The 288,358-nt window shown below is 32.2% G+C and overlaps 8 protein-coding genes and 2 long non-coding RNA genes across 23 annotated transcripts in view; 4 read left to right on the top strand and 6 right to left on the bottom strand.

The window, feature by feature from the left end:
* LOC139522932 (fibrocystin-L-like) overlaps positions 1-73,352 on the top strand; it is a 101,980-nt gene extending 28,628 nt beyond the window's left edge. Inside the window, exons 13-57 of the mRNA XM_071316580.1 lie at positions 1,318-1,388; positions 1,573-1,712; positions 4,601-4,744; positions 5,344-5,499; positions 5,776-5,942; positions 6,865-7,095; positions 12,841-12,968; positions 13,900-14,066; positions 16,906-17,160; positions 17,817-17,971; positions 20,031-20,150; positions 20,871-20,976; positions 21,627-21,890; positions 22,645-22,769; positions 24,126-24,252; positions 25,460-25,643; positions 27,456-27,709; positions 28,765-28,953; positions 29,667-29,843; positions 33,856-35,328; positions 35,803-35,952; positions 36,281-36,458; positions 36,998-37,154; positions 40,254-40,410; positions 41,806-41,885; positions 42,285-42,414; positions 42,788-43,156; positions 46,291-47,765; positions 48,115-48,283; positions 48,876-49,124; positions 51,535-51,804; positions 52,221-52,475; positions 54,291-54,434; positions 55,358-55,597; positions 56,222-56,848; positions 57,365-57,527; positions 58,102-58,343; positions 59,074-59,334; positions 59,670-60,221; positions 66,607-66,908; positions 67,877-68,251; positions 69,267-69,654; positions 70,317-70,504; positions 71,675-71,804; positions 73,034-73,352. Coding sequence (XP_071172681.1) covers positions 1,318-1,388; positions 1,573-1,712; positions 4,601-4,744; positions 5,344-5,499; positions 5,776-5,942; positions 6,865-7,095; positions 12,841-12,968; positions 13,900-14,066; positions 16,906-17,160; positions 17,817-17,971; positions 20,031-20,150; positions 20,871-20,976; positions 21,627-21,890; positions 22,645-22,769; positions 24,126-24,252; positions 25,460-25,643; positions 27,456-27,709; positions 28,765-28,953; positions 29,667-29,843; positions 33,856-35,328; positions 35,803-35,952; positions 36,281-36,458; positions 36,998-37,154; positions 40,254-40,410; positions 41,806-41,885; positions 42,285-42,414; positions 42,788-43,156; positions 46,291-47,765; positions 48,115-48,283; positions 48,876-49,124; positions 51,535-51,804; positions 52,221-52,475; positions 54,291-54,434; positions 55,358-55,597; positions 56,222-56,848; positions 57,365-57,527; positions 58,102-58,343; positions 59,074-59,334; positions 59,670-60,221; positions 66,607-66,908; positions 67,877-68,251; positions 69,267-69,654; positions 70,317-70,504; positions 71,675-71,804; positions 73,034-73,242 — 12,093 coding nt within the window. The 3' untranslated portion in view covers positions 73,243-73,352. The remainder of the gene's footprint in view (positions 1-1,317; positions 1,389-1,572; positions 1,713-4,600; positions 4,745-5,343; positions 5,500-5,775; positions 5,943-6,864; positions 7,096-12,840; positions 12,969-13,899; positions 14,067-16,905; positions 17,161-17,816; positions 17,972-20,030; positions 20,151-20,870; positions 20,977-21,626; positions 21,891-22,644; positions 22,770-24,125; positions 24,253-25,459; positions 25,644-27,455; positions 27,710-28,764; positions 28,954-29,666; positions 29,844-33,855; positions 35,329-35,802; positions 35,953-36,280; positions 36,459-36,997; positions 37,155-40,253; positions 40,411-41,805; positions 41,886-42,284; positions 42,415-42,787; positions 43,157-46,290; positions 47,766-48,114; positions 48,284-48,875; positions 49,125-51,534; positions 51,805-52,220; positions 52,476-54,290; positions 54,435-55,357; positions 55,598-56,221; positions 56,849-57,364; positions 57,528-58,101; positions 58,344-59,073; positions 59,335-59,669; positions 60,222-66,606; positions 66,909-67,876; positions 68,252-69,266; positions 69,655-70,316; positions 70,505-71,674; positions 71,805-73,033) is intronic.
* Positions 73,353-82,093: 8,741 nt separating this feature from the next.
* On the bottom strand, positions 82,094-103,049 carry LOC139522931 (uncharacterized). The gene is made up of 2 exons (XM_071316579.1): positions 102,966-103,049; positions 82,094-85,516 (listed from the first exon to the last, which is right to left on the bottom strand). Exon 2 carries the CDS (start codon positions 85,492-85,494, stop codon positions 82,243-82,245), a length of 3,252 nt encoding a protein of 1,083 aa, XP_071172680.1. The 5' UTR covers positions 85,495-85,516; positions 102,966-103,049; the 3' UTR covers positions 82,094-82,242.
* A 9,114-nt stretch (positions 103,050-112,163) lies between these two features.
* LOC139522926 (dynein axonemal heavy chain 5-like) lies at positions 112,164-213,515 on the bottom strand. Of its 12 annotated transcripts, none has more exons than XM_071316564.1 (65): positions 213,230-213,358; positions 175,355-175,489; positions 174,113-174,203; positions 170,055-170,096; positions 168,756-168,916; positions 166,612-166,819; positions 166,021-166,361; positions 165,575-165,688; positions 165,118-165,225; positions 164,201-164,510; positions 163,846-163,982; positions 163,267-163,495; positions 162,751-162,929; positions 162,149-162,355; positions 161,344-161,661; positions 160,372-160,519; positions 159,777-160,037; positions 158,977-159,386; positions 158,324-158,525; positions 157,580-157,815; positions 156,862-157,080; positions 155,939-156,240; positions 155,295-155,535; positions 154,764-154,963; positions 153,594-153,747; positions 152,866-153,029; positions 152,405-152,612; positions 151,435-151,596; positions 150,727-150,951; positions 150,121-150,293; positions 149,549-149,727; positions 149,002-149,189; positions 148,261-148,455; positions 147,165-147,708; positions 146,568-146,809; positions 145,984-146,124; positions 145,252-145,498; positions 144,796-145,073; positions 144,062-144,277; positions 143,546-143,776; positions 143,226-143,389; positions 140,478-140,600; positions 138,853-138,922; positions 138,140-138,393; positions 137,492-137,645; positions 136,835-136,999; positions 134,622-134,848; positions 132,270-132,837; positions 131,767-131,982; positions 130,973-131,110; positions 130,344-130,471; positions 128,045-128,213; positions 122,605-122,760; positions 121,857-122,195; positions 121,457-121,561; positions 120,785-121,038; positions 120,063-120,253; positions 119,316-119,437; positions 118,384-118,705; positions 117,598-117,824; positions 116,701-116,973; positions 115,452-115,714; positions 114,717-115,086; positions 113,860-114,012; positions 112,164-113,580 (listed from the first exon to the last, which is right to left on the bottom strand). In XM_071316564.1, exons 1-65 carry the CDS (start codon positions 213,350-213,352, stop codon positions 113,194-113,196), a joined length of 14,007 nt encoding a protein of 4,668 aa, XP_071172665.1. In that variant the 5' UTR covers positions 213,353-213,358; the 3' UTR covers positions 112,164-113,193. The 12 variants fall into 12 exon arrangements, with proteins under 12 accessions (XP_071172665.1, XP_071172664.1, XP_071172667.1 ...); XM_071316563.1 differs by lacking the exon at positions 140,478-140,600 and adding an exon at positions 139,903-140,031; XM_071316566.1 differs by lacking the exons at positions 140,478-140,600; positions 213,230-213,358 and adding exons at positions 139,903-140,031; positions 194,574-195,569.
* LOC139522927 (uncharacterized) lies at positions 195,699-213,368 on the top strand. Its single transcript, XR_011664526.1, has 3 exons — positions 195,699-196,016; positions 197,290-197,488; positions 213,245-213,368. It is a non-coding gene; the product is annotated as an uncharacterized lncRNA (long non-coding RNA).
* A 5,455-nt stretch (positions 213,516-218,970) lies between the features above and the next one.
* On the bottom strand, positions 218,971-224,716 carry LOC139522925 (serine-rich adhesin for platelets-like). Of its 2 annotated transcripts, none has more exons than XM_071316561.1 (3): positions 224,660-224,716; positions 222,316-222,474; positions 218,971-220,684 (listed from the first exon to the last, which is right to left on the bottom strand). In XM_071316561.1, the coding sequence occupies exons 2-3, from the start codon at positions 222,435-222,437 to the stop codon at positions 219,067-219,069; spliced, it is 1,740 nt and encodes a 579-aa protein (XP_071172662.1). In that variant the 5' UTR covers positions 222,438-222,474; positions 224,660-224,716; the 3' UTR covers positions 218,971-219,066. The 2 variants fall into 2 exon arrangements, with proteins under 2 accessions (XP_071172662.1, XP_071172663.1); XM_071316562.1 differs by lacking the exon at positions 224,660-224,716 and adding an exon at positions 223,544-223,666 and having other exon boundaries at positions 222,316-222,473.
* Positions 224,717-227,866: 3,150 nt separating this feature from the next.
* Positions 227,867-233,276, bottom strand: LOC139522924 (protein O-linked-mannose beta-1,4-N-acetylglucosaminyltransferase 2-like). 2 transcript variants are annotated; one of them, XM_071316558.1, is made up of 2 exons: positions 233,191-233,276; positions 227,867-230,178 (listed from the first exon to the last, which is right to left on the bottom strand). In XM_071316558.1, exons 1-2 carry the CDS (start codon positions 233,193-233,195, stop codon positions 228,399-228,401), a joined length of 1,785 nt encoding a protein of 594 aa, XP_071172659.1. In that variant the 5' UTR covers positions 233,196-233,276; the 3' UTR covers positions 227,867-228,398. The 2 variants fall into 2 exon arrangements, with proteins under 2 accessions (XP_071172659.1, XP_071172661.1); XM_071316560.1 differs by having other exon boundaries at positions 233,210-233,260.
* Positions 233,277-241,900: 8,624 nt separating this feature from the next.
* LOC139522923 (uncharacterized) lies at positions 241,901-249,231 on the top strand. The gene is made up of 3 exons (XM_071316557.1): positions 241,901-242,500; positions 243,526-243,703; positions 245,425-249,231. Exons 1-3 carry the CDS (start codon positions 242,281-242,283, stop codon positions 247,415-247,417), a joined length of 2,391 nt encoding a protein of 796 aa, XP_071172658.1. The 5' UTR covers positions 241,901-242,280; the 3' UTR covers positions 247,418-249,231.
* Positions 249,232-252,187: 2,956 nt separating this feature from the next.
* Positions 252,188-256,924, top strand: LOC139522922 (uncharacterized). The gene is made up of 2 exons (XM_071316556.1): positions 252,188-252,357; positions 253,680-256,924. Exon 2 carries the CDS (start codon positions 253,731-253,733, stop codon positions 255,774-255,776), a length of 2,046 nt encoding a protein of 681 aa, XP_071172657.1. The 5' UTR covers positions 252,188-252,357; positions 253,680-253,730; the 3' UTR covers positions 255,777-256,924.
* A 2,144-nt stretch (positions 256,925-259,068) lies between these two features.
* Positions 259,069-264,461, bottom strand: LOC139522920 (uncharacterized). The gene is made up of 2 exons (XR_011664525.1): positions 264,396-264,461; positions 259,069-259,518 (listed from the first exon to the last, which is right to left on the bottom strand). It is a non-coding gene; the product is annotated as an uncharacterized lncRNA (long non-coding RNA).
* A 3,354-nt stretch (positions 264,462-267,815) lies between these two features.
* LOC139522694 (uncharacterized) lies at positions 267,816-286,216 on the bottom strand. The gene is made up of 5 exons (XM_071316161.1): positions 286,079-286,216; positions 282,743-282,920; positions 275,800-276,159; positions 271,987-272,159; positions 267,816-268,273 (listed from the first exon to the last, which is right to left on the bottom strand). Exons 1-5 carry the CDS (start codon positions 286,137-286,139, stop codon positions 267,816-267,818), a joined length of 1,230 nt encoding a protein of 409 aa, XP_071172262.1. The 5' UTR covers positions 286,140-286,216.
* Between the last annotated feature and the right edge of the window lie 2,142 nt (positions 286,217-288,358).

The raw sequence follows: 288,358 nt of genomic DNA, 5'->3' as shown, positions 1-288,358 counted from the left end.
TTTCTAGTTTGTGTATGTCATTGATAATGTGTCAATATACATGAACGGGTAAATAAGGGCAAATACAAATTATCTTGCACACTTCTATAGTTCCGAAATTAAACACATCAATTAGGCTAGGCACCAAAATTACACATACCAAAATAAAAGACATGCCTTTTGAGTGAAAATCGTCAAAATATTCTGACGCCAAAATTCCTAATTTACGGTATTATGAATACAAAAGTAAAAGAAACAGATAAAAGATGGCCTCAGTGGAGGATTGATCTTAATAGTTGAACTACTCTTATCACTATTGCCAGTCAACACTGAGGTTGTGAATTCAGCTTGTGTGGGTGTGATTACTCAAATTTGAATTAACTAGGATTGTTATGTTTCCTGTTGAAGGTTTTCTCCAGGTACTCTAGGTGCCTTCACCAATCAAAACTAGACACAACAAAAATAGCCAAGGTGTGCTCAAAAGTGACCAATCAAAACTAGACACAACAAAAATAGATAGGGTGTGCTCAAAAGTGACCAATCAAAACTAGACAACAAAAATAGATAGGGTGTGCTCAAAAGTGAACAATCAAAACTAGACACAACAAAAATAGCCAAGGTGTGCTCAAAAGTGACCAATCAAAACTAGACACAACAAAAATAGCCAAGGTGTGCTCAAAAGTGACCAATCAAAACTAGACAACAAAAATAGCCAAGGTGTGCTCAAAAGTGACCAATCAAAACTAGACACAACAAAAATAGATAGGGTGTGCTCAAAAGTGACCAATCAAAAATAGACAACAAAAATAGATAGGGTGTGCTCAAAAGTGAACAATCAAAACTAGACACAACAAAAATAGCCAAGGTGTGCTCAAAAGTGACCAATCAAAACTAGACACAACAAAAATAGCCAAGGTGTGCTCAAAAGTGACCAATCAAAACTAGACAACAAAAATAGCCAAGGTGTGCTCAAAAGTGACCAATCAAAACTAGACAACAAAAATAGCCAAGGTGTGCTCAAAAGTGACCAATCAAAACTAGACACATCAAAAATAGCCAAGGTGTGCTCAAAAGTGACCAATCAAAACTAGACACAACAAAAATAGCCAAGGTGTGCTCAAAAGTGACCAATCAAAACCAGACAACAAAAATAGCCAAGGTGTGCCCAAAAGTGACCAATCAAAACTAGACAACACAAATAGCCAAGGTGAGCTCAAAAGTGAAGTTTAAACACCAACAATCAATCGTCTGCAGATTGTAATAAATTAATCATCAAGGAAGCATGAGGATGATGTTATGATTCTTCTTTCTTTTATAAATGTTGTCCTTTCATTTTAGGTTGAGTTAGCATCTTCATCATCCTATGGATTTTCTATGTCTGATGTTATAGAACTTGAGAAAGATAAACAGTAAGTGGAAAAAACATGATTTGAAATTAATGTGCCTTTTTCATTGTGTAAACTATTGAAATTTCTGAATTTAGTGATATTGAATTTAAATTCTTGAGTTATTGTGACTTTTCATTAGAAATTTACTAAAATTAAATTTAAGATGCATCTTAGAAATAGGATAAAAGGCTTTCTTTTGTTTCAGTTATTATATAGAAGTTTTACAATCAGGATCCACATCAAGCACAATCAAAGTCAAAGCTCTTCATCTGGACACGAAATTTAATGATAGGATGACTGGAAATGCTGACCAGGAGAAACAAAGAATCAGTGTCACATCTTCAGGTATTTAGAATAAATAAACCATACAAAAATAATTGAACCTTTGTAGTTTCTTTGTCTTCAGTGCTTGCAGTTAGGTATTTTCAATAAGTTTGAATTTGGATATGGGAGACCACTTTTTAGCTCACCTGGCCCGAAGGGCCAAGTGAGCTTTTCTCATCACTTGGCGTCCGGCGTCCGTCGTCCGGCGTCGTCCGTCGTCCGTCGTCCGTCGTCGTTAACTTTTACAAAAATCTTCTCCTCTGAAACTACTGGGCCAAATTTAACCAAACTTGGCCACAATCATCATTGGGGTATCTAGTTTAAAAAATGTGTTCGGTTACCCGGCCAACCAACCAAGATGGCAGCCATGGCTAAAAATAGAACATAGGGGTAAAATGCAGTTTTTGGCTTATAACTCAAAAACCAAAGCCTTTAGAGCAAATCTGACGGGGTTAAATTGTTTATTAAGTCAAGATCTATCTGCCCTGAAATTTTCAGACGAATCGGACAACCGGTTGTTGGGTTGCTGCCCCTGAATTGGCAATTTTAAGGAAATTTTGCCGTTATATGGTTATTATCTTGAATATTATTATAGATAGAGATAAACTGTAAACAGCAATAATGTTCAGCAAAGTAAAATCTACAAATAAGTCAACATGACCGAAATGGTCAGTTGACCCATATAGGAGTTATTGCCCTTTATAGTCAATTTTTAACCATTTTTCGTAAATCTTAGTAATCTTTTACAAAAATCTTCTCCTCTGAAACTACTAGGCCAAATTTATCCAAACTTGGCCACAATTAACTTTGGGGTATCTAGTTTATAAAATGTGTCCGGTGACCCGGCCAACCAACCAAGATGGCCGCCACGGCTAAAAATAGAACATAGGGGTAAAATGCAGTTTTTGGCTTATAACTTAAAAACCAAAGCATTTAGAGCAAATCTGACAATTGGTAAAATTGTTTATCAGGTCCAGATCTATTTACCCTGAAATTTTCAGATGAATCTGACAACCTGTTGTTGGGTTGCTGCCCCTGAATTGGTAATTTTAAGGAAATTTTACTGTTTTTGGTTATTATCTTGAAAATTATTATAGATAAAAATAAATTGTAAACAGCAATAATGTTCAGCAAAGTAAGATTTACAAATAAGTCAACATGACCGAAATGGTCAGTTGACCAATATAGGAGTTATTGCCCTTTATAGTCAATTTTTAACCATTTTTCGTAAATCTTAGTAATCTTTTACAAAAATCTTCTCCTCTGAAACTACTGGGCCAAATTAATCTAAACTTATCCACAATCATCTTTTGGTTATCTAGTTTAAAAAATGTGTCTGATGACCCGGCCATCCAACCAAGATGGCCGCCATGGCTAAAAATAGAACATAGGGGTAAAATGCAGTTTTTGGCTTATAACTCAAAAACCAAAGCCTTTAGAGCAAATCTGACACGGGGGTCAAATTGTTTATCAGGTCAAGATCTATCTGCCCTGAAATTTTCAGATAAATCGGACAACCCGTTGTTGGGTTGCTGCCCCTGAATTGGTAATTTTAAGGAAATTTTACTGTTTTTGGTTATTATCTTGAAAATTATTATAGATAGAAATAAACTGTAAACAGCAATAATGTTCAGCAAAGTAAGATTTACAAATAAGTCAACATGACCGAAATGGTCAGTTGACCCATATAGGAGTTATTGCCCTTTATAGTCAATTTTTAACCATTTTTCGTAAATCTTAGTAATCTTTTACAAAAATCTTCTCCTCTGAAACTGATGGGCCAAATTAATCCAAACTTATCCACAATCATCTTTGGGGTATCTAGTTTAAAAAATGTGTCCGATGACCTGGCCATCCAACCAAGATGGCCGCCATGGCTAAAAATAGAACATAGGGGTAAAATGCAGTTTTTGGCTTATAACTCAAAAACCAAAGCGTTTAGAGCAAATCTGACAGGGGTTAAATTGTTTATCAGGTCAAGATCTATCTGCCCCGAAATTTTCAAATGAATCGGACAACCCGTTGTTGGGTTGCTGCCCCTGAATTGGTAATTTTAAGGAAATTTTGCTGTTTTTGGTTATTGTCTTGAATATTATTATAGATAGAGATAAACTGTAAACAGCAATAATGTTCAGCAAAGTAAGATTTACAAATAAGTCAACATGACCGAAATGGTCAATTGACCCCCTAAGGAGTTATTGTCCTTTATAGTCAATTTTCAACAATTTTTATAAAATTGTAAATTTTTACTAAAATTTTCCACTGAAACTACTGGGCCAAGTTCATTATAGATAAAGATAATTGTAAGCTGCAAGGATGTTCAGTAAAGTAAGATGTACAAACACATCACCATCACCAAAATACAATTTTGTCATGAATCCATCTGCTTCCTTTGTTTAATAGTCACATAGACCAAGGTGAGCGACACAGGCTCTTTAGAGCCTCTAGTTCTGTTTTACCACTTGAGTTTCTTTAAAAATTTAACCTGAACCCATCATTAGCTCTTTTTTATCAAATATCCTTATCTTTAGAAAAAAATCAATAATTCTTACAGATATAACATGAAAAAAAGAAATCCAAGAGGTCAGCAATATATTTTTCATATTTACTTGTAAAAAATTCTATCAAACCTAATAGTACACATTGGTGTGATCATACAATCAGTAGATATTGCCCTTCAGTGGAATTTAAATAAACTTGTCATTCAGGTCATAAGGAGTATGTAGTTTAAAGAGTAAACACTTAGACATTGCATAGAAGTTTTTGCAGAGGTATACTAATTTATAGAGGTTTCAAAACCTACTGATAGACATGAACATCTCTAGAAACTATATATATAACTTGAAAGAGATATCATTTTAAGTTCAAATGATCATTACAAGACATTTGTGATTTTTTTTTTTTTAAAGTTGAAAGAGAGATCCAATCAGTTGAGGTCCAGGTGACTAGTACTGGAGCAGAGGTTTATGAACAACAACAAGTGACCATTGTAGAGGATGCAGGAGTTCTCAGTGATGCTAAGTTTCAGCTCGGTTTCTATGGTGTTTTCACAGGTACAGTTATAATTTTAGTATATTTTGATGTAACACTTCTTCTAATTTGCTGAAAGTGTTTTGTCTATCAACTCATTGACATAATTTTGTCATGTGATTGTGACATCACCAATGTATGTTGTCTGTAAGAATAGAATTTTAAAATTTAATTAAAGAATATTTTGGTTATATATTTTTTCTATCTTTTTGAAATAACTTCAAAAATGTGGTGCACACATTTAAATAACACAATAATTCATTATTAGTCATTATGACTGTGTCCAAAACTGATCATCAATTACCCAAAAAACATACTTCTTATTCTAGAATTACTTTGGTTATGTTTTGCATTTGGGATAATTTCTCATGAAAAAATGCTTTTAACCAAGTCAGGAAGATGACGGTTTTGAAAACGGAATTTGGAAAGTCTCTAATCAAAATTAAAAGCTCAAACACATCAAAGGAATGGATAACAACTGTCATATTCCTGACTTGGTACAGGCATTTTCTTATGTAGAATATGGTGGATTAAACCTGGTTGGTTTATGTTCACAGTATAGGTTACAAACAAATAGTTAGTGATATATGATAAAAGCTTACATTTGATGATTTATTTTTAGAACCTTTTAATGTGATCACAGAAGGGGAGATAATGGCCTATGCTCTGAGTAGTCTCCCTTTCTTGGATAGCAAAGAATCAGTGACAATTACAACCTCACAACTAATGGATGGACCACCAGGCATTGTCATAGATATAACCATGGTGTCAGAAAGAGGTAAATTAAAATTCATACTTTCATTGTTATGCATGCTTAGATAAATGGATATATTGCCAAAAATGTCAATTTCTTCAAAATTATTCAGAAATTTAACAAAATGAGGCAAAACAGAAACCAAAGGTAAAATCAAATTCATAAGCCAAAGAATAAGAACAAAAATACACTACACAGAAAACTTTATCATATCGAAAGAGTAATAAAGAATTCACAGTAAAAATTTCTTTAAGATGTATTTTAATGAAATATCTACTGACTTGATTTTATTCTGAACAGGAGACTTCCCTGACATTGATGTAAAGGTCATCAATGGCACAGCTGGGGAAACACTTTCTACTTCAGTAACAGAATTAGTTAAAGGTGTACCTAGTGGGAAATACTATGTACTATATTTAGCTTCTAAACCATCTCCTATGCTCCCTGTAGAGGCAAACGCTGGTCAGGTAGGTATCAACTAAAACACATTTAAAACAAGCAACCTAATTTTTATTTTACAAGTAACTAGAAGATGGATGCGAAATCACGATACAATTTGTTAACAACAAGTTTTTTAATTTCCTGGTTATTACATTACCTGAGCATGTGATCAAGCATATAAGACAGGGATTGGTGTCTGAATTTGGATATTTTCTCAAATATTGGAGTTTTCTGTGGAAAAATATTGTTTAAAAAATGAATTAAGGCAGTATAAAACACTACATTTATATGTTATATCACTAATATTTCTGACCTTGAATTGTTTCTGAGGAGGTGCGGCTCATAGAAATCAGTCTCTTTCTTTAATAGTTTAGATACTTTGGTATTAACTATATTAAGATAAGGAGATATGTTATAAATGCCAATGAAACAACTATATATTGACTGAAAGAGATGTGAACAACTGTACTGTAGGTCTCAATATGGCCTTCAACAGTGAGCAAAACACATTCTGTTTAGAAAGCATTGAAATGCTCTGGTAAGAGAAAATTTTAAACATTTCCAAGGAACCTGATTATTCTACAAAAATGAATCAAAATCAGATATTGCAGACAATAACCATGACAACCACTAGCTTGAAGGCTCCTGACTTGTGACAGACACCTAAAGAATGAATCTGGGTTTAGCATACTTGTGAGCACAAAACCTTCACCTAACTTGGGACAGTACTAGTGTAAATTCACTTCATAAAAACAAATTGTAAAACTGAAGCCCGAAGGACTTGACTCATTAGATAAGTACTTCAACCAAAATCATCTAACAAAAATACTAAAAAACAAGCACTTATCTGAAAATACTACAGAAATACTCTAACTAAGAGATAGTAATGCTCTTGACAAAATGCTTCTATATTTGTGATTATTTAATATTGGATATTATATGTTATAGGTCAAAACTGCATTGGACCTGATGTTTGGAACTCGCTGTCCAAGTTTCTTAAAAGATCCCCCTGCTGACAAAATATTCTTTGACCATGAAGCAAAATCGCAATCTGGTGTTTATATAACGATGGAAATTGAACCTTTTTGTGGACAATATGTTGGTAAAAATCCCTCATCATTATATGCAGTAACAGACAGCAGTTCTAAAGGTCTTCGTTTGACCTCTAAAGTCAATGTTGTAAGTTGTAACTAAGAGGAGATAATCCATGGTGTCAGTGTAAGAAGACATTTTCCCTCAATTTGATCACAGATATTTGATTTGGGATCCAAAAGTCAAAAGTAAAACTCACAACATTTGTAGAGAGTCTGAATTGGCTTGAATTCAGATTTCCTAACAAGATGTCAAATTCAAGAAGCTGCATGTCTATAAAACCCAGTCAGTCAAGTTTGGGTCATACTTTTATTTTTAAAATACATAAATTTTAGGTAGACTAATTTTCTTCACCACCAAAAAATATATTTGCACAAGGAACCTGTGTCTTTTTTAACTTCAAAAGATGAAAACTCTGACTGTGGACCCCTGGTGCCTCTATTATTATAATGTTGAAATGTTTAGTTGGCTGCTTATATGTAAATATTTGTACTAATACCATGACGGCTGCTGATATGTAAATATTTGTACTATTGACATTTTAGCTTCACTTGCTATTCCTTTGATTTGATATATTAATGGTTGTTATATTGCATGAAAAATGAAATTTTATAACCCATGTTTTGCTTTCATATAAAAATAAGAAGATGTGGTATGATTGCCAATGAATCAACTTCCTGTTTTATTGATAGTTTTTCACATTTGTTAGTTGATACATCAAATACCGGTACCTTTAACTAAACTAGGCACTTTTGGGGAAAAAGCTAATATAATAAAAAATAAAAAATTGAAAGTCCCAGAAAAATATATTTATATAAACAACAACTGTTTATGTGTGAAGACAAAACAATGCCTATTTTTATCTTCACTTTTTAATATTAAAAGTGCACTTAAAAAAGAAAGAATGCACAAACCACCTATGATTAGAATCAAAATAATAAACAACTTTGAAATTTTAATGAATGGTACTAAAAGTAACCCAACAGTTTTAAACAACTTTACCACCAGGCTGTCACGTGTTACACCTTTAGAATTTATCAACAAAGAAAGTAGTTACGAGTCAGTCAAGCGTACTTTAAATAAAATAAATAACAAATTTAAAATCAATCAATATGATAAAAGACATCCATATATGTACGCTAAATGTTAAAGGACTCAGAGATAAAGAGAAAAGAACAAGATTTTATCAATGGATAAAAAATCAAAAAAGTCTTATAACTTTTATACAAGAAAGTCACTTTGATGAAAATCTTGAAAAAAGATTATATACTGAAACTAGTAACGTTATCTATTTTAGTCATGGTACAACCCAAAGTAGAGGGGTAGCCATTATAATTGATAATAAGTTAGAATGTAAAGTAATTAATGAAAACAAAGACAAAGACGGTAGAATACTAATGTTAAATATAGAAATAGAAAACATAATTTATTCGCTCATTAACATATATGCACCAAACATAGAAACGGAAAGAAACAAGTTCTTTAAAAATCTCTCTGATTTCATAAGTAATTATGCAATTGGAACAGTAATACTAGGCGGCGACATGAACGATGCATTGTCAAACTTAGATAGAAAACTTACTAATGGAAAACGAAAAAATATAAAACCTGTAAACAGTTTAAAATCTTTAATTAAAACACACAATCTAATCGATATATGGAGATATTTAAATCCGAAAAAAGTACAGTTTACCTGGAAAAGACAAAACTTCAGTCAAGCAAGTCGAATTGATTACTTTTTAATTAATAAAGATTTTGTGCTCAATACAAAATCAAGCGATATAAGACCCGCATTAATAAAAAGCACAGACCACCAAGGCGTATCTCTTAAATTACAAAGCGTAACGGCCGAAAGTAAAGGTCCAGGATACTGGAAATTAAATAATTCTATTTTAGAAGAAAATGAATATTGTAAAGAAATAGAAACAATAATTGCAAAATATAAAACTATCATGCAAGACACAACTACGGATGTGCATCTTCTGTGGGACGCGATTAAACTTGATATTAAACTATTTACAATAAATTATTGCAAAAGTAGAGCTTACAATAAAAATGACGAAATAAAGCAAATGGAAAAAAAATTAACACTCTTAACTGAAAAATACCAAAAAAATGAAAATAATGATATTTTGCAAAAAATAAATCAAATTGAAAATCAGCTAGAAACACATTATGAATATAAAGCTAAGGGCGCCCAATTAAGGTCTAAACAAGATTGGGTAGAAAAAGGCGAAAAAAATACAGCTTACTTTTTAGGCCTAGAAAAAATAAACAAACAAAAAAAACAATAATAAAACTAAAAGATGACCAAGGAAATATTGTTACAGATCAAAGTGAAATACTTCAAATTGAAAAGAAATTTTACGAAAAACTATATTCAAAAGAAAACGAAAACATAGCCCAATCATGGGAATATATTAACAGTACTGAAGTAAAAAATAAATTATCAAAAAATGAAAGTCAGACGTGCGATGGATATGTTACAATAGATGAACTAACACTAGCAGTAAACAATTTAAAACCCAATAAAAGCCCAGGTAAAGATGGTATCTCAACAAATTTCTATAAAAAGTTTTGGCAATCATTAGGGCCAATCCTTGTTAACATCTTTAATACAAGCTACGACAGGCAAAAGCTACCATTTTCTCAAAGACAAAGTATTCTTAATCTTATATACAAAAAGAATGATCCACTAGATCTTTCAAATTATAGGCCAATCTCCTTATTAAACTCGGACTATAAAATACTATCTTACACATTAGCTCAAAGAATAAAAAATGTACTAAATTTAATAATAAATGCAGACCAAACAGGATATATAAAAAAACGATATATTGGCTTTAATCTCAGACAAACACAAGACATCATAGATTACGCCGACAAATTTAATGTTGAAGGTGCAATTTTGTTTCTAGACTTTTCAAAAGCATTTGATACCTTAAAATGGACCTTTATGTACCAAACTCTCGAACATTTCGGCTTTAATAGTTCATTTATTAACTGGATCAAGATGTTATATTCTGATATAAATAGCTCAGTGTTCAATAATGGATGGATTTCTGCACCAATTAGTCTAAAAAGGGGGGTGCGTCAAGGATGCCCCTGCTCTTCCATGATCTTCGTGATCGCAGTTGAAATTATGGCATGTAAATTAAGGAATGATTATAACATTAAAGGTTTTGAAATCAAACTTGACCATTCAAAACATAATTTGAAAATTTCCCAGTTAGCAGATGATACCACTCTTTTTCTTTAAAAAAATGAAATTACAGCAGCATTAAACGTTATTGAAATATTTGGCACATTTTCTGGTCTTAAATTAAATAAAAACAAAACGGAAGGCATTTGGATAGGAAAACTAAAAAATTGTAAAGATAAGGTAGACAATATAAAATTCACAGATAAACCCGTTAAAGTGTTGGGATTGTATTTCGGCACAAATAAAGCAGAATGCGCAAAACTAAATTGGGAAAATAAGTTTGAAAAAGCAAAAAAACTCATGAAATCTTGGGAAAAAAGACATCTTACGATCATCGGTAAAATTCTTATTATCAAATCACTTATCATCCCACAATTTACATACTTAGCAAGTATGACAGTCATAAAAAAAATGTATAGCGACAACCTAGAAAAAGAAATTTTTAATTTCATCTGGAACGGTAAACAAGATAAATTAAAAAGGTCAACTCTCATAGCAGATTACAGTACGGGAGGACTTAATATGATAGATATCGACAGCTACTTCAACACACTTAAAATTAAATGGGTATCAAGACTAATGGAGTCAAAACATGAAAATTGGTCAATTATTCCGAGATTCTTTTTTGATAAATACGGGAAAAACTTCCTTATCTTCAAAATGAATTTAGAACTTAAAAATTTAAAACCACTTAAAATAACAACTGAACTACCCGAATTTTATCTGGATATTGTAAAATGTTGGATACGGAAAGGTGGAGGTCAAACTAAATCACCCACTAACTTTAGAGAAATACGCAAAGAAATTATATGGGGTAATAAAAACATAAAAATAAAAAATAAACCATTATTGATGCTCAATTGGATCGGAAGCAATATAATCTATATAAATGAAATAATTGACGAAAACGGTAAAATCAAAGAAAAGACAATACTGCGTAAGTTAGAAATAAAACACAACTGGATAGCCGAACTATCAATATTAAAAAAAGCTATTCCAAAATGTTGGATAGATATCCTGAAAACAAATAAATCTGTTAAAACCCGCGTTAATATTAACGAAAAAATAATCAGAATGAATGAAACAGAAATAAATTTAGCAGATCTAGATAACAAAACCGTATATCAATATTTTTTTAAAAACAAAATAACTCCAAACATTGGATTAATAAAATGGCAAAAATTATTAGGCGTAAAACCATTACAAATTAAACACTCCTTATCATTTACAAACAAAGAAATATACACAAACAAACTTAAAGTATATAAATGGAAACTATTTAGCTATATATTGCCGAACACAGAAAATCTTTTTAAATGGAAAATATATAATACGTCAGAGTGTACTTTATGCAAATGCACAGACAATTATCAACATTTTTTTATCGACTGTAAATTTTTAAAAGATTTGTGGAATAAAATAACAGAAAAAATGAATATCATAAACTTCTGTAAGAAAATAAACTTAATAGATATAGTCTTTGGATATAAAATAGGAGACCGACATTATAATGACATAAATCTTATTATAACGCTGATAGGTTTCTCAATTTACAAATCATTTTACACGTCGGAGCAAAGAACAAAATCCGCCGACATATACAATATCTTTAAAAAAGAATTTGAATTATATTTTGAAGTTAACAGATGTGTAAAAAAAAAGTAAAAGTAATTTAATTCGCAAATTTCAAAAAAATCTTTAAACTGTTAGATTATAAAATATAAAAATCGACACCTCAGCGGCCGTAAAGAAAAACCCTTAAATTACACCTATTCTAAAACTTAAATCAAAACACAATAAGGTACAGATTATGTACAAAGATAATAAATTCATATTTCTATAATAATAAACATAAAATATCTCACCTTTTGATAATAATCCAAAAGCGAAAAGATTAACACGTGAAGTATATTATCCCTCAATCACGTCAAGTTACGATTATCTGATCACATTGAGACATCTGCACGATTTTTCTAAACGAGCAATATGTGTCAGGTAGATTGATTCAATAAGGAGGATGTTAAAGTAAGGGTCAAATACGGTACAAAATTACGTAATTGTAAATGTGAATGATTTGCAATTATATATGCTTATATTGTATTTTTTTTTTCTATTTGTAATTGACTAACAATCAGTCAGATTATATTATAATTAAAAATGTATGTTTCAAACACAAATTAAACTAACAAATACTAACAAAATTTATTATATACTGCTAACGGTTAATGAATCAACTTCCACCAATGTTCAAATGAAGTGGTTGTAAGTAATTACAGGCCACTGTACAACCTTCAACAATGAGAATACTTTATATTGTATAGTTGGCGATGAAGCATTGATAAATAGTAGTATTCACTTGAGAAAACTAATGGCTTAACTTATGACAAAACTATTCACAAAAAATCAAATATGACAGATATGAACCAATGATTATCTATGTCATATATATTTAGCAAATGTTTTTGTGGACAAATTTTTCAGAAACAAATCAAATTTATTAACATTGAATAGTTTATGAAAGACAAATCAATATTGACATGTTAAATAGATGTTATAATAAAAAAAAAAAATAAGAGTATTTTATACAAATCTGTCAATAAACTATTTTTTGTATTTTATATTTTTTGTAGCTATGCTTTGCATATCTGGGAAACCAGCTGAAGAATGGAATAGGAATTACGTACTCCTATGAAGATTTTAATGGGACACTACACAATGCTACAAACAGTATACCTCTGACATTTGAAAGAAAATCAGGGTAAGTAACTGGATTGTTTATCCTAATTTTGTACCAAATAATTTTAAGAGTGTATACTTGCACATCTTTTGCAGCGGTAATTTGTATAAAAACCTCAGGAACAAATTACTATAAATAGACTTATATGAAGGAAGTTTTCCTATCCATTCAAACTTTATTTAAACTAATGTTCCTGATAACTATGTGTGTAGTTGATATACTTGAATTTCGGAATAAGAATATGTTTAATGTCAATGTAAAATTGATAATGGAATGGGGAGTATGTCAAAGAGGCAACAACTCTACCAATAAACAGATAACAGCCAAAAGGTCACTAATGGGTCTTCAACTCAGTGAGAAAATCCTGCACCAAGAGGTGGGCATTAGCTGGCCCCTAAATAAGCATGTGTACTTGTTCAGTGAAAACAGACGTCATACTAAACTCCAAAACATATAAAGGAACTAAAATTAAAAAAAATATACAAGACTAACAAAGGCTCCTCACTTGGGACAAGCACAAAAATGCGGTGGGCTTAAACATGTTTTGTTTTGTACTTGCTTTATATACCAAAAACCTTTCACTCAAGCAAAGGGTTAAAAAAATTCACCAGTTAACCAGTATGAAGTCGTAATGAAGACATGAATAAAACTGCAACATTTTTTGTCAGCTAGTACTATGAAACTGTAATGTCTTATCAATGTTTACAGGTATTAAATACATGTATCTATGATTTTACTACAAAAATTATAGAAAGCACTAGTTTAGAAGCTCTACATTTTAATATTATACATCTTTTTTAAGATTTTTATCAATGTGAGATCTCTTTCTTCAGTGGTTTCAAAAACTGATACATGTATCAATAAAAAAAACTGAAAGAGATTATAATTTTAATTCTTTCATATTGATAATGTGTTCTGTTTTTGTTTTACTTTATTGTTGTTTTATTTTTAGATGGCATTATGTTTGTGTAGAAATATTCAGTGCAGTCAAAGGATTTCAACCACAAGGGTCTTCTTTTTACATCCAAAGAATATATGTTACCAAGAATGATTATACCTGGAACTTTTACATTGATGACATCTTTATAGGCCTAGAACAACCCACAGAGAATGTGGAAGGTGCTTTTATTTTTAATTTTGTCAATATATGATAGGAAAACCTGATGATATTGTACATTTTTAAGGTTTTTTTTCTATCTCTAATAACGTCTATCATTTGATGTCAATGTTTCAAATTAATTGATAAGGTCGTGTAGTCAATTGTTTATTTTGATCGACAATTCATAAAGACTGAACTGATACACAGTTGAATTTCGTTGTGTTTAGTAGAATGAACCAAACAAAAATATTTGACTTATCAAAGTTTCAACTCATCTGAGGTCGAGTGTGTCGTCACAAATGTGTCATATCATTTTAATTGTTTTACAAATAGGTATGTTTACACAGCTTTAATCCCTTTTGAAAATGATTAGGTTGTATGAAAAGTACATCCAGTTTGAATTCTTATCAATAAGTCTGCATCTTTAGAATTTTTTGTCGAGCCTTCGACTTTAGTCGAAAAAGCGAGACTAAGCGATCCTACATTCCGTCGTCGTCGGCGTCGTCGGCGGCGTCAACAAATATTCACTCTGTGGTTAAAGTTTTTGAAATTTTAATAACTTTCTTAAACTATACTGGATTTCTACCAAACTTTGACAGAAGCTTGTTTATGATCATAAGGTAGTATCCAAAAGTAAATTTTGTAAAAATAAAATTCCATTTTTTCCGTATTTTACTATAAATGGACTTAGTTTTTTCTGCGAGGAAACAAAACATTCACTCTGTAGTTAAAGTTTTTAGAATTTTAATAACTTTCTCAAACTATCCTGGGTTTGTACTAAACTTGCACAGAAGCTTGTTTATGATCATAAGATAATATCCAGAAGTAAATTTTGAAAAAATAAAATTCCATTTTTTCCATATTTTACTTATAAATGGACTTAGTTTTTTCTGCGGAGAAACATTACATTCACTCTGTGGTTAAAGTTTTTAGAACTTTCTTAAACTATCCTGGGTTTGTACCAAATTTGGACAGAAGCTTGTTTATGATCATAAGATAGTATCCAGAAGTAAATTTTGTAAATAAATAAATCCATTTTTTCCATATTTTACTTTTAAATGGACTTAGTTTTTCTCCAGGGAACCATTACATTCACTCTGTGGTTAAAGTTTTAAAAATTTTAATAACTTTCTTAAACTATCCTGGGTTTGTACCAAACTTGGACAGAAGCTTATTTATGATCATAATATTGTATCCAGAAGTAAAATTTGTAAAAAGATTACTCAGTTTTTTCTGTAATTTACTTTTAAATGGACTTAGATTTTCTTGCAATCATAAAATAGTACATGTAACAAGAGGAATATTTTTATTGATTTTTTCCCTCATTGTTGTTGAGTCTGCAATTTACAGCAAAAATAGGCGAGACACTGGGTTCCGCGGAACCCTTACAAATTTTTTTACCTATCAGACATTGGGGTCAATTAACATTAATTTTACACCGACAGGACTATAAAAGATTACTAGACTTTACCAAGTATTTGAATCAACCAAGTCTGACTCATCAGAGATAAATATGCATTGAACAAACATGAATTTTATCAGGACTGAGAAATTACTTTGACTCATCTGAGTTTTCAACACAGCTGAGTTCCACGCAACAAAGTTGACTGAATAGAGAGATTTCTTTCTCTTTTATTTTAGTTTCATTTACAGTGAAACCTGGGTAAACCGAACCCTGATAAAACCGAATTTCAGTTTAAACCAAACAATTTTCAAAGTCCCACACAATTTCCCTATCAATTTGCGTTAATTTAACCTGAAAGAAACGAACCCTGTCAACACCGAATTCCAAACGCTTTTTGAAGGCTCGTTAGTAAATTTGTATTTAAAAACTACCTGTCAAAATCGGTCGATAGCAATCAAAACAAAAAAGTATTTTTAATTACTTGCATGATTTAATTAAACAGACACAGGATGACCCCGAGGGTATTTGAGGTTAAATCAACTAATGAGTTGTTATTTCAAACTAGCATGTTTGTGTCCATGCATTCAGTGATCAAATGATTTTTTTTTGTGAAGAAACGTTAAACTGCCCCGATCGCTGAAAAGGGCAAGAAAGGAACTTTCCCTGAGATCAATCAAATGCACGTTACCCAACAATCTCCGACGCAAATAATTAGGGCCACAAAATCGTAACTGCCATTCTGTAGTTAAACTGTTTAAATAAATAATAGTTTTAAAGCCATTTAGTGGATTAAGAAGTCATGCAACACAACAAGGTCAATGGCTTTCGAATCATGTTTACGGGATGTCGGATTCCCTTTAGAAGCCCTATATATAATTCAGATGCTCCTGTAGATTTCCGTTAGCTATTTAGCAACGATAAAGTCCGAGAATAAACTGGACCCCTGCTGCTGTTTCACTCTGATCTTGTGGCTAAGTATCAATCAGCGGGGGCCAGTTTAGTCTGAGAATTCGTGTGTACAGATAATTGAAAATGACGACCTAAATTCAACTTCGGAATTGTCATTTGACAGAGACTTGGAATCTGAATTGGTCAGTAAATTAAGCAAAATCGCTCCAATTCGGACATCATTGAACGATTTATAGTTTCACAACGACAGGTGTGGTTGACGGAATGGCGTTTGATTTATATAAAAAAAATGTAGCAATACGTATACGTCCATCTCCATCTACTTATATTTTCACATCAAAATCAGCACAAAAATAAATTGTGGTCTGTTGTGTCACTTATTATCCCTTGTCAGTAAGTGCCTCTACAATCCGAACACCTGTGAAAACCGAACAACACGGAAAGTCCCGTGGGTGTTCGGTTTGGACAGGTTTTACTGTATTATTTATATCGAAGTATTATTAAAGACATGACAATTTCTAAAATATTAATATTTTTTGTTGTAGTTGTTAATAGTTACAGAATGCTACCTGTGAGTTTAGGCAGTACACGTATTGATAGAGTAGATGTGAGATCTACAGGTCAAGGTCTGTTGGAGGTCACATTTGTACCATATCTATGTGGCCATAAAATACCCCTACTTACTGTAGAACCTGGACAGGTTGGATCAGGTGTACAAATAGATATCAAAAGACTACAGGCAGCTTCTCCTCCTATTAGTGGAACATTCAGTATTACATTTAAAAATAAAACCAAATCAGGTGAGATTACATGCAGTGTATACCACTCTAACAGAAAAATGTTTACATTTTATGTGGTTAATTATAGATAAAACAAAATTTGGTAATATCTTGAATGAAATTGACAACACTGCTGAGCTTGTGATGAACAAGTAGGCCTAAAATTAATATGTCTCTGTTTACTGTTACCCAACCAACCCTATATACCGAACTATCTATCCTATTTTTTTTATGATGTAATCTTATACATATATTTTTTTTTTGCGTAAGATATGTTAATAGAATAAAACAGATTATATAATGATCATCACAAGTTATCATTCTTGTTATGCAGGTATTGTAAGGTATTGTGCTGGAATTTAACCACCTAAAATTTATTTCTAAATAATTAGTATAAGCCGATTTAATTTGATACAGTGGCATGTGAATTACTTGAATTATTTTGATTTTTTTTGGTAACAAATATCAAAAGGACTGTACAGTTCATCTTATTTTCGTTTACAAAATGTTTTTAAATCCTACTAAGCCTGTCCATCTAGTTCAAATTGGGATTCCTTATCATATACACATATTCTTGTCCATAATTGCATGTAATATTTGCCACTGGATTAATCGATTCATCAATCTTGAAAAATATTCTTGACAGCACTTGGTAAAATTTTGTTTTGATATTTTAGGTATTCGACATGATACAAGCTCTGCTGCTTTGACTGATATTTTGGAATCAATAGATGGTATTGGAGCTATTTCTGTATATAGATATGGTTCCTGTTCAAACTTTGACTACCATATAACATTCACAACATTAGCTGGTGACCAGCCTCAAATACAGGTACTGCTTTTTTATACGAACGCAAAAATTAAAAAAATTTTGGTTGTATATTGTTATCACGCATCATGGCGGCATCATCACCGTCGTCCGAAGATGGATTATTTCCGGATGATAACTTTTGAATAAGTGAAAAGAAATCAATAAAATTTTAACACAATGTTAATAACTACAAAAGGAAGCTTGGGATTGATTTTGGGGTTATGGTCTAAAAGGTTTAGGAATAAGGGGCCCAAAACAGCAGTTATCTAGTTTCAGGACAATAAGTTGTGTATTAGTATTTTAATTGTTCTGAAATAGTACCACAATGTTTAATACCATATGTAGAAGGTTGGGATTTATTTTAAGGGGTTATTGGACAAACAGTCTAGGAATAAAGGGCCAAAAAGGGGCCAAAAACAAGTATTTTTCTAATTTCTGGACAATAACTTGTGTGTAACTGTATGGATCTCTCTGACATTGTACCACAAGGTTCCATATAACACAGGGATGGCTGGGATTCAGTTTAGGGTTGATTTTACCAAATGTGTAGGAATAAGGGGACAAAAAGAAGCATTTTTCTAGTTTACAGACAATTACTTGTGTTTAAGTGTATGGATCTCTATGAATTTTTACCAGAAGGTTCAGTACCACTGAAGGAAGATTGGGATTCATTTTGGGGGTTATGGTCCCAATAGTTTAGGAATAAGGGGGGCCAAAAAGGGGGCCCATTATAATCATTTTTGTAGTTTCAAACTTGTGTTTAAGTATATGAATCTCTCTGAAATTAAACCACAAGTTTCCATACCATGAAGGGATGATTAGTATTGACTTGTGGAGGTTATGGCTCAAATGTTTCGGAATTAGGTGCAAAAAAGGGAAAAAACTAGGTATTTCTGGTCAATGGACAATTAAGACAATTTAAAAGCAATGTAATGGAGGTAATTCTAAAACATTTAACATACAATGTTGGGTATGTTTGGATTTGCTTCCCTTACACTACTAGTATATTATGTATAAAGTTTTGTCAGGTTTTGGACTTATTGCAAAAAAAAAAGGGGTGGGGTGTGGTAGTTTTCAATAATTTATTTTCTCAAATTTCTCAAATTCCAAATTTTTGAAAAGTTAAAAGAAGAAATCTTTATTTGTACTATATTGCATAATAGATTTGTAAGATCTAGACATTTGTTTTGTGTCAAAAGCTCATATTATGTCAAAATTTGATTTCAATCCAAATTTAGAGGGGTATCAAGCTTGAATGTTGTGTCCATACTTTCCCCAAATATTCAGGTTTTGACTTCTGCAGTTGTATAAAGCTGCCCCCTGCGGAGCACCTGGTTTTACAATAAGTGTATATTGATACTATTCAAAGCGACATAAATGTTGTGGTGAAATAGTTGATTTAAGCAGCACTGAAAATAATTGTTTGAAGTCTAAGATTTCAGAAAACATGAATTCTTTTCTGTGTTTTTTTTACACCTTCCATGAGTAAAACATGTCCAGAATATGTACTGAATCAACATGATGCCAGTAGGATCTATAAATGATGCGGGCCTCAGTGAATGGTCTAAATAGTCCAACTACTGTATCACTAGGATGTCTACACTGTGGTTGTTCAATTCATTTCAATTCAATTCTAAGTTTTATTTAGAGTTGATATTCAATAAACTTCATAAAACACAAGCTCGGGTGAGTTTTTCAAATCAACTTAGTAATGAGTTTTTCGAGTCCTGCATTTGTGCTCAACTCTAATCTTAATTGACTAGGATTGTCAGTTTTCCAAACACAGGTCTGTGGTTCTCTCCAAGCACTCCAGCTACCTCTACAAATAAAAACTGATTGTCAGGAAATAGCACAACTGTGTGGAAAGTGCTGTAAACACAAATCAATCAAACAAAAGGATGCTAATTAAGAAGTTAAGTCAGTGAACTATAAATGGAATGCAGCAATATTATAAGGGGTGGTCTTGTGACAAAATTCATATTACAAATACAGTTATAGAAGGAATTGAAAAATCCATTACAGGTATCTATATTCTTTTGACTCAATATTTGTATAATATTTCTTTGTCCACATTTATCAGGTTAACTCGTCTTTGGCGGGGAGGAAAGTGGTAGCTCAAGTATCCACACTAACTAATGGTGGATTATGGTATAATCCTATTCCAGGAGATATGTTATATACAGATCATAGTAAACCTCAGGTTTGTCAAAATAAATATGCATGGGTTAGAAACATGCTATGTCAAAAGAACATTTCACAACTTGTACAATATAAACTACATTTTGTCAAAGTCATTTCTGTGTATACCACAATACTATATTGTGTTCTGTGTGTACCACAATACTATATATTCACAATTTGTGTTCTGTGTATACCACACTACTATATTGTGTTCTGTGTATACCACACTGCTATATTGTGTTGAGTTTGAATGCAATATATGACCATGTGTACCACACTACTTATGTAGAGTCTAAATAGTGAGAAGGAACAGAACCAGGATTAGTTCATAAAATTGCAAATTTACTTTGATATCTCCAGTAAAAAATTATAACAAAATGACTTTCTAAGATATCTCATAGGATGACTTTAGAATCTTAAGATTTGTAAGGCGTTAAATTAGTTTATCATGATATTTGAATACTTTATATTTTTTAAACTGTATATACACACTAGATATATTTATATTGAGGATTCAGAAAAAAATTGTTTTCTTAGATTCTAGATTTTGTATTGTTTTATCAAAAAACATGTCATCATTATTTTTTTTCTTATTTAACACTTAAATTCCTGGTTTATTTATAAGAGATCTTTGAAAATAAGTATCAAATAAATCCACATTATGTGTATAAGATTAAAACAACTACAGCAATAACCAGGAAATGAAATGTCCCAGCATAATGTCAATGCTATTTTATAGGTACTAGCATATGTAAATGATGTACCCACATTGTGTACAGGTGACTGTAGTTATGAATGGTTGACTGAAAGTACACCAACAGTTACTGCAATAAATCCTGTTACAGGTATGTATATATACTGTACACCAACTTATTTTGTGGATAATTTATTTTACACTTCCTTTTACTTTCTAGCTGACTTCCCGGCTATTTATTTTTACCAATTTATCAACGTCTAAATATAAGGAAAGATTCTAGATTTACATATTTCATGACTACTTAAATTTCTATTATTTTTGTTGTAATAGTACCACATTGATATAGTTAGTATGAAAATACATTGAGATAATTTTCAAGAGATAACCTGATGCACTTCCTCAATAATTCTTTGTCAAAGGACACAGTGTTGCAATGCATTTTGAAATTCACTGTCAGGTTCTCAACAAAAAGGGAGAGAGAAAAGACATATGAGATCTCACAAAACATGTTTATCCTGCCCAACTCAGGAGCCCTGGCCTTTGTTAGTACAGTATTTTTTAAAAATTTAATTCAATTTATGTTTTTAGAGTCTAGTACAATGTCCATTTTCCCTGAACTAGTACACATTTTGTTTAGGGTCAAGCTGAAGTCTGCCTCCTGATGTGAAATTTCTTTGGTCATGTTAAATGTCTTCATCTGTAAATAAAGAAATAATTTTTGAAAATTGAAATACTTCTACAATGATTCTTGATAGTTTATAGATTACTAATATATAAATTAATTTCAAATTATGTTAGGTGCTAGTGGGACAGCAGTACAAATCACTGGTACTAAACTTGGATCAGTCAATAGTACAGTGACTATAGGGGGAGTGCCATGTGTGATTACAGCCGCTACAACCACATCAATCACTTGTAATGTCGGAGAGGGATCTTATGGAACCTATGAAGTTGAGGTTATTGATGGTGTAAAAGGGAAGGCTCAACATGATGGTGGAACTTTAACTTTCACCTATTCAATGGCAATAACTGTAATCAGTCCAACCTCTGGAACTATTGGTGGTAAGAATTAAATTAAACAAGGGAATCATAGATGAGTGGGGTTTTTTGCTATAAAACCATGCTTTGAAGTAGTGATAATATTTTTTAAAAGAAGTAAAAGTCTGCTAATGTGTTATGACTGTTTAAGGCACAGGTATAACATACTTTTCTAAATTCCCCTGTTAATTAAGAAATTACTAAGAAATTAAGGTTCCAACTCACTCAGGCAAAATCGACATTATATGAATTTATTTATGTCATTTTGGTCATATATCTCCTAGCATTCCTTCCAATTCATACAATCAAGGCTTTCAAATATTTTGGGTTGAGCTTTTTTTATGAAGATGAATGCAGAAAAGCACTTTTGATTCTTGAAATTTATAAATTGTTAAAGTGTTATTTTTATTTCAATTACACATTTTCTGTTGGTGTACAACAACATTGTTGTGATGTCATCTGCTATTAAAACAAATGGATGTCATAAATGAAGGAAAATGCATTGTAAGTTATCTCATGTCCACATTCCTTGTAGAATATTTATCGTAAATGATTCAAAGAACAAAAACATTTATCTGAGTTATTGCCCTTGGAAAGATCAGATATGTGGGTCTGCAGAAGTAATTGGAAATCTGTTCTCTTATATAACTTTTCTAATGTGGGTTTGTTTAGTGAAATCAAAAGATTCCTAACAATTTCGTTCACCAAAATATAAAAACATCGATGTAACTGCAGTTTTTATAGAACTTTGTTCTGACACATGACATGAATTTTTCAGGAGGAATCACTTTAACACTAAGTGGCTATGGATTTAGTCCCAGTGCTACAGTCACAATAGGGAGCAAGGCCTGTGAAGTAACCAGTACAGGTCCAGTAGAAATTGATTGTATAATACCAGAACATGTGAGTAACTTGCCTCCTTCCTTGATGAATACAAAATACGGAATCTGGCTTAAATGGCCCATAAACAATGTATACTAGTTGAGTGAAATGGAAGCCACACTAAACTATAATTTATACAAATGAACCAAAAAAACAGACAAAAAAAACACAGAATGAATTATGTATGGTTAACTAAGGGCTAGAGTTTCTTATCTTGGGACAGATGTAAAAATGTTTTGTTAGTTCTTAACCCTCCCCCTATACTTCTAGCATTGTTAATAATTGCTTATTTATTCTTACTTACAGTTGTTTTTTGTCGAGCCTGCAACTTTTGTTGCAGAAAGCTCGACATAGGGATAGTGATCCGGCGGCAGCTACGGTGGCGGCGGCGGTGTTAGCTCACTTCTTAAAAGCTATAAATGTTAGAAAGGGGAATACCTGGATGCTTCATATTTTGTATATAGATGCCTCATGTTACGAAGTTTCCGTCAGTCACATGTCCATTGTCCTTGTCCTCATTTTCATGGTTCAGTGACTACTTGAAAAAAAAGTTCAGATTTTTTATAATGTTGAATTCTCTCTTACTATAAGTAATAGGATAACTATATTTGGTATGTGCGTACCTTGCAAGGTCCTCATGCCCATCAGACAGTTTTCACTTGACCTCGACCTCATTTCATGGATCAGTGAACAAGGTTAAGTTTTGGTGGTCAAGTCCATATCTCAGATACTATAAGCAATAGGTCTAGTATATTCCGTGTATGGAAGGACTGTAAGGTGTACATGTCCAACTGGTAGGTGTCATCTGATCTTGACCCTCATTTTCGTGGTTCAGTGGTTATAGTTAAGTTTTTGTGTTTTGGTCTGTTTTTCTCATACTTTATGCAATAGGTTTACTATATTTGTTGTATTGAATGATCGTAAGGTGTACATGTCTAGCGGGCAGATGTCATCTGACCTTGACCTCATTTTCATGGTTCAGTGGTCAAAGTTAAGTTTTTGAGTTTTGGTCTTTTTATCTAATACTATATGTCATAGGTCAACTATAATTGGAGTATGGAAATATTTTATGATCTATATGTCAGTCGTGCAGATTTTATTTGACCTTGATCTGGTTTTCACGGTTCATTGCTCAGTGTTAAGTTTTTGTGTTTTGGTCTATTTTTCTTAAACTATAAGCAATAATATAATGACCTTGACCTCATTTTCATGGTTCATTGATCAATGTTTAGTTTTCTTGGTTAATGTTAAGTTTATGTGACAGTCGTAATAAAGCTTTATTTCAGGAGTATCAACATAATATCAATGTTTAGTAAAGAAGGCATTTCAGTGTGTGCACTCTTGTTGTAATAACCAAACATCATATTTATTTTTCAGCCATCAGGAAATGTAGATGTAAAGGTGACAGTTGATGGCCATGAAGTAACATGTCCTAATAAGTTTGCCTACCTACCAGAAGCACCAACTATTGGAGTTATATCACCAACAATTTTTGAGGTTTTAGGTTAGTCACTTTTGTACATTAGCAGGCTTGCTTGGTATTCTTGTTGATAAAGTTAGTATTAAAAACAAAAATGGATGTAATGCCATTATTCTATATTTAAACAATTTATGCAAATGTAGTCATTTCAAACGTATTTAAGAACTGTGTCTTAGAACTGTGTCTTAAATACACCATAAAGGTGTAATACCACCAAATCATGGTACGTCACACCCGGTTGTATACGAAAATAGGTCTAAAAGAAATATTCCCTTGAATTTGACAGTTGTAGGTAATTAATCCTGCATTTTATTGCAGTAAAAGATTTCTGTGTCATAAACATATGTCTTGGGTATTTCAAAGCACCTCTATTTTTTTATTTGGGATTTCTATAGAATATTTTGTAATCTTGAGGTTACATGGTGACTAAACCTTGTACACAGATAGAATATGGAGAGAAATTTGATTGGTTAACTTCCAGTGATGGTTATTTTCTTATATGCAATGAAATGTTGTGTGATTTTTTTTATAGTACTGGACAGGATAAAACTTTACTCATGCCAAGTATTTCTTTATTTGAAACAAAGATAAATTTTACAGATTTTTTTGAAAAGTGCAAATTTAACAAAGACTAATAGGGGAAAATCAATGGTGGTATTACACCTAATATGGGAAGCTGTACATTAACCTTTGACCTTGTGAGTAATCTCGTGTGTTAAAACTTTTTGTTATTTAAGTGAAATATTACAAGAAATGAAATATTCTGAGTGGATTGAGTCTCCAAAACACATTTTATTAGAATTTTTACTTGAAATAGGACTATTCCATGAATATTAAGTTTTTTTGGGGGGAGGGGCTTTTTATCCTTATTTCTTATATTCTGCTATGATAGAACATTTTCCTAGGAAATACTTAAATAGATATATATTTATAAGGTAATGAAATTATTTTTACTGCTGTAACGACAAATTATTCACTAAACGAGAAGCCTTTTATGTCCCTCTCTGGAACGCAGCGTAAATTTAATTTTGATGTAAGGACTTATTGAAACCTCAAGAGAAATTGTTTTTTTACATCAATTTTTGTAGTGCACAATTATAATTTCCTGCCTAAAGACTTGTAAAAAAGTATTTCCTATTAAAAAATACATTGTACTACATAATAACATGACATAGCGAGAATGCATATAAAGCTGCTTTGCCACTTATAAATATTTTTATTTTTTATTTAGGTGGTGGTATTCTTACCATTTCTGTTGCAAACTTTGCTTCCAATGGGACATTGAAAATAGGATCAACAGATGTTGCCATAGCAACTGTAAATGGCACACATATCACTGCTGTGATGCCGTCACTTCCTCCTGGGACATATGAAGTTTTGGTGTTTAATGAAAGTAATGGAGCAGGAGTTTACAGGTAACATTTGTACTCACAACCTAACTCAGGCATTTTCTATTGTATTGCAATGTTACATGCTATTAAAACAAATTATTAAAATTGAGAATGGAAATTGGAAATATCTCAAAGAGACAAGAACAATTTACTTATTTCATAAGGCAAAAATATTGTTTTATTAAAAGTATATATCTATAATACTAAAATAACGAGGTCCAATTTGTCAGCCGTCATCACGTAAAAAAGACAAATCAAAGAATTCAACTAATATAGTACAAAGGTGTAGATTAAAAATTACACCACTCCAGGCCCTTTTGCTTTCCGCGTAATTAATATTGCCAATAATTAAGAAGTTCCGGGTCGAATCCGATACCGATACCAATAGTATAATCACCTGTTACCTATTACCTTATCTGTATGTTCCGCATCTAACAGGCGCACCACCAAACGGTGTATTCAGGATTAATATGCTATATACACGGGTCATAATCACAGGGTTCACACTACTAAATTGTCAAATTGTTATACAATTATGGCCCGTTGAAGAGGTGAATATCCAAAATTGTCAACACGAGAAGGTTATTTCATTGAGGGCGCAGCCCGAAGTGAAATAACTTTTGAGGGTTGACAATTTTGGATATTCATCGATTCTAAGGGGCCACAATTGTTTTATTATACCGAACTAACAGTGGAAGTGCATTTCGAACAGACTGACGTTTGAAAATACATTTGTGTTCGATTTTCTCGAATATACAACAAAAGTAGAATCTTTTTGTAAAATATTGATGGCCCTGAAAAGGACCGTTTATAAGAGACATCATCGGCTGCTGCCACTCTCAGCTCTATCTATGTCCAATGCCGTATTTCCTCGTCTCTCGATGGGCTTCCAGTGTAATGTGAACGCTGCCATTTTGTTTATTTACGTTTGTGACGTCACTTTTATGAGAGTTAACTCAAGTACAAATAAACAAATTCAAAAGGTTATTCACCGGTGAATAATAGGGTTATTCACCGCTGGTGTAAATTCTTTAGGGTTATTCGTCCTTCCTTCAATTGAATGAAAATTAACTGAATTATTCCATGTCACATGATTACGTTTCACCCAATAGAATTGTTTGAAATATACGTAAGGTATAATAATACCTATTGTAGTATTTTAATCAGTAAGACTTTCTAAGATAACAATACGAATACTAAAAATATGGACTAAAAATAAGGCGTATAGGTACAGTTTTCAATTTGTTAGCGGGCATGACGTAAAACAGCGAATCAAAGAATTCAACTTTATTTATAACTAATATAGGACAATGCTGTTGATTGAAAATACTCCATTCCAGGACCTTTTGTTTTTCAAATAATTAATATTACCAATAATTGATAAGTTCCAGTTCGACGGGTTCAAACAAAAAGATTTGAAAGCAGAGAAAACTGTGTATCTTATAATCGGCATGATTTTATAAGATGACAATACTAATACTAAAATAAGGCTTGCGCATAGTTATATACTTCAATTCAGTCACGGACCCGCGATATCACGGGTTTGTTCTAGTATTTTATATAATTGTGCATGTCAAATGAGCTTTCTTAGAATTTATTGAAAAAAACTTTTTTATGCTGAAGTTTAATTTGACGCAAATCATTTGGATAAACTACTCTAAAAATGGAGCAAAAATATACTACACATATATTGCAAAAAGCTATTTCACAGTACATCAATTATATTAAAAAATTATCTTTTTTGCAAGACCAAATAAATAATGCACTTATTTGCATAACCTTGTCAAGGAGATAATTTATTTTGTTCTCTATGATTTATCTAGCAATTTCTTTCAGTGATGGTTCTCGTCCCACTATACAGTACCAGCTGTCTATAACCAATGTGTTCCCTCAGCATGGGTCAATGTATGGTGGAACAAGACTGACACTGACTGGACAAGGGTTTAGTGCTGTAACTCCTAAGGACAAAATATCTGTGTCCATTGGAAATCATAACTGTGGTGTAGAGTCTGTTAGTAATACAAAGATTGTATGTCTGATTGATGAAACAGCTGCTGTTGTAAAGATTGATAACCAAGGAGTACATCCACGTACGTAAACATTCTATATATCATAAAGTCAAGGCTAACTTTATTGTAGACCTGTAGTCTGAAAAGATATACTGGTAGTTTGGTATATTATATATCCCTTTGGTAGTCATGTTGTGGCATGTTAACCTCCATTGTGGGATGGTTGTGGATTCTTTCCATGCTGTGTCAAATCAAAGTCTTGAAAATTGGTTTTTGTTGATTCTCTGCTAAGTTTAAAAGTTAAGCCAAAGACTGGCAGTGATATTGTTGGCTTTTTTCAAAACTACCTCTACCCTTTTTTATTGGGAAAATATGCGTAATTTTCATCAAATTGGGAAATTTAGATTAAACCATGAATTTGACCTAAAATTCAATTTACATAACCCCCTTTCAAGAGTCAACCCCTACTTTGAAATAAGACTCCTTTTTGTCAGTGATGATACATAAATAGACCCTCAAATCTGCACATATAGTCATTTTAGGCATGAAAAATGTATAAACTAGTGTTTTACAGGTTGTATTCATGCAAAATTACTCCTGAGACTGCACTGTTTGGGAAAAAAGTTGTCTTTTTGGGAATAACTTTAAGCTATTTTTTTTCTTCAAATTGGGATTCTTCTCCAGGGGTAAAAGCCTTTATTCTCCATTAATTTCAGGCAAACAATATCACTGACTGGTCAACATCGTGTCAAATTAATGTGTCTGGGAAGGGGGTAGTATCTTCCTGCATATTGATACCTTGTGAACTAGTATTACAAAAGTTAGACTCATTATGTAGTTCAAAGCAGGATTCATATTAACATCTTATTGTCCTAATGCGCAAGTAATATACGTCACTGCACATTAACCATTAGTTTACCCCTCCACCCATCTGAAACCTGTTTGGTTACCATTCTTTAATTTTAAATAAATAAAGCTTTAAGCAATCACTTTATTTTTAGTTAAATTGCTTTTGCCTATTGCCAAAAATGTAAAAACTGAAGGAGCCAGATTACAATTTGTTAAGTACATTTTGATTTGTATTAGCATAAGTTTTTATACTTTTTCAATTTTTTTTTATGTTTATAAAACTTTAGATTGGGGTATTGGATACCAATGGAATCCTCTTACAGCTTATGGAGAGGCTGGTGACATTTTTGAATGGACATGGACCAGCCAACCCTGGATTCTTACGTTCACCCATCGTATAGAGCAGACTAAGAGTGAATCATCTACAGATAGAGCTACAGATGGATTTATTAGCAGTACAAAGGGAACATTCAATGGTTAGTTGGGAATTTATTAATCTTATAATCTTATAATTTTTTTACATGATTTTATCTTGTTAAAAGCCTCAAAATCTGATCATATTTCTTGTTGACATGGGGATTAGACAGATATAATAACAATTATTTTGATTTCTTACAATTTTTCAAAAATGAAAGGTTGTTGAAAGTCCATTTATTATGATATAAGGCATGCAGTGTACATGGTTTGTACGGCTAACTCCTCTGAAAAATTTCAGACTAGAACTACATTGTATTATACATGTAATATGATGATGTAGGATGATAGTATGGATACTAAAGTTAAGGTTTGTCCTGTTAGTTCTTCTGACTGTTTTGAAGCCAGAATATTTTATTATGTAGGGTTAGTACCGTCCATATATGAAAGGTGTACATTTTGTCAAAATTTAGATTTTCTACAAATGAGGGGCTGTTAAACCTTGTCTTTTTTGGGGGTTGTTTAAGAGATGCAGGGTATCTGGAAACAGAGGTGGATTTAGGGGAGCCAAGGTGCCTGCCTCCTCCTTTTGGGGGAAAATTTGGTTGATTATATATAGGGAATTGTTGTAGCATAACTACAATGGGCCCCAACTTGTGACAATTTCTGGGTCTGCCACTGGGAAATTTATACTTAAAGCTGTAGAATTGCAAATTAAATATCTCTATAGTATATTTACATAATGAATGAGTTGTAAATATGATTTATTTGTTAGGAATGTACCGATACCAAGTGACGACACCAGGAGAGTACCAGTATTGGAGTGGATACACAGATTACTATGAGATAGTATACTACAGAGGAACACTGATGGTTAAAGATAAACAACCGTTTGTTGGGAACGTATCAGTGAAAATAGGAGGACATGAGGCTGATTATAATACCAACTCAGGTGAGTACATACCACTCCTTATAATAGAAACATAGGGAGAACTTGAGGATCACTTTACTACTCACTCACTTGTGTAGCCTATGTTAAACTAAAAGAAAGTTGTCGTTCAGTATCTTATGGTGCTTAACTTTAATGTCTCTGACTGGGGCAATTGATTCTTTCTTCTTTGACAGTCAATTATAAATGAACTTGCACAGATAAATTGCACTTCTAGACAGTCAAACATCTTCGACATAGTTAAATCTCATATTTTTGACACTTAGTCATTTGTGGTTTCATTATATACATACTGTTGAATCTATAAAATAAAACTTATTAAAGACCTATACTTTATTTAACAATAACAGGTACATCTGACCCAGTTGATGACCTATACTTTATTTAACATTCTAACATGACGTCCTTCAAACGCTTTGAGTACACACCCGTGGTAAAATATGAATATATTGCCAGTGCTGTTCCGATTGTACTCCCACGTCATATGCTTTTTTATGAATGAGATACCCGACGTCATAGAACAATGACGTTAGAATGTAAGCATTTTACGGGAAAATACACGCTTGTGAATCCGAAAATCATCACAAGGAAACATACACAAATGATGCTAAAATGTGGCAAAAGCCCTTTATTGTACATCATATAAGACATATAAATAAATTATCATTCAAATTCATCCAAAACTGTCTGAATACATTATTTTAAATAGTTTAAGCATGTCACTAATGCAGTTTGCTCCGTTCTTTTACGCTAGTTTATTAGTGCGTTTATTTATGGGAACGGCAAATATTTGCCTACACCTAGAGCGCTTCGATCCAAAAGAATTGCCGTATGTGTCCTATCAGAATCGAAATAATTCATGGGGGCTTGAATATATCTAGATTTTACCACGGGTTGTCCCTTTATGCCGATATTTTACCCCTCGCTATCGCTCAGGGGTAAAATATTTGTCATAAAGGGCCAACTGTGGTAAAATCACGATATATTCAAGCCCCCATGAATTATTTCTTAAATAACAGGTACATCTGACCCAGTTGATGATCTATACTTTATTTAACAATAACAGGTACATCTGCCCCAGTTGATGATCTATACTTTATTTAACAATAACAGGTACATCTGACCCAGTTGATGACCTATACTTTATTTAACAATAACAGGTACATCTGACCCAGTTGATGATCTATACTTTATTTAACAATAACAGGTACATCTGACCCAGTTGATGACCTATACTTTATTTAACAATAACAGGTACATCTGACCCAGTTGATGACCTATACTTTATTTAACAATAACAGGTACACCAGACCCAGTTGATGATCTATACTTTATTTAACAATAACAGGTACATCTGACCCAGTTGATGACCTATACTTTATTTAACAATAACAGGTACATCTGACCCAGTTGATGACCTATACTTTATTTAACAATAACAGGTACATCTGACCCAGTTGATGATCTATACTTTATTTAACAATAACAGGTACACCAGACCCAGTTGATGATCTATACTTTATTTAACAATAACAGGTACATCTGACCCAGTTGATGATCTATACTTTATTTAACAGGTACATCTGACCCAGTTGATGATCTATACTTTATTTAACAATAACAGGTACATCTGACCCAGTTGATGATCTATACTTTATTTAACAATAACAGGTACATCTGACCCAGTTGATGATCTATACTTTATTTAACAATAACAGGTACATCTGACCCAGTTGATGATCTATACTTTATTTAACAATAACAGGTACATCTGACCCAGTTGATGATCTATACTTTATTTAACAATAACAGGTACACCAGACCCAGTTGATGATCTATACTTTATTTAACAATAACAGGTACATCTGACCCAGTTGATGATCTATACTTTATTTAACAATAACAGGTACACCAGACCCAGTTGATGATCTATACTTTATTTAACAATAACAGGTACATCTGACCCAGTTGATGACCTATACTTTATTTAACAATAACAGGTACATCTGACCCAGTTGATGATCTATACTTTATTTAACAATAACAGGTACATCTGACCCAGTTGATGACCTATACTTTATTTAACAATAACAGGTACACCAGACCCAGTTGATGATCTATACTTTATTTAACAATAACAGGTACATCTGACCCAGTTGATGACCTATACTTTATTTAACAGGTACATCTGACCCAGTTGATGACCTATACTTTATTTAACAATAACAGGTACATCTGACCCAGTTGATGACTATACTTTATTTAACAATAACAGGTACATCTGACCCAGTTGATGACCTATACTTTATTTAACAATAACAGGTACATCTGACCCAGTTGATGACCTATACTTTATTTAACAATAACAGGTACATCTGACCCAGTTGATGACTATACTTTATTTAACAATAACAGGTACATCTGACCCAGTTGATGACCTATACTTTATTTAACAATAACAGGTACATCTGACCCAGTTGATGACCTATACTTTATTTAACAATAACAGGTACATCTGACCCAGTTGATGACCTATACTTTATTTAACAATAACAGGTACATCTGACCCAGTTGATGACCTATACTTTATTTAACAATAACAGGTACATCTGACCCAGTTGATGACCTATACTTTATTTAACAGGTACATCTGACCCAGTTGATGATCTATACTTTATTTAACAGGTACACCAGACCCAGTTGATGATCTATACTTTATTTAACAATAACAGGTACATCTGACCCAGTTGATGACTATACTTTATTTAACAATAACAGGTACATCTGACCCAGTTGATGATCTATACTTTATTTAACAATAACAGGTACACCAGACCCAGTTGATGATCTATACTTTATTTAACAATAACAGGTACATCTGACCCAGTTGATGACCTATACTTTATTTAACAGGTACATCTGACCCAGTTGATGATCTATACTTTATTTAACAATAACAGGTACATCTGACCCAGTTGATGATCTATACTTTATTTAACAATAACAGGTACATCTGACCCAGTTGATGATCTATACTTTATTTAACATTAACAGGTACATCTGACCCAGTTGATGATCTATACTTTATTTAACAATAACAGGTACACCAGACCCAGTTGATGATCTATACTTTATTTATTAATAACAGGTACATCTGACCCAGTTGATGACCTATACTTTATTTAACAGGTACATCTGACCCAGTTGATGATCTATACTTTATTTAACAATAACAGGTACATCTGACCCAGTTGATGACTATACTTTATTTAACAATAACAGGTACATCTGACCCAGTTGATGACCTATACTTTATTTAACAATAACAGGTACATCTGACCCAGTTGATGACCTATACTTTATTTAACAATAACAGGTACATCTGACCCAGTTGATGACCTATACTTTATTTAACAATAACAGGTACACCAGACCCAGTTGATGATCTATACTTTATTTAACAATAACAGGTACATCTGACCCAGTTGATGACCTATACTTTATTTAACAGGTACATCTGACCCAGTTGATGACCTATACTTTATTTAACAATAACAGGTACATCTGACCCAGTTGATGACTATACTTTATTTAACAATAACAGGTACATCTGACCCAGTTGATGACCTATACTTTATTTAACAATAACAGGTACATCTGACCCAGTTGATGACCTATACTTTATTTAACAATAACAGGTACACCAGACCCAGTTGATGACCTATACTTTATTTAACAATAACAGGTACATCTGACCCAGTTGATGACCTATACTTTATTTAACAGGTACATCTGACCCAGTTGATGATCTATAATTTATTTAACAATAACAGGTACATCTGACCCAGTTGATGATCTATACTTTATTTAACAATAACAGGTACATCTGACCCAGTTGATGATCTATACTTTATTTAACAATAACAGGTACACCAGACCCAGTTGATGATCTATACTTTATTTAACAATAACAGGTACATCTGACCCAGTTGATGACCTATACTTTATTTAACAGGTACATCTGACCCAGTTGATACTAGTAATTGTCCAGGACTAAGCAGTTTAACATGCCAAGACCTGCCAGATTTATCCTCTAGTTCTGTTTTCCAATTTTCTTTTGACATGTGTCACAGTCCCACTATTACCTCTCTTGGGAGAGACAATGCTACAGCTGTAGATACCGTTACTATATTTGGATCAGGGTTTTCCACAACTAAATGCAATAATGAGGTGACATTTGGGGATGCAAATTGTATCGTTAAAAAAGCCACAGAATCTTCTATTGAATGTATGATTGATTCCAGTAATTCACCAATGATTGCTGTTAGACAAGATGTTGCAGTTCGTGTAAGTAACCTTGGATTTGCACTGTTAGCAGTTGAAGGTCAGACTGCTCGGACATTAGTTGTGTTGCCAGTGGTAACAAGCATTTCTCCAGAAATGGTTTCGACAAATGGTGGTGCAGTAGTTATCATCATAGGTGCAGGTTTTCAGGGAAATACTTCTGACATTACTGTGATAATTAATGGATATGACTGCCCAGTCCAGTATGTTTCTTACACCGAAATAAACTGTATAGCCCCTCCATCTGGATTTGGAAAAAAGTCTTTAGTTGTTAAGATAGGTGTAAATGATATGACCATCCCTGCTGTATGCGACGTTGAATGTCAGCTAGTCTATGAATCAGCAATATCGCCAGAAATATCAGGTATTACTCCAACCTCTCTTAATGGAGATGTGACCACCTTAACAATTACTGGCTCAGGTTTTTCCACTGTCGTTAGTAACGCTGTTGTATATGTTGGAGATGTTCCATGTTTTGTGGAAGCTGTTAAAGACTCACAGATAACCTGTACTATAACATATGCTCCTGTGGGGGACCTAGCAGTGGATGTTGTTATCAATAACAGAGGCAGGGCAACTAAAAGCAAGACTTTCTTTGTGACCAGTCAAGCCGTAATAAGTAACATTTCACCAACCGAGGGAAGCATTTATGGGGGTACAGAAATTGTAGTCACAGGAAATGGCTTCATTAATGAAAAGACAGTGGTCAGTATTGATGGGTTTCCATGTGATATCAAAGAAACAAACTTATCCAGAATAGTTTGTGTAACAAGTAGTGGTAGCGAGGGTAATGCAAGTGTTGCTGTTGTGTCTAACTCTATGGCATATGTTGAATGGATATTTGAATATTCATCCGCAGTAACGCCAATTATTTCTGATCTTTCGCCAGTAAAAGGTACAAAAGGAACCAGTCTAGTTATAACTGGTTCTAAGTTTGGTTCAGTGGATGGTGAAAATAGGGTAACAATTGGGAGTGCTCCTTGTGAGATAACGTTTTACAACATGACCATGATCGAATGTACTATTAGTGAAGGATATATTGGAACAGCAACAGTTTTGGTCATTGTTGAAGGCTTGGGAGTGTCGAATAGTGATGTGCAGTTTGAATTTGAATTCGCTGTAACTGGTATCCAGAAAAATAGTGGTATGCTATAATTACTTAATTTAACATTAATTTTAAAAAAAATATAAATTTATTTTTGTTGAATAAAAACTAATATTTCATTACATAAAAATAATTGACAACTATAAAACAAAATCTTGCTCACTCAAATTTATTAAAAATGAGAAATATATACACAAATGATACAAATAGCAACACAATGTAAATTTAGATGAATAGACTTGAAAAGAAAGATTTACCTTTAAAATAGTGTTGAAGATTATCTTAGAGGAGATGTTGTCATGAACTTTTCAGGAGAGAAATAAATGTTTTTTTCAAATTTTTTTTATGATTTTTTTATTATTGTAAAATGCATCTGGATAGGTTTCAAAATATAAAGCCTCTCAATTTTAATTTTGATAGCATTATTGTATGCCACATTTCATGAAATCACACTAACTTAACTCCATTGCATGTGCATGCAAAATTTCGTACTTTCTACTTCTTACATTTAAGGAAGTGTTTCTGGAGGACAGACCATTACTGTAATAGGATCAGGCTTTGACAATACAACAAATGTCACCATTTGTGGACAGTCATGTACAGCAGACGACAAAGCCAACCAATCAGCTTCACAGTTCATTTGTGTCACACCTCCAGCTGAAGGTTAGACATTTTTTATTTAGAATCTTTGAAGACGAAAAGACCAGGAGATAATACAAAAGTATAGTCATGACTTTGCATGACTCTCGTCCACTTTTCTCTTTATCAGTTAAGAAACAGTTAATTTCAGTGTTTTTTCTGTAACTTAATATAATAAACCATGTTACAGATAGAATACTCTTTTCTTTGTTTATTGAAATAAACTCTTCTTTCAAATGAAAAAAACAATAAAACTTTTATTTTGAAAAAAATATGCAAAATTTGAAAGGATTTATTTGGCTGGTTTGAGGGAAAAGCATGGTTGCTAAATATTAGTAAATAATTTTCATAGATGTAGTAACTGTCACAAAGTCATGTGACGTTATAACAACAGTGGATGGTGTGAAGAAAACCATGAGTGGTGGCTATACTTACAGCCAAGCCTTGACTCCAGATATAACCAGTGTATCACCTGCTAGAGGAGGTACTGGGGGTGGAGTGCTCCTAACAGTAGGAGGAACAGGATTTGGGTACGTTCCTTCATTTAACAAGTTAATGTATAAACAGAAGTAAGTCTCAATTTCAAAATGGCCAAAAAAAGAGCATTTAAAGCTGTCTAGGTGCAACTTTGCCAAAGGGAGAGACAATTTCTGATTTGCAAATAAATTTTTTGAGGACTTTTCATTATTGTTTTGTTTTTAGTTTTGATTTAATGCCACCTCATTATGACCATCAATGGAATCCAGAGTGGCTGTTATACTTCTAAATATTTTCCCAGTTACTAACAAAATGAATATATAAAAAAGTCATATTTCTCACTTTCCTTTCAAATGTAATTTTGCTATGGTTTTCAAAATGGGAAAAAAAGAAAATTCACTTTATAAGGGTGCTGAATGACATACCAGGCAGAAACTAAGTAAGTAAAGGTGCTGAACACCTAAGGCATCAATTAAACATCAGTATGCCAAATATTTCAACTGGCAAGAAATTGAAAATATAATATTGTGAGCACCCTTTTCAAAGTAATTGCTGCTGTAATTATAATCATATTTCATATTTGATATTTCAGCACCGATATATCAGTGGTTGTTGTAAAAATAGCTGGAACACACTGTAATGTCACATCTGTAACAGATACAGAAATTGTATGTATAACCGGACAACATAGTCCATCTCAAAAGACAAACGTCTGGGTGGAGATTAATGGGAATGGCATGGCAACACAGGTTTGTACATTTTGTCTGAGAGAATTTTTACAGTACAACTCAATTTTGTTAAACTAGAATTTTTTTATTGGATAAAACATATACTGTGTAGAGGGTTATTTTTCGCGGGTGTAAAATTTCACGATTTTCATTGAATAAGATATACAAAATATTTTGTTGGATTCAAAACTTTTCTCAAAATTGGCCGATTTTATTGTCGAGCCTGCAACTTTTGTTGCAGAAAGCTCGACATTGGGATAGTGATCCGGCTGCGGCAACGGCGGCGGCTACGGCGGCGGCTACGGCGGCGGCGTTAGCTAACTTTTTAAAAGGTTTATATTTTAGAAGGTGAAAGACCTGGATGCTTCATACTTTGTATATAGATGCCTCATGTTACGAAGTTTCCGTCAGTCACATGTCCAATGTCCTTGACCTCATTTTCATGGTTCAGTGACCACTTGAAAAAAAAGTTTAGAATTTTTGTAATGTTGAATTCTCTCTTATTATAAGTAATAGGGTAACTATATTTGGTATGTGCGTACCTTGCAAGGTCCTCATGCCCGTCAGACAGTTTTCACTTGACCTCGACCTCATTTCATGGATCAGTGAACAAGGTTAAGTTTTGGTGGTCAAGTCCATATCTCAGATACTATAAGCAATAAGGCTAGTATATTTGGTGTATGGAAGGACTGGAAGGTGTACATGTCCAACTGGCAGGTGTCATCTGACCTTGACCTCATTTTCATGGTTCAGTGGTTATAGTTAAGTTTTTGTGTTTTGGTCGGTTTTTCTCATACTTTATGCAATAGGTCTACTATATTTGTTGTATGGAATGATTGTAAGGTGTACATGTCTAGCGGGCAGATGTCATCTGAACTTGACCTCATTTTCATGGTTCAGTGGTCAAAGTTAAGTTTTTAAGTTTTGGTCTTTTTATCTAATATTATATGCCAAAGGTCAACTATATTTGGTGTATGGAAATATATTATGATCTATATGTCAGTCCCCCAGGTTTATTTGACCATGACCTCAATTGCACAGTTCATTGCACAGTGTTAAGTTTTTGTGTTTTGGTCTATTTTTCTTACTAAAACTATAAGTAATAGGTCAACTATATTTGTTGTATGGAAGCTTTGTTAGCTGTACATGTCTGCCTGGCATGGTTCATCTGACCTTGACCTTATTTTCATGGTTCATTGGTCTTTGTTTAGCTATCTTTGTTAATGTTAAGTTTATGTGACAGTTGTAATAAAACTTTATACTTAGGACTATCAACATTTTTCAATGATTAGTAAAGAAGGCGAGACATTTCAGTGTGTGCACTCTTGTTTTAGAGACTTTGTTCTATCCGCGAAAATTTACACCCCACAAAAATAACCCTCTATTCAGTACCATGTGACTCTGTCATTTACATTTTATATACCAGCAGGGACTAAACTTAACAGTCGCCTAGTCGCCCAATGCGACCAGATTTTGGGCTGGGCGAATATATTTTTCATCCTGATCGCACAGCTGGCGACAAATAATATTTTGCATTGAATCCCATGTCTAACCTAACCCATATACCTATATTCCCCCAGGATGGAAACGAAAAACGTATAAAAACTGTTCCCAAACGGAAACCCAATTGTCTAATCAAGGCGGGAACATAGAACAGAGGATTTCCTGTAACGATTTGACCTCTCTAAACACGTTTTCTTATAGATCTTTTTTTTTAAAGCTTCTAAGATTAATTGATTATTTGTAAGGGCTTGTTCTTCAATGAAAAAGAAACGCAATACACATCTTTATATCTAGTATCATAACCAATCTTCAATGAAAATTAATTAAATAATATTTTTGATCAACACCTATAAGTGGGTCTCATAGAGGTCTAAGCGTGATGCGGGATTGCCGATTTTTTGTGAGCGTGAAACGTGAAAGTCAAATTATTGTGTCGTGAAAACGGGAAATGAGGTCTAGCGGGACCCGGGAAATGACAAATAAATGAGAATTGCTTACGTACATAGTGTAAGCGGGAAACGGGAATGTGACAAAACAGTAAGCGGGATCCGGGATCGGCACCCCCCAATGAGACCCCCCTATAAGAGGATGACTTGGATTTAAAATAACATTTAATTATTTATGGAAACAGCCCTAGCTGTAGTCAACAGGAAGTTCTAATTGAAGACCAAAAGGGAGACAATTTTGGTGGGAAATCTTCTAAAATCAATACAGTCAAATCTTATGATATATTTCTGATGGCAATAATTCAAATATTATGAAGTTATCATAATCTTTCCAGACTTGAAAAATTCACATAGGATTACATAAAAAGGCTTTATTAGTACATGTATATGAAAAGTAAATTTAAATTTTATTGTTTTAGTATAGATATTAGTTGGGCCCCTAAAATTTCAAGTGGGCCCCTGAAAAAAATATTTTAGGGGCCCAGCTGACCCCTGGAGGTAAAAAGAGTTAGTTTAGTCCCTGATACTATATGAAAACCACTGGACAAACCTGCAATGTTGATACATGATGATAATGATTGATGGCTGTTTAATGTCAAATGGATGATAATGATTGATGGCTGTTTAATGTCAAATGGCAAATTAAATACATTATTCAATACAAGAAGAGATTAATGTCAAATGAATATGAACTCTGTTTTGTACTAGATCGAAAGGCTGTCAGACTGATTTTTGTCTTGCCAGTGACAAAAGTCACAAAAGTTGAGACATAGGTGTAATGATTTTCTAAGGAGGTGGTCCTTGGTGGCGTCAACAGTTATCAAATTTTCTGCTTTAGTCAGTTTGAAAGGAACGACTTGTGATAAATCAATGATATTTTCTATAAAGTTGAATTACTTTCAGTACATATCAGTGTTACAACTATTTCAAGGGCATTCCCACTAGGTCATGCTTTATTGACTTTCAATATCAATAAATATGCTGCTATTTTAAATTTTAAGTTTTCTGCTTCTTGCGATAGCTCAATGATATTTTCTATAAGATTGCATTACTATCACTTTGAATAATCCATAATGTATTTCATAAACCAATAATCTAAAAATTCATTTCTATATATATTTCTATATTTATATGATAACTTAATAGTCAGATAGATTGACTTGTATTTCAGACAAACGCTGAGTTTTACTACATAGATGTCTGGTCTTCTCCGTATACATGGGGAGGTCTTGATCCTCCAGAAGATGGTACCCTTGTTGTTATACCAGCTGGAAACATCATACTTCTTGATATAAGCACAGCTCGTTTGAAGATGATACTCATTAAAGGTTTGTCTTTAATGCAGTTTGTTGCATAGTTTATGTAAGTTTCTGTCATATTTGACATTTCACCCCATATTGAATGGTCTTTAAGGTGGCACCTTCACTAAAATTAATTTGGCTCATTTGAATTTCATAAAATTGTGATAAAATGTTAATATGACAAAATATAATAATTTCAAAACTTGAACCACACACTTTATCGGAAATTTTTAGTTGGACAAGTAGCAGTTGGAATAACACCTGTAAGTATGTATGTACTGGTAGATTCCTTCATTATTCCGAGCACCCCTCAAGAACTGTGACGGTATAGTGGAATCGGTGTACACTCAATTTCGAGATTAATGGAGATGTGTCACTAACACATTTACAACAATATTTACAAGGACAATCTCCACCACAACACAAAAGGGGTGCTAGGACACTGGGAAGTCTGTTATTATGGTGGAGGAAGCCAAAGTACTTGAAGAGAAGCACATGGACACTCGGCGGGAACAGACAAACAGAAGATATATCAGGAGATTGATCTTCAGGGAGCAATTTTGACCATCCAAGGCCCCCAAATTACATTTTCTCCTCGTTAAAAAACTCTGGTCTTGATACCGGAGCTATGTGTGAGAGGGTGAAAATCACCCTTCTGATGAACTGATATTTTTAGCGCCCTGAATGAGAATCGAATCTTGGGACCATCAGCACTGTAGCCATCAGTCTTAACCACAAGAAACGAACTCACACCAATTTTGATCATTGAGAAGCTTAATATTTCCTGAACAATAGAAAATAATTAAAACATTCGGCTGATTTTTACGGAGTTATCTCCCTGTAATGTTACATACTCCCTTAAATGAAAAGGTCCATTTCCAAACAAAAAACAAAAGATTGGGTTATTTAGAATTGTTTAAAATGTTGTATCAAGGTTTTAAAACCATCACCTTTTTTGAAATTATAAATCCAGTTGATATTGATTCAGTTTTCCAAAACCTTCACAATGGCTTTTTAAATATGAGCACTTTAAAATAATGTGTTTATAGCTTTACATGTATTTTATTAACAGAATGATTCTTCACTTTTGTGTCTTTGATAAACCATGGTGTATAAATTGCATCTTCAAATAAAACAATCTGTTTAGCTGAATTAGTGTGTAAACTTGGCATATTTTTGTATATAAAGTCTGAAGGACTTAAATTTTAAGTTTGTGAGTCAGAAGCCAAGTTTATACATCAATAACTTCTACAAAAAATGTGTTTATTCCAATGATTGCAAATTGAACCAACATAAACTAGATTATTAAATCAAAATGTCCAAGAATCACTAAAACATGTAAAATTGAATATTTAGTTCATAAATTGGGACTCATAATGCACAATGTGTTGTGTACTGACAATACTATCTATGTATTTGTAGGTGGTGAACTTGTCTTTGATGAGAAGGACATAGAATTGTTTGCAGATAACATTTTAATTGTTGAAGGAGGAAGATTGCAGGTAGATTTCAGTTACTAACAATATATTTTTGGTAACAAGTGAATAATATTAAAATGTCAATATTAGCGTGTGTTCAAGTACTTATTAAAGACCTCCTTTTTATGCCCCACCTAGGGGCATTATGTATTTCAGTCTGCATCCGTTTTTTCTGTTTTACCATCCATCTGTCTTACTTCATTTAGTTTTTGGTCAAGGTAGTATTTGATGAAGTTGTAGTCCAATCAATTTGAAACTTAGTACACCTGTTCCCTGTGGTATGCTCTTTCTAATTAGTACACCTGTTCCCTGTGGTATGCTCTTTCTAATTTTAATGTCAAATTAGAGTCATTAACTTATTCCAATTTTCTGTGTGATGTGGAAAGCTAAATATATTGATTCCTTTTTATTTCTATTTACAAGATTGGAACAGAGAGTGAGCCATTCCAACACAAAGCTTATATCACAGGAACAGCCCACCTACGAACCAAGGAATTACCTATTTATGGTACAAATTCACTGGGTATCAGAGAAGGTGTATTGGATCTACATGGTAAATTTACTTTGTCTTATAAAGCATAATTAATATCCTATTGATAAGTTTTATAGTTTTGTCTTTATTATTTAATGGTATCTAGCAAAGAAAGTTTGGACAGGCGTATAACAAGGGAAAATTTAAATTAAGGATTACCTAAAACTTTGACAACATATACTTTGACCTGTTGATAAAAATACAAATATTTCATGAAATGATTTAAATGTTCAGCTGATCTCTTTAAAAAAGTTAAATCCTTAGGTGTTCTTTACTCCCTTAATAGAGTCTGACTGTTAACAAGTAAAACAAATATTGACAATTAAAACAAAAACAAAACAAAACAGGGATGAGTTGCTATTTGTCTCCCTAATGATAATTTTCCCCCTTTTAGGAAAACCTGTCGCAGTTGTATGGACTCGCTTAGCATCAACAGCTGAAGCAGGTTCAGATTCTATTACATTAGAAAGGGAAGTGACATGGCAGACAGGGGACGAAATCATCATAGCAACAACAGGTGGTCCTAGTTCTCAACGTCAGAGTGAAAAGCACATGATAAAGGCAGTTACAGCTGACAGTAAAACATTAACTTTAGTGAAAAATTTAGAATACAAACATTTAGGAGAAAGTGAAACGATTGGAAGCCATACTTTTGAATACAGAGCAGAGGTTGGATTATTGACTCGTAATATTGTTTTACGTGGTGAGAGGGATCGTCAGTGGACAGAAATTATTCCAGCATGTCCTAGAGGTTTCAGTACAGGTAATACACTATCAATTTTTCAAGTTTATTTTAGCTGTGTTTTTAGTTCCCGGGTTTTACCACAAATTATAACACAATGTTGACTGCTTTATCCCTAATTTTGATATTTTACCTATTATGTCTGCTTGTTTTGCTACATATTATGGTCAATATGATGGATAATTATTCAAAGGTCATTCAAGCAAGAGGCTTAGTTAGCTATAACACCAGGTTTATTCCACTATTTCTACATAAGAAAATATCTGTACCAAGTTAAGGATATGAAGTTGTTATCCATTGGTTTGATGTGATTAAATGCCTGTACCAAGTTAAGGATATGAAGTTGTTATCCATTGGTTTGATGTGATTGAATGTCTGTACCAAGTTAAGGATATGAAGTTGTTATCCATTGGTTTGATGTGATTGAATGCCTGTACCAAGTTAAGGATATGAAGTTGTTATCCATTGGTTTGATGTGATTAAATGTCTGTACCAAGTTAAGGATATGAAGTTGTTATCCATTGGTTTGATGTGATTAAATGTCTGTACCAAGTTAAGGATATGAAGTTGTTATCCATTGGTTTGATGTGATTGAATGCCTGTACCAAGTTAAGGATATGAAGTTGTTATCCATTGGTTTGATGTGATTAAATGCCTGTACCAAGTTAAGGATATGAAGTTGTTATCCATTGGTTTGATGTGATTAAATGTCTGTACCAAGTTAAGGATATGAAGTTGTTATCCATTGGTTTGATGTGATTGAATGTCTGTACCAAGTTAAGGATATGAAGTTGTTATCCATTGGTTTGATGTGATTGAATGCCTGTACCAAGTTAAGGATATGAAGTTGTTATCCATTGGTTTGATGTGATTAAATGTCTGTACCAAGTTAAGGATATGAAGTTGTTATCCATTGGTTTGATGTGATTAAATGTCTGTACCAAGTTAAGGATATGAAGTTGTTATCCATTGGTTTGATGTGATTGAGCCTGTACCAAGTTAAGGATATGAAGTTGTTATCCATTGGTTTGATGTGATTAAATGCCTGTACCAAGTTAAGGATATGAAGTTGTTATCCATTGGTTTGATGTGATTGAATGCCTGTACCAAGTTAAGGATATGAAGTTGTTATCCATTGGTTTGATGTGATTAAATGTCTGTACCAAGTTAAGGATATGAAGTTGTTATCCATTGGTTTGATGTGATTAAATGTCTGTACCAAGTTAAGGATATGAAGTTGTTATCCATTGGTTTGATGTGATTGAATGCCTGTACCAAGTTAAGGATATGAAGTTGTTATCCATTGGTTTGATGTGATTAAATGCCTGTACCAAGTTAAGGATATGAAGTTGTTATCCATTGGTTTGATGTGATTGAATGTCTGTACCAAGTTAAGGATATGAAGTTGTTATCCATTAGTTTGATGTGATTGAGCCTGTACCAAGTTAAGGATATGAAGTTGTTATCCATTGGTTTGATGTGATTGAATGTCTGTACCAAGTTAAGGATATGAAGTTGTTATCCATTGGTTTGATGTGATTGAATGCCTGTACCAAGTTAAGGATATGAAGTTGTTATCCATTGGTTTGATGTGATTAAATGCCTGTACCAAGTTAAGGATATGAAGTTGTTATCCATTGGTTTGATGTGATTGAATGTCTGTACCAAGTTAAGGATATGAAGTTGTTATCCATTGGTTTGATGTGATAAAGTTAAGGATATGAAGTTGTTATCCATTGGTTTGATGTGATTGAATGCCTGTACCAAGTTAAGGATATGAAGTTGTTATCCATTGGTTTGATGTGATTGAGCTTTTGATTTTGTCAGTTACAACTGACTTCTGTTTTAAATTTTCCTGGGAGTTCGGAATTTATTTTATTTTACTTTTTACCCTTTTACAATCTCATTACCATACAGATTATGTGTTCATGCCTTGCTTCTGATAATAGTCCATTCTACTTTCAGTTGAGCAACCTTTCTGGATCCTTAGATTTTGTTGTAATGATACAAAATTTATCTGAACAGAAAGTAGGATGGAGTGTTATCAGATATTATCATGAGTTTAGCATGGACACAGTATCTTTATTATACCCCCGCTTTAAAAAAGGGGGGGTATACTGTTTTACCTCTGTCTGTCCATCAGTCCGTCCGTCCGTCAGTCAGTCCGTCCCATGAAACTTTCGTCACATTTTTCTCAGGAACTACACATCCACCCTTTCTGTAATTTGGTATCAACATTTATATATGTTAGCCATACCGTGTGATGCGTTTTCAGATTCATCACTTGACAACTTCCTGTTTACCGAACACTTGTATGATTTTACACATGATAGCCAAGTTGAAAATTTTCGTCACATTTTTCTCAGGAACTACACATCCACCCTTTCTGTAATTTGGTATCAACATTTATATATGTTAGCCATACCGTGTGATGCGTTTTCAGATTCATCACTTGACAACTTCCTGTTTACCGAAAACACTTGTATGATTTTACACATGATAGCGAAGTTGAAAATTTTCGTCACATTTTTCTCAGCAACTACAATACAAGGATTTCTGAAATTTGGTTTCAGGATTTATATAAGTCAGCTATACTGTGTGATGCGTTTTCAGATTCATCACTTGACAACTTCCTGTTTACCGAACACTTGCATATTTTTACACTATTAATATTATCCACTTGCGGCGAGGGTATCATCAGTGAGCAGTAGCTCGCAGTTTCACTTGTTTTAATCTATTTTATTTATTTTCTCTAACCTGGACAAAGGTGTAACAGTACAACATGTCTTATTAAGAACGAACTATAAAAAGCAGTTGAAAAGGGCTTAATTCTTTAGATTGGTATAAAGCGCATAAAAACACAATTGATACAAAGTATATGAGAGTACTTGTATATACTGAAAGCTAGTTAAAAGCCAATAACAATTTATAAAAAATTAAGTGGCTAAGACTTAGTCCTATCAATCAATACACATACAACTTCCAATGGATTTGGTGTAAAGATGTCACAGTCCAAGAAAAACATGACTTTTCACAATGTCAAATATAGTTATCAATAGGTTGTAAGATAGTGGATTTTCATACTTGTAGTTTAAAACTTTTTTTATTCTTCTGCAGTTTTGCATTAAATTTGCAATACTTTTTTACTCTCTTAGGAGAATTTGCCACTCAGACATGTTTTCAAGGACGTTTCGGGGAAGAAATTGGAAGTGACGAATTTGGTCTGCAAGTTATGTTTCATCCACCAGAACCAAACAAAAACCTAACTATAGGGAGAGTTTCATATGTAGAGTTTACTCATGTTGGGCAAGCCTTCCGACTAGGAAGATATCCATTCCATCTGCATTTGGCAGGCGACATGTCTTCAACATACATAAAAGGATGTTCTATTCATGAATCATTTAACCGTGGAGTCAATATTCATGGAAGTCACAACACCCTTGTAGAAAACAATGTCATCTACAATACAAAGGGTGGAACTGTATTTTTAGAAGATGGAATAGAAACTGGCAACAGACTACTATATAACTTAGTGATATTTGTTAGGGAGAGTTCTAGCTTGGTAAATGATGATATAACTCCAGCCTCATTTTGGATAACTCACCCCAATAACTTTGTTGAACATAATGTAGCAGTAGGTGGAACTCACTTTGGATTTTGGTATCGTATGCATACACACCCTGATGGTCCCTCTAGTACTAGTTCAGTTTGTCCACAAAAAGAGAAATTAGGAAGCTTTTCCCACAATTCTGCTCACTCCTTTGGATGGTATGGCTTTTGGATATTTACAACGTATACACCTCGTTCAGGTGGCAGTTGTTGGTCGGGAACACCACTACCAACTGTATTTGATAATTTCTATGCTTGGAGAAATAGAAAAGGTGCTGAATCAGTTAAGGCAGGGGCACTACAGTTTCATAACTTTACACTGGTTAGCAATAGTGAGGCTGGTTATGAAGAAATTACACATCTTGAAGGAGAATGGTATTCTCAAAATGGGGCCTTATTTAAAAATGGAGTGATTGTTGGAACATCATCGATTCTTGGTGGATGTACAGCCAGCGGTATTTCATTACCAGACAATTTCGGATTTATGGTGGACGGGACAGAATTTATAAACTTTAATGGTGGCTGTACGGCTTTATCAGTAAAACATCCAACTGATCATAATGCACCTGGAGGTTTTCATTACCAAACTCAAAACCTTAAATTTACAAATGTTGGCCCTACAAATGGAGCTTCAATAGCTGAATTTGAGGCTTCTTTCACGGACATTGATGGGACAGCCAGAACAGACATTCCAGGATCTATTATAGCACCAACTACAGATATGCATCCTCCAAACTGTACAGATTTTGATTTTTTTTCGGCTGGTGTACCAATGAGCCTATGCACTGTTAATGTTTTAAGATTATCTTTTAATAACCTTCAACGTGGCGGAGAATACAGGGGACCAATTAGGTTTGAAAATCAGTATGGAAATAGAACAATTGACTGGGTAAGGATGTATGTGACTCACCCATTAGGCTATATGATAATGATCTCTACACGTGAGGAGTATACCATGCATTTCGACAACACCAAACTAAATACCAATGTTAGCTTTAGTGGGACCTTAACATTGTTCAACGTAAGTTTATTTGTACATGAAAAAATAGTAAAGGTTTCAATTTATGATTCAAAACAGATTTATTTTCTGCACATTTAGATTGGGCTTTGATTAACTCCCCTGTTAACAGCAAACAAATTATACTGACCTTTTTTTTATTTTTGTATAATTTTTATTTACATCATTTAATTTGAATAGATTAGTCATAAAATATATTTAATATGAGTATAACTATATTTCTATAGTGTCTAAACAGTTTCTTATACTTAACTGCAAAAGTACTTATTTTTAGGCTGATGATTGGTTGATATTTACCATTGAGCTTGGTGGGACCCCTGACTAATCGAGTGTTTTTCTTGATTATTTTTAGGCTGATGATTGGTTGATATTTACCATTGAGCTTGGTGGGACCCCTGACTGTGTGTATGTATTTGATAGAGTATGTAGAAAGAACGGCACAGAGACGCCACTTGACCCAGATGAACATTTAAACGGTGACTGGTACTATGACAAATCTACTGGAGCCGTCAGCTTCCTAGGTACAGTATTATTGGTCAATACAACTGGAAATTGACCGTAAAACCTGCAAAAAAACTAAATAGTATATTGATTATTTCTTACAATTTTGGTAGCCTTGCAATACATAATAAAGGAAATGGTCAAGTGTATTAAAAATCATAGATTCATTTATTTCAAGAATAAATTTGAATCAAAATAATCAGGGGTGTGCTTTAGAAGTATTCTCTGATTATCAAGTAGACAGACTAATAAGATAAACTATTTTGTCCACTTTACTTAAATATAATATTGATTATATGGTAGGAAATGGATCACTGTCATTATATAAAGATATGCTTATAAATATTGTTAGCCTTCAATATATAACATTGTAAATGATCAAGAGTTTTAAAAATCATAGATTCATTTATTTCACGAACAAACTGTAGGATTTAAAGAATATGTTCTTAAAATTCCATCAGAAATGATAATTGGTTAATTTTGACACTATAAGTATATTAGGTTTATTTCAATTAATGAGAGATCATTTTTTTCTGTTTTGATTTTAAGATTTTAGAAATAAAAGTGGCAGTAATTTAAATATTAAGTGTAATTTTTTTATTTTCCTTTTAGTTTCCAGGAAAGGAAGAGGAGCATCAGCTGGATATTATTATAATTTGAACTTCCAATGTTTCAAATGTTATTTCAAGGATTGTATTGTGCCACCCAAACCAGAAACAGTGGCACCAGTCGATACAACACTTGGGGGTGTGGACGATGCCATGACATGGTGGGGACTCGGTCTTAAAAGATGGTCTGATCCAACAATTTGGCCTAATAACACCATTCCACAGGAGGGTGAAGATGTGGCCATTGAATGTGGTACGTTAATGTTTGTAAAAACAGACATTCATGTAAAAAAGAGGGGCAATAGAGACCAGAGGGAAATTCAGACTCAAAGATCAAAAATAAACTGACAACGCAATGGCTAAAAAGAAAGATACAAACAGACAAATAATAGTACACAGGACACAATATAGAAAACTAAAGACTAAGCAACACAAACCTCACCAAAATCTTGGGATGATCTCAGGTGCTGCAGTAAAATTTAAGAATTTAACTCATTCGCCCCCAAGACATTTTTGGAAAATCAGGCATTTTCGAAAATTTGAAAATATGCAAATTATATGCAAATGAGCAAACTCCTGATGCTGTAACTGATGCTCATCTATTAAACTACTTATTGGGATTGGGGGGCGGATGGCATGGGTGGGGGGTGGGGTGGTAGGTGGAATATTTTCTCGTGGGTTTGACCCCACCCCCAGTGAAAAATGTTAATTTTCCGTCTATTTTCCGATTTTAAAACGACCTTGAGAGGTGAACACTGACAAGACTGTGTTTTTTTGTCATTCAAGTATTACCCTATAGTTACAGTAGTCCATTCATGCTAGCTGGGAGTATATTGGACTTCAGTGTCTTGCTGGGGAATTATTATTGTCAAGTCAGGTCTGCCTAAATGTCCGTTTTTATGGATTTTTGACAAAACGGTGACCTAGATTTTACAGACTCGATTCCTATTGGCCATATCATACCTCGTTGTGTTCCTATACCACCTATGCATGCATATATGATAATAGTTTTTACCAACAGTCACTTCCAGTTACGTAGTGGCCATCAAAAGATGCCCACCCCCACCTGATTTTGGCTACTTTTCATGTTTTTCCGATTTTGAACTCTTAAACGGCTTTCAAAGTGCCAAATTTTCATGAACAGACATCTGAGAAGAGTTGATGGACCATGAACTGCTTGGTTGAAGTCCCTGCTATCATGACAGTTCAGTTGGGGCAGTTAAAAAAAGTATGGAGGGTCATACGGGCCATCAAATAATGGTTGTCGCCATCACGCCTACAGGCGGGATTGGGGGTTAAAGGGTTAAAGGAGTTTCTGAGAAATATTCTACTTTAATATGTGTATTTGGTTTTGAAATGTTATCAATTAACAAAATTATACCAATAGATATTCAATTTGTGTTATTTCATAAAACTTTGCTGTAAATATTGTTCTTGTGTTGTAACGATACACAACTGTCCCGGGTCAGGGAAGTTATTGTCACCAATTGTTTTATAAACACCGCCACATTCTGTATTTGCCTGTCCCAAGTCAAGTTCCTGTAATTCAGTGATTGTCATTGTTACTGTATATCATGTTATATCCCTTTTATTATTATGCCCCACCTACGATAGTAGAGGGGCATTACGTTTTCTGGTCTGTGCGTCCGTTCGTTCGTCCGTCTGTGCGTCTCTTTGCTTCATGTTAAAGTTTTTGGTCAAGGTTGTTTTTGATGAAGTTGAAGTCCAATCAACTTCAAACTTAGGACACATGTTCCCCATGATATGATCTTTCTAATTTTAATGCCAAATTATAGTTTTGACCCCAATTTCATAGTCCACTGAACATAGAAAATGATAGTGCGAAATTCAGGTTAAAGTTTTTGGTCAAGGTAGTTTTTGATGAAGTTAAAGTTACATCAACTTGAAACTTAGTACACATGTTCCCTATGATATGATATTTCTAATTTTTATTCCAAATTAAAGTTTTTACCCAATTTCACGGTCCACTGAACATAGAAAATGATAGTGGGAGTGGGGCATCCGTGTACTATGGACACATTCTTGTTTTGTATATGAATCAGGCTGTCATTTTACTTGTTTGAATTGTTCTACATTTGTCATTTTTGGGCCTTTTACAACTGACTATACAGTATGGGTTTTACTCATTGTTGAAAGCTGTACAGTGACCTAAAGTTATTAATTTCTGAGTCATTTGGTCTCTTGTGTAGAGTTGTCTCATTGGCAATCATACCACATCTTCTTATTTTTATGCCCCACCTACGATAGTAGAGGGGCATTATGTTTTCTGGTCTGTGCGTCCGTCCGTCTGTTCGTTCATCCGTCCGTCTGTCCGTTCGTCCGTCCGTCTGTCCCGCTTCAGGTTAAAGTTTTTGGTCAAGGTAGTTTTTGATGAAGTTTAAGTCCAATCGACTTCAAACTTAGTACACATGTCCCCTATGATATGATCTTTCTAATTTTAATGCCAAATTAGAGTTTTTACCCCAATTTCACGGTCCACTGAACATGGAAAATGATAGTGCGAGTGGGGCATTCGTGTACTGAGGACACATTCTTGTTATATCATATTTAAGAAAATGACTGTATTTAGAAAATAGCTGATTTAATAATGAATTAGTTTGTTTAAATGTTAAAATATTTACAATAGATGATATATTCTTAAGGTACATGGGTGCTAGCGGATATTGAGATACCACCATTGGGAGAATTGTTTATCTGTGGAGTGCTGGAATTCGACAATGCGAATTATACTGAAGGTTATAAGAATTTCACTGTAAACGTGACACGTATCATTATATATGGTGGAAGACTTATTGTGGGTTGGGAAAAGAGTCCTTTCATGGGCAATTTTCTTATAACACTGAGAGGAAATGCATCAGATGAAACATATGAGCTTCCCAGTGGTGGAGATAATATCGGGTCAAAAGTCATTGGTATGTATTTAATAGTTAGTGAAGTATGTTTTTAAAGTTTCCATAAAATGATTATTTATCTCTCCATTCAAATAAAAAGTCTGTGAAAATAGAATACATTTCTACATAAAATTAGCTAATTTAAAAAAAATCTAGAACAATTGTTTGAATATTAAAATCTGCTTTTGTTAATAATTTATTGAAAAAGAATAAAACACTTAAAATTTAAAGACCTATTAACAGTAATTGATGTTTGTTCAACCCAGTCATGGATGAATGTAACTTCCTTAAAAGGTAAGGATGTGTGCCTTAATAAATATAGTAAATAAATGATTTCATTTTAGATAAAAGATAATTTGTTGGTCTGAATGGTGAATTTCTAACTATAAGCAGAAAAAAGTACTACCTTCTTATTGAATTTTAATTTGTACGTATAGGTGTCTATGGTGGATTAGATTTACATGGAAAGCCGATAGATGTGCCATGGACAACCCTCAACATAACAGCTTACCCTGATGACAGCACTATCAAGCTAAATACAGTTGTGGATTGGGAAGTTGGACAAGAAATAGTTGTAACACCAACAGGGTATAGTGCCTGGGAGACTGAAACCTTCCAAATAACAAATGTTGAAGAGTCAGATGGAATGACAGTATTGACCTTGAATGATACCATACAGTATAGACATTTAGGTTTGTAGGTGTCTTCCTGTCAAGGTTATAACAGATTTGACCTTGAATGATACCATACAGTATAGACATTTAGGTTTGTATGTGTCTTCCTGTCAAGGTTATCACAGATTTGACCTTGAATGATACCATACAGTATAGACATTTAGGTTTGTAGGTGTTTTCCTGTCAGGTTACAAGATACATCTATTGTAATTTTATAAAAGTAATCAAATATCATATGAATTTAAATATTTCCTATTACACTATAAACACCTTTTATTTAATTCATACTTTTTATGCCCCACAGTGGGGCATTATTTTTTTTCCGTCTGTTTGTCCATTTGTTCGTTTGTTCGTATGTTCATCTGTCCGACGGTCCTGCTTCAGGTTAAAGTTTTTGGTGAGGGTAGTTTTTAATGCAATCAACTTGAAACTTGTTCACATGTTCCCTATGAAATGATCTTTCTGATTTTAATGTCAAATTACAGTTTTTATCCCAATTTTCTGGTCCATTGGACATAGCAAATAATAGTGGAAGTGTGTCATTTGTGTACTATGAACACATTCTTGTTTCAAGGGAGATAATTGCTATACCTTCTTTTTAGCTCACCTGGCCCGAAGGGCCAAGTGAGCTTTTCCCATCACTTTGCGTCCGGGGTCTGTCGTCTGTCATTAACTTTTACAAAAATCTTCTCCTCTGAAACTACTGGGCCAAATTAAACAAAACTTGGCCACAATCATCATTGGGGTATCTAGGTTAAAAGATGTGTCCGGTGACCCGGCCAACTAACCAAGATGGCCACCATGGCTAAAAGTAGAACATAAGGGTAAAATGCAGTTTTTGGCTTATAACTCAAAAACCAAAGCATTTAGAGCAAATCTGACATTGGTAAAATTGTTTATCAGGTCAAGATCTATCTGCCCTGAAATTTTCAGATGAATCGGACAAACCGTTGTTCGGTTGCTGCCCCTGAATTGGTAATTTTAAGGAAATTTTGCTGTTTTTGGTTATTATCTTGAATATTATTATAGATAGAGATAAACTGTAAACAGAAATAATGTTCATCAAAGTAAGATTGGCAAAAAAGTCAACGTGACCCAAATGGGCAGTTGACCCCTTTAGGAGTTATTGCCTTTTATAGTCAATTTTTAACCATTTTTCACAAATCTTAGTTATCTTTTACAAAAATCTTCTCCTCTGAAACTACTGGGCCAAATTAATCTAAACTTGGCCACAATCATCTTTGGGGTATCTAGTTTAAAAAATGTGTCCGGAGACCCGGCCATCAAATCAAGATGGCTGCCACGGCTAAAAATAGAACATAAGGTTAAAATGCAGTTTTTGGCTTATAACTCAAAAACCAAAGCATTTAGAAGTTATTGTCCTTTATAGTCAATTTTTAACAATTTTCATAAAATTTGTAAATTTTTATTAACATTTTCCACTGAAACTACTGGGCCAAGTTCATTATAGATAGAGATAATTGTAAGCAGCAAGACTGTTTTGTAAAGTAAGATGAACAAACACATCACAATCACCAAAACACAATTTTGTCATGAATCCATCTGCTTCCTTTGTTTAATATTCATATAGACCAAGGTGAGCGACACAGGCTCTTTAGAGCCTCTAGTTTAATTATTCATACTGATGTTTTAAATATATTTAACTCAGATAAGCTGTCGTATAGAAAATTATCTCAAAATGTAGTGACAAAGATTGATTGTCTTAAAAAAACATACAGTTGACATAAAATAACATCTTCATAAACCAAAAAATTTGATAGAATAATAACAATGAGGATCATGTGTTTTAAAAGTATTGATGATATTTTACAGCCTACAATGAAAATGGTGTGGATATTACAGCTGAGGTTGGCTTGTTAACACGGAATGTTAAAGTACAGTCTGAAGATTATCCTGATTTATATGAAGAGAAATATGGTGGACGATTAATTGTAGGACAATCAGAGTTTAGCAAAGGTATAAAACTCAAATGTTCATTTCAAATTTGCACAATACAGTTTCATATCTTAACTTGATAAGGGACTACATATAAGAAATATGTTAACACATCTCCTGCCTTAAAAGGAGCTCTTTTTCTGTTTATTTTTCTGTTTTGTGGATTCATTTATCTTTACAGATATCAATAATCAAGGATAGAGGAATGATTATATTTTTGGGTATATTTGGTTTTGTGGCTATGCCAAAGTCAGCATACCTATAGAAAATGTGTTCCTCGTTGAACATTTAAACTATCCCAGTTATTGTCTTTATTATTCACAGAAATCACTATTTCTTGGATACTGCTAGTAGATGGCAAAAATGTCAATAAGACAATAATAAAGAAGTGGAGGCTATAAAGCATTCACTTTGTCTGTCTGCCAAACCTTTCATTCATAGGTTCAGCCTTTCACTTATTCAACCAATATTTCAATCACACTTTTATTGTGTACTACTGAACACAATGGTATGATATTTAGTCAATAGCTTGACAATGTATGATGCACTAAGGAATAAAAAGAGAGTATTTGCCAAGGATGTTGAGAGACCTGGATCTTTGAGTTCATCTTGTCTTTGTTAATGTTAATCCTGAGAGGCATATTCTATTTCCATTTTAAGAATACCATCTTGTAAAGTCATAATGAAATAAATGAATATCCTCCATCAGTAGTGCTTTAAAAGTTTGTAATTTAGATCTTATTTACATTACTTAAGTTGTATTCATATAGTAAAATTATATAATGCAGGGAAGACTAGGATTAAAGATAAAAGACAATCATTTATGAAAATTGATTTTATTTGCAATTTTTTAAAAATTATCATTATACATGTAATACTAACATTTGTATGTCATCAGTATTAAAAGGTGTTGTATAATATATATAAAATCTTGTGATTTTTAGGTTATGCACGAATCTCAAATACAGAGTTTTACCATATGGGACAAGATGGAAAAAATTACAGAAAAGCGTATGATCCTAGATTTGCTGTATCTTTTGTTGATTCAGGACCGGTCAATTATATAAGACCATCCTATATACGAAACTGTGCATTCCATAATGGATTTTCACCAGCTATAGGAATATTTAATGCCTTGTATTTGCCAATTGAGGACAATGTTATACATGGAAGTCACTTTTATGGTAAGGAAGGATCTTCTTCATGAATGTCACTTTTCAATATTTTATATAATTACCGGTACTATTTTATGTAGTAAATTATGATAATGAACTTAATCTATTGTAACAATCAGGATACAGTAATATCTGTTTAAGGAGACCACTCAAGGGAGAGCAAAATGTGGTCTCATAAGACAGGTGCTCTTTTTAAAAAACCTATTTGATATGCAATTAAGAAGGGCCTGAAGTTAATGGTCTTGCAAAACAGGATTTTGTTCTATACAGTTGGTTTCTTAAGCAGGTTTGACAGTATATTGAAATTATATAGAAAAGAATTAAATATTGAAACAAATAATCTTTCATTCAAAGTTTTATGTCCAGAGAGAAATTATGAATTTTTGTTTTGTCTGTGGAGTCTGTATTGTGTAATGAATAGTTTTGAATTAGATATAATTTCTCTAATGTTGACTCTCTTTCAACCAATTATAGGCAATTATAGAAATACTAGTCGGAATATATAGGGACTAAAACACTCAGCTCAATATCAGGGTTTGTCTTGTATTTTGAAACACACATTGTTATACTCTTAGTAAATGTTGACCTAAAAGTTCTTATATTTTTTCATTATTGTTTACTTGTTTATTTCAGCCATAATAACTGACTCTTATGGAACAATTATAAGAAGAAATGTTGTAACACTGACACAAAACATTGAAGCTGATCTATTAGGCGCCATTTCAGCAGCAGGTGCTACAGATTTAGTTTTAGAAAATAACCGGGTCTCTGGATCAGAAAGGGCTGCATATGACATTTCACAACCTTGTAATGCGTCATCTTCAGAATGGTACTCTGGTAATATAGGACGCTCCTCTTTGTACGGACTAATAACAACTCAGGCTCAATATTGTAATAGAATCTGTGGCTTTATTCTGGTAAAGTGTGGATATTATGGTGTGTATTACGGTGGGGGTGTATCAGCAGTATTTGAGAATCTTGTTTTAGCAGACAATCCAATCAGCATATCTATAACAATTACTGGACCCTCTGCAACATCACATCAGTATGCAGATAAAACCGCCATTGTAAATAACTCTGTCATTGTAGGGACCTCACCAGTGTTTGATTGTACTATTGATAGAGTTAATAAATCAGAGAAAGGTATTGAACCTCTTCTGAAAAAAGGTCCCTTTGGACAAAGAATAGGAATTCCGTTTGCCACTTTCAGCTCTGGATCTAAGTCGCCTATGGCAATTCAAGGATTACTTACCATACAGAGTAAGTATATTGTTATAATTTATTTCAATTTAGATCACCACATTAAAGCCTATATGTGCTAAGATAGGAGCAATTAATCAGACTTTAAATTTAGAAATTGAGATACTTTTTTAAAAATGACATACTGTGGATTCATTATTATTCGATGGATATCATTTTCATGTTTTTCGTTGGAACAGATAAACCACCAAAATTAAATGTTAAATGAATAACAAGTTTTCTATTGACTTGTAAGCAGATTTCAACTAAACCACAAAATTAAATATCCAAGAACATGTTAGTTTTCCTTAATCCACGAAAATTGGTACCCACGAAAAATAAATGATTCTGCAGTATGTATATATATTTATACAAGTGTGTAAATAAGTCAAGAGAAAAAGTTTTGTGGAATCAGCATTCAAATTGTTATTTAAAAATATGTATAAACAAATGGTCCATAGAAAACAATTGATAATTACAAAGTTGTTACAAATTAACTGATAATAATGAAAGTACAAATGTGATATATTATTGTAGATGTTGAATTTAGAAACTTCACAACAGCTTGTTCCAGTAGAGATAATGCAATTACAACCAATCCTTCAAATGATGATGGAGCACATCCTGTTGAGACGTCAAACATCAAATTCCAGAATGTGGAACAGAAACACAAAATATATTTCCACAGGCCTAACCTAGGGTAGGTCAAATTCAGAATACAAAATCAAAGTTCTAAGTATAGACACAAAATATATTTTATAACAAATTTCTGTTATTCTGTCTTAAACTAGAGTAAATGCAAATTTATTGAACAATGAGCTCATCAAATAACTTCAAAGTCCTAATGGCTATAGTAGGTTAAAGTCAGAATACAATTCAGAGTGCTAAGCATAGACATAAAATATATGTTTCTGTTATTGTTTGACCTTTGTCTGGAACTGATTTATCTGTATTACAGAATACAGACTCTATACAATAGTAATTTCAAATCATCCAAGAATAGTTCCTCTTTTTTTTTTCTATGCTACTTCTATGTACAATGGTTAGGAGAAATTCGACAATTCAAAATTTGTGGATGTTTGGACTGGATTGGAGCAAAACTAGCTCTCCACTCACCTACATCTCCATAATAACATCTATGACCAGAACACAACTTGGAAATAAAGTTATTTGTGTATTTCAAAGTTTTTCAGCATTATTAATGTTATAATAATTTGTTTATAAAGTTATTGCCTTTTGGAAAAGAAAAAATATTTTTATAACATAATTTTCAGATTGATTAACCCAGCTGACTGTGTAGACATGGACTGTGATGGTTTGAAGAAAGGTTTTCTGAAAGATTTAGATGGGACATTCTTAGGAACACCAGGGACACCAGGAACAATCTTGCCAGAGTCTGAGTGGCAGTGGGGAGGTGATCCACAAAGAGGACTTGGTGATTACAGAGTTCCTAAAACAATGCTGACCATGCTAAATGGAACTAGAATTCCCATGAGTACTCTAGCTCCTATGAAAGGTAACGTTAGATCTATAATAGATATAAGATATCTTTAAAACCATTTTCAGTGTTTTCCTTTTTTCTATTGATGACAAAGCAGTTCTCATCATGATGCTTTTCTAAAGATTAATGCAATTTGGTTTGTAACAACAATTTTGATTGGATGATATCTGCCATCAATTACATGATTGATGAGGTTCAGAGTCATTGGTCACAGTTTTGCACAATTGCTGTCAATGTTTACAGGATATTTGAAATGATTAATTTGGATCATTTTAAGAGTATTGCATTGGAATAGGGATAAAAGCAATGCATTTGAAGATTTCCCATTGTCAATTTTGGATTTGACGTTGGCAATTCTTCATATACAGGATTTTTACTCCTGAATTGTACTTTATTAGTTCTATAAATGGATTGTGACAATTCATTCAATAGCTTTTGGGACTGATGTGTATTTATTGTTTATTATTTTCATATATTAAAATGTATAATTAACTTATGACGCAAATATTTACAGGAAAAAACTTTATTGGCCAGAATTACTTTGACGAGGACTATTCTGTGTAGATTCTCTTTTAGTTTATTGTGTGTCTGATTGGGGTCAAAATGATACAAATTTCTCCCTAAGTTATTTAATGTCCTCAAATAGAAAACATACAAATCATGGGATCAAATAGTTTAAAATAATGTCTATGCATAACTATACCAATAAGAATTACCAATAAAGTGTGAAGATGTGCAATTTCAGGTATAATTCGTGAAGACGACTGTGTATTTGAAAGTGACTGGAATGCCTATGTGTGTCGCGAGTTCGATTATGAAATGATGGTTATAGAAAGCATGGATAGCGACTCCACTAGCAGACGACTCTCCCCTGTGGCCTTGTTAGGACATAATAGTGATGGTGATGGGGTCATTGACCTGATGAATGGACCTCAGGATCACGGATGGTGTTCAGGATATGCCTGTAAATCACGATTGTCAACATTTCAAGCCATTGTTGCCACAGGTTAGAACTTTAACACTACTTTAATTGAGCAAAACTTCATATTTTATCCATCCTATTATCCAATGTTGAAGTCTTTATAAATATGAATTTTCCTCTCTGAACCCAAAGAGTAATCAAAACTTGGCTGAAATAATTATTTTGGGCTTTTATTTATAGTTTCTTAATATTTATTAAGTTGCCGAGCATTCAAAATGTCTACAATGGTATGAATAGAGCATAAATGTAAAACAGGCAAGATTTTAAATTTTATATGCCTGTCAAAAAGTTGGACAAATTTTGCACAGTGTTTTGTTATGACAATTATGTTTGTATTTATTTTGTTTCTATTTTTGCAGGCAAAAATTATGAATTGTATTTTACCAGTACATCTCCACAATCTTCTCGCTACTTCCTGTTGAATGCAGATGACTCACAAGCTGTCCGTATTGCAGTGTGGTACTCCCAACCATATCGAATGGATGTGTATTACCAAGAGAAACTTGTATTGCCTGTCAATGGTAGATTTGGAATAGACAATGCTTACATATTAAGTCCTCCACCAGTTGGCGAGCCATTTGCATACCATCCAAATGCTACAAAGGATCCAGCCGCAACAAACTGGTTTGATCGTGATTCTGGACTTCTTTATTTTGTTTTGAGAGGGTCAGACCCAATAAATATTGTGACCACTAAACAGATCATTGTCAGTTTTATGTACCCAGCAATGACAGCAAATGATTTCTATGGTGAACGAATTGTTGAACTACTTGCTGCATTTTTCGATCTTCCTCCCTCAAAAGTTCGAGTAGTTAATATTGTGAGTGCACAACAAAATAAACGTAGACGTAGAAAAAGATCAACAGAAAGAGATCAGATTGTGGTTGAGATTGGTGATGTTCCTAATAACGGTAAGTAGTTACAAATAAATACATGCTCTTAATATACTTCCGAAATTTACCCCAAAAGACTTACTTTAACTTAATCTAACATAAACAGCAGCAGTTGTCCTTTTCCAGATTTAGACATTTCAATTTTTAACGGGAAAATACATACTTAAATTTACGACAAAAGAGACGATTTTTCATTTACTATGGTTAATTTTCCTTTTTTAGACGGCGATGTGCCTTTGGCTCCATCATATGGTGTTTATATATCCCAACTCGTTCGGTTTGCCCGTGTGTGTTCTGAGGTGATAGATTTTAAAGAACGTAATCAATGCGCATCACTGGGAATTTATTGTGTCAGGGATTTCGATACTGTAAATTATTTAAAACTTTTTCTTTCATAGATACAAAGATTTGATTAGTAAATTTGGCTGTACCTGTAGAAAACTTATTTAAAATGGTATTTCACATCCTAAATTTTACGATAATATTGTACTTAAAGCGAGGAAATGTGTGATCCCTGTAAACTCATCAAACCTTTAAACTTATAAGTAAGGGTTATCGTACCAATATTGTAATTAGATCTCTCAATGTAGTTTACATTGGCACTAATATCGATTTTGTCATTAGCAAATTAAAACATAACTAAATTGTTTCTTCTTTTGAGGCGGGATGTATATAGACACACACACGTTAATTTTTATCTCTAAAGAAGTCGCTCCTCACTACACATACATTTATTTTTGGCATTGCACAAGTCATGTCTTTTCTGACTGTTCATGACGTTAAAATACTAAATCCCTGGGATGTGTTTTAGTTGATTTTAGTCTCTGATGCATGATTTTTTGTTATTAATTGTTTTTGGCTTTTAACTAGCTGTCAGTAACTGCTAGTACTCTCAAATCGTATTTTCTTGTTAATTCAACCTGTTGATACTTTATCCTATCAAAGAGGAGGCATCTGTATAAAGCATCATATCTGCTGCTTTAGTTAAAGTCTTTTCATAAAAGAAATTGATACCATTCCAATTTTTCAAAAAAGATAACCACATGTATAAATCAGCTTTGCACTCTTTGTTTAAATGAACATGATAAAAACTCTCTTTGACAGATGACATTAACTTGTACAAATAACTAACAAAAGAGCGTCCTGGGAGAATAACTCTAGTTGCAAAATTTAAATGTCCAAGCAACTGTTCAAGTTCTTTCCTAGTACAGGACTTTTTACTCAAAATTAAAGTTATAAAATCTGTAATTCTATTTACTTTGTCTTGAGGCAATCTAGCTTGCATATTTACAGTGTCTAATACAATGCCTAAATATTCTAACACACAAGAAGGACCAACAGTCTTTTTCTTTGATAAAGGAATACTTAATTTGTTAAAAATCAAAGAAAGTAAAGCCATTGTTCTTTCTCCACAATCAGTAGGCCTATCAACTGTCAAAAAATCATCTAAAAGATGAAAAATTACATTAATGTTATAATTATGTTTGGCTATCCAACATATACTTCTTGACAACATATCGAATAACTTAGGACTAGATCGACAACCGAAAGGAAGTCTTACATAATGATAATAAAAATTATGCCATTTAAAACAAAATAAATGCCATTGGGAAGGTAAAATACCCAATTGTTTAAACGCATCGCAGACATCTACCTTACAACAAATGCTACTAACACCATAATCTTGAATTGCATTGATTGCATCATCAACTTTAATGTAACTAAGTGAACATAAATCTTTGTCTATCAAATCATTCACACTATCATGATCACAGCTGTTGTGAGGCGAGGAAAGATCCAATATAAGTCTTTTCTTAAAAGAATATTTATGTACTGCTATTCCGATTGGACTAACCCTATAAACAGAAAAAGGGGGGTGTAAAAAAGGTCCCTGAATGAAGCCTTTAACCAATTCATCTTGAATTAGAGCAGTTACTGAATCTGGATCTTTCCTTGCTGACAAAGCATTTTTACATTCATAAGCAGAAATATTAATGTCAGAAACTAACATATCAAACCATTTCTAACACTGTAACACAGTAAGCTAACAAAGTTTCTGTCGGGGTGGTTTCTTAGCTCAAATTCTAACTGGTCACAATTTATAGGTGAAGAGGCTGTAAAGTCGGAAGGTAGTCATTTTTTAGGTTGAGATTTACTGCTTGCTTTAACTGAGTTTTGATCATAGTGTTGATAACCTTCTTTGTAGTTTTGACAAGTAGCTTTGCCATGTGTTTTACTTTTACACGTTTTACAAGCATGAACATATTTACAATAAGGTTTAGTGCAACCTTTAAATCCATTGAAATTGTTGCAGACGGGTAAACCATCTACAAAAATAACATCACGGCCAAGAGAATCAGGTGTATTTCTAGATGAATTAGAATTTCTTTGTGGCTGAAAATTTTGCTGCTGTACGCTACACATAACGGTGGAGTGAGTTGTTGAGTGACACTTTCTACATGTGTTAATCTTAGAACCTGCACATACCATATTGCGTAAATCTGAGTCCCCTTTTGACCAATCTATTTTTATGTTGTGCTGAATTAGCATGACGGCACATTTAGCTGAAAACATTTTGTGATATTCATAAAAACAGTCTGGCCAGATGTTTGCTGTTTCAATGATGTGTGCCAAGTATAAGTCTAACTCCTCGTTTCTGTTAGGGAAAGCTGTACCCATAATACGTTTGTAACGCCCAAAGGCAATTACAAATTCGTCCATTGATAAATTTCTCTGGAGTCTTACATCGGATTCCTTTTTCATAGTAGAGTGTTCATAGTTTGGAATCAATAATATATTAAGATTGACATCTTTACCTGTAATGATATCGTTCCTTAGTTCGGGGGAAACCATGTCAACAGCTGAAAACGATGAAGCTGGGAATCTGAATTTTCCTGGAGTTGATGAATTAGTAGAATAAACGGGAATAGTGGAATTAAAAGACGGCGGAATGCCTAGGGAAGTTGAACCATGTCCTAGAGCTGTTGATAGATTGAAACTTGGCTGTATCTGCTCTCCTTGTTTATTCATTTGTTGCATAGATTGCTGGCATAGTTGAATTGTATTCATTAGGAGGTTTTGCATGTTTACATTTTGATTGTTATTGTTTATGGTTGCGTGCGCAGATGCCGCAGTGGGCGGAAGCTGAGGAATTGCGTGCGCATATGATGTAGACGGCGTAGCAATCTCCTGTTGAACGGTTAGAATAGGAGTTGAGTGAACATCGCGATCTGAATTATTTATGTCTATAGGATCACGTATAGTAGCATCACTTACGTTTAAAGAATAGTTTCCATCAGAAACTGTATTCCGTTCAGCTAAATTATCGGAATTGTCAATCGTAGCGGAACTATTTTTTGTTTGATTGTCCAAATAAAGTCTTCTTAAACTACTGTTAGATAAATTTCCGGTAATCTTGATCCCTATTTTACTGAGGGCAGCCTTAAGTTGAGATGAAGTCCAATTAGAAGGATTTTGGTCATCTAATGTTTCTGTTTGAACACGACTTGCCGATTTCCTCCTTGTAGCCATTTTGATTCCACAAGGAACGTTGATATTTAATAAGGAAAGACAGTTACCATGAATTCGTTTTAAAGTCTTAGATCACACAGAATTATGTATTAATATCCATTAATCAGTATATATACTCCAAACAAAATTTAAAATATGAAAATCCAATCAAAATGTAATGAAAATATCTGATGACAAAAGGGGCACTGCTATTGATCCAAGAGCAGCAATATAGATGACGTATATCCCAAAATAATTTGAAAATGAGGCTAACATGATAAAGAGGTAACAAAAGGGGAAATCCTATCTATGAATAAAACTGAGTTAATCCTTTATATAAACATCAATTATCCAAATAATTGTTAATTACCTATAGATTTTATTAAAACCTTTTTTTTTCAAAAGTGATTATTTTCGAAGGGTTAAATATTTTGCGGTTGTGTCTTGCCATGGCTTTGTTTGGACTTGTTTGTTTGCTTTTTGGCCTTGAGTGTTTGTCCCTAATATTTTATTAAATGTGCATTTGCATTAAGGTATTGCAGATCAAATTTATTCGTTCATAGTGTGTTAATTTACGTTTCTTTATTGAGTTAAGCCTTCCAATTGATATTTTATCGTGTGGTTTTCTATGTTGTGATGTTATGCTAATGTTTCAGAAAAAGGGAGAAGGTTTGGTACCATTTAAACATTTAATCCCGCTGCATATGTTTGCACCTGTCCTAAGTCAGGAATCTGATGTACAGCAGTTGTTGTTTGTTTATGTAATTTATATGTGTTTTTCATTTCTCGTTTTTATACCCCCGCTTTAAAAAAGGGGGGGTATACTGTTTTACCTCTGTCTGTCAGTCCGTCCGTCAGTCCGTCCGTCCGTCCGTCCGTCCGTCAGTCAGTCCGTCCCATGAAACTTTCGTCACATTTTTCTCAGGAACTACACATCCACCCTTTCTGTAATTTGGTATCAACATTTATATATGTCAGCCATACCGTGTGATGCGTTTTCAGATTCATCACTTGACAACTTCCTGTTTACCGAACACTTGTCTGATTTTACACATGATAGCCAAGTTGAAAATTTTCGTCACATTTTTCTCAGGAACTACAATACAAGGATTTCTGAAATTTGGTTTCAGGATTCATATAAGTCAGCTATACCGTGTGATGCGTTTTTTTCTCAGGAACTACAATACAAGGATTTCTGAAATTTGGTTTCAGGATTCATATAAGTCAGCTATACCGTGTGATGCGTTTTCAGATTCATCACTCGACAACTTCCTGTTTACCGAACACTTGTATGATTTTACACATGATAGCCAAGTTGAAAATTTTCGTCACATTTTTCTCAGGAACTACAATACAAGGATTTCTGAAATTTGGTTTCAGGATTTTTATAAGTCAGCTATACCGTGTGATGCGTTTTCAGATTCATCACTCGACAACTTCCTGTTGACCGAACACTTGTATGATTTTACACATGATAGCCAAGTTGAAAATTTTCGTCACATTTTTCTCAGGAACTACAATACAAGGATTTCTGAAATTTGGTTTCAGGATTTTTATAAGTCAGCTATACCGTGTGATGCGTTTTCAGATTCATCACTCGACAACTTCCTGTTTACCGAACACTTGTATGATTTTACACATGATAGCCAAGTTGAAAATTTTCGTCACATTTTTCTCAGGAACTACAATACAAGGATTTCTGAAATTTGGTTTCAGGATTTTTATAAGTCAGCTATACCGTGTGATGCGTTTTCAGATTCATCACTCGACAACTTCCTGTTTATCGAACACTTGTATGATTTTACACATGATAGCCAAGTTGAAAATTTTCGTCACATTTTTCTCAGGAACTACAATACAAGGATTTCTGAAATTTGGTTTCAGGATTTATATAAGTCACCTCTACCGTGTGATGCGTTTTCTGATTCATCACTCGACAACTTCCTGTTGACCGAACACTTGTATGATTTTACACATGATAGCCAAGTTGAAAATTTTCGTCACATTTTTCTCAGGAACTACAATACAAGGATTTCTGAAATTTGGTTTCAGGATTTTTATAAGTCAGCTATACCGTGTGATGCGTTTTCAGATTCATCACTCGACAACTTCCTGTTTACCGAACACTTGTATGATTTTACACATGATAGCCAAGTTGAAAATTTTCGTCACATTTTTCTCAGGAACTACAATACAAGGATTTCTGAAATTTGGTTTCAGGATTTTTATAAGTCAGCTATACCGTGTGATGCGTTTTCAGATTCATCACTCAACAACTTCCTGTTTACCGAACACTTGCATATTTTTACACTATTAATATTATCCACTTGGGGCGGGGGTATCATCAGTGAGCAGTAGCTCGCAGTTTCACTTGTTTATGTAGATTAGACTGTTTGTTTTCCCATTTAAATGGTTTTACACTAGTAATTTTGGGGCCCTTTATAGCTTTTTTTTTGGTGTGAGCCAAGGCTCAGTGTTGAAGGCCGTACATTGACCTATTATGGTCTACTTTTATAAATTGTTATTTGGATGGAAAGTTGTCTCATTGCACTCACACCACATCTTCCTATATCTATGTAAATATTTAATAAATACATTTCCCTGGGGGTTCATAGGAGGCCTGTTGCTAGACAAAAATTACCCTCAAATTTTCCATTGGCTGTACATTTGTTGGTATGTTCACACCATGAGTATGTATAAAATAGCTGAAATAACAGAAAGTTAAGCAAAAAACAATCAATCAATCCTAATTTTGAAAGCTCTTACCCATTGGATGTCAAATAGTCTATTTAGCCATTAGTTTCAATGTGATATTGCTTGTTCTATTTCAGTTATCAATAAAGCCAGAGGGAAGTAACTTTTAAAGCAATAAGTATTTTCTATGTTTTTGTAGATTTTAACACCACAGCTGATGATGCCATTACAGATGATCAGTTACAACAAATGTATGCTAAGATAGTTACTGAAGGAGAGGTGGGAAATATTAGTCAAGTCGTTAATGCCACAGTATTGGGTCTTGGTGTGGCAGAACCTACCCTTGATCCCTCTGACCCAAAGTGGGCAAGAGTGACCACTGAGGATAAATACAGAATTCTTATACAAGTTGATCATCTAGACTTTGAAATCACCACTCTTCCACAATATGAAGGGACAGTATTCCCGAGGCAACCAAAGATATGTGCATATGACATAGTGGTATGTATTATAATTAGACAATATGAAGGAGCATTAGCTAAGAGATATAAAAAAAAATAATAGATTTTTTGTTTGTTTAATCATTAATGAAAGTGAAAAAGTGAAATAATAATTCACTTTTAGCTGAAAATTTGGTTCAAATTTGTCAAAATAAGCAAGTGAATAATTTGACCTTTTTGAATATGTATTCATGTGACCTTCAATTTAACATCTTAGCTGGAGATGGGTTATGTATGTTTTCAGCTATAAAAAGGATGAGAATGTCAACATACAAAGTAAAGCAAGGATGAACCATTTGGTTGACAAATTTGATCCACACAAAAAATCATTCTTTTATTGGTAAAAACTATGATAAACATACTTTTAACCTACAATATGAAATCAAACAGACCTAAAAAAAAAAATCAAATTGAACTTGATCTATATAGATATAGGAAGATGTGGTATGAGTGCCAATGAGACAACTCTTGATCCAAGTAACAATTTATTAAAGTAAACCATTATAGGTAAAGGTACAGCCTTCAACACAGAGCCTTGGCTCACACCCAACATCAAGCTATAAAGGGCCCCAAAAATTACTAGTGTAAAACCATTCAAATGGGAACTATATTTACATTAGGTTATATGAAAGTTGGCAGTCTTATTTTGCAATTCATCTTGACGGTTAATTAGATGACATCTATACAAAAATACATATGATATGATGATACATACTGATCAGTCCATCATACATTGGTTAATTGAAGATTGTAGCAGAAAAAAAATAACAAAATCTTGAAAATGCTTTTTTTGGTAAAATTATGTATCATACCACATCTTCTTATTCTTATATTTAGCAAAAAAGAGAAAAAGCACTTTTTAAAGTTTGTGTACAGATATTCCAGAAGATGTTGTCATAATGATGATGTTTATAGCTTTAGGTTCAAATGGATTAGGCTTTCGTTGATCTTTTAATGTGGTTTTTTTAGGGAGTTAAGATAACTGACCTTGGAACAGATTTGTATCCATGGAATATAACAGCAACCTTACGACAAGGCAGTGGTAATCCTGATGGTGTATTGACAGGGAACACCACCGTACCCTTTATTAATGGGGAGGCCAACTTTAGTAATCTTGAGATAAGCCATCCTGGTATAGGCTATATCATAGACTTTAACATGACAGAACCTGTAGAAGCTGAAAACTTAACCTTGGCCTCTATGCCACTGGATGTACAGAAGATACCTGTTACAGCAGTTATTGTGTCTGCCACTGAGGATGTCTACACTACAGAAAGTATGACGATTCAGATGGAGCTAAGAGAAGAACTGACGGGGAATAAACTCGACAATATTGGATGGAGGGTAATCTTTGTTTAAATATCGTACCTTAAAGAATGTTCATGGATAATTGATTTCTTGGTTTTTTTTAAGTCTGTGAACAAGCCTGTATTGAATATGTCATTAGTTGAACACTTTATTTCGTGGTTCACTTGTACCCATGAAATCCACGAAAATTGGTATCCATACAAAAAATAATGAATCCACAGTATCATAGTTTTATCATTCAATTATGTTTTATTAAAAAAAAGCCCCTTAAGGTATAGCAGGGATTTTTGTAAATTCTTTTGACTAGGAATATCAGTTTTCCTACCGTGGTCATAGGTTCTCTTCTGGACCTTAGACTTCCTCCATCAATAAAAACTGACATGATATACCCAATAGTACTGAAAATGGGGTTAAACACAATCAATTAATTAATCATAAAGATCCTTCTTTTTAAAAAGGGTACATACCTACCAACTGTCACTATTTGCGGGGGATTTCCCCAATGAAAGCTCTCAAATGGAAATTTTGAAAGAGCTATTTTGTCCACATTTTTAAACAAAACAGTTCATTTTACAATGGCTATAGGCTTTAAAAAGTATGAAGAAGCCAAAAAACAACATTAAAATGCATTAAAAGGCCCCCTTGAAGGTTTTAAAGGACTGTAGGAACTATCTTGCACATAAAACCCCCATGGGCATTTTGAAAAGTTGGCAGGTATAAGGGTAAGTACAATAAGAAAAACTGAGGCATCATTGTAAGATCATGATAAAAGTATGTATGTGAATTTAAGTCATGCATGGATCAAGGAAAGCAAAGGGGCATCAATTTAACATTAGAAGTGAGATCATTTGTAAAAGGTCAGTGCATTAACCAATTAACCATAAGTATAGTTCCATATTAGTCCTTCCTATTATCTTCATTAAATTGAAACTTTTAAAAAAAATTGCAGAATTTATCTTTTGTTTCAAATAAAGTGATCATTTGCATGGGTTTAATACTACAATGAAAATTTCAAATAATTTGTGCTTTAAACGATTATATATTTTTGTAGTCTCATGAATGGAATGTTGAAGCAGAAATGGGAAGCCCAGAATATTATAACGGCTCTTTACATGGAAGTAACCAGAAATTCTGGGGTTCTAGCAGTCAGGCAACATTCACTGATTTGGCATTTACATCCTTTGGAATGGCGATAATTAATTTCCGTGTGACTACCAATCCTCCCGAATACAATTTTACTATTCCACATTATGTCAACGTCAAGCAATTACAGCATAAGGATATGATCCACAACGAGACCAACGAAATAGTTCTGAAGATAAACGGGGATTATAACACAGTGGTTGGAACAGATGATCGTTACGCAAAAGCAATGTTTGGAAATTGGTTTGCTGTTTTGTATGGAGATTTACAGATCAATTCAGTTACTTTACAACCAGGTATATTTATAGAAATCTTACATTGTGACTATAGGTATACAATACTCATTTTAACAACCCATGTAATAATGATAAAATTAATTTCAACAGATAAAACTTAGACCAGCAACAATATCATTATGTTCAGTTACTGTATATGTATGTGACCTATTTTATAGTTACAATAAAAAAACACTTTTAATAAAAAAAAAAAAAAAAACAATAAACCATATCAAATCAAATTTTAATCAAGTTTTTATTAGAGAAATGGGATAACAGAGAAATATTATAACCCTGAAAAATGTTCACTAAAACCCCCTTGTCAGATATGCATTTAACATTTAGGCTGCATTAATGGTAAAAAAAATGATGTAATGACACATCTAGTTGTTATAATCAGTTTTTCCTAAACTACTTAACATTTCAGGATGTCTTCAGAACTGCTTAATGGCAATTATACCTTCTCTAATATGAATTGTTTTATATTGAAATGTAATAAACTCTTAGTAAAAAAAGTTCCTCGAGTAAAATGTTGAATAAGGGGGCATAAATGCATGAGCTGTTTTATCATTTAAGGGTTAAACAATTTTATATTGTGATAAATTTGAAAGCATTTTGGTAAGTTCCTGTGTTTGTTTATTCTCGATTATCAATAATTGTCACTATATTTGTGTAAATCACAGGTAGTATACTGGTAACCCTAAATGTATCAGGAAGTCACGATAGTATTAACAGTACCTTGTATTCAACCTGTTCTATGCTGACAGATGGACAGACAATAAACTATAATGGACAGGCCCTGGAATTGTCCAAATACATGTATTATAATGGAAGTGTATTTTATGGAGAGGCATGTGAAGTAACCCCAGATGTAAGTTTACATTGAGGAATTTCTCTCCACTAATAACTTTGTTCAGTTAATGAAAAATATCAATTTTGCAGTTATAATTTTAAAATGTGCTCTGTTTTTAGCTCACCTGGTTCCGGCATCGGCGTCGGCCGTCGTTAGCTTTTACAAAAATCTTTTCCTCTGAAACTACTGGGCCAAATTAAACCAAACTTGGCCACAATCATCATTAGGGTATCTAGTTTTAAAAATGTGTGGTGTGACCTGGCCGCCATGGCTAAAAATAGAACATAGGGGGTAAAATGTAGATTTTGGCTTATAACTCTGAAACCAAAGCATTGAGAGGAAATCTGACATGGGGTAAAATTGTTTATCAGGTCAAGATCTATCTGCCCTGAAATTTTCACACAAATCGGACAACTGGTTGTTGGGTTGCTGCCCCTGAATTGGCAATTTTAAGGAAATTATACCGTTTTTTGGCTAGTATCTTGAATATTATTATAGATAGAGATAAACTGTAAACTGCAATAATGTTCAGCAAAGTAAGATTCACAAACAAGTCAATATGACCAAAAAGGTCAGTTGATCCCTTAAGGAGTTATTGCCCTTTATAGTCAATTTTTGTAAATTTGGTAAATTTTTGTAAATTTGGTAAATTTTTGTAAATTTTAACAAAATATTTTCCTCTGTAACTAATGGGCCAAGTTCATTATAAATTGAAATAATTGTAAGAAGCAAGAATGTTCAGTAAAGTAAGATCTACAAACACATCATTATCACCAAAACACAATTTTGTCATGAATCCATCTGTGTCCTTTGTTTAATATGCACATAGACCAAGGTGAGCGACACAGGCTCTTAAAAGCCTCTAGTTTTATTTTACATATTTATATACATCATTTATCTTTGGTGGTATGCACTTGATGGATTTAAATATGTCTATTTGAAATGATGGACTATAAGTTTATTTACCTCACCAAAAGACAGTAATTATATATCATACCACATTAAAGAATGCTCTCAATCACCAAGTTTCAGCAAGCTCAACATAAACCTGCTGGTAAGAAATATTGTCATTGTATACTGTAATTGTTTAAATGTATATATATTAGACGAGTTGTATATATTTACGAGTGTAAAAGATTGTGTAACAATACCGATAAATAGATGGAAAACAAAATATATATGTTACAGGATGAGGGTTCTGAAGAAGTTCCAATGGCTCTTATAGTTGGTTCAGTTGTTGGAGGTGTACTGTTGATTGTAATTATAATGGTTGTGTGGAGAATGAAGTCACTATCCAAAAACAAAGTACAGGTCGCAGGTAAATAGTTTCTTTTAAAGTTATTTTTAAAATAAATAAATTAAAGAAATAAATAAAAAATTCAGAAAAGTAAGATATTATTAATGATAGGTTGCTACATATTGTTTGTAACCCTGCACACTTGGAGACATCCGTTTCAATTCAGAGCATTGAAGAGCAAAATATTCACTATTATATGATTATATACACCAGACGAGAAATGAAATTGATATCTAAAACTCAATAAATGGTATACCAAATCTTCAAGTGTCATAATAAATTGGTACCGGTATATGACTCTTAGGCTAGAATATTCACAAAGAAACGCATTAGGAGGACATGGAAATACTAGGCGTTTGCCTGTCTGTCCCATCTTGTTTGCACTTTCATGGGTACCATTTTTGCTAGTTTTTTTTTAAAACTTATTCTATAGGTTAATATTAGCAATATCTTGTTTGAATGGTTTTACACTAGTTATTTTTTGGGGCACTGTATAGCTTGCTGTTCAGTGTGAACCAAGGCTCCATGTTAACGATCATACTTTGACCTATAATGGTTTACTTTTACAAATTGTGACTTTGATGGAGGGTTGTCTCATTAGCACTCATACCACATCTTCTTATATATATGATCTCCAGGTCACAGTGGCTTTCAAAATAACTTCTTTTATCAATAACATGGTTTATCATGTTTCTTTGTGAAAATGTGTATTCATGTTTTTTGTTAAACTGTACTTTAATCATTCTAATCATTTACTGTGCTTTATTTTGTAATTCATTTAAGAACTGAATGTTTCTTTTTGTAACTTCATTGGGATGTATAAGTGTTGACCAAAGTACATTTTGTATGTAGCGCGGAGCATTCTATAAATGTTTGCACGGTCAACGCTTTTACAACCCTATGAAGTTACAAAAAGAAGCATTCAATACTCATAATTACATTTTTTATCTAGGATCATGAAAACAAGATATTTATTGCCCATATTTATCAAGTTTATATTTAATTTACCTGTGCACTTTATTGTGGGAACTTGTGTCATCATGAATGATAAATTTTATTGTGTAATGAAGTTGAATAACACGAGATTGCAGAGTAGCCAATCAGAATCATGTATTATAATGAAACATACATTTAATGTAATTATTTGATTGTAAAGCTCAAATATTGGGCACCATGATTGGCACATCTTATCTAATGTTATAATCAATGTAATTCTGAAGGTATTATAATAATTCTTCCCTTAACTGTAGGTGGATTACTTGGTTGTGGGTGTGGAACAGGATCACACGAAAAAGACACAGATGAAATCTTATACAGAGAAAAGTCTTTTATGAGTGTCCCTTCATCAACGCCTACGAAAGGGTTAGCTTCCAGAGACCAGTCTTTTCTCAGTAATGCACCCAGTGCCCATGATTTCAAAGCACCAAGATTATCGCAAGCATGGAAGAGCAATTTTTAATCGACCAGAGAGCTAACACTTTGTTTTTATTGTATAAACAACTTATACTTAACACATTATTATTGACTTTTTATTTTCAGTGTGAAAATATTACTTATATACAAGCTGTTTTAAAAATAAAATAAATTTTTATTGAAAAATGTTTTTTAATACCTGACACATAATTTATTTTACTGTGGTAGAAATCTGACTATTGCTTTAAAATTCTATGTTTTTTCTTTTTTTGTTTCGTTCCTACAATAGTATTATAAGGTTTCTAAAAGGAGTAGGTCCGGTAAGACCCCTTTTTGGCCCCAAAATATAACAGTTTTACAAAATTGTTAAAATGTAAACTTTTAGTTAATTATTGGACAGTTGAATGCTTCTGCTACATAAATATGGGCTTTTTTGACAATCCAATGCACATATATCGGGTTGTAGCACCATTAAGTCATGCTAAATTACTGAAATCTTCAAAATTCTATCATTTTAGTTAAATTTTAGACGGTTTTCGTGTAAAACGAAAGTGGCCGCATTCGTGTTCATCCTTAATATTGAAATGTAAGTTGTATTTTATGATAATACATAACATATATAAAGGTTGTGGATGAACACGGATGCGGCCACTTTCATTTTTGACAAAAACCATCAGAAAAGTGACGTTTTTTGGCATATTTGAGAGATTTTTCAAATTTGAGCTTATATCGGGTCGTTTTTAATGACTAAATTAGTTAAAATCTTTCACAAAAACTAATTGAATCAAGTGAAATAGACTCTTAAGTGTTTAAAAAGTGGTCAACATCTTTCGTCAGATGAAACTGAAATTTGAGGCCAAAATGAGTCCTTACCGGACCTACTCCTTTGAACTAATTTCAAATTATATATTTTTCATCAATGAACATTGAAATGTATATATCCTTAAATTAAAAAGTCTTTTTATTTATTTCAAGTCAATACCTGTTAATTGCAATTAATCTTTTTATGACTTAAAATTTTCTTCTTTTTAATTAATTACTAACAGTGTAATAAAAAAAAATCTATTGTTTTTGTTATTTTAGTTTTTGTGCATTTATCATTTTAACATTATGCATTTCAGATTTTGATGTTTGAAAAACCTAATATAAACAAATTCTTATCATATTTAATAAGACCCTAGACTTAAAAAAATCGACTTACTAATTTGTAAGAAATCAATTATACTTAGCAGTTTCCGTTTCATTTTAATCCGTCCAGTTTAAAGATATGTTGTGATGTTCTATTTGTTATATCTGACCAATGTATTTATTTTACATTTTATGTATGAAATTTATAATAAACTTACTAATGTTTAATCTGCTTTTCTTTTTTTATTTTATTTAAGTCTTCCTCAAACAAACATGGTTAATTTATAAAATCATTTTTATGGCCCCGCAACGAAGTTGTTGGTGCCATATAGTTTTACCCTTGTTCAAAATTCTGAAATTTCAAAATTCTATAATTCCATAATTTCGAAATTCCGTCATTCCATCATTCCGCAACAAACCATTATACAGAGTTTTTTTCTGAAGGGTTCAGGTATTGGGCCGATTTTTGGTATGTGAGTTAACCATGATGTGGACTTTGATAAATTTTTGAAAATCACAGTTATACAGACTTTTTTTCTGAACTTTTTCAGATATTGGGCTATTTTTTGGTATGTGAGTTAACCATGATCAGTTACAGGTCAAGTTTAAGTTTTGTTCTGCTCTGTTAATTTTTGTCGAAATTACAGGCTATGGACTTCGATAAATTGTTAAAAATTATAGTTATACAGACTCTTTTTCTAAACGCTTTCAGATATTGGGCTGATTTTTGGTATGTGAGTTACTCGGGGTGAGTTACAGATCAAGTTTAAGTTTCGTTTTGCTCCGCTAATTTTGCAGGTTTACAACTTTGAAAATTGTTGAAAATTACAGTTATACAGACTTTTTTTCTATACACCTCCAGATTTTGAGCTGATGTTTGATATGTGAGACTACCATCATGTTTGTGTCCACATGTGTTATTGAAATTGCAGATTTTTGAGACATTTTTGGGCCATTCGTGTCGCTTTGACACATGTAGTTTTCTAATTTTTGGATATATAAATATAAGAAGATGTGGTATGAGTGCCAATGAGACAACTCTTCATCCTAGTCACACTATGTTAAATTAAACCATTCTAGGTCAATTTAGTACAGTCTTCAACACAATTTGATTTAAATTTATTTTTGGTGTTTTTATTACCACTTTCATGCACCGTATTTCGACTATTTCGTGCTGGACAGCTTTTTGGTGGAGGAAACTGGAGTGCCCCAAGAAAACCACTGACCTGCAATCCAAAAAAACTGACAACACTAGTTAATTAAGATTGGAGTTTAGAGAACCCGCACGAGTGGGGTTCAAACTCAAAACCTCAGTGTTGACTGGCTGTAAATTACAATAGTTACTACTTAGACCACTCGGCCATCAAGGCCCCGTCTTCAAAAGGAAACATTTGCTTACACTGAATAGCAATCTTTAAAGGACCCCAAAACAAATTACTACTGTAAGACCAATGGTTTTCCTTTTTGAATGGTTTTGCAGTTGTCAATTTTTTGGATCTTTTATAGCTTGCTGTTCGATGTGAGCCAAGGTTTCCTTATGAAGATTGGGGCCTCAGTGGCCGAGTGGTCTTAGTAGTTACTGCTGTTTTCACTGGCTAGTCAAATAAAGGAGAAACAGGAAACATATATGAACCACATCAACAAACGACAATCACTGAACTTAGGACAGGTACAAACAAATGCAGTGGGTTTAAACAATTAGTTTGATTATATTCACATTTAACAGGTAAGTGTTCTTGCATCAAATTCACAAATCAGCATGACCTTAGAGGTGTGGTAAAATTGCTAATGAGACAATTAAACACTATAGAATGAGAAATGATGGTACCCTCTTAATCAAGTCAATATCTAATTTAAGATTTGTCTAATTGTCTCAAAAACAACATGGTTGACAATAGAACTAAAGGGTAAAATGTTTAGTTTTATGAAAACCACTGTAAATAAGAGAAAATATGTTGACCTTGATCTCACTAGAAATAAGATTGCAAAAATCCTATACTGATGGCCACACATTAAACAACTATATTCATGCTTAAAGTCAAATAAACCTTCAACTTGAAGTTGAACCACTCCAACTCTTTTCGTAACTTAGAACTGGACGGTATTTTCAAACAAATAAAAAGCAAGACTGGTGCTCTATTGTGCCTTTTATCTCCAGAAACATTTGTCAGTTCTTTTTCATCAAGTACTGGTAATTGAGATTGATTTGTGTACACGCTCTCTCCTGTGGCAAACTATTTAGAGATGATTAATGAAGTGTAAACAGGAGAGCATGACCTTACAGCTGACTACGCTTCTTCTAATGAAGGGAAGTAATCCCATCACATAAGATTAAGTAAGAATTGTCCATTGTAAAACATTTGCATTGATAAATGCACATACAAATTTTTTTTCTGTAGGTTTTACAGTATAAATATCACATATACTTAATATTTTAAATGATCCATGTTAATTAGGTCAAGGTTAGATGAACCCTGCTAGACAACATATACAGCTTTCATTGATCAATGAATCATTAAAATTACGTCAAGGTCAGATATACCCTGCCGGACAACATGTACACCAAGTAATCATTCCAAACACCAAATATAGTTTGAACTTTGCTTTACAATATCAAGTAACAATGAACATTTAATATTGGATAAAACCATGAAAATGAGATCAAGCCAAGGTCTGATGAATCCTACCAAACATGTAGCAGACTATGTGGTATGGGCTTTGCTCATTGTTGAAGGCCGTAGTGACCTATAGTTGTTAATTTCTGTGTTATTTTGGTCTCTTGTGGACAGTTGTCTCATTGGCAATCATACCACATGTTCTTTTTTATATGTACACCTTTACAATCATTCCATAAACAGTCAGGGGACTTACTTAAATGAGTGATTTTTAAATCACTTATTTAAGTAGCAAATTAGAAATGTTGTCATAAATTGTGATTTTGTAGTTATACTAAAATTTTAAACACATAGGTTAAGATAATATCTTTTCATTAGTAAAATTGAAAAAAATGAACTTTTTGCTTCTTTTAAGTAGAAAGGTTTATGCCTTTGGTGCAATAATTTAGCTGCAAATTCTATTTTAGTGGATAAAATGCTATAATAATGGCCTAACTTAATGAACTGATACTTTCTTAACAGATTTTTCCCAGCAGTGGGAGTATTTTTCCTGTAAAGTTCAAGGTTTCATCTTTCAGATTATGTAATAAAATTCTACTGTTCGCGTTAAAAATGTCACTGTTCGGGGGTGTTGAAATTAGTGGGGGTTATAAGAATAATGATACTTAAAAAAGTGATTTTTTTTAAGGAAATTGAGGTATGATACTTAAACAAGTGATTTTTATGTCATTATCCTAGATTCAGTACAAGGTCATCACCTGACATGACCTGGTCATCCTAGACAACACAGATGTTGGTTTTGATAAGTTTAGAAACATATTTAGTCCCTGGATCCTTAGTATTCTATATTTAAAACTACAATAAAATTAAATCACTTAGTCTAGTGATAAATTTGTCCTACTTAAATAGGTGATTATTAAAGAAAGACAACTTTAACTTACAACATGTTACTTGAATCAGTGATTTAATAATCACTCATTTAAGTAAGTCCCCCGACTGATAAATCAAATATAGTCTTATAGTTTATAGTATCTGAGAAATAGACCAAACTACAAAAACTTAACATTGACAAATGAACTATGAAACCTACCAAACATGTACACCCTTACAATTATTTCATACATGAAATTTAGTTGATCTGTTACTTATAGTGCCTGAAAAATGAACCCGACCACAAAAAATATCCCTAATAACAGATCCATGAAATGAGTTCACTTCATAGTCAGGTGAACCTAGTCAAACGGAAATATAGTCCTTGCAAAGATCCTATATACCAAATAAATAACATGGTTGCATCAGTTCCTGAATCATGAAAATGAGGTCAAGGGCAATGGTCATATGACAGACTTAACCTGATAACATAAGGCATCTGCATTCAAGGTATGAAGCATGCACAGCACTTGTCTGTAACTTCTGAAATCTACTGCAACTGTTATAGCCAACTTCAAAATGTCAAATTCTAAGATGTCAGGCTTGAAATTACAAATTATTTTTTTGCTAACCATTTAATATAACATTTAATTATTAACAAATTAAGATTTTCAAAGTTTTAAATTCATGATATTTCATACAGATAGAAAATATTGTAGAATTTCTTTCGTCTATTTCAAGAAATTCTATACAACTGAGAAAAAAAAATCAATTTAACAATAACATAAATGATTATTATAAATATTTTATTCACATGTAGATTGTTGCAGGTGAGGTAGTTAATTCAACACAATATTCATAGCAGTTTGTTTTATTTTCTCTCCAATAATATCAATATTTTTCATTGATGAATTATCTCCCCTTTTTTATACACAAAAAAATGTGTTTGTCTCAAATACCAGGTATTCAGGATTTGGTTGGAAAAAAATAAGCTATTCACTACTTCAACTTGAATATAAAAATTAGATTTTAATAATAAGATTGGGTAAAAAGTTTGCTAACCCTGTACCCCTAATTACTGTACCTGATATATTCTTTTTTAAAACGCCACAGGATCAACTTTTTATTTAAATTTGGTTTACCTCTGCAGGAGGTTTGTAAAATTTCTTTAATAGAAATTTCAAATTTCTTACTTTTCAAAATAAAATTATGAAAAATGTCAACTCTTACTTTTCTATAGGAAATATATTTTTTAAAGCAGAAAACTGTAGAGCTACATGTAGGTGTAAAAATGCCATTTAATGCAAGACAGCTTTTTTTAAATCAATAAATATTCATTAAATTTTAAGGCAGGAATATCAACCAACATAAAGGGAAAAGTCTTTAAACTTTGTAACAAAACAACCAACATATTTAACAAATTTAACTCTAACAAAACTGTACAATTAGTTTGCAGCTGATTAATACATAAGCACTAGTTTTAAAACATGGTCACTTTATATATTTTGTCTTTTAATTCATGACCTTTGTTTGAATTTTTAAAATGTAGACCTAATGTGTCATCCCAGTGGCGGATCCAGGGGGGGGGGGGGGTTCCGGGGGTGCGCACCCCCCCCTTTATTTTTGCTGATCAATGCATTTGTATCGGGACATATGTTTTGCACCCCCCCCCCCCCCCTTTGCCCTGGGTGCCCTGGGTTAGCACCCCCCCTTTCGAAAATTCCTGCATCCGCCCCTGCATCCTTTCTTTATTGTGATTATTTATACTTAAGTTTCATGAAGCCTGATCAAGGCTGTGAAGCAGAGTAGTCTAATATGTTGTTAGAGATATGGTTGTGTTTCAACCTTGAAATCATAATAGAGGTCATCTGTTCATGTGATTTTGTATTCCGAGTCTGATGAAAAATGAATATGATCATCAGGTCCTGTTCAGGTGCTTACTAACTCAAAACAAGACGCTCCCAAGAGCCTGGATCGCTCACCTGTTATATTTTTTGCTTAAATCTTTCATCAATGATTTATTTTTGCTTTTCAATATATATTAATGAGTGGCTTAAAAATGCCATTTAAAGGTTCATTGTATGACTCTTGTATCTGTCATATTTTCTTCAAAGCATTAAATGCATTTTACCCATATGTTCCATTTTAGCCATAGAGTCTATGTTTCTTGACATAAAATAAAATAAAATAAAAAAATTATACTAGATTCATTAGAGAATATTTTTAAAGTTAAAAAACATAAACAACTTTTGAAAAATTGTCCTTAAAGGGCAATAACTCTGTAAGGGGTCAATTTTGGTCATCTAAAAACTTTTTTGAAGATCTTACTTTGCTGAACATTTTTGTTGTTTATAGCTTATTTAATCTTCAATAATATTCAAGATAATAACAAACAAGAATGTGTCGCAAGTACATGGATGCCCAATCCGCACTATCATTTTCCATGTTCAATGGACAGTGAAAATGGGGGAAATCTCTTATTTGGCAATAAAATTTGAAAGATCATATCATAGGGAACATGTTTACTAATTTTCAAGTTGATTAGACTTCAACTTCATCAAAAACTACCTTGACCAAAAAATTTAATCTGAAGCAGGACTAGGGACGGAAGGACGCACAGACCAGAAAACATAATGCCCATAAATGGAGCATAAAAACTGAAAAATTTCCTTAAAATAACCAATTTAGTGGCACCAACCCAACAATGGGTTGTTAGGTTTGTCTGAAAATTTCAGGGCTGATAGATTGACAAATTGAACTTTTTTACACCATATCAGATTTGCTCTAAATCAATGCTTTAATTTCTGAGATATAAGCCAAAAACTGTATTTGACCTCTATGTGTTATTTTTTAGCCATGGCGGCCATGTTTGTTTATGGATGAAAAATTCTAATACATTTCATAAACTAGATTCCTAAAGGAACATTTAGTTAAACTTAAGAAGTATTAGGCCCAGTAGTTTCAGTGGAGAAGATTTTTTAAATAGTTTTTGAAACAGACAACAGATAACAGACAATGACAGACACCAAGTGATGGCATAAGCTCATATGCCCTGGTGAGCTAAAAATGAGTTCAAATAAGTCATTATCAACATGATCAATATTAACAATAAATAGATAATTGTTTGATTATTCATTACCATTTCAATAATTGATATAAATATACAATTTAATTGTTCAAATTATAACATAATTTTGACTTCATAGCAAAAATGTAGTCATTTTATTATTGACACTTTAAAACTTGTATCATAAAAATTGTTATCAACATATTCAATGAAAATATTTGAACATTTAAAAAAAAAAAATTTGATTTGACACTTTTTATCCTGTATATGTCTTTTTTCTATTAATGCACAACAAAAGATGAAGATTTTCAAAAGTTACTCCCCTTTATGCATTTCATTATATGACATCATCATGTTTGTATAGAATTTTCACAAAATTTACTATAGTCATGATAGTTGTTAAAATGTATCGGTCTTTTAAGAATACTGTGCTTTATGGCAAGCCGTTTTACTATTTATTCTAACTTCAAGATACCCTAATAATATTTATAAGATATCTCAAATAGTTTATAAGATATCTTATATAAGATATCTTATAAACTATATGAGATATCTTATATAGTATATAAGATACCTTATATAAAAAAAATATTTATAAGATATCTTATACACTTTATAAGATATCTTATATACTTTATAAGATATCTTATAAACTTCAGAAGATATCTTATAAACTTTAGAACATATCTTATAAAGTATATTAGATATCTTAAAAAGAAAATTATATGAGATATCTTATAAATTAAATAAGATATCTTATAAACTTTATAAGATAAGTTTATAAGATATCTCATACAATTTATAAGATATCTCATATAATATATAAGATATCTTATATAATAAAGTTTTTATAAGATATATTATAACTTTAGGAGATATCTAATAAATAATTTTTATATAAGAAGTCTTATAAAACATACAAGATATCTCATATAATATATAAGATATCTTATAAAGAAAATTATATGAGATATCTTATACACTATATAAGATATCTTATAAAGTATATATAAGATATCTTATAAAGTATATAAGATATCTCATATAGTTTATAAGATATCTCATATAATTTATAAGATTTCTTATAAAGTTTATAAGATATCTTGTAAAAACTGGATTATATAAGATATCTTATATATTATCTGAGATATCTTATATATTATATGAGATATCTTATATATTATATGAGATATCTTATATATTATATGAGATATCTTATATATTATATGAAATATCTTGAAGTTAGAGTAAATAGTAAAACGGCTTGCCATAATGCTTGCTACAATAAGCAAAACATTGAATCATCAAATATGTATGGAGATAAATTTTAGCTGCCATGTGTCAAAAAAGCATTGACCTGTAGTAGTTATATAACCCAGTAATTTCTTGATGGAGTTGGACGTTTAAGCTCCTGTAGAAATTTCGATTTGGATTTAGACTTGCCTTTTTTCCTGTGTAAGTCTAAAAATGGGAACAAGTCTGATGGCAGACGTCCTTTATATGGTATACAATTGTCCAAAATGACAGCAGAAGCAAGGCACTGTAGAGATCGGTTTCCAACAGGACACATTTGGGTAGAGGATGATTCAGAATAGAAGATTGGTGTTTTATCTCTAGCATCCAAACAATCTGGATGAGCCCCTGACTTTATAAGAGAGTTGATAATTGCATACCGATCATCTAATCTACTACTCTTTAATTTACTTGTTTCAACAGAAATAACACGGTAACACATATGAAGTGGTGTCATTCCAAAATCGTCAACAGAGTTTGGGTCAGATCCCAGAGATAACAAAATCTCCACTAATTCCTCTGATCCTATGACTACATCCTCCAAATCTTCACCTATCTTTCCTTCTCTGCTATTTTCAGGTATAACTGGTGAAGCATAATGAAGCAGACCTTGTCCATAGCAGTTTCTAAGGTCATCCTTAATTACTCTCTTCATGAAGCCCAAAAATCTACATTTCTCTTCCTCTGACTTCTCATATCTACTTAAAACTTTGATTGCCAACAACAGTGGAGCCATATCACTGAAATATCTTTGTTTCTTTGGTGTAGCTAGGCAGTTCAAAAAGAAACATTTAAAAACTGCCATCATCAAGTCATACGATAGCATATCGTATTCTTCATCAACTAATATTGTAAAAAACAAATTTGTTAAATCTTTAATAAATTTCTTCAGTGTATCTGTTTTTAATATGTCCCTCATCATAAAGCGTTCCTCTTGTGAAATATGTTTAATAAAGTATGGAAAGCTGTAGACCACTAAAGTTACCCACTCCTGAATAAAGTCTTCACTTTCATATTCATTAGCTAGTGCTTGTATTGACTTCAATGTCTCAAAACTACCATAACCCATTAGTCTCTCGTGAATTAAGCCAGACTTCAACAGTAAAGCTATGCGTGTGTCACGTTCTTCTTCAGATGTTGTAGATACTTCATCATCATCATCCTCATCGTCTTCATCTGTTTCCCATTCTTCATCTTCCTCGTCTTCCTCATCATCATCAGTGACCTCATCTTCAACATTAGTACCAGATTTATCATCCTTTGTATCAGATGCTTTCCTGTCCGTAACAGATATTTTGTCTTGTGACTCAAATTGTTTGTCTCCTGCAGCAGATTCTTTGTCTCCTGTTTTGACTGTTTTTCCATCTGACTTACTTTCTGCTTCTAATTTTGCAGTTTCCTTTTGATGACAGAGGTTATTTAGATGAAATTTGAAGGAAGTTTCCGGTGGACTGACAGATAATTTCGGCACTGACCCACACTTGACCCATTTTTCATGGCTGGCAGTAACCTGTATAGCAACACCCAAAGCAGTTTCTGACATATCAGCATATACTAAGTCCATGTGTACATGAGGCATACCTTCCATTGGGTTGAGTAAGTTAACAGCAACACGATTCATGTCTTTACAAATAACATCTTTCTCCCAGTGTGAGATAACTGGATATTTTCCTCCATTTCCATTTTGATTGAATTTTTCTTCCTTCATTAGGTCAGCAACCTCCCAACAATTCATGGCATCCTTAAAATATTCCCTTGCAGCAAAGTATGCCCCAGATGCTTCTAAAGCATCAAATTTGGCTTGGAATGGAATTTGTGATTTATTTAAACAAGCTGAGATGAGTCTCTTACCAGCACAAGCTAAATAGACCACTGGATGTATGTACTGATACTCCACCGTTGTATCCTCACTCAAAATAACTTCATTTGTTGTTGAATCAATAGTGCAATATTTTAATATGGTATCAACATTGGTTTCTATAGTTTCTTGTTGTTTATCTGATTTAGGTATTGTATAATTTTTAAGTACATTTGCACTATTGATATCAGTTCCATTTCCTTTCTTAAAATATTTCTTCATATAGTTTGATACAGGACACTTTGTAAGAACCTCCTTATGTAACATCTCGTAACCTAACAAAGAAATACCCTGAGCATTCCTTATATTTGCCAAATTCGGAACTCTTCTTAACAGCAATGGTAGAACAGCCTTGTAAAGATCTTCTGGTGCACCTAAATTAATGACATCTCTATTCTCTAATGTTGTCATAGTTGTAAATATGTCAAAAAGTTGAACATCCGAACATTTCTCTACTGCTCCTTTATCTATCAACATCTTAACAATTTTAAGTTTTGGTAAAAATGGCACTGGAATTTGTTCACATTCTTTGTTCTTTTCTTCAGGTTTTTCATCTCTTCTGTCTTCTTCTTTTTCCTCATCTTGGTCATCCTTATGTTTTTCCTTATCCATGTCATCTCTAGGTTGTTTATCTTCAAGTTTTCCTTTAGGTTTTACTTCATTTACATTTTCATCATATTTAATTTCATTTGAATTTTCATCCACCTTAATTTCATGTTCATCTCCTCCATGTTTGTTTTCATCTTTGTCTTTTTCCTTTTCCTCTTCATCTTCACTTGAGTCCTCATCGTCATCATCATAACCATCAACTCCATAACCAAATGTTTGAAATGGTGGTTGTGTAAAGATTTTCATAGAAAACATCAATAAATTAAAGTTTGCTCCTATGTTCTTTCCAGCATCAGCATTGTGTTCCAGTAAATACCTGACAATATCTTCATTCTGATTGGCTACTGCCCAAAGCAATGGCCTCCCATTACTCTCATAGCCTTCCACATCTGCTTCACAATATTCCACTAAAAACCTAACTACTTCTAGATTTCCCATCTTACAAGCTAATGACAAAGGTACATGATCGTGATGATAATCATCTTTAACTTTCATCAGCTCTTTTCGTTGTTCTTTAGTGCAGATTCCCAATAATGCTGATAAGTATCCTTCTGCATCGTTAGACCTACTCTTCATTTTTCTTGTAGCTAAAATTGAATCAAGAATGATGTGTTTAATGGCTTCAAATGTTACTGAATCAACTCCATCACCGTAATTACAAGTTTCATCTTCAGAATCTGTGTCACTTGCCTCTTGTTGGTCAAATTCTCTACCTTCTCCACAAATATCGGTCCGTTCATATTTAGTCAACTCATCCAAACTTGAACTACATTTTCTGTTAATTATTTCCGTCTGGAACTGCTTTTCCATAAGACTCTTTTCCCTTACTTTTTGGTCTATATTATCTCCACAGTCCATTTCTCTACGTCTTCAAACAACTCTGAAAATAAACAAGTAAAAAAATTATGCAGAAAGTAGCTATACAATAACTATCAAATGATGAACTATATTAGTATGGAGCTAGCAACTTATAATGACTTTAATTGCAATGTATTTCACACAGAACTGCATCATCTGAAATTGGACATAAACAATATGGAAGAAATGATTGAAGAATTTGATCCTTTGTTTCCATAACAGCTTTAAAACAAGAGTGCACACGCTGAAATGTCTCGCCTTCTATACTAATCATTGATATTATGTTGATAGTCCTAAGTATAAAGCTAAGCTTTATATTACAACTGTCACATAAACTTAACATTAACCAAGATAACTAAACAAAGACCAATGAACCTTGAAAAAGAGGTCCAGGTCAGATGAACCATGCCAGGCAGACAGGTACAGCTAACAATGCTTCTATACAACATATATAGTTGACACATTACTTATAGTTTAAGAAAAATAGACCAAAACACAAAAACTTAACACTGTGCAATGAACCGTGAAAATGAGGTCACGGTTAAATAAAACCTGCTCGACTGACATAAAGATCATAAAATATTTCCATACACCAAATATAGTTGACCTATGGCATATAGCATTAGATAAAAAGACCAAAACTCAAAAACTTAACTTTGACCACTGAACCATAAAAATGAGGTCAAGGTCACATGACATCTGCCCGCTAGACATGTACACTTAACAATCATTCCATACAACAAATATAGTAGACCTATTGCATATGGTATGAGAAAAACAGACCAAAACACAAAAATTTAACTATAACCACTGAACCATGAAAATGAGGTCAAGGTCAGATAACACCTGCCAGTTGGACATGTACACCTTACAGTCCTTCCATACGCCGAATATACTAGCCCTATTGCTTATAGTATCTGGGATATGGACTTGACCACCAAAACTTAACCTTGTTCACTGATCCATGAAATGAGGTCGAGGTCAAGTGAAAACTGTCTGACAGACACGAGGACCTTGCAAGGTACGCACATATCAAATATAGTTATCCTATTGCTTATAATAAAAGAGAATTCAACATTACAAAAAAATTGAACTTTTTTTTCAAGTGGTCACTGAACCATGAAAATGAGGTCAAGGACATTGGACATGTGACTGACTGAAACTTCGTAACATGAAGCATCTATATACAAAGTATGAAGCATCCAGGTCTTCCACCTTTTAAAATATAAAGCTTTTAAGAAGTGAGCAAATGCCGCCGCCATAGCCGCCCACGTAGCCGCCGCCACCGGATCACTATCCCTATGTCGAGCTTTCTGCAACAAAAGTTGCAGGCTCGACAATTATCTAACATCATTCAAGCAACAGACTGACCAGTATTTTAAGGCTACTTTATGGTTTGCCAGTTGAATGAATGGTTATGTGTACACACTTATGAAGAAAAAGATAGGCCAAAGATACAAGAGAGACAGTTCAACTCATGAGTCGAAAATAAACTGACAACACCATGGCTAAAAAAGAAAAAGACCAACAGACAAAATAATAGCACACAAGACGTAACATAGAAACTAATGACTAGAAGAAAAAGTATAGAATAAGATAAAAGTTATTATATTTTCTGTTCTGACTTTTAAGCCACACTTCTAATTACCTCAAATGAAGCTGCCATATGAGACCAAATAAAAAATTATGTGTGTTTACTGAACATTATTACATGCTGCAGAGCTCCAGATAAGAATTCTCAAATTGGGGTTTTTACCCACCATTTTCTTATAAAATTGGGTGATAAAGTTTTTTAATTGCATTATCAATTTCAATTCACCCCTCAAGTTAATACCAAATTTAGTTTTTCACCACCAATTTACTTAATGTATTGGTTTTTTTTTATCAACACAATATTGAATATTTATCTATAGGCAATATCAACCCCAGATTTTTTTCCATCTGATACTATATATATGTTTCTTTCTTTGTTCAGCTGTTTTATTTGGTTTAGGGTTAGGGTTATTTGCTAGCTATTTTATTTGGTTTATTCACTGAGGAGCAATTGTAGGTTTAATTTGTGTCCCGTTTCAAACCTTCTGCCAGTTTTGTATTTTCTCACAAAAACGGATATGTGTATTCACAGGCACTAGTCTTATACCTTTATATAATAAATTCTGAGACCAGTGCCTGTGTGTGTATTCATTGAATAACCATAAAATGAAAAAAAAATAGTATATAAACTCTAATTATACTTGAATATTTTTGTTTTATTCAATTTACATAAATCTGGGTTTAGTTGTCTTTTATTAGAACTTTTGGTTTTTGATGCTTTAGCATGTCATACTTGATTTGGCCTTTCACTTTTTCCAACTGATTTGATTTTTGATGAAACCCTGTGTTTATTAGCAATGTTCTCGTTAAGGTACCCACACATGCCCGTGCGTTCGATGGACGCTTCCTAAAAACACCGGCTGAGTCTTGTTATCATCATTACTTTCCCTCAGCTTTTCAAAACTAGAGGCTCTAAAGAGCCTGTGTCGCTCACCTTGGTTTATGTGAATATTAAACAATGGACAAAGATGGATTCATGACAAAATTGTGTTTTGGTGATGGTGATGTGTTTGTAGATCTTACTTCACTAAACATTCTTGCTGCTTACAATTATCTCTATCTATAACAGTACTTTCTGTGGAAAATGTTATTGAAAATCTTAAATTGTTAAAAATTGACTATGAAGGGCAATAACTCCTTAGGGGGTCAATTGACTATTTTGGTCATACTGACTTATTTTTAGTTCTTACTTTGCTGTACATTATTGCTGTTTACAATTTATCTCTATCTATAATAATATTCAAGATAATAACAAAAAAACAGCAAAATTTCCTCAAAATAACCAATTCAGGGGCAGCAACCTAACAACCGATTATCAAATTCATCTGAAAATTCATGGGCAGATAGATCGTGACCTGATCAACAATTTTACTTCCTGTCAGATTTGCTCTTAATGCTTTGGTTTTTGAGTTATAAGCCAAAAACTGCATTTTACCCCATGTTCTATTTTTAGCCATGGTGGCCATCTTGGTTTGTTGGCCGAGTCACTGGACACATTTTGTTAACTAGATACCCCAATGATGATTATGGCTAAGTTTGGTTAAATTTGGCCCTGTAGTTTCAGAGGAGAAGATTTTTCTAAAAGATTACTAAGATTTATGAAAAATGGTTAAAAATTGACTATAAAGGGCAATTACTCCTAAAGTGGTCAACTGACCATTTTGGTCATGTTGACTTATTTGTAGATCTTACTTTGCTGAACATTATTGCTGTTTACAGTTTATCTCTATCTATAATAATATTCAAGATAATAACCAAAAACAGCAAAATTTTCTTAAAATTACCATTTCAGGGGCAGCAACCCAACAACGGGTTGTCCGATTCATCTTAAAATTTCAGGGTAGATAGATCTTGACCTGATGAACAATTTTACCCCATAGCAGATTTGCTCTAAATGCTTTGGTTTTTGAGTTATAAGCCAAAAACTGCATTTTACCCCTATGTTCTATTTTTAGCCATGGCGGCCATCTTGGTTGGTTGGCCGGGTCACCGGACACATTTTTTAAACTAGATACCCCAATGATGATTGTGGCCAAGTTTGGTTTAATTTGGCCCAGTAGTTTCAGAGGAGAAGATTTTTCTAAAAGATAACTAAGATTTACGAAAAATGGTTAAAAATTGACTATAAAGGGCAATAACTCCTAAAGGGGTCAACTGACCATTTGGGTCAGGTTGACTTATTTGTAAATCTTACTTTGCTGAACATTATTGCTGTTTACAGTTTATCTCTATCTATAATAATATTCAAGATAATAACTAAAAACAGTAAAATTTCCTTAAAATTACCAATTCAGGGGCAGCAACCCAACAACGGGTTGTCCGATTCATCTGAAAATTTCAGGGCAGATAGATCTTGACCTGATGAACAATTTTACCCCATGTCAGATTTGCTCTAAATGCTTTGGTTTTTGAGTTATAAGCCAAAAACTGCATTTTACCCCTATGTTCTATTTTTAGCCATGGCGGCCATCTTGGTTGGTTGACCGGGTCACCAGACACATTTTTTAAACTAGATACCCCAATGATGATTGTGGCCAAGTTTGGTTAAATTTGGCCCAGTAGTTTCAGAGGAGAAGATTTTTGTAAAAGTTAACGACGCCGGACGACGACGGACGACGGACGCCGGACGCCAAGTGCTGAGAAAAGCTCACTTGGCCCTTTGGGCCAGGTGAGCTAAAAAGCAGAAAACATGCTTCTATTCAATATTTTTACCGGACATTCACCATGTTCACTTTTGTTTTAATTCAATGTATGTTATGATAAATCCAGAGCAATGCGAAAAAAATATGACTGCATGACACACGCTAATTGGATAAACGCCGAGAAGATCGAAATGTTTTCAAAAACAAGTGTACATATTGAGCAATGGAAAACTCCAACAGGGACTCATTTCAGCTGCTTGATCCAGGGATCTATTTTTAGAACGAAAGGAAATTTCCAATTATAAATATTATAAAAAAAGATTTACGTGACCACTGTAAACGGAAGGGTAAATAACACAAACAGTAGCCAATAAAAGGGTGGAGAACTCATGGTTTTGGCATATAATTGGGTTTTTCTTTGAATTAGTTGGGTTATTGAACCCTACAATGGGCAATTGCATTGGGTTTTTTATTATTTGTATTGCGTGATCACGCAAAAACGCAGTTTATCTGGAGCTCTGAATGCTGAAAAAAAGCTAAGTAGCAAGGTAGGGAATTTTTTTTTTAAATATAAAACACTGCATAAACATCAAAACATTGCCTGTATTTTTCAGCCTAAAATTAATAAAGTCCTGAACTATGGGAACATATGTTCATTTAAACATACTTAGCAAATACATACTGGGTAAATTGTAAATTAACTTGAAATTGTTATGTTGTGGTCAAATAGGTCCGTGTAACACTTATCAATTCAAAGTTTTAAAAAGTTTTGAAATTTTAGATTTTTGGAATTTTGATCAAAGTTTTAAAATATCAAAATTTCAAATTGTGTTAAAGGTTTGAAATTTTGAAATTTTAACCAAATTATTAAAATATCAAAATTCTAAATATCGTTTATAAATTTGATAGTTGAGAAATTTGACCAAACTTTTAAAATACTAAACCTAACGCGCAATTTTGATTATTTCACTTTTTGAAAGTTTGATTTTTTAAATGTTTGCTTAAAATATCAAAATAGAAAAGGGGCAATAAGAGGGATACCTGTAAAAAGCGAAACGAAATAAAAGCGGAACGAAACGAAACAATATGAATTAAAAACATACTGATACTTAAAAGTTTATGTATGAAATAAAACGGACAGTTGAAAGCGGTGAAAAATTGGATGACAAAATTAATATTTCTTAAAAGAAGATAATTCATTTCAAAACCAGACCACCGTGTAGAACGCCACTTGCGGGGTGTCGGCTATGTTTGACGTGGGGTGGCAATTTTGAAGCGACGAAAAAGTAACAAGGTAAGTTCAAGCATCAAAATTAGTCAGAGTAGACCTTCAAAGTAGATATGATATGATAGATGTGTAACAGAAAACGGATAGTTCTAGCTGGGCGATTACGAACGAAATATCTGTCTTGAATCATTTTTCTTGTAAACCTGTTCCATTGTATATTTGTGTACAAGTCGTTGTTTTCTCATTGACAATTGTAGTATCATCGTCTTCAGGATTACTTGAAGTTGTGTTGTCATTCGCTGAAAAAGATGCCGGTGAGTGTTTCATTGGAGAGAGTGTTCTAATTCTTTTAGGAGTAATGGATTTTTGCGGCGTGCACGAGTGCTTTTTAGATGAACCTGGTGATGAACTAGGATGCATTTTGGCTGGTGGAGGCTTCGGGCTATCTTATATTGAGGACTATTTTGTGATGTTTTGGTTTATTGAGCCATAGACTTTACTTTTTTTTTACCATGATAGTGACTGAAAAGGAAAAGAAATCGTTTACCAGCTTGAAAACTAAATATTTTAAGCCATTTTTTTACTATGAATGAAATCAAAAGCACATGTTTTATAAGACCAAAAACAGGCAAAATGAAAAACCCTTATTTTGTCATGGTAAAGTAGATGTGAATGAAATCAAAAGCATATTTTTTAAGACCAAAAACAGGCAAAATGAAAAATCCTTGTTTTGTCATGGTAAAGTAGATGTGTTTGAAATAAAATGTATCATATGAAGACTAATTTACAAGCAAATATGTATTTTTTCATGACAAGCCTCTACCCTTTGCGACGCAAAATCTGACACCCCGAGCGACACTTTATATTTTGATGAATAATAGTTTTAAAACCAATTAATTTTAACTAAGAAACTGGTATTTGGTATAAGTAAATGAGATGAATACAATTCTATATAAATGATACGGGGGATGGCTGTGTAAAGTAGTTTTTTATACCGAAATTTGCATATAAAGCCTCAAAATCTGCAACACGGAAAACTAGGGCGAGGTGTTTGAGAAAACTGAGCACTGAAAACGACTGCTTCTGCTTTCAGGAAATAGATTATGTAGCGGTTCCTTCCGTGCAATACATTATATGGTACTGAGAGTTCTAGAAATAAGAAATGTTGATGCTTGAACTTACCTTGTTACTTTTTCGTCGCTTCAAAATTGCCACCCCATGTCAAACATAGCCGACACCCCGCATGTGGCGTTCTACACGGTGCAGACGTACGGCTCTGATATTGACCATTTTACCGGCTGGTTTTTCAAGCACCCATATTTTAGGAGAAACAGGAGTAACAGTAAAAACTGAACAACTTGCAGTAGGTCAAATAGTATGGTTATGTTGAGCATGTATATACATTTTCTACTAAACTTTAAGCCATAAAAAGGCCCAATACGCGATGTATTATCTCTTTTGATTTCATTTTTTTTTCTGTTTTGCTTTACGACTTCTTACTTTCTGCAATCAAGTTGGCTAAAGAATATATCATTTCATGTACAGAATGAAAGATCATCTTAAACGTTTTTATCTGTTCTTTGTAAGTTGTTTGCCCTAAATATTCAGCTTTAGGCGTTCCGTAAGGAGGTCGATCAAGAAAAGCGCTTCATGATACTGAATGCATGGTTTAAGGTTGTGCTAGACCACAGTGTGGGAGGTTTTTAATATAATCTTTTTTACGCTGAAATTAAGACGGTAATAGGATCCAATATCAGCAAATTGGAGCCAAGATACTGTTACAAGGTATCTACAAAAACTCATCATAGATGGATACCGGAATATAAATTTTGCCGGTTTTTGCGCCAGACGCGCGTTTCGTTTACAAAAGACTTATCATTGACACTCGAACCAAATTAAGTTAAAAAGGCAAATAAAGTCAAATAAAATTGAAAAGGCCAAATAAAGTAAACTTTTACATCCAACATATAGCTCTGGTTTTGTAAAAGTTGAAACCTTTCATATCATATATAAACGTATACCATAAACATTATTTTCACGAGCATTCATATTTATGTAATAATTACCGCTGTACTACATTAAGCACCCAACTTGCATTCATGTTTATGTAATAGTTGCCGCTGTACTACATTAAGCACCCATCTATCCAGTTGTAGGTGTCGGCATTTTGAAAGTTGAAAATTGTGTTCAAAAGTTTTTATCAGCGATAAATGGTAATCTTCTGGGGAACCAATATTTAGATAGTACCTGTTTTTTACTTGATACTACCACTAGGGGCTTCGATAATGGTACATTAAAATATTCTGATCCCTAATTTGATGATATAATATTCTGTGCCAGAAGAGGACAAAAGAAAAATTATTCATGACTTTTAGTGTTAAATTTTGAACCAGACAAGTTGATTGATGGCGATGAAAAACTTAATAAAAATATTAGCGCTTCGACAAAACAACCTCACCCCACTTTAAAAGTAAAATGATTGCTACCTTAAAGACAACGTTTGGACTGGTTATCATACACGTAGCTCCATTATAGGTTCTAAATCAACCACTGTTTTATTATAGTAAACAAAAGGAATAGATGTTTTTGTATTAAAGGATATTACTGTCCCGTATTTGCATTTTGTTATTTGGGTATTTTGAAGTTATCGTACGACAATCGAAGTGAAGTTAAAACATATTTAAATCCATCTATAAGGTCTACTTTGTCCTAGGAAGTTGAATCTTACGTTTCTTGGTAATTTGTATGTAAACAATCTATTTTAAATTATCGATTTTTTGTTGTTGCCAGTGACAAATATTTCATGAATGTTCCGGAACAAAATAGCAATAAATGCAACAGGGAGAGAGTGTGCATAATGAGGAGATATATAACCTTTGAATTAGTGTAATTGAGATCTGGATCGGGCGTATGACAGTAACTGCTAGCCTTATGTATAGTAGTCCTTTGTTATTTTATTATCATTGTCATGCATGTTAATTAGTTTCTTAGTTTGTTTCCTATTCTGACATAGGACTTGTATTTCCTATTGAAGTGCGTTTTACTGTTCGGATTACTGTGTGTTTTTCATTCTTTATTGGCTAGAGGTATAGGGGAGGGTTGTTATCTCACGAAACATGTTAAACCCCGCCGCATTTGTGCGCCTGTCCCAATCCAGGAGCCTCTGTCCTTCTAAGTCTTGTATGATTTTGGTTTTAGTTCATTGTTATGTTTCGGAGTTTAGTATTACGTCTATAATGGCTGAACCAGTACACTTTTTTGTCTAGGGGCCAGCTGAAATACGCCTAGCACAACTTTTATTGCGACGCTATATTTAAGTATTCCTTCCGTATCATTTCTTGGAACTGAAATACATCATAAAAGGCAATATATTATCATCATGCAATCGATAAACAAGAAAGGAAAACGTTTTAAGTTGTATGCCAGCCTACCGAAGCGCTTTTTCTGGATCTACCTTCATCAGGAACGTCAAAAAGGCGAATACTAATTTATGGTTTACTGCGAGTTGGTAATTTTTCACTGATACTTCTAAATGTTGGGCACTGGGAACACAAAATAGCTTTGAATTATTTATCTCAAACGCTAACCTTATATAAGAGATTTAAATTAACGTAGTTGATTCCGGTTTAAATAGGTTTAATTATTTTTTTTTTTTTTTTATGGATGCACAACCTTAAAATTTTAGGATACTGTTATCCCATGTGATGTCTAACATGTTTCATAAAAAAAACCCGACTTCTTCTTTTCATTATTTATTTTGTAATTAAAAATGATTTGATATATTTCGTGCTATTTATTTATAACTAAGAATAGTTCTTATCAGAGCCGTGTTTACATCAGTGATTACAGGTACCCCTCTTGTCGCCCCTTTATACTTTTGATATTTTAAGCAAACATTTAAAAAATTAAACTTTCAAAAAGTGAAATAATCAAAATAGCACATTAGGTTTAGTATTTTAAAAGTTTGATCAAGTTTCTAAAATATCAAATTTATAAACGATATTTAGAATTTTGATATTTTGATAATTTGGTTAAAATTTCAAAATTTCAAAACTTTAACACAATTTGGAATTTTGATATTTTAAAACTTTGATCAAAATTCCAAAAATCTAAAATTTCAAAACTTTTTAAAACTTTGAATTGATAAGTGTTACACGGACCCAAATAAACTCATCGTAGATTCCAGGACTAAATTTTATATATACTCCAGACATGCGTTTCGTCTACAATAGACTCATCAGTGACCCTTGAATCCAAAAAAGTTTAAAAAACCCAAATAAGTACAAAGTTGAAGAGCATTGAGATCATAAATTCCTAAAAGTGTTTCCAAATGCAGCTAAGCTAATCTATGCCTCAGGCCTGAGGTAGAAAAGCCTTAGTATTTCAAAAAATTCAAAATTTTGTAAACAGTTAATTTATAAATATAACAATATCAATGATAATTCATGTCAGCACAATAAAGTGCTGACTACTGGGCTTGTGATACCCTCAAGGAAATAAATCTCCACCACCAGTTCTTGTGGTGAAAACTAAAGTTTCCAAAAAATCATGAGACCTTCTAGAGAACTTAGTTTGTTTAAAATTGGTATGAACCAATACTGTTACATGTAATGCAGTATAAGTTTAAATGTAAAATATTTTGGTGTTTTCATATTTTTTTGTATTTATCACATTTTATCACGTAGGTGCCTCTAATAGCAGACTCAATGTTATGGGTTTAACTTTTTCATTGTTTTAATCAGTATCAGATCCAGAACTTTTTATATTAAGGGGGTGTCAAGTGACTGCCATAAGAGGGGGCCTGTTTCAGTCTAGTCCAAATAATTATGACATTTTGAAAGGCTATTATATTTTTTTCTTTTACGCAGTCGCAGGAAGACGTCATAGTAAAAAGTAAAAATAGCCATGACATTATATTAAAGTCATAATTATTTGGACTAGTTTCAGTCATGCTTCATTTATTCCATATATGGGCTATTTCAAAAAAAATGATGCCAAAGTGTGACAAACATGGTAAAAAATTAAGTCATTGCTAATCTTTTTTCTATCATTTTTCTTTAATCCAGAGACATTCAAGTTTACAAAACTACCAAGGGTTAATGCAAAATAATAAAAACAAAAATTTTAACAACATTTTACTCATAAGAATTCATCCACTTTTCAAAGGAAACAACATAATAATAATATCAACTGACAAACATAAATAAGAATATAAATATCAATGTAATTTTTTTGTTTGTTGCAATAAAGGTACTAAATGATTTTCCTGCAATTTTTTTTTAATTATAAACAGTTTTTTTTTTTAAATATTTAAATTTCACCAATTTTTAGTGTATTCTTTAATATCTTATTTCAAAAGTTTTTATATCTCTTTGCAAAAGCTTTAATTTAATATAAAAAGTATAAGGAAGCAAACATATATGATCTAATTACATCCTCTGAAAATTTCACAACAATTGCTTCAGTCAATTCTAAGTTTTCTTCATTTAAAAAATACAAACATGTGTTTTTTATCCTTTTGTTACACTCCTGACATATTTTTTCAGTAACTGTAAGACTGTTTTTTAATGGAATGTTTAGAAAATCAGTAATGATATCTATTTTAAATTTACAATCTCACAAATAAATAAATTTATTAGATATTTGATTACATAAATACATATTTTTTTAATTTCTGAGCAAAGAGCAAACTTTTAATATGTTTAATGAGAATTACACTTTAATTTTTAAGAATCTTTGGTGAATAGTGTGCAGAAAAATCACTTTTACAAGACAGATCAGCTTTCTCATAACATTGTAAAGATGTTACAATTATTTTAATAAAGAATCATGTTGAATTTTGTTATAGATAAGCAACATCAGAAACTTGTCAGGAGTGTAAAAAATGTTACACTCCTGACCATAATTTATTGCTTCCATATTTTAACCTGAAACTGACCTGAAATCATGTAGAGTCTTTATATTTCACATATTATTTTAGTGCAAATTAAGAACAGGTTAAAAAAAATTATATACTTCTTACATATTTACAAATTTTGCTAATTGTCTATTTAAAAAAAAAGATGGCTTTCCTTTAAACCTTGTTCAGTCTCTTGTTTGATACTATATATATGCTGTTTTTATGTCAGATAATGTATTATGATAAGTTTGTTCGTTCTACCAAAGTTGGTAGCAGTATGTGCTCTGTATATTAAAAATTGTCCAAAAATGTACCCAAAAATGTCAGGAGTGTAACGCTTTAAAATGTTTAGGTGTAACATTCATGTTATTTTTTATAGAAACAATGTTGTTATTATTGGTTTTCCTTTCTGGAATTTGAGTGTGAACACCATCTGTTGCATATTTTCAGTAACAAACATGCCATTATTATGGCCTTTATTGCTTGTTTATGCTCAATACTTGTATGTCAGGACTGTAACACATTTAAACAAGCTAGTTCAATTGCAATTTTAGTTCAAAAATTTCAAAAGTAATGATGTAGACTTGTATTCTGTGTTAAGCTGAGGTGTAGTAATGTCATTTTATAATAATTGTCAGCTTGTTTTTCTTCCAATAACTTACCTTTGCTAATAAGATTGAAATAAGGCATTTTTTTGTGTTACACTCCTGACATTGAAGTATTGAGCATACAAAAGCAATGAAGGCCGTAATGATGGCATGTTTGTTACTGATAAACTGTAACAGGTAATGTTCACTGAAATTCAAGAAAAAACAACAACTATAACAACATTGCTCTTAAAAAAATACATCTTAACCCAGTTGTTACACTCCTGACAGACCTGGGTAGTCCTCTTATTGTAACCATAATATTCCAGTAGTAGAACTTCAGGGTCAACTGGATGCACCTGTGCCAAGCTATGATACTTACCTAAAAGAATAAACCGTGCAAGATGTACAGAAACATGTTATTTCACCTACAAAGACATTTTCTGGCAGCATATTGACTTTTACTAACATTTTTTTTTTAACACAAACTTATTTGACTTACCTTATGAGGCTCATAAAAATGTAAATATATGGAAGAATTAAACAAGAAATCATAGTCAAGATATAATAGTTGGATGAAAGATATTGTTTGGTATTGTATCTGCTCTTATTTATTCTATATCATCAATGAATGCACATGCTTTCTTCTAAATGTCACACTAAAAGCGTTACACTCCTGACATTTTGAGGTACAATTTTAGACAATATTTTTTAAACAGAGCACATACTGCTATTATCTTTGGTAGTTAGGACCAACTAATCATAATACATTATCTGACCTAAAAACATTACAGATATAGTATCATACAAGAGACTGACAAAGGTTTAAAGGAAAGGCATCATTTTTTTTTTAAATAGCCCATATAATTCTTCCCACAAAAGACCATGATTCTCATTTTTCTTATATTCATATTGCCCTGTTGTTATAAACATATTTACACTTTTGGTATTTAGCTGAATTTTGTCTCCAAATGACCTTAGATCGCCTCCGAATAACCTTTTGATGTCAAGCAAAAATCACTTTTTTATTGTGACATCAAATTTTTTGAATTGTTATGTCATAGTTTAAGGGAACCTGTGTGATTCTACGTGATGGCGGAAAATTTGCATACAAGTGTAAATGGGTCTATTTTACAAGCCAGAGTTGGTTGGTATGACTAGAGAGGTCAAAGCCACACTCACTTTTGAGATTTTTTAATTTTTTTTTATATTTTACAAATATTGTATCGTCTCTTATTGTGTTTTCCACCTTCTTACGTTTTCGACCTAATTCTTCTTTCACTTCCCGTATGCAGCTCATGCCCGCATGATGTCATATTCGGCTGCTATACTTAGTAACAATAGCAAATGATACGACTTTACGTGTGGTGAAGGTTTTCCAAATAAAGTTATAATAATTAAGTATTTATGATTTTATAAAAATATAGTATATACCAATACACATAATTAACAGCGCCTGGTGATGTTTGATAGCCTGACCGGTTTCGGTCCATAAAGGACCTTCATCAGAGGCAGAATGGTGGATTAATGTTTGCACCCTATTTATATAGATATGGTAACCGGCGGTTGAGTTAACCAGCGGTTGAGTTAACCGGCGGTTGGGTTAACCGGCGGTTGAGTTAACCGGCGGTTGAGTTGACCGGCGGTTGAGTTAACCGGCGGTTGAGTTAACCGGCGGTTGAGTTAGGCGGCGGTTCAGTTAACCGGCGGTTCAGTTTACCGGCGGTTGAGTTAACCGGTGAAAAATCCCAGTGGGATTTTCCATGGTTACAATTATCTATATTTAGCTAATGTTCATGTTACAGTAAACTTTTTGACATGTTACGGTAAACATTTTTACACTATATGGTGGATCATAAGCCAAAGATCAAGACTAAATGATTACTATGTACCTCTTAAATTATTAAAACACCCTTTATCCAATGCTAAAGCCCAAATATGGTTATATCATCAGGTCACATGTTTACCGTATAGTGTAAAAATGTTTACCGTAACATGTCAAAAAGTTTACTGTAACATGAACATTAGCTAAATATAGATAATTGTAACCATGGAAAATCCCACTGGGATTTTTCACCGGTTAACTCAACCGCCGGTAAACTCAACTGCCGGTTAACTGAACCGCCGCCTAACTCAACCGCCGGTTAACTAAACCGCCGGTCAACTCAACCGCCGGTTAACGCAACCGCCGGTTGACTCAACCGCCGGTTAACTCAACCGCCGGTTAACCCAACCGCCGGTTAACTCAACCGCTGGTTAACTCAACCGCCGGTTACCATATCTATATAAATAGGGTGCAAACATTAATCCACCATTCTGCCTCTGATGAAGGTCCTTTATGGACCGAAACCGGTCAGGCTATCAAACATCACCAGGCGCTGTTAATTATGTGTATTGGTATATACTATATTTTTATGCTTTTACATTTTTCTCACTGATACACATAGTTAATATGGCTTCTACTAACGAAAGCTCCATGGAGCTAATGTGTTTAGAGACTACTTATGTCAGTACACCTTTCCTATATATTGCCTATTTATGATTTTATATTTGATATCACATTTTCGTACTTTTCCACTAATACCACTTTTACCTTCCTTCCCAAAGAAACCATCTAAAATTATCAATTTCTTTAAAAATATGGCTAAGGTCTTTTTGCATGCAAAGTTAACTTCAAGGTCATTAAGTCACATGACTGTCATATGGTAAGTTGTAATACTTACAGGTAATTTGCATACGAAAATATGCATGCTCCTTACAGCTTTTTACCGAAAAATAAAATATCAGTTTATTTTTATTCACAGAAAAAACAGTCTGTCAGTGTAAATTACTGACAATACTCACCAACCTCACTTCACAATGCATTAACTAAAGTATTCAACAAAAACATGAATATATGCAAGATCATACAAGGCTTCCCATGTGCCTCATTTTGAAATGTGTACAAATTGTCCAAAAAAGATATCAAAATTATATTACAAAAACACAAGACGCTTGTTTTTGTCAACAAAGAGGCCATCGATCCAATGAATTATAATAAAAAATAATTTAAAGATCGAAATATATTTCAGAGAAAGTGATTTTATGCACAAGTATACTATTACTAGTGCCTCTCAAAATATTAGGCATGCCTATGTTCACAGTGGCAGCTCCAGAAATTTTAATTAGTGGGGGCCCACAGACTGCATAAGAGGAGCCACCCCAGTCACACTTCAGTGATCAGAGACGGATTTAGGGGGAAGCCCCTTTTTGAGAAAAAATTTGGTTGCATTTGTGAAAAATTTACTTATGAAAAATATGTTGATAGTGTTAATAATTATAAATATCTTGGTTTGCACTTTAGTGCATCAGGGTCATTTTCATATGCTCAAAATGAACTGTATAAAAAGTCCTTGAAGGCTTATTATAAATTGTACAAGAATTTATTATTACTTAATCCAAGCAAAGTACCAGCTTATATGTATTTGATCATACCATAAAACCAATACTCCTACATGTATATGGGTCTGAAATATGGTGAACTTTTAATCCATTATCAGCAAGATTCAGAAATGGAACTTTACCCTTTGAAAAAATCTATTCCAGTTTAAAATGTGAGCGACTACATATAAAATTTTGTAAACTTGTTTTAGGTGTTCATAAAAAATCCATGAATTTTGGAATTTTATCCTAGCTAGGACGATTCCCACTATACTATGATATGGTTAAATCCATGTTAAATTACTGGTATCGCTTGGAAAATCTTGATTCCCAATATTCTCTTCTTAAAGATGCTTATGTATAAATGTAACATCAAAGAATCTTTCTCATTCAAAAAAAACATATTGGTATGGCTCTATGAAGTCAATTCTTGAAATGATCCCAGACATCAATCATCTATCTTCACCATTACCAAAAATTAATAGCTTCAAAGCTAATATGAAAAAAAATTTAAAATCATATTTTATAGACTTGTGGAACACTGAATTGGTAAAGCATTCAGATGGTAAACTTAGAACTTATGTTACATTCAAATCAGTCTTTGGAAGAGAAAAATATCTTTCCATTATTGGGAATTTTTAACAGAGACGAAGCTTAACAAAGCTCAGAATTTCATCACACCACTTAAGAATTGAGTCTGGAAGGTATCAGGGTACTCTCCTAAATGATAGAACTTGTACTCGTTGTAACTCCGGAGATGTGGAGGATGAATATCATTTTTTATTCCAATGTGTTAAATTTAATGATGACCGCAATCATCTATTTCAAGAGATAACTAAAAGTTGCCCCAATTTTTTAACTCTTAACACAAGAGATAAACTGATATGGCTTATGAACACAGAAGATAAGTCTATTCTTACTGCTTCATGTAAATTTATTTCGAAAAATTGTTAATTATGTGGCTTTCTTGTCTGCTTCAGACACGAGGAGGACTGTGTAAACACCACAGCTCCTTGAGTACCGCCCCTTGGTGTCTGTTGCAGTAGGGAAACCTACACTATTCTCAATACCTATTTACGTGAATATACATTCCATTTGTGTTTGTTTTTCTGCATCAGATACGAGGAGGATTGTTAGAGCTTTTAAGATCACAATCCTAGAGCATCGTCCCTTGGTGTCTGTTGCAGCTAAACAATCATTTATTTTAAATTTTTACATTTTCAGCAAAATATTATAAAATCAAGTAAATAAATAAATGGGGTTTGCCACATCTCTGGAGTAGCAACTCTCAAATACTTTTTTATTTAACAAATAATACCTGTATGACTATTTCAATAGTTTATTTTACATTGTTAATATGTAAAATACTGTATGTTGTATCAATTATATATGTTATGTGTATATGCCCCCCTCCTGGGGACCTAATTTGGAAAATAAAATTTATCTTATCTTATCTTATAGGGAATCACTGAAGCATGTCACAGACTGGAGCAGGCGCCCCCCCCCCCCCCCCCCCCTAAGGCAGTCAATGGGCCCAGTGGCGGATCCAGAACTTTTCCTAAGGGGGGCCCGCTCCAATCATGCTTCAATGATTCCCTATATAATCAACTAAATTTTTCACACAAAAGGGGGGGCAGGCCCCCCAGGTCCCCCTATGGGGCCCCACTTAGGAAAATTTCTGGAGCCACCAGTGGTGATTTCCTATATATAAGCAAACAATTTTTTTCCCAAAAAGGGTGGGCCCGGGCCCCACTAAATCCGCCTCTGGTTCAAACATATAAAAGAGAAATTCGGAAAAATATGTTAGGTCGAAACTCGAGGGTCGAAAATACAATTTGACAATATAAATACACGAGGATAAGTAGAAAAATTATCTGAAGGAACAAGGTCTAATAACACATGATATATTTCTGTTTTATTTAGTTTTTTTTTATTTTTTACTATTGTTCTTTGTTATTTGTTTCGATAAATGCATGAGCCGCTAAAAAATGACACCACCCCCTTTTTTAACATGCCACTGGTAGAGCACTGACCTAATCTATTAATTAAAGTTTTCACTGTTCTAATTTACAAAGGTATTTGGTCACTTGATTTTTTTTTACCTTGTTTACATTCTATCGGATACTAAAATTAACATCAACAAAGTTCAGCACCTTGCATTGCCGGCAGATCGAAATATGGCGCCAATCAATTTGTAAATTCAATAAAACAAGTTTTGGTAGTCCCGTGCTTATAACCTTTTGACCGTCTTTGTTATGAATTCATATAATCTGAGACATATTTGTCTATGGTATGATAATATCAAAATCATTTGTTTTTCATCATTTTATATATCATTTTAAACCTTACGTTGATTGTGCAGCTGTTGTGCAGACTGATTGCGGCTTACTACATCCTGTGGCAACTTATTTCATTCACATTTCACACGATACACAGTGATATTGTTGGCTTTTTTCATAACTACTTCTACCCTTTTTTATTAGGAAAATATGCGTCATTTTCATCAAATTAGGAAATTTAAAATAAACCATAAATTTGACTGAAACTTCAATTTACAGACCCATTTTCAAGAGTCAAACCCTGCTTTAAAATAAGACCCATTTTGTCAGTGATAATACTTAAATAGAGCCTCAAATGTGCACGTATAGTCATTTTAGGCGAGAAAATTGTTTAAATGAGTGTTTTTCAGTTTGAATTCATGCCCAATTACTTCTGAGACTGCACTGTTTGGAAAAAAAAAGTTGTCTTCTGGGGAATAATTTTAAGCCATTTTTTTTCAAATTGGGATTTTTCTCCAGGGGAAAAAGCCTTTATTCTCCACTAATTTAAGGCAAACAATATCACTGATACAGTATTTTAAAAGTCTTTATATTTGCATTTCCTAACAATGCTTATTCAAAAGTCTTTTGACCGGTTACAATTATGTAGTTTGGCAACATTTTAACCAGATGAATTCAAATACGTTTATCTCTGTTTGATCTCATCCGTATTTTCTGTTTTGTTTGTTTAACTTTTTGTAGTTAAGTTAATTATGTGTCACAGGTAATTTTTTCTTTTCTTTGTTAGTGCGTTTATAACAACAATGTGATGTTAAAATGATCGTCCAGTGAGACAAATATTTCCACTAGATATCCAGATAGATGGTGGTGTAACAGAGGCGGATTTAGGGGGCAGGGGGGCCCACTCCCCACCCCCCACCCCCTTTTTGGAAAAAAATTGGTTGCTTATATAGGGAATCACTGAAGCGTGACTGGAGCGGGCCCCCTCTTAGGCAGTCAATGGGTCCCAATTAGGAAAATTTCTGGATCTGCCAGTGTGTAAACAACACTATATCAGTCACCGTCGTATGGCCTTCAATAATGAGCAAAACCCATATCACATTGTAGCTATACAAGGCAACGATTTGACTAAAATATTGTGAAATTAAACCAATAACGAAACCATGCAAAGTAAGACCTATTGTAAAATAAATGAAAAGATAAACTATGTAAGACAGCAACGTGACAACCATAAAATCGAAAACTCTAATTTAGTCCAGATATCCTACAAAAAGTCAGTATAAAAAGGTATAGCTAGAATAACCAGGAACATATATATTAACTATTATTAGATATACTGTTCCCAGGCAGGAGTAACTTAAGTAAAAAAAACTTTCACCAAAAATTAGTTTTTGAAGTGTATTTTATAGCTCCCTTACAGAACTGAAACGTTTGCTGCATTCCCTTATAAAATTTAAAATGTTGCTGCAGCATTGCCGCAGCGTTGCGGCTTTAAAGCTGCAACCTTATCAGGTTGCCAGAGGATTGTTGCCGGAGTAGTGCCGGATGCTGCTGCTAGCGGCATTGTTCTGGCATCATTGCGACTCTAATTCCTTTCAAAATTAATGAGCACCACAATATAGCCAGAAAATTTGATGACGTCATTTCCAGCGTTTTTAGCTATTCCCTGTACTAGTGTGTTAGAAATTCACCATGTTGCTTGTGATTATATATTGTATTGAAGAATTTGGTGTTCTAGCTGGTTTTTTTTTTTGAAGATTTGAAGACTTGTAAGTAAACTCGTATCAAGTTATTGCATGTATAGAAAAGATCAATCTTGCATTGTGTATTTCAATAACATGGCCTCATCTGAGTTCACTATATACATGTATCGGTGAAGTTTGTGTTGGTTTTTTTTTTGCAGCTGTTTAATTGCTAATTGTAGTTTGGTAAATGACAAAATTTTATTAGCTTAACTTACGGCACATTAAAAATTTTCATTATTTTTTATGCAGATACCACTGACATTTATTTTATGTGCCTGCGTGTGCATACAAATTTATAATGCATGAATGCATGTCATATATATGCATTGACAACTTGTTTTTGCCGGCCCAATACATTTTATACGAAGCACGGCCTATTCGCATGTTTTGTCACTAAAATAATGCAAGAAAATAGCAGAATTAGCGCCGCAACAGCGCCACAATCATAATGCCAGAAAACTAATTTGCATACGAAATACGCTATAGCCGCATTAGTGCCGCAACATGATGCCAGAATATTGCCGCAACGGTGCCAGAATATAGCCGCAATAATGGTGCCAGAAAAATAATTTGCATACGAAATATGCTATCGCTGCATCGAAGCCGCAACAGTTTGCAGCAACAAAGCCGCAGCATAGCCATACTGCTGCCGCAACTATGTGCCAGAGGGCTTATATTTCCATAAGGGAATTGTTACAGGTTTGCTATAAACAAACTAGAGGCTCTAAAGAGCCTGTGTCGCTCACCTTGGTATATGTGAATATTAAACAAAGGAAGCAGATGGATTCATGACAAAATTGTGTTTAGGTGATGGTGATGTGTTTGTACATCTTACTTTACTGAACATTCTTGCTCCTTACAATTATCTCTATCTATAATGATCTTGGCCCAGTAGTTTCAGTGGAAAACGTTAGTAAAAATTTACAAATTTTATGAAAATTGTTAAAAATTGACTATAAAGGACAATAACTCCTTAGGGGGTCAACTGACCATTTTTGTCATGTTTGACTTATCTTTAGGTCTTACTTTGCTGTACATTATTGCTGTTTACAGTTTATCTCTATCTATAATAATATTCAAGATAATAACAAAAATGTCAAAATTTTCTTAAAATTACCAATTATGGGGCAGCAACCCAACATCCGGTTGTCGGATCCATCTGAAAATTTCAGGGCAGATAGATCTTGACATGATAAACAATTTCACTCCGTCAGATTTGCTCTAAATGCTTTAATTTTTGAGTTATAAGCCAAAAACTGCATTTTACCCCTATGTCCTATATTTAGCCATGGCAGCCATCTTGGTTGGATGGCCGGGTCACCGGACACATTTTTTAAACTACATACCCCAAAGATGATTGTGGCCAAGTTTGGATTAATTTAGCCCAGTAGTTTCAGAGGAGAAGATTTTTGTAAAAGATTACTAAGATTTACGAAAAATGGTTAAAAATTGACTATAAAGGGCAATAACTCCTTAAGGGGTCAACTGACCATTTCGGTCATGTTGACTTATTTGTAAATCTTACTTTGCTGAACATTATTGCTGTTTACAGTTTATCTCTATCTATCATAATATTCAAGATAATAACCAAAAACAGCAAAATTTCCATAAAATTACCAATTCAGGGGCAGCAACCCATCAACGGGTTGTCTGCTTCATCTGAAAATTTCTGGGCAGATAGATCTTGACCTGATAAACAATTTTACCCCTGTCAGATTTGCTCTTTATGCTTTGATTTTTGAGTTATAAGCCAAAAACTGCATTTTACCCCTATGTCCTATATTTAGCCGTGGCAGCCATCTTGGTTGGATGGACGGGTCACCGGACACATTTTTTAAACTACATACCCCAAAGATGATTGTGGCCAAGTTTGGATTAATTTAGCCCAGTAGTTTCAGAGGAGAAGATTTTTGTAAAAGATTACTACGATTTAAGAAAAATGGTTAAAAATTGACTATAAAGGGCAATAACTCCTTAAGGGGTCAACTGACCATTTCGGTCATGTTGACTTATTTGTAAATCTTACTTTGCTGAACATTATTGCTGTTTACAGTTTATCTCTATCTATAATAATATTCAAGATAATAACCAAAAACAGCAAAATTTCCATAAAATTACCAATTCAGGGGCAGCAACCCATCAACGGGTTGTCCGATTCATCTGAAAATTTCTGGGCAGATAGATCTTGACCTGATAAACAATTTTACACATGTCAGATTTGCTCTAAATGCTTTGGTTTTTGAGTTATAAGCCAAAAACTGCATTTTACCCCTATGTTCTATTTTTAGCCATGGCGGCCATCTTGGTTGGTTGGCGGGGTCACCGGACACATTTTTTAAACTAGATACCCCAATGATGATTGTGGCCAAGTTTGATTAAATTTGGCTTAGTAGTTTCAGAGGAGAAGATTTTTGTAAAAGTTAACGACGATGGACGACGGACACCGGACGCAAAGTGATGGGAAAAGCTCACTTGGCCCTTCGGGCCAGGTGAGCTAAAAAGCTTACAGGAACCCTTTGAATAATCTTTGCAGATTTTTGCAGCCAGATTTTTGCTGCAAGCTTGCGGCAAATTTGCAGAAAAAATATGTTTGCAGTAAGACTAGAATATCAGGGATGTTCGCAGCTAGATTAGATTATAGAAATCTCAGTTTACAATTCTATGTGTTTGCCAAACTTCCATTGCAAGACTTACAAAAACAAGACTGAGCACGGCTATTTGTAACTTCATGGAAGGTAAATGTTTAAAAATTAAAAATGTTGATGGTGTTTGAGTCATGTTATATATGTGTTAAGTTTGGAAATTAAAAGTTTAGTTTTCAAAGACATTATTTGTAAGTACGAATTCTTTATAGAAGTGAAATTCCTCCCCTCACAAATTCTACCTGCATGAAGGTTTGAAAAACGTTTTGATAAACTATTATTAACCTTACCTTACTATACATGCACATTTGCACGAAAAATGGTTTGCAGCATGAATGCAGGTCTCTAGCACATTTGCAGCAGCCATATGCCGCTAATACAGACTCTGTGCTAGATGCAAATCTACATCAATTTCGCTGATAAAATAAGTGTATCTGATACAACATCTTTAACTATTGCCTCACAATTTAGACCATGGTCCAGCCAATCGATGAAAACTATTTCACTATCATACAAATGACGAAATTCCAAAGCTTAAGATGAAGAACACCATCGTTTGGATAAGTGTTACCGGCATCAAATAGCTCTTTGAATGGGCCAATCACCATTAATTGAAATATAATAGATTCCAGGAAACTTTTGAAATGATATTTCATGTATTTAAATAATAGTTATAATACCTATGATTTGCTTTCTATGTTGCATGTGCTTTGTTGGTATTGATATCTTCTTCTACTGTTTTGCTTGTATGTGTTTTATTTGATAATGTTGCTCTGTTTTCTATATTGTATGTGTTTTGTTTGTATTGACAACGTCTGCTTTGTATTGCTTGTATGTGTTTCAAATGAATATGCTGCTTTGTTTTCTCTATTGCAAGTGTTTTGTCTATTATATTGATATCTTCTGATTTTTATGGTTTGTATGGGTTTTATATAAAATTGAGAATGGAAATGGGGAAACTGTCAAAGAGACAACAACCCGCCCAAATAAAAAACAACAGCAGAGGGTCACCAACAGGTCTTCAATGTAGCGAGAAATTCCCGCACCCGGAGGCGTCCTTCAGCTGGTCCCTAAACAAATATATACTAGTCCAGTGATAATGAACGCCATACTAATTTCCAAATTGTACACAAGAAACTAAAATTAAAATAATACAAGACTAACAAAGGCCAGAGGCTCCTGACTTGGGACAGGCGCAAAAATGCGGCGGGGTTAAACATGTTTGTGAGATCTCAACCCTCCCCCTATACCTCTAACCAATGTAGTAAAGTAAACGCATAACAATACGCACATTAAAATTCAGTTCAAGAGAAATCCGAGTCTGATGTCAGAAGATGTAACCAAAGAAAATAAACAAAATGACAATAATACATAAATAACAACAGACTACTAGCAGTTAACTGACATGCCAGCTCCAGACTTCAACTAAACTGACTGAAAGATTATGATTTCATCATATGAACATCAGGCACAATCCTTTCCGTTAGGGGTTTAGTATCATACCATCATAACATATATGAGAAGAACATAACCCGTGTCATGCCAACAACTGTTTTTAGAATTATATTGATTTGCTTTCTATATTGCATGTGTTTTGTCTATATTGATATCTTCTGATTTTTATGGCTTGTATGTGTTTTTAAAAAAAATGCATATGCTGCTTTGTTTTCTCTATTGCATGTCCTTTGTCTGTATTGATTTAAATCTTATTTTATGGTTTGTACTGCAAGTTCATTAATTTTTTCTTGGGTATCAGTTTTTCGTGGATTGAGGAAAACTTGCGATTTTGTGGATATTTTATTTTGTGGTTTTGAAAATCTCTTCATACCAAACCTATAGAATATCTCTTCATACCAAACCTATAGAAAATCTCTTCCTACCAAACCTATAGAAAATCTCTCCATACCAAACCTATAGAAAATCTCTTCATACCAAACCCATAGAAAATCTCTTCATACCAAACCTATAGAACATCTCTTCCTACCAAACCTATAGAACATCTCTTCATACCAAACCTATAGAACATCTCTTCACACCAAACCTATAGAAAATCTCTTCATACCAAACCTATAGAGAATCTCTTCATACCAAACCTATAGAAAATCTCTCCATACCAAACCTATAGAAAATCTCTTCATACCAAACCTATAGAAAATCTCTCCATACCAAACCTATAGAAAATCTCTTCATACCAAACCTATAGAAAATCTCTTCCTACCAAACCTATAGAAAATCTCTTCATACCAAACCTATAGAAAACCTCTTCCTACCAAACCTATAGAAAATCTCTTCCTACCAAACCCATAGAAAATCTCTTCCTACCAAACCTATAGAAAATCTCTTCCTACCAAACCTATAGAAAATCTCTTCATACCAAACCTATAGAAAATCTCTTCATACCAAACCTATATAAAATCTCTTCATACCAAACCTATAGAAAATCTCTTCATACCAAACCTAGAAAATCTCTTCATACCAAACCTATAGAAAATCTCTCCATACCAAACCTATAGAAAATATCTTCATACCAAACCTATAGAGAATCTCTTCATACCAAACCTATAGAAAATCTCTTCAGACCAAACCTATAGAAAATCTCTTCCTACCAAACCTATAGAAAATCTCTTCAGACCAAACCTATAGAAAATCTCTTCAGACCAAACCTATAGAAAATCTCTTCATTCCAAACCTATAGAGAATCTCTTCATACCAAACCTATAGAAAATCTCTTCAGACCAAACCTATAGAAAATCTTTTCCTACCAAACCTATAGAAAATCTCTCCATACCAAACCTATAGAAAATCTCTTCCTACCAAACCTATAGAAAATCTCTTCATACCAAACCTATAGAGAATCTCTTCATACCAAACCTATAGAAAATCTCTTCAGACCAAACCTATAGAAAATCTCTTCCTACCAAACCTATAGAAAATCTCTCCATACCAAACCTATAGAAAATCTCTTCATACCAAACCTATAGAGAATCTCTTCATACCAAACCTATAGAAAATCTCTTCATACCAAACCTATAGAAAATCTCTTCAGACCAAACCTATAGAAAATCTCTTCATACCAAACCTTAGAAAATCTCTTCCTACCAAACCTATACAGAATCTCTTCATACCAAACCTATAGAAAATCTCTTCCTACCAAACCTATAGAAAATCTCTTCATACCAAACCTATAGAAAATTTGTTATTTGTTGAACATGTGAATACTTGGTTCAGCTGTACCCACAATAATTGGTATCCAACAAATAATACTGAATCCACAGTATGTGTTTCATATGAATATGCTATCTGACATTCTACTCCACTGATTGCCAAGAGATTTTGTCTCAAAAGGTAAGATCTAATAAATATACCCAGGACCAAAGTCAATATAAAAAAAGAAGATGTGGTATGATTGCCAATGAGACAACTATCCACAAAAGACCAAAATGACACAGACATTAACAACTATAGGTCACTGTACAGCCTTCAACAATGAGCAAAGCCCATACTGCATAGTCAGCTATAACAGGCCCCAATAAGACAATGTAAAACAATTCAAGCCTATTTTGGTTTCAGATTCCAATAAGGGACAAAATCCAAAGATCAGTTACTATCATTTTGAAAAACTGTATTTGATACTTGTCGTCAAATGTTCTCCAAAAGATACTTTAAAAATAAAATGCAATAAGTGTAGATTTCAGGTTCATGGGGCTCAATAGGAATAATAAAACCATATTTTAGCCTTACTTTAAGTTGTACCATGTGATCACTGATCTTGATAGATTCACATAGATTGTTTGTATTTATGACTATGTAAAGGTAACTGGGCTATAATTGATGAAAAAGTCTCCAAAGAACCATTTCAACCTGTGGGACATAGAATCTTACTTATGGTATTTAAAAAAAAACATCAGTCTAATTGTGTCATCAAGACTTGGCTAATATTTCCATTTTCTGTAAAGCCTTTTCCTTGATGCTTATAAGTGTGATTAATAATGTAAAGTCTTTTTGAGAATTAACAGGGACAATTAAGCCCCAAAATGTACCTCATCCTTTAATATAGCCTAAATAACATGAAAACCCTGACTGACATAAGCCTTTAAAAGATATAAAGACTGAAGAGGTTCATTGCTAGGACCAGATATTTTACATGTTTGTTTTATGTTTGTGTCCAATTATTTGTATTTTGTTTTAGTTGGGTCTTCCTGGCCAAGTCGTCTGTGTAAGTAGTTCATCTACTATAGCGCAAGCCTTTTAACACAGAGGTTGTGAGTTCAAACCCAGCACTCGTGTTCAACTCCAATCTTAATTTACATAAATATATTGCTGTCAGTTTTCTTACTGATGGAGGGTGGTTATCTCTGGGCTTCCTCCATCAATACAGAGTGACTGCTATTATAAAGTAAATAGTGCTGATGGAGGGTGGTTATCTCTGGGCTTCCTCCGTCAATACAGAGTGACTGCTATTATAAATCAAATAGTGCTGAAATTGGCCTTAAACACCATCAATCAATCACTTTTTTGTTTTTGCCTTATGTGATCAAATGAATGGTTTGGACAGGTTGGTTGTAATCAAATGAATGGTTTGGACAGGTTGGTTGTAATCATCTGTATGGACTACAAATAAAGTAACTATACAATAAATTTAATATTTTATTCTCTAACAACTTGTTACTATGAACAACTAAAGATAAATAGAATAACAGCATAATGTAAAAGGAAGAAAATGTTTACCACAAGCAAAAATCACCTGGGTATTTATAAATGAAGAAATAATGAATAAAGTTTTCATATCACAACCCTATCATTTCAAGGAGAACTACATATTCAAAAAGAAAATCTTTATATATTTTTTTTGTGTATAAATCTTTCAACTGGACAATGGTGTTTCAAATAATATTTTAAAAAAAAATCAAAAAGTAAAATTTCTTTCATCAATATATTTAAATGGTATATGAAGAGTATCGTAATAATTTATCACATTTGTAGAAAAAAAAATATATAAAGTATTTCTCAAAAAATAGAGAAATAAATTCTGAGTAAACATAAATGTAAAAATACCTTCTTCGATCATGTAATCAGAATATTGAACAAATACTTCAAACAGACAGATTAAGGACAAATCTCTCGTAAGAAAGATACATGTATATAAATAGAAATTTTCAATATATAAAGGACGGATATCTAAAAATAGCATCTATCACAGTCAATACTAATATAAGCAAGGCAAAAATATTTGATTTAATATGTATTTCCACACCTGGTGATTACTTCCCTTTGAAAAGTGTTCTAACTCTATCAGCCACTTGACATTTTGTCACCTTCAACCCTAAAATTCAACTATAAAGTTAATCATAACACAATAAGGATACTTTTCAATCTGATCATTTTTAAGTAATTTAAAAAATCAGAATAGATATTGATGTATTTTTGAATTTCGACATAATATGATATTATTATCACAAACAATTTCATTCAGTGAAGTTGTACACAAGCAGCACATATCAATATACTCTTCTTTAAATTGGAAATATCTTATCATTTCAAAATAATCTTTCAAACAATCAATCAATTTAAAAACCAATATGAAATACATTATGATAGCAATCTACAGAGAGTATAGAAATATAAATATATGATAAAAAAATGTCTATTTTGTAGTTCCATAGTCTACTTAATGTCACAGAGTAAAGCAACCCCACGTAGAACCCAGTGATCAGGGTTTTGTGTGGTCTTTAAAACTACGGTTGCAATGTAAGTCAGATCAGTACGTCTTGGCTTCTTGTAGATCGGACATTGGTACATTCTACTGTCTCCTCCACCGGTACTGTTAATGGCATAAATATGAATGACCGGCATCGACTCAAAGAGAATCTTTGGTTTGGGTTCAATTAATTTACATCCTCTTCGATCCCATCCTGCTCCCTCTAGATACAATCCATACACAAATACACCTTCATTTGGTGGTGTATTGATATCGTCTTTCATGTTGCGTGTGACATCATTGTGGATGATAACAGTATCCAAAGCCCATCCTTTATGTGCACGAGTCACTTCCTGTAAAAAGTAATAATAAATAGGAATCACTGACTGATCTTACTTACTGGATAATAAATGAGTTTTCATCACTTTTTTGCATCAATAAAGTAACAGCCAAATTGTAACAATGCAATGGTGGCCTTCGGTTGTTGTCTGCTCTTTGGTTGGGTTGTTGTCTCTTTGACATATTCCCTATTTCCATTCTCAATTTTATTTCCAAAATTTGTTATTAAACTTTTACTAATGAAGTTGGTAGATTATTTACAAGATTAAAAGAAACGAAAAAGATGAACTAACCTGTCTCATAGCTGTGAGGAAACCTTGTGCATTGAAGAAACCAGTCATCCAGAAACAGTTGGGACGACCGTCAAAACACCAGGAATGGAACTGTGTGTTACGGTCTATCATTTCTGTAAACCAAAATCCTAGAGTACTAGAATCCCAAGATATCTAAAAATAGAAAGTAATAGATTGTATTACAAATATTTCAATACATAAAAGTAAACAATCAGTCTCATAAAACATGTTCAACATTTTTAAAATGTAGGATAGTTGGAAATATTGCAATATTCAATCACAATTTCAATAAATGTAAAACCTTTCAAAAAAAGTGATACCCCAATTTCCATGGTAGTTTTTTCATACTTTTTTATTTTTTTATTGCAGGTTTAAGGTATCCAGTTTTTACAAATGATATAATTGTCTCACCTTTGCCCAGGCTTTTGGTATCCTACTTTTACAAATGATATAATTGTCTCACCTTTGCCCAGGCTTTTGGTATCCTATTTTTACAAGTAAATTAATTTTCTCACCTTTGCCCAGGCTTTTGGTATCCTATTTTCATATAATTTTCTCACCTTTGCCCAGGCTTTTGGTATCCTATTTTAATATAATTTTCTCACCTTTGCCCAGGCTTTTGGTATCCTATTTTAATATAATTTTCTCACCTTTGCCCAGGCTTTTGGTATCCTATTTTTACAAGTAAATTAATTTTCTCACCTTTGCCCAGGCTTTTGGTATCCTATTTTTACAAATGATATAATTTTATCACCTTGCCCAGGCTTTTGGTATCCTATTTTTACAAATATATTAATTGTCTCACCTTTGCCCAGGCTTTGGGTATCCTATTTTCAATAATGATATAATTTTCTCACCTTTGCCCAGGCTTTTGGTATCCTAGCATCATACATAGAATCTAAAGCATCTCTCAGATTCTCACTCATGATAATGGTTCCATCAATGGCTAGTTTCAAATCGTGAAGTGTGTTACGGACAAGAGAGATGACTTTCTGCATTCTGTCTATTTCTTGACGAAGGAAGATATTCATTGGCTGTAAGATTCCCATCTTGACAAGACGTGCCTTGACTTCATGTGGAATATAATCATTGGGAAGTTTCTCTAACATGTCATCACAAAGTCTGTTGACGATAGCCTCACGTGTCTCACCACCACCAGAACTACTGTCTTTAGGTTGGATCTCTAAGATGGTGTCCAAGATACCTTTAGCTGTTTTACTCTGGTATCTGTCAAACAAAAAAACCAACATCATTTATTTTTTAAATTTTTAGTAAATGAAATGTAAGCAGCAGAATGAGCAGTATATAGCTAAGGTCAGTTAACTTTAATGAAATACATACATTGTACCTATAACACAGTCTCTAACATCAACATTAATAAAAATTCTTCTGTTTATATATTATTATGTTTTCATAATAAAATTTTATTTTACTAGAGAATAGAAAAAATAATAATTTAAATGAAAAAATTAGTTCTTTTACTGACTCAGTTATCAAAGAAGACTCCATTGTGTTTTGACTATTTTCCACCTAAAACAAAATGTCAAGTATAAATTGATCTAAAATGTGATTTCATGTATGTATAAACTTACGTAATATCAGCATTAGGATGAAGACCAAAGACCTCTGGTGTATCTGATGGGGCTAGCGCGTTAATGTATTCATGCCATTCAGCTATCTTATTACATTTAGGTATGTTATATCCCTTGTAGAAGACAAAAGCTGGACTAAACATGTTCTCTCCAAACCAAACTTTACAGAACGTGTTCAGAAGTCGTTTGTCAAAGTCATCAGTTACACGACCACCATATTGGATTTCACCAAACATGTATCGTACACAACTCCAGATTACTCCCTAAATAATAATTTAAAAAAAATAGTATATTATTATCATACAACATATTTATCAACTATTTAAACCTGTTTTTGTTTGCTTATTAATCCCTATACTATGTAACTATCAAAAGGACTACAATTAAAAGAGTCTTTAAGCCTACAAACTGAGAATAGGGAAATGTTAAAATTTTGTTCTTGGGGGCTTGCGGGTCTAAATCATTTTTTTTCCTAATATAGGATTTCTCTATATTTTTTCATAAATGGACTTTATCATATACTTAATAGAAAAATGAAATAAAAAAAATGGGGTCACCGTTCATTTAAGCTCACAAGCTGCCTCCGAAAGAAGCATACAGTTTTGTTAATATCCTTTTTTTCTGTTGAACTAACAGGAGAAATAAAGGTAATATCGAAATAAAAAAAGAACTAAATTACAGAAATCGCTAAAATTTTACAATTATTTAGTTTATGTAAAGCTTATTTGAAAACAATGATAAAAAAATACAAGTCACCGATGAGTTAAAGAAGATATTTCAATTCTAATGCCAAAAATGGCATTTTTGCAACAAAGGGAGATAATTTGGAGCTTTATAAATGATGAAACCATTTTAAAAGTCATCTGGGGCCAAACAAAATCGATTTTTTGGTTGATTTTTGTACCATATCAAAAATTTATAACTAATAGTGTAATAAATAAAATTTGTAATGGAAAAACAAATGTTTAATTTTTTGCCGAAATTTTTGTACCAGCGAGCGAGCCTCCTTAATGAAACATGGCTGAAACCTGTCAAAACTATATTCTTCTGGGAATTACCATACTCTCCGGTTTACTCAGCTGTGTCCTAAGATTTGATTCACATAGAAAACTGACAAAGCAGTTTCAAATTAAAGTTTACATTTAGACAAGCACCCCTTGTACCAACTACATATTTGGGGTTAAAAAAGTGTGGACTATACACAACCAAATAAAGTATCTGTGTTTTTAACATAAAATACTATACTGACCTTTTTGATATCCATATCATCCAAATGATTCTGTACAAACTGTACGCTAGCATTGAAATCTGATGCATTGAACTCATAGGGGATGTTCCAACCAAGAGGTCCAAACTTCCTACGTTCCTGGACTATGGTATGCATGAAGGAGACTCCATACAACATTGGTTTCCATTGTGGCATGTTAGAAATATCAAGGAAATCCTGAGTAACAGCTGCATAGGTTCGTTTTAATCCAGCTTTCACACCTTGTGGAGGTTCATTGGTGAATTTGATTGATATCTGAAATACAAACATGCCAGTTTAAAATCAGCAGATTTAACCCCAAGATATTTTCCTTCTTCAACTGTTCAAATGGTTTCATAGATACCTTCAATCAATGTGTGCCTTCAATTTCAGAAATTAAATTTTAAGTAGAGAATGAGTATCCTTCCATAATTTTTTCAAACTTCTATTTCTTTTAAGACATTCATGAATAAAACAAAAACTTTCTTATCATAAATCAATTGAACACTGGTAGAAACAAACTTGCACAACTAAAAAAATGTGAGATAAAGGAAATAAACTTTTAACAAACATGAAATTTATGACAAAAAAGGAAGATAACATTTATTTTTGTGAATTTTTCAACTTTTGCTTTGAGCCTAAAATTTATATTTCAATTTCTGGGCCAATTTACATTTTAACTTCTTATGCATATAAAGTATGAAAATGTTCATAGGAAGTGTATCAAAATTCTAATAAAGAAATTGAAGTTGTATGCCTTTGAATATAAAAGATTATAATCCATTTGGTTACAAACTAATATTCAATTATATTTATTTAAATTCTTAGATTTGAATATATTTTGGTTTTAAAAACATTTTTCATATAGAATAATCTGTTAGCCTTTTTGTTTATTATTACCTGTAAGAAATTGATTGGGAACTTAGGATGGACTTCTGTTGTCACCCAAAGACGGAAATCTTCATGCATATGTTCTGTTTCTACAATCTGGTCGAAGATTTCGTAGATATAGTCTAATGACAAATGACAATTCTGCAGCAATAACCAGCCTCCATTTGCTATCATCTGTTGCATCAGACGACGTGCATGTACCTCTTGACCTTGACCCATAGATATGTAATGGTAGTCTGCAAAGAATATTTGAGATAAAAACATAAATATTTATTGCCTTCCTTTCAGATTTCACACATTACAAGCAAAATTAAAAATATTATATTTACTCAAAAGTCACAAAAAAGAACTGCAAATTAAACCCTTTAATGATTAAGTTCAATTAATGTCTCCCACTTTTAGTTATATTTGTATTTTTCATCATAGAATTCACTTTGGAAAAATAAAATAATTTTTTTTTAGTATTTAAACTTCTGTGGTATGACAAATAGCGAATATCAATACTTCAATTCAACTTGGTAATTTCACTTTAAAAAAATTTAATGTGTGCAAGAAAACAATTGTTTCAATGACACAAACAGTACTTTGTTGTATAAAAATAACTAAAAAATCAGCAACCTCTGCCAAAATATACCAATTTTTGTTTTTATATTGCTGCCAGGTCTGTCTCATTGTGTTACGCCATATCTCCTTTTATCAACATAAACTGTCCAAGTCACAAAATTATAAAATAAACCCTATTTAAATAGCAATGTCTTAGTACACTTATTGATCCAAGAAATAAAACCAACTGACCTAGTTTATGTTTCTTTGCCAATGCCTCAATATTATTGGTAGGGTCTGATCCCATAGATAACAAACAGACCAACGCAGTTCTAGGTGAACTCTCATACCACATCTTCTCCAAATCTAAAATGACGCCCTCAGCATACTTATCACCAAGAGTATCAGCAATATACTTTCTGGCCTGGGCCATGACACGATCGGGGCACCAACTCCGTACTAACAACAGACGTCTGAAAACATCCAGTGAGTTGTTGTAGCCATCGGGAATGATCTCATCCTCTGGAGCCTCTTTATCAAACCACTGTTTCCATTGTTTCTCATTTCTTGTTACCTTTAACAAAAATATAAAACTATTAGCTTGATCAACAAGATAAACTGTGCAATATCATACAATTTTTCTTTCAACTTTGATAAGATTGAGTAGTTAATTTCATTCTCATACATTTTATCTATCATTGTTTAATATATCTAACTTTTTTTATACTTGGAATTAAACAAAACACTTGAATCTGTGGATGTATTCCAACCTACTGAAATAATATTTACAATTTACCTCTACAGAAAATTTAAAACTGAGAAAACAAAACTTCATGACACACCCCACTTTAAATTTAAGGTAAAACAGAAAGTAGATGAATCAAAATTACAGTAGAGCATGTCACATCAGAGAATAGAAGTTGAAGACCAATTGGTGGCCTTGTTTATGCTCTTTGTTTGGGGTTTAGTCCCTTTGATACATTACCCATTTCCATGCTCTATTCTATATGTTAATTTTATTCCCTTATTATTAATATTCGGGGAAATTTAGTGCTTTGCCTTTGTTAGATATTTGTCAATTGTAGCATGCTGACTATTGTTGCTTTTGCGTTTTTTTGTAGTAGGATTGCTGTCTCAGTGCCAAATACCAACATCTCCTTTAATTCATATAAAACAAAGCCTACCTGTTCAGTAATACCAGAAAACTGATGTAAATTGCTGAGCTCTACCAAGTTTAACCAGGTCAAGTCTACAATCCATTTATGTGGTTTGGGCTGTACTACATTCAAATCCAAGGAGGCACCACCTAAAATCATAAACACACATAATTAGACCACTTAGTCATTCATTGATTCATAAACACACATAATTAGACCACTTAGTCATTCATTGATTCATTAACTAATACTGTCAATTCAGAAATTATTGCGATGTTTTTATTATTGTGAAAAATGCGACAAGGTTATAATCACAATAATTTAAACTCGCATTTTGAAATTTTTAATATGAATTAAACAGGATTTTTCTGAATATTGCAAAAATTAAAATCATATTTTAGTCTAAATGAAAAAATTGCAATAATTTCTGAATTTACAGTATATGATTATTAACTGAGAATGTTTCACAGAAATTGAATATTTCACATTTCACACAAAGGCTGTGAAAAATCAAGTGGTTTCTTGAATGTGCTTGCACAACATTTTATCTCCAGTGAACATAGTTGTCTCATTTACAGTCATACTACATCTCCTCATTTTTATTACAATATTGCAAATTATAAAAATAATCCAAAAAAATAAATATGAATTAAGTCATTAATATAATTAGTGTAACATCAAGTTTTTCATTTTGAATTGTCTAAATGTATATACAAATATGAAAAGAAAACTTTAATTGGTTTAGTTATTTTAAAATATAAAATTTTAATTTACCCTTGATCAAGGTCATAAACTCATCATGTTTGATCTTTCCCAAAGCAAGGTCAATCTTCAAGGCCAACAACAAGGTGAAGGTCATCTTGTCACACTCATACAATCCTCTAACAGAATACTTGAACACTTCAAATGTCATAAACTCAATAATATTTGTTATTCTCTTCTGTGTGATTGGTGATTTCTGGGACCTGTACAAAAAAAAATTACAATTAAAATGAAGTCTATTTTTTGTCTAAAAGTTATATTTTCTTGAATATTGAAAGTCTGAAATTTCTAGTATTCCTCCTGAAAGAGACCAAAGTAAAATGAAATGATGTGAAAAGTAGTCATGCAAGTACATTTTTCACATACATTTGATTAGTAAATATCAAAATTGATTATTGTCAAAATAAGTCAACAGGAAAAAGTCACCAGAGTTTATACAACTGTATACTATTCCCTTAAACAACACTTCACACTTTGTAATATATACCCCTTCATTTTCGGGGCCTTTTATAGCTGACTATGCGGTTTGGGTTTTGCTCATTGTTGAAGGCAGTACTGTGACCTATAGTTGTTAATTCCTGTCATTTTGGTCTCTTGTGAACAGTTGTCTCATTGGCAATCATACCACATCTTCTTTTTTCATATTTACCATGGATTCCTTAGAACTTTTTACCCCAACATGGACAAGTCAAAAAGATGTAAGGACTTTACTATGAGTTAATTAGTACTCTTACCTGGACATGGACAAATCAAAGAGATGTAAGAACTGTTTGAGAGCTGTCTGGTACATGCAGTTTACAAGACTCATCTCCACAATCAAGAAGTATAGGATACTACCACGTGATGCACATGGTCTGAACTCTTCTCTAGCCGTTGTGATTTTTATTTCAGTCTCAGCAGCTGTTTGAAGTTTCTGGCTGACATCTTGTGCTGTTATTTTTGTATCTCTCAACACATTAATCAAATCTTCATCGTCAACCAATGAACCCTAAAATCAAATGAAAATTAAATTTCACAGATGGCCTTAATAAATTGCAGAAATGCAGATTTCAAACATAAAAATTTCATTCTTTTTTTTTTTTACTTCAATTCTTATTACTGGCAGTTGGCTCTATATTATTTCTTATACAAAGCAAATCTTTCTTGATAACCAAGATGTGAAAACAGAAATTTTACCATTTTATCAAGATGGCATGTAACAAAATAAAGACATCAAATTTTTCATTTTTTCCCCCCTGATATTGATTTTTTTTATTTTTCAAGTTTGCAGTCCATTTAGGATTCACAAAATAGGAAGATGTCCTTTTTGTGTTTTAAATAGTGAAATTCACAAAAACTCTCCAAGAATTATATCTAGCTTTCTGACTTGAAAACATTGATTATATATAAGGACTTTGACCACTGACCTGTACACTGGTCAATCTGTACAATAGATTATCTTCTAACTCTTTCATCTTTCTCTTGTTGGCTGTGACATCCTCCAATAACTTAACTCTCTCAGACTCCAGTTCCTGTCAACAAGTCAAAGTCAGTTATAATATCAATAGAAAATACAACTTTGAGTCCATTTCCACAAGTAAAATTTGTTCCCTTTTTTACTCAACTATATTTAGTTTTGCTGACAACAATGAAAAGTACTTAACCTGACGTGATAAATAATTAGACAGAAGCATCACATAACAATTCATCCTCACTATAAGAAAATTTGCCAAGATTTTTAAATGCTTGAAAAAAATAATATTTTTCAAAATACAAGTCATTCTAAATGTAAACAATCATGATAAATAACATCTGGTCTAAACTTACAGCTTTTTCTGCCAAGATGACACGTCCAAGTAACTGATCTTCCAATCCTTTCATTGTGACAGTGAAATCAATAATAGATGTCCTAGCGGAGATTTCTGGTGTATAGGCTGGATTTCCAAGTTTCGTTGTGACGTACAGTGTAAAACCTTTCATGATATCACATTCTTTGTCCCCGACCTTAACCTTCAATGTTGACCCTACTTTAATAAAGTTCTTTTCTAAGACATTATCAAGAGCGGGATCTAATTCTTCTCCAACATCTTCAATAATGAGAGGTCTACCTAGAGACATACTATCTTCTAAATGATTCCTGAAGTATTTGTGGTTAAGGGAGGTAATCTGAAAAAGAATTTACATATTTTGTATTAATCAAAGAGATATTGTAATCCAGTAAATAACATACATATAATGGAAATAAAAACAACTCTTCTTTTTTTCATTACAATGAAATGTAATTTCTATAAAAGATATTTCCTGGTAAAATGTGAGTTCAGCTACTTCTCATTATTTCAAGTTAAATCTTGTTCAGACATTCAATCATAAAATTCACATTAAAAATGTGCTTTTTGATACAGTGACCTAAAGTGTTAATTTTTGTGTCATTTGGTCACTTGTGGAGAGTTAGCAATCATACCACAGCATCTTATTAAGAATACTTGAATTATATGTTGTGAAAACCATTTACGATGCAACGTTTTATGTTTTTTTTTATATAATATTTGTTTAAATAAATGGGTATGACACTTACCTGTAATTCTTTCTTTGCTTCTCTGTTTTTGATCCAGTTTTTACCCTGTCCCTGAGGATCTATCAATAATGGGTATCTTGCTGCTTTTACAACAATGATACCATTCTGTGTTGACAAATCGTCATTAGGTAATCCTTCCAAATTCCACTCTGCTATCTACATTTGTATATAAGAGAAAAATAAATATAAAGAATAAATTGTTTACTGTGTACATGAAATCATAAAAGTATGTAAATCCACTTGATTTGTTTATAGTATTCCTTTTTCACATTTTTGATATGTAAGATAAAGGATAAAGCTACGATAGTAGACCTAATCTGGACTGAAATTACAAAAATACTGTAAATTCAGAAATTATTGAATGTTTTTATTATTGCGAAAAATAAGACAGGTTTAAAATCGCAATAATTGAAACTCACATTTTGGATATTTTTTTTTATAAATTAAACAGGATTTTTTCTCAATATTGCAAAGATTAAAATTGCAATTTAGTATAAAATGACAAAATCACAATAATAAATGCATGCAATAATTTCTGAATTTACAATAGTCAAATTCTTCAACTCTTTTAAAATTATTTAAGTTTTATTAATAAATGAACAGGTTGATTATGGACTTATTGTTACAAAAATGTTAGATGTCAGTCAAAGTGTAGTCATAAACATGCTGAAACAAGTTAAACTATGAGCTACTGCGCACTGATGATACCCCAGCCCTCCCAGGTAGTTATTGAGTGATGAAAAAGGCATCACAAGGTATAGCTGACTTATATAAACCTGGAAACCATATTTCAGAAATCCTTATGTAGTTCCTGAGAAAGATGAGTTGAAAAATATTTGTGTGACAGTCGGCTAGACAGAGGTAAAACAGTATAACCCCACTTTTCAAAAACAGGAGTAAAATTAACAACCTTAGCCAAAACAATATTACCAACATTAACATCTTATATATACTAACCGTTGTTGGGTCTGTCAACATATCTATCACGTTAAGATTAGGTGTATGTGGTATTTTCTCTTATCTATACTAACCGTAGTTGGGTCTGTCAACATATCTATCACGTTAAGATTAGGTGTATGTGGTATTTTCTCTTATCTATACTAACCGTAGTTGGGTCTGTCAACATATCTATCACGTTAAGATTAGGTGTATGTGGTATTTTCTCTTATCTATACTAACCGTAGTTGGGTCTGTCAACATATCTATCACGTTAAGATTAGGTGTATGTGGTATTTTCTCTTATCTATACTAACCGTAGTTGGGTCTGTCAACATATCTATCACGTTAAGATTAGGTGTATGTGGTATTTTCTCTTATCTATACTAACCGTTGTTGGGTCTGTCAACATATCTATCACGTTAAGATTAGGTGTATGTGGTATTTTCTCTTATCTATACTAACCGTAGTTGGGTCTGTCAACATATCTATCACATTAAGATTAGGTGTATGTGGTATTTTCTCTTATCTATACTAACCGTAGTTGGGTCTGTCAACATATCTATCACGTTAAGATTAGGTGTATGTGGTATTTTCTCTTATCTATACTAACCGTTGTTGGGTCTGTCAACATATCTATCACGTTAAGATTAGGTGTATGTGGTATTTTCTCTTATCTATACTAACCGTTGTTGGGTCTGTCAACATATCTATCACGTTAAGATTAGGTGTATGTGGTATTTTCTCTTATCTATACTAACCGTTGTTGGGTCTGTCAACATATCTATCACATTAAGATTAGGTGTATGTGGTATTTTCTCTTATCTATACTAACCGTTGTTGGGTCTGTCAACATATCTATCACGTTAAGATTAGGTGTATGTGGTATTTTCTCTTATCTATACTAACCGTTGTTGGGTCTGTCAACATATCTATCACGTTAAGATTAGGTGTATGTGGTATTTTCTCTTATCTATACTAACCGTAGTTGGGTCTGTCAACATATCTATCACGTTAAGATTAGGTGTATGTGGTATTTTCTCTTATCTATACTAACCGTTATTTTCTCTTATCTATACTAACCGTTGTTGGGTCTGTCAACATATCTATCACGTTAAGATTAGGTGTATGTGGTATTTTCTCTTATCTATACTAACCGTTGTTGGGTCTGTCAACATATCTATCACGTTAAGATTAGGTGTATGTGGTATTTTCTCTTATCTATACTAACCGTTGTTGGGTCTGTCAACATATCTATCACGTTAAGATTAGGTGTATGTGGTATTTTCTCTTATCTATACTAACCGTTGTTGGGTCTGTCAACATATCTATCACGTTAAGATTAGGTGTATGTGGTATTTTCTCTTATCTATACTAACCGTTGTTGGGTCTGTCAACATATCTATCACGTTAAGATTAGGTGTATGTGGTATTTTCTCTTATCTATACTAACCGTTGTTGGGTCTGTCAACATATCTATCACGTTAAGATTAGGTGTATGTGGTATTTTCTCTTATCTATACTAACCGTAGTTGGGTCTGTCAACATATCTATCACGTTAAGATTAGGTGTATGTGGTATTTTCTCTTATCTATACTAACCGTAGTTGGGTCTGTCAACATATCTATCACGTTAAGATTAGGTGTATGTGGTATTTTCTCTTATCTATACTAACCGTAGTTGGGTCTGTCAACATATCTATCACGTTAAGATTAGGTGTATGTGGTATTTTCTCTTATCTATACTAACCGTTGTTGGGTCTGTCAACATATCTATCACGTTAAGATTAGGTGTATGTGGTATTTTCTCTTATCTATACTAACCGTTGTTGGGTCTGTCAACATATCTATCACGTTAAGATTAGGTGTATGTGGTATTTTCTCTTATCTATACTAACCGTAGTTGGGTCTGTCAACATATCTATCACATTAAGATTAGGTGTATGTGGTATTTTCTCTTATCTATACTAACCGTTGTTGGGTCTGTCAACATATCTATCACGTTAAGATTAGGTGTATGTGGTATTTTCTCTTATCTATACTAACCGTTGTTGGGTCTGTCAACATATCTATCACGTTAAGATTAGGTGTATGTGGTATTTTCTCTTATCTATACTAACCGTTGTTGGGTCTGTCAACATATCTATCACGTTAAGATTAGGTGTATGTGGTATTTTCTCTTATCTATACTAACCGTTGTTGGGTCTGTCAACATATCTATCACGTTAAGATTAGGTGTATGTGGTATTTTCTCTTATCTATACTAACCGTAGTTGGGTCTGTCAACATATCTATCACGTTAAGATTAGGTGTATGTGGTATTTTCTCTTATCTATACTAACCGTTGTTGGGTCTGTCAACATATCTATCACGTTAAGATTAGGTGTATGTGGTATTTTCTCTTATCTATACTAACCGTAGTTGGGTCTGTCAACATATCTATCACATTAAGATTAGGTGTATGTGGTATTTTCTCTTATCTATACTAACCGTAGTTGGGTCTGTCAACATATCTATCACATTAAGATTAGGTGTATGTGGTATTTTCTCTTATCTATACTAACCGTAGTTGGGTCTGTCAACATATCTATCACATTAAGATTAGGTGTATGTGGTATTTTCTCTTATCTATACTAACCGTAGTTGGGTCTGTCAACATATCTATCACATTAAGATTAGGTGTATGTGGTATTTTCTCTTATCTATACTAACCGTTGTTGGGTCTGTCAACATATCTATCACATTAAGATTAGGTGTATGTGGTATTTTCTCTTATCTATACTAACCGTTGTTGGGTCTGTCAACATATCTATCACGTTAAGATTAGGTGTATGTGGTATTTTCTCTTATCTATACTAACCGTTGTTGGGTCTGTCAACATATCTATCACGTTAAGATTAGGTGTATGTGGTATTTTCTCTTATCTATACTAACCGTAGTTGGGTCTGTCAACATATCTATCACGTTAAGATTAGGTGTATGTGGTATTTTCTCTTATCTATACTAACCGTTGTTGGGTCTGTCAACATATCTATCACGTTAAGATTAGGTGTATGTGGTATTTTCTCTTATCTATACTAACCGTAGTTGGGTCTGTCAACATATCTATCACGTTAAGATTAGGTGTATGTGGTATTTTCTCTTATCTATACTAACCGTAGTTGGGTCTGTCAACATATCTATCACGTTAAGATTAGGTGTATGTGGTATTTTCTCTTATCTATACTAACCGTAGTTGGGTCTGTCAACATATCTATCACGTTAAGATTAGGTGTATGTGGTATTTTCTCTTATCTATACTAACCGTAGTTGGGTCTGTCAACATATCTATCACGTTAAGATTAGGTGTATGTGGTATTTTCTCTTATCTATACTAACCGTAGTTGGGTCTGTCAACATATCTATCACATTAAGATTAGGTGTATGTGGTATTTTCTCTTATCTATACTAACCGTTGTTGGGTCTGTCAACATATCTATCACGTTAAGATTAGGTGTATGTGGTATTTTCTCTTATCTATACTAACCGTAGTTGGGTCTGTCAACATATCTATCACGTTAAGATTAGGTGTATGTGGTATTTTCTCTTATCTATACTAACCGTAGTTGGGTCTGTCAACATATCTATCACGTTAAGATTAGGTGTATGTGGTATTTTCTCTTATCTATACTAACCGTAGTTGGGTCTGTCAACATATCTATCACGTTAAGATTAGGTGTATGTGGTATTTTCTCTTATCTATACTAACCGTAGTTGGGTCTGTCAACATATCTATCACATTAAGATTAGGTGTATGTGGTATTTTCTCTTATCTATACTAACCGTAGTTGGGTCTGTCAACATATCTATCACGTTAAGATTAGGTGTATGTGGTATTTTCTGTTATCAACATTAACATCTTATCTATACTAACCGTAGTTGGGTCTGTCAACATATCTATCACGTTAAGATTAGGTGTATGTGGTATTTTCTCTTATCTATACTAACCGTTGTTGGGTCTGTCAACATATCTATCACGTTAAGATTAGGTGTATGTGGTATTTTCTCTTATCTATACTAACCGTTGTTGGGTCTGTCAACATATCTATCACGTTAAGATTAGGTGTATGTGGTATTTTCTCTTATCTATACTAACCGTTGTTGGGTCTGTCAACATATCTATCACGTTAAGATTAGGTGTATGTGGTATTTTCTCTTATCTATACTAACCGTAGTTGGGTCTGTCAACATATCTATCACGTTAAGATTAGGTGTATGTGGTATTTTCTCTTATCTATACTAACCGTAGTTGGGTCTGTCAACATATCTATCACGTTAAGATTAGGTGTATGTGGTATTTTCTCTTATCTATACTAACCGTTGTTGGGTCTGTCAACATATCTATCACGTTAAGATTAGGTGTATGTGGTATTTTCTCTTATCTATACTAACCGTTGTTGGGTCTGTCAACATATCTATCACGTTAAGATTAGGTGTATGTGGTATTTTCTCTTATCTATACTAACCGTAGTTGGGTCTGTCAACATATCTATCACGTTAAGATTAGGTGTATGTGGTATTTTCCTAGTCTTCAGTTCCTTGAACCAGTTTTTATTCAGTACACTTCTGAAGTCCTGATTAAAAGGTCCAGAATAAGAGAGGAAAGCGGTACTGATCAGAATGTCACCAACCAATCTAAAAATAAAATAAAACCACTTTTTTAAATAACAGTTTATTAAGATGGTCTGATAAGTGCTTGTCTATTTATACCACATCAGTAAAGAAAACACAAATTTATAACAAGAAAATATGTGAAAATTCTTAGAATTTAGTTTTAAATTGATATACATACACAGAAAAAAAATATACATTAAAAATACCTATTATATTCATTTTATTAAAGAAAGACAACCTAATAAAACTTGCAGTTATGCCTTAAAAAAAGTCTGGTTAAAAAATGAATCATATCAAATACATTTTGTTGTAAGAAATTGTAAAAAGAAAAAAAAAAACTATCTAGTGCTGTAGTGATTTGTAATTTTTTTTTTTCAATAGTCCATTTCAAATATTCTTAGATATAGTATTAAAATTTGGTGATTTAATGTGAATGATTGTAATCTAAATCATGTGTGTGATTGAATTTCAAAATAAAAAATAAAATATCTGATAAAAAATTATTCTGAAGACTTCCAGTGACAGTAAACAACATATTTAAATAGAAAATCATAATTTATTAATAGATTTACATTCTGTTTTTGTACATTACATACTCCAATGTCTTATAAGCTAGAATTCTGCTCATTCTAAACTCTATTCATAAGTGCCTGTTCAAAAGTCAGGAATTTTGTAAGTGTTTTTCTTTAGGTGTTTGAGATTTTTGTCAAAAAATTATAAGCCGGGTCCTTTTAATAAATGAGTTGTTTTAGAAGTTGAAATGTTTACCAACTTATGTGTGAAGAGTAACAGTTTTCAGATCTTTGGGAAACTGTAGGTTGACCTTGAGATAACTATGTTTTTTTTGCTAACTGTCTCATAAATATTGAACCTATATTCCTTAATATTTCTGATGTCTAATTAATAAAACATTTTTTTCCCTTACATTTCCTCAAGTCAATTTAATAACTTCACATTCTTACATGCTTCTTACATGACAAAAACAATTTCGAATATGTTTAAATATATATCATATGATGAGCTATTTTTCTAGTTTCTTCAAGGAGAATGCTGTACAAATGTGTCATAATAATAAAAAAAAATGGTCAAGCTACAATACAGGTACATTATTTTCTGAGTCACATGTAAAAGTTCCTTCGAGTCAAATCTAAATGAAGGGCTAACATTTGTGGTAATTGTCTGTCATGGAATTAAATGCAGTTATTTTACACTGAGTATTTCAACCTCTGGTTTATTAAATATCCTTTGATTTCTCTAAATAACTAAAAAAAAAATGACAAAGTGCCATACAAAACTATTTGTTTAAAAATTGCTGACACACTTAGTAGTGTTTTTGTTTGTTTGTGTAACCTGTTAAATCTAAATAGAAAAAAATATAAAAAATATTTTAAATTTCAACAACATTTATATTATTCAAATATAAAAAATATCTTTTTTGTTTCAATGCTTCCAACTTACCTTGACCCAGCATTAGATAATCTTATCAGATTCAAAGCAATATATACGAAAATTATTATAGAAATAAACGTTAAATATTTAAAAAAAAAATTAAATATATAAATAAAGAAAAGGATAAGTTATTTTAATCTGTGACTTCCTTTCCCGATTGTTCTATTGGAGAAAGTTGTGTCCTAAAGCTATTCAATTTTTCAGTAACTAAAGATTTACAAATAATGTTACTTTCCAATATAGATATGCTGAAGGTTTTTATTAGATACTTAATTTGCTTAAAAAAAAAAAAAAAAAAGAAACCGGTTTCATTCAAAAGAAAAATCATAATGCATAAATGTTATTTCGCTGATATTTCAATTGAACAACCAATATATGAGCGCATGGTCCAGTTTGTAAGGATACTTCATCCATATCAGAGCTCATAAAGTACTTATATCATTTATGAATAAAATTCTCAGTCAATTTTAGTTTTTGTAATTAAAAAATTAAGTAAAGTTGAGATTTTTTTTTTAAATTTACTAAATGGATTTTTCCCAATACTCATTTTATTTTAAGAGCTTTACTTGGCACAAAGTTCTGACAGATTATCAATGATTTTATTTTACTGACATAAATTTGATGTAGATGTATCACTATGTCAATGACTTTTTCCATTCAACATAAATATATATTAATAAATCCTCTACTTGATTGACCTACCTGCCAATTTGAGCTCTGAATTCTTTACTTTGTTCTGTCCATCTTTCTCTCTCACCACCCAGACCACTGATAAGAGTAGAAGCAGCATTCATCTTTCTCCTACACGTCTCTGCATCATCTATCAACCTCTGTCATTAAAAACAAAATCAAATTAATTTCACGTTTTTAGTGTAAAAACATTAGTCACGATCAAGCACTTAAAAGATAAAATTGTAATCTAATACCCCCTTCAACATGACGGACAAATATTATTTTGCATCTCGGCTCATTACCTTTATGTAATGTTCCATTGCTTTCAATACCAAAGTTGCTCATTTGAGCATATGGTCAGTCTTGTGTGGTAATATAGAATTTTTGATATGTTATTTATGCAGTTTAGTTCTAAATCAGTTTTATCTGACTTTAAAAGAAAAGAAGACAAATCAGCTTACATAAGTTACATCTATCCTTATGTAACTTCTGAAGTATAATGTATAGTCTATGTCAACTCTTAGTTATAATTTATTTTGTAATGCTCATTGTTGAAGGCTGATGTGTTCTGTTGTCTGTTAGACAAAGCTAAGATAATGATCCTTTAAGTTTTAATGTACTGAACATACATTGGTCTATCAGTTGAAAAGGGGCAGTACCTGTTTTTCTGCCATAGCTTGGTCATACAAAGCCCTGACTTTAGCCAATTCAGCCTCTTTCTCATCTAATTGAGCCTGTGCCGTCTGTAAATCTCCCATGGCAATGTTCAGTCTGGCTTCTTGTACAGCTAAGTTAGCCTGTCAATTAAAGTTTAAATTTCTCTTAATATTTTTTCAAGTTAGATTGAATAGATAAGCCCCCTACATAATAACACTGTTGTACAATCTGTTTATAACTAGTGTGGACTCATTATTATTCATTGGATACCAATTTTCATTTTCATGGATTTCGTGGGTACAGGTTAACCACGAAATTAAATGTTCAACAAATGACAAATTTTCTATAGGTTTGTATGCAAACCTCGCCAAAACCACGAAATTAAATATCATCGAACATACAAGTTTTCCTTTATCAACGAAATTTGGTACCCACGAAAATAAAATGAATCCACAGTAGTTTAAGAAAACATACTGCCCCCGGGACTGCCCCTAGGTGGGGAATAAAAATTAAAAAGTTAGTAGAAGAACAAATTATCAAATGGATATTTAATGTATATAATTGTTTTCCAACAATCTGTTCATCTACATATTGTCTTCTATTTTTACTTTTTAACATTTCTATGTTTAAATTCAATATCATTTGTAGATAGATATTTTTATTTTTCTCCATAAGTGGAAAAGAAACACAATTATTGTAATTTGAGTAGGGTAGTATAAATAACGATGGAAGCCCTTTGTTTGCTGGCTATAAGTTGATAATAATGTAAATTAACATCTTTATTCTGCATACTGACCTTCAATGGCAAGACTTCTTTGTTGATGGAAAAGAAAGCCACCATAGCTTTGGTCCATGAGCAGAGACCAGCCACATTACCACAGACTTTCTTTGCATTGTCAAAGTTGTAGTCCTCCATGGATAAGTATGGGTCTAAGAGTTCTACTGTCTCGTCATTAATGGAGTCTTTAGGGAAGGCAATCAAAATTGACAGGAAATTTGTACCAGCCAAAATCTAAATATATAAAATCACAATACATAAAATTCACATAAAGACTTATGAATGGTCTCCCCTTCCACGTATGATGTGCCTTTTGCAATTTATATGATTATGTCTATATGTTAAAAAGCAGATAAGTAAAAAAAATATCTAATATCTCTTTTATTTACAATCTTCCTTTAGTAAATATGGTATGGGTGCTTTCATAGAAAGTTAATAAGAGAAATGCAACAAAACTTAATTAACATGTAGTTATAGAACTTATTACAGTAATTTTTTTTAAGTTTTTCCTTTATACACACCTTAAGTGATTCACCCCATGATGGTTTTACACATGGTCTTTCTGGGTCTGCCTCTACAGTATTCAGCCTCTTTTGGAATAACAGTAACACAGCATCCATAATTCTCATAATTAAATGTGGAGGTTTGCCAAGTTTCCTCACAGTGGCAATATCAGCTGGTTTGATGGTATTCAGGGCAGCCTCTGCCTCCTCTAGAGCAGGACGAGCCAGTTCTAATTTGGCATAGGCAATAGCTTTGTCCTTTTCAATGACATCTACAATGGCCTGTGCCTTATCTTTGACCTTTTGAACTTGTTCTTTGACCTTTTCAGCTGCCTGAGCTTTTGTGGTCACTTCCTTTAGTACTTGATCAGCCTTTTCTGATGCAACAGCCAGTTCTTTTTCTTTTTCAGCAAGTTCCTCTGCTAGAACAGACACTTGTTGAGAAGCTTCAATCAGTTTTTCTAACCCAGTGTTCATTCTTTGAGCTAGATCTCCAATTTCTTTTTTCTTATCAGCATAGATAGTTTTGTAACCATTGATGAAAGACAAGTATGATTTGGGTGTCACATGGGTTGAACGTCGGTACCTAGTAAAGTAAAGCATGAATACATATAAACACTATGTCATCATATAAAGTATATCTTATTGTGGATTTATTTATTTTTGTGGAATGAGGAAAACTTTCTGGTATATGTGGATGCTGTGGTTTTGTCAGACTGCATGACAATCCTAAAGAAAAATGGTGCTTCATTTAAATTGTTTGTGGTTTACCTATTCCTTAAAAGTAATTGAAAACTGATACCCCACCAATTATAATAAATCAAAACTGATACCCCACCAATTATAATAAAACTGATACCCCACCAATTTTAATAAATCAAAACTGATACCCCACCAATTATAATAAATCAAAACTATGAAGAAATTATATTTCTCATGCTGATTTTAAAGCCTACCACAGGGTATGCATTTTATTTAATTGGGCGATATCTTTTTGCGCCAAAAAGCAACTCATTTGCGCCACAACTTAATTGCGCCAATACTTCTTTTGCGCCACCTAATTCTCAAAACTATAGGTATCATTTGCGCCAATGAAATAATCATCCTAATAAAATTATCCCGCTTTCTGGCTCGTTACACAATACAAAGTCATCATCTTTGTTTGTAACAACACCAATATTATCCAATATTCTGTGAAATTCTGCTTGACTTTTAGATTGAGCCGGATGTAGTTTTATTCTCTCCATATTCATTGACTGACGCACATATTTTAAATCTTTCTTTTCTAAATTTTCTTCTTCAATTTTGAAGAGCTCTGATTTTTTTTTATTTTTGAAGGTCGCTCTGGCAACATATCGGTCGCTTTTCTTTTGCACGCAGTTCTCAAAATTTGACGTTCTTATTTCTTGACTTTTGTTTCATGACATACATGTATAATCTAATTCTCCATTCAAAATAATTGTACACGATACATCTGTGAATAACCTAGCACAACACGACTTAACTGTTACATCTCCACCTTATTTCTCCAGTTTTCTGTACAAATGCCTGGAATTTTGTGTTCTTCAACAATGATGACCGGTTTTTCCTCTATCAGACTCTATTTTCTTGAATGGTATATCAGACACTCTTGACTCGTGAAAAAAAATTCTATTACTAAACAAGTTATTTTTTGGTGAGTTTTCTTAAATTTGATGAGACTGTGTTCAATTAAATCTTAAGTGGAAATTTTAATGATAGTACATGTATGATATAGGTAAAACATGTACAGGTATGATATAAGTAAAAAATATTCACAGGTAAATGTGGCGCAATTTCATTTCATTTATTGGCGCAATTAATACCATCAAAATAAAAGAGAGTGGCGCAATTAATACCTTTTCAAAACTGCAATTGGCGCAAATTGATTCTGCCCATTTAATTGATGGCATTAAACCGAGACTCCTGGAATTTGTTCATGCAATTTTGGTTAAAAGTTGAGGACTTGAAAGTCAGGGTAATTTCTTCAGCCATTAAAACATACTGGGTTCACATTTATATCCTTTGTGCTCCTGGTTATAATGGTGGTCAGATTGAAGATGACAAGAGAATTCCTCTCCTGGTTATAATGGTGGTCAGATTGAAGATGCCAAGAGAATTCCTCAACATGACAATGCTGTCTTTAACGATATATTCATAAGGAAAAGCTATCTTTGCTACTGTTTTCTTCTTCTTTGTATTCTGTTTTCTTGTTTATGCAGATATGTTTACTTTCATCACAAAAATAGTGTAAAAACTATCATGCTTCAATACTGAGTATATGATAATTGATATGGACCAATACATAGTAGTCATGAACACTAAATAGTTCAGTGAAACCTGTAAAATTACCTTTGGAAATAATCAATACAACTTTCTGCCACTCCATCGTGTATGATACCCATGGTATGGATAACCTGTTTCTTGATCTCTGCTGTACACTCAATATCAAACTTAGATAGGAAATGATCAGCTACAGCTATCAAAGCATCTCTAGGCCACCTTTGGAACCAGTCCATAGTACAACCAGATATCAGTCCAGGGAACTTCAAAGATCGGGCTCGAAATTTCTCTCCAACCTGTGTAAAAAAATAATGGAAAGTAAATAGAAATTCGTAAATTAGGGCTTAAAATTTACAGTCTCAAAACTTTAGCTCTTTACAGCTCATTATTGTAATGTGAACAATCATTACAGAAAACTTGTGAAAGAATAAAGTTTTCATGGTGTCACCACTTGAAAAGCAGTTGAATCAAAATAGTAATAAGTTATTTGTGAAGATTCTCATATTTTGATCATTAGTATCTTCCTTTAAAACAAATCATAAATATCACATAACACCCATGCTTTCTCAATATATATCTACATGTATTCTATGGCATGCTTATTTTGTTTACATGTATATAAACTGATATATACACATGTAAGTACACTGATCATTAATGTGCCTTACATATACATGTATCTATTCTAAACATATATGGTGTGTTCATTTGTTTTGTAATTAAAATCTTGTTTCTACAACTCTCAACCAATGTGTGAAAGCCTTGGTGATCTACCCTAAAAAGTTAGAATGGTGCTCAAATATATTTAAAACAAATCTTAATGTATTTTATCAGTCCACATATGGCTGGTTTTAGTCTGTAATTTATCAATACTTTTATTTGCTTCACTAACATTTTATATTCTTCTGATTATGAAATTGTTAGCAATAAAAAAATAAAGCAACGAACAGACATCTTCGTCCGACAGACCCCAAAATATATATTTACACTTGTCTTGAGTTTTCAGGATAATTAGTAGCTTCAAAATATAATGCATTATACATAACACATATTCTTTTAACTTGTTCTGCGGTATGAACAAAAATAAACATGTTTATTGTGTAATTCAATTTACTTTAGCTAATCATAATGATACAAGAATGATAAAATCCTGCAAAATCAACTATCTACATTATAGTGCTTTATTAAATCTGTATCATAAATGCACTTTAATGACTGCCCTTGACATGCTTGCATTCAATAATAATATAGATTATGACCTAACTACCAGACTTACAGCATCAGTAGCAATCTGCTCAATAAACAGTTACCAATGACAACCAAAACTAAATGGTCTATTATGAAATACTATGCAAATCTGTAGGAGCTTTTTCTTTTTGTGTGGACATGAAGTAAAATCAATAAATTTTCAGTCACACTTGAAATTTTCATAAAATGTTGGAGAAACTCAGCTCTTTGTTACTAAAGTCATATATCATAAAAATCAAGATTTGAAAGATCCTATGAAGTAAAAGTGAAATGTTCTATGTTGAAAATAAACCAAAACAGTCTAACGACAAAAAAAATTGTATATTAATACAACAGCTTTTTTTAAATACTAATCAGAAACTGTAAGAAGAAGTAAAATTTTATATACCGGTAATTATAAGTAAAGTTCTTGTATTTACTTTCAATGACATCAGAATATATTCACTAATCAATTAGGAATCTGTGATTTTAAAACCAAATCAGATACATTTATCACACTGAATTTAAGGACAATATATATTAAACACATCTAAAAAACACATCTATGAAAAAAAAAGTTACTTTAAACTTCTTTTATACTGCAACTGCGGCTATTTGCGGAGTAAAATTGCATTCCACTATATTCATTCATTTCATGATAAACATATACTGAGCATAAAAAGCTTTGTTTGTGACGTTGAAAATCCATATCCACGATTTTCTTTAAAAGAGGTCAATAAAGTATACAGATTGACAGAAATTTTACATCAGCCACTTCAATGTCACAAAATTCATGGCTTTTAATTAAAATATTTCATTTGGAACTGTTGTAAGAGTTGCAGTATAAAGAGAATAACTATTAATTATTTAAAAAAATGAATTATATTTTTACTTTGCTCAAAAAAGGATAGAAATGCTCTAAGTTTTGCATTCTTCCTGTTTCTAAACCTTGTACAAATAAATTGTATTTCTTTAGATAATTTATAGTTATTCCAGAAATAAAACACATCTAGAAAAAAGTGACAGGCAATAAATATGTTTGTGTGTGAACTTACAGGTGAGAAACATAGTACAACATGGAGGTTGTTACGGACTCGTGACATATAGTACTCATACAAGTTCTCATTGGACGGTGGTCGTCGGGGAAACTCTTTCTTCATCACTGGGATCAATTCACCAAGAATTTCATCCATTTCATCTCTAGCAAACAAGTTAGCAACCTACAATTTAAAAATTTACATAAAATATCAATTCTAATTTCAAATGTGTAACATTTCAGAGTGTATAAAAAATATATCTGTTTCTATAAACAAAACTATTTAAAAGAAGACTTCTTTGGTGTCACTGTGTTATGCCATCTCTCTGATATATACTCCAAATGTTTGTCTATTAATTGTTTTAATGACTATTAATTACAATTGAAGGATGAATGCTGGTTTTAATGACTATCAATTACAATTGAAGGATGAATGCTGGTTTTTGTCTATTAATTGTTTTAATGACTATCAATTACAATTGAAGGATGAATGCTGGTTTTTGTACAGTGATAATTAACTTACTCTGTTCTGTAAAAGTAAAATTACGTTTAGCTCATTAAAAGAAGATTTCTGTAAATTTTCAATTAGTTGTGTTATTTTCCGACATCCAAACTTCATAAGATCATTTCAAAGTGACATTAAACAATAACCAATCAATCTATTCCATTAACTTACCACACCAGAGGACAGCACGTTGTTGAGATATTCCAGGAACCCTTCCTCTTTAATTTCCTGATCAGTAAACAGGAAAGTGATACCTTTTCCCTGTTGTCCTGATGTCCTGTACAGGAACTTCAAGTCATCAAGGAAGTTAGAGACGTTGTATGATCTGAAATTACAAAGAAAGATAAGAATAATCCATGTACAATGAAAACTGTAGATTCAGAAATTGTTGCAAGGTTTGAAGGTTGATAACCCGTTCTATAGGCCTATGTATTTTTATGAAATTTTCAAAATGATACAATTCAAAAACAGTGAAAGTACAGAATAAAAGTGATGTGCCATTTTGTAAATATAAAAGGGAAACGTTGGTCAAAGCATTACTGTAAAATGTTTCATTGCATTTAATAGAAAGTGTGGATTTCATGGCAAATAAAGCAAATATATTTGTAAATAACCCACTGACTATAAAACAGAGAATTAGTTATATTTTAAACATAGATTATTCTATTGTTAGACTATAGTGAGCTGGCTACTCTATCATTTGGCTCTGGTGGAGAGTTGTCTCATTGGCAATTTTACCACATCTTCTTATTTCCATTTATGTATATAAAGTCTGTGAAATAATAAGCTTCCTTTTTCTATATATTTAATTATACAAACCTTGAAAGTGTGACCTGGAACGTCTTGTATCCTGCGATGAATGATGCCAACCGTGTTAAGGACTGTTTACCAGATCCACCAACACCGACCAGTAAGGCATTACCACGAGGTGTTCTGATAATACGAGAAATCTTGACCAAATGTATCATTGCATCCTTAAAGAAGACAAGGTCCATACCAGATCCTCTGATGCCTTCATTGTACTGCTGTAGGAAACCATGTAACCGCTCTTCTAGAACTTCAAAGGACTCAATCTGAAGATAGAAAATTATTATGAAAGTTTAATTACCAATCGACAAATAAAAAGTATCTAATGGCAAAAAACACAATTAACAGTGCATGGTGATAATTCATAGCCTGACTGTAAAATTTACTCTAGTACTGTTGTGGTGTTAAAATATTTTATTTTTTTTTCATGAATTTACTGACAAAATGGTTGTTTATATAAAAAAAATCTAAAATCCTACTGTTATTTCTTATACTGTGGATTCATTATTTTTTGTTTGATGGGCACATTTTCATGGAATTCCTGGTTCACTAAAATCAAATCGTCATTGATGTACAAGTTTTATATTAGCTTCTGCAGAAGCATGAACTTAAATATCAATGTAAATATTATTTTCCTTATTTCACAAAATTGGGACCCACGAAAAAATAATAAATGAATCTAAAATATGTTTTTTTAATTTATTGTAAACCAGTTGACTACTTACTGGTTCATAGACCTTTGGCATTTCAAAATCACAATCATCTGGTTCATCACCTGTTGGTTCTGGTGCGTCCCTGTGTTTTAATACATATACAATTACATATTTCATCAAAGATCTTTTCTTTTTTATAAATTATTTTTTGAATGTAAACAAATATCTATATAAGCTCATTTGATGATAATATAAATTAATTAATATTTTAAGTATTATTTCACAGAATACCATATTATCATTAAAATAAAAATAAAAAATTATGATATTATATTATTTTTATGAAGAAAAAAATCAATATGACTTTAAAATCTAAAATTACCATTTCTTAAAAAAATATTTTGTTGAAGTTTGTATGATAGAGATAATAAAAAAAAATTATTCATATTCAAGAATCAAACCGAAGGGAATGAAAAATAAATGATGGCAAATAAAATATAAATGTTAATGTAAGTTTGTGACTGGGAAAAGACAACATAGGAATTGTGATTATCAAACGAATTAAAAGAAACTAGATATTTTGTTTTACAATAGTGTGACAACACAGAGAAATGGTGAAATTATTTTGTAAATTATACATAATATCATATTTTATAAATAATGAATACAAATCACACATCTATCATAAAGATACTTTAAAATAAGCATAAATTGACACTTGGTAGGCTTTTTACTACAACTAAAATTAAACACATCTAGAAAATGATATCAAAATAAAAAATAAATTGGTAAATTATAATTTAACTTATAAATCTATGCTCTTATATTTTCATTTTTTTTTCAAGATAAAAAAAGGACTGCACAGACTGCATGTTTTCTTACTAAAAGCTACCAACGCATAAGAAATGCAATTTTTTAATTGCTCTGTTAAATAAGCATCTAGTCCTTTAAAGATTACCTGAACTACAAGAACTCCAAACAAATTAGACTTGAAGTTCTGAGTTAGCCATACTTTAACATCAGTCAAATATTGAGTAAGGAATAAGACATTTTTTCATGTCTAATTGATTTATTTTTGGAATTATTTATCAATTTTTAAAATAGTACATATCCTTATTGTACCTCATAAAATCTCCTAAATACATAGTTGGTTTACAATACTCATAGTAGTCAGATTCTTCACCGAATTCTTCACTGGTGACTCTCAGTATGGTCTTTTCAAACCACACCATATCATCTTTGGAAGTAAACCTGTTCGTTTCAAAGTCAATTTACAAATAAATCAAAGAAAAAAGATAATGCAGTAAAAAATGTTAAAAATGATCAAGGCTCATAGTGAAAAAAGCTTTTTGTTAAAGAAAGACTTATTTGCAAAAGATTTTTTTTTTTAACAAATCATATATAAATAATTATTTTGTCTGATATCTTTTAAATTATGACCTTCAAATGTCTTCCCCTTTTTCATGAATATGAACCTTGAAATATTAAAAGGCATAATAAATTCTAGCCAGGTCTTTGAATCTGACCTACCTCCTATTATACATAATTTATGCTTCAAGTGAAACCAAATCTTACTATAAGAAAATATTTTTTTTGTTACAAAGACCTGACTAAAAAGGACAAAAAAAAGCATAAGGTGTGCAAACAAAAATAGGAAGGGTACATTCAAGGTCGTCGCTGTAGCAACGTTCACAAACCTCAGGAAATCAACATAATAATGAGTGGGTTCTGTCCAGTGTGCATGTTCCTCGGATAATTCCTCGTTAATTACTCGGGATATTGTTTTTGTAAACCAGTTGTAATCCTCCACAATAGTGAACCTAGCAGAAGACATGCATGGTTAAATATATGATTACACATTGCTAAACACTACAAAACAAATAGCTAATTATCTCCCCTTGTAATGAATAATTTATATAACTTTGTTCGTAAATAAAAAAAATTATATCTTACTTTGCTTTTCAATCTTTATAATTGATTTAATGGAATGAAGTCAACAATTTTGATGGTTTTAGAGCAGCCACATTTGTGGATTTGTCATTAATGACCCATCCCGGAGTCATGACATCCTAAAACAAAATCATTCATTGAACAGTTGTGAATCCACAATGCCAGTCAAAAGTTTTATTGGCCTTGACTCTAATCTGACAATGAATGATAAAGAATTTAACATCATCAAAAATTAGAAGAAAAAAAAATTCAAACTTTTTATTGTCTGGTCAACATTACAAGAGGAAATCATAGATGCCAAAAACTATATAAGCATGGTTATATTAATTGCTAAATCTATAGTCTATCCTTTTCATAAGCTGAAAACAAATTTCACTATTAATTCACATCACAAGTTTTATACATCATCTACACAGTGTCACTGAGAGATTTTTAACTCACAACAGAACAAAATGTATTAGTTTTGAGGAGTATCAATAAATAGATTAAAAAAAAGGAGGTATAGTAAGTTTTTTAGAATGTTTAAAAGTCTATTAGGTCAATGTTTCAAATGGTGTTACTTTCTCAAAAAAATACAAATTTATGAAATTTGATTTTTGTCCCTAAAATCAAACTTTGCAGAAAAATATGCTTGGTTAGAATGAATTCATTTATCAACAGGTTGATTTAAAAACAACTGTTTGCTATTGAAAACGTATTTTTCACTAAGAAAATAAATACTTTGCCAAAACCATCATTAATTCTGTGTCGTTTTGCACTAGAATCCCCTCAATTGCCATGGAGTAAGAACTCATTGAAAGTCACAGAACATTGATTTTTTTCTTGAAAATTGTGAGATATAAAAACAAAATGAAAATCTTGAATTAAAAATAAACCAAGATAATGTTGGAAAATTGTTGGCGTTATATGGACTAAAAATCTTTCCATGTTTCATGTTTCTAGATTAATATTCCCTTCATTAAAATGTCATATTTTTTAGAATGAAAGTGGTCCTTAATATTTTTTACTATTATATAATGAGCAAATAACAACTAGGCTGTTTCTTGCTTTCTCCAAATCTTTTCAGTTTTAATCAAAAGATTGGCGAGGCATACAACAAAACAACACATAAAATGATCATTCATAAAATAAAACTTTCTGCCAAAATTTTACAAAAGAAAATTTGTTCTGCCAGTTTTAAATAATAATATACTTGAAATCAAATGGATATTGAAAAGTTTCTATTAAAATTATCAATGAAGAAAAACCCCATTTAGAATTTCTTGAAGATTAAGAGTATTCTAGCTAATATAAAGCTATTTCCTATAAATGATCACATTATCTTTTAAAATGCACCAAATTCCAATTATACACGAGTATATAAGTCTAACCATAAACCACATGCAAGAAGTTCATTCTGATTAAGTTAAACATGCAGTTCAGTTGTGCAACCAATCACCTTGAGTCAATATATGTAATTGAGTAAACCTAAAGCTTGGGAATAAATGCAGAACACTTTATGAAATTTATATGAAAATTTTTGTACAATAAGTAAAGCCTTATAAAAATGTTATTTTTTATGTTTTTTATTAATATTTAATATAGTTAACACCAAATATAAAAAATAAATAAATATAAGATCACTGTTTTTTTACTAAAAACTGTTAATAATGTGAAAGTCGATACAAAATCCATAAGAAAATAATGGTATGGACTTATATGAAAAATCACAAGCTTTAGATTACTTTTTTCTTCTATAAATCTGCTTGATAGCATCTACTGGATGTTTGGGAAGAAAGGATCGAAGTAATTTTAAAACATATCAGTACTTTTGTTTATGTAACATTATAGATATACCAAAGAAGTGAACAGAAGAGGATTTACTATTCCTTGTAGAAGCAGATTTATAGAATGTTGAATAAAGACACCAAAGAACCCAGAATTTGCTTATACTCTGGAAAACAACTAGTTTGACTTCAAAGGGTTGAACTCCGTCAGAAAATCAAATTTATATTATAAGAGAGTATACACACATGGATATATATTTGTATATTCCTCTTTAGTTGTTACTGGTATTCAAATTTTCACATTTGTTCTGGATTATTATTAAAACACTGTATTTAAGAATGTATGTGCATGTTTGAATTATTTTGTTCAATGTTCAATTAGTAATATTCAATTGCTTGCTATTTTTTCAATTTTTAAATGTTTCTTAACATCTCCATCATTTTATATAAGTTATACCAGGACAAGCTTTTACTGTTATGATCTCGAATCATTTATAAGTGTTGAAGAATTATTCTACCATCCTTCTTACACTCATACACTGTCACAACATACACAAATTAAAAAATTCTAGATTTGTTGACTTGTTGACATATACCCCCACATCTCCTTTTATTCAGTTTTGTATAGTACACTAATCTAAAATGTATGAACTGTAAAAAGAAGGAAAATATTTTCCAACATAACGTTACAGTTATTGTGATTTTGACCACATCTTTTTTGTATGTTACCTGTCTGCTATAACACGACAGCATTCATGTTTCCATAACCACATCATATTCTTTTCATCGTTCACAACATCTGAAGTGGTGTTTATCATTCCTTGCCAAATACGGGACAAATCACGCAAGTTGAAAATGTAATGGAACTTGGCTGGAGTTGGCAACATCTTGATCTAAAATTAAACAAGGCAACAATTTTACTTTAAAAGTTGATGGGTAATGTATCAATCCTTTCAATACTTTCAATTTTTTGTCCTGTTATACTTATAAAATAAGAAAGAATATACTTTAGCAAGAACAAACTAAAATTGTTAAAAAAGAAATAGTACCTTTGTGAGCTGCCAAAGTCTTCTAGTGATAGGTACCAGTTTTGCAGCTAAATCACGGACTATTTCTTTAAATCCTCTCTCCTGACAGAAATGTCCACAGCCAATGACTGTGAAGATCTTATCCATGGAGGTATTAGAAGGCAGGGTACAATTAAAGATCACAAATTGTCTCTTTAGACGCTGGGGAATGTCATTTCGTCCTCCTCCTGGCTGAATCATGGCGGCTAAGAACTGAAATACAATTTGTAAATAGGTAATGCAATTCAAATTTACACTTCTCAGGAAACTTGGAAGAATAAATAAAGACAAAGATTCTTGTTTCCACTTCTTAATACATATACTATTTTAAAACCTATTTTACCTTTATAAACACAATAAATATGCAATTTTGGTTATCATTGATTTTTTCAAGGTATGATAACTTTTTGTTTCATTTGATCTTATTTTTTCATGCAACTAAATCATAAATTTCAATTTCATTAATTAACAAGAAACAGGTAATAATATATCTCATACCTGTACATCAGCAATGTTTGTAAAGTCTCCAGGTTTGTCCAGATTGTAGAAACCATTCATTTCCATCAACTGTCTTACAACCTCGTTACCAACTTGATCTCCCCATTCGTTGATTACTGGCATGTTAATATCGTCAATAAACACTGTCATCTTCTTTCCAGCTGGAGGTCCATAGGTTGTACCCACTCTTTTCTCTACATAACTTTCAATGGTTCTCTAAAAAAGGATTGCAGAAGAATATTTAAAACATTTTATAAAATCGTACATCTATATACATACAGATTTCTTTCATCATAATTCTCTGATGATGCATAGAATCTAGAATAAAACTGGACTTATGAGAGACATGTATGCGGTAGTAGCAGAGGAGAAATTTAGAGATTTCCCCAATTAGAATTCTTGGTAATATTTGACTCACCTGGAACATGTATGGGGTAGTAGCAGAAGAGAAATTGAGAGCTTTCTCTATATGGTATTCTGGGTAATATTTGACTCACCTGGAACATGTATGGGGTAGTAGCAGAAGAGAAATTGTGAGCTTTCTCTATATGGTATTCTGGGTAATATTTGACTCACCTGGAACATGTATGGGGTAGTAGCAGAAGAGAAAATGAGAGCTTTCTCTATATGGTATTCTGGGTAATATTTGACTCACCTGGAACATGTATGGGGTAGTAGCAGAAGAGAAATTGAGAGCTTTCTCTATATGGTATTCTGGGTAATATTTGACTCACCTGGAACATGTATGGGGTAGTAGCAGAAGAGAAATTGAGAGCTTTCTCCATATGGTATTCTGGATTGTATTTGGCCATGTATCCATTAATCATGACAGTCTTGGCTGTTCCCTGTTCACCAATCAGTAACACAGCCTTTCCTTGTTTAGCAATCAGATCCACAAGGTACTCAGTCCTCACATTGTCCACCATGGGAACCAGAATAGAACTGTATTCCGGTGTGGAGTCTGAGGGGTAGATATACTCCTTTACATGTTTGTTCCAGTGACTCCAAGTACCTGCAAGTAAAAATTCACAAAAGGTAAAATCAGTTCAATTTGAACCTGCACATTTAAGACTTGCAGATGCAAACGCACAAATTTTCAGAATGTAGCTGAAATTTTTATTTACAAAGTGCTCTATTTGACCATTTGTTAAAAAATTAAATGAATTTGTCAGAATACATTTGACACCTACCATCACTATCTACCATGAAGTCAAACATGGTATCATCAGAATCAGGGGAAATAACTGGCAAGTCTAACGTGAAATCGTCATGATTACGTAGAAACTCCTCCATCTTATTTCTGTCATCCCATTCAAGGAAGGATCCAATACACCACATACATGTAAACACATACAAACGCTCGGCATGCTTAGCGTTCAATGCTCCTGCATCCCTGTCGTCTTTACTTGGAATCAGTCCTTGTAACAGCTTTGTGGCCTAAAATCATATGAATGAATGGATGAGGTAATGTGAAGTAATTTGTTTATCTCCTTAGTAAAAATGTTCATTAAGAGAGCAGAGGCCCTTGAACTAGAACCTACTGTTTCACAAAAAATATTAAAATTTATCAAAAGAAGCTACTTGAACATTGTGTTCAAGACCCATTGGTGGCCTCGGCCGTTTTCTGCTCTTTGGTGGGGTGGTTGTCTCTTAGACACATTCCCTCTTATTATTCTCAAATTTATTTTATACCAAAATTGAGTTGTTGTCTCTTCGACATATTACCCCTTTTTATTCTCAATTTTATTTTATACCACAATTAGTCTATTATTAAAAAACCTTACTACAATTATACTTAATCTTAGTTTATAGCATGCTTATAGTACATCTTAATTGATTCAATTTTTCAATTTCATTCATTGAAAACTTTAGCAGATGACAACTATTTGCTGCCATTTTGATATTACATTAACTACACCTACCTGTACGATGATGAAAGCCTCTAAAACATCCATTTTGAAAATAAAGGTTGTGGTAGCAAAGTTCAACAGATGATTAAATGATCTGTCAAACAGGTCCATGATGATGCTTTGTTCATTTATTGGTCTTAGGTTCAACCATCCCTGTAAACAAATTTTTGATTTGGTCAGATGACAGAATTCGGTGCATATCATTATATCTTTAAAATTAAATCTTCAAAAAATGGTACATTTCTATATCACAATAAATTGGTTCAGGACAATCAAAATAAATGGACAGTAAAACAGAATTAATTCCTGGATTTCCATTTCTATCATAATCCCAATATAATTCAAAGGCCTTCAATTTTATTTTTTTTTGTTATTGAGAAAAAACATGGTTTATATTCAATTTAGAAATCATCTCAACTTAATCACAAAAATTTTAATAGTAAACTGGCAACCTGTTAAGGGATTGAATGGTAAAACCTAAAGATTATTTTCTAAACCAGTCAGTTTGGCTCTGATATTTGATTCCCATCCCATGATATGGTGTTTTAACTCCCAATTCATTTGAATATCTATTCAGTTTAATGATTGTGATATACCTGAAGGATTGGTCTCCAGTCCAGTCCTGAGTTACTCATGTACACCATACCGTTCCTGGACACAGTAGCTGGGGAAGCATTGTCTATGTTGTGAGGCTCAAAGATAATCTTACAGTTAGGGGCCATAGGAATTCTGTCACCATTAGCCAAGGTCAGAGTCTTGTTGTCATCCAATACAGAGTTCAAGTTCTCAATCCAGATAGCATCAACGGGACCGTCTAATACAAGCCAAATATGTTCTCCTGAAAGAATCATGATCATACTGTATAAAACGAACACACATTGCCTAATATTAGTTAAATATCATCTAATCTTCATGCTTAACAATTTCCTAATTATTTTCTATAACTTCCATTTTCACATATATAAGTCTGAAGTCATTTTGTTTCCACTGATACCTGTAGCATACTTGACATTAAAAGCAGAATTTTTAACTAATTTTACATAGTTTTTGAAGTTCTACTTACTATTCCTTTAAATCCTAACGAAAAACATAGATTGTGATGCAAAGTATCTATTCACCATGAATATTTTAAAATTTCAATATCACTGCAAATGAAATATAAAAACTATCACTTATAAGATCTGTTTACTAACCTTTCTTAGCTTTGTTAGTTCTCCTCCATAATGTAGAGAAGATACCGTCAGTCCAATCATTAGTGGCCACATCTAGACGTCCAAACATCTGAGGTGCTGTGATGGCTTTAGGATTCATTCTCATTTCCCTGTGAGGAGCCCCACAGTCAGTCATGGCCTTCATTAAAGTGTGGATACAGCATGTTTTACCAGCTCCACTAGGCCCAAGGGCCATCATACCGTGTCTTACACGCTGGGTCTCAAACAACTGAATCAATTTGAGAGTCCATGAGGGATGGTTCACTAATTTAGCTTCCTCAATCTGTTTGTTTATGGCAGCTTCTAGTTCTGGGTAACCTCCCTTGTCTAGTGAGATTCCAGGGAATAAATCATTGATCAGAGACAAAAAGAGAGGTTCGTCCTGATCGATAAGTTTGGATAAGTTCATGTCACGTAATACTCTCATTACACAGGTAGATTCTGTTTCTTCTTTGTTGGCTCGTTTAACAGTACCAAGAGTTCTCAATACAGACAAGATGTTTCTCAAACCAAAATCATAATGCACCTGTAAAAGGACACAAAAAAATATGTTTATTATTCATTGTGAAAAAGAAGAATGATTTGAGCATCTTTTGTTCATCTGCATGAAATGCACACATAAGAATTTTATAAATAATATTAAGGAAAAGTAAATTCTAATTTTGTGATTTTCATCACAAAAAATGCAGAAGAATAAAAATCTCAATAATTACAACTCGCATTTAAATCATTGCTAGTTATTTTCATAAATACTGTAAAGAATACCCATAAATAATCTATTGTTTGTTGAAGATTTCAATATGTAAATCTATGCACTCAGAAACATGTGTAACCCTGCCACATTCTCAATGTGCCTGTACAAAGTCAGGCACCTGTAGTTAAGTGGTTGTCATTGGTTCATGTCTATTATATTTTATTTTTTTTTGTAAATTGTTTTGTTAAAATAAGGCTGTTAGTTTTCTAATTCAATTGTTTCATATTCTTCATTTAATAACACTTGAATATTATTTGAAAATTTTGCAGGTAGAAAAAGTTTATGCAGTTGAAACCTGAAGGGAGACAATAATAGTAAACATACCTGTTTTGTCAGTTGTTCTTCGCAGAGTTTATACAGAGTGTAAAATTTTCTGGCCAAGACAATGTTTTCAATGAAACCAACACTAGCCAGCTTGACACGGATAATAATCTGTCTGTCTGGCACCATCATAGCAACAGTACGGAAATTCAACTTCAGATTCTCTGGCAATTCCTGTCGTCCAGCATAACCAGGGTTCTATAGAAAACAAATAAAACTTTGTATAAGCATTTATATTGTATTGAAGGTTAATAATTTGTTACATAGGACAAATAAAACTAAAGAACAACCTTATACAACATGCCATCCTTAGAAACTAACTTTTTTATAGTGTTTTGGACTATGACATTGTATAGACATGTTCCTTATTTTTAAGACTTGATATCTTTAAAATAATAAGTAGTAGTGATTTAAACCAAATATTTCCTTTAATTTAAAAGAAGAGTTCTTATTCAACACAATTGCCTACATATATACTTTATAAATTTAGGATTGTTGACAACTAAAAAAACTTTAGGTCAGAAAAGTTTTGAACACTTTTTTTAAATGAAGGTCTTTTAACTCCTAACTCTTTTCTATGTGTAAAAAGTATTTGAGGCCTTTGATATGAGATTGGAAATTTGCAATTTTTATAGAAGATTAGACTGATCACAACAAACCTTTCTTTTAAAGTAAGGAAAGTTGGAAAAATAAGAAATTCAGTCAATCTTAAATCCTATAATCCTCGATAAACTTGACACTTACCATGGTTAAGAATATACCAAACTCTGGGTTCATGAGAACCAAGTCTCCATCAGTGAAGATAAACTGCTTCTTTCTCTCTTTCTTACAATTCAATACAATGGCGATCTGTTGGGCAGCCACAGACAATACAGGGAGTTCAATACGATTAAACTCATCAAAACAACCCCAGGATCCAGACTGGGCCAAACCTGACAAATACACAAATAGAAATCAGTAAAACCTTATGATAAAACATTAATTAAACTATAGCATATCCTTTAACTCTTTTACTCCAGTAAAAAGTTCAAGATGGTTTACTTTTAACAAACATAATAACTGAAAACATTTTTTTTTCAAACATCTAATTTGAGACTCAAGAACACAAAGTGAGAATATTCTTCCCATCTCCTAAAAATAATAAAAAAAAATTTTTAAATTATTTCCAACATATATCTTTGAAACTTTGGAAAGAAACACAGATTATTCTGGTGTGACCTTTCTGAACTGATTAAGTTTAAAGTAAAGTTACTTCCTTTCTTTGAAAAGCAGTTTACAATATAAATTTTACCTTTGTAAATACGTCCTAATCCTCTGAAGTCCATCTGATCTGAACAGTTGAAGACGACAACATATTTTCCTAGACAACGTCCCATGTCTTTAACAGTCTCAGTCTTTCCTGTACCAGCAGGTCCAGCGGGAGCACCTCCCATAGACATACCCAAGGCCTGGGCTAAGGTGATGTAACATCTGAAATAACAATCAAATGCATCTGTAGACAAATCTAAAAATAGTGCCAATAGCAGGTACTTCTCTAATAGATATATAGTCAAGGTCTGAGACCAGGTAATGTGCAATATGAAAGCAAGCAATATGTATGGCTAATAAAAAAATTGAAAACAGTTCTAGTCTGTTGAAATCAATGCTCCAGTTCCAATAAACTTTTTTTGCAATGGTTCTAAAACTAAAATTATGTATCCCACAAAACTAAATTATGTATATTCTATCTCCTTCTATTCAAATCCAAATTATTACCCTTTTTTAAAAAGTATTTAATGCAATATATTCAATTTACTTCTGGAGAAAAAAAAATTGAAAGTTCAAAACTTAAAACTAATGTGAAGTGTATATACTATATTATACCTGTCGGTTAGTGGTGTGATGACCAATCTTTCTGTACAGCCAAGGAATTCATTCTGATAGATAAAATCAACATCAGTAATGGAGATTTGAGTTTTGTCCTGATCCTCTACGAAATAGAATCTGGACTGCTTCTGCCATTCAAAATCTGTTGGTGTCTTCACATGAGCTTTGCACTGTAAATCAAAATAATAATGTTAGTGGTTGTCTTTTGTCAAAACTTAGTGTTATTTTGTTAGATTGAGAAATTGTGTTGACGACTGATCACTTATTTTTTTTAATTACTTTCCTTGTTCTGGGGCCATACATATTGTATTGAAACTTGTCAATTAATGAAGACTGTATCCCTGTTCTATATATGGGGTTTCCCTCGACAAACATACAACAAAAGACAACCACAACTACTGTATGTCTACCACAAGGTGTTTCTTGGGTGTTTTACTTTATTTGTACATGTTTCTGGGTTTTAGGAGTAATCTGTTGCTGGTTGATGTGGTCTATTGTACTGGTTTTTTTTTATTCAAAGTAATCCTTTTTATGTATCCGACACTTTCTTTTTTTTTTTTTTAATTCAGATGACTTTTCAAATATTTGACTATGACAACCTACCAAATCATCAAATATATCTTTCTGATGAATGTGGATGGTAATAGAAGTTTCAAACTTTATTCTCTCAAACGGTGTCAGTTCTTTGGTCGTCTGGTCAATAAGGGTGTTCAACAACTCCAGGAAGGCTTGATTTGTCTGTTGCATCACCTTACGATCATGTCGGGCATTGGTCAACGCCTCGGTGGCATCTCTGGTCCAGATAAACTGCAGACCCAGTATACCAACCTACACAATAAATACACATCAATGTTAATGTGACACTTCAAGACAAATCAAATTAATTTATATTTATTAATCTAAAAAATGTACATTATTTTATGCCTAGCAGATGTAATTTCCTTGGTGCAAATATTTAATTTTAATATTACAGATGTATTATATATTAAATGTCAATATCTACTTTTACATTAGAACATGTAATATGAACTTTTGACTGTAATTTTTCAGTTGAGCTGAATTGATTAAATCATCTTCCAAGGCTGAAATTCTAATATTTAACAAAACATGAAGATGACATCCAAATCTATTGCAATAATTATATTTAATATCAGTTAATTTTGAGGGGTTTAGTTGGCAATCATAATGATATCAATATTGGTTTTAATTTCTGGTTTTGCAAAATATTTTTCACGAAGTATCCCTATGCAGCACAATCAAATATACAGCACGATTGACTGGTACCCAGTAGAAGGAAATAAATGAACAAACCTGTGCAGGGAACATGTTTAAAAACTCCAGCAGCTGGAAGTTTGTATCTTGTGTTGCCATGGCAGCAGTTCTAATGACCCCATGGAGGGATTTATGGGCCATTGTCATCAAGGCCATCAGCCAAACCTCTACGTTACCCTCGGCTTTCACAGATTTCTCCAGCTGAAACACAAATATTTATCTATTACTGTGGATTCATTGTTATTCGTTGGATATCAGGTCCAGGTAAACCACCAAATTAAATGTTCAACAAATGACAAATTTTCTATAGGCTTGTATGCAGACCTCGGCAAAACCCAGAAATTAAATATCCACGAAAATTGGTACCCACAAAAAAATAAATGAAACCACAGTATATGGAAAACTCAAGTCTCAGAAATACAAATGTTATTTTACTATATAGGAAAGTTAAGAATCCATTCAGGATAGAGACCATTGCTTTTTCTAAGCAGCCTGTTAAAGTACACAAATTTATAAAGTAATAGATACAGATTTTCATAAAATCCAGACATTGTTTTCCATCAAAACTGAGACCTTCTAATTATATTTCTTATTTTGTACTTTTCATAATTTTGGACAAATTTTGGTTTGCTTATTGTGCCATTGCTATTAATCTGGAAATCCAGGAAATTTTGAGACTAAAATGCAAAATTAAAATAAATTTTGTAACCATACACAAATATAAGTATTTCAATAATATGCATAATTTTGGGTACAGTGAACTAATGTATTTGTTATCTTTATTTTCTGGGATCAGTTCTTAATCTCCTTTGTAACATACCAACTGAATGTTAGTAGATATCATAGCAAGTAAAAAAGTACTGCAATGGATCTACACCATAGGAAAAAGGGAGAATAAATTATTATTTCTACTTACATCAATAGTTTCTCCCTCTGATGAGTGGATGGAGAGAATCATATCATTTTCTACACCTCAGAAAAGGGAGAAATAATTTTAAATTATACTTACATCAATAGTTTCTCCCTCTGATGAGTGGATGGAGAGAATCATATCATAATGTTTCTCGTGGAACTTGACTGTCTTGATGTTATCAAAGACTGACAACAAATGGGCCTGGATTGTGTGTGGATCGCTGGCCTGACCCAGAATCTCTAACAAAGCCGGGTCTGACACAAAGAAGAATCGAGGGAACAACAATCTCTTCTTTTCTAGGTATCTGAAATGGAATATTGATACATTAAAAACAATGTCTTTTGTAAGGATTTTAGTTTTAATTTCAGTTTTCATAAGACATCTTTATAATGAGGCCCTTTTTTCTCTTTTGTAATTAAGTATCATTCCTTGATTTTATACACAGCAAAAAGATGCTTTTTTTTGTAACTGCATGAAAACAAGAATCATTTATGATTAAAGCTTTCATAGAATGTTTCAATAACTTCCACTTTAAATGGATCCGAATTTAAATTTACCCAGTGAGAGATTTCTGACAAAGTTCAAGCTGCTCCAGTAAATGGGGAAGTAATTGCATAAGTGTCTCATCTCCAACACAGCACTGTACAACATTAGGTGTCTCATGGGCTCTCGTCATTATCTTAATCCATGACTTATCTATGTTGCTGAATCTTTTGGCTTCCTGAAATCATAGTTAAACAGTTAGTCACATATTTTTTCCTAAGTTACGGTATAGTGATATTATTGACTTGAGTTATCATTCAGATATGATCATAATTGTACATTATAACACTGTTAACAAAATTTAAAATTTTTGAAAGACTAAGGCTTTTCTTCCTCAGGAATAGATTACCATCGCTATATTTGAAAAACTTTAAGAAATTTTCGGTCCTCAATGATCTTCCTACTTTGTACTTTATTTGGCCTTTTAAACATTTTTTGATTCGACCATCACTGATGAGTCTTTTGTAAACTTAACGGGCTTCTGGCATAAATATAAAATTTGAATCCTGGTATCTGTGATGAGTTTATAGTATTGATTTTGTCTAGATATATAAGCCTTTTTTAATGATGATTTGTGAGCTTTTTCTTACTTGACAAACAAAGTCCTGATAGAGAAATCGTTCTGATTAAATGAAATATGAAAAGTTTATCCTAACCATCCCTACTGAAATCTAATAGCCTGAATATATATATATTGTTCATTTAAACATGTTGGGGAATACATTTGTCCTAATTTACTGACCTTTGGTAACTGTTTGGCGATATCTCCACCAACAAAGACAGCCTCTAGATAAACCCATAGATTCTGTACGGTCATCCAGTTCTCAATGATTTCTGAGGAGTTCGTCAGGTTCTGTACCCACGTCTGGATCTGCTTCTTAAATGGTACGTTATATCTACAAATGTCATACAAAAAACAGGTTATATTCAGATTTTGAAGGAAAAGTTAACTGTTGACTTTGATAACAGCTATGTATGAATGGAGTTAAAATTTTGTGATTTTATAATGCTTTGAAAGATATAATTTATATGTTATTCTTCTAAATCAAAATTTAAAAAAAGCAATGATAAAAGCAATATGATTGCAATCTCTGCATATGACTGGTTATTTTTTTCAAAAACATTCAAGAACCTAGGGCTCTTTTCACAACAATCAACTGAAATGTTATTGACTAACAAGTATTTTTTCTCAAAATATATTTTGTGAATTTGTTGAAGGAATTATGTGATGTGTAATATAGTTTAGTGTTGAAAAAAAAAATCTTTAGAAAATAATTAAACAAATGTAGTGTGAATAGTTTTGTGTGCTTTATCTTAACCAAATGGGTTTGATCAATTTATAATTAAAGAACTTACACTCATTTTTTTAAAACAAGTCAAAACTCATAAGATAGACATATATAGATGGTGAATGATAAATAAAATGGTCAAATATAGTAATTGGATATTTAGAAATTCATTCAAAAGAAAATGAAGTGGTCCTTGTAGGATTACAACAACATGCTTAATACCTCAAGATAACATCAGACCTTTTCATTAACTTAACAGTACAACTAATAAACAAAATAACAATGTGTAAATTTCTTATGCATAGAAAACGCATATTTTAAATGTATTAAAATTCAGTATTTTAACTTTCTAGTGAGACAAATAGTTGTCACTGTTTTTTCACCTTTTAAATAAATCTTTTTCTTTCCAGGTATTTATTTCAAAGTTGGACTAAGTTACTTCCCAACTTTCTTTTTAGAATTCCAAATTGATGATGGAAGTGTTTTACGACCTTGACTGGCTTTTTAGCCCTTGCACAGTCAGTATCAAAATTTTTAATTGATGTTCAAGGTTATATAGCAATTATGCAGTTAGAATTATAAAAAAAGAGATTTTTAACAATTTTACTATATGATATTTGTACCTGTTACTCATTAGGGAGCTGAGAACCATAAGAGAATCTTCCATGTTGGTGAGAATTTCCTGTGTGGTGTCCCCACGGAGAAGTAGCTCTCCACGATTCTTAAAGTTACCAAATCTGAATTCCTGGTTGTTCCAATCAGCTATCACTTGTTTAAGTTTGGCTTCAATATCTTTTTCTTTGACAGCTGAGATACAGATGTCCTATTAATAAATAATTGTTTTTTAAAACGTTATCATTTATGTCAAACTAAATGAAGTAACTGTTCACACTACACTGAATTATGTGCAGTTAATTTACATTATTCATCTTTTATGAAATTTAAACATGTTACATCCTTCTTCCTTGGTCTCTGGTGGATACTGGATTCATTGGCAATAATATCACATCTCCTTAAATCAATATAGTGAACAATTCTTGTATATAAAACATTTAAAAAATTATGTCTCTTAGTATTTCCTTTGCTACAAATAAGTCTAAATAAGAAACATTAATTTTCATTTACCCCTCCCCATCAATTTTGAATATAAATACCTCAATATCTTCCTTAAACTGTAACAGAGGAGCTTCTAGAATATTTCTCAACTGGAATGTCTCACTTTCTACATCAAAGACATGACCTGTGACCTCTGCCATTCTGGCCCAATGACGAGGCTTCATAGCCTTGTTTGTCATCAGTTCTAACAAAGGAACCATGTTGTTGAAATCATCAATGGTGTTCTTTAGATCATCAAAAGCTGGCCAGTCTTTTAGGGCTTTAGGGAGCTTCCTACACCTATAAATCATAATACATTCATCATTTTAACAGTCAGGAATTAGTTCATATCAGATCTATTATTCTTTGGCTACCAAATAAAAAATATTTTGTTCGACAGTTAAACCTATGCTAAAACTTTGCTTTATCATTTTCACTTTTAAATTTTAAATTAAAAACTGATTTCCATCTTTTAGGAATTACAAACGCGAGAGAGTACATTTCTTTAAAATTTATAAAGTTTAGCTCATGTTATTCTTAAATGTGTGACATGTGAGAAATTGAAATTATACGGAAAATGTGCAAATAAGAAAATGAAACTATCGATTAAAATTAAATCTTACAAATATTTAAAAAAAAAAAATAAAAAAAATATCAGATACAGAAACAAGTTTTACAACTAAAGGCTGTATTTATAACGTACTTGTTTTGGAATTCTAGCAGTTCGTTGTTGATTTTATCGATGTTAACGTCTACCCAAAGGATATCATAATATCCATGTACAGTCTCCAACACATTGTTGTACAAGCCATATAACTTTTGCAGTAGATTTAATTCCTTTTTAATATTGAGTAATTTAGGATACTCTGTAACCTGCAGACCAAACAGTTCTTCACCACCAGTGTAGGTGATGTATTTCTTATACAAAATGTCAAAATTGTTCTGGAAAATGACAAGTCTGTCCGAGGCCTCTCTTGGTGCTACACCAGGTACCATAGGTCCAGCCTACAATATATATTTACATGTAAACAAATGTGTACATGATGAACAAAATTATTCTTAAAAAAAAAGTTTTTAATAATCCTTCACCAAAACATTGTGATTTATTAAAAACATCTAAAAAGATAGAAATTTTGACAATGACAATTCATAAATTTTTAAACTCTAGTTTATAGGTACACATGTCAAACCTTTGACAATTATTTTTCTTTGAGCCAAACCATATATTATTTTTCTTTGAGCCAAACCATATATTATTTTTCTTTGAGCCAAACCATATATTATTTTTCTTAATATGGAGGTCTGTTGATTCATTTCTATTCATTGATTGCCAATTTTCTTTGATTATATTGGTGTAGGTTAACCACCTAGTTAAGACATTCAATGAAGTACACATTTTCTTCACACTTGTATGCAGACATTGCCAAATCAAGAAATCAAATAATGGACACAATTTTAGGATTAGGATTTCAGGAAATGCTACTAATAATAACGTTATCAAAATTTGAAATGTTAGTTCTTATCTCATCAGAAAAGCCATTCTGTCCTATTTTCAATAATGAAATTATCCCAAAATTGTGTCAATTAACAGTTAATTCAAACCTATATTTAAACATGTTGACTTACTGTATCATAACCGCCACAGAAGTCATCACAATCACCAATGAATGTTTTAACATTCTCAATGAGTTCTGTTTTGAACAATGGTTGTACTTCTAAGAGTGTTGTCTGCACCTCAGCAGCCTGGGCCTGTAATTTCTCCCAGGAATATCTCAGTGTGTCACATCTCTCCATCTCTTCTTTGTTTACAGGTAATTCATGTTTGTTTAACATAGCATAGGATTCCTACAAAGATATTTACCAATAAGATCATACTTCAAAATAATTAAACAAAATACCCTCATTTCCATTGCATTGTAATCATTATACTCTGATAGAACATGTTTGTGACATATTATATAAAACACTAACAATGTTAAATCAACTCATCCTAGATACTGCTGATATCTTTTTTTTTAAACTTACTTAAAAAAAAACTGCTGAAAACTTCAGGCAAGAAAGCATTTACAATATTTGTACAGACAGACAGAAATCTAGTAGAACAGCAGGATATCAACATTTACATATCATTTGCTACCCATTACCCCTGGAAAACAGTTTTATCAAAAAAAATTCCTGAAAAATAAAAAAAAGTAAAAACTGACATTCTAAATCTCAAATGAAATGGACAATTAAATAGTATATCAGTTCATACCTCAATTAAATAGTATATATCAGTTCATACTTCAATTAAATAGTATATATCAGTTCATACCTCAATTACATAGTATATATCAGTTCATACCTCAATTGGAGTAATTCCCATATCAATTCTGATCTCACTCTCTCTGATATCCTTCAGTGAACCCATGGCATATCTGATGTCATCCAGATCTTTTAGAGGTCGTGACAACCTCTTGTTCAGGTCTTCTATAAATTCAAACATCTCCTCCATCTCAGAACTGTATTTCTGATTACAAGCCTTGCCAAAGTGAACTCTCCATTGTTTAGTTTCAATAGTCAAACCAAGTTTTAATCTCTCTGTAAAAATAATCCCATTTTTTTTAAAGGTAATTGTATAAAATTCACATCTGTTACCTCTGTTATATTTTTTATATATATTCTTAGGGTCAAAACAGTCATCAAAACCAGTATTTCTAAGTTTTCAATATCTGAACATGAGTTATTGCTCTTTTACTTAGGTAAAATTAATGTATTGCAAGAAAATAATATATCAGCAAAGTTTCAGGGATTATTTCAACAAAACTGAAACAAATTGAATGCTAATAGTATAAATATACACAAGACTTATATTTTTATTATTATTTCCCTGAGAAAGGTACATCCCTAAATAGCTTGAGAAAATTGGTCAACAATATCCTTTAAAGAAGGTGGTATACATCGAAATTATTGAAAAACTGTTTCACAATATAACTGTTTGAACAAGACCTTTTGTAAGGATTTTTTTTTTGTATGCCATTCATAAGTTTTCAGTTTAACTTCAATGTTAAATTTTCCCCAAAAAAATCATTAAATGTCAATGATTTACCTGTATACATTCCAATAGGTCCAACATCATAGTACTCAGGAAGTGCATTAATCTGGATTTCCATTTCTTCATAATGTTTGATCTTAGCTTCATATTCAGACAACTTGGGATTCTCTTTATTAAAGTTCTCCAAGTCTTCATCTCTGTCGACCATCCACACATGATGGAATTCTGAGAAATGATCCAAAGCTGTTGTCACCTCCTGTAACGAAAAAGATTTAAGTTCAGGACAAGTCTACAAATGCAATCTTTTTTAATGTTCCAACATTTGAACAATTGAAAAAAAAACACTTACAGAATGTAGTTCTGCTTTAAGATTCATTTACCATGAAACAATATTTTTTTTCATCTTTATAAATTCTTTTTGTGGCTAAATCAATTACAAAATACATACAGGGTAGTCAGTAAATCTACATCATCTGGTTTATGGTGGATAGTTGTGTCACTGACAATCATATCACATCTTTTAATTTGATAATGTATGCAAAAGTAGTTAAAACAATGAAATTAGTACTCTAAAAATACTGTTTTTTTTCTTCAATTTAAAATATTAATGAAATCATATTGGAAGATGCATGATTCCTTCATTCACTGAGGACAATAGATTATAAAGGACCTTTTGCCAATTACTTGCTTCTCAAACAGCATTTTACCTTCTTAGTGGAGTTGATGGCCGTTGACAACTGAGACTGGAGTTTGGACACTTCTTTGTTCTCTGAAACAGCCTTGTAATAATTCTTGGGCTGTTTGTGGATAGTGTAAGTCTGGACTGCTGTCTCATCGTCCTTCTTACCATGGTCCACTTCATCGACAGGATTCACACTGGCCATACTTGGTCTACGCTCCATGTTGGACATCATTGTGTCCTGTGGCTGAAGACCTTTGTGCCACTTACTGATTCCTTTGCTAACACTGACCACAAGTTGAGCAGCTTTGTTCACGGCTTGTTGGACCTCGTCCAGTGCAGGTGACATAACTACATTAGGGATAGCTAATACAGCATATGCCTTAAAGAATGGCTTGGTTTCTTTTTTGTCTTTCTTGTCTCCATAACTCCCAGAATCTGTAATATCAGATGTTCAGTTTAAAAAAAAAATTAAATGGTGGGGGAGATGTAATTTGTCTGAAAAAACTAATAAAAACTTCATATGAAAGTCCAGAAAATAAATCAGGTTAACACTGCACAAAATTTATTATGTATTATAACGGTATTCACCTTTGAGTATTTCTTTTGTAAATCAAGCCATAAATCATGATATGTAACCATATGATATTCTTTCCTTAAAAATATTATGAGAAAAATCCAGAGCACAAAAATGCAAATGAAATCATTCTTCTACAAACTGTGAAAATTAAAATCTGACATAAAAGTACATTGATAGATTGATAGTTCAGGAATAAGCAAACCTTACACAAGGAGAAGACAATTGGACTGGAAGAATAAAACAATTACCCATATAATGTAACATAGAACTGGAAGAGATCCTCTTCTTCAGAGACTCCAGTGTGTTCCTTGTAACTTTCATGAGAGCGTCTTGATTTCGATGTTCAAAGTGAGCCAGTAAATCTCCTGCAGCCTCCTCTAAATTCTCTCTCATTTCTCTCTTCTTCTTGGCTATGGCATTAGCCTTGGATGAGACAGGGCGTGACTTCCTGCTGTTGGAACGACCCATGGCTGAACCGGTTGGGCTGCCATCTCGGCTTCTATCATGTTCTGAAATGTTAGTAACATTGATACAATGAAAAAATACATTCATTTAATGCTCAATCTCAATTGTTTTGTTAAGGAAAATGTTTGCTTTTTAAATTATTGTTTCAAAATAGAAAGACAAAAAATTTCAGAAATTTTCAGTGTTTTTTCTACATTTTAGTTCGGACCATTTTTATGTTTGAAAATTTCCTGACATCCTTTATTGTTATTTAATGAATATTGTTTTTGTTCTTTAAAAATTTGAAATATGAGAATAAACAATGAACAGAAAAAACACACACAAATTGATAGTACAAATAATGTAAACTGACAACAAATAACAGTTATCTCCCCTTACCTATTCCTTCGTCTTCATCTTCTCTTTCTTTTTCTTCCTCCTCCTCCTCTATTTCCATAGTACATAACATATTAATTAACTCATTTGAAGCTTCTTCAACCACCATTGACTTGGTCTGTAGGGCCTGAGCTCCTTTAGCACACAACATCTGTTTTAAGTACAACAAATCATTAGAAAATTCAGTCTAGTTTACTGTCAAAATAGTAAGGAAATTATCATAAATCAAAGAAATGGGTGATTAATTATAGTGATTTCAGGAAAAATCTGCATACAGGTATGTATATCAGAATGAAAGTTCTAATTATTGCAATACTCTCCCAAGTCACATTGTTAGCATTTAATTAATTACAAGAGCCCACACGCTGAAATGTCTGGCCTTCTTTACTAATCATTGATATTATGTTGATAGTCCGAAATATAAAGCTTTATAATTACAACTGTCACATATACTTTAACCAAGTAAACTAAACATTGATCAATGAACCATGAAAATGTTTTATTTGACCTTGACTTCATTTTCAGAGTTCATTAATCAGTCTTAAGTTTTTGTATTTTGGTCTGTTTTTCTTAAACTTTAAGCAATAGGTCAACTATATCTTTTGCATGGAAGAATTGTTAGCTGTAATGCCTGTCTGGCATGGTTCATCTGACCTTAACCTCATTTTCATGGTTCAATGATTAGTATAGAAGGCGAGACATTTCAGCATGTGCACTCTTGTATGTATAAATCTATTAAGTTTTATTTACATATGAATAAATCTATTAAGCTTTATTGATATATGTATAAATCTATTAAGTTTTATTTATATATGTATAAAACTATTAAGTTTATTGATATATGTATAAATCTATCAAGTTTTATTTATATATGTATAAAACTATTTCGCTCATTGAAGACATCTTTTTCAAATTATTATTCCTTTTCTAGACTTTTAAGAGTCATATTGCTTTTAGATGATCCATTCAATTTACCTGTGTATTTTCTAAGAACTTTTCCACAGTCCATGGCTCATCTTCTGGTAACTGACACAATGTAGTTCCTGCCATTTCTTTCAGAACAGACTCGATACGGAACTCATTCACATCATGTGCTCTGTCCATCAGAAGTTCTAGATCAGCTAACGTTTTATAGACCCTGTCCATGTACTCCTGGATGTTAAGAGAAGTCCAGCTTAGTTTAATTAGACCAGGCTCTAAAGCAGTGTCCACTTTACTGATGTGTGGACCCATTAAAGCTTCAAAAGCTGTTGGTATTTTACCCTTCACTCTCTGTGTTTCTTGAAGCATCATCTAAAACATAACAGAAATTCTTTATTAGACAGTGTCTATATAATATTAGTATTTATATGTTTCATTTTCAAACATCTGAAATCATGTTCATGAAAATTGAGCCCCCACTCCCCCCTCCCCCCAACCCCTTTCACATTGTTTTTTTTTTAAACAGCCCAAATGAAAAACTGATCCTATAAATATATGAATAAAGACCTGCATCTAAATATATTATTCTGTACAAAATCAGTTAAGTAGAAACTGTCCCTAGAAGCAAACATGTTTCTGGTTTTTTTTAGTCTTGTATATTTTTTAATTCTAGTTCATTTATATGTTTTTCAGTGTAGTACGATGTCCATTTTCACCTAACTAGTACCCATTTTTTGTTTAGGGCCCAGCTGAGCTGAGCTCCAGGTGTGGGATTTTCTTGCTGAGTTGAAGACCCATAGTCGGGTTGTTGTTTCTTTGAAATATTCCCTATTTCCATTCTTAATTTTATTCTATTTACCTGGAGAGCATTGTAGTGGTCTTTGTATTCTGTCTGTTTAGCTCTCATGGTCCTGGCAAGTTGTGGAATTTCTAAACCTAACCTCGCCATACATTCTGTCTCTCTGATCATAGTCAAAATCTGAGGGTCAAAGTTCACATAGAGTTCATTTGATTCTGGATGTCTGACCAACACTGATGACTGAAGTCCTGAACGAGCTGCTTCAATCTACAACAGTAAGAATAACTTAATAGCAAATTGTTTTTAGACAAACTTTCAAGACATTTTGAAAGGCAAAACTTTTTCTTATTTTCTAGCAGAACTAAATTCATATTCAAAAGTCTCATATGAACAAATTGCTCTGATATCTTATCAACAGTGTCTGTTTTTTGTTTAAACACAGGATTCATTTATTTTTGTTGGTACAATTTTTGTAGATTCTGGATACTTCATTTTGAAAATCTATCAAACTGCATACAAGCCTATAGAAAATGTGCTAACTGTTGATTCTAAAATTTTTGGTTCAGCTATACTCACAAAATTCACTCTAAAAATAGAACTCAATAATTAACTAAAAGAAGACACTTAACAATCTGACATGTGACTCTTAATTCTATACTAACCTGTCTTAGCCAACCTCTATGATAGAGGACTTCAAACTCTAACAGACACTTGGCCAATTTGTTGTAGTTTTTGATAATCTTCTTGGCATCATTTCCCTCCAAGAGTCTGGGTTGCTGTTGGAATATCTCCATTGGCTCTTGAATACGACGGAACAACTGGCGGGCCCAGGATATTTTACCTAAACAAGAGATTTATTCAAATTTTGATTTAAAAAGTACATTCCTTTATAATTAACAAAACTGTGAAATATTTTTTAACAGTTGATTAGTCTATATTTTGCAAAAATGCACCTAAAACAGCGCAATTCTTGTTTATTAAAATATGTAAAATATTACAACTAAAAACTTTTAAAACATAAATCTAGAATTAGAAATCAATTTCTTGTGGCCTTATAATTTCCATTGTCATTACTTACATTTTAAAATATGAAGGGAAACTAAATGTTCATCAACTTCCTTAACATTGCCAAAAAAGTTGAATATTTCTGATTACAAATACCAGAATAAATAACCGACCTGCAATTGGTGGTAGATCTCTAGCGACCGGAGGATCATTCTTATTTTTCTGGTAGATTTTAGACACCATCTCAATATCCCTTCCGTAATGACTCAGAATGCGATGGAATTTCTCATTAATTCCAAGATTTGGTAAATCTAACTTCTCAAACTTCCTCAGTAAGACTATTGCCCTAGGAGTGCTACTAATCCTCTCAAATTTAGTATCCATAAAAGACTGTAGGTTGGCCTAAAATATCAAATTTTCAATAGAGTATTTGATTTTACAAGTGAAAGAGACAAGTGTTGTTGAAAAAGGGCTTGATGTAAAAAAAAAAAAAGCATTGAATGACAAATTAATACACATTCCCACAAAATTCCTAGGAAAGTTTTATCATTAACTTACTAAAAATGGTGTACAATCATATCTCCAATTTTATTGCTATAAGATGAAAGTTTGTTGGTAAGGTTAAATCCTAACAAATTGGAATATAGTTGTTATATCTAAAAGACATTTTGTAAAGAAGTACATTTAAAACATGTTATGCACTTGCTTTAAATGTTAATGAATTTAAACATTTGTCTGTAAATGATACATACATGTAGCTCAGCAACCATTCTTTTGAACTCATCGAAATCTGTATCAAATTCCTGTTTTCTTTGATCCAGAAAATCATAGGTTTTCTTTCTCATTGCAGTAGTGATCACACTAAATCTGTTCGCCATTTTGTCAATCTCTGTAATAAAAAATATACAGGTACACCTAGTTCTAGTTCAAAATCAAAACCAATATATAATGTTCATTAGAACTGCTACTGTAAAATTGATCTAAAAAAAAATATCTTCCAAATTTAAACAAAAATAACTTGTAGATCAGAAAAACATTTTTTTGTGTTTGTTTCTTTTGCATATTTAATTTTTTTTCAGTTAAGTGTTGGGGTATAAAAATACAAACCTTCAATCTTCGATTCAGACAAATGAGAGTACAGAGAAATAGTCTCAAACATTTCAATGATCTTTTTCAATCTTCTTGTAAACGTATCAAACTTTCCAAAGATGTACATCTCTGAAAATTCAAATGGACGTTCATTTGGCATCTTCTCCAACTTTTCCTTAGTTTTATGAAAGCATCGTTGATATTCTTCGTTAAGTTTGATGCAATCGTTCAGTTTCCTGACGACATCCTCTTGTTTCTGTGTCCACACAGTCTCGTATCCACCGCAGGAGATGTACGACTTACATGCTGTTATCATTTGATTGGTGATCTGAAGTAGAAATATCAAAATAAGAAAATCTATTATCTGTTATGATTGAAAATGAGACAATTTTCCTTCAGAGTCTCATTGACTTCCTTCAACAATCAAGAAAACCCATTTCTTGTAGTCAGATTTAAACAGCTCTTCCATCACAATAACTGTGAGAGCTCAACCCTCCTCTAACCTAGCAAAACAAAATAAGCACAAAATGCTTAGAAGACTTCAAGTCTGGCTTTTTATGTATGAAATTAAATTGAGTAGAGTCTTTCCTTCATTTCAATTTTGTGTACTGTTGTCTTTTTTTTTAAATCATGATCATTCAAACCTTTTGCTTATTAGTGAGAGATTTATCTAGCTATAAAACCAGGTTTAATTCACCATTTTCTACATAAGAAAATGCCTGTACTAAGTCAGGAATATGACAGTTTTTATCCATTCCTTTGATGTGTTTGAGCTTTTAATTTTACCATTTGATTAGGGACTTTCCATTTTGATCTTTTTTTTCGATTTGGTATTTTTGTGTTTTTACTTTTTCTTTCTTAAGTTTTGTAGAATTATGGTCACTCCACATAGGTTTAAAATGCATGTAAGTTCAATGGCATACTGCAAAACTTACCTTGACAAATAGTGATGTCATACGCTCAGATGTATTGTAGTATCTGGATATAGAGTGTATCATTCTGATGGCGTTGATCAAACCTGGGATAGCGTCTAACATGCCAACCTAAAATAGGAAAATATTTATGTAAAGGGCCTAGTTATAAAAGAACCAAGTTATCAAAATAAAAATAAAAAGAAGCATTATACAATCAATTTTCTTCTGGTTTATAATTTACAGGAATTTAGACATTAAAACCTTTATACATTCTATGAAACCAAAAGACATGACAGGAGAAGGACAAAGTTTGGATTTTTTCTTTCTTTTCATGTTGATTGCTAAATACAAACTAGGTCTTAAAAAGTCTAGAAGAAGAGCATTGCAACAGCAGCATATATTGTTCACTCTCTTGGAATACTCTAAAAAAAATTCAAAAGTTTAACTAAGAAATTACATGAGGTGTAAATAAACTTACTGGATCACTGTTGTAAAGTGGGTCACAGAATTTCTCCAACGTGTACAGAAACTTCACGTTGTCACGAGCTTCATTGGCCAAGTCAGTCACTCGTCTGTCTAATTCTTGCCATCTCTGCAATATATTAAAACAATGAAATTACTTTTTTTATAGGATTTAAACAAAAATGTCTCAAATTTTATTGCTTTTTTTGCATATACAATATAAGATATTGTCATCAAATATTCAGAAAAAATAATGTTAGACATTAAACATCAAAAGATTAATAGTATTTGATAATTCAGGAATGGTTGGTCATAAATATTTTTCTCTAGTGTGTTTTGCTATTGTTTGAATGGCTGTCAACACATATAAATTTTTTTCTTTTGTTTTTTACTTCTTTATATTAGATGAAATGGCTTTTAAACTGACATCCTTTACATATTAAAGAAGTTTTATAAACTTACAGCTACAAGTTTTGATTTAGCAGCATGGAGAACCCCAAGGACAGCTTTCACATCAGAACCCTTTATCTGGTCCAATAAATAATTAAACTTGGACATCCTTTTCTTCCAGTGGTCCAATTCAGCCCTAGGTCCAATATCATCAGCCTCCTTTCTCATCTGTTCACTCTCGGCTAGGACTTGTTCCAGTTGTTTTAGCCATACTCCCATGCATTGCTCTATACCCTCTAGAGCCTCAGAACTGTTAGCTACGGCCTGGTAATCAGCAGGTGTGTTGATTTTTGACAATTCATATGTCTCACATGGTTTCAATGTCACTTTCTCTTCAAGACTTTCTTGTGCACCTATTAAATAATAATATCAATACTTTAGACATCATTTAACGATACTAAAGGTTGAAAATAGGATAAGTTATGCAGTTGATATTATCAAATTTTTAGATCACACTTTGGATTAGCACTCAATTAACAACTTTTTCTTTAACCTTAAGATCTGATACAGCAAATAAGATGAACAATTTTTCCTTTTTCATAGTGATGTTGACTTTTTGTGCTGATGTATTTTTAAGAAATCCTAAGGTATGAACACACTTACCCACAAGAACAGATACAAAGGAGTCCAATGTGTTGAGGAAGTCTGTCCTGATCTGTATGCCCGAGGGACTGTCCAGTTTACCCCACCCTCCATCCAGACTCTTCAGAGCTGGGATAAAGATACTGGAGAGAAGACTTTCTACAGCGTGTAGAAGACCGCTACCATTTTTTCCTTGACTGCTGGTATCCAACTTGGTGAAATTGATCTCCTGTAAATAATAATTCAATATATGGATCAGTCTGAATATGCTTAACATAATGTTCTACTGCTGATATAAAATATTATCAAAGAGATTCATATGTTTAGGACTATTGGTTGGATCACAATTTTTTTTTTTTTTAGCAATTTCTGCTTGATGTTAAAGTAAATAAAAAATATGATCAGGCTATTCACATTATTGTGAAAAATCTGTTTTTCTTTTATACTAATTTCATTGCATATCCTTGCATAGCTTAATTTTTGTTTTTCTTTATATTGATTATAGGGTTTTCAATCATTCTTCTACATGAGAGCTTGCTGTTTGGTGTGAGCCAAGGCTTAATGTTGAAGACCTTGACCTTTAATGGTTTACTTTTATAAATTGTGACTTGAATGGAGAGTTGTCTCATTGGCACTCATACCACATCTTCCTATATCTTCTAAGGTTTATAAATTTTTCAAAGGAGTAGGTCCGGTAAGGGCCGATTTTGGCCTCAAAATTCAGGTTCATCTGACGAAAGATTTTGGACACTTTTTAAACTCTTAAGTGTCTATTTCAATTGATTTGATTAGTTTTTGTGAAAGTTTTTAACTGATTTAGTCATTAAAAACGCTCCGATTCAAGCTTAAATATGAAAAATCGAGCAAATATGCCAAAAAACGTCACTTTTCAGATGGTTTTTGTGAAAAATGAAAGTGGCCGCATCCGTGTTCATCCTCAACCTTATAAATATATGTTATGTATTATCATTAAATACAACTTGCATTTCAATATTATGAATGAACACAAATGCGGCCACTTTCATTTCAGACGGAAACCGTATAAAATTAACTAAAATGCTAAAATTGTGAAGATTTCAGTAATTTAGCTTGACTTATTGATGCTAGTACCCAATAAATATACATTGTATTGCCAAAAACAGCCTATATTTATGAAGCAGAAGCATTCTGCTTTCCAATAAATAGCTAAAAGATAACAATTTCGTAATTTTGTGAAACTGCTATATTTTCGGCCAAAAAGGGGTCTTACTGAACCTACTCCTTTTACACCATTTAAAAAGTTTACATAGTACTTGTAGAAATTGGCAAGATAACTTAAAAGTCAAAGATTTAAATCCTTTGAACACCATCTTTATATTTTCACAAAATTTATTAGACTTTGTAAAGGTTCTTTCCTTTTTTTTCCACATTTCTTGTATATTTGTCAAGTTAAGGGCATACGATACAGTTACAGGGGAGGTAATGACGTTGCTAACGTAAAATGTTATTTTCGCGACGTCAAACTGTGACATATCGGGAAAAGATGCATTTTTCGACTGATTTTTATCATTCAAACTGATTTAATTTGAAAACGAGTTCATGGACCCCTATTTTTCAAAACAGCAATTTGTTTAATTTTGACGGGAGATTATGTGACCCAAATTTTATAAAACTGTAAATAGAGGATTTTTTTTAATTTTGATAAACATGCAGTAAAAAATGACGTATTTTCCTCAATTCATGAATATTTGATAAATATGAGTTATTTCTGAATAAAAAATGCATAATTTTTTAGGATACTTATAAAATACAGAAATTACCGATTATTTAACAAAAAACAATTTGTGTTTATCTTTTATAACAAAAAAGTTATGTCTTTCTTTAGAAAAAGAAATTACGGCCACAAATCTGAATTTTGAGCAAATATACAAAATTTCGACCTCATTTTACTCAAAAAGTAGCACATGAAGGTATATTTTTTATTACATATTTGATTTAATCAGGTATAAAATGGCCTGTATGCAAATTTTCACGAACTTGTAAATACAGGATCAAAACTGTATCGTATGCCCTTAAGAGGGTTCCGTCAGATGATAGAATTTCTGTTGACAAAATAAACTTGAACATTTCTATTGAACATATTTGACATAATGCTATAAAATTCTGCAATGATCACATGACTTTACCTTAGAGATATTTTGTTCTGTTATTTGTGCTCCTGGTTCGACCTTGGTAAACACAAGAGCAATTCCACGGAGAGGTGTATCTCGTCCATTTGTAACAAACACTTTAGGTTTGGTAGATCTTGTAAACTTTGGCTGTGGTGGACCCACACGGATCTGTTCCACTGAAATAGTCAAAAGTAAAGTAAAAGGATCTACTTAGTAATAATTCTATAGAAAATAAAACTGTATATAATGCACATCTTAAGGTCACAGTATGTCCTTCTTTGAAGAACAACTATGGTAAATTCAGAAGTTATTGTGTGTACTTACAGTTGTGATTTTATAAAGAATAGACAGAATGTGAGATTTATTAAAAGCAATTTCAGTAAAATCAACATACTGATATATGAATGTGTACCAGATATCAGAATGACTGTTATAATAGTTGTGATATTCACATTAATATACCTCACAGTAATTTCAGAATTTACAGTACTTTCTACATACTTGAAATTCCCTTAACAATAAAGATGACCACAAATGTGATGAACACCAAAAATGAAAATATTAAAAGACTGCTACAACTACTGATGAAACCTGGGAAACATCAATCAGTCAAGCTCTAGTTAGTCTTAATTCAGTAGCTCTTATACTGAGGTCCTTATTATATTTTTTGACATTCCACAGCTCAGTAGGTCTAGGCATGCAAATGTTTGGGCTACTCTATTATTGGCATAACCAACACCCACCCTCAGGCAAAGTTTACCTCAAATGGTTAAATTTATTGGCTAATTATCTTTTAGATTTTTTAGTATCCAAGGTAAAATTACAACTTTTGTATTTTTGTCTCTGAGCTTCCTGTTGAAGTTTTCTCCAGAAAAGTGCTTCAAACAGCTCATTTTAAAGTGCACTATTTATATCTATGATGATATATATGTTTGGTTAAGATTTTATATAATACACACAAATGAATCATGATAAAAAATGAATGTTACTTATAATGCTTCAATATTCTGTTCTATATATATGTCATATATGTGCAAGTAAAAAAAAATCAATTCATTTAAAAATATGAAGTGTCAATTTTATTTTTAATAATTACAAAAAAACTATTTTCTCGAGTATCAACAAATCATATGCACTTTTATCTTGTTACATTACCAAAACAACTTATTTACAGCTCCTTTAAAGTTAATAAAAAAACTATTGATTGTTAAAATGACTGAGGGATCACACTTGGGGTGTGAAATTTGAAGTGTGAAAACCAAACATCATTACACACAATGTGAATATTAAATAAATAACTTCACCATAGCTTACATGAGAACTTATGCTGTCCTGTGTCAAAATGTGCTGTGTTGGCTGAAAAAAGTTTGACAAAACTCGTTATAAGTTTTGTAAAAAATAGTTATCCTGACCAAGATTTGTGTATGAAGACCTTGTATTGAGCAGGTTAGAGTTTTTACAGAGATTTTGATAATGTAAAGGCAGGGAAAAGTCTAAAATTTTATGAGTCACACCTAGATCATAAGGCCAGATAAAAAAGGATGTGTGTTTCCTATTACTGTACCCTCTCTATTTTTAAGCTCAAAAACAGCCTACCCTAAAGCTTTTTTAGTAATTTTTCATCTAGCACTGTTAAAGTCAGAATGTCCGTATCATAGACTTAATGTAAAAATAAAGAAGATAATAAAAAAAAAATCCCCACTTAACTACCCTTTTTTTTCAAAGATGAAATAGGAAACACACATATTATTTTTTTGGCCTAATTGTCATTCCTCATCTCATCTCATCTCAAAAAAAATAAAAATTCTTAATTTTGAAAATAATATTTTTTCATTTTTTAGTGTATCATGAAAATATGAAGATTTGACTGTAATCTTAGATACCAAACAGTGAAATTTGAAGACCAAAGAACAAGTTTATATTTTTAACGAGAATGAAATCCTTGTGAAATCTTATTGCTAAGCCAAACTTATGTCTATAAATGAAATCACATTACTTAAAGCCTAACTAATGTATACAAATTACATAATGATTGCAAGGCTTTATATTCATACTGTTACTAATCTGATCTATAAGAAATGATCACGCATAATACAAGTGTAACAAATTACAAATGATTTTTTGTTTAATAACCTTCTTTAATGTATTGTTACATAAACATGTTCAGTAACTTGTATCAAATGCCTTCGATACCAATATCTCTTTGCACCAAAAATGAAATGATAAACTTTTGGACACACTTCAGTTGAACATGATATCAATTGTATAATTCAATAATACTGTTATATTTAATTTTATGTCTGATCTTTTTAACACTTTCAAACAGGTAACCTGGGGAGAGAAATTTGAACGAAACAAGAATTTACACGTCTCATTGATACTAAACTCAACTGAAGAATTTATTGTTTAGGCCATATTTGCTTACATAAATAATTTAAATCGTTGAAAGTCAGGTAAAAGAACTAAGGTATTATGAAAAATCAAATAAAATTTACCCGCACTGCATGGATGTTAATATAAAATAAACAAAAGTGAGCTTATTTACATAAATTTTATCTTCAATCTATACCGGTACATGAAGTTTAATTCGTGTCATCTATTAGAATCACAAAAGGGTCAGTGTACCAAAGATGTTAGGACTTTTTACTTATACACAGATTTAATATTGATAAAACTATATATATTTGTTTTAAAAATGAGAAAGAAAATATGAAATGTGAAAATTGATCTTAGAGAATTTTAAGAGAATGTTTTAGAGAATGTTAATAATAATCATCGTTAATAATTGAGAAAATTAATATTTTTATTTCAAGATTTTTGAGAAAATAAGATTTTTATTCCTAATTTTTCAATGAAGTCATCACAGGATTTTGTATAAGTGTCAATATTTTGCACTATATTGAGTAACTTATCACCAATCAGACAGGGTTTCTTCCTCATAAAATTGGCTGCCATGATGTAGCCTAATGTGTAGAAAGTTGTGCTAATCACAAACAAACAATTAACCAAACTTGTCAATAGATACAAGAAGATGTGGTATGAGTGCCAATGAGACAACTCTCCAAGTCACAACTTGTATATGTTTGTTTTTTATTATTTGTAAAAATTAAACTTATATCTTTGAATTAGGAATACTATATTCAATCAGGATTTTGGATGAGTTGCCATAGAAAAAGAAGAAGTGATCCCTTATTCTCAGTAAGTCATAAACTACGATTTCCTCCTCCTAATGACAATACCTGTTTTAACGACAGATGACTTTATTGATTGTGTTTAATTACGATTCCCTACTGTCAATATTTATGTGAAATCAATTATTAGAACTTTTATTTTGTGATGTCAATTTTGTCTATTGTCATAGGTACTTAACTTTATTGTTTAATTCAACCTTAAAACGCATGAAAACTGGGGAATACAAATAATAAAACAACATTATATGTACAACAAAGACTTGACAGTTCGCTATCAGAAATGTATATTTAAAACACTTTTCACTATTTCTCTTCAGATTATATTCATTGAAGATGTCATTTCTTCATGACATTAGTTATTTGACCTAAAGATAATAATTTTGCAGAAAATAGCCCTCTTTCTTTTAATTGACATTTTCATGGTGTCAAAATGAAGATTTTGAAAATTTTGAAAAGAATTGTTTGACAGCAACATTGTTAAATAAGTAAAACAAGAAGTGATAAGAAATATTGAAAATCCATTGATTGAAATAACAAAATCTGATTTCATAAGGAGACTAATATTTTCTGTCAAAAGTGAAATGACCAAAGTTTTAGACCTAAATATACATTATTGTCCCATCTAGACTTAGGATTCAAATCAGAACAAACAAAGAATAAAATGACAGTTTGATAGATGTTATAATCGGAATATTAATATTTTTTATCTAATAATGAAAATGTTTATAAAATATTCTAGTCATAAGTAAATTTAAACTAGCACCATAATGACTTTATTCATACATCAATATATATCTACTGCTGATAAAAATTCACAACATCAAAGAATCATTCTTATAACTTCAATAAAATTCCTCATTCTCATTTAATCATACATCTAAAAGAACACATTATAAAATTCTTTAAATGCCACAATATTTGAAACAAAAACTGAACTTTTGAAGTTGTATTTTTGTTATAAAACCAATCATGACTAGGCAGTTTAAGGACAATGACTAATGTCAGAATAGCAAAAACATTTCCTATGTATTTTATTCAAAAGTCATATATACTGATCATCAAAAATTAAACACAACTGTATTCTGAATTCTGACTTTAAATGTTTGAGGCATTACATGCTTCATACAAAAAAAAATCCAAAGTGAAAAAAGAAAGTAGAGACCTGAAAGTAACAGTATGGTTTTTGAGAATTTTAAACTAAGAAATATTCTTAACTTCTTGACACCATTGTAATTGTCAAAACAGGTTAGGATAATCTGATTATTTTTCACAATGAAGAAATTAAAATCAAAGTAACAGTTATACACCCACAGGGTGTGTGTAGTATTTCTTTGTGTTACCAGTATACTTTTGTTTACATGTAAACAAACATGTAACCATGTGTAATATTTGAATACATGGTGTTCATTGAAGTAGACTAGAGATTAATTTCTTCACTGATCTTTTTATTCAAATACTATTTAAATTTCCTATTACACAAATTAAATGTCTCTTTATGACTTTTAGTTCAAACTATTCTAAGCATATTCAAACATTAATACTCTTACTGTGTGATTGTGCAATCACAGATATCTTTTTGGATTTTTGGAATTGTCGTTTTGAGATCATTCCAAGCCCAGTAAAGATGTGAATGTTAGATAAAGAGTAAGTTATCCCTCAAAAAGTCATCTTTATATCAACACATGATCTAACAAGATAGACAACTGAATACATTTCTTGCTTTGTTTTACTCATTTGGAATTTTGGTATTTTTTTACTTTAGGAGTCCCAACCTTATATAGCTATACTAAATTGACCCATACATAAAACCTTAACTTTTCCTATAAATAATTCTAACACTACGAGGTTACTAAGCTTCAAACCTCAAATCTAGACCTATCTTTGAAAAACCCTAAGAGCCTAACCATAAATGAACAATAAATCTAAAGTAGTATAGGGATTGTTTTGCTCATACATTATGTCCCATGATATTTCTCAGCCCATTTCATTCCAGAAGTAAACTAAACTTCTACACCCCTAAACAGATAATAGAGTTTTCAAGAACTTTGGCTGAAGAGATTGGGAATATATAATTGGGGATTCCACATTCTTGGAACAAAAGAAATGTAACAAACTTATGGGATAGCCAATGGGAACCAACAGTCACCCTTTCACTTTCATTATACATGATCATATACATACATGGTTCTTTAGGTTCTTCTGGTTCTTGGTAATAAAACAACAGCTGTCCTAAATCTCTGTTTCCATTCAGAAACTGGTCCATCATATCAATCTGAAATTATTAAGGTGTTATATTTATTAATCCTCATCAACACCAAAATGACAACCAATGTTCTAACAAATGCAACCCTTTCCCACATCCCAAGTACATTACAAATTATCCTTTCAATTTTCAATCAATTATCTGTATACAATTTTCATCCTGTGATATTTAGAACGTTAAAGATTCATCCAGTTGCAACAATTCATGGTAATTTTCCTCACAATTTGAGTAATGGTACAAAGAGTGCCGCTTATGGTACAAACAATACTGAAGTGATTTTTCTCGTCCTAGAGATATTACCACTATTTTTATTTAGCAAAAAATAATCATTCATGATTAATAAGTTAAAAACATTAATTCAGTTTCACAATTGATGTTCTTTTTATGATACAAACAATTGCAACAATGACTTTTGTCTCATTTCGAAGGAAAAGGACTTCTTACACAAATGATGTTATTATCAAAATGACAGATAGTGAAAAAAAATTAGCATTTTCATGGATATTTAATTTTGTGGTTTTGTTAATCTCTGCATACAAAGCCTTTAGATACTTCGTAATTCGTTCAACATTTGAATTTGTGGTTAGCCTGTACCCCCAAATCAAGTGAAGACCACTGTATCAGCCATGGAGTTCCAGGTCAGTAAAGAGTAATGATAGTCCACTGTATCAGCCATGGAGTTCCAGGTCAGTAATGATAGTCCACAGTTGATATAAGATTTCATATACAAGCTATTAGTTTTGTTGTCATAAAAGAAATGCCTATTGAAACAGCCAAAAAGTTAAGACCAATAGAATAGATAGATCATCAGATGTAAGTGTTGGTCATGTATTTGACAAAGCATGTGAAAAGATATTCCTCTTAATGAAACAAAACAGAATATGAAATCAGCTGTTTTCAAAACCAGCAAGTAATGTAATTTCTCTTGGAATAATTCTATTACATAAATAAAACAAAGCAGATTTAAGACAAAGTTGTAGTCAGAATATAAATTTTTTGTGTTAAAGACTGAAGAAAATTTCATAGTTTCCCTCTTCCAACTACATTTTAGGGGTAAAATAGTGTGAACTATAGACACCTTAAGACGGTGATTTGTTAAGTTAATTGTCTATTCTTCATGTTTTCCTTATAGACTACTGGTAATAAGAACTACTGCATACCTGAACTCCTTCCAAGATGGCATCCTCCACCTCTGTGACCTCCAACCCAAGGCCATCAGCCACAGTGGTAAGGATGTAGTAATGACGTTCATCTAGGCGAGCTCTCTTAGATTCTCTCTCTTCTTTCAACTTTTGCTGCAATAAAAAACACAAAATTGTACATCCAGGGACAAAATTTAAAGTTTAATATTCAATGACTTGCAATAGGGAGTACAACAACTGTCCCCCTGTTTGGCATGGCTGTGTCACCAATTGATAGCACTATCAATCCAGCAATTGTTCCAAGATTATAATGGTTGACTGAAACAACAGGGTCATTAAGAACCGAATGCTCTCTGATATATTTTGGATACCAGGTACCACTATCATGAAAACCTCATACATAAAATAATTTGTTTTGATTTTTTAAACCAGAAGGTGGCCATTGAATTTAGAACCATTTCTTCAACCAAAGTACAAACTGTCATGTTTAGATTAAAAATAATGAGAATTTCTTTTGGACAAAAACTTCAACATGGTCAGGTGAAATACCATTTCAAAACATTGTCAATATCACAACTTTGTTACTTGCCAAGCATTTGCTTTGTACAACCTATTTCTGATTATGCAAAACATTGATTTTCTATATGAAAACTGCAAAGGTTTTCTAATTTTTCAATATGGTGTTGTAAAACAAATATTTGGTTTTAATTTGATAATAATATAGATTTACATTTATGATATAACAAAAAACACTCAATATCTACAGGAACAAAGGAAAATAGCTTCAATTCTAATGAGAAAACTCTCAAATCAATTTCTTAGGAAAAAGACAGCATATAATCTCCATATTTTAAGTGTTTGATCAGTGAACATTATCCCAAGAAATGAATTTCATCAACACCAAAGACTTATCTCCATGGTAAACCAATTGTTCATAGCATGTATGTAAAATCTACTTCTAAACCCTGACAATCACAAGGTTTCAACTTTAATTTAGAATTATATCAATATACCTAACCTTGTCAATAACTTCAGGTTTCAATTATAATTAAAATTCATATCAATAAAGTTTTAAATCTATATCGGTAACAATTAAATTCACAATAGTATTAGTATAACTGCTCACAATTTGTTTAATATATATCTAGGTCAATTTATAATACTTATATTCGAAATACTGAAAGTTTTTTAAAATGTATATCTTGGAAAAATGTTAAAACAATTGAAAACAAACAAGAAGAGAATTAGCAATGGGACACTCAGACTGACTGAGAATTACCAAAACATACATAAATTAGGCTGTTAGTCTTCTCGTTTGAATTGTTTTACATTGGCCTTTTATAGCTGACTATGTGGTATAGGCTTTGCTCATTGTTGAAGGCCATACAGTGACCTATAGTTGTTAATTTCTGTGTCATTTGGTCTTTTGTGGAGAGTTGTCTCATTGGCAATCATACCACATCTTCTTTTTATAATAACAATAGGCTTTAGATATTCAGCTGTAATGTATTCAAAGCAAAGGCTAGAAATACATACCAATCCCCCCTTTTTTTTTTTTTACACTTTTACAGAAAAAAAATTGAAAAGTCAAACTCTTCTGACAAAAATGTCGGTTCTGAGACAAGACATTTTTTTCAATGTATAAAACACATTATCTATACTTACTAGTTGTGATTCCCTATTAGCTTTTCCTGCCATAGATGCCATTTTAAAATCAGAATAAAAGTCCTAAACAGGTTTATAGGCTCACAAAAATGCACTATATTATGTCATTATAAAAAGTGCTCAATAATAAAACTCATCCAATAGAGGATAAAAGTTATTTTATTATCCCAAACAATGAATATTGTCAACAATATTTTTTTTAATCCTTTTTTAAACGAAGCATTAAACAAACTAGCACTCCACCGCTGATATAAAATGCAAATAATTTGTTCCAAGTCTACACAAAGCCCTTGTACACATATTCATTGAACAGAAAGTTTTGCGTCAATTGAGTATACAAATAACTTTCCCGGTATCTATGTGTATTGTTTGTATATCCAATACAAAATGATGGAAGGACTTTAGATAAGGGTCTCGGTTATATCAATTTCATAAAAACCTTTCATTATTTTAAATCTAACTTGTTCTAACAGATCAATAATTAAAAGAATTTGTTGTTTTAAGTATTTCCTTTTTACTTATGTAAGTACAATTGGCACTCATTGATCTATCCACGCTTGGTCAATCAGCGATTTAAAAAACTGATTAAAACATACCATAATAAAATTAAATTATACAGTGAAAGATATGGGTGGCTTTTCTAACAAGCTGATTAATTTGATCTATTTTTAAATTTACTTTTATAATTTTATCCAATATAATTCACTACAATCAAGTTTTATTTCAATTTATTTTTTCTATTTACTTTTAATTTGAGAGTAATCACAAAATCACAATTTATTTTTTTCATACTTTGCCAAAATCATGTAGTATTTTGTGAAAAATATAATTAAAAAGATATGTGGCAACCGAGCAGCTTAATTGCTTTAAAGCTACAGGTTGTGAAAAGTTAAAACAAATATAGTATGAATTTTCCAGAGAAAAAGTAACATAAGGTTCATAGTCGGAACTAGGGATTAGGGTGGCCCTGGGATGCATTGGCCCCCCTTTTTTTGGAAAAATTTGGTTGATTATATTAAGAATCACTGAAGCATGACTGGAGCCGGCCAGTCAATGCCCCCCTCCCCCTTTATGAAAATTTCTTGATCCGCCATTGATGTGAATAGTAATTCATGAAACAAAATCTTTAAAAGTTCCTAAAAAGTTAAGGGATCAGTGCTTGTTTGCAATCAAATTTTTCATTCTTTCAGTTTAGTATTTCTGTTAAGGCTTTCAATGAACCCTATTCAACACATGTTGCAGATAGCTAATAAAATTAAGCATGAGACAGAAACGTGTAAAGTAATATATGTAATGTTGAACTTTTCAATCATATCTTAATTATAATATGTTTACATGCCTCACGAAGCAAGAACTTTTCTTAACTACCAATTAAACCACTGATAGCATATATATGTAACAATCTTATTTCAGAAAATTATCTAAAAATTGTAAAAGGGGAAGTAACTCAATTTTCTCTAATTCACACATTTACCATTAACATTGCAAATAGATGCAACCCAAGAATAAACAGAACTATGTCATAGGTGGATTTAGGGGGGGGCCAGGGGGCCTGGGCCCCCCCTTTTTGGGAAAAAATTTGGTTGCTTATATAGCAAATCATTGAAGCGTGACTGAAGTGGGCCCCCTCTTAGATCAGTCAGTGGGCCCCCACTTATGAAAATTTCTGGATCCGCCACTGACATATAATTCTTTAAAATCAATACCTCTATTTACATGTTAATCATGTGATTCTTAATAAGATTATAATAATCTATGTTGTAACATATAATTATTAATAATTATTTAAATCCTTTTACTTGGCCTTATTTTTATAGGGTATATATGCACCTGCAATCTTAAGCCTGTAACACTAATCTAGTTTTGCATTAAAATGAAACCAAACAGACCTGGTCACATTGGCACCTCTAAACTACAATTAGCTATTTATAACATGTAGTCCACTCAGGGATTTAAGCATTTAATTTTATTTGATTTGTATAAATCTTGGATTGATTGATTGGTGAGTAAAACCACTTTCAGCACTTTTGTGTTATTTTGTTGCGGTCAGTTTTTATTGTTTGAGGAAGCCAGAGTGCATGGAGAGAACCACTAACCTTTGGCAGGAAAAATTACAATCCTAGTCCATTAATACTACGTGTGGGATTCGATCTAACAACCTCCGTGTTAACAGGCTAGTAATTCAGTTGTTTGACTACTCAGACTACTGAGGCCCTAATAACTCTTGAAAATAAATAATTTAAAAAAAAGGATCTGCGACTGCTTAAGAAGTATGTTTAGTACTTACAAGTCTTTCCAAGGTCTTGTGATAGTGCCGTACATGTTTGTAACTCTGCAAGAATGTCACCTTATTGGTTGACATCTTATCCAAATGGAATTATTGTTGCACTTTCTTAAATCCACATTATGATCAAAACTTTTTCTATCAACTATTACGAAACTGTTAATGAACTTTTCTTTTTTTTTTAAATTGCCTCAGTAAAATGCTTAATATTGAGAGCACAAATATAATATCTAGTAATGATATTTAAAAATATTTATCAATTGCAAAGTTTCTGGTACATCTGACTACAGCAAACAAAAGTATTAACACTACCAGGATCCCAATGCAACTCAAATATAGACGACAATAATTAAACTAGGAATAACTTTATGACAATAATTCAAGTTTGCAAATAAAATCTACAAAATTATACCATGATTAAATAGTTTCCATAGCAATTAATATGCAATATCTCAAAATTATAGTGTAATTATTATTTATAGTCATCAGGGAGGTCGTTTTGATAGTTGTAATTTCATCTTTGGAGACAGTAATCATTTCTGCTATTGTTTATCAAAGATAATCAAATGATACTTTAACATGCAATCAGGTCACAGCTTAATCTTTGTCAGGCAAAACTTCAAAGTACAATGCCTATAATTATACACAGTTATCATATTATAGTGAGAAGTTCACACTCTGATTGGATTTATTTATCAAGAACTATACAGAACTGTGTCAATAAATACAATTATTAATTGATTATTGCTTGCTTAACGTCCAGTGGCAATTATTTCATGAATACTAATGACTATCGGTTGTCCCACTATTTGTATCCCTCTGCTCAGCTCCTATAAAAATGCATATCACAGCTTGGTGACGTCAATGACGTTGACCAACCCTTAAACTTTGACCCAGACATATCACCAACCTCATCATGTATGAACCAACCAATATTGATAAGTTTGACCCAGTTTGCTGATGACAAAGAATTCGAAGACGACACTTGTTTCTACAATACAAAATATGAAATACAACCAAATAGTTGTCTTCATATTTATATTCAATTTGTAAAATATCAGCTGCTCGACACAATATTAAGCTTGTTGTGCTCACTCGACAAAAAGCTTCATTTTGTTACACACTGATTATGTTTTAAAATATCAATAAGCAGACACCTTTTCCATCATTAGGCCAACCAAAATGAAGGGCATGAAATTTGGACTGCCACTGGAAATGAGGCTATGTTAGATAGGGGTAGAAAATCTAACCTTGCAACAGCCAATCTTTATCCCCTCAAAGATTTTTGGAAGAGGTCTTGTAATAAACCACTTTCTATATACTAGGCATCAGACTTAAAATCCTCATTCTGACTGAAGAGACACAAGACACAACCGTATGAACCCCCCCCCCCCCCCCCCCTCTTTAAGCAAGACTTTTACTGTCAAAATCAGAACATCTTTAAAAGTTCATATGATATAGAACATGTGTATTAATTTTCAAGATGATGTGACCACATTTTTTGGGGGTATAAAACAATCTTGACCAAGACTTGATACTGATATTGGATAAAAGCATGGACAAACAGACAGACTGGATAACTATCCTCTTAGTGACCGGCTTTAATATGCAAAGCATACACAAAATACAAATTAGTGACCGGCTTTAATATGCAAAGCATACACAAAATACAAATTAGTGACCGGCTTTAATATGCAAAGCATACACAAAATACAAATTAGTGACCGGCTTTAATATGCAAAGCATACACAAAATACAAATTACCATAACGTCAATAAATAAATTCCTGTATCAAAGCAACACTTAACATTAATATAATACAATAAGAAGGTTGCCATGTAGCCAAATGTTACTGGAAATATTTGGTGCAGTTACAAGGGGACATAACCCAATAAAAACAGAAGTAAGTTCAGTTTACAAAAATTGATAATTTCAACAAAATATAATTTCAAGTGAATCAATAATAAAAAAAACCTTGTCTATCTTTAGTAACAAACCATTCGTAACAAAGTGAAAATTGATTCTGCAGAAAAAATTCTTTCTTCATTGTAATCTGACCTATGTTACGGTTGTAAATTTTTCATGACTGATGCTGACAATTAAATTAATCCATAAACCTTGAATACAATTGAAGCTGGAAAGTTAGTAGCATAAAACAGATAGAAAATAATTGGCTCACTGTATTTTTAATTGTTCAAAAGCAATCATAGACATGAAGGTGTATGTGTATTTACTCTGGGTGTAAGAATATAAATGGTCTAAATTCTTTATTAGATGATAAAGTAATCCAAACTTGCTTTCAGTAACTTGGATCATCTGAACTTTCCAAAAGGGTATGAACAAAACTGGGAAATAGAAATAGAATTTTAGGCCAACCTAGGGCATAATGACATACTGATTTTTTTAAATATGGGTGTTAAATGTCGTTAGGATTTTTTTTCTATCTAAATCAAAATAAAATTATTTTTGTATTGAAATCATGTGCTATGATACATGAAACCTTTTTACTAAACTATTGAAAAAAAAATTCGTTTAAAAGAAAAGTTTTACAAAACTTGCACGTCTACACATGAAAATGATATAAGGTTATAACTATAAATGGCCATATTTTAATATAAATCTATCATACTTTCCTTACACCTGAAAACTTTTGTGCAAATATCAAATTTAACTCTCATTTTTTATATCAAATGTCAATTTAACACTACAATGTACATTTTAATTCTGAAAAGACAACTAATTATTTATCCATTTTTAACAAAAGGATGCTAGTCTCCTTACAATACAGAGACACAGGTTGCCAATACCAGATTATTTCAGGGTGGTCACAGTGATAAAAAAAAAAAGAAAACAAAGGTTGCTTCTGAAATCTTACAAACTTAACTTCCATATAAAGGAACAAATTAAATACATATTGACTTTAATTTATGACATGTAATTTGAAACAAACTATCAATATATACATTCTTGCAATTTTTTTCAAACAACTTAGGGTACAACTTCCACAAGAAAAATATAGACATCTGTTATAGGCTGATTGTTTTGAATATTATGTTAGATTTTGTGGTTAAATAGGACCCTCTTTGCATGTATTCACATGTTTTTGGTGAAATTTTAGAAAGAACAAATCAGAAGCTAGTTTCAAAACTGCCAAATTAGGAATCATTTTTAACATTATGATATTGAAAAACAAGAATGTGTCCAAAAGTACATGGATGCCCCACTCGCACTATCCTTTTCCATATTCCATGGACTGTGAAATTGGGTAATAATCTAATTTGGCATTAAAATTAGAAAGATTATACTATAGAGAACATATGTACTAAGTTTCAAGTTGATTGGACTTCAATTTCATCAAAAACTACCTTGACCAAAAACTTTAACCTGAAACTCCCACTTTCATTTTCTATGTTTAGTGGACTGTGAAATTAGGGTCAAAAGTCTAATTTGGCTTTAAAATTAGAAAGATCATACCATAAGCAACAAGTGTACTAAGTTTCAAGTTGATTGGACTTTAGCTTCATCAAAAACTACATTGACCAAAAACTTTAACCTGAACGGACACACAGACGAACAGACGAACGAACGAACAGACAATCGGAGCCACAGACCAGAAAACATAATGCCCCTCTACTATCGTAGTTGGGGCATAAACATGCTTGTTTGATGGTATTAGTAATCTGCCCAGTAGTGTATCTAGGATCACTACATACAATTGACATACATTTTAATTTATGCTGTCAATAATATTGTAATATTTTGCCAAAAATTATAGTTTATCAGCACAGCAAATCTTGACTTTCCTTCTTAAAAAACTTTGGCCCTTTTGAATATACTGCTTCAGATGAACTTTCAGATTTTAAATGTTTGGCGCTGAGTTTTCATCTTGTAATATAAAATGCTCAACTAATGGACCAATCACTGTGGGTTAACTTTGATTCGAGAAGGGTTCAAAATGTTTAATATAAAATAAAACTTTACTATACACTGAAAATCATAAATATTCATGAATGTATTGCATATCTATATGAAAAAAATAAACCAAATGGTATAGGTGTTCTTAACAATCTAATACTATCAAAATATGTATCAACATATTTTACCAAAAAACTAAATTTAAAAATTGTCCATCATGACCTTTGAGTTGAACATTTTTTTATTCCAGATGTGATACTTGATAAAGGCAACAGTAGTATATGCTGTTCAAAACTCATAAATCAATAGAGAAAAAACAAATCTGGGTTACAAACTAAAACAGGGGGAAGCGCATTAAATATAAGAGAATTACAACACAACAGAAGCACAACATTAAAATGTAAACTAAACTTGTTTTTAAAAAGTTTTTATTTTTCCCCCCTTTAATCCCCCTCCCCTGCTCAAAACTTGACCCTCTGAATTTCAATGAATTGTAATACTAAGAATATCAATTGTCTTGGAAAATGGACCATTTGGTAAAAACTGTACAATTTTTTCCATTTTCTTGCCAATAAGTAAGGCATCTGTTTTGATTGACAGTTCTGAAGTTTTATTTGTTATCTAAACAACAACTAACTCTTCAAAGAATTTAAAAATCATTTAAGTCTCTAGTACAATAAGTGAGTACTTACAATCATTCCAACAACATGCTGTGTTCGTATCCTAGCTCGAACACGACCAACCGCTCTCTTTAGAAAACGATTCATTATTGAAAAGTTTCCTGATAAAATGATCTTTTAAAAAATATCATACAACTGATATTTCAAATTTATCCAATTTCATAATTCCGTCATATAAATTTCTCGTATATCAATAAATGATGCTAAATTAAAGCGAATGACAAAACATTCATCATGTTAAGGATTTTAAGTTGAAATTGATATTACTATCATTGTCATCCCAACAAACATCAAGACATCAACGTGGAACAATGAATTATTGAATACAAATGACAAAACGGGTGAAATCTGACTAAATAACTCCATCTTTATGGTTACGCTTGATAAAACCATAAACATTTAATGGTAAAGTGTGATATGATAAAGCCATTATATTTTACATAACACTGGGAACAAAAGTTATAGGTACGTTAATTAGTGGCAAAGCAGGAAATAGTCAGATATAAATGGAACTGGATTCTGTGGGGACCAGGAAAAGCAATAGGAAATGACAGTTATTAACAATACATTAAACTGTCCTGCATCTTTCTCCTTGATCTATAATAAGATCACAAATGATCTTACCTCTGCAAAACTTTTAGTAAATCTGGCACTTAGGAACTAGTCAAAATAATGCAAATTTTATCAATATAAAAGACAAAAAATCTTATTTAACAAAAGCAGGCATCAACATAATATCATATTTTTTTTATTATATACAGATAAAATAATTTACCTGTATAATTTGAGGAAATATACCCATGTTGTTTTTGATCCAAAATATCTTTAATTTTTTTTTTTAGCATTGAGACCTTTGCCTTCAATTATTGATAGGCTAAAATTAAACAAAAAGCCTTAGGAAAAGCATGGTCTCAGGATCTAATGTATACTTATATAATATTACAATTTCATACATGTTTCTAACTTTTAACTGTTACATGTATTATCATTGTCCTTTGGTATTTGGTAGATTTTGAAGATATTTGTAGTAACATTTCCTTTCTGTTTGCAAATTCCGTTAACATGGTAACTTACCTGTATTCTAAAAATTGTAGACTTAAATATGGGATTTCCTCTGGTGAAAATAAGTCTGCGAAATTTTGGTGCACTTCTCTTCATTTTAATACTTTTTACTCTTTTTTTTTCAAAAGTTATGGAATGAAATGCAAATATTAATTAAGACAATCTATCATGACACAAATGTAATTGGTCACATTTATATGTTCCCAGTCTTTTGACAATACTCTCACAAGTTCCCAATCAACTATCCATCACTTGAAATCAGCTCTGTATCACAATCCAAAATTGAATGGTGAAGTTAGCAATTTTTCTAATTCTATAACATTATGCAAAATTCGATATGGCCTCAACTTAATATTTTTGCTCCCATTTCTCCTAATTTTTAGCTTAATCCACTTGACAACAAAAGTGCAAAGGTGTCATCAATTTCACCTGAGTGGCATCGTAAATGATATTTTCCACTTCAATATGAAGATTCCATCAGTAAGAATGTCTCATTTACATTAAGACGTTAACTTAATTCTTAATCAAACAACTTGTCGGGAGTCCTCTTGAACCACAATTTACTGACTTGATCCTCGGTTTGTGTACAGACCCATCATCCTTTATTTAATTAGGATTATTTATGAATATTGATGGTCCATTTATGGTCGAAATTATGGTACTCGTTCTGGACAATTTCCCCATCAAAAGACAAACTGTACTTATAATCTGTGCTAATACCGTTACCCATAAATGTATAATGAATCTGACATTCTCAGAACTCTAGACATCGTTTCCTGGGAGTTTTTAGTAAAGTTATATGACATCTTTGAGACACAATATTGCACTAACGCCTTGTTTTATATTGGATTTATATGGTTATTACAACTCTAGACTATGAACTACATTAAATCTTTATTTCATAATATCCTAAACCACTATTAAACATGGTGTCTGTATAAAGATGAAAGTCACAAAAGATTAAACATATGAGTAGAAATAAAATGAATCCTTAGAGATGTATATATATTCAGAAAATGATGATAAAAACTGTTATAAGAAATACAATATTTCTGTAATTTCAAATTGATAGCACCTTTTTTTTTCCGCAAGATTATATTTTTTCAGTAATATACATGTATAAGATTGCTCATCACCCTGATATTTGTCTGACCTTTTGACATTTGAAACATAGGTATATATCTACAGTAACATTTTGCTTGTTGACTACTTGCATTCATTTATTTTTGTTTTTTGTTTTTTCTAAATTTTGAGATGTACCAGTTTTTGTGGGATTTGAAAAGAATAAACGTATAACAATTATACAACTATAACAGTATAAAGACATGAAGTTTTGTACCTAAGCTATAAGGAAAACAACCATCTTAAAACTTATACAATACTAGGTCTTACATTAACTCCTTTACCCTAAGTATAAAAGTAAAATAAAGGGCCAAATAATCTTTTTTCAGGAATTTCAGGAATATTAGGAGAGTTCTAGGTTTCTAGAGTTATGACCCTTTATATGAACTTAGAAAATTGCTATTTTTTTGTTTCTGCATTCTTACTTTTGAAAGTTTGCAAGTTTGCCTCATGCAAATTTTATGAGACTATATACAAAATGCTTATAGAACCAACATTTTGTGTGCTCAGAGACACATTCTTCTTTTATTTATGATAAAAATCAAAGGAAAAGACAATCTGTTATAAATACTGCTATGCATGAAGCAGGATGTTTATAATTGTGAACAAAATCGGTATTCAGGTACAAATAGACCTATAGGTTACAGTTTATAGATATACAGGAGTTCACAAAAACTATATTTAAACAACTAGGTTTTGATGATCTGCAAGATTAATAAGCTTTAAATCCCAAAATAGTTCAATTAATAAGATAATTTATGTTCACAACTGCCAAATCAAATGAAAAATGCATGAGGTTCCATAATCTATGCCAAAATTTCATTGAGTAATATTCTATTAGAGATGACAGACGTACTATGATTTAAACAGCTGATTTTGGAAGTTGTTAATAGACGCCAAAACACTTCAGATCTTTCTTTGAATATTTGTATTTAGAATTTTATTTAAAACATATATTTGTCTCATATTTATAAACATCATCACAACCATATTCTCAGATATTATCTGTAAGTTTTCTCTATTCTGATTTGACCGAATTTGGTTTTTTTTCAACATTAAAAAGTGTGTTGCCATATAAAGAAGAAAATGTATAGCCACCACCAGTAATTATTTCTATCAGTAAACAAGGATAATTTATACATAAATATTGTGTCAATTTACGTTTATGGCGGAGGGCTGATAAAGACAATACTACATCTAGTGTGTGTGTCCAATGCTGATTTCCTTTTACCATTAATATCCAAAGTCTGATTTATGTGAATTGATGGCAATCCAAAATTTTCCATTTAACAGACTGAATCAATTTATTGTTGATTTTGTTCTATCAATTAACTGTAGATTCAGAAAAGTAAGTTTGCATGTTATATTGAAATCGTTGAATAATGGACAGAAAAATGAAGTTCCATTTCAGGAAATTTAAAGTTTAATTATTACAATTTCAGGAAAGGTCATATCAAATTATGTTTCAAATGTGAAAAACAGGTTTTTTTTTATGCAAAACATGGTAGTGGTAGTTTCCCTTTCAATTTTTCCAATATAAGGATAAATGCAATCTGAATTTTTAATGCTATAATTTTGTGAAAAAATGTTCTTTCAATGTTTGAATTCTTATTGACTCGAGTGGTGAAAAAAAATTGTGTTTCCTTTATGTGTAGGACATATATCTTCTCCTGTCTTACAATTTTATATACTTTTGAATCTTCATCATATATTGACAAAAAAAAAACTCTTCTACTTTCAGTTCATCAATCATGTGCTCATAATTTATAATCCTTTAGCAGGGAGAATATTCTTCTTCTTATTTTTCTTTCTAATTTATAAGTTTCCAATCTTTCATATTCTAATTCAGGATTGTTCCATTTATTTATTCTTAAACTTTTAGACCATTTTCTATATTCTTTATTTATTTTAACTCTGCTGTACTTTTTCTTTAAATTTTAGCACCCAATAATTCTCTTTTCCTTGTTTTTTTTACATATTTTTCTCTATTCTTTATATTTTTGTCCCTTTACTCTGCAGTTTTTACTCATTATTCTTTTTACTGTAAACCCTACCCAGACCCCAATGATAGAGACATGTCTATTCTTGATGACTGTATATACCTTAAGATATCTTTTATGTTTTTGTTGTTGTTGGGTTGCTAAATCAATGATATTTTAATACCTCATAACTCATTTCATTAATGTGACACAAAATCTATAATTCAGCACGATTTCAATCAATCTTTTTAATCCTATTCAACTATTTAAAACAATCACTATTTCTATATTTATAATATTCCCAAACTAATATAGATACTTTTTCAAATATTTCAATTTCATTGGTTTTTTTTTACTATATATACAACTGTACCAGAACAAATTAATATTTTAGTAGTTTCAAATAACACATTAAAGGGACTACGGTAACAATTTTCTGAATCAGCCAACCTCAACAAAAATTCAAATAAAAACATTTAATTTTATTCCCTTTAAAAATCAACAGGAGAAATTATGATGTTATCTTTGTCATAAATATAAACAAATATAAACACTGGTCACTTAGCAACATGTCAACAGAAACAGTTATAATACACATGACAGTCATCTGTGGTAAGGGAGATAACCCAAAAATGTTACTATTACTGTGATACAAAATATGCATACTTTTTTAGAAGTTAGAAATTGTGCTTTCTTATAGGTATTAAACCCCTTTTTAAAGGAATGTATTGGTGTATAAACTCAATCAATTCACTTACAAACAAATAAAAGTCAGAAGGGCTTTTATGATATGTTTGTGAGTGACTTGGTCCAGTTTATACACCAATGAATTCCTTTAAAAAGGTGTTTAATCCTTATAATTCTTAAAAATTGGAGAAAGATAATAAATTTTTCCACACTCGTTACCTCTCACACATGAAATGTATATTTGTGTCACTGAATAGGCCTAGCGCATGAATATATTTGTTTGTTAATGCAAAAAATATGTACTCAATGAAATTTAATATCTGAAAAAAAACCTCTGAAACAAACTCTTATTATCATTCAAACAAACGTTTTTGTGTATTATTTTATATAACTCTTAACATGCAGTGAAACTAAATTTGGACCGTCGGTATTATTGAATTATAACTTGTTCTATTTAAACAAATGGCGAATGACTGATTAGTCATAATGGTTGCTTGGCATCCAGCTGCAAATATTTCATAAATATATAAAGTATGCCCAAAAAATAGAAAGAAAGAAAATAAGAAAGACACCATATTTCAATGATAGTTAAATTAACAATTGAACCTATACCACATAGATACTTCAGAATACAAAACTTTAAATATTCCTGTCATGTTATTTCTAGGAAATTCTTCACCACAACACCTCTATAACTAAAATAAAACTCAGTAGATCTGCCATCTGTTTTACTTAAACCACAAGGGTTTGATTTGATTTTCTATGTTTTAACGCCACTTATAAGCACAGCTTTTGGGCTATTTTGTGGCATACGGTTTTTATTGTTGGAGTAAGCTGGAGTTCCTGGAGAATACCACAACCTGTCATAGGAAAACTGACAACCAGATTCAATTAAGGTTGGAGTCCAGTGCATCCGCATAAGTAGGGTTTGAACTCACAACCTCAGTGCAGACTGGCTAGTGATTACAGTGGTAACTACTAGACCAAGCGGCCACCAAGGCCTTTATAACCACTAAGGATGTCTTATTATCCCATGACTGTTTTGGCATGATACAAACATATAGCTAGTTGATTTGTATATGGCCAAATATTTATTGGTTATTGGATATTGGGACAAATGGATGGGAGGTTGAATCAGGAGATGCACGACTCTTTTGACTGCTGAATTGAAGGAAGGACATTTGTGTCATTTTTCCTTATGCAAGTTATAATGATTGTCTCCCTTTTTTCACTTAATTGTAACTCATAGAAGGCTATGCACACATTTGAAAACAATTTAAATAGATTTTAATGATGAACAAAACATAAATTATGTGTTTCTATGACCCAAATACCTCCTTGCATGAAATATAAGAATAATAACCCTTAAAAAAGTTTTCAATTTCTGTTTTTTTCAGGAAGCAAATGAAATGGACAAACATGTTGGAACAAATTATTCAGTGGACATGTACTTATGTTACAGTGTTTCATGGCTATGAATTTATTACTTTGACTCCTCACATTTCTCAATACTTTCTCATATCAAAATAAGATTTATCATCTAATAAATAAAATAAAGTTCATGTTAGACAAGTTCGAAATTTAAATCAAAAACTCTTTATGACTTTGAATAAAATTTAAATCAACATCGACTTACTTGAGATTTATGTGAATGATACGATGATTCCCAAGTATCCATTTTTTACTTTTTTTCTTTTTTTACAACTGAGATCTCGAAAACAACAGTGAAATTGAAATATTTAAAACTCATTCACAAAGAAATGAATCAAGCATGTTTCTTTAAGTGAAAAATTTCATTTCATATGATTGAAAGAGAAATATAAGAACACATTATTTAATTTTCACTCCAATTTTTTAATTTAAAAACATTGTGTACAATAGATGTTTTATAAGAAAACAACCAAGTCATTGTATTTTAGTATCAATATTATAAAAGATTGTATGCTGGATTGGCAAGGGGAGATTATATCCAACACATTATTTTTTTAACAATGAACAATGTGCACAACCTCACAGAGGATTATGTGTACCCAATAGGTAGAGGAGTGTTACATAATAAGGGATGCTGAAGTTTATCTAAACTTCCATAAAACACAAATCTACATGTAATGGAGGTGAAGGTTGATTGCTTGATTGTTGGTATACTATTTTAATTTCCCCTTTTGTTTTAATTTTACTGATTGAGTGCTGCAAATATATTGGTCTGGAACACTGTTTGCTAAAAATTTAGACATTAAACTCCACTCACCTCCCATAATAAGACAAAGTTCAACAATTGGATATTAAATATATATATATATGTATCCTTTCTCCATGTTAGGTATATGCACAACTGTTGTACAATATAAATAAAGGTTCTACACAAAAACTGTAAGGATTTACAGGATTAATTAGATGATTATCAGGTGTTCCACACCACTTTCAGCACTCCTGTTGCTAGATCTTTAGAAGCCACTTTTTATTGGCTGAGGAACCTAGAGTACCAGAATAAAACCACTTACCTTCAGCATGTCACTTAAGAAAGAAGCAGAACCCACATGCATTGAGTAGTGTTCAGAATCCCAATCCCGATCCCATTGCTGACAGACTATTGTTAGAATAGAGAATGGAAAAGAGGAATGTGTCAAAGAGACAACAACTCAACTAAAAAGCAAAAACAAAACAAGGGCGCCCATGGGTCTTCAACACAACAACAAAATCTTGTAGCTGGCCCCTGAACAATAATATATACCATTTCATGTTTCTATCTTGTGTGACCTGAGAAAAGTTTATACTAGTGATGACTACAGAGACCACTCATCCACCAAGAACCTACCTAATCAAGAAATTTCTCCCAACATTTATAAAGTTTAGCAATTTTAAGTTTTTGTAAAATTAAAAAAAAAAAATATTCCCCAAAATAATTCAAAATAGATATATAATCCCTACAAACACATGATAAAACAAAAGATAGTTCTTTAATTGCTGTTCGTATCATAAAGTAACAGTTAGGCCTTCATTTATTACAGCGATCAAAAGTTTCAAATCACATCAAGTCCAATAGGGACCCATGGTGCACTAGTTTTGAAAAAATCAACATTGCTTCATTTGTGCATTGAAGAAAATAGGAATTGCAGTTAACATAGACCAAATATGGTACAAGAATCAAATAGATGTAGGAAATGTGGTATGAAATCCAAAGAGGCAACTCTCAATCCAAATAACAATTAATAAAAGTAAACCATTATAGGAGTCGCTGATTACATAGACCAAATATGGTACAGGAATTGTAATTTTACAGAATTTATGTGTAGCAGGAACTATGGTACATTTATTTCACACACCACATCAGGTGCAGAAATGATAATATAGCAAAGACTACATGAGGTGCAAGAACAAACATGTGAGTACTGGCTTCTCTGTTTTTAGCATGGTTTTCATACTTAGACTCAATATTAACAAATCATAATACTTGATTTGTGTATTGAGCAAAAATTTCAAACCCTATGTACCACATGTGGAGCTGAAATATAGCATGACACAGACCACATGTGGAACAGAAAATGTAGCAATAGAGAGAACACATGTGGCACAGGAAATGTAGCAATACAGAGAATACATGTGGTATGGAAATTAACAATACACAGAACATATGTTGCACATGAAATGTAGCAATACAGAGATCACATGTGGCACAGGAAATGTAGCATTACACATGTCAGATATATGTCATAGGAAATATAGCAATACAGAGAACACATGTGGCACAGGGAGCATATCATTACAGAGAACACACGTGCCACAGGAAATGTAGCAATAAAGAACACATGTGGTACAGGAAATGAAGCAATACAGAGAACACATGTGGCACAGGAAATGTAGCAATACAGAGAATACATGTGGTATAGGAAATGTAGCAATACAGAGAACATATATCGCACAGGAAATGTAGCAATACAGAGATCACATGTGGCACAGGGAGCATATCATTACAGAGAACACACATGCCACAGGAAATGTAGCAATTGAGAACACATGTGGTACAGTAAATGTAGCAATACAGAGAACACATGTGGTATAAAAAATGTAGCAATAGAGAACACATGTGGTACAGGAAATGTAGCAACACAGACAACACATGTGCCATAGGAAATGTAGCAATACAATGAAAAAAATATGATATGTAGCAATACAGAGAAAGCATGTGGCATAGAAAATGTAGCATTACACAGGCCACATATGCCACAGGAAATATTGAAATAGAGACATCATGTGGTACAGAAAATGTAGCAATACAGAGAACACATGTAGCACAGGAAATGTAGCAATAGAGAACACATGTGGAACAGGAAATGTAGCATTACAGACCACATGTGCTATAAAAATGTAGCATTACACATAAAATTGTTAAACGAAATGGTGAAAATGCCAAAGAGACAACAACCCGACCAAGGAGAAGGCAACAGCTGAAGGCCACCAATGGGTCTACCACATGTGGCATAGCAAAAATGTTGCATTACACAGATCATATGGGGAACAAGAAATAAATCATTACACATACTACATAAGGTACATGAATTGTACCATTACACACTATACATTTGCCACAGGAAATAAAGCACTACACAAACCACAGGTGTCACAGGAAGTGCAGCATTACACTGACCACATGTGGTACAAGAAATGTAGCATTACACAAAGAACATGAGGTACTGGAAATTTAGCATTACACAGACCACATGTAGTAGAGGTCAGAAATGTAGCATTACACAAAGTACATGAGATACAGGAAATGTAGCATTACACACAGTTTAATTACACACAGTTCATTTGCCACAGGAAATATGAACTATACAGACCACAAGTGACACAGGAAATGCAACATTACACAGACCACATGTGGTACAGGAAATGTGGCATAAGACATCGTACATTTGCCACAGGAAATAAAGCACTACCCAGGCCATATGTGGCACAAGAAATGTAGCATTACACAAACCACATGTGGCACAGGAAAATTGTTGCATTACAAATATCATGTGTGGAACTGGAAATAAAGCACTACACAGACTACATGTGGTACAGGAAATGAAAGCATTACACAGACCACATGTGCCACAGGAAATAGAGCACTACACAGACCACATGTGGCACAAGAATGTCACATTACACAAACCACATGTGGCACGGGAAGAGTGTTGCATTACACAGACCACATGAGGCACAGGAATTGTAGCTTTACACAGATCACAAGTGGCAAAGGAAATGTAGCATTAAACAAACTTCATTTAATGCAAAAAATTTAGTCTTTTCCCAACTAAATGTGGTACAGAAATGTAGCATTAAACAGACCTAATGGGGCTCCAGAAATGTAGCATTACAGACCACATAGGGCTCCAGAAATGTAGCATTACACAGACCACATGGGACTCCAGAAATGTAGCATTACACAGACCACATGGGGCTCCAGAAATGTAACATTACACAGACCACATGGGGCTCCAGAAATGTTGTGTTACAGACCACACGTGGCTCCAGAAATGTTGTGTTGCAGACCACATGGGACTCCAGAAATGTAGCATTACACAGACCACATAGGGCTCCAGAAATGTAACATTACACAGACCACATGGGGCTCCAGAAATATTGTGTTACAGACTACATGACTGGCTCAAGAAATGTTGTGTTAAAGACCACATGTGGCTCCAGAAATGTTGTATTACACAGACTCAGTATGTCAAAAGTGAATTTAAAGATCTTGCTTCTCTGAATAAGATTTTGTATAAAAAAAAAATTATAATGTTTTAATATTCAGGTAAAAAGGCATCATGCTAAAGACAACACTTCCTTATATAAAATTTTACCTTGAAGTTCTTGTCAACAATCAAAATACTCTGTCGTCTACCAGTAACACTCACTTTCCTCTTCGACTTATCCTCCATTTCAATATCAATCTTTCTAAATCGTTTCAAATTTCAACATTTAAATGTAAGCAAATTGTTAGAAATTATCATACATTTATGATTGATTATTCAAAATCATAACTCCAAATCACTGGAATGTAAATTGGAAGTTAATGTTCGATACAATTTATCGGATTTTTGTTCCGATTAATCCTCTGAAATACACTTAAATTTTGGAGATCATTTATCTCTTCTGATTCCTAACAAACTGGGTATGTCCTTTTAGACAAAATCGGAGTATATATCATAGGTAAAAATCAATTGCTGATGACAATGTCAAAGGTCAGCTATTATCCATCAAAAACTGTCAAAATGTAACATTTAAATTGGTGTAGATAAAATGCAGACACAATGTTATTTAATTTTCTGCCTCCATCCACAACAATAATTAACTGTTTTATCTTTCTAAATTTCGTGTTAACAGATTCATCAAACTGTCATCTTTAAGTCGTTAATTTAATGATTTTATAATCTGTCCGTTTAAACTAAGTTTAAACTGTATCCAATAGATGCAGGATAAACAAGATTTTTTAACATCAACATTATCTTTTCTTCATTGTGTACATGTACGATTTTAATCCTGTATTGCTATAGTAACAACAAATGAAGCGCCAATACATGAATTCAATTGAATCCAAATCAAATGAGTTTTTCGTCTTTCACACTAGTTGGTCTTCTAAAGAAGAAAGTCCAATAACAGTTCGATAGTCATAAATAGCCGTAATTTTTAAAAGTATTATTGCTTCTTTTCACCTTTTTACGACATGTTTTTATCCAATAATTTGTCACTGTGAATTCAATTAGTGTTAAAAATTGAAAACCATTGCGTAAATTCCTTTATAACACGACATTTCCACCTATACTTAACATGAATGATTTTTAAATTATATGTTTTGCAATGTCTGAGACAATTTTAAACCGTATTTATGAGAATAAACAAATGTTGGATAAAAATTTATATTGTCTAATATATTGGATGTCTTATGGAGCGAAATAATCTTTACAAATAAAGCAACTGGCCTGTGAAAGAGGATCACTAAATTTAAAGAACTAAGCAGGTCCTAATCATGTAATAGTAATAACTGAAATATTCTGGACAACTGGTCCTTGATCAATTACAGCTATCAGTCGAGGATCTACAATTACTCAAACATTTAACCTTGACTCTTGGTCTAGCAAATTATATACAGGAAACTCTAGGATTTAAATGTTAATTGTATTAATTATTTTAATTGATTGTGTTGATGCATATAATTAAATTAATAACCAGCCGTCTGTAGGAATTATTATTTGATGTTGTTACCAATCAATGATGGAAATTATGGACATTCTTGAAATGATTAGGTAAGTTAAAGACACTTTATATAAAATTTAATTTAAATGAAAATAGTGGAAATTTTGTCTTTGTTAAGAGAGCAATTTCACTTCAGATATTTGTTAAATCTGGTTCAATCTATAAGATTTAGACTTCTCTAGTTAAAAAAATCTTAAGCACATCTACAGAGAAAACAGAGCTTTCAACAGCTTAAATTTATCCAAAAAAAACTTATAATTTAATGTCTTCTTAATACCAAAGTTAACCCATTGACACAGAGATATATATATCATTAGTGTATGTTGGAAAGATTGCCATTGATACAATTTAAAAATATGAAGACATGGTATGATAGCCAATGAGACATCTCTCCACAAGATACCAAATGACAAAAAAGTTAGAAACTATAGGTAACCTTAAGATTACAGTTTCAACAATGATTATGCATATTGGATAGTAATTAAGATATAAAAGGCTCCCAAATGAAAAATTGGTAAAACAATTCAAATGAGAAAACTGCATAGCTTGGTTACAAATAAAGTAGGGCAATAAGGCCCTTATTTGGCCCAAATATTAAAAATTTGAAAATTGAAAAGTTATAATACAAATTCTTAAATTTGTCCAAACTAGACTGAGGTAAAAGGTATTCAGGAAATTAAAACACATTTCACATTAATCCAGTAACCATGACAACAAACCATGACAAAATTTGCATGTTTTGTAAAGTTTCTTGATTTTCCTGGTTTATTATTAGTTATAAGAATGATGTAGATGTAGATTGGATAAGTATGTGTGCACCCAAGAAACAACTTTATATTTGGGGAGATTATTTCTATAGTTATAATAAAGATTCTCTTAAATTATTTTTTTATTTCTTAGCTGCGAACAATGTTTTCACAATGGAAATGACGAGTAAAACTGCATAAATTCTGTATTTGTCATCGTTTTTGTGAAAATGGTCCATACTACGACATAACTGTGATGACAGAAGATAAAAATCTTTGTTTTTCATTTATATTTCTTTCAGACCCTATGCATCTCTAAACATTATGTGCAAATTTGAAATAGTTGTCAAACATTTTATTTTCTTGGGCTTAATTCAGGCCTTAATGCCTTTAGACTAACACATTATTATGCACCATGCATAGTTGAACATGTTTTGGGAATACCTAAACCCTAGTGACAAGATATTCTATTGAAAGGGTTAAAATTAAGCTACGAATGTCCAAAAGTTACCTTTATTTATACTGATAAATGTGTGGAAAGTGTAGTAGGTAAATTTTGTCAATGTTTTTTTTCTAGCTTTTTGGATGCTGTGGCTAATGTTGAAAGGAATAACACTATGATAATGTGCTATAGTTGTATATATAAATGGGTATTAGCTGAAATTATGACCAAGGATTTACTCAATAATAGATGATGAAACTATGACCAAGTATTTTCTCAATAATAGATGACAACTGACTGTTGAAAACAGCTAACCAAAAGAAAGCAAAATCAGGTAAATTATTGTTTTTATTATTACAGTTATACAATGGTCTAGTGCATAAATCCTGCAGCATTTACATTTATGCATGCCATTGGCGGATCGAGGGGGGGGGGGGGGGGTTTCTGGGTTTTTTTCTGGGGGTTGGAACCCCCTTTTTTTTGGTCGATCAATGCATTTGAATGGGAACATATAGTTGGAACCCCCCCTTTGTCCTGGGTTGGGAACCCCACCTTTTTTAAATGGCTGAATCCGCCACTGCATGCAATGTCAATAAAGGTTATATAATTATGCTAGATTACATTAAAGCACATATCTGTGTAGGTCCAAACAATATAAATGAAAGTAAAAGTTATCCATTTCTAACCAGAAACCAATTAAGGGGCATAACTCTTGAACAGTAAATGTCAAAACCATCAAAATCAACTTTGACCTTTTGATTCATGGTAGAATAAAACTGTATTAAAATCTATACTGTATTATCAATTTGAATTGGAAATTAAAGTAACAGTGTTACTGAGGGAATAACTTTTGGAAAGTTAATGTCAAACCCTTTATAATTGCAATTAACCTGTATTTTATGTTCCATATGTTAAATATTTGGTCAAGTTGTGCAATGTACCTTAATCTTACATTATAATCTGTAAACCGAGTGTGTCATGGATGGGCAGTACAGTACGTTGGACAGGCATGTGTGGGTTACTATATCCACCCTTCTTAGAAGCAGGGAGTAACAAATAAATAGGGACGTCTGACAGACTTATGTCTTGAGAACATCTAACTAATATACTTTTTGATTTTTAATTTCAAGGAGACAAAATAACCAAAGAATGTTCTCCCAATGCATATCTATATTGTTCTAATGTATCCCCAATGTCTATCTCTAACTCAAAATTGATTATTGTAATAAAAGTTATATCAATACTAGAATTTTAATCTAGACGATAAAAATATAGGTGTTGAAGTTTGTAAATTTTCTTTTTTTAATGTCTAAAAAAACATTGAATACAGTGTATAATTGGACAAGAACATGAAACCAAGCAAAGAAATAATCCAAGTTAGCAAGTTTGTACTTAATATAATGATTGGGGCTGTGTTGGCAATAAAGCATATGTGTATGTTACAAGTGAAATGGAATTAATGTCTGACTTTTTATGGTATACATGTACTTCATTTTAATTTATCTATTATTTGTTTTCTGCCTCTTGAGGAACAACAAACAAGCATAAAAAACTTCAAAAATTTTCTATCTAAAAAAGGTTATTAGTAGTCATACTGCATACAGCAATAAGTAACTCTTGACTGCTATAAATCCTTGTCCATGTCATACAGCAGTGAGTAACTCTTGACTGCTATAAATCCTTGTCCATGTCATACAGCAGTGAGTAACTCTTGACTGCTATAAATCCTTGTCCATGTCAAAAAGCAATAACGTTTGAAATTACTTGAAGTTTACATCACCAGAAGTAAGTCAGGTAGTAACCAGTCTTGTTTTTATCACTAATCTTTTTCAAATGTGATACAATTTTCTTTTGTGTTGTCCCAGCAGTAACTTGTAAAGGTGATAAATAACTGATTGATACGTTAATCCCTACAAGGATGGGTGTACACTGTTGTTTAGGACAACCTCTGTTGCTAGGGAGAGACAAACATTGAAAACTAATCATGTATGTTGTAGATAGAAATTACAATGAAATGTCATTAACTTGACAAGTAAGGTATTTGAATGAGGAATAAATTGTTCTGCTATTTCCATCATGCCATTAATTGCTGTCTATTGTTATATAAATTATTTCATGAGAAATAGAGCTTTATGTTTTAAATATCATTGAATTATTTATGGACTCATGTTTGTGTCAGTCTAACATTTGCAGATTCCCTATGATGTGGTGTGATTGCCAATGACACAACTCTTAGTCTGACTTAAAAATCAGTCCAAAGAACTATAAAAATGTTAGAAACATTATATTAAAAGAACAAAGATATTCTTTTTTATATATAACAGTGTCAAATGTAACTACATTGTCTTGTGAGACTATCATTATCAGATTTTTATCTATTTTTGTACTGGTTTGTGTCAGAATAACATTGTCATACATGTATTTTGTTATCTTTCAGTTGGTGTGTGTCAGATTTAGTTATCTTTGAGCTGATTTGTGTCAGATTTAGTTATCTTTGAGGTTTGTGTCAGTTTTAGTTATCTTTCAGCTGATTTGTGTCAAATTCAATTATCTTTTCACTGATTTGTGTCATATTCATGTATCCTTCAGACGATTTGTGTTATATTTAGTTATCCTTCAGATGGTTTGTCATATTTAGTTATCTTTGAGCTGGTATGTGTCAGATTTAGTTATATTTGAGCTGGGTATTGTCAGATTTATTTATCTATGAGCTGGTTTGTGTCAGATTTAGTTATCTTTGAGCTGGTTTGTGTCAAATTCAATTATCGTTTCACTGATTTGTGTCATACTTAGTTATTAACGAGCTGATTTGTGTCAGATAAAAAATGTCATACATGTATCTTGTTTTCTTTAGGGTGGTATGTGTCAGATTTAGTTGTCTTTGGTCTGGTTAGTGTCAGGTTCATTTGTCTTTAAGCAGCTCTAGTTATCGTTCAGCTGAATTGTGTCAGATTAGTTATCTCTGAGCTGGTCAGTGTCAAATTAGAGAATCCTTTGAGTTGGTTTGTCTGCGGCAAACAATGTCATATTTGGTTATCAATTAGCTAGTTTGTCTCAAGTTAAACTATAGTTCAGCTGGTTTGTGTCAGGTCAGGCTATCTTTTGGCTGGTTTGTCAGGTTTATTTACTTAGCTGGTTTGTGTCAGGTTTAATTGCTCAGCTGGTTTGTGTCAGGTTTAATTGCTCAGCTGGTTTGTATCAGGTTTAATTGTTCAGCTGGTTTGTGTCAGGTTTAATTGCTCAGCTGGTTTGTGTCAGGTTTAATTGCTCAGCTGGTTTGTATCATGTTTAATTGCTCAGCTGGTTTGTGTCAAGTTAAACTATAGTTCAGCTGGTTTGTGTCAGGTAAGGCTATCCTTTGGCTGGTTTGTGTCAGGTTTAATTGCTCAGCTGGTTTGTGTCAGGTTTAATTGCTCAGCTAGTTTGTGTCAGGTTCAAATAGCTCAGCTGGTTTGTGTCAGGTTTAATTGCTCAGCTGGTTTGTGTCAGGTTTAATTGCTCAGCTAGTTTGTGTCAGGTTCAAATAGCTCAGCTGGTTTGTGTCAGGTTTAATTGCTCAGCTGGTTTGTATCAGGTTTAATTGCTCAGCTGGTTTGTGTCAGGTTTAATTGCTCAGCTGGTTTGTGTCAGGTTTAATTGCTCAGCTGGTTTGTGTCAGGTTTAAATAGCTCAGCTGGTTTGTGTCAGGTTCAAATAGCTCAGCTGGTTTGTGTCAGGTTTAATTGCTCAGCTGGTTTGTGTCAGGTTTAATCGCTCAGCTGGTTTGTGTCAGGTAAGGCTATCTTTTGGCTGGTTTGTGTCAGGTTTAATTGCTCAGCTGGTTTGTGTCAGGTTTAATTGCTAAGCTAGTTTGTGTCAGGTTTAATTGCTCAGCTAGTTTGCATCTGGTTTAATTGTTCAGTTGGTTTGTGTCAGGTTTAATAGCTCAGCTGGTTTGTGTCAGGTTTAATCGCTCAGCTGATTTGTGTGAGGTTTACTTGCTCAGCTAGTTTTTGTCAGGGTAAGATATCTCTCAACTGATTGTTTACATTAAGCTGCCCTAACAGTGAGTTTGTTTCAGATTTAGCTATGATTAATTTGGTATATGATCTCAATATATGTCAGAGTTAGTTATTTTAAAGCAGATTTTTGTCAGGATGAGATATCTTTGGGCTGGTTTAAATGAATATATATATTGTTGCCTTGTTTGTTTGAGACTAATAGATAAAGCAGTGTAATTGCTTGTTTGTGTCAAGAAGACTTAGCTATTGTCAGGCTGATTTGTGTGAAGACTTACTACTATTTTTTAATTTTGTTTTGACAGGTTTAAGTCAAAATCAATGTTAAAAAACTTCTGTGATTTTTTTATTGTCAAATTCAAGTATACAATACTCATTACAATTGAGACAGAAATTGTCTTTGGATAAGAGCAACCCCATATTTGATTATATCATAAATAACATTCAATGACTTAATGTGGACCAAAGTACTGTAAATATCTCTTATAGAAAATATGAACTTTGTAAAATGTGGGAAAAGTTTGTTGAGTAAAGGTTTTTAATATGCTATGGATTCCTTGCATATAACAATAATTTCATGAGCCCTGTATACGTATATTTCTATAATCACTCCACAACTTATAATATAAATGCACAAAAAAACAAAACAGGTCAGAGTCTTTAAATCACTGTCTTGAATGAAAGGTTGGATATATTCTGCAAAATTTACCAACTGACAGAATCAAATCAGAAATGGACTGGATATATATTTTTATATTCATGAAAGGCATTTTCAAATATTAAAGACAATATATAAGAGGTTCAGTACAGCAATTTTTTGAAGTTTGCTTATAAATTATTTCTAAAACATTAACTCCATTAACAGTTTATTATAAAATTATACTGCACAGTAAAATTTCACCTTAAACATTGTTGAAGTTGTTTAAATAATGTTCAATAGTTTAGAATTTGTGTAGTCCTAACACACAAAAAAGTTGCTGTTCTCTTTTAAATCAGGACTACCAGAACTACTTGTATCATTGTCATATAAGGACTTTGAAAGTCACTAGACAGGTTTTCCAGTTTTTCAGAAGAAATTAAAAAAAAAAATAGTCAGAATAGGGATACAACTTTAAAAAAAAAAATCCTGATGTTTATCACATCTGTTATTCCCTTTTTTTCGAAACTAATTTCAAGCATTCCCCTCTGCCCAATATACTTTCAATACACAGCAAACCTTTTTTCCTCCCTTGAAACTCTTATGCTTGAAAAAGATATTTTCAATTTGGATTATACAGTCAATGGGAGTTAACTCCATTTGATTTTTGTATCCAACTCTTTATAGATATAGGAAGAAGTGGTATGAGTGCCAATGAGACAACTCTCCATCCAATTTACAATTATATAAGTAAACCATTATAGGTCAAGTTACAGTCTTCTAACACAGCATCGAAAATAACCAACCCTTACACTTTACAGCAAATACCAAATATACATGCCCCACGCCAGGAACCATTTAAAAACTTTTTTAATAAAAAGTGCATATTAATTTACACTTTATATGTTATGTTTTTAGCCCAAAAAAGGTCCCAAATTTTTTTTTGCATCGCTCCGCTCGGCGAAAGTTAAAACCTACTCCCCCCCTTTCAAGATTCCTGGATCCCGCCCTGTTTACTGCTTTTATACAGACATTGTCCCACTGATGCATTATGGTTAATTTATATTTTCCACACAATGTTACAAAATCAAAGTTTAAAGACACACACAAATAATTAGACATTCAGATTTATTTCATTATTTACATTTTTTCCTTTTTATTAAAACTGCTGTTAAGGAAATGTCATGCATTATGACAACACTTCCTAATGTAGAATAATGATGCGTTTAGCAAGGATTTCTCAAAAATAGTAACATTAAGGGTTTTTAGGAACTAGAAGAGCTTAAAACAGATACATTTTGAACAAATATGTGGCCTTTTGAGATATGTTCTGGAAAAGTTGGCACTTAAGGCCAATTATTTTGCCAAAAGTGAACATTTTTCTTTAATGACACAATGCACAAACCTGAGACTTGGTAACTTTTTTTTTAACATAGTCAATGCTATCACAACAATATTTCATTCATTATACTGTAAAAATTTTACCAAATCTGTATCAAAATAATCTAAAATTATTCATCATTTGAACTGTACCATAAAACCAAAGAAAAATTGTTATATTCTTACAGAGGACAATGGTCAAAGGAGAAGATATGATTGAAATATCAAAAAGTATATTAAAAATCTACCTAATAACAGTGAAAAGCTCATTAATTCTGGCAGACAATATAATAACTGATAATTATAACAGCTTGTATCCGTGATTTATGTACATTGTATATGGTCTTTTAGAAGTGTCAGAAAATGGAAACAAGTCTTAAATCCATAAGTAAGTTATAAAGTTTAGTGCTTTAAATGTGATAAATTATAAATCTATAATTCTACTTGATTATGACACTATTACATAACAATAAAATATTTATCTTAAATCATTTCAGGCTAGTAAAGGACAAATTTTAAACCATAACATATGACTAGTCATAAATCCATATATACAATTGCACAATTTTAAAAATGTTAACTGTCATATTATACACACTTCAATTCAGTTACAATCAAATTAGTGGCTTAGACACAGGAGCCAGTGTCTTACATGGCACATCTGCCTCAATATTAACAATGGTCATTTTTGGTGCCTGAAGCGTCTGAGTTCTTCTTGATTTATCCAAGTTTTACTCAGTATCTACAGAAACTATATATATTAATTCTTTGAATTGCTCTTTTTTGTCTATAGAGGTTTTGATCTGCCCAGAAGTATATTAATCTCTTATGTATTCACACCTTTATCAGAGACCGAGAGATGTAGTCTCAGCTTTACATATTATTTGGAACTTGATCTGTGTTTTGTTGTAATTAGCATTGCGTATAATTAATAGTTATCCCACAAGGACGCAGTGTGTCAGTGTAAGATCACCCCGATGGCCGGAGGCCAGAGGGTGATCTAACACTGACACACCAAGTCCGAATGGGATAACTATTTTACATCCCAGCTGTTTTAGATTAGACGGAAAACCATTTACAATTCATAAAATCTAGTTAAAAATGCCACACAACCATTATAATATACTTTATGTATTACTATATGATGTATACCCTTAATGACCCTCAAACACGATGAGTAGATATCAAATAATGTAAACTCGCCCCACTTGCCAATTGGCCCACACTATATCGCCACTTTATAAAAAAATCGCCCCATTCTTGTTTACCGACTCGCCCCACTTTTGAAAAAGGTAAAATCAAATTGAACAATCAGTCTGAAAACTCACTTATTCATGTTATTAACGAAAAAGGTTTAAACCCCACTGAATAAAGGTTTGACAACTCGCCCCACTTATAAAAAGATCTTAATTGCTTTCTTTAAGTATGTCAAATTACTATTAATTCGTATCTAGTCGTCCTGGTGTAGTGGTATGTATCGTGGCTTGATATGCGAAAGGTCTTGAGTTCGTATCCTAGCATATACACTGGATTTTTTCTACGTGAATTTTGATAGTCTTTTCCGTATAATTAATTATAAGTTTTATAGTGGATTTGACATTCCCGCCAAAATGTTACAGAACAAAGGAAAGCATGCATAACAAAGAAACTCAAACTGGGGTGATCTGGTAGGTATGATCCGGCTCAGATCACCCCTGTTAGAACAAAGGAGCTGGGATGTAAGTTTTATAACATTTGATTGAGGCATACTAAAAGTTAGAAAACGGGGAAAAAAAATAAAGAATTTTTTATGTTTGTAAAGGGGCATAACTTAATGAACGGTAAAAGTGATGCCACCCAATTTCAAACTTGATCTGTGTTTTGTGGGAAAAGCCATTGTGTATAAGTTAAATAGCATTTGCCCATGATTTTGTTGAGGCAAAGTTAGACAACAGAAACCAATTTTGGGGACGTATGCAATGAAACACTGATGGGGAAAGACAGATAGAATAGACAAGGGTAACCTACTGCCCCCCCCCCCCCCCCCCTTTGCCTAAATTGAGTTTTTTTACACTTGATGATTACTTTCTACCTTAACAACACAGTGCTCCAATCATCATTTCCAACAGCATAAAATCTATAAATTATTGTTATTATATCATGACATGCTCAGTTTTTTTACATGCTATAATTTATCATATTTAAGTATTACTTGCAATACAACACCAGACATACCATTAGTTGTCAAACATCATGCTTCTATTCTATGTAATTTCATCATTTTTCAAATCACTCTATTACCTTTCAGTTATCTGTATCAGGGTTTGAAATAAACGTTCTCAACAGCTTGCAATTAACAGTTAGGTTATAAATATAAATTTTGACATATATATATATAAAGACAAAGTACATTCAATGTACAACTTATTTTAAAGCTTTTAGAACTTCTGTGACCAAGTTGACGAGAAATATAATTTCAAACTCTGTGCACAACATATGTTATAATTAATTATTCATTACAATCAACATATCATTATCTTTATATCATTATTACACCAAACACTTACATATTAAAAGTAATAGTTAAGGTTATATACATTATTAATTACGAGCATTATGACTTATTACTATTGACCAAAGCATGTTCATCCAAACAACATATGATACCTGTACATCCTTTTGTTGAAGCATTGCTGTCTTAGCTAATGCTCTCATCTTTCTTATACTGGTATATTCAGCTGAATCCTAGGTTATCAATTAAAAAAATTTATCAAGTTATTTAACCTAAGAATCCTACCTGAAGAAAAAAAATAGATGTGAAAATATTTTTTGAAAGCCATACAGATTCAAGGGAGATAATGATAGGGATGCTAAAAGTTTAATGGGCCACTGTTTCAGTTTTGTTAAATAAGTCACAAGTATAGAATTTAAACAATCAAATAATGTTTGTCATTTTCAATTGTCTCAGGGTCCTAGCAGCATGTCAGACAAAACTGGTATAAAAAAGTCAAACTTGTGGTAGACAGAAAAATGTTTTACTTTGTATTTTATATACAAAGGGGAATAACTCATTTTTATAAGCCGAATAGTCTTATCTCAATGTGAATAAATGATTTGTACAATATTTTTTTATCTATAACATGATGCAATTGAATCATTTGAAAAATATATAGTTTGATCTATTTTATTTTGAAATTACTATTTAAATACATAATGGAGCATTTTTCTTAATATTTTTTTCTGTAACTTAAATGAAATTATAGACTTTATATAAACATACAATGTATAATTATAGTTTTGCAATATGGTTTATTTACTACAAAAATGAAATTATAGAGATGAATTTAAACTGTAGTAATTGCATTTCATTTTAATGCTGTAAGAAAATAACTTGGTACTACAAAGTTAAATGTAAAGGGAAACCCACAATAAGTCTGACTGAAATCTGTAACAGTTATGGAGATATGACATCAAATAAATGAATTGCAATACTTTTGTTATAATGGTTTTTAAACATTGACTGTTCATATAATACAGTTTATTTTTCTTCTTTGATTTTTAAATGTTTCATTTATACTGCTATCAATTTGAAAAAATATTAAAAATGCTTAAATAAACATATTAAGTGAGAGAAAAACAAAATTCAGGCTTTAACAGGTGATCATTTAGGTCAAAATAAAAGCTAATGAAATTATTCCAATGTAAAACATTAACTTTTTTTCTGTGAATATATGTTATGTGATGATGTAATATAAAAAATCATGTTTTGATTCATCTTGTAATCATTTTTTGGAAAGCGTTTATTGAAATAATAGCTAGTCCATGTATTACTGATAAAAAATTGAATGAAGAAATATTTGTTCAGTTTAAATTTTCTTGTAAATGTATGTGCTTATTTTCTCCCACTTATTAAAATAACTAAACAAGGAAAAGATTTGATTACTCCCAAGATTAATTTAATCTCTTACACCCCTTCCCCCTTTTTTTTGTTTGCCTTTTTTAAAATGTTTGAAATAGATTAGGTCTATTTCACTAAATTTGACTTAATGTGTGGTTCATTAATGATTATTGTACCATTCATTGTATTAAAATCTAAAATATTTGGACAAGCTATACTTTAATTCCAATGAATGAGTGGACATAGAGAAGAGGATTCCTATTTGTTCCTCGTGCTACTGAGCTGTAGCGTATAAAATCTTAAGAGCAATATATATAGTTATAATAAAACTATCAACACAAGGAGATTGTTTTGGTTACCAAATAACAGTCAAATACTAAAATTACAAAATACAAATTGTTCAATAAATTTTGAACTAAAATCCTTTTAAAAACTAGACCAGCCTACGTTTGTTGACAAAACAACTGTTTAATGGTATAGATATTCCTGAGTGGTTAACTCGTCTTTTATTACAACAAAAGCCAACACGTAAACCCTGAAAATTAATTCTGCCCCTTATCGTGAGAATATATAAATTCTGAATAATATCTGTTTAAAGTAAACAAACAAATATTTGACCCTTTTCTTTTACAAGAATATTCTAGTTGCTTAAACAAAGTTCTTTCTGCATAAAAGTTTTGTATGTATAAATAATCCATTTACATATATACCTTGATATAGAATTTAAAACCTCTACATTAACCTGTGTATTGTAGGTAATGAGATCAACTTTACTGCCAACTTTATTATCTTAATGACATTTATAAATTTCCGTTATTTTACCTTAAAACATGTTCTAACATTTGAGAAAATCTTTAAAACTTCGCAGTAATCAGATACACTTAGAAAAAGATTGGTTACTAACAGAAAAGATTGATTTTGAAATTCAAAAACATATATTTCACTAAAAATATATAGTTTTTAAACTTATGTACATTTTGAACTGTGTTGTGTAATGAATAAAAACACTCAAAGTAAACGGAAAATTTATGCAAAACTGTTTGCTTACCAAGAACTTTCAAATCTTAGAAAATAAAATTTACAGTATATCCTTTTTCAAATCTACAATATTTCAAGTGTTCCCTTCTGAGAAATCCTGTCTGTCTGTAATAAAAGTTTCCAGTGAAAGAGGACCAATAAGTGAAGGAATCAATGTGCTCTGATCTCCCACACTTTATCTTGTTGTAAGGTTTAATGTAACATCTTATGTACACTTTGGGGACGGTTGAGCACTTATAAACATTTTAAACCCTGCCCCATTCTTAAGTACTTTCACAAGATCAAGGAGTCTGTAATCTATTGATGGGTTGCTGTCCGCAAAATTTGTTTAGGTTTACTGTAAAAATACAAATCAGGCAGTCGTTTTCTCTTTCTGAATCACCTGTACCTAACTTTTTTATCTTCCAAGCATCCTTAAGTTTTCTGTAGGTCTGGTAATTAAGTCTGGTATGGGTTTGCTCATTGTTGAAGGCATAATACAGTGACCTGTAATTGTTTACATATTTGTTATGAATAAAAGTCTTGTTGGCAATCATAACAAATCTGCCTTCTTTGTTTTCTAACATTTTTCTTCTCTTAATAACTGAGTCTTAATTGAGTTTGTTTTATGTTTTAATTGCTGTCTCTAACATTGACTTTAATGACCCTCTCCTTTATACAATAAACTTGAAAGTAGTAAGTCACAATCACAGTAGGACAGTTTTAAATCTCTATGAAGAATAAGTATCTACTAATTACAAGCTTATAAACCAAATAATTGTACTTCTACCTTAATAAAGTACACCAGTAACTGTTTATAGGACTTTAAATCCCAAAAGTTTGTTTTCACAACACTATTATGTATATCTTCAAAGTATACAATATAAAATATTGACTTAAGTAAATACCATTATAGACATTATCAAACCATTCTGATTACCTACTCAATTTAAGACATGTTACACTAAGAAAAGACATCTTGTTTTCTCCAAGGTTAGGTAGTTACGTGTATACTGTGATTTCAAACTAACACCTTTTACGTCATGTTACAAATTAAATGAGTTCTCTGTCAAAGTTCTACTGGCATTAAAGGGGGGATCATCTTTATGGTTCTAAAGACAAAATTTTACACTGATATTGAACAAAAATGTTTACGTTTTTCTTTGAAGTTGAAGTTGAAATTGTGAATGTGTGATATGGTATACATTTTAGTGATCTGACTAAATGTGTTTGTGAATGGTTATATGCTATATGATATTATTCAGCTGACCCAATATGTTTGTGAATGCTACATGTATATGCTATTGTTCAACTGACTCAAAGTAATTGTGAATGCTTTGACATTGTATTGCCCGACCCAAAGTGTTTGTGAATACTGTGCTATTGTTTCCCTGCCCTAATTTTTTTTGGTATGTGCTGAATGAATTATTTGAAAACATTACCATAATCGATCTTTCACTGAAAGGGGAAAACATTTGAATAATAGATGTACATGTATACAACAAATGTATATCTCATGTATACACTTTCTCTTTATAATAAGTAGCTTATTTCTGTTGCAACTCATGAATATTTCAAATAAAAAGTAAAATCACAAAAATACTGAACTCAGAGGAAAATCAATTCGGAAAGTCCATAATCACATGGAAACCATTATTTTATTATAAAGTCAACGGTAACCCATTGATAATTAATGAGAAAACTAGAAATATCTGACTGTTTTGTTTATCCTTTATTTTCTGAAGAAACAAGCTATATCAAACACTTTAATTTGTTTAAATGTCATAGAATTGTGTTAAGAATGAAAATGAGCTGATCAAACATATTTTCAAAGCTAAACAAACTAAAAATACTTCCACTTTCTTGGTTTATAATAAACATCACATTTTCTTCAATTTCATGGACCCTTTATTTGTTCTGTCTTTGTCCAACACTATTTCTCAAATGAAGGATGTCATAACACAAGTTACTCTTATTATCATTAGATTATTAAAAAATCCACAAATAAATTCAAGTACATTAGGGAAAGAGGGGATGAATAGTGATTATTTTATCGTAAAAATGTAATGTTTAAAGATTATTACTTTAGTTTTGTCTCTTCAAAGTATGGCAATAGGCCCATGCAAATTTGCTTGTGGAATCTTTTATTCTATTGAATAAGGTTGATTTTCATCTAGCATAAAAGTGACTAAACCCCCTCAAAACTTCTAGCAGAAACCCCTGCAGTTTACATCAGACAATGTTTGACATGCTTTTTTTTTAAATATCAATCATCATGCTAAAGTGACTGTATCATGATTCAGGCTCTCTGTCCTTTTGAAATCCTAGCTGGCACACTTATATTTCTGTTACTGAGTGAAAAATTTCTCAGATTTCTAAGCAAGTGTATGTTTAAGCATCATCTGACCAATTAGTCTTTAAAATGTCTCAAAATATGTAAGGTCTGTGTTTTCCTTTACTGTTTACCTATCTGTCACAAGTGAGTGGATTTTACAGTAAAATCAGAAATAGGACTTATAAAAATATACATATAGACTGACAAATTTTCTAACATTTTTAGCCAATATTTTCTTTTAAGACATTTGAATCCTAAATCATGTGACAATTCATTTTTTTTTAGACTTGAAGCATCTTTAATATTATAGCTGACCCCTTAATCACAGCATGTATATATCAACATTGTTGTCCAAAAGCAGTAATTTATAACCATTTGACTTGGGTTAATCCAGATAATAGTGACATGGGCTAAGGATATATTTTCTTATATCCTTCTGGCTTCATCATGTTCATTGACAATAACACATCAAAGCAAAATCCTAATGCTTCATGTACAAAATTTTTAACTTAAACCCAACCAGACATAGGCAAACTTCAGGTATATAAGACAAAGATCAAAAAGAGTGTTTTAAGTGCATAACCATACAGGTATATAAAGCAATATATAAATACAAATGTTCTGCTTATTTCAATATTATACAACATGTAGGACAGCCTTAGCTATAAAGATCAAACGTAAGATGGATCAGATATATTCATCATAATCCTGCTTTAACAGAGTTAAAACCAAATTAAAATCTTTGGTCTGACAAAGTGTAGGTAATCACCTTGTATCATTTGCACAAAAACTCATATTTCATATATGTAAATATACATGTATCAAAGAATGCAGATTACATTTGTGTGTTAATCATGTTAATTGCTATTATTCATTCTCTCAATTTAACATAATTTGAATAATTTATGTGTCTTCTCAAATTCCTCATTACAAAAATTGATGGATATTTATTTGCATTTAAATTGGATAGTAATGAAAGTATTTTTATGAATAGTGACTGTTGGGTATCAAATTAAACTAAAGTAAATTTACTTGCACCTTTAAAAGCCATACAAAATTTGAAAGAAAAGTATAAAATGGATGTTTTTTTTTTTATATTTGTTCACTTCAAACTGAAGGAATATTAATATGAAGGTTCTTAAATTCACAATTCAAACATAACAATTTATGGTTTAGGAACACAAAATGGTCTGGTAACCTCCTAAAATATGTATGTTTATGATTATAAAGAAAATAAGTTCAACAACAGTATTTTTATATGTTTTGTGAGATTGTAACATTATATATACATTTTTTTGTAACCAAACTCATAAACAAAAAAAGCATGGAATAAAGAAAGATATGTATATCTCCTTAAAATTTTTCAGTTGACAGTTATTCATGTAAGGGGAAAATATCTTGAAGAATAAGTCTAAGGCCTTGATTATGTTGATATACAATGTTTATTTAGTTCTATGGAATCTTCATGATCAATTTTGATTGAGTCTCTGGACTCAGCAAAAACATTATTTGGAAAGATAGATAGCTATTTGGAAAGATACTTATTTTTCTATCTTGAGATCAATATGGCCCTATCTAAGAACTCAGTTTATACGCAGTGAACATGATCAACTTTCAATCAGTGTATATGTTATACTTTTATTGGTGTTATAAATCTCACCTTTAAATAAAGGATTATGGAATTTAAAACCATGAAAGAGAATTGTCATTTCTTATCAGATCAAAGCTAATAAGGTGCAATTTGCCAAACTTTTCATCATGTTCTGCCATTTAAAATGAGACACAAGTTCATGAATTCATAAAAAGGCAAACTAGAACCAAAATTGTATACATGTACAAAACAAACAAAATTATATACAGAACAAACCTATAAATTTGTACACTCAATAACACTGTTATATTAAAACTGTAAAACTAAAAAGGAACTAAGATAATTTAACCTCACAAAATACACTGTGTGATCCCTTTAAAAACTGTAACAGTATAATAATAAACTATTTCCTTTATATTAATTATATACATGTCATACATGTGGTGCATTGAATTGTGTATCAATTCAAGTCAGATTCAAGTGATCTGAATGAATTTAAAATTCAAGAAAACTGCAATATATCAAATGGGAAAACGTACACCAACATGCTCACATGAAAACTTCTTTTGAAATCTACTATGGTGTTCACTATAACATTCAAATTTAATTTTACATGTAGATTTTTTATATTCATTTTGTAAACATTGCGAAGTCAAGTAAATCTTTTCCTTTATAACACCTAAAATCCTGATAACCTGTTAAATATATATATAAATAATATCTACATTGTCAAATTTGAAAATCTAAAATGTTCTATATCAATTGCAAGAAGTTACAATTTTTAACTTTTTGACTCATTTTATTTAACAGTTTAAGCTTCACCAAATTTTAACATGTTAACTATCCAGAGAAAAGGAAAGAACTCACTTCAATTGGTATGCTCGGGTTGGGTTTACAGTATGAAAGCTGGTAAATATTGTTTTTTATTGACAGGACAAAAAAGATTATCAAAGAAATTGGGTAGAAACATTGTAGCCAAGTGTGATGTAGATGTATCTATATTGTATATATACAAGTACTACTGTGTATTTGTTCCTTTAAAAGAAACTTTAGAATTATTCAAAAATGTTGCTTGTATTTCTTTTTACAGTAACATCCTATGAAACCACTTTAAGAAAGAGGACCATTTAATTTTCTTTACTTTGAACAGTCATTTTTAATAATGTGCAACAGAAACTAACAGTGTTTTACTTGTCCATATTCATGAACGTGAATTTGTTTATTTCGATGCATATCTTACTTGTTTTTCTTTCAGGTTTTCAACTGGTGCAAGCTGGGCTAACCGTGATTTACTCTTCTGACCGGTGACAGGTTCCATCGTTCTTCCACCTCCTACAACCGGAGATTTTGGTTTATCCGACATTTTTTTTCACTTTTTGTCCATCAAATGAAAATGTCCTATATTTATTCAGTCGTTTCAATAACTGGTCACTTTCATGGAAATATGTTAACACATGAGACCAATATAAACATTAGTTCTCAATCGAATCGTGTCGAATCGCTTCACTGGACGCCATCTTGTTTACAGGTAACCATGTGTACCTTGAGGGCGCCCTTTACAAACAAGAGCACAAGTGACAGCGATTACTGATTTTGCAGGTGCCCGCTTGCAGTGTGGATTTTGAAAATTATGCTTTTGATGAAAAAAATTTAGATCTGAAACTAAAAAAAGGAAAGGATCAGAATCAACCCGAAATCACAAGAATAAAAAATGTTTTCGCCTATAATTTTTTTTCCTCAAATTTTGTATAAATTTGGAAATTGAACATGTTGAAGTAGAATATAATATGGTCATATATATTTGCATGATATTAAAAAAAAAAATTTGATTAGAAAAATAGAGAAATTTAAGATAAAGGAAAGGATAGCACCGCTTTCTTTAATAAGACATAGCTTACAACATGTACAAGAGACTTTCACATATTATTGTATTAACCATGTTTATGTGTCTGTGCAAATACAAATTCAAAGTTGTCCGGCAATTATTATATATGATTGATCTTATGTATTTTGTATGTTCATGATGTTAGCGATAAGGCTCCAAAGCAACAAATAAAATAGTCTTTCAAGACGTCATAATTATTTGGACGAATGACATTTTGTTGATATTAAACGGTTCCAATATAAAAGTACCCCGTTCATGATGATGTTCATGACATATAACTTAATACGTTGCATTCGTTGGTGTGATAAAGAGGGGAGAAGGAAAGAGGACAGGACCGGGACTGAAGTCTATATATGAAGCTAACAAATGAAACATCAGGTGCATCATCTAAAACTCAAACTATAATAGAAAATAAGAAGTGTACAGACGCACGAGTTATGATAAATTATGACTGTTGAAATCACAGCACCTTTTTTTCTTGTATAGGATTTTGACAAAGATTTCCGCATAGAGACGCTAACGTTTAAGTATTTCTTTGATAAATATAATTTCTCAGAAAAAAAACTCTTAGGACATGTATGAGTCTCGTCAAGTTTCAAAAAGCCTGATACTTTAATATCAGTAAATGTCACCTACATATTTCTCACTACATGAATAGATAATTGTTTATCTGAAAATCTATGAACCGGATTGTAGTCCAGAATATACTGTCTTATATATATATATGTGTGTGTTGTGCTTTACAGTGGCGTAGCCAGGGTTGAAATGATGTGGATGCCTTCGGCGAGCGGAGCGAGGCGAAAAAAATTTTTGAACTATTTTATGCAGAAAATTATATTTTTTTCAGACATTGTTCCTGTAAGCACATGTTCTCCCCTAGAATCCAACACTGGTTAGATTTTTGTTTAATTTCAAAATACCCACCAATTCATATAATTATATTTCAAACACAATTTTAATGTTTTCTCGAAATTCTCGAAATTGAATGTAATTCATAATTTATTTATTTGATGTAAAAGTTTCCCACCAATCTTATATTTGACATCTCTCATTGACGACCCCATCACAGTGGCACTTCTGTATAAAGGAATTGAAGTGATCCCCTTTCCTAGCATTTCTAAAAAACGGCCTTATCACAGCGGCACTTCAGAATATAATAACTGAAGTGACCCCATTAACACGTCGTAGGGGACATCATCGAAATACCTGGTGTCCGTCCATCCGGTCTTGTTTGCACTCTCATGTGTACAATTCTTGCCAGATTTTTATATCATCAGCAATGACAATTTCGAAAATAAGTCATAAGCTTTTAACTTTTGAAATATAAATTATACGGAACTCCCATTGCATTTTCTCTGAAGCTTTTATTTCTCCATTAAAAATAAAAGGAAAAGGAAAAACATTATTTTTTATTAGTTAATATTGCCCTTGTTCCTTGGTTACATAAAATATGTGCAATGCAGGGGACATAGGAACTTTGTTCTTTTATTGAAAATAAAATTAATATGTGGACCTAGATAGAAACTTGAATTTACTGATAAGCCTAAGAATGATCACACTCTATTACAGATTAGTTTTTTTTTCACGTCGTCTTTCATGTCACGGGAAACGATATCAGGATATGGTGGTTTAGTTGTCAGTTATGTTGTTAGTTAGTTGTAGAAGCCATCGCTCCGCTAGGCTCGATTTCAGATGAGACATGTCCGAGGATCTGTGCATCATCCTCTGCACTGGCCGTAGCCGACGTCGTAGTCTTTTTACGAAAAAAAATAGAGAACACTTTTCTGCGATTTATCCATCTTGTTTTATTACATGCACTAAATTATCCTTAATAAAAGACTACGCATACTTCATCGGAAATAATTGGATGTTATCCTCATATCCTAACCCTTGTTACATACGGATACCTCCGAGTTTAACTGCTGCGAACATATCTTTATTTATATTTTTTCCCTGTCAAATGATGTGGATGCTTGAGCATCTGAGCATACATGCAAGCTACGCCACTGCTTTATACACTATATTGCCTGTTTTTCTTTGTTCGTTCGTCGGTCTTTCTTCAGGTTTTGGTTACCTTCTTCGTGGATTTGGATACACATGTTCTTGGTTTAAGTATAGAGAGATCATGAGATGATATGATCACAATAATAAACTTTTTGTGGCTTTTCCCCGATGATTGGCCTTCAGATATGCAGTCAAAGAGTTAGACAGTTGGTAAAAGCTCAGTCGATTTGTATTATTGAAAAAGATAATAGCCATTCGACATAATGTTAAGCATTTTTTGCTCGTTTGCAGCGCTTATTTTCAAAAAAGATACACGGTGGAAAGTTACAAAATTACGCATTTCTCTTAAAATGTATTTTTTATGAACAAAAATGAAAACTAATGTGGTCAATATTTCAAATAAATGCTTTCTACTTTTCTGTATCATATATTTTAGATATATTTTTGTCTCGTCATAGTAAAGGCAAGACTTCGTCACACTTATCTTCATCAGTACTCCTAAATAGCCTGTTATCTTCATAAAATGGGCTGTTATAACCTCAAGCACTTTAACTGGTACAATAAATATGTATAAACCCTAAGAACGAATTTCTAAATAGTCAGAAGAACTATCAAGTTTTCATTAGTTTGACTTTATAAGTCACTGGCAGATTCGATTTACCTGTTTAAACGGTGACGTCATTATGAAGGGGAATGCCAATGAGTTGACAATTCATCATAGAGTCTGTCTTGTGTAAAGAGGAACCCATGATCTGAATCAATTATTATACGAGTTTGTAACCGATCTAATAATCAAATAAAGATACGCGTGGCCGTCGCTAAAACAATGTTTTCAACTTTATATGATTGTGACCAGTAAAACATGGTTTTATAATATTTTAAAATTTGTGCTCACTATATATTTTTGATTGACACCAACAAAAGTTCATTGGTTTTTTTTTTGTGGGATTCGTTTTGCTCAGTCTACTTTGTGTATGGTGTTTTGTAGGGTTCGTCTTGCTTAGTCTATTTTTCTTTGTATGGTGTTTGTGGGGTTCGTCTTGCTTAGTCTATTTTTCTTTGTCTGGTGTTTTGTGGGGTTCGTCTTGCTTAGTCTATTTTTCTTTGTCTGGTGTTTTGTGGGGTTTGTCTTGCTTAGTCTATTTTTCTTTGTATGATGTTTTGTTGGGTTCGTCTTGCTTAGTCTATTTTTCTTTGTATGGTGTTTTGTGGGGTTCGTCTTGCTTAGTCTATTTTTCTTTGTATGGTGTTTTGTGGGGTTCGTCTTGCTTAGTCCATTTTTCTTTGGAAGGTGTTTTGTGGGGTTCGTCTTGCTTAGTCCATTTTTCTTTGTATGGTGTTTTGTGGGGTTCGTCTTGCTTAGTCTATTTTTCTTTGTATGGTGTTTTGTGGGGTTAGTCTTGCTTAGTCTATTTTTCTTTGTATGGTGTTTTGTGGGGTTCGTCTTGCTTAGTCTATTTTTCTTTGTATGATGTTTTGTGGGGTTCGTCTTGCTTAGTCTATTTTTCTTTGTATGGTGTTTTGTGGGGTTCGTCTTGCTTAGTCTATTTTTCTTTGTATGGTGTTTTGTGGGGTTCGTCTTGCTTAGTCCATTTTTCTTTGGAAGGTGTTTTGTGGGGTTCGTCTTGCTTAGTCCATTTTTCTTTGTATGGTGTTTTGTGGGGTTCGTCTTGCTTAGTCTATTTTTCTTTGTATGGTGTTTTGTGGGGTTAGTCTTGCTTAGTCTATTTTTCTTTGTATGGTGTTTTGTGGGGTTCGTCTTGCTTAGTCTATTTTTCTTTGTATGATGTTTTGTGGGGTTCGTCTTGCTTAGTCTATTTTTCTTTGTATGGTGTTTTGTGGGGTTCGTCTTGCTTAGTCTATTTTTCTTTGTATGGTGTTTTGTTGGGTTCGTCTTGCTTAGTCTATTTTTCTTTGTATGGTGTTTTGTGGGGTTCGTCTTGCTTAGTCTATTTTTCTTTGTATGGTGTTTTGTGGGGTTCGTCTTGCTTAGTCCATTTTTCTTTGGAAGGTGTTTTGTGGGGTTCGTCTTGCTTAGTCCATTTTTCTTTGTATGGTGTTTTGTGGGGTTCGTCTTGCTTAGTCTATTTTTCTTTGTATGGTGTTTTGTGGGGTTCGTCTTGCTTAGTCTATTTTTCTTTGTATGGTGTTTTGTGGGGTTCGTCTTGCTTAGTCTATTTTTCTTTGTATAGTGTTTTGTGGGGTTCGTCTTGCTTAGTCTATTTTTCTTAGTATGGTGTTGTGTGGACACACACCGAAATGCTTTTTAAATGCCTATAATGATTGAAATTTAGGCTGAAGTCTTTAAGGCAAAATCATTACTCTCGGCATCATATAAACTTATATTACTAGTACCTTAGAATTGGACATTACTAAAAATGATGACAATTGGAATATGAAATAGAGAACAAGATTTGATTAACCTTGCTACCAATGCTAAAAGGAAAATTACTAATAATAAACGGCAAACAACGTTTGATAAAAGAAAATTCAATATAAAAAAAAAAGACGTGCACGGTATGATTCCCAATTACAGAACAACTCTCAACCAGATACCAAATGACACAGAAGTTAACAACTTAAAAAAAATCATGTATCTACGACGAAAATATCAACAAGCACACATCCAACATTCAATGGATTTAATGTACTATCCCATAGAAGGTTTTTGCCTCAATTGAAGCATACAAATAAGGTCAATGGCATATCAAAAACTCACTAACAAACACACCATGATATGTTGGTTCATTATGCACAGTTACAGAGTACTTATTTTAATAAATGCAAAGCCCCAGAACCTTTAAATTAATAATTTAAGCATTAAACAGTACTACGACTACGATTACAACTAATTGATGATCTTTAGATTACAAATTAGATCCTCAATTCGAAGACATCTAAATCTAATGAATCCTAATGCATCAAAGTTATCTAGATGATAACGAGGAAGTTTAGTAAATGCCAACAAGGAAACAACTTAACAAACCTGGACATCGTGAAATAAAAAAAACCAACAAAAGTGTCGTTTCTTACTGGCGATGTTAAGCACTTCAAACTGTACGGTTATGAATATCATTATGGCGACTATAACATTCTAGTATCAGGATATATATTTAGACATAAATTAACATATTACATAATAACAATAAAATTATCAGTTTATCAAATATGGACCGGCTCATCTGTATCTATACCATTGAATCTGAAAACTCGTCACTGTTCTCTGAAGCACTTGATTCTACGTTCGAAGTTTGAGAAATGTCACCCTGGCTATTGGTTGGCAGTTCATTATTCGCGCAGTATATGGATACATCTGATTGGCTGCTCTTGTCACCTGGCATAGATTGGTGTATCCGGACACATTCTATCGAAAAATGACTCATCTTATGGCTCTCTGATGAAAACGACCTCTGTAACGATTTATCAGCTGTAAACATAGAGGGTGCTGATGTATAACACATTGAAGAAGACTTTAATCTGGTTACCATGTTAGAAAAACAAGGCGATCCCGACTGAGTAGCTGTTTGTGATTGGTTACTTTGACTGTCGACTGTTGATTTTGTCACAGTGGTTGTTTGTGATTGGCTACTCTGAAAGTTGACAGTTGATTGTGAGTGAGTCTTGGAACTGTTACTTGTTACCTGAACAGACACGGACGATGATTTTAAACTGGCCACAGCGCTAGACAAACAAGACGATTTCGACACAATGGTTGTTTGTGACTGGTTACTTTGACGGTCGACATGTGATTGCGACACAGTTTGAAAACTGGTGCGAGAATCAGCCTCGTTTCTTGATGTATGTGTGGACAGTTTTATGATCTCGTCTACATTAACTTGGACATAATCCTGACAACAACTACTCACTGATGATGACGCATCACTTGTAATGGATATAGTAATCCCTGGCGTGGCAAGACCGGCGCTTTCAAGAGTTATATTATTGTTGGGCAAAGTGTCTTTCGATCTGTCATCTAAATGACCTCTCTCCAGAGTATCAGCATCGATGGTCACAATGTCTTCTGACCTATCATCTACACAAACACTTTCTAGAGTAACATCACCGTTTGAAAGCGTATCTTCTGACCTATCTTCCACAAAATCGATCTCATCAGAAACGCCATCGGTTTTCAAATTAGTTGATAACCCTAAAATGTCTTCATACTGATTAATGACTTTTTTCAATTGTCCAGTATTATGACTGCAGGGTGTATTCGTTTTTCTACACTGTTGTATTTGTTTCCTTCGTCGTGTTGTGTCTTGTTTGGTAACCAGCTCAGTTGTATAAGAAGAGTTTCTATTTGGTTGAGGGAAGCGGTCATAATTGCGTGCACTGGGGTAAGGAGTTGGTATTCGCCGGTCAATTTCAATGCTTTCCTCCTTTTCATTTGGAATGGTGTTTGCTATAGTTTCTGGGAATATGTTGTGGGACGATTTAGTCTCCCTTACAGTTGGTTCGACTGAGAAACTGTTAAAATACTTTGAAGGTGATAAATCCGGAGCACTTGGCGAGTGACGAATATTTTTCTCCTCATCAGTTATATTTCCGTCATGAACATCTTTTTTATCGCTGCATCTTGACATATTTTCTTCTACTTTAGTGTATAGATTATTATTGATTTTTTGGGTAGATTTTACGTCACATAAATATGACATGTATTTATCAGCACAAATGATTTTTTCTTCATGAAGTTGGATTTTATCTTGTAACATCTTCAGCATAGTGTCCTGTGCCTTTCTATCTCTCCTGTAAGCTGCTAAAACCCTGGCCGTTGCAATAAAATATGCATTCATTATGTCATATATCCTGAAAAAGATGAAAATATAAAAGTTATGAGATGTTGTATGATTTCCAATGTGACAAGTATGCACCTGGGTTCAGATGAAGAGGACGAACTTATTAACAACTGTACGACCTTGAATACGTACATCAAAACTGTATTGTCGGCTATCAAAGGCTATAACATGAAAAAGTGAAACAATTCAAATAGAAAACTTGCGGCTTAAATTATAATAAAACAATTTATGATAACAAATATAACAGTCATGAACCATTTGCAACGACAACCACTCAGAACTACGTGCTGCTTAAGGTGAGTTCAAGTTAACCTAAAGAAATATGGTTGTTTGTCTAATCTAAAAGTCCTGTTTTGTCACATAGCACCTAAAGTAATTACACATCCCTGGCTTTCCTGATGAAGATAAATCCAGAAAAGCTGATCGGGGGCACGAAATTTATAAAGTGTTCATTTTTCAGAAAAAAAATCTCCATTTTGAAAGCGGTATTCCATGAAAGTTGCATGCTAATGTGTGTTACCCTAACAATTGAACCGGAACTATACTGATAAGATAGTACTTAACTCTTCACCATGAAATCAGAAGCATTTTCTATATGGCAACCATAAGTTCTCAACAATAGATCAGTGTGAATATCAAACAAGTTATTTTAAAATATCGATTTCTGAATCGTCCGAATCTCAACATGTAGTATATCTATCAAATAACTTTCATTAACAAAGTGCCTTTCAAAAGACTGATGAATATTAGGATACGAATAGAGTCACCATTGGCGAGGTTCCAAACTTTGGACATGCATTCTATTTGTATCCATCTGATGAGTTAAGCCTTTTCAACTGATTTTTATAGTTCGTACTTATGTTGTACTGTTACACCAATGGCCCATGTTAGGGGGAGGGTTGGGATACTGCTAACATGTTTAACCCCGTAACATTCTGTATGCATGTGCCTGTCCCGAGTCAGGATATTGTATTTCAGTGGTTGTCGTTTGTTGATGTGTTACATGCATATTTGTTTTTCGTTCATATTGTTGGACATGAATTAGGCCGTTAGTTTTCTCGTTTAAGTTGTTTTACATTTGTTATTTCTGTGCCTTTTTTAGCTGACTATCCGGTATGGGATTTGCTCATTATATGCCGTACGGTGACCTATAGAACTTGTTAATGTCTGTGTAATTTGGTCTCAAGTTGAGAGTTAAGTTAGGAATCTGATGTTCAGTAGTTGTCGTTTGTTGATGTGGTTCATAAGTTTTCTCGTTTCACGTTTTTTATATAGATTAGTTAGTTGGTTTACCCGTTTGAACGGTTTTACACTAGTAATTTTTTGGGGCACCTTTTATAGCTTGCAGTTCGGTGTGAGCCAAGGCTCCGTGTTGAAGACCGTACTATGACCTATAATGGTTTACTTTTATAACTGATTGTGACTTGGATGGAGAGTTGTCTCATTGGCACTCATACCACATCTTCTTATATCTTCAAACTGCTTTTGTGTCATGGATGAATATCCCATATCCTTTGTTTTTCTATTCTATTTGAAAGTAAGTCATATAATGTATAGATAATCACAATCTTGAGAGTTTTCCTGGATAATGATTAACGCTGTTGGAGAGAAAAAAAATAAATGAAAATGTTGTTTACTTACTGATCTTCCATGTAACCTTTGTCTTTCATGGCTTGCATATCAATTCTTCCGTTTTCATCAATGAAAGTTTCAACCTCTTGCCTTAAAGCTGTTTCGTCGGTAGGAATCTCAAGCACTCCCATTTCTATTGATTAAATCTGGCTATAAAGGTCGTAAATCTAAAATAAAACAATAAATAGTGAAATTATACTTTGCACACTAGCTTTTGATTCATTACTATATCAATCGTCTGGTTAGTGGTCAAATAATACTAGTACATCAATATAAAAAAAATCCACTCAGACTGTCATCTCAACCTTGTTATGTGCTGGCCTATGTCAAGCAAGGGACAGTAACTTTAAATCGGAAGGACTTTCGAATGCCTCGTTCACACGAACATTAAATTCGAATCGAAAAGTTATAAACGTCGTTAGGACAGTAAAGCGAATCGACGCGCATTGTAATTCGAATTAGAATTGACGTTAAACTAATTCGAATTAGTTAATGTGAATCGAATTCGATTTACGTGTGAACACAGCATCAGTTTACATACTGTTTTTTTGTCATAAATGACCACCTGTGGAGTTTTGTTTTGGTAATGCTTTCTAAGGGGAAAAGGAGCAACCTGCTGGACTGCAGGAGGTGTTGGTTCTTTACCTCTGGCATTTGCATATGTTAAAATTTGATATTTTTTGTTTCGACTCAAACACATCTTTTAGGGATACATGTATAGTCCAGCCCTGGCCTCAGTGACTCATTTAAAAAAAAAATTTGTTGTCACTGAGTCCAGCTCGCACTCCGTTACCTTCAATGGTGCAAGCTCCCGGGTAGATTACCCGGGGACGATAGAGACAATGCCAGAGCGCTCAAGTACGAAAAATGTATCACAAATGGTAAAGCTGGACTCCGTGACAAAAACAAAATCAAAACAAAAAATGAGTCACTGAGGCCAGGGCTGGACTAGGGATACATGTATAAGAGCGAAGACTGTCCAGCTCTGAGTTCGACTTAAGTAACCCGACAAACAGGACAACAAGTCTTCCTGCGAGTTGTATACTACGTGAACTAGCACGTTCAAATATGACTCAGCCCGGTGGTTCTAAAACAAAAAAAAAAGGTTTATTCGTATTAGATTTACATATGAATTAATAATTGCCACTAATCATTGATAAACTGTTGACACAGAGTTATGTCTCGCTTGTATGCAATATTTGTTGTATAATACACATGTTTAAATGGTAATATATACCTGAACATGGAATGTATGCAAAGTATTCAGTCAATGTCCCTTGACTACAAGTTTCGGGCTAGGTAATTGTCGTGAAATCATATGTTATTCCAATGATAACACAACTGCATACAATACACCAACTGCATACAATACACCAACGTCTCGTCTTCGTCGACTTCCCTAGGCCAGACTACAACAATCAATTACCGGTATTGGTTATGAAATAAAACGATGAAACTTCATCTGATGTACTTTTTTTCTACTTTGATATTGAATATTAAATTTTCTTTGTTGGACATGTGAGTTGTAGTTCTGAGCATTGTGTATATAAGTTTTAAAAATGGATTGGATGGATGGACGGACGGACGATCAAGGGTTTAACTGTCTACACTGATCTCTTTTGCTATGAATGATATCCGACCATGCAAAACCCTCATGGGGAGTAAAGGTACAAGATATTTTTATTTTGGCATTTTTTTTGTAATCAGCTCAAGTTTAATCAATCTGATTTTGTTTAGTCATTCTTTATGACAAAAAAAACACCCGAACTGAAGCGTATAATCTAATACATGTATACACATAATTTTTCAAGGGTAACACCTCCTTGGGCAATGTTGGTTACTTAGTATGCTGACGAGCAAGCTATATGGGAAGATGGTGCATTAAGATTTAATATGTCTGGATAAGGACACATTTTCGTCATAAAGTTTAATTTTGGTCGATTTACACCATATTTCTATTTGCATATATGATTTAAAATTAAAATAATGTTGACAAAACGATTTGAAAAAAATATCACATACCTCATTTGGATCATAATTGTTAATTATATACCGCTCTATATATTATTCATTTCTAATAAGCCGACGGTGAGCCAAACAAATTATCTAAACTGTTTAATTGACGAAATCTCGTGTTACGCATTGAGAATGATTCTTGCAGTTCCTGTTTGCAGTTTTCATATTTTTTGGACATAAGAAATAGATGGCTCGGGTCGATATTTCCTTCAATATATTACCTCAACAGTTCGATTTATTTTTCTACGTAACGTCCAGGGGCAAATATCGCATACATCGCCAGTAGAATTTCATCTAACACATGCGAGCATTAGAATAGAGAGAATAATACATACCCCTACAAAAGATTGTGTACGCTCTGCTTCATTACTTTAAAAGTTGTGGGGTCGTGGCGAATGGTAACGTCTATGACGTTAACCTGTATAATATCCAGTCACGAACATGCAGCCAAACGTGATTAACTTTCAACAGTCGCTTTAATTTAAATGGGTCTTGTTTAAATAGTTCTGTTGGAAAGAAAGTGTCGCTCCGGACTTTGAGGTATCGTAACAATATCAATAGTAAGGGTATAGGAGCAGCCCTTTGGAAATGATAGCAGAAAGTCTTTTATATTGGAGAGTGCAAATTTTCATATTTCCTAGAATACTGCAATCTGATATATAATACGTATGTACGAAAGTTTTAAATTTAAACACAGCATACCAAAACAATAGGAATTGTTTATTTGATCGATTGACTTATAGTGTGCATGCACGGTCCACTTATAATCAATTCGTGCAGTGGAAAATATTACATGTACTACATCAGGATGAGAATGTCGTGTTATTGTGGTTTGCATAACCAAGGAATTAAAATGTTCAAGTTATGAATACAGATATGACGAACGAATGACAGGCAGACGTGTTGGGATCGTTTGCTTTGCCATAGTTAAACACAATACTGCTCTATGAATATATAATTTTCTGATTACTTTCCGTGATTTCCATGATGTACACAGGCAAATTGCACTCACATCAATTTCACGTTAAATTTAATTCATGTGAATCTCACGTGAAATGAATTTCACCTCAAACGAGCTTATACGTGAAACTCACGTGAAATCAGTTTTTGTGAGTTTCATGTGAATCTCATGTGAAACTCATGTGAATTTCACATGAAAATCACGTATATTTTTTCATGTGAAATTCACATGAATTTTTAAAATAGAGTATTTCAAATAACATCTAAATTTTTAAATTTAATCAAAATCATGAAAAATATTAAAACATTTTGTTGTAAATTTCACGTGAAATTCATGTGAAAAATTTCACATCAGATTCATGTGAATCTCAATTCACGTGAAATTCACATGAAAATTTTCACGTGAGTTTCATGTATAAGCTCGGTTGAGGTGAATCTCGCGTGAAATTTTTCATGTGAATTTCATGTGAGTAAATTTTGCCTGTGTTTAGCTTTTAAGACCCCAACTATGACTATCAAACTAATAATAAGTGTAATAGTCTAAGACCCAAATTGTTGACTTGTAGAAATAGAAAAATTATCACCTTGAACGTCCTTCCAGCAGAAAACACTAGCTAAATCGGGCATGTGTTTGGCTCTACAGGATCTGTAAATACGCAGCTACGTTCGGTTGGTATATGAAGTTTACAATTTTGCAAAAACTTTTTGAAGAAAGGTAACGTTGGAAATTTTGTGAGGAGGTATAGATTTTTGAGATCCAACAAGGACTATCATATATATACACTAAAAGTGAGCGTGAAAGTGTAAGACCCGCTAAGCGTTGAATAAGACTCAGTTTTGGTGTGTGACCGTCACCCGGAGATGTTTCAGCTAAATTCAATTCAACTAAATCGATTGATGACTATTGAACAAAGGCATACTACATTTGCCTTAATTTAGAAATAGAAAAATTACCAACAACGTCCTTCCAGCAGTAAAACCGACTTGGTATATCAGTCGTTTGCTTGGCTCTGTGAATGTATGTGGAATGTATATACATAATTTACGCAGCTCTGTTCTTTTGATATATGGAGTTTTGAATTTTGCGAAAAAGATCTTTGGGGAAAGGGGATGTAGAAAATATTGTAAGGAGGCCGAATGTCTAGCCCCCCCTCCCCCCCACCCTCATCCAACATATTCTCATTAGCTGGTGCCAGTCAAATTTTTGCGCCCTTCATTCCTGTCCACCTCCTGTGCAAACCTGCCCATCATATCAATTATTTTAATTTGTTCTCGTCCTAACAATGCATGAAACATTTGTCATTGTACACTGAGCAAGTAACTCGTTGTAAAATTAAGAATAGAAATGGGGAATGTGCCAAAGAGACAACAACCTGACCATAGAACAGACAACAGCGTCACCAATAGGTATCCAATGTGTTAATTTGGACTTTGTTCCTTTTGGACTAACGACGATTTATAGCTTGACATATGAAAGCTGTATGTTACCCTCAAGATGTCTTATTTTCTGTGTATAGCTCATATCTTATATATTCATGATATTCTCTTGTATTAACATGTTGCCAACACTGTACATATTATAAGCTCTTTGGATATTGCACACAACACTACATCCCTCCTTCCATCATAACATTGCTATGGTAAAGAAAAACACCACTGGTTTTGATCGCATCAAACAACCACAAGAACCATTCAAGTGTCCAAACTTCCATTTCCTCGGGGGTATAACCATAGCATTTCCATTTTCCCCATTTACGAGTTTAAACTAATTTGATCAGTTAGCAAAACACTTCTTTTTCAAGAACAGCTTGAAACTTTTTATTCTGACAGTATTGACTATCCTTTATCTTTGATAGCAATAAACTACTAGTGTCATGAATGCTCCAGATTTGAAAGAGGAAAAATTGTCAAGTCTCAAAAGATGCCCAGAAACATTTAATTTACCTCCAAGCCCACCACTTAAAGTCAATGTTTATCCCCTTACTTAGAAACAGATTGGAAAGTGCTAAATCTAATAGCATCACATGGCTTTTCATCCACACTTAAAAAAATCTCTTTCCCAGTTAGTATAACACACACACCTTGCAATGTCTATAATTAGAAACCCTCTCCTTTGCTTTATAAAATATTCTTTGGTCTTAAAAGTGAAGCAAGAAATATAACCTGCACAGGCCAAGGAGTGGACTTTTCATTTTTAATGTTTTTATCTTAAGTAAAAAAAAATATGCAAGAAATGTGAGTGTGCGAGTGTAAGGGGCAGGCAAAATTCCTCCCATCCCCATTTACTACTACCACAGACACTACCTCACAAAAAGTAGAATATCCATTTTTAAACATAATTGTATTTTATCAGTTATTATATTTGGCAAATACTGGATTCAAAATGCCACGCTCTGTGCACGTAAAGCAACTTTTGCGCAAAGGTAAAATTTTGCCAGTCAAAATTTCAGCCCCTGAAAGTCTTATTTACCTGTACTTCATCCAATTCTACACACTTTGCAGAACCTTGTTATAGATTTAACTCTTGTCCTGAGTATGTATGAAATATTCACCATCAGAGGTTAATCAAACAAAATGCAATCAATCATAAAAATCGGATTTATTGCATCTTGAACTACTTGTATGGATTAAAAGTAAAAACACCCAAAAAAAATTCTGAATTTTTAGAATTTTTGATATATACAAATGAATTATACCAATTTAAGCAAAAGCTTCTTCTATTTAATAAATATATTACAGACATAGTTCTCATTACAGCTATCAGCAGTTCATCACAGATATAGTTAGTCATCAGATTTAATTCTAAAAGGGAGACAAATCATCTATTTCAGAATTTTTCAGCATAATTAAGCCCCTTGGATTTTAAATATCAAATTGTAACATGTCATTGTAAGCATATGTTGTTTGTATTGCACTGTTCTTTTAATCATTCTTGAAAACAATTACATTCAAAGATTTAATAAATAATAAAAATAAATAATTAACACATTGTATAAATCTTCCAAAACATTGTTGTGACAATATTCACAAAAAAATAAATAAACAGAACATATAAAACAAGCAATGACAAGACTAGGAAAGAAAAACAAGTGTATCCATGAAATTTACATTTCACATTAATTATGACAATCTTTACTTATATAATTGTCATGAGACATACCATCTACTACAGCTTTTCCCCAAACAATGTAATCTTTTTCACAGTCTATTCTGTCATGTATTTCTAATTTTAATTTGTCTGTTACATATTTAACTGAAGCTTCTGCACGACTCTCCTCAAGAATAATTTCATAGTTGAGTTTGTCAAAAGTTAAAAACTGCATGTTCCATGGTATTTCCCATGATATATTAAGTGAACATGTTTGCTCCTTTATAAGTTTACAGTTGAGATTTCTAACTTCAGATGGTGTTTCAAGATATGCAAAATGTCTAGTATTGGCAATCTTTCCACTTTTCATGACTATTTTGATTAAATTCAAGATTGCACTGATATCTACAAAAGTGTCCTGATAAATATGATAAAGCCAAGAAGGATCATCACAACATAAATGTTTGGGTACTTTCTCCTGGTTTATAATTTCCTTCTGAACTTCTGACTGTAAATGCATCAGACCCCCATGCTCTGATGGATAATCAATATGGCTGACTGTAGATTTCTGATCGGTATTTTCCCAAGAGGCATAATTTATCTCCAAACCTTTGATGTTGGCTAATGTCTTGTATGGGGTATATTGAACAGGCGACACAGCATATGGAAAGAGTTCTATTAAGAAAGACCCTGGTTTTAAAAACATTGCCAGAATTAACAAGGATCCATGCATTCCTATTACACCCTTAGCATTAGAAACAAGTGTTATCATATCTGTTAATGAATGTGTTTCACTACTTATTGTTACAACTTTCATTGAAAATTCTTGCAAAATTGCTTTGACTAGATCATCTTCATTCATAATTTTACGATTTTCTTTCCTTGATATCAAAACTATGAAGTCTATTGAATGTTGAGCATTTGAATCCAGATGATGTAAAATAAAGTTACTAGTAGATTTAATTTGATGAGCATTAACTGTGGAGTCTAATATAGGGCCCTGTGGCCCAATAAACCCGTAATTATACCATAAAGTATCTGTTAAAAGACCGACTATTGCACTTGAGAAACATACAAGTTCTCTCCCATCTTGTACTTCTTTACCATGCTGTTGTTCAATTCCTTGTAAATCTATTTTATACTGAGGTTGATAATTTGTAAAAAGTTCATACAATGCTCTGTAATCTCCTGGAGGCCAGTCATCCATAAATACAATCTGTGCATCAAATTTATCCAAGGCAGCCATCTTTAATTTCAAGTTTTCAAAATGTTTCATTGTGAAATGTAAAGGTAGTAAGTCATCATGAATAACATGCATGAGATTGTCGGACTTGAAGCGATTGAAAATGTAACTTGTTTTATTTATCCATCTGACACTGAATTGTGATGAAAAGTTTTCACTGAGAAACGTAAGTGGTAGTTTGTGTCCTGTGAAATCAGCTGGAGTAGAAAGTGATGGAATGTTATTTCTGTTTATAGAACTATATTTGATTTCATCCTTGTTATAGAAATAAACAAACAAATTTTCTTTTGGCTGATAGCATAGATTTTTAAAATGGCAAACATGAGTTTTCAAATTTGACTGACATGTTTCAAAAGAATTGAATTTCATGTTGCTTTTTTGAGATTCATCTTGAGTTTTGTGTGTATTTAAATCTGCTTTGTTTGAATGCTCCCATTCTGCATACAGACATCTATCCTGTAAATCATCCAGCTGATAAAGAATTTGGAGATATTTCTTTACTAATGTTGCTATGACAGCAAACATTACAGCATGTGTTATCATGTGAAGACTCATTTTGTGTATCCTGCAAACAGAAATATCAAGCAATTAAGTAGAGTTTGGATTTGCATACTTGACAACAATCTTCCGTCAAACCATGCTATATTTGAAACTAGAGTCTCGTAAGAGCCTGTGTCGCTCACCTTGGTCTATGTGCATATTAAACAAAAGACACAGATGGATTCATGACAAAATTGTGTTTTGGTGATGGTGATGTGTTTGTAAATCTTACTTTACTGAACATTCTTGCTACTTACAATTATCTCTATCTATAATGAACTTGGCCCATTAGTTACAGAGGAAAACATTTTGTTAAAATTTACAAAATTACATCATATTTTATGAAAATTGTTAAAAATTGACTGTAAAGAGCAATAACTCCTTAAGGAGTCAACTGACCATTTGGTCATGTTGACTTATTTGTAGATCTTAATTTGCTGAACATAATTGCTGTTTACAGTTTATCTCTATCTATAATAATATTCAAGATAATAACCAAAAATGGCAAAGTTTCCTTAAAAATTCAGGGGCAGCAACCCAACAATCGGTTGCCCAATTCATCTGACAATTTCAGGGCAGATAGGTCTTGATTTGATAAACAATTTAACCCCTTATCCAATTGCTCTAAATGCTTTGGTTCCAGACTTATAAGCCAAAATCTACATTTTACCCCTATGTTCTATTTTTAGCCATGGTGGCCATCTTGGTTGGTTGGCTGGGTCACCGGGAACATATTTTAAACTAGGTACCCCAATGATAGTTGTGGCCAAGTTTGGTTAAATTTGGCCCAGTAGTTTCAGAGGAGAAGATATTTGTAAAAGTTAACGACGACGCACGACGATGACGCACGACAGTCGCCAAGTGATGAGAAAAGCTCACTTGGCCTTTTAGTCCAGGTGAGCTAAAAATACTGTAAAACAATTTATTTTTTCCAGATAATTTTTCTTTGTGTTAAACCTTTTCTATGTAACAATTTATTTGTTGATGCTTTCATACATGACATTGATTGATTTTTGGCTGCTTTACATCCAGTGGCAGATATTTCAAGCATGTTCAAGACCCCCATATAAAAGAAGATCACAGTTTGAAAATTTGCAATAATATAATTCGCATTAGTTTTCTTCTCACATTAATATATAATTCATGAAAATAAATCACTTGTAAAAAATATGTTGGTTTACTGTACTACTTTTCTGAATTGATGGATATGCATGTACAGACAATGGCGTCTATGTGTAATTATCTAGTCAGCATATGCATGGAAGTTGTATCTTAAAAAAGAAGGTATGATACGGTAACATTTCTTCAGATCTTAACCACTGATTTCTCATATCACATGGAATTATAAAGGAGTAGGTCCAGTAAGACACCTTTTTGGCCCCAAAATATAGCACTTTTACGAAATTGTTAAAATGTAAACTTTTAGTTATTTAATGGACAGTAGAATGCTTCTGCTTCATAAATATGGGCTGTTTTTGACAATACAATGCACATATATATATGGTAATAGCTCCAATAAGTCATGCTAAATTACTGAAATCTTCATAATTCTAGCATTTTAGTTAAATTTTAGACGGTTTCCGTGTAAAACAAAAGTGGCCGCATTCGCATTCATCCTAAATATTGGAATGTAAGTTGTATTTGATGATAATACATAACATATATAAAGGTTGAGAATGAACACGGATTGGCCACTTTCATTTTTGACAAAAAACATCTGAAAAGTGACATTTTTCAGCATGTTTGGTAGATTTTTCATATTTAAGCTTGAATTGGAACGTTTTTAATGACTTAATTAGTTAAAATCTTTCACATAAATTAATTGAATCAAATGAAATAGACACCTAAGTGTTTATAAAGTGGTCAAAATCTTTCGTCAGATGAATCTGAAATTTGAGGCCAAAATCTGTCCTTACCGGACCTACTCCTTTAAGAAATAACATTTTCTGGATATTTGCAAGATATGTCATGCATGTACATTACACATAAATGCATAAGATTGATATGAGCAATTATTTGTAACTATAAAAATCTTTCATATGATTAAATATTAGTAGTTACTAGTAATATATTTATTATATTTGATATTAACACAGTTTCTCTGTAATGGCCCTGTTTTTTTTGTAATGGACCTAGCTGTTTTTCTTTAATGGCCCTAGCTGTTTTTCTGTAATGGCCCTGTATTAATGCCCAGTTTGTCTGTATTAAGCCCAGTTAGGGTTTATAATAAACAGTAATTTTTGGCAATAGGGTACTTAGTTGGTTAATTAATAAATCTTGATTTATATCGACAGTGGAAAGTTTTCAGTATTGCACATGCTGATTTATCCGTATTAGGGCTTATACACCTTATTGCTATTTGTCCGTCATTACTGGATATCACACAGGTTCCCGTAAAATTATGACGTCATAAAACAAAATAGCTGACGCCACAATGAAAAAGTGATTGTTGTATGCGTCAAAAGTTCAAGCGCCGTTAGCAGCCGGGTCAGCCGGGATTAGTGATAAGGTGTATTTGCTCATATCATTTAATAAGGCAGCAACCATTTGATTTTCTTTTTTTTTTGTTTTTGACACCGAGAAAAAAAAATGTTTGTTTCACCCTCAACTGCCACTATATGTATTGTAAAAATTGACAGAAAAAAATTGTTTTCGACTTGTCGCCAAAAAAAATTAGATTGTCTTTCGTCAAAGACGAAAATAAAAGTTTGTCCAGAAAAAAAATCCATAGCCCCCCCTCCAGAAAATCAAATGGTTGCTGCCTAATAATATATATATGCTATTAAATTATAGTACAGATAATATATCAAAATGTATTCCATAATCATATAAGCAGTTCCTCACTGTCACCAAATAAATTGACATTGTCAGATACATGTACACAGTTTTTTTCTCAGACAATTTTGCATTTTCAACATCTTTGTGATTTTCATCTTGTTAGTGAAAATCCACAGGCACTAGACGTTCTGACAAACGTAATAAATATGGGCAATCGGAAGAAAATAGGGTCCATGTATTTGAAAAAGATAAACTATACCACATATAATGCCAGATACTTTAAAAAGGTTTGTCAGCTGTCTGCTTAGTTTTATTTGATTACCTCCCCTGTTCCAAAACAGATTTAAGTCTAGCTATAACCAGACTATAAGTTCCGAGCTGAACCCCAGATGCCATGATTGAAATTGTATTTTCTAAAGTCGTTGTTCTGGTTATTGCTTGAATCATAAACAAAAAATATTGAATTCTTTTCAATTCTAAAACTAACTAGTAAATAGTTTTTGGTTGATGATTCATATGTTGAAATTATAACATTGTGATTTTTTTTTCAGATTGCCGGCACTTGGTTTCTACAAAAGACATTTTTGTTTAATTTAAAATGCAGTTTTCAAACTTTGTGATTAAATGCAAAAAGCTATTTAAAAGACTGTTTTCATCTTTATGTTTAAAGGATGTATAAAAAGAATTATCAATAGAATTAGGAGATAACTGTATTGTATTTTAAGCTCCGACGGCATCAATTGGGGATTTGATGGTCGCAAAATAAGTTTACTGGCGACGCGTTAGCGGAGACAGTAAACGGGGATTTGATGGTCGCAAATTAGTTTACTGGCGACGCGTTAGCGGAGACAGTAAACGGGTATTTGCGACCATCAAATCCCCAATTGATGCCGTCGGAGCTTAAAATACAATATTGTTATCTCCATTCTAATGAAACTGACAGAAAACAACGTTAAAACACGTAATTAAAATCTGTCATATGTCGTCTGCGCATGCGCGTACGCCCATAGCATCAAATGTCAATTGATGCCATGTAAGAAAGTGACGTTATCCAATCAAAATGAACGTTACAAACGTTGTTGCATTAGAATATTGAATGAATGGAGCCTTTTTGAACAACCATTTTATATCCTGCTATGTTGATAAGTCGTTCACCTAAGGACATTTTTTCTTATTTTTTCTGTAGACTTAGCTTTGATTTTTTATTACCATGTATTGTCGAGCTTTGTGACTCATAGGATATATAAGAACCCTGTTAATTTTAACTCGCTGGTTTGTAATGAAAACGACAAAAAAAAACATGACAGTCGCCAACTTCCAAACAAGGACCGAAGCTCATAAACTCGGCAATCAAAACGTTAAACGCAGGACTTCGGGAATGTCCGAAGAGCCGACAACCTTGCTTTGGAAGTTGGACAGTCGCATGTCTCAGTAAAGATCCTGTGTCTAACAGGCAAACGACATAGCTGTACTTCATGTATACCTTGAGAGTTTTTCTCAACAACTATTCTAGTATGATATTTTTGACATTAAATAAAAATGGCTAAACCGTGAGGTCAGTTTTTTAAAATTTGTTCTAACGTCTTTTAACGCGAATTTGAATATGTTTTGAATTTGTCAAAATGTAGTGTTTTTGGTGTTCCAAATATAGAAACCGAAAAACACGTCATAACGTATGTAACGCGTGTGGAATCGAAACCGAGGAAATGTGGATGATACGAAAACATATATGACAACCTATGACACGACGATACATGTTTATACTCGTGAGGAAGTTCCAGTTTTTAAAATTCTTCTCCATTGATGATTAACCATTTGTTGCCAATAATTGCAGAACATGCAGAAGTCAGTTAGATTTATGAAAACATTTGTTCGTGTTTTGTTTGGCACCTTCGCTACGTGTGATAAAAGTTCTACAGTTAAAGTTGGTCTATATTTTAGTGATCAAAAGCACATTTTGTGGATCGCTGTATACCGGGCCAGATATAGTTGATCGCTGTATTCCAGGATCTTACATCTTTCTTATTTTCTCTCTCTCTCTCTCTCTCTATATATATATATATATATCAGGTTGCCAGAGGTAGCCAAAAAATGATCCATGCAAAAACTGAGTTATCTATGAATCTATCTAGTTGAACAATACATATCTTTGAATATATCTTTGAATCCATCTGTGTGTAAATATTTAAATCAATAATAACAAGGACGTATGTTAGTTATACGTCCTTGATAATAATAATAAAAAAAGCTGTGACTAATACTGCCAACATATCTTAGTTTTAGAAGCCATCTCGAATAATGAACATTCCTTCATAGTGACATAATAAATTATTTAATAAAGTTATCAGGTTATGTAACACATTGTAATTGTTATTATACAAGCAAGGTGTGTTTTAACAGGTGATTAAGGTTTGTTTTAACAGGTGATTAAGAATAGGTTAGGTAAGTTTTCTTATCTTTCATTTTATTTCAAATGTCCATCGATAAGTTGTCAAAATATTTTACATAAATATAAGAACAATTCAATAATTATCTAATTCTGCAGGAACGAAAAAAATGCACTTTTGAAATCCAAATACGTTTTAAATTTTCTAAAAAATTAAATGCACGAGAATTCTTTTCATCTAGGGCAAACTTTGTCTAGAAACTTTCCAGATCCATAGGGTAATCTGTACTCAGAGTAAAATTTGAGGTGAAAACACGGACATTTTAGCCCAAAGATCCACATGAAATTAGAAAAATGGAAATAAACAGATTCAAATTAATAAGTGCCACAAAGGTTGATCCCTGTTATTCTAAAAGAAAAGCTACATTGAGTAATACCCTCGAACAGAGTAACAAAATTATTTGAAATGTTAAACGGGAAACACTTTATATTAGCCGATCTAACATCGGAAATGTAACGGTGGTATTGGAGACTTGGTACATGTTCGAACAGTGTAAGATAGAAGCTTTAATAGTTAATCTAACTTTAATATAAACATAAAACCCAATGAACGAAAATGACAAGACAATGTTACATTCTTAGAGCAATTCAGCAGTAATCAGCATCAATAAAATTGAGAAAGGAAATGGTGAATATGTCAAAGCGACAACCACCCGACCATAGAGCAAACAACAGCCGAAGGCAACCAATGGGTCTTCAATGAAGCGAGAATTCCCGCACCCGTAGGTGTCCTTCAGCTGGCCCCTAAAATATGCATAATAGTACAGTGATAATGGACGTCATACTGAACTCCGAATTATACACAAGAAACTAAAATTTAAAATCATACAAGACTAACAAAGGCCAGAGGCTCCTGACTTGGGACAGGCGCAAAATTGCGGCGGGGTTAAACATGTTTATGAGATCTCAACCCTCCCCCTATACCTCTAGCCAATGTAGAAAAGTAAAAGAATAACAATACGCACATTAAAATTCAGTTCAAGAGAAGTCCGAGTCTGATGTCAAAAGATGTAACAAAAGAAAATAAATAAAATGACAATAATACATAAATAACAACAGACTACTAGCAGTTAACTGACATGCCAGCTCCAGACCTCAATTAAACTGATTGAAAGATTATGTCTTCATCATATGAATATCAGGTACAATCCCTCCCGTTAGGGGTTTAGTATCATACTATCATAAAATATATGAGAAGAACATAACCCGTGTCATGCCAACAACTGTTTTTTTTAGAAATAAATGTGTTTAGTTCCGATGCAAAGACCCTATCAGTGAATCAATGTTAAAGCCAAAATATGCAATCTTTAATGACCTGACAACAGTATCGTAACTATATCCCCTTTTAATAAGTCTATTTAAAGGTTTTGTTAGTTTCTGAGGAGAATACTGACATTTTTGTGCTTTATAAAGAATATTTCCATAAAATTTTGGATGTGAAATACCTGAACGTATAAGATGTCTGCATGTTGAGTTATATTTACGAATTATTTCCTTATACCGGTGATAAAATTTAGTAAATGTTTTGACCAGTTTGTGATATCGAAAACCCTGGTGTAATAATTTTTCAGTAATACATAAATTTCTCTCGCTAAAATCTAATACATTGTTACATACACGAGCGAATCGTACAAGTTGAGATATATAAACACCATAAGATGGTGACAAGGGAACGTCACCATCTAAAAATGGATAATTAACAATAGGAAATGAAAAATCATCTCTTTTATCATAAATTTTTGTATTAAGCTTCCCGTTTATGATATAGATATCAAGATCGAGGAAAGGGCAGTGGTCATTGTTATCATTAGCTTTATTTAAAGTAAGTTCTACAGGATAAATTTCTTTAGTATACATACTGAAGTCGTCATTATTTAGAGCCAATATATCATCCAAATATCTAAAAGTATTGTTAAATTTTTGTATCAAATGTTGTTTTGATGGGTCTTTGCTAATTTTAGTCATAAATTGTAACTCATAACAATACAAAAACAGGTCCGCAATAAGTGGTGCACAGTTAGTCCCCATTGGAATTCCAATAACTTGACGATATACGGAATCTCCAAAGCGAACAAAAATGTTATCAAGTAAAAATTCAAGTGCATAAATAGTATCAAAGCATGTCCAATTGACATAGTTCTTTTGTTTATTGCTACTAAAAAATGATCTAAAAGAGTTTGAACATATGTACTCGCATTCCGACTTTTTAAATGCCCAGTTAATTAGGGATGTGAATTTTTTCTTAATAAGAATATGAGGCAAAGTGGTATATAGGGTAGAAAAATCAAAACTTTGAACAGATTCAAAATCACCAATATATGCATGCAATTTATCAAGTACTTCCAACGAGTTTTTGACACTCCAAAAGTAATTAATTCCACTATTTTCAAAGGCCTTATTTGAACAATTTATTATCAGGTTTTTTATTGTACCAAGTGTACTAGTAAGTAAAACAGACAATTTAGTAGTTGAACAATGGCTGGAAGATGAAATAAATCTATATTTGTAAGGTTTTTTGTGCAGCTTCGGAAGCCAGTACATAGTTGGGACTTTCATTGTGTTTGGTTCTGCTTGTAAAGAAGTAGCTAAAAGTTTATGTTTGTTACAGATGTCGTTTTCTGAAAATGAAGTCAGTTGTGAGAGTTTTTATGTGTGATCATGCTCAGCGGTTTTCTTACTTAATTCACTTATTCCCGACACTGATGGCTAATAATTTGCAAACATGAATAGTTTTTACCATGCATGGTCAGAGTTAAGAAAATGTTAAGTTTTGATCAGCTGTAACTTTGAATGTTTTGTTTTTACTTTTACGTACACACATAGCCTAGATAAACAAAGTAGAAGGTTGTGTGCATGCAAAACTGGTTAACAACTACGTACTGCCACCACATTTTATACCTGCATGAAATCAAGCAATCTGAACCATACATTAATCATTTTTCTGCGAGAGTGCCGTCTTGTTGGTAAGTATGGTCTGTTGTATTGTTAATTATTCTAATTATTCCTTTTATACCCCGTTTTATGTATTATACTGTTATTGAATATGTTCCAGCATTATTGCGGATTTGTTTCACCTGAAGACCAAACTTTTTTTCTAAAGCTCGTGGCATGAAGACCACATTTTTATTCAAATTCAGAGGTATGTAGACTTAACTGTTTCCAAAAAGGAGAGCCTTGAAGACCTACCTGTAATCCAAAACGAGATGCAATTGTAAATTAAAACAAATGACGTCCTGGAGCACATTCTATGAACTGCTTTGATATAATGCTTTATTTCACCTTCTTGACTATTTTACCTATTATGTCTGTTTTGTTCACGCATCGTTGTAAATATAATTAAATTTGATGCGACTGTCATACAAGTGAGAGGTTTAGCGCTATAAAACCAGGTTCAATCCACCATTTTCTACGTAAGAAAATGCCTTTAACAAGTCAGGGATTTGACAGTTGTTATCCATTCGTTTGATTTGTTTGAGCTTTTGATTTTGCCATTTGGTCATGACTTATATCTAGAAATTGATTTTGAGGGTCGGTTGAAAACAAATATTTTTACGACAAAAGTGATGATTTCAGCTTCCTTATTGTGACCTTTTCATTTTTAAACCAAGAGATCCTAGTTGAAATCATAACTTCTTAAATTTTACGGACGCCATCATGCGTTGGTTAAATATCCATTATACATATGATATCGGATATGTTCTTTATGTCGTAACTACAATCCCGTTCCCTTTTCAAGAATGTGACCTACCGAATTAAACTATTTATCGGCCTTGTATTAACATGAGCAACACGACAAGTGCCACACGTAGAGTAGGATCGGCGTACCCTTCCGGAGCATCTGTTATCACCCTCAGTTTATGATGGGGTTCATGTTGTTGTTGTACCCATATTTGTGACATTTTGTTCACGCTTCATTTTCCATTGTCAATATAATAGATTTTTTTATGCGACTGTCGTACAAGTGAAAGGTTTAGCGCTATAAAACCAGGTTCAATACACCATTTTCTACATTTGAAAATATCTGTACCAAGTCAGGTTGACAGTTGTTGTCCATTCGTTTGATGTGTTCTATCATTTGATTTTGCCATTTGTTTAGGGACTTTCCATTTTGAATTTTCCTCGGAGTTCAGTATTTTTGTGATTTTACTTTTTCAATAAGAAAGCAACGTTTATGGTCGTAACTTAATGCATGAACAGAATACAAAAAAATACATACAAGTAAAACATTTGCTTATTCTTATTTTGTTTTGGCTTGAAAAATATAAAATATGCCGTGATGATTTTTTTACATCTTTGAGATTGATCTTCCGCGCCAAATTGTTCGTATACTTACTTATTACTAGTTTATTATTGAATACACTGCGTCAATAATATAAGTTATTGAGAATGCAAATAATAATGCAATTATGGGTACATTTACAAATAAAAAAATATCAATCACTATGTACTGTTATTTAATGAGACTGTCATCAAAGTGAGAGGGTTAGCGCTATAAAACCAGGTTTAATCCACCATTTTCTACATTTGAAAATGCCTGTACCAAGTCAGGAATATGACAGTTCTTGTCCATTCATTTTGGCTGCGTTTTGTTATTTGATTTTGCCATGTGATTATGGACTTTCCGAATTGATTTTCCTCTAAGTTCAGAACTTTTGTGATTTTACTTTATACTTGATTTCACGTTTAACATATAATAGTTTCAGTTAATAAGTGCTTGCAGTAGGAAAAAGGCAACCCAAAGAGCTGACGAATGATTCAATCAAATATACTATTAGTTGTTATCAGTGGTGTGTGAGTGAATTTGTCAAACATGAGGCGGCAATAAAGATACCTTAATTAAAATGAAAAGATCTTCTACAAACAACTCGACCACTGAAATGGCATTAGACATGGAGCCACATTTATATAATACATTTAAACAGCATGTCCTTTCTCAATTGGCAAAAACAAAAGCTCAAACACACCAAACAAATGAAAAACAACTGTTATATTCCTTAATAAGTACAGATATTTCTTAATGTCGAAAATTGTGATAAAACCTTTTTTAGCTAGCAAAACCTCCCACTAATATGACAGTGGTAAAATAGATAAAAAAAAACATTATGATGTTTTATATTTTTATATTCTTTTCTTTTGTTTTATAGCTTTATAACCCTCGCACAAATCTTTTGATTTAATTCAGATTATTCTCCATTTGTTTTATTTTTTTAAATCGTTTTCATAAAGTGTTGGTGAAACGGTAGAAGACGTAATTATATTTAAATGAATTCAATTGTTCTTAATTTTATATGTCTCTTTTGCTAAAATCTGAGTTTTGCACCAATCTCCGTTTGTCTTACATTTAATATTATTAATCTGTTCTCCACACAAAAATCACTTCACTTCAAAACTTGATGTACAACAGTTTTGCATTTAAAGTTTTCGAGTTACACAAAAAGTTGGTATTGACAAAAAATATGCAAATACAAAGTACTTTTTTTAGCTCTGTATTTATGTGAACATTAAGTTAAATTGAGTAAAACTTTACATATTGCTTTTCAATTTATGTTTCCCTCCTTTGTCCATTACCCGTTTTATTTATTGAGTTCATTTTTTATATTGTTTTATTTTGAAAAGTTGAATACATTTTTTTTTTTTTTTTTTTTTTTTACCTATTTTGACATAAAACCGGTCACTGAACTTGGGACAATTTTAAGAAATAGACATTTTGTCAGCTAATTTTTCAGTATTTTTGATGATATTGTTCTGATGTTTTTTATTTCTTAAGAAGTTATGTAATTGTTATTAAGCCACATAAGTTTGCCAGTCACTCGAGTTCAAAGTTGAACATGGACAATTCTTTTATTCGGCTTCATTTTGTTGTTGTAACGAGTTTCTGAGTAAATCTAACTTTACAAATGATATAAATGCTACGTTTGCGAGCTGAAATGTGGACTTGAACCGTGCCAATATCATGAAATGACAGTTTCGTATTCCTGTCTGTCATACTTTTTGGGAATTTTGGGTCATCAATGCTCTTCAATCTTGTACTTGTTTTGGCTTTCTAACTATTTTGTTCTGAGCGTCACTCATAAGTCTTATATAGACGAAACGCGCGTCTGGGGTACCAAATAATAAGCCTGGTACCTTTGATAACTATTTACTCCACTGGGTCGATGCCACTTCTAGCCGACTTTACGTCCCCGAGGGTATCACCAGCCCAGTAGTCAGCACTTCGGTGTTGACGTGAATATCAATTATATGGTCCTTTTTTTATATAAATTTACTGTTTGCAAAAATATGAATTATTCTAAATACTAAGGATTTTCTTATCCCAGGCATAGATTACCTTAGCCGTATTTGGCACAACTGCTTTGGAATTTGGGTCCATCAATGCACTTCAACCTTGTACTTGTTTTTGCTCTCTAACTATTTTGATCTGAGCGTCACTGGTGAGTCTTATGTAGACAAAACGGGCGTCTGGCGTAGCAAATTATAAACCTGGTACCTTTGATAACTATCATACTGTAACGATTTCGCCCCTTAAGGGCATCCGATACAGTTTCAAGGGAGGTAACTCTAGGCGCGACGTTCAACGTTCAAATTCCCAAAAACGTTACTTTCGGCGCGACGTTCAACGTTCAAATTCCCAAAAACGTTACTTTCGGCGGGACGTCATGCGTGTAATTTTCCTTAATAAACTTCTCCTTCCCATTTGAATGCCATGACGTCACTGTGACGGGAACCGGTTGCAGGAACTGCCATTAAAAATGGTAAACTCCGGGCACTTTCTTAGCCATAGAGAGAAAGAGAGACGAGAAAAAGTGAAACAGTCAAAGCAAAAAACGTCAGAGCATGTTATAAGACTTAGCGAACACAGAAACGGTCACAGTTGATGAGGAGTCATGGAAAAAAGGAAGAAGAATGATAGATCTATTTTATGTAGCCAAACAGCTCTTTTGTCGAAAATGCAAGGAGGCACTTGCTCTGATAAACATTACATCTGAAAAAAATATGGGGTATGCAAGCCATTTGTTTATACGATGTGAATGCGGACAAGTTAATCAGATCGAGACCAGTGAAACGCACGTACATGGAAAACGTGGTCCACAGGTGTATGATGTCAACACAAAAGCAGCATTAGGTATTTAGATAATACATCTCTTGAATTGATATATCATTGTTGCTCAGTCTCTTGCGATTACATTCCTTAATTTTTATTTTTTTAAAACAACACAGTTTAAACGATTCCTGAATTAATGTTTTTCAGACATATCAACTTCTACGTCTTTATAATAGTACATTTTATTCTTTAAAATGAGAGGAAGCGGTCACAATGATATGTAGTCAATCTATATACAAAGCTCATATTATAACGGCTTTACTTTGAGCTTTCTCCATATATTCCATAACGGTCAACGATATCGTGATAGTGTCGATAACAAAAATTCCAAGTGATTAACTGCTTCCTTGGAATGCTGCACCCCTCTTTCAATGAGTTTTTGCTGTTTGTGAAAGAGACAGCATCCGACCAACTAAAACAATTTACAGGGAAAAAACTAAATAACTTTTAAAAAAAACACCGAGATATCATCCTAATGTCTTCAACAATCTGAGTTGCGTGTGTTACTTTTACTTCAACAGTGCCATGCAGTATGTCTAGCTCTAATTTGCATTTAATCTAAGAAATAAATAAAAAATCCACAACAAGCTTAAGTACCTGCGATATTTCTCACTCCATAGCTACAAAACTATAGTTCATGAATCCGTGAAACACCTAACGAAACCGTATAAAATCATACTGCCCATACATTGTAATATCGGCGACTATACATGAAAATAGATTTTCTATAACAAACACATAAACAACTTCTATCAAATAAAGGTTTTTGTATATACCAACAGATCTTTCATTTTAATGCCAATGTATTCTTTCCGGAAATTAATTAGACGATGTTATGCTTCCAGAAGAAGGAAAATAACAGAATCATATGTATTATTTTCATAATATCGTCAGTCCGTGCTTCTCCGTTTCCAAAACCAAGAATACTATGTCTAGTATTGTGAACTCAAGTGATGAACATGTTTCTGTAAAAATGTATTCCAATGTCAGCTAACTTTATTGAGATCTAATTTAAATACCTCTACACATTGCTATTTAAATTTTAGCAATGATAGACGTTGGCATAGGTGTTCGTCAGCTTTCCAGACTTATGACAATAATGGGTGTTCCTAGTAGTTCTGAGAGAACGATGAAGAAGAGAGAACGCGAACTGTTCCAACCAATGGTAGATGTAGCACGAGATTCATGTCATGAAGCAATTACAAAGGAATGTTCAGAAACAAGGTAATTATGCAGATACCGGAATTATTTTTAAGAGTTTAGATTCAGCATATCAAAAGAACCATTGCATTCATCTTTTTTTATCATTAAAATCGAACTTTAGTTTATCTTGGATCCAATTTGAAAACCAGGCATGAAATTTAAATTCAAAGTTAAAATCAGCATATCAAATAACGCCAAGAATTCGGTTTTTGAAGAAACCCCAAAAATTTAATTTTCGAATTAAAAGTGGACCAATTAAAAGACGGTCATGACATTTTGTGCCCAAATGAGGGGTTACGTAATTTACTGGAAATTGCGTTACAATGACAACTAAAAAAAAACACGTGAAAAATCAAGCACCTGTTTGGCAATTGACTTTCTTTTAACGTCGTAGTTATCGACAACATACATTGGTCGAGAACCTTGATTGATTTTCTTCAAATTTTATAGTAAAATATCTTGGAAAATATTTCCCCCGAGAAATGCGGTAAAACTTTTAAAGATGGGGAAAATATCAATTTATTTTAGCCTTCGCGGGAAATGAAAAATCACTTCAGATTCAGCCCATTAAATAACCGTAAGAAATCAAGACTTTGAATTTAAGCACATTGGTATTGGTCAAGAAATAATGGTTTATACCAACTGTAATAAAAGTTCTGTTTTATCTCTTTATCTAATTAATTAGGACCACAACCTCCAAAATTATTCACAACTTTCTTTTTATTGGTATAGAAATGTGTTTTACAATTTTTAAGAGGTGGTACAATTTTTGTCTGGTAACTTTTGTCGGACGAGAACGAGACTGACAACGTTATAACATTATACGAACGCGAAAACTTTTTGGTCGTATAAAAAGGTAGTGCTTCATCTGTGTAATTATTTATTAAATTTCCAGAGTTATAATGAGATGTGTATAGACAATCCTTTTTGCAAAAACAGAGTATATACATTTTGATATATATATAAGTACGTCTGAGTCAGTGACAACTCTACAACAGATTTATCCATCGGATCACCAGCAATGAGGGTGATACATGGCTGTGTACATTATGTATATACAACTCGTCTAAACATCAACCCAACAATGTAAGATCTGTAAATTTGCTTTCGCAAATTTTTTTTTCTTCCCTCGCCGGGATTCGAACCCATGCTACTGAGATATCGTGACACGGCAAATCGCCTGCACTGTAGCCGTCCCGCTATTTTGATATATATATATCTTTATTAGCCTCCCTAAGGAGAGATGGTGATACCAATACAATATTAATGAAAACGCAATATATACAAATTTGAATAAAAAAACAAAACAAAAAAAAAACACACAAAAGAAAAAATAATAATTGAAAGTACTGTAAACTAAATACAAATTGTTAATACGGATTGAGAAAAAAACTGTGAACTTAATTCATATTGTCAATTAGGAATGAGACAACTTTTTGCAAAATCTGTAAACATATTTGGCGCATAAAAATTGAAAACGCTTTTTCTGCTCACAGTCTAGATCGTAAAAGTACCTCGTCCTGAATATGCATGAAATGATTGCCACTGGACATCAACCAATCAACAATCAATCCCAAAAACTCCACGTAGCTCATAATTGGAATTTAACGATGCTGTTGCTATAGCTATATTCTGTGTTGCTGGCAATATTAGTCTTTTTAAATACTACGTAGAATTTATAATTAGAATTATAAAACCAATATAATAATAAAAAATAATATGTAAAATTAATATTTTTTTAGAATTACAACACCAGGGAAAGGATTGGTAGTAAAATACGACATGTGTTGGCAGAAGCGAGGATCAGGTCGCTCGTATAGTAGTTCGTCTGGCGTTGGGACAGCAATTGGCCAGCTTACTGGAAAAATATTAGATTACGACCTGCGTGTTACACATTGCGCCATATGTCATAGTGCTGAGAAAGCCAAAAGAAACGCAAAACCACACAACTGTCAAAAGAATTGGTCAAAAAGCGCAAAAGCCATGGAATCGTCAACAGGGGCATCCCTGATGGAAAATATAGAAGAAGTGTCTGGGGTTCCTGTCGATGTGCTTATCATGGATGATGATGCAGCCACTTTGTCTAGGGTAAAAGAAGCTTTGGACCACGATGTAAAAAAATGGAGCGATATTAACCACTCAACAAAATCACTCGGAAATGCTTTTTATAATTTGAAATCTAAGCACAAAGCACTAAGTACAGATATCATAGAATATTACAAAATGTGTTTTTCATATGCTATTCAACAGAATAAAAACAATGAAACTAAACTTAAAGAAACACTAACAGCTATTGTTCCTCATTCATTCGGTAGTCATGACAAATGTGGCGATTGGTGTAATAAAAGCAATGAAAATAATTTTCATAAATATCTCCCTCATGGAAAACCACTTACAGATGATGCTTTACGAAAAGACGTCCAAGTCATATTTGAAACGGTAGCTAACAATGCTGAACGTCTAGCACCGGCTGGATCAACAAAAGATGTGGAGTCTACCAACAATATTTATGCATCTAAAGCTCCTAAACGGTTCTGTTTTAGTAAAAGCGAAAATCTTAAAACACGGGTGAGCGCTGCAGTCTTGCAAAAAAACATAGGGTATTCTTACATTTTCTGCATAAATACACAAGCTAACCTTTTAACGGATGAAATCACTGATAATCATTCCGGAAAGTTGTTAAAAGAAAGAAAACGGAAACAGAAGTACTCCCAGCAACCAGTTGTAAAAAAACGGCGATTAGAAAAGAAGAAATTTAGAAATAAAATAAAACAGACAGAAAAAAAAGAAGGTGTAACATATAAATCGGGACTGTCTCTTTCCTTGGTTACTGAGGATAAAGAGATTCCGGGAATCAAACAGAAACCTGCATCATTGCCCTTTTCATCATTTGAAGGTAGTTGCATAATTTTTGACCTGGAAACATCTTCGCTGAAATTAGATTCTGAAATTCTGCAAATAGCTGCATTAAACACTGTCTCTGGTGATAAGTTTGATACTTATATTCAGCCGAATAAATCAATAGCGCCGAGTTCCAGTGCCGTTACTGGTTTAACTGCAAATGGAAATATCCTTTTTTACAATGGAAAACCTGTTCATGCAGTTACTTCGGAATCAGCGTTCCAGAGTTTTGTCCTTTGGTTAGAACAATACGGTCAGGTTATGCTTGTTGCACATAATTGCAAATTATTTGATGCTAGGCGTTTGCTAAATAACATGTCCAATTTAACCTGCTATGCAGCTTTTAGGAAATGCGTATCTGGATTCGCCGACACGCTTCCGCTTTTCCGGCAAAAATTCCCAGGGCTAAACAGCTACAGTCAGCAAAAATTATTTGAACATTTTTGTAATGAGCAGTACAATGCGCATAATGCCGTTGATGATGTGGAATCCTTACACAAGTTAATGGCTGTTTCCAAAGTAGAAAAGCAAGATGTACTTGAATTTTCTTTTACAGTTGAAGCGATAGCTGAAAACATGAAATATGATAAAATGGTAAAGGTTGATGCTGAGAGTTTTGGAGATCTTGTTAAGGGAAAATATATGTCTGCTCAGATGGCTGTAAAGTGTGCCCAATCCGGTCTGAAGAAATGTCATCTGGATCTTGCATTTAATAGAAAAGGCTTTCAGGGTTTACTTGATTTATTGTCTCAAAGGAGACAGGACGGTTCACCTCGTGTTACGAAAACAGCGGCCGTCATAAAAAAAATAACCGGATATTACGAAAATAAGTAATTAAAAAAAACATCGTTTGGAGTTCTTCGTTATTCATTCAAATAACATATTTTTAGAAATGTTCTGTATTTATAGTACAATTATCATATATTTTTACAAAATTAGCTTTGTAATCACATAGTCAATGAAATTTGTTGAACATTTTTATCATATAATCTAAATTATATCATATAATCTTAATTAATCATGTAAACAAAATGCATTTGCAGTTCGTAATTCTCCAATGAATGGTTTTATGGCCTTTTTTTTAAAAGGCACGCTAGTTAATATACATTTTAAGAAAAAATAATGCTATTTTGATTTGTTTCTTAGGGAAAATGTAAAAATATTGTGCTTTTATAAATGTGTATAAAGGACTGATAACTTAAAAATCTTGTTTTAATTATCTTTGTTCGATTACGATGCATACAATATTTTGTACTGATAAATGTATCAACACATTTATTTCTGGTGTTTGTTTTACTTTTATTCCTAAAAAAAAAGAACCAAAATAATTCTAGAATGATAAATATAAAAAACCAAAGGATATGGGGTATCAAAGATCCATAAAAAAAATCAGCACATGCGCAGTAAAAACACACTTAGGGCAAAAGAACAGCACTTTTATTGATGTTCTTCATCTCAAAGTTGCAGTTTGCTTTTTATACTAATCACGGGAAGATGTTTCGGAAAAGTACAAGTGTGTACAGAAATGCTTAATAGCACAAGGTTCGTAAGTAGATCAAAATGCAGGAGTGTAAAATTAATTAGTTATCAAATATAATTCATTGTGCTGCTTTATACATATATATACACAGTAAATATTCATACAAAATCAATAGGTGTACCTTTGAAAATACAGTGACTGAAGACGAGTTAACTAATATGCACATCGTGTACAGCTATCCTTAGATGACAAAACAAATGATTAATCTTGTGTTGGTGCTTATATTTTCTCTTGGATGGTTTTGTCTTGTGTTTGTGACAAAATAATTATATTAGTTTTGTATTTGTTCGTGAAAGAAAAAATAGAATAATAATACATGTACAAACACATTTAGCTCATATTGATTACAGACTCCTGGCCGGATTAAACTATACTTTAATATTGGTATTTGCTACATCATTGCTAAGCACGTGACAAGGAATAAGATTTTAAAAGACTGGTAAAATTTGATTTTGGTTAAAGTGTCAGGCTATGGTGACATGTCTTCTTGTGTACAGTTACTTTGTTAATTAGAACGGCCCATAGCGCATGTCTGTATATATAGTAAAATTCTACAAAACATGGTTAACCCTCATATATTGCAATAAGATTGCCTGGCTCTAATTGAAAAAAAATAAAACATGGTATGATTACCAATGAGACAACAATTACTCTACACAAGATGACCAAATGACACACACATTAACAACCATACATGTATGTCACCGTACGACCTTCTACAAATGCATTTGATTTGCCACTGGACATAAAACAGCCGTACATCAACATCATTTTTAATACCAGGTATGTATCACTAATCAACTGATGAAGTGTATAGTCACTTTTGTAGCTTTTCAAAACTTGAATGTGCATCTGTCCGTCCTTCCGTCCATTTCTCTTTTTACATTTTTTTCTGCTTCTGAATAACTGGGCGTAAAACATCAATTCTAGTATGAAAAGTTTCAAATAATTTTCTTCAGAACCATATGCTTGACTGAGGTTCGTAATTCTCCTATGTCGAATTTCAATGTTCCCATTGACTATAAACTTACTTTATTACAATATAATGAAAAAAAATTATTTTTTTTGTTATCATTTAATGATGGGGTTTAGGGGGGGGGGGGGGGGGGGGGGGGGGGGTAGGAGGGTTCTTAAAAACACGAAATCCCGTGGTCCCGAATTTGAATAAATTTAAATCTCGACATCCAGATATTCGAAAAAGGAATTCCCGGATCCCGAAATGGTCTATCCCGAAATCCCAAGCTTAAAGACACCCGATCCCGGAGTCCCGATAAAGGTCCTATCCCCCTCCTTAATAATTCTCCTGAATGCCAAAATTGTTAAAGGAGTACTCGGGTGCATGCGGATAGAGGATTTTTAAGAGAGGCACAATAGAAAGTCATGAATTGTAATTCCCGATAATAAATTAACAAATCCTATTTCTAATGAAAATAATAAGTTTCCGCATCACGATATGAATTACTTTCTATTCTTGAACCCTGTCAATTAGACGTAGCAATTCCAAATTTCTGAATATGACCCTTTCACCCCTCGAATGAGAGAGAAATAATCATTATACACCTTAAAAACGACGAAGGCGATCCGGATTGACCTTGCATGGATAATTGGCGGGAGATGTCGAAATTTTCAGCCAGTGACGTCGTGCATTTTCGCGCTAATAACGAGGTTACCAAAGGGGGACGCAATTTTGAGTATCAACTGCGTTTATCTTCGAATCCAGCACGGTGACATATATTTTTTATTTGAGATTTTGAAAAAGTGTAACAAAATGCAGTTAATGTAGAAAAATGAGAAAAATGACATTTTCAGGACCAGTTTATTTCCGTATTTTTCGATTAAAAAATGTGCCACTTTGAGCATCTTGTCCGCAAAGTCAAGCAATGCTTGAATAAATATATAGTAATTCCTGTAGGTTATTTATTTTCCCCTTATTGTCACTTACCACAGCTTCAGAATGAACCCATTCTTATTAATTTACGATGAAGAATATCTACTCCAAAAATTTTATAACATTGCCAAACTTTTTAACAAAATTGCACAAATCCCCAATTTTCAGCCTCAATTATCTCGAAAACAAGCACGGTAACGTATGTTTTTTTTTGTGTTTTTTTTTATAACTCGCCAAGGCCTACAACATATTTCAAAATTATAAAAATGACATTATGTCGAGAAACTGTATCGGATGCCCTTAAACCGAGTGGTAATTTTAAATGAATAAGGAGGCTCGATCGAACATAATTTGCATGGATCCTTTGAGTTGGTATATGGTTGAAATAATAACTAAGTCAGGTATAAAGTTCAGATGCATTTTATATAACATCTATATAATCAAATATTTACAATTGATCATAAAAACATACATTTATATTTATATACAATTTGCCGTAATCACCTCATAAAGGTTTCTCTCTGCTAAAGTGAAAGTAGATTTCCAGAAAACCTCTCTCGTCGTATTTATAGAAAGTTGACTAAGTGGAACGACAGCTGACGGGACTTTCCCGTAGGTCGAAGGTCGTCTTCTTCTTCTTCAAAACAAACAATTGCCATGTGTTAGAAGGTTTAGTTTTCTTAAAACATTCAAAACCTTCAAACTTAATTATAAGGACATCAAGACAGCATAAATTCCGACTGCTCTTGCAGGCGGTGAGATTAAATCTGAAGTTCGTTTCGTCAACCTTCTATTTATAATTTTCCGGTCAATGCATCGACCAATCAAAACGTTTGTTATGTTCACAGGCAATCTCGTGTTGCAGACCGCCAATACACAAATAAATATGACTTCTCTAGTAAATAAACTATGGCACTGCTGGGATTTAGATGATTACGGCTAAAACACAAGTTATTACATTAAGAAAATAAATAAGCAAATAAGGTAAACACATTATCGCATCATGTATCATTGAAATACATGCCAACCAACCGTGAATATTCTGTACGAGGTGACATTCCATCGTAAAAAATAGCGTAGCGAAAACGTAAACAAAAACAGCTGACTCGTAAAATTACTACTATAGAATATGGAGAACACGAGTACTATTAATTTAATAATACGATCACTAAATCGTAACAATACACACATTAAACGGAGTTTGAATACAATTGTGAAATGAGGAAATGCATACGTTTACTTTTGGTATACCTTTTCTTCACGTATTATTGGATGGGATCGTGACCATTTGCAGGTTGACTAATGTCATTGTCTGATGTAATATTTACCAGAACAGAAAGTAACACGTGTTAGCAGAATTTTGTAAGTTAATCTTAGATACAGGATATCTTTTTAATCTGGGTATGAACATTTTGTTTGGTGGTTCTTTATTCTTTTTTTCTTGTATCCATTTTCAACATTCAACATTCGATTTCAATATTCAACATTCAACATTCAATTTTTTTTTTCTTGTATCCATTTTCAACATTCAACATTCGATTTCACCATTCAACATTCGATTTCAATATTCAACATTCGATTTCAATATTCAACATTCAACATTCATTTTTTTCCTTTTTTTTCTTGTATCCATTTTCAACATTCAACATTCAACAATCGATTTCACCATTCAACATTCAACATTCGATTTCAATATTCAACATTCAACATTGAAAATGGATACAAGAAAAAAAAATGAATTTTCAATGTTGAATGTTGAATATTGAACCAACTTGACATCCGTATTTTTAGGACTTTTTAGCATATACAGCTTAGACAACCTATTCGGGTGTAGAAAATTGTTCCTGTATGTAATTGAAGAATTAAAATGAAACAAAAGATTGTTCGTCTCAATAAAAAAAAACTACATGCCCTCCATGCCTAAGTATGATTGATGTATTCAGAAGATATTCGTCCATTAACATGCTATTGCCGTTCACTTCGCTTTAATTCTGAGTAATTCAAGAAAACATCTTTTCACTACTGCACTTATTGTGCAATTTATGTAACATATGATGTTTATTTTATTAACATAATTTCTAACAACAAACAATCCAGGGATTATAAAGGGGAATTTATTGTTGTTTTTTGTTTAAATATAAATGAAAAATGATGTAGGTATCCTTGACGATTTTAAGTACACAACGTAGTTGTAAAACTAATATGTTCATTGCAAATATGGAAGAAAATTAATGAAGTCAACTTCGTTGTCCTTCAGGTTAAGGTTAGGTATTCAACATCCGTATTAGATAGAATTGTTATGAAACAATCAAGGTGTGTTTTAGCAGGTGTATTTAACTACCAGAGGTAAGTTTTCTTATTTTTATTTTGTATGAACTGACGTCATTCGTTTGTAAAAATATTGTACAGGCATAAAAGACAATCAAATACTAAGGGATTTGTTATTTTTTCTATATTGTTTTCCTTTCTGTAAAAGTCTAAAGCTTTAATAATGTTAACTAAAAGAACGATTGAAGATATTCTGCTAAAAATATAACTAAGACCAATGACGGTGCTTTATAAATAAAGGCAACAGTAGTATACCGCTGTTTAAAAGTGATAAATCGATTGAGAGAAAACAATTTCGGGCCACAAACTAAAACTGAGGGAAACACTTCAATCACAATAGGAAAACAATGAAACAACAGAAACACTGAAGTGCAACAAAAACAATCGTTGATGCAACACACAGAGAAACAAACTATAAGATAACAACTGCCATTTTTCTGACTTCTTCAAAGCAAACTCTCACCGAAATCCCCCCAAAAAACAAAAACAATAACAAAATGAAAATAAAAACAAATACAAAACAAAACAAAACGAAAACAATGTTGGAGGAGACATATAAGAATGTCTAATCTTATTTCAAGTTTTTAATTCAAGTGAACATAAAAAATTTTCAAAGTACAATAGAGATACGTTTTCGCAGCTAAAAAATATACCAATAGCGATGTACTGAAATTCCCAAAGATGCAAACATGTCGCCAATGTGTCCAGGGGTCGTAAGTTCGTTCAAGATCATACATAATCAAATTAGAAGATACAACACTAGTTTTAAAGACGCACTGAAACTTTTTTTAAAAACATCCTTACCCCACCCAGCAACGAACAAATAAAAATAATAACTACAGCCTGCCACCAGTCATATCGACGGTCTATACCTGAAGAATGCTACTCTCGGACACTTAACAGTTCACACTGTTATCCACAACAAGACCTAAAGGTAAAACAAAACACCTGTTGTCCAGAAACACAGTCTTTTAACTATTTTTTGCTTATCTCACCTTGTTTCAAGAATGGAGCAACATTTGTGGACGAGACCTTATGATTGAACTAAATTAAAGCATAGTACGATAATAACGATAAGAATTATTTGCTTCTTTTTTTTTTGGAATGCTGAAAAGTTGTGTTAAGACTTAAGATTTGTATAGGTAGGTGAATTCCAACGACCTTCCGTGGCTATGTCCTTGAATATTTACTACTTATCAGTTTATAAGTTTAATATACTGCTTGAATAATGACATGCGTTAGTTATAATGTAAACAGTTGTACAAATTTATGAGTTTTGTTTAAATCAACTATTAATTATAATGTTTACTTTAAATTTCTTATTTCATCTTTCGTTGTAGCTAAAAGTGATAAAAAGAAAACCTCTTGAAGGAAAAGAATCCAAAGAACAGATGTATCAAATCATGATTTTAGTTTTCTTCAGTGGATATCAGTGTCTTGGGCAAGCAAGAGGTGACAATGAAAACACATTTGGAAATTTTTCAAAATCGATCAATGAAATGACATTTGATACGGAATCAAATGAAACAATGACAACTGCATTACCACAAACTTTTTCAAATGTCAAAAATCCAGACTTTAAAATTTTTTCAAGAAATGGAACTTCATCTAATTCGATCACATTGAATATTACTAATGCAAATGATACAGCTATTTTACATTTTGTTCCATTTACCTGGCGCCATATTTGTTCGGCTGAATTGGAACAGACCAGTTCATTTAATGTGTCTATATCGTGCTTTGTCGGCAAAAATGATACTTTGAGATTTAAAACATTTCGTAACTTTAGTAATAATACTATAAAATTTGACGAAAACGTGCGTTTTACCCTTTTAATAACTTGTGAAGATGGTGGAGAAATTTCACTGCCACAATTTGCCAGAGCAAGACTGTTACGTTCCCTGACCGTATTTGGATGCAAATTATTAGATTATGTTTCCGAGGCAACAGATCACTCGATCGATCTTATTCCAGATCACTCGGAAAAGTATGCCTTAATTAACTGCCAAGTTATTCTTGAACAGCAGGACTTTATTGACAGTTTTAGAAATAAAGAAGAATCAAAGACACACCGATGTGGACCGACAAATGCAACTGAGATAATACTAAGAAATGTAACTAACGTATTTCTAAAAATAGAAAACATAACAGAGTACCCACCGGAAGGAGTTATCAGTAAGTCGGCGATAAGCCATCGGATCCATCATATGAAAAATTCTATATCATGTATTTATAAAAATCTTTTGTATTATGAAAAAAGTTATGCACCAGATATGGCGAGATGGACTTTACTCAAAATATTTCAATCCTCAGCTTATGAAAGTATTCAAGTTTTTAACTTCTCATTTGGTGGTCTCGTTGATATTCCATCAAATTTCAGGGAATGGCGAGTACCTTATCAACATCTTAAATACGTCGATTTAACCCATAACAAAATAACAGACATTGGAGATATAGCGAATCATGCAAGTCAATCGGAGGATTCAAGTAATGGAACTATAGACTTGCGACACAACCAAATAAAAACAGTATCTGTAAAAGACATTGGGCCATTGATGCAATACGATTTGTTAACTGTTGACATAAGAGATAATCCATTTGACTGTATTTGTGAAATGAAAGAATTCGTGGAATTCATGAAATTGAAATTTTACCTAGTTCCACCAAAATACCACTATCTTTCAAACCTTACATGTGAAACACCAAAAGCTGTACACGGAGAAAAGATTATAGATTTATCGTTGGAACAAATTGGCTGCGAAATAAGAAAAACATCATTTTTAGAAGGTCCTGTTATAGTTCTTAGTGTTTTCATCATTGTTTTTACCGTAGCTACAATTCTAGGAATTCGGTACAGAAAAGAAATTGTCATTCTGACATATACAAGGTTCAACATTTTGTTACCATGCCGTCAGAAGGGAGTCGACATAGACAAACAGTACGATGCCTTTATTGCATACAGCGAGGCAGATACTACCTGGGTTGTTCATACTCTATCAAAGCGTCTAGAAAACCCTGACAATCCACAGCGATTTAGTCTCTGTTTGCATCATAGAGATTTTATGGTTGGAGCAGCGATATCTGACAACATCATTTACAGTGTCGAAAATAGTCGACATACAGTCATCATTGTTTCCAAACATTTTCTTAAAAGTGAATGGTGTCGTATGGAATTCAGAACAGCTTTACACCAAAGTCTGCTTGAAAAGAAACGGCATTTGATCATTGTTTTGCTGGAGGACATTCCGGCTAATGACATAGAGCCCGAACTTAAAAGGTGTATGCAGACATTGACATACGTCAAAACAGATGATAGATGGTTTTGGGACAAACTAGTTTACGCGTTATCTGACTGGTCGAAAAAATCGCATTCCAAAACAGATATTGCAAATTTAAAATTAGAAGAATTAGAGAATGGTAATAAACCTACTACATGAGATTCACAAAAACAGTTTATCTGACGATGTAGGAGATCGAACCGAACCGAAGTCCTATCGGAAGAGGCAAATCTCCTAACTTAAATGAGAGATTAACTGAGATGACAAACAATGAAATATGCACCAGTTTGTCCAAACGGTAGAAAAAGTTGAAATAAATACAAACTGGCGATATCATCACAAGTGATCATTCGGTTCAGTTTTCTATGTAGTCAAATCACAACTATACCAATAACAGCAGTGACTTTATTGTAAGGTATATGATCTAATGTTTGACGACAAATAAACATCAAATCTATTATATTGCGTACATGCAACATATTGCTAACACCCACATAAATATGTACCTAACACTCTTGTGTAAGTTGTTAACTCTTAAACGGTTACTTGCTACACAAAAGCTTGCCAATTGTAAACATGGTAAAGACTTACTTCAGACATGATATTGGCGTGTCAGAAAATACTCAGTCATGGTTTTATTCAGAGTAACTAAAACTCGTTGACAAAGACATCTGGAGTTACAAAAAAGTTATATTGTAGTAAATGGAACCATTTGTCCCGATACGCAGCGGTTTTTTTACAATTTGAATTTTCTTGCAGCTTGCAATCTTTGATAATATGATAACGATATTAAGGAATACATATTATTCGTGTGCTATCAAAATATATACAATTGTTTAAGAAAGGAATGTACATATATATGATATATATGAATGGGCTGTTTTCAGCTCTTTGACCGGGGTGTTGTCTCTTTGACCCAGTTCCCATTTCTATTTTCAATTTTTACTTATTTTATAAATGAAAATAACGTCTTAAAGTTCTGTTCTTCAAAAGGTTTACCGTTGTGTCGCAAACTTCCACAACTTGTTATTTAATAGTGATGTAAGTTAACAGTTTAATTAAGAAAAAATGCATATTCAGCTTATACAGATATATTACAAAGATATCTACCCTGGAATAGTTTTTCATACGACAGCAATCTCAATTATTAGATGCACTTTTTTTAACGATAATGTAAAACGATGTATGAGTTGAAATCTTTTTTTACAAATCTCGCTAATGAACTACATATACATGCTACCATGTAATACATTACAGATTTCAGATACGTTTGTATGATAAAGCTTTTATTAAATTAATATGCTAACATTTGTTTATTTTTTTTCAATATCAATTATACACAAACAATTCTAAAGTTAACGGCTGTGTAATATTAAGTCTTCAGTAAACACATATGTACCGTACTAGTTAGCCTTATTCCGCTCAATTTATATATATACTAGTCAACAAAAGAAACGATACACGACTTTGAAATAAAATTTATCAAAAAGTATTAAATATAAAACAAAATGAAATACACTATTTTAAAAAGCTTTCATGTGCAATGAATGCACATGTGATAATGAAAATCAAAACTTGTCGGAAAGTATCTAAATTCCCTGTAAACGACTATAGGGTGCAAATAAGTTTTGCGGAAAGTTGAATAAAAAATCGACACGTAATTTGCTAAGTACTTAATAAAATTTCAACTTTGTTTAAAAATATTCAATATGCTAATCAAGTTGTGTTTCATGTTGTAACTAATAGGTTGAAATATTGTTTTTTCAAATTTTTGAAAAAAAGTGTTTTTTTGAAATCTAAAAAAATGCAAAAATTTTTTTTTTTATTTTTGTCTCAAATCAATGCTTTGGATATGAAAACAACACACAGTAAATTTGGAACATTTGGGAATAGTTTTAAGATTGTGACCGCTTTTTGAATATCACTTTACACATACTGTCTATGGTAAATCAGTTGATAATGTATACATTTTAACGATTTCTCGTGGGGCAACAAACTTTGGTAAACAAATAAACGAAGAAAGAAACTGTATGGTTTTTAAAAACAAATCGATGGCAAACATTGTCTTTACCTTTAAATGAGAGGTTGGCATCATTAGTTGAAACTTCTGTTTTTCAAATTGTCGTTTTATGTAAATTTTGTAAAAAACAAAAAAAATCGTCAAAAAACGTCACGAAAGCAAAAAAAAAATTTTTTTAAACGGATTTATATTTCCATAATGATTAAGTATTACTACCTTCTATATTGGTCCTATAAACGGAAAACTTTATCTTAAATTTGAAAAAAACGTCTTGTATCGTTTCTTTTGTTGACAAGTATATATATATATTCAAACTCAATTTTCACCAAGTTGTACCCAATAAAAAGAAAATTAATAGATTATCTCAAAGGTTGAATTTAATGAACATATATGGTAATTGGACATTTGTCCGACGGTACAATCCATGTTCAGAGAGATGCCAGTAATGCTATCTGGGATATGTTAAAAACGAAACTTAATTCTTCGTGTTTGAACTGTGCAACACTGTCTGAAGCTGAACAGAAAGCCTTACAGTGATAAATGTTGCTAAATGAAGAATGATTAATGTTCCAATCACCTCAGTCAAAATTGTTTAGTTCCTGGTGATTTCATCCCCTTAGTTGTCAGTAATTCAGTTTTATATGAGAGTCATCTGCATAGTCTTTTTTTTTTTATTGATATCCATCTGAATTTTTTTTTTATTGATATCCATCTAAACATTGTAAATAAATCAACACATAAATTAAGAAATGGTATGTTTAAAACCCTGTCATAACTGAAGGACTGAATTATAAGCGCTGACGATACCTTCATGGACTGACAGATTACCTGGACCCGAATTGAAGCAATGCTAGATAATTATACCAGTTTTTAAAAGCTAATAAATTTTAAAGGAGATAACCGGCCCTTTACTGAAAGCAGTTTGAATTTAAGTAAACACTGTATATGAACCATTTTGAAATCACCACAATAAATATTCAATGGTGTTGTCTAAATTAAGCATTCCACTTTTATGTAATATATTTTCAAGAAATATCTCATTTTTACAAATTCCTGCTAGCCTTGTTTCAGAAGATAGCATGAGTAAATTGGTTCAGGTGATAAAATAATATCACTTGGCAATTCACGAAGGGAACGATATCACTAGCCAATCTTCCTGAAATATACAAGGACTAGTAATCATCATTAAAAGAGAATTGATTCGTTTTTGATGCGTTTTGTTATTTGATTTTGCCATACGATTATGGACTTTCCGAATTGATTTTCCTCTGAGTTCAGTATTTTTGTGATTTTTACTTTTTTTTGAAAACAGAAATACCAAACTCCAAGGTAAATTAAAAAAAAAATGGAAAGTCCATAAACTTTAACAAAAACATCCACCAATGTGTACACATACTTGATGCAATTCATTATACTACATACTAGAGAAAGGAAATATAGACGATTTTTATTACAATATATCTACATAGTATCGCTAATCAGATACTGATAAAAAATCAGCAGTCGAACCTTTAGATTTAACTATTGAAGTTGTTGTAGTAGTATTACTCTTCACTAAATTCTCAGCGTAGACTGTATAAACAGACATTTCAGCGGTTTCTTTTGACCTCATTGTTTTGAATTTGCCATTTTTTCTACGAAGTAAATGTGTCATGTTTAATCGTATGTTCATTATAAACTTGACCACATGAACGCAGTCAGTTCCAATAACAAAACCAAGAATAGCTAATAGTATAAAAACACCAGCGCTGCCGATTGCCACGGCTGATGGTCTCATGTCGAATACTGTCGTTGTGGAATACATCGCACTAGTTCTTTTGTTGTATTTAATAGATGCAAGAGGCGTACTGTTATATGATGAAAGGGTATGTACAATAGTCCCTGAAACGAACAGGACTGAAATATTATTGGTATGTACAAAAGTCCCCGAAACGAAGAGGACTGAAATATTATTGGTATGTACAAAAGTCCCTCAAACAAAGAGGACTTAACTATTATTGGTATGTACAATAGTCCCTAAAACAAAGAGGACTGAACTATTATTGGTATGTACAATAGTCCCTGAAACGAAGAGGACTGAAATATTATTGGTATGTACAAAAGTCCCTGAAACAAAGATGACTGAACTATTATTGGTATGTACAATATTCCCTGAAACAAAGAGGACCGAACTATTATTGGTATGTACAATAGTCCCTGAAACAAAGAGGACTGAATTATTATTGGTATGTACAATAGTCCCTGAAACAAAGAGGACTGAACTATTATTGGTATGTACAATAGTCCCTGAAACAAAGAGGACTGAATTATTATTGGTATGTACAATAGTCCCTGAAACAAAGAGGACTGAACTATTATTGGTATGTACAATAGTCTCTGAAACAAAGAGGACTGAACTATTATTGGTATGTAAAATAGTCTCTGAAACAAAGAGAATTGAAATTTTATTGTTATGTACAATAGTCCCTGAAACAAAGAGGATTGAACTATTATTTAGATCTGTTAAAGCCTTCAGAATAATATTAAATGATATAGAATGTTTAGATTAAGATTTTTCTCAAAGTATATCTACATACATAGATAAAATTAAAAAATGCGAAAGCGATGGGTGAGGTTGTTAGGTTTGTTATATGGCTTTTTGTGCTTCTTCGTTTAATATTTGTTTATTTTTGTTGTGATTAAGTTGCTTGTGGTACTTGTACGTCCTGTCATTATTGTATGTGATATTCTCGTATTCTTGTCTTTCGTTTTTGCTGAAGGTCTTTGTCTGTATGCCTTTCAGTGTTACTTCGATGCATGTGGTATAGCTTTGTGTTACAACATCCCGTTATTGTGCTATTGTAAAACTATTGTTCTTTGTCTTTCATTTTTGCTTTGTGCTTTGTCTATATGCTTTTTTTATGTTTCTTTGTTACCTATATGACTTGGCTATGTACTTATACATCCCGTCATTGTGTTATTGTACTAAAGCAAATTTGTGTATTCTTGTAATTATTTTTTGCTGATATGCTGGTCTATATGCAATTTTGTGCTTCTTTGTAACATATTTGTTTGTATTTGTAGTGATTAAGATTATAACACAATGTTGACTGCTGTGCATTTGACATTTGTGCCTATTATGTCTGTTTGTTTTGTTCATGCATCGTTTTAAATATAATGGAATTTGACGCGACTGTCGTACAAGTGAGGGGTTTAGCTAGCTATAAAACCAGTTTCAATCCACGATTTTGTTCATATTAACATGCCTGTACCAAGTCAGGAATATGCCAGTTGTTATCCATTCGTTTGATGTGTTTGAGCTTTTGATTTGGCCATTTGATAAGGGACTTTCCGTTTTGAATTTCCATCGAAGTTCAGTATTTTTTGTAATTTTACTTTTTACTTTTTTAATGTGTTAAAACTTATATCAAATTAGTATGTGACTGATTGATTAGTGATTGGTTATCATCTATAAGTTTGATGTATAGGTACCTTTGCTGGTGGAATATAATTATCCGAGGGTACTATAAGCGCAGAAGTATTTTGGTACTGGCATTATTTATAACAAACCTTGCTGAAATTTTCCGTTTTTAAGTTTTGAAATGATAAACAAATTTAATTTTAAATTTCCTCCGGCAAAGTGGACCCTAAATGGAATTGGCCATTTTATTTTTGGGTCCTTTTTGTCCATATAGCTCTACAATTGTTTTGGTTCTAACACATCCTTAGCTTTCAAATATTCGGCTTCGAGAGTTCCTCAGTAAGGCCTATCTAGAAAGGGGCTTTGGGACATGAAATTTTTCAATGAGTTGTTTTCACTTTTAAATATTTACAAGCAATGTTTGACAATTATTATTAGTAGTTATCTATTATTTGTAGTCATTTATTATTAGTAGTTATCCTTACGCTGCTATGATTTAAGAATAGTTTACAAATTAACGTATGGTTTACAAAATAGTTTACGAATTGAATATTTTCTTTCTGATAAGCTATTTACCACTTTTAATCCTATTAGATATAACACTATCTACAGTTAAAGTCATATGAAACGAGTGACTGATGAAAAATAATGTTTATCCATCTCTTAAACCAATGCATGTATATATCATAAACTTAGTTTTCTTTGCATTTCTTACGTATTTTTTTATGTCTCTGTCTATTATGATTTAACAAACATGGCAGCTAATTAATTGTCGTATTTTGAAGCCGTAGTTTACCGATTGTCACCTTAATGTAAACAACCAACATAGAAGCATGAATATCGATCACGTGTATAATATGTACAATCAGATAATAGTTTATTTCAATGACATATCCATGTGTATTGCGATCACCGGAACTTTACGAGAAGGGTCACACTTAGGTCACTTGCATTCGGAAAATATTTTAATTGCTTCCTTGTAGCCAGCAATTAAAAAAGTGTAACCTTCTCCTAAATGTGAACAAATTAAAGAATTTCCTTTAAAAAAAAGTATATGTACATACGTTTTATAATAAAAACTATTCATTTAGTTAAAGAAAACATATGCATCATTTGTTTAATTTTCGGTTTATATGACTATAAGGAAATGACTCTTATGTAATTTGCTCACAATTTCGACTTAAATCATCTATCATAAATACCAGGTTTAAATTTTGTATACCAAACTATTCACTTACAAGATAATCTGTTCCGGGAAATGAAAATCATTTGGAAAATTTAAATGCTATTATTGTACTAAAATGGATTTTAATTGTTTTTATAATTACGTAATCGTGCCGGATGTAAACGTGTAATTGCTTTGATGGACTAGATTAAACTTTCTGTCAGTTATATTATAATTAATCTGATAACGTGTTTGCGATCGTATTAGAATTTGTATTTGTTTTTTAATTTTTTATATGGATTGACGTTTTCAATGGACATGTTTTTAAATGGCATTTTGATGAAGGAATACCAATTGAAAACATTCATATTGTGAAAAGATAAACTGGTCTGAAGGACGATTGGAAATTTTAAGAACCGTTACCCACTCATTGTGGTACTTGCGTAATATGTTTTCAAAATTACAGTATTGTTTACTTAATTAGCCTTTGTTACAAAATTATTAAAATTATTCTGAATCAAGGAATGTATTTGCTTCGTGAGAAGTGCCGACCCCATGCCCATCTTTTGCTATACTTTATGTTTTATTTTGGGTTAAACCAACTCTTCAACTTTGAATCAATTGCGGATTGCATATATGTTTTGACCTCAAGCATATCTGAGTAGACATTAATTGTCGAAATGCGCATTTGGTGCAGTACAAATGGTAACGTTAATGTTAAATCATATGTAACCTTACGTAACCAAATAATGTTCCTGAATAATGCGCAAACAACCAAGCCACTTTCTTCATTATCTCACAAACATATATAATTGTTAAGTGTAGTAGCTCTCAAACTTTCTGATTGGTTTCAACCCCGAATTGAGTACCATGTTATGCCGAGCGTAACATACTAATGTATGTGTCATATATAAGTATATGGAATAGACAATTGTCTATCCCTGACTTAGAACATTTGTCTTTGTTCTACTATTAATATTACGTTTTAGTGTTTGGTCGGTTTTCGGTGATATCCATTTGACGTGGCTCAGTCAATGTGTTGTTTGTATCATCTTTTTGCTGTTGTGTTTTGTACGTGTGACGTTTTGTGTTTTTTAGTACATATGAAATGGCTTTGTAATTTTTAACATCCCGCCATTATGTTATTTTCTATTACAATGCCATTATGTTATTGTTCTATTATAATTTTGAAAATATTTTAAACGACAAAATTATGTTATATCTCTTCCTGTGTGACGTTTACATTCTGACGCCAAACATGCGACTCTTCACTAGAGTTGTTGTGAACCTTGCCATTCGGTCACATATTTCAATCATTTATGGGTTGATTTAAAATACATATATAAGTAATATATATTATGGAATATGATGCGGCTGACGTACAAATGAATGGTTTAGCGCTATAAAACCAGGTTCAATCCACAATTTTCTGTATTTGAAAATGCCTGTACCAAGTATAAAAATTAACTGGTAGCTCCCTCAGATGTCACTATAGTAAGATGAAAAGTATGGTTTGTATAATCACCTTACAACAAGCATGAATATATATGACATGTAATATTATGTTATAAATTATCCTTATTATCTTTACAGTTCAATCAGTCAATCAGAAATACTGTCAAGGTGACAACAGTGCTCCAGGGCAGTTGTAACTCAATTTTTATTAAAACAAAATCAAACGACATATAAACTATAAAACATGTCTCTACTGTGAACATATTTTTCAACTCAAATAACCCCTGCTTCTTACAATTACATACATTGTTCACAATTAAGAATTATGAATTCCAACAATTTCATAGTTCGAATTTTTAAAGAGGAACAATTTGACCAGTGTCTCGATTGCCACTATTATATTTTACGAATATGCATATATTTTTACCATGATTACCATTAACGTAATAGGACATTTGTTTTTCCATTCGCTTGATGTATTTGAACGATAGCTGTTGCCTTTGGATTAGGAAATTTTCTATTAAAATTTTCCTTTTAGTTCGATATTATAGTTTTTAAATTCTTACCATAAAAATCTAAATCATTATGTTACGCTGATGTTTGAAATACACAAAATAGCCGCTAATCAGCGAAATAATATAAGTATTTCCAATCCCCCCCCCCCCAAAAAAAAAAAGAAACATAGTTCCAAAACACAAAGTTGGAAAGTTGAATGAAAATTATTATATTCAATCTTACAATCCGAAATTTAAGAAACTCCGCAAATAGTTTAACATCCTGTCTTCTATAGCTAACCATAAGTGCGACGAACTTAATGTTTTTAAATATATACAAAGGTGAAGGTCGTGTATGTACAGTGTACCGGTGTTACGAACATATATCAACTTAGTACATCAACGATCAAGGCCAAAGCCCCGTATGTACATTGAACCTATGTCTATCATTTTCTTTAAATTAATTTCTGCTAACACAATTGTTGAGTGATGAGATTAATTGGAATTAATACTTGATTCATCATACGAGATATAGACATTATTCATCTCTGAATGACAAAAAACAAAATATTTTACGTGCGAACAAATAATATTAATATATTATATATTTTTGTACGCGCGTAGAAACGGACAACACGTTGTGTGTCTGTACCAAGTAAAGCTATACGTTCTATGTTTTCCTAATTTGTACGCCTGCCTTTTAGAATGCGTCGGACCCTATGATTGTGTTTGTGTATTGTAAAATCTAAACATGGTTGCACGTCTTAAATTAGACATTAGACAGCTGTGTAAAACAAATTTTAAAAATTGGTTGGAAAGGCTTAATTCATTTATTGAAAAAAACACAGAAGCAACTTACTTAAAACCAAAAGATGTATTAATAAAGGCAACAGTAGTATACCGCTGTTCGAAATTCAGAAATCGGTAGAGAAAAAAAAACCAAATCCGGGTTACAAACTAAAACTGAGGGAAACATTTCAAATATAAGAGAACTACGACACAACAGAAACACAACATTAAAAAGTAGCACACACATAAACGAACTATTATATAACAATGGTCATTTTTCCTGACTTGGTACAGGGCATTTTAAGAAAAAAAATTGTGGGTTGAACCTGATTTTGTGGCATGCCAAACTTCCTACTTAAGTGGCAATGTTAATTATAACATTAAAATGACAACATTACATGACAGTACTACAATACAAATAAATGGGATAAAATATAGGAAAGAAAAACAAACGAATAATCGCCAACGAAAGGTACCAGGTTGAAACTTAATACGCCAGAGGCGCGCCACGTCCACACAAGACTAACCAGCGACGCTTTGATGAAAAAAATATTGAAAGCCAAACAAGTACAAAGTTGAAGATTACTGAGGACCAAAAGTTCCAAAAGGTTGTGACCAATACGGCCAGGGTAATCCGCCTGGGACAAGAACATCCTTATCAATTAGAATAATTAATACTTTTGCAAACAGTAAATTTTAAATGACTATATAATATATATACATGATTAAACTGAAGTGGTGACTAGCTGCAGAATAAAAACGGATACATTACAATACACAGTCGTGTTAACCAAAGCCATTACAACGCATGCACAAAGTACAAAGTGACGTCACATTTGAATTTTAAAACGAGTTCCTAAAATTAAGAAAGAATTTGGATGAAATTCAAAATTAGATTTGTATGACTTATCTAACATTTATTAATAACAGTGAAAATTACAATACTAATTAATATCAAATTGTAGTAGTAATTAGATAATTAACTGTATTATATAGCTATGTCGTGTGTTTCTTCTGAATCAAACTGTAAACCAAATATCGTGTAAATTTCGTTGATCCAAACTTAAATCAAATAAATGAACTGGATGATTTATTATCTTAACCATAACACAAGAATACAACAGAAAAAACAATATACAAAACCAATTTCAAGGTACTCGTAGCTATTTCAAACTAATCATATATTATGTTTATGCATAACAAAGTATGAATACTTACATTATCAAACGGATTAAATGTTAAAAAGAAATTATGTAGACCAAGAAAACCATGACTTTGTGCAAACATAAAAGCGCATAGTACCGAATGAATGTAAATGTGAGACCATATATTTTTTTCTTAACTGAATAGTACGGTATGATTTACTTTATCGCTATTTTACAAAATTTTCCTTTGATCTTGCTGACTGTAATTTTCCTTTCTCAGCGAGTCGAGTGAAATATAAATTATTGCTAGACACTAAGGGTGCAAGTGGCGTTGCTAATGAAATTGACATGAAATTGACAACGTCGTCATAGGTAAAATAGCGATAAACAGATTATCATTGGTAACTCAACTCGATTGCTTTTCTCTCTTTCGCCGTACCGGTTTAAGCGAGAAAATCAATCTCGTTGAGATGATCAACGATAATCTATAATTATTAGAAATAAATATTATGTTAGTATCGATCGATAAAACATTATTATTCAACAGCCTTACTATGGTGTTGAAACTAAATTTGTTCTCAGTGTGTGTTGGTACTCCCCTGTCTTTGTTAGTACAATTCGGCTACTCACAAATATGCCACCACATTCTTTAAGCGCATGTCATTTTAGGTCAAGAGCATTTAATTGAATGATTGCTGTATGCATATTGGTATTTTATTGGCTATTATGACGACAAATTGTTGTTTTTAAAATTTTCAAATTACTCAAATCGTTCAGTTTTATAGCTTAAAAAGAGGGGCGAAAGATACCAGAGGGACATTCAAACTCATAAATCGAAAATAAACTGACAAAGGCGTGGTTAAAAATGAAAAATACAAACAATAGTACACACGACACAAAATAGAAAACTAAAGAATAAGTTTAAATGTAACTTTGAGTTTTGCTCATCGTTAAAAGCAATGCGGCGAACTATAGTTGTTTATGACGCTAGGTGAATTGGCAATTATACCAAATCTTCATCTTTTCTAAGAAGACATTTTGCAGAATATAACTTGAATACAAGAAAAAAGTTTTTAAAAAGAGCCGACAAAACATATATATACATTTCCTGTAAACCTAATGAAAATCTAAATATATTTATTTATGACAAAAGTTAACGGATATGCTTCATTGACTTTGAAAGCCGAGCGGCTTCGTCGTTTTGTTTAACTCGTCAAAGAGGGACGAAAGATACCAGAGGGAGATCCAAACTCATAAATAGAAAATAAACTGACAACGTTTTGACTAAAAATAAAAAGACAAACAACAGTACAGAAGACACAACATAAAACACTAAAGACTAAGCAACACGAACCCTGCATCAAAGTTATACCAGTTACATATAATACACTTCCAAGATGGGATTCGATCCTAAGTGACGTCAAATAAAATTTTAATTGTAAAACAAATTCTCTGCAAATATAGGTCACCATAAAGCCTTTACAGCAATGAACAAAACCATTCCATCGCGCTGAGTAAACTATGAGTAACACCGGTATGAAAAAAATGTGAAATTATTCAAAAGGATAAAAACGACCAACACATATAAATCAGTACAGATTCAAAACATTTTGTGTAAAGATGTCAGAAAAAGTTTAAGAATTACATGACCATGTGTACAAATATTGAAATAATGTAGGCACACAAGTGTTAATTTGAAATTTAAAAAAAACCATTGCAATCTTTTGTTATTACTTGCCTGATGTAGTTATAGTAATGTTGACGGTTGCAGTCGCCGTTACAGTAACGTTTTGTGTCATGGTTACTGTTTCTGTAACAGTGTGTATAACGTCACAATTCGTCAAGCAGTACTCTGTTGTTGAAGGATATAACATAGATTCTGTAGATGTTTTCTTTTCTTCTGTTGTGGAAACACTAGTTGATTCTTCTGTTGTAGAGTCACTTGTTGATTCTTCTGTTGTGGAGCCACTTGTTGATTCTTCAGTTGTGGGTCCACTTGTTGATTCTTCTGTTGTGGAGCCACTTGTTGTTTCTTCTGTTGTGGAGCCACTTGTTGTTTCTTCTGTTGTGGAGCCACTTGTTGATTCTTCAGTTGTGGCTCCACTTGTTGATTCTTCTGTTGTGGAACCACTTGTTGTTGCTTTTGTTGTGACGGTTGTAGTTGGTTTTCTTGTTGTTATCACTTTTTCTGTAAGAAACACAAATTTGTTAATATATATTTAACTGTAATTTAATTATTTACATTTTTCTGGTAAGTAAAAAAGTTTTACTCGTAAGGTTCAATAAATAAATGTTAATCTATCAGAATATCAAAGAGTCATAACATTGAACTATAATAGTGATCACCAATCTAACAAAATTATTTCCATAAAATAAACTTTTCGCCAGTGCTTTAAGTTTTTACATGCTACAATGTTTTTTGTAGTTTGCTGTTTTATTATCTTTTTCGTAAATTTGTTTATCGAAGGACATTATCTGTACAAACATTAGAATTATATATATCAGAATGACAATTACCCAATCTCCGATATATTTGTGGACCTTTGTTCCTTTCATTCATTTTTTGGACAATTCCTTTAATAATTTTTGTCAAAATCTGTCAAGTCGTCAATTTATAATTAAGAATTCAAACTATGATTCTTACAGCAATCATCAATTGTTGTTTCTTCCGCCCATGATATTATTTTAATAAAAATCTGAGAACCCGTCAATTTGTTATTATGTTGAGGTAAGGTTCGGAATCTCTCGGAGGACAGTTTGAATTTAACATAGTGATTGATTATTGATGGTTGTTTTAACGCCACTTTTAAGCAGGGTCTATTGCGTGTTTGCCCGTTTTTATTGGTGGAGGAAGTCGGAGAAAACCATCGACCTTCGATAGGAAAACTGACAATCCTAGTTAATTAAGATTGGATTCGAGTGCACACACACGAACGGGGTTTAAACTCACAACCTCAGAGTAGACTGGCTAGTGATTACAGTAGTAGAACTACTTAGACTACTTGGCCACCGAGCCCTCCTGTATAGAGTGTCTGTTCTGTTTAGTTCCTTTGATTTTTTTTAATCTCTTCAATGTGTTATATTTGTAATTCGAAACTTTGAGTGTCCAAGGTATCAAATAAAGGTCATTTAAAAAAATACTTTTACGCATACTGATTATATTTACATTTTTGCTTTAACATGTTTAAATTATAGTTAATTTAAAAAGATCGCTTCACAATTATTCATTTATCTGAGTTTTACATCATTGGCTTTTGCAGTTTTGGGTTTGAGTATGTGTGATGATGCGAGTCAAGATAACCAATCGAACCACCAACTTTCTACCGTGTTCTTTTTATTTTCCTAGCACTGAGTCGATACCGTGAATGATCGTCCTTGTAAATATTATCGGCCCAGTGGTATGTGCTTCGGTACTTTCATGATTTTTAACATACCTCTAAAAATTCTCTGTAGATAAATTATTATATAATCTAGAATAAAGTAAACAGTATTCGATCAATGGAAATGTAGGAAATGTAGGAATTCTTAAGACGAATGTAAAAATACTCTTCGTAAAAAGGATTAGTAATGCTCACTTTCAGTTCATGAATTTTAAAAATAAGTTACTGCCTTGAAGCACATTTAGATGTTCTTATACATACCGTCATTGTGTTACTGTGCTATGGTCAAATTTTGTATTCTTCTTGAGATTTGATTCATTAACTTATATGTTAAGGTTGAAAAATACCTCAAAATGAATTAGATTCCTTTCACTCTTATTAGCTAAACGCTTTTTATTGACTGGGAAAACCAAAAAAGCAAATGTAGTAAAAAATGTAATAATTATTATTCAATTGTTTTTCATTTTTGATAATGTGTTCTGGTGTATGTCTTTGTTTCATATTTGTTCGTTTTCATAGTGATTGAGATTGTGACACAATGTTGACTGCTATATCCCAGTTTTGATATTTTTACCTATTATTTCTGTTTGATTTTCTTGCACATCATTGTCAATTTAAGGGAATTTTTGCGACTTTCATTCAAGTGAGAGGTTTTTGTAGCTACAAAACCAGGTATAATCCCACATTTTCTACATAAGGAAATGCCTAACCATATCAGGAATATGACAGTTATTATTCATTTGTATGATGTGTTTGAGCTTTTGATTTTGCCGTTTGATTAGGGACTTTCCTGTTTGAATTTTCCTCAGAGTTCGGTATTTTTGTGATTTTACTTTTAATTACTAGATTAACTAAACCTAATATATGATTTCAATCTATTTAAAACATTCAAAATAAAAAAATGATGTACACCGCTGTGATGCTGTATGTTATCTAACGTATATGTTAACATTTTAATAAAAATTCCCGAAATGCAAGAAAATCTTTTCAACATTAAAAATAGTATAAATGAAATGACTAGAACGAAATCATGCAGTATTTTAACTGAGAAGCCAAAACTTATCGTAGTTGAAGTTGGTTATTCTTTTATGTTCTATTTGGTCATACCGCTGGTCCATCATTTTCTGCATATAGAATGCCTGTGCTGGGTCGGGAGTGTGGCAGTTGTTATCCCATTTTCTGCATGTAGAATGCCTGTGCGGGGTCAGGTGTGGCAGTTGTTATCCCATTTTCTGCATGTAGAATGCATGTGCGGGGTTGGGAGTGTGGCAGTTGTTATTCTTTCGTTTGATGTGTTTGAGCTTTTGATTTTGCTATTTGATTAGGGACTTTCCGTTTTGAATTTTCCTTGGCGTTCAGTATTTTTGTGATTTTATTTTAACTACGTATTCAGTTACTTATCCATCTTTGGTTTTTTAATATTTATGTTTGATGATGTCGAAATATATAATGTGTTATTTGCATTTATTCTTTTATTCAATTTGTTTGTGAAAGTTTTAAACAGACAACTACTAATAGCTTTATAATGTGTCTGCTCTTCACCACTTTTGAAATATTTTAATATTTACAATATTAGCAATTCTATTGTAAAAATAAGTAATGGAAAATATTAAACCAACAAAAATGAAGAAAAATTAAATAGGATGAATTAAAATTGATGCTGGTGAAAATCAATGTGTCAAATGGATGTCCTGTTTTCACTTCTCTGTACATCAATAACTTTTGAAAATTTCAAATACTCCAAAAATAAAAGATTGAAGCCGTGATTGTTAGATACTTAATTGAAACTCAGTTTTAAAAGTCATAAAACATTCGATCGCTGCTAACTATTCTATACTAATAAATACTGAAAGGTTGTCAAGATATAAAATATATTTTACAATTTGAAAATATAAAATCTAAAAGAAGAAGTGTTCGTTTATCTTATCTTATCTTACATCTGAAGAAATTAATGTTGTACTTTCAAGTACAATGTTTAATAGGTTTGAAAAACTACATACTCGAAATAGAAAATATAACAAGATTTTTATCATGCCGATCATGAGTTTGGTTGCCTTATAAGAATACCCTTTTAATCAACTTAACATTTGTTTTGCAAAGGGTGGAATTATAAACTTAAAATTAAAATTCATCATTATTATGCCTCAAGCTTCGAATTAATAATTATGTGAAATACAAGTTTTAAGTAAACCGTGGGATTGTCAGTTTGACTTTTGAGTTCGAATATCCTTTGGTAACTTCTGCCTGTCTTTATGATATCCCGATGGCGTCCTCAATCAAATAGTACTAACATAATTTATACTATCCTTTTCTTTAATTTTCTTTTGAAACATTCAGATATCAAAAGGAATCTTAGGAAAGAGTTAACCTTAGGTGAATTAAGCTATTTTAGGTCCATGTGATCATATATTACTCCACGTTTTAGATACTTAAATGCTTTCATAATTTAGGGTTAAATAGATTCTGATAAAGTTGAATCAAAATTATTAGTTGATAAATATTTATCAGTTAGTCCTTTTACCTTTACACCTGACATACACATCATGTGTGTGGTCTGTTACTGAAGTATCCCATGTTGTTTGACCTGGAAAACAGTCATCAATTGTTGTAGCATTAGAATCACACACAGCATCAATTGACCATATTAAACCGGTGCCCACCTTGGATACACATGATGAGTCGAAAGCAACAAACCTTAAAATCAAACACAAAATAAAATAAATGAGACGACTCTTAATAAACTTGCATTTTCCTGATTGCCAAACATGATGATTTAACCTTCCAAATGTTAAATTCCGTTTTTGAAATTAGTAACATAGCCTTCGCTCTATCGTATGAAATCTACGCGTACAATAGGAGGCAACTCTCATTGTGCAAAATCTATAACGCTTTGTACTAGATTTGCCTCCCCTTATTACTTCATCCAGGTTTTAGTTAGCATGTGGTTTAAGCAAAGTGCATGTTCCAGCCACATTTTATTATGTATTTGATTTATTCTATACTAGACTGTTCCTGCTGCATTTATAAGAAAGCCTAGTGTCTTATTGTGAACATTGGTTCCAAAGATTGTGTAGTAAAACAAAACATATCCTGTGTTTACAAGAGTGTCTATATTCTTGAAATGGCTCCATATGTACATGTATTGCAGCCTTTATTATACATGTAGTATGATTTTACGTTTCCGCACTAATTGGGTTCCGCAACGGACTTTTTGATTCAAGACACTACTAGATGTCAATTACGTACATTGGGAGGCAACTCTCATTAAGTGCCAAGTTGAAAGAAAGAGCATAGATACAAAGAAAACATGTCGCTTTTGTAGTCTTTTTTTAAAGAGTTTAACTTGAGAATATTCTTCGAAACATCCAAATCTGGAAATGAACAATAATCATGAATTATATATTTCTATCATAGAAAAGATAGATCCTTGATGTATTAAAATCATTATAAAAAGGGTCTGCTTGGTTATTTATCGCGAAACAGACAGATTAAGGTAAAGGTAGGTTATAAAATATTCCCATTTGAAAAGTAGAGTAACAAAAAATACTGACATTCGAGAAAATTCAAAACAGAAAGTCTGTTATCAAATGGCAAAGTTTAAAGTTCATACACATCAAACGAATGCACATCAACAGTCATATTCCTGACTTGATACAGGCATTTTCTTATGTAGAAAATGGTGGATTTACAATGACTGAGCTAAGTTTAGCCAAAAAGAGTGATTCATAACAAAACAGGAACACGTTTGCTTTAAAATGGCACAATTGGTGTCCATATGAATACCTTTAACATGCCGAAAAAATATTACCAAAATCCACATCGATATTGTCAAGGAGAAAAATATCTGCTTTAATTATTACACCCTAGTTCCAGTATGTGAATCTAGCATATTTAACTTTTTCATTACAGAAACAGGCTTTCTATGAGGTGCACTATGGATATTTTGAATCTTGATCTTTGTATAAAAATCAATCTAATTCTATCAAAACTTTTGCTTTTTAACCGTTTGTGAATTAAAAACAAATTAGGAAAAATAATTCAGAAGAAATAATTCACGATGCTTTTAAATTTTCGATTCAGAAATGGTATCGTACGCTATAAATTTATTACTTTTTATCAATAGTGAATCAAAAAGGTAAAACATGCTGCACAGGGAAACAAGTGATCAGTATGCCGGATTTTCTTATTAACAATATACTTGTTTAATTAGAAGTAGACACATTATCGATAATCATAGTGGAACGAACTGTGCGCCTTTCCTTACCGATCTCTTTTTTTTTTTTTTTTACATATAAGTCAAAAACAAGAAGCACAAAGAAGCAAGTTAATTTAATTTTACATTCATATACACATGTATATTGACGCAATCGTTCTTGTATTATTTTAACTGTTGTCACCTTTTAAATTTTAGAATTGTGACAGTTCATATCGCACATCACTATTTTTATTTGAAGCATATCTTTGTACTCTCTGTTGTAAATAGTTATATAACCTGTGTCATGTTTATACATTTTTCAGAAATATACAAGCGTCTAAACTATGAAGTCTTTTTCTAATTGTTTTATTGTATGAATTCAAGAGTGTAATAATTTAATCAAATCATGTTGACATTATTCCTTTTACACCAGAATCTTACTGAGGAAGGATATCTGTTATCCGAAATATGTATAAATAATTACGTTTATGGTTTCCTTATTTTTGTTATTGATGTTGTTTTGTACACTTTCAAGCCGTTTATATAATTCATTTATTGTGTAGATGTATCGTTACTCATAACGACCCAGTGCCCTCGTTGGAAAGATCGTTAACTAATATTCAGACGTTTTATATATATCTATATCTATATAATGTTCTTTCCATTAACAATTTAATCTTTTCTTAGTGGGTTTCATTAATAATATACCATATAGAACTAGAAATTAAAGAGCCAACTGACACGGCTTCTTCTGCACAATGTTGTCTGCAGTACCCCTTTTTCATTTTTGTACCTTTTATGTCTGCTTGGTTTGTTTTTGCACCTGTCCCAAGTCAGGAGCCTCTGGCCTTTGTTAGTCTTGTATGAATTTTAATTTTACTTTATTATGTATAATTCGGAGTTTAGTATAACGTTCATTATCATTGAACTACTGTACATATTGTTTAGAGGCCAGCTGAAGGACGCTTCCGGGTGCGGGAGTTTCTCGCTGCATTGAAGGCCCATTGGTGGCCTGCGGCTTGTGTTTGCTCTTTGGTCGGGTTGTTGACTCTTTGACACATTCCTTATTTCCATTCTCAATTTTATAATAGATTTGTATGTGTCTGTCATACAATTTAGATACATGGCAAGCTGTCAAACAAGAGTTATCTACCATTTTCTTCACGAGAAAATACCTGCACGAAGTCAAGTATATGACAGTTGTTTTCCATTCGTTTGATTCTTTCATTTTGATATTTGGTAAGGGACGTATAAATTTTGATTGGAGTTCGGTATTTTCGTGATTTCACTTTTATTATTATAACCATAGTTCCGAAGCAGTTGTTTAAAATTAGTAAATAGAATATGGTATTTTGTTTCTCATCACTCAAGTTTATATCATACCATAATATTAAAAACGTATGTACAATTATTATCTAAAAACGTATGTACAACTTTAATCTATTTCTAATAGAATGTAGTGAGTGTGTATAAAAGCAGCTTACGATGTTACCACAGGGACATAATCATAATGCATAAACATTGTTTCCACATATACCACTATCTTTAATACGTTTACTTATATGTTTTGGTTTTGATTCATTTATAAAAGTATGTGTAATATCATAAAAGAAAGGCGAAAGATACTAGAGGGGCATTCAAACTCATAAAAATAAAATAAAAAAATGACAACCCCATTGGTAAATATGAAAAAGATAAAACAGACAAATAAAAGTACACAAGACACAACAGAAAACTAAACATTTAGCATCACGAACCCCATCAAAAACTGGGGGTGATCTCAGGTACTACGGAAGGGTAAGGAGATCCTGTTTCACATATGACAACCGTCATCAATCTTACACAGACAAAGGAAATAATAAATTAGCACCTTAATGATACCAATGCGATTTGCTTGATTAACGTTCATTATGTTACGATCTAAAGCAAACATTTTAGGATTAAGGATGTAAAATTTCTTCAATACTTTATGAAGTCATTACCAACAGGGACATACAAAATTAAACCAACGTTTATCCGAGATTATCATTGTATGAATCCATAACATTTGTGTTCTTCGTTGTCCTTTTCTCAAAAACGTGTAAATCTAAGTAAAATACATTATAATTATCTCGCCCTATTTTTATTTTCAATACTTACTCATATCCTAAACGATTACATAGCAAATATCCAAGTTCTATATCTGGGGTTGGGTCATATATTGTTCCCCAGAATCCATCATGGAACACTTCTAACCGTCCACACATTATATTCCCACCAACTAGAGCATAGTGTCTGTCAGTCTGTTCACCAATCGTATAATCACACGCTGCAATATGCCCGTGAGATCCCATATCGAAATTCCATTTTCCAGTAGTATAATCAACATAAACCATATCATCAGATTTACTAGGAGAAACGTCTGACTGAAAGTTTTCCCAGTGATCAAAAGTTTTACCGTCTGCCCAACTGTAATCTGGCGGATCGCCTATCCATAGAACACCTATCGAAAAATCTTCGCTATAAGAGATAATAAATAATAGTCATACATTTTGAGTATCAAAGTAGTTATTAGTGTATGCTAATTTAACAGACCCTTGTAAGTTTGTAGCGGTTAAATTTGTATATCCTTTTAAGTTTTAGACTTCATCAGGTAAAACACGAAAAGCTCAGATGACTTGTAAGTAAAACAGCATAACGGCCATTGTTTTTGCCTTTTATGATGTTTTATCGTTCTGCAATGAAATAATAAGACGTAGTACTTTATTTATAAAAATTGAAACTCAACGGCTCTACTAACCATGATGGTGCTTCATCTTTTTGCCCCCCCCCCCCCCCTTTACAGTCCGTCGATTATTCTCAACTCTCGTTCGAATACGTTGTCATGATTATCGTCACTATATATCAGTTTCTCTTCGTGATGATTCTTTAAATGACAATCTTCCCTTTACCCATAAGAAGTTAGGTAAAATTAAAATCCTCACAAAGTTTTATTGCCTCTTAAAAATGTACCCGTTTTAAAAAAGGTAAAGTCTAGTTTCTGATACAAATTACAGCTGTCATGTCGCATAATAACAATTATTTACTAGCCAGAACGGTTAACAATGCCAATGGAGAAAACAAAACATAGAAGCAATTTAAAAAATCTTCCTTCACTAACAAAGGACTTCAGAATTTAAAATATCAGTTAATTTAAAAATGTCTCTCCGCATTTAAGATCAGTTTGAGTTTCTGTACCTCGGTGTGATGTAGACCATTTGGTTGTGTTTTACTTCGAATTATGAATGATTAAAAGCCAATTATATATTGTAACGTTTTGAATTTATTTTCCCACGGTATTTTGAAGTTACTAAGCCTCATACTTTTTTTTATATTGACATGATATTGTTCATTGACCTTGATTCTGTAAAAAAAAACATTGTTATTTTTTCTATACTAATGAAATAAAAAACAACATGCACTCTTCCAGTTTAAGACTACTGATTAAAACTAAGAAATATTTCCAGAAAAGGAATATGACAACCAATTTATCATAGATATTCAATTCGGTACGTAATATTCGAATTTCGTATATCATCTTGAAGTTTATTTTCAAAAAGAAATTATCTTGGAAGCTATCATTGACGCTTCAATCCACTTTTGAAAAAGTTCCGAATCAGATCAATTCATCAATTCATGTAGGTGTCCTAGAAAACGATTTCTATTTAGATATGACAAACATGGTTATTAAAACACATAAAATTGTCGATATGGATCTGGTGAGTTCATTTTACAGTGAAACACATTTTTTTTTTAAATATAAATTCGATTGAAAAAAATCTTTTGTTTCGAATATAATTAATCACTCATAGAAGAGTTCAAATAAATGCTTTTCATGTTATTACTACATCCATTATAAATCGTTTATAGACACTATTGTTTGAGTGAATGAGAATAGCATATGCATTTCGATGTTGCAAAAATGACAGCTTTGGTAGCAAAACGATTTAATTTTAAATATGATGATTATACATTTACCTTTCCAGTCACTGGTAAATGGTCAAAGTATTTCATTAAAATTGCTGTTGCCGATTTAATCGACTTTTAATATACATATCGAATCTAGAAAAAAATGAACAAAAGTAGGCGATTTATTAATATAGAAAATGATGCGGCGTTTACCCTGTTGATACACCGGGTTTGTTATCTATTCATTTTATGTGTTTGGGCCTTTATTTGGCAATTGCATTAGGGAATTTCCGTTTTGGATTTTACTTGCAGTTGGGTATTTTTTCTATTTGACTCCTTATGAAGTCAACGAAATTTCATCCACATGGATTTATGAAATTTAAGCATCTTTCAACTACTGTTGCCAATGAATTATAAGCATTAATTTGTATAATCATTTAACCTATAGAGAACAAAACAGTAGTATATGTATTCTAAACATTTTCATAACATGCAACTTTTTTATTGATTTTTTTGCATCTACAAGACTTTTTGTCATTGGCATTGTTCCATCCATGTTTTAAGTCAATAGATAACGTTCAATACAAAAGAACAAAATATTACAGTAGGATAATTCCAACTTAAGTTCCGTTCGTATATCACTACAAACTGCTCAGAGTCTGAATTGACCAGTTTTTGTGCTCGACCAGTAAGATCAAGCACACATTTTACTCGACAAGTCTCGACATTGCCTTGACTGTACTTAAGTGTACTCGACTTGGTCTCGACTTTAGTTAATTAGTCTGATTCAGTACTTAATGATCTTTGTGTAGTCTGAAATGGTATTAACCATGGCTCGACCTGTCTTGATTAGTCTCGACATGTCTCGAGTAGTCCTGACCTTCAAATTTAGTTTTGACTGGGGTAAATCAGTCCATCTAACTAAATCAAATATTGATCTTACAAAATTCAAGCTTATTAGGTAGTTTGATTTATTGCTGTGAAATGAATAGGTAAAAATAAAAATTATTATATAAATTTAGATAGGCATCTTTAATAGGCAAAATAGAGATAGTACACTTTAATTTTTTACACAACTTTTTCAAATCAACTTAGAATTTCATCAAACTCTACAACTATCTGCAATATATCGATCTTACTGAATTATAGGTTGTTATTTAGTCTGGTGTATTTCTGTCAAATTTAAGAATTTATTTAATCTAGGTCATCCCTTTTTGATATATTTATATAATATATATCAAAAGGAAAAAAAACATTAAAGGAATTATATAACTATTTTATATATACTTTTTTCCAAATTATGAGGAAAGATATATTTCTAATATCGTAGCTTTTTGACCTAGATTAATTAAATTCATAAATTTGACAGAAATACACCTAACTATATAACAACCTATGATTCAGTAAGATAAATATATTGCAAAGATAGTTGTAGAGTTTGATGATAATCTAAGATGATTTGAAATAGTTATAAAAAAATTAGTGTACTTTCTCTATTTTGTCAAAACTGTAAATCCTAGCTTTTTTGACCTAGATTAAGTTAATTCTTAAATTTGACAGTAATAAACCAAACGTCATAACAACCTGGGATTCAGTAAGATTAATACATCACCAAGGTAGCTATATAGTTTGAATGATTTAATCCACTCCTTTGTCATTGATAGTAACAATAACAATAAGTTATGATTGTTATGTCACATAATTCGCCAATACAATTTTTCATCAATTTTCTCGACGACTATAAAAAGCTTCAATTGTTTATAGTTTAAACTTCTGTTTATTTGCTTTAGTCGATGGAAAAGTCACAAGTTAAACATTCATATGGAGTCATTACATCTCATTACAATACATATTACAATAAAGCATCTACATGAACATTACATTATATGATATTTGAAAAATGAAAATTCCTTTCCAGAATATCAATGTGGGGAAAATTATAATTAAGGTAGAAAAAGTGTCTTCCTCCATCTTGGATTTGGAAATTCCAGATAACAAGGTTAGATCTTTAATAGAATTTGCAAATTGTTCGAGTAGTAGGTAATTCATGTGTAAGAACTTTCATTTCAATATAGAAAATAACACGTTTTATCATATTTTTGGTTGTTTTTTACAAAAAACAGAAAACTTTTGTTTGATTAAATTCTTTTCAACTTTGCCACATAAAGGGAGGCAACTCAAATGCAAGGGCAGATAATTCAGATTAAGGTATTTTTACAATAGAATGTGTTAGGAATTTACCTATTTTATAATCTAGCGAGAAAACGGGCCGGTGACCTTATTTTTTCTTTTTTCTTTTTCTTTATGGGTTATAATTTAGACACCGCATCTACCTTAAAAAACGACAAAGATTATTATAACGAGTCTTGCTTATCTTTGTTTATGTCACAGCATTAAGTATTTTTTGGAATCTTTTTAAGTTCCTGATTATGTTTAAAACTAGTAGGTTTGATCTTGGAAAGTATACATTTTCCCCCATTCAAGCGTTCTGGAAGCCAATTGAGACCAATAGAACTATTCAATGGATTTGATAGCCTCAATCAGATACAATATCAAAAAGACAATTCCAAAAAGTCCAAAAGATATCTTGGAGAGGGGCCATTTTAAGCACGACAACGTGTGCAATCTCTACTATGAATTTATGTTCCTTACGTACAAATGTACTTTGCAAATTCCAAAAAAAAATATCCTCCTTATTCTAAATATAACTTTTAAAAATTGGTCGAATAAATCGAGATTTAAGTTTCAAGGTTACATTAAGATGTTTAAATAGTTATCAAAGGTACCAGGGTTATAATTCAATACGCCAGACGCACGTTTCGACGACCGAAAATTCCAAAAAGTTGTGCAAAATACGGCTAAGGTAATCTACTCCTGGGATAAGAAAATCCTTATTTTTGTCGAAAAATTCAAAGTTTTGTACACAGGAAATTTATAAAAATGACCATGTTTAACCACAATTAAATGTATTATTTTAATAATGGACATTCCACATGGCGTTACATCTGAATATAACCATAAGTAAAGTGTTTATGTTATTAAAGTAGTATTTCTTTGATATTTCTTCCAATATTTGCGAAAACTAGGATTTTTCATTTTTATCAGGATTGAAGAATATTTGCTATTTTCTAGACCATTTCATCCAATTTCAAGAGATCATGGTCAACTACTGATTAGATAAGTTTTTTTTAGCATGATCCGAATCACTTGAAAAAACGACAGTTAATGAAAAGGTCAGCATAGACCGGTTATTTTTTTCTTAAGGAATATCATTTACACATAGTGTGTCAAGTTGGGTTCCCTATACAAATAGACCGAGTCTTCAAATGGAATAAATTTGTGCCTGTGATCAGTATGACAAAACTTATGGAGATGATAATGTTCTATATTTCTATAGACAGTAAAGGCATTGATGTATGAAATGAACCCGGTCGAAATCATAAAAGAAAATGTTGTTGTCATATAAGCATGCATAAGATTTGTGACATATACAACATACCGCTGTTCGAAATTCATAAATCGATTGAGAAAAAAAACCAAATCCGGGTTACACAACAACGCTGTTAATAACTAAAAACAAATAATTCAGCATATTTTGTATCGGGTTGTCCCTTTTATGCAATGCCCCCCTTCCCCGAAAAAAAATGTAAACAAGTGTGTAATATGATTTTGTTGGTTCCGGACAAATAAACATTGCCATAAAAGCGGGAGGTTTGCCACAAAACCAGGTTCAACCCACCATTTTTTTTTATAATGTCCTGTACCAAGTCAGAAAAATTACCATTGTTATATCATACTTCGTTTCTGTGTGTGTTACATTTTAATATTGTGTTTCTGTTGTGTCGCTGTTCTCCTCTTATATTTGACGCGTATCCTTCAGTTTTAGTTTGTAACCCGGATTTGTTTTTTTCTCAATCGATGTATGAGTTTCGAACAGCGGTATACTACTGTTGCCTTTATTTATACATCCCACGATTTGATTTGCTATTATCTTTTATGTGTTGTTTATACGTTGTTTTGTGTCATTGATTGGTCGACATGGACTTGTGTTGATATATATTTGATACTTTTGACCAATGTTCATTGATTTGACACTAATAGTCAATTACTAGGACACTAAATAGGATGTACCACTAATGAAATGAAATGTTGAGTGCAAACTGAATTACAAACTGCTACAATCTAGATGTGATTCTTTCTAATATCGAGTCGCAAAATGATCTCAGGGAATGGTACAAGTTTTGTAAAAAACTGAAAAAATGGTTATCTTTTGTAAATTTACTGGAATCAAATTGTTGAATTATTATGTGAAACACCTAGGTAGGGTATTACCAGCCCAGTAGTCAACACTTTTGTGTTGAAACGAAATATCTTTGATATGCTCATTTTCTGTTTTGTTACTGTGCTGATATATAAAAACATTGTTACCAAACTTCATGCTTGTATCACGATTTATACAATTATTTCCATAATATATCAAACTAATTGAAGTATTTGAAAAACTAAGGTGTAGATTTCTTAGCAGTCTTTGGTCCAATTATAAGGAATTTAAGCTTTTTTAAGCTTTTTTAAAGGAAAGGTACGAGTGCCACTGGTGAGTCTCAAGCAGACAACAAACGCGACTAGCAAAAAAAAAACAAAATATAAGCCTGGTACTTATGATAAGTTTGTCTGACAGGATAAGTCAATAACGTAACCTTTGACTGTCCCTTTGGTATCTTTCGTCCCTCTTTTACATACATTTTTGTGGTAATTTGATGAACTTTTTATATATAATAATTTATTCATACTCATTTAATTTTGAGGTTGAATTTGCATTGTTTTTTTGTTTTTGTTTTTAATTTTAATGATGTTTTACAAGTAGAATAGTTCTTTATCACTTATACAGAGGAACATTGTTCGCAAAATTGTCTTTCATAGATAGATAAGGCTTATTAAAGTAGCAATAAGTTATTCTCTTTTTTTGATTTTGCAAATTATTGTAATTTTTTAAATTATGACAAAAATTGGACCAAGAAACGACATGGGGACAAATATTTATTTGTTTATCTTACTAATCCACTTTTTGCCATTATTGTGTTACCTGATCTAAAAAGTTCAAAGAAGTAAATAATATGTGTATTGAAAATGTAATCAGCTGCCTTTTAATACTTACTTCGCCATGTCACTAAGAAAGTCTTGCATTGCCCTATTATGCAAAGAGGCTCTCCGACTGTTCTTTAATGAGCAATATGATGCGTACTCATCTCCTTTTTGTTTGATTGTTGACACATGGTAGCATTTATTGACGTAATAAGTATGTTTAGTGAACAAGTTTGGACACGCTGTTATCTCTGAAAGAAAATTAACATATAGCACGTTAAGGATGGTTGCTCCTCCATTTTTTGACTTTTTGCCAGTTTTTCGGAATCCTCTGGTTTAATCCATGTATTGTCATTAAAATATTTTGCCCACTAACCCCTACTTTTCTTTTTATAATTTTATTACATAAAGTTTAAAAAGCCATATTTCAAAATTTTATAAAAATCTTGTTACTTTTTCATAGTGTTAGAAACAATAAGGTGCCAATGTTAAATATATGAAAAATCTAGAGAGAATAATTTCCCGCCAAATTTTCAATGGCTTATATCTCTAAAACGAGCACACGGACCCTCCATTTTTTTCTACTTTTTTAGTTTCATTATTTATATACTATCAATTCATAATTGTCTTTTAAAAAGCTTGTTATTTTTTTTATAAAACAGAGTAGCGAACATCCTTAATTCAATAAAGTAAGTGAAACATTGAAAAAACTGCCAATAATGGTTTTTTTAGGTATAACTAATTAAAAAAGTTATTAATGGAGAGAAATATTATTGTAAATATCTGGTAAGTTACTTACCCGTATCATAAAATTATAGAAAATAATGGTATATTTGAACCCCTTGATAGAACTAATTTGTTCAAATGTTTTTCCATAAAATTTGAGGAATTGTCTTAGCTATGTGATATAAATTTCGTTATTTACTGCTGCACGTTTATAGCAATAGCTTCTGGTTATTATCGAATGCATTTCTGTAACGTACAATTGTAGTGTAATACTAAAATGGGTAGGATACAATAAAAAAAAATACGAAACAGGAAAACAAATGATACAACAAATATTTCAAAGTTTAAAAAAAGTTGTTGTTCATATGTCTTCTGTTGAAGTATATGATAAAAAGAAAAAAAAAACAGCCAATTACCAAAATTATCCGTCGAGACTGTTGGCTCACGGGCTGATAAGAGACAGATATGAAAATGCCATGTTGAGATCAATATATGTTACAGTAAATTTATAAAAATCATTGATTTGGTAAAATCCCTGAAATTGTTTGATTTTTTGTATACTCATTGTACTGATAAGTGATTTTATGAAATCCCTGATTTTGACTAGAGAGTTTACAAAATCATTGAAATAATTAAAGATTTTTTTTAAAGATTCCTTGATTTAATTCAGTGAATTTGTAAAATAAAACGTATTCTTTTTATTCTTTTTATTCAAAAATTCTCATTAAAAATATCCGCAGCAGTTACACTCAACAGCTTTGAGGTTACATTAGTCTTTAATATAATACTTAATGAGCAATGATCATCAAACAACTGATATACTGTAAAATATAACATATGGAACCGGGGAAAATTAGCAGAACGTTTAACACTTATTCCTTACTGACAGAAAGAAGACAATACAAACTCTTTTTAATACCTTGTTCAAAACTAAGTTGATGTTAATCATATAGTGCTTCTTTAGTAATTACTTAACAGTACATAGAGATATAAGAATATATGGTATGAATCACATTTTGTAAAAGGTAAACTATCATAGGTTAAAGTACGGCCTTCATCACCGAGCATTGGCTTACACCGAACAGCAAGCTATAAAGAGTCTACTTTATTTTTTTGTTTTGAGAAACACTCATGAACCACATCAAAAATGCAAACACTGAACAACATGTTCCTGACTTAGGAAAACTGAAAACAAATGCAGCAGGTTCAAAAGCCATAAGATCAGCAGAGGGTTATATTATGTAGTTGATATCAAATGGAAAATTAACAATTTGGAAGTTGAAAAAAATTACGTTTGTTCTAGTATTCTATCTAGATGCTAGTATGTAGTCGTCAATTTTCGTCACTATTGAAAAAAAATATGAAAGTATGAAATAGGCTTTAATTTTTTTATAAGTTCGATAGTATCCTTACATGTTTCCTCGGATATATATTGGAACACTCACTGACATGTGGTACATTGAGTGACACAATATCATCAATATGTCTGAAATTTTCCAAAAACATTTGTCTTCAAGAAGGTTTTGTAAGAATTCGGCTTTGTATATGAGTACAAATGCAAATACATGTCCACAAAACTAATCACTGAAAACAAATGATATTGCATCACGGAGTATTTCCTTGTTTGATATCATATTTTTATAACATGACCCGCTAGTGAAAAGTAAAATCCAAACATTACTGAACACTTATTTTAATCACTATTAAAACAAACATATGTAACAAAGAAACACAAAAGGGCATATAGACAAAGCACATTATCAAAAATGAAAGACAAAAATACAACAGATTACCGTAGCATAATAGCCCAATAAAGGGATGAACAAGAACCGAGCCACGTCAAATGAATATCACAAAAATACACTCAACAGTAAAAGTAATATTCACAAAGACATATAAAAGAAAACTATAACATGTTATTTAGATGATAAACACCTTCAGATTGATTACTTCAAGACAAGGTCTTGGTTTGGTCCGATGATTTTTTTTTTAAAAACAGGACCAGATGCTATTGGCATAACTCTAGTTCATCAACTTTCTGCTCAGACACTGGTTACGTTTAAAAAAGTCCGAGTAATGGCTGCAAGGTCTTGAATACCGAATAAGTTGGGAAATTGTTATCCCTCATACAGGTGAAGTTGGTATATTGCTTATTTGGTTGGGGAATTGATAATTCAAAATTAGAAACGTCTCTTTCGTCCAGGATTCTTGTACTTAAATTACTGTATATGTCAAATTCGAGGTACAAGTCTAAAAATGAGGCGGAGGAAATAGTGTCAGGTGTTTCTTTAACTTGTAGTTATGGGGGATATATTAATGAAACCCGATCAGAAAAGTTTGATTGTTAATGGAAAGAACATCATCAATGTATCTGAATGTGAAGTGAATAACCTGGTTTCTTTGATCTTCTTGTTTTTGACTTGTGTATGAAGGAGCTCCGACACAAATGAAAATAAAAAGAGGTCGGCATGGAGAGGTGCACAGTTCGTTCCCATTGGAAATATATGAACTAAAATATACCTGATAAAAATACACTAATAATTAATGTTTTATTTTCTTAAGGCATTGTAAAATACATGTATTTTATGATAAGCCATGTATCTCTCCGTTCATAATAATTTGTTAATAATTTACGTAGCTTTTTGAAGTATTTTAACTGGTGACAGATAGATAAATAGCTTACCTTCTTCATTGCTGATATATATCCCCAAAACAGCTAGCATAAACACTTCCCGTGTACTCATATCCTCATTTTTTTATTACAAAATTATTTGCAAACTAAAACAAAAAGTGCGTTAAACATTATTTTTTTGTGTGTATAGAATACATTTAAAATTCAATATGGCAAATGAATTCGGAGAGGAATGGTGATAATTGTTTAAGTGTAATACCACCATTGATTTTCCCCTATTAGTCTTTGTTAAATTTTCACAAAAAAATAATTATGCAGACTTTACCTTTGTTTCAAATAAAGAAATACTTGGCATGAGTAAAGTGTTATCCTGTCCAGTACTATAGAAAACATTTCACATAAGATTTCATTGTATATAAGAAAATAACCATCACTGGAAGTTACCCAATCAAATTTCTAAACATGTTTAACGTGTGTACAAGCTTCAGTAACCATGTAACCTCAAATTTCCGAATTATTCTATAGAAACCCTATTTAAAAAAAATAATAGTGCTTTGAAATACCCAAGACATATGTTCATGACACAGAATTTTTTTACTGCAATAACATGAAGGATTAATTACCTACAACTGTCAAATTTAAGGGATTATTTTTTTTCGACCAATTTTCGAATATAACCGGATGTGACTTACCATGATTTGGTGGTATAACACCTTTATACGTAACGGTTTCCTTGACGACATTCTATTTTATAATAACCATATACCTATATATAAAAACTTTTTGTATACAATAGGTTTAGAAAATCTGCAATTAAAAATGCTTTTAATGTTGAAATTATTCATCAGTCTGTAATCGATGACACCCTTTTAACACTAATGAAAACGGAAAATTTGTTGCATCAACGAACTTTGACCGACAATATAAAGTTAACGTTGTATTGTACTTTTTGTGTTAGCTCAATTAAAATTGTTTCTGCAAAAAAGCATTAAAATAAATTCAATCAAATACACAATGAATGTTTGTATTAACATAGCGGCATCCGTTGTTTTCATTTATTTCTAAATTTACAATAATGATATTTTGTATATGGAGAAAGCAATTACATTAGTTTATATTCTTTACAGTCCCTTAGAGAAAATTGCCGCTGTATATCATCACGAAATGGTTATGTAAATTTAAAGATATCTACGGTGACGTCAATAATTTTTGTTAACATAAAGCATCAGTGATCTGTTATTTTTCTGTAAATTTGCTTTTGATAAAATTTCTAATTATTAAAAGCACTATGGTTTTCTACGGGAATATATTGCTTTAATCTTATTTTGCGTATTATTTTGCATTTTGCTGTTATTAATGCTAGATTTGTTGATTAGGTCTCTTTAGTGAGATTTGTTTTTAAATTAAAATGTTTATCCTTTTTTTCGTTTTCAAACAAAAAACACTCACATACAATATTTAACAATATTTGGAAGATCATTCATGTAATTTAATTTCTTTAAAGTGTTTTTCGTAATCCATCTTCACGAAATGGAAAGGCATTTCAAATCCACATTTTTGGAAAAATTTATTACAAAATAACCTTCAAGCCTTATACTGTTGGATAATTATAACTATGTAAAATCACTGCGTCAAATATTTGTGGCAATTTTGAACATACAAAGCGTATTCACTATTATTGTAATGCAAATTATATTCAATCAATAAATAAATTTTGTGTTTTTACTGTTTTCAAATTGGTTAAAATCATTAGTTTTATTTTCAATGTTGTCAATTTTAATGGAGACACGCCCACTCTGACGTTGTGTATTCATACGCCAACATGTGTGTGCGTTGTTATTGTTAATATAAATAATATAAAAAGTACTTTGAGCCTTATTTTTGATAGAAATTTATTTATGATGAATGGCAATAATTTATTTTGATTTTATTGAACCATAAAACTAATTTTTGACTCGTCACATTTCACATAATCCGCTTCGCGGATTATTCAATGTGAAGAGTCAAAAATTAGTTTTATGGTTCAATAAATTCAAAATAGATTATAGCCATTCATTAAATGTACTGTGCATCATACATACGTTGTATCGTTTGGATTATATGCCTGGTAATCTTTTAATATATAATGTTAATAATTGCTACTTTGATTGTTTGATTATTTTACTATTCAACCTTTGTCTTTTTGCTTAGCATCACGGTGCGGAGCTATTTGTTTCAGTCGACATACACGCCAGCTTGAAATAATAATCACGTATATATTCTGATTGGTTGCTTTATGGTAAAAGCTACAGCTATTTACTATGAGATAAAGAATTACATATTTTTTTCGTC

Source organism: Mytilus edulis, chromosome 5, assembly GCF_963676685.1.
Source record: "Mytilus edulis chromosome 5, xbMytEdul2.2, whole genome shotgun sequence".
In the NCBI taxonomy this organism is placed as follows: Eukaryota; Metazoa; Mollusca; class Bivalvia; order Mytilida; family Mytilidae; genus Mytilus; species Mytilus edulis.
Note: the sequence above shows the minus strand (reverse complement) of the source record. Positions and strands in the feature narration are given on the sequence as shown.

Coding starts and splice junctions, on each gene's coding strand:
- LOC139522925 (XM_071316561.1), bottom strand. CDS start 222,437: ATGGGAGTGCTTGAGATTCCTACCGACGAAACAGCTTTAAGGCAAGAG. Junction 220,685..222,315: donor AAAGGTTACATGGAAGATCA/GTAAGTAAACAA, acceptor CATCTTTTTCAG/GATATATGACATAATGAATG.
- LOC139522931 (XM_071316579.1), bottom strand. CDS start 85,494: ATGGACTGTGGAGATAATATAGACCAAAAAGTAAGGGAAAAGAGTCTT.
- LOC139522923 (XM_071316557.1), top strand. CDS start 242,281: ATGATAGATCTATTTTATGTAGCCAAACAGCTCTTTTGTCGAAAATGC. Junction 242,501..243,525: donor CAACACAAAAGCAGCATTAG/GTATTTAGATAA, acceptor TTTAAATTTTAG/CAATGATAGACGTTGGCATA. Junction 243,704..245,424: donor AAGGAATGTTCAGAAACAAG/GTAATTATGCAG, acceptor ATATTTTTTTAG/AATTACAACACCAGGGAAAG.
- LOC139522926 (XM_071316563.1), bottom strand. CDS start 213,352: ATGTCGGATAAACCAAAATCTCCGGTTGTAGGAGGTGGAAGAACGATG. Junction 156,241..156,861: donor TCTGTGGCGGTTATGATACA/GTAAGTCAACAT, acceptor TATATATTGTAG/GCTGGACCTATGGTACCTGG. Junction 148,456..149,001: donor TTGGTATATTCTTAACCATG/GTAAGTGTCAAG, acceptor TGTTTTCTATAG/AACCCTGGTTATGCTGGACG.
- LOC139522922 (XM_071316556.1), top strand. CDS start 253,731: ATGTATCAAATCATGATTTTAGTTTTCTTCAGTGGATATCAGTGTCTT.
- LOC139522694 (XM_071316161.1), bottom strand. CDS start 286,139: ATGAGTACACGGGAAGTGTTTATGCTAGCTGTTTTGGGGATATATATC. Junction 282,921..286,078: donor ATATATCAGCAATGAAGAAG/GTAAGCTATTTA, acceptor ATTTTCTTTCAG/AGATAACAGCGTGTCCAAAC. Junction 272,160..275,799: donor TGTAATCGTTTAGGATATGA/GTAAGTATTGAA, acceptor TTTGATTTTAAG/GTTTGTTGCTTTCGACTCAT.